General features: G+C 51.9%; 2 protein-coding genes, 3 long non-coding RNA genes and 1 other non-coding gene across 13 annotated transcripts; 3 read left to right on the forward strand and 3 right to left on the reverse strand.

Moving 5' to 3' along the window:
* Nucleotides 1-32,165: 32,165 nt before the first annotated feature.
* Nucleotides 32,166-39,564, forward strand: ODC1 (ornithine decarboxylase 1). 4 transcript variants are annotated; one of them, XM_037026577.2, is made up of 12 exons: nt 32,166-32,277; nt 35,117-35,257; nt 35,351-35,483; nt 35,768-35,941; nt 36,136-36,308; nt 36,558-36,692; nt 36,816-36,897; nt 37,081-37,164; nt 37,933-38,095; nt 38,179-38,291; nt 38,377-38,591; nt 39,085-39,564. In XM_037026577.2, the coding sequence occupies exons 3-12, from the start codon at nt 35,382-35,384 to the stop codon at nt 39,227-39,229; spliced, it is 1,386 nt and encodes a 461-aa protein (XP_036882472.1). In that variant the 5' UTR covers nt 32,166-32,277; nt 35,117-35,257; nt 35,351-35,381; the 3' UTR covers nt 39,230-39,564. The 4 variants fall into 4 exon arrangements, with proteins under 4 accessions (XP_036882472.1, XP_017506692.1, XP_036882471.1 ...); XM_017651203.3 differs by having other exon boundaries at nt 32,263-32,277; nt 35,113-35,257; XM_037026576.2 differs by lacking the exon at nt 32,166-32,277 and adding an exon at nt 32,588-32,856 and having other exon boundaries at nt 35,113-35,257.
* On the forward strand, nt 34,156-34,293 carry LOC118973950 (small nucleolar RNA SNORA42/SNORA80 family). Its single transcript, XR_005063505.1, has one exon. It is a non-coding gene; the product is annotated as a small nucleolar RNA SNORA42/SNORA80 family (small nucleolar RNA).
* Nucleotides 39,565-48,025: 8,461 nt separating the features above from the next.
* HPCAL1 (hippocalcin like 1) lies at nt 48,026-151,891 on the reverse strand. Of its 4 annotated transcripts, none has more exons than XM_073216710.1 (5): nt 151,591-151,891; nt 69,924-70,016; nt 52,943-53,345; nt 51,264-51,369; nt 48,026-48,245 (listed from the first exon to the last, which is right to left on the reverse strand). In XM_073216710.1, the coding sequence occupies exons 3-5, from the start codon at nt 53,318-53,320 to the stop codon at nt 48,148-48,150; spliced, it is 582 nt and encodes a 193-aa protein (XP_073072811.1). In that variant the 5' UTR covers nt 53,321-53,345; nt 69,924-70,016; nt 151,591-151,891; the 3' UTR covers nt 48,026-48,147. The 4 variants fall into 4 exon arrangements, with proteins under 4 accessions (XP_073072811.1, XP_036882394.1, XP_036882395.1 ...); XM_037026499.2 differs by having other exon boundaries at nt 52,943-53,337; nt 151,591-151,888; XM_037026500.2 differs by lacking the exon at nt 151,591-151,891 and adding an exon at nt 128,616-128,677 and having other exon boundaries at nt 52,943-53,337.
* A 1,952-nt stretch (nt 151,892-153,843) lies between these two features.
* On the forward strand, nt 153,844-156,347 carry LOC140850569 (uncharacterized). Of its 2 annotated transcripts, none has more exons than XR_012133544.1 (3): nt 153,844-153,947; nt 155,297-155,593; nt 155,805-156,347. It is a non-coding gene; the product is annotated as an uncharacterized lncRNA (long non-coding RNA). The 2 variants fall into 2 exon arrangements; XR_012133521.1 differs by having other exon boundaries at nt 155,297-155,478.
* LOC108391559 (uncharacterized) lies at nt 153,902-163,434 on the reverse strand. The gene is made up of 3 exons (XR_005063482.2): nt 163,323-163,434; nt 162,246-162,436; nt 153,902-154,780 (listed from the first exon to the last, which is right to left on the reverse strand). It is a non-coding gene; the product is annotated as an uncharacterized lncRNA (long non-coding RNA).
* Nucleotides 163,435-176,347: 12,913 nt separating this feature from the next.
* On the reverse strand, nt 176,348-201,358 carry LOC140844448 (uncharacterized). The gene is made up of 3 exons (XR_012122759.1): nt 200,982-201,358; nt 197,367-197,602; nt 176,348-178,549 (listed from the first exon to the last, which is right to left on the reverse strand). It is a non-coding gene; the product is annotated as an uncharacterized lncRNA (long non-coding RNA).
* Between the last annotated feature and the right edge of the window lie 51,862 nt (nt 201,359-253,220).

Consider the following 253,220-nt stretch of genomic DNA (forward strand, 5'->3'; position numbering starts at 1 on the left):
ATGTGGTGGATGATGTTGATGGATTTTCTAATGTTGTACCATCCTTGCATCCCTAGAATAAATCCTACTTGATCATGATGGATTATCTTTTTGAGGTGTTTTTGAATTTGGTTTGCTAATATTTTGTTGAGTATTTTTGCATTTCTGTTCATCAGGGATATTGGTCTGTGATTTTCCTTTTTTGTGGTGTCCTTACCTGGTTTTGATATTAGAATGATGCTGGCCTCATAGAATGAGTTTGGAAGTATTCCCTCTTCTTCTACTCTTTGGAAAACTTTAAGGAGGATGGGTATTAGGTCTTCACTAAATGTTTGATAAAATTCAGTGGTGAAGCCATCTGGTCCAGGAGTTTTGTTCTTAGGTAATGTTTTGATTACCAGTTCAATTTTGTTGCTGGTAATTGGTCTGTGCAGATTTTCTGTTTCTTTCTGGGTCTGCTTTAGAAGGTTGTATTTTTCTAGAAAGTTGTTGATTTCTTCTAGGTTATCCAGTTTCTTAGCATATAATTTTTCAGAGTATTCTCTAATAATTCTTTGTATTTCTGCAGTGTCTGTAGTGATTTTTCTTTTCTCATTTCTGATTCTTTTTATGTGAGTAGACTCTCTTTTTTTCTTGATAAGTCTGGCTAGGGGTTTATCTATTTTGTTTATTTTCTTGAAGAACCAGCTCCTGCTTTCATTGATCCTTTCTATTGTTTTATTCTTATCAATTTATTTATTTCTGCTCTAATCTTTATTATGTCCCTCCTTCTACTGACTTTGGGTTTCATTTGTTCTTCTTTTTCTAGTTTCATTAACTGTGAGTTTAGACTGCTCATATGGAATTGTTCTTCTTTCCTGAGGTAGGCCCGTATTGCAATATACTTTCCTCTTAGCACAGCCTTCGCTGCATCCCACAGATTTTGCAGTGTTGGATTATTGTTGTCATATTGCTTCATCTCTGTTTTTATTTGGTCAATGATCCATTGGTTATTTAAGGAGCATGTTGTGAAGCCTCCATGTGTTAGTGGGATTTTTCATTTTCTTTGCATAATTTATTTCTAGTTTCGTACCTTTGTGGTTGGAGAAACTGGTTGGTACAATTTCAATCTTTTTAAATTTACCAAGACTCTTTCTGTGGCCTAGTATATGATGTATTCTTGAAAATGTTCCATGTGCACTTGAGAAGAATGTGTATTCTGCTGCTTTTGGGTGTAGAGTTCTGTAGATGTCCGTTAGGTCCGTCTGTTCTAATGTGTTGTTCAGTGCCTCTGTGTCCTTACTTATTTTCTGTCTGGTTGATCTGTCCTTCAGAGTGAGTGGAGTGTTGAAATCTCCTTGCATTCTATTTCCCCTTTTAATTCTGTTAGTATTTGTGTCATATATGTAGGTGCTCCTGTGTTGGGCACATAGATATTTATAATGGTTATATCTTCTTGTTGGATTGACCCCTTTATCATTATGTAATGTCCTTCTTTGTCTCTGGTGACTTTCTTTGTTTTGAAGTCTATTTTGTCTGATAGAAGTACTGCAACTCCTGCCTTTTTCTCCCTATTAGTTGCATGAAATATCTTTCTCCATCCCTTCATTTTTTAGTCTGTGTATGTCTTTGGGTTTAAAGTGAGTCCCTTGTAGGCAGCATATAGATGGGTCTTATTTTTTTATCCATTCAGCGACTCTATGTCTTTTGATTGGTGCATTCAGTCCATTTACATTTAGGGTGATTATCAATAGGTATGTACTTATTGCCATTGCAGGCTTTAGATTCATGGTTACCAAAGGTTCAAGGTTAACTTCCTTACTATCTAAGAGTCTAACTTAACTCACTTAATATGCTATTACAAACACAATCTAAAGGTTCTTTTTTTTCTCCTCCTTTGTCTTCCTCCTCCATTCTTTATATATTAGGTATCATATTCTGTACTCTTTGTCTATACCTTGATTGACTTTGGGGATAGTTAATTTAATTTTGCATTTGCTTAGTAATTAGCTGTCTACTTTGTTTACTGTCATTTTATTACCTCTGGTGACAGCTATTAAACCTTAAGAAGACTTCCATCTATAGGAGGCCCTCCAAAATACACTGTAGAGATGGTTTGTGGGAGGTAAATTCTCTCCGCTTTTGCTTACCTGGAAATTATTTAATTCCTCCTTCAAATCTAAGTGATAATCTTGCCAGATAAAGTAATCTTGGTTCAAGGTCCTTCTGCTTCATTGCATTAAATACATCATGCCACTCCCTTCTGGCCTGTAAGGTTTCTGCTGAGAAGTCTGATGTTAGCCTGATGGGATTTCCTTTGTATGTGATATTATTTCTCTCTCTGGCTGCTTTTAACAGTCTGTCCTTATCCTTCATCTTCGCCATTTTAATTACTATGTGTCTTGGTGTTGTCTTCCTTGGGTCCCTTGTGTTGGGAGATCTGTGCACCTCCATGGCCTGAGAAACTATCTCCTTCCCCAGATTGGGGAAGTTTTCAGCAATTACCTCCTCAAAGACACTTTCTATCCCTTTTTCTCTTCTTCTTCTGGTACCCCTATAATGCGAATATTGTTCCATTTGGATTGGTCACACAGTTTTTACAATATTCTTTCATTCTTAGAGATCCTTTTTTCTCTCTGTGCCTCAGCTTCTTTGTATTCCTTTTCTCTAGTTTCTATTTCTTTTATCTTCTCCTCCCCTGTATATAATCTGCTTTTAATAACCTCCACTGTGCTCCTTATTCAATCTCTGGTTTTCATTCCTTAGTTCTTGAATATTTTTCCGTACCTCTATGAGCATGTTAATGATTTTTATTTTGAACTCCCTTTCAGGAAGATTCTTGAGGTTGATGTCACTTAAATCTTTCTCATGAGTTGTATTAATAATTTTATTTTGAACCAGGTTCCTTTGGCATTTCATATTTGTATATGATGCCCTCTAGTGCCCAGAAGCTCTACTCTCTGGAGCTGCTCAGCCCCTGAAGCAATGTCAGGGGTTACAGGGGAGTGATATTGGTGCCTCAGGGGAGGATAGAGCTGTTTCCTGCTTCCCAGCTGCTATGCCTGTCTCCACTGCCTGAACCAATGGGCCGAGCACACAGGTATAAGCCTCTATGCTTTGTGTTTGTAGTTGCTGTAGACAGATCTTCCCTCTCACTGGCCTAATGGCAGGGTAGGGTTTGCCGGTTTGCGAGCCAGGGGGAGCTGGCCGGGAGAAGGGCACAGTAGGCTGCGTATCACGGAGGGGGTCCTTGGAGCTGTGTAGCCAGCCAGGGAGCTGGAGTGCCTGAAGATCGTGAAAGCTCCCAGCCTGCTGGGCAGAGTGCACCCGGACAATTTTGTCTACTTGTCCTTTCTCCTGAGCAGTAATCTCTGTGCAATCCTTGCCCCTCTAGCAGCCCTCTTGCTGTTAGGAAGTCTCTCAGACTGCCCGCCTTTCTTTTCTCCCAGAGCAGCCAGATGTGGATCCCTGCTTTCCACAAGCTGCTGAAATCTCAGTCTCTCCAGGAATTCTGCCTGTCTTAGCTTTCCAACCCCTTAATCATGAGAGTACCATGCAAGCACTATGAAATGTAGGTTTGTGCTCCCAGAGCAGATCTCCGGAATTAGGTATTCAGCAGTCCCAGGCCTCCACTCCCTATCTGCTCCGTTTCTCTTCCTCCCACTGGTGAGCTGGGGTGGGGCAAGGGCTTTGTCCCACCAGGCCATGGCTTTGGTAGGTTACCCTGTTCTGTGAGGTCTGCTCTTTTCTCCAGGTGTATGCAGTCTGGTGCAGTCCTTTTTCCTGTTGCTCTTTCAGGATTAGTTGTATTAATTATATTTTTATATTATATGCAGTTTTAGGAGGAAGCCTCTGTCTCACCTCTCATGCTGCCATCTTTAATCCTCTCGATGTTGATGGATTTTTGAATGTTGTACATCCTTGTATCCCTTGGATGAATCCCACTTGATCATGGTGTATGGTCCTCTTGATGTATTTTTTCATTTGGTTTGCTACATGATTTCCTCCTTTTGATGAGCAAGGAGTTAAAGCTCAGACAGGCCAAGCGACTTGCCCAAGGACACACAGCATGAACAGGACAGAGCCAGGGCTGGGCTCATCTTCAGGCCCCCATTTCAGATTTCTCTCCAACACCCCAGGCTAGGTTGCAGAGGACTTCTTACCAGGTGGCACTGTCCTAGGTTGGAGGAGCAGCAAGTGCTAGAAAGGGCAGGGACCTTGGATTAAACAAAATACTGTAATGTGGATCCCTATAATGGGACCCACTGGGTGGTAATGGGGCCCCCAAGCCTTGCAGAATCTGTGAGCTTCATCTCTCCACTGTGCTCAAATCAGGCTGTGCTGTGAGAATGCTGGGTGGTTCTGAAGGAAACACAGGATTCTTGTCATTGACATCTCAAAATTTTAAATGTGGTTTTCCTCCTGATCATAACAGCATGACAAGTTTATTGTAGAAAATATTGAAAAATCAGAGAACTCTGAAGAACAGTATAAAAATCATCTATATCTTTATTAACGCTATGTATTTCCTTTCTGAAGGTTTTTCATGTATAGATGGGTATTTCTTTTCCAAAGAATTGGATCATGCTGTATGTGATTTTGCATCCTAGTTTTTTCCCACTTTAACTTATTTTATGATTCTCTTCCCATGAAATTAGGCTTTGAAAGTATATTTTAAATGATACAGTATTCCATCATATCAAACAACTTTTCGATTGATTTTGTCTTTGGAAAAAACCATAGAAATGAATTAAAATTAGAAAGAATGAGAGGCAGATTATATGTCTGTATAAATTTCTAGACATGAAAGTCTCTTCCTGAAAAACAAAATTAGAGCAATCCAAAGAAAAAATCACGCGCACACGCATACACACACACACACACACACACACACACACACACACACACACACACACATTGAGCCTAAAAGGCATCTGACAGAAATTTATCATCTTTTCCTAAAAAATTCTAAACAATAGATTGTGGAAACTTGGAAATAAAGATCATTCACCAAAAACCGACAGAGAATATTTTTCTAAATGAATATCTTGAACCATGTTCACTTAAATCAGGAACCAAACAAGGATGATACTCTCACTATTATTCTTATTAAACATAGTCTTGACAGTTTCAGAAAATTCAGTAAGATAAAAAAAAAAACTGCAAAGTTGGTTTGAACCTTGAAAAAATGGGAGGGAAATCTGTTTTTGTTGATGATATGCCCATATATTTAGAAACCTAAGAAGTTAGTACGAGTGACTAGAATCAATGCATATTTTGTGACATATCTAGATACAAGACAAATATACAAATATTGACAGCTTCTCTATTCTAGCCTTAAGTAACTAGAGATGGAATAAAAGTATTCACAATAGCAAGCAAAACTATTGAATATTTAGGAATATAGTATAACAAGAAAGAAAAATGTCTTATATAAAAACAATGAAATCTTATCAGATATCATAAACCAAGACCTGTCTAAAGGGAAAGCCATACCCTATTCTTGGATGGGAGGACACACACTCCTAGAATAAATATACATTTTTAATACAATTCCAAATAGACTCCTAACAGAGCTTTTTTTTTAAGGGACAGATAAATAATTATAAGTCTTATTAAAAGAGTAATTCCTAAGAATACCAACTTTTTAAAAAAGAATAGAGGAAATTGCATTATTAGGTCAGGACACACCAGAAAGCCACTCTGTTTAGATATGGTTTTGGCATAGGAAAGGAAAACTAGTTCTAGAACCAAATAGAAAATGCAGAAATAGATCCCAGTATATTTAAGAATCTAACACAAAAAATCTTCAGTCTTACAACTTATACAGTGATCAGTCCCAGGCAAAAACTTAAATACAAAAATCAAGACAAAAATCTCACAAGAAATATTTTTTCTTTTTTTTTAGGACGCTACATAATTTAGCAGTAGGAAAATCCTTTTACCCAAAAATGAAACTCAGAAGCTATTTTAAAAAAAGACACTTATCAATATTAAGCCATTTTTCAAATTGTTTATGGCAAAAGACACCTTAAAAAAGGTGTCAATTGTGCATATTTGCAATTCAAGTGACAATGACCTAATATCTATTATATACAAACAGTTCTTATAAATTGACAAGACAATCACCCAATAAAAAATGGATGAAGTACATGGAGGAACATTTCACAGAAGAGCAAATCCAAGTGCCTAACAAATTTTTTTAAGATTCTCAAAACTCCAGTAGTATAGGAAATGCAATTTATATTAACAGTGAGGAAATTCTTCACAACTATAATACCTACAAAATTTTAAAACACAATAACACCTTTTGCTCTTAGGGATATGGGGAAATGAGCACTCAGTCACTGGTTACAGCCTAATTAAGAATTAATGTGGCAACGTCCATTAAACTAATACATATATATCCTTCAGCTCAGCAATAGTCCCATACCTGGGAATCTAATCCACAGAAATGAAGGCATCTGTACATAAGGCTCTATATTCAAGAATCACAGCCCTGGAAGACTGTGGGAACCATGTAAATACCAATCTACAGGAGAGGGTTGGATAAAGCATAGTAATTCTCACTTTGGAATATTATATAACCATTAATAAGAATAAGTTAGAGCCATGACTGTTAATTTCTTTGAGAAAACTAGAATGCAAAATCCTGTATAAAATATGTCCTTGTTTTTTCAAGCAGTGCTGTTAAAACTTGTATATTATTAAATGAGCAAGAAGAATATCATCTCCCCTCCCTTTGCTCCTGTCTCCTCTTCATTTTCCTTCATTACAAACCTGGCAGGTCAGATGGGGGCAGTGGCTGTCAGGAGAAAGGGAAGCTGAGTGCACCCCACCCCTTGCTCGCAGGAGGATGCAGGTACAGTTCTGGTCTCTGGTGGGGTTGGCGTGCAGGGCACACATCCACACACTGCTGTGGGAACTCATTGTTCCCACAAAACGGGTCTGTCATGGTGGGAAGAGGTGTTAGTCTATTTGACTGGATGCTTGTCAGCACTGTTCTAAGGGGGAAAATGCCAGAACTGCCCCGGCAAACGTAGTCATGACACAGTGTTAGCTGAAAAGCACTCCTTATCTCCCTTGGCATTTCTTCACTGGTCCTTCCTGTTGTCCTTGCGCCTATGTACACAAATTCCATTCATTCATTCATTCATTCATTCATTCGATACTTACCCAGTATCTTCTCTGTGCTGAGGACACACAAAAAGCCCAGTCTCACCTTGAGCTCCCACTTGGGAGGCGGGGCGTGGAGAGAGAAAAACAAACACAGGGTTGGTGCCCAGTGGCCTGGGCCCCGGGAGAGAGGTGCTCAGGAGCCTGGCCAGCTCAGTGCACACACAGGCCACGCCAGGACAGGGGAGGCTTCCTGGATCAGTTGACACTGCCATAGTTGGGTCTGGAAGGATGAGTAGACCTCGCCAGGAAAAAACCAACAGGTGCAAATGTTCAGAAGAGGAGAGAATGGTGGGTTAAGACCTCTTGTAGTGGGGCAGGCCTGTAGCACACAGACACACAAAAGCCCCATAATTGTTTGCTGGGTTGTGTATCTTGCCCCTGGCCTGTGAACTTTAGGGCACAGATGGTGTTTCCTCCCACTGTGGCAGCACCTCACAGTGGATTTGACAGAAGTGGGGCCACTCAGTGACTGGAGAGTGATTCAAACAAAGACCATCACACAGCTGACCCTGCAGGGGCCCCATTTCATCTGGGCCACAAAGGACTTGGCATCCTTTCTCATTTGGCAGAGCCTGGGGCTTGGGACTCTGATCTCTGAGCACTTGCTCGAAGCCCCAAGATTCTTCCTTTCTCTGTACCATGTTACAGAAACAAATGTGAAAAATGCGGTAGTTTAAGCCTAACTCTGAAACGCCAATCTACAAAAATGGGATGTGCTCTGGTCTATAAATCAATGTCAGAGGAAGACATAAGGGGAGAACATCACATACTTTGAAAAAAATTAATTCTTTGATCAAAAAAGAATGTTTGGTAAACTTTCCTGGAGTTAAACTAATTGGTTTGGGAGCAGATAGAATCTCCCTGAGATGCTCTGCTGCTAAATTAATACTGGTCAAGATGTTTGAAGTTCAGAAGAGAACAGGATTCTCAGAGGAGAAGCCCATTTGAATAATTGGCATCACGTGGTGTTCCCAAACACCAGCTCCCAACACCCAACCCTCCTGGAGAGATGAAAGAGTCATTTACTATAACTGATCTGGCTCCACGGCCAATGGAGACACTGGAGACTTTTTAAGAACAGGTGGCTTGGGATCTTCCCTTGAAAACGAAGTGTTTGAGGAGCCCAATAAGTAGGAGAAACGGGTTTGGAGAGGGAGGCCTTCTCCAGGGTCTGGACCACGGTGGTTCCTAACCTCAGCACTGATGACTTCTGTGGCCGGATCATTCTTTGTCTTGGGGGCTGTACAGGGATATGGGGTAGGATCCCACAAGATGCCAGAAGCACAGCTCCCTCCCCATTGTGACATCCAAAAACGTCTCCAGACATTGATGAATGTCCCCTGGGAGGCCAAAATCACCCCCAGTGAGAACCACTGGGCTAGAACATAAAACCTATTCTTTGGCTGTAAACAAAACTTGGGACCTACAGCTTCAATCCAGAAATGTCCTTTGTCAGAGATTGTTTCCTCCTGCAGCCAGTTGGTGCCCTCTTCCTGGCCTGTAGTGCTGAGACAGACATCACAATTCACAGGGACCAGTTTTCAGTATTGCAGTCTAATTTGGAGTTGCACCCCCTCATTTCTGTGACCGTAAGCATGCCACTTCATCTCTCAGAGCCTCAGTTTCCCCCCTGTGGAGTAGAGGACGCCTATCCCATTTCCATGGTGAAGATCCAATGAGCTAATGTAGGTGGTGCTCCGCACAGGGCAGGGTAATAAATGGTAGCTGATGTTACAGTGTCTACGTTTCTCTCTTCCGCTGGGGCAGGATGGGACTATGTGAATCCATCCTTCTACGAATTCCTTTTGCTGTTGGCCTAACTCATGCACACCCTGTCTCACACATTTAGAAAGAGCCAGGAGGCCATGCTTTCTGTGACTCACCCAGGGCTCAGAAGAGCAGGGGCCTTAGGGTCTGTTGGGCAAACCCAGCATCTGACCCCACTATTGCCCAGCCGGATCCAGGGCTGGGTCCTTCAGCATCCTCATACTTCCCTCTCCTCCCCTGAGCAAATGGGGTTAATAATCCCCACTTCACAAGGTCTTGCTTGTCAAGGATGAAGTGGAATGACGTATGTGAAGTCCCCAGTCCACAGCAGGTTCACAGACACTGCAAATGATCACAGTATCAGAGTGACAAGTCCGAGCCGCACAGGCAGGGATCAGAATGTGAATACAACTCTTCATTCTGGGAGAGTCAACCGGGTGGTGCTTTGCTGAAATGTACCAGAACAGTGTCACCCCGGATGTGGCTTCTGGGCACCATTAAATGAAGCAAAGCTTGGCTTGAGTCTGCTTAGCTGATCCCCCTTGGTTTCTAGAGCCATGAAATATCAGCAGCAAAACTGACAGGCAGTGATCATCTCCTTCAGAGGTTCCAGACTGTTGCTTTTCTTTAAGCAAGAAACCAACCAAGCCTTTTATTCCCCTGGGACTATAATACTAGCAAAGGAAGTGACAAAGAGCTAGGGGCAGGCGGGGAGCAGGGTTCGGTCAAACTCTCTGGAGTCCCCCAGAGGACCCTCAGACTCAGAGACACATGAGTCCAGAGGCATTAACTTCACAGTCTTAGTTTTGGCATTCTTTGGCATCTCGTCTCTCTTAACTCTGAGAACTGTGGTTCTAACAGTATCAACATTCACCCCGCCATGTACGCACACTATCAGCAGCGGCAACCACTGTGTCTTCCCCACTTAGGAGGCAGCAGCCGCGTGACAGTGGGGCAGCAGCCAGAGCAGCCGACTGAGAGCTGGTGTGTGAGGGTCAGGAGCAGGGGTCACCTCCCCGACCTGCTTCCTCCTCCCCGGACAGGGCCTGCCTCTGCTCAGGGAGGGGTGCGCACCCGGCTTCACCCAGGGAGGGGGCCAGAGCCCCCAGCAGAGGAGGGGAAGGGAAGGTGACTGCGGCTCCACGGAGGTGGCCCCTAACCCCCTGCCCCTGCCCTCTGTGACTAGTTCCCTGTGGCTTGCAGCTCCCTAGTGGGTTTCCCAGCCATCATTTCTATTCTTACCACTGCTGTGGCCACGCAACAATCCTGCGGGACAGGCCGGGAGCTATTGTTATCCTGGCTTTGAAGATGAGAAAACGGAGGCTCACAAGGCCCCCCAAATCGTAGAGTCAGTGGAAATGCGGAGAAGGAACTTGTCCTTCCCTCGCCAGGGAGAATGTGTTCTCCCACTTGGGTGCAACCTTAGGAAAGGCCCCCGGCCTCTCTAGGCCTCAGCTTTTCTTTTCCGTAAAATTTGACCTTCTCAAAAGTCCTTTCCCACACTCAAATAACTCCTCCAATTCCAAGAATTTAGTAGCCTGGATTCCCCTCCTCCCATCCATCTGTGCCAACCTCTCCTTGGGGTCCATCCCTGCAGAAAGCTGTGGGCCGCCTCTGGGTGCCCATGCTTGGTGGGTGGCAGCCCCCCTGGCCGAGTCGCCAGGAGTTGGTCCCTCCCTGGCCCTGCTGGGAGATGACAGAGCCCTTGGGATTGCCAGGTGTTCTCAAAGCTTGCGCTTCCCGCTCAGATCCTTGCCAGAAGGCGGCTCTGGGATGCTGAGGAAGGGTTGGTTCTCTGTGTGCCACTGCGTCGCAGAGAAAGACTTCTTCTTTTTCCCTTTTTCTCATAAGAAGGGAATTTAGAGGGAAATTATTTCTTGAAGGTAAACTTTAGATCCTAACTCTTTGCCTCATAGATTCTTTGTGGGGAAATCACCATCTGCAGCCCAGAGGAAGCAGCTTGGGTCGGCTGCAGCCCCATGGCTGCCCCCGTGCCTGCGCTCCCAGGACCCCACCTTCGAGTGTGCCTCTATATGTTCCCTGCTGCCCCACCCCCAGCAGAGACTGCTCCCCGGATGCACAGGGTCCCGAGGAGCAGGGCAGACACAGCCTTTACTTTCCTATGGCTCCCCACTCATTTCACATTGTAATTTTCAAGTCTCAATGTTTCTTTTTAATTTGCCAGATAAGTTGTGAAATGATATGACTTTTCTGCCTACCCTGCATTCTCCCATTCCTCTGTGTACCTAATATACAAAAGAATTTTAAAAAATCACCTTTTTTTCCATATCAGGTGTTTTACATGCATTGACAAAGAGGCCCAGGGGTTATGGCGCTCCCCCCAAATCTCATGGCGAACAGAGGCAGCTCTGGAGTCAGTCCAGGTCTCCTTGGACCCAAGCCCATGGCTATCCCACCCTGCCTTGGCTTCCCCAGCAGGGAACCAACCTAAGGGCCTGGGTTTGTACTGCCTACCCCCTCCCAGGGCTCCCCAGCCTGGAATTTAATTACCAGTCTGGAAAGGCATCAAGTCAGGATGAATGGGGGCAGCAGTACAGAACTTTCCACACACAGGCCTCTCGTCTGAAAGCTCTATCCATTTATCACCTATTAGTTTTTTTAAAAGAATGTAATTGACTCTCCTGCCAGCTCAGTGGAGGCTGGAGACGGTCTTGCCCTTTTCCTTATGAAGAAAGAAGCCTGGAGACATGGGGTGGGTGGCTTCCTTGCAGGATGCTTATTGGAACAGGGGCTAGAATGCAGGATGGCAGGAGAGTTTTTTCCTTAAACAACCGGATACGGATCCCGGGCCCAGCTCAGTTTCCCCCCTGTGGTTACATCTCAAATCCACTGAAAGACCACCTGCCAAGAGGAGTCAGAATGTCACCAAGCCCTCCTCAGAGTCAAGCATCACAAGCAATGGCCGAGGCGGGGCCGGACCCATCCCCTTGTCCCCTTGTGTGTAGGGCCTCACGGGGTGGTGGCGGGATTCTCGGAGGCAACTCATGGAGAGTCCCTGACCCAGGGCCCGGCACACTCATAAGAGACACTTATTATTTGCCTGCCTATGACTGAAATCTGTAATTATCATGCTGCATTGATTATCGGTAGGGAGAAAACATGTTATAATTTTTAAAAATTATATAAATTATCTTCTAGACTTTTTTTTTAAACTTTCTCTGACTATATCTGCCTTTGTTTCTGCTTGTATGGAAATTAAATTTTTGCCTTTTCCTGCAGAATTATCTTTTATAGTCTACTGGATTATGATAATAATACTTTGCAGCTTTGCAGGGCCTTTTATCCAGGAATCTCAAAGCACTTCATAAACTTTAATTAATTCTTGCAACAAGCCCCGTGAGGTAGGTAAGTATCATTATCCCCATTTTACAGATAAGGCGAGTGAGACATTGAGAAGTTAAGTAATTTGCCGAAGGCCCCAAAGCAGTTAGTAGCTAAGTCTGAACAAGACCACAAAACGCCTGTCTCAGGCCTTGCCTGGCCCACTGAGGCTGCCCTGCTGGTCTCTCTGGGCCCCAGGCTGTGATTGGTGGGGAGACCTCAATCAATTGCAGCGCCCATTTTAAGTACATGTTGTACGGCTTAAAGGCATTATGGGGAATTATTTAGGTTGACTCATAGGACCCACCCCTGGGTACTGGCCTGCCTTCAGATGAGCTGAGCAAAGTCTGCCAACCCACTTCTCAGATCAGAATGCTCCTGCTACAAAACCTGTCCCAGCCAATTGACTCCCACTTCCCTCGTATTTGGACTCAGCCAAGCAGCTGTTGTGTGCCAACCGCTGTGACGGCAGCTTTCTTGCCTGTACCATCCAGTCAGAATTAATTCTTATGACAACCCTGTGAGCGACAATTATTATCCCCATTTTACAGATGAGGACAACTGAGGCTCAGAAAGTGAACTGGCATGTCCAAGGTCACACAGTAGACCTGGGATTCCAAACAAGTTACAGTTCAAGATGGGTGATTTGTCCCTCAGCCAGCTGCCATCTGGTGTCCACATATGTTGCAGGAAGGGTTGTTGATCCTGCAGTGGCATTTCCAAGGGGCAACAGTGAGTGAGTGAAGAGTTTTGATTGTTATCATGAATTAAACGGGACCTCTCCTCGGGAGATTTCAGAGAGGGTATGGCTCCTCCAGAAACCCTTCCCAAAGGGTGCCCAGAAGGAGGCTGTCACTGGCTATCCCACCCCATTCTCCCTTACTCAATGGCTTCTCACCACCAGCAGCAAAACACCTTCCCTCGGGCTTGTGACAGTGGAATGGCTCAGGATGCTTCACTTTCTTCCAACATGACTACTGAAGTCAAGCAAGCCTGGATTTGAATTCCAGTTCCGCACTCACTCATGGTTAATCTTGGGCAAGCCCCAGCCTCTCTGCGCCTCGGTTTCCTCATCAGCAGGAGTTGTTGTTGCAAGGATTAAACAAGTTAATGAACACACCAGTCCACGGCACGGGGTCTGCCATATAGAACGTGCTCAGTAACTGTCAGTCCTCTGCCCTCTTGTCTCCTGTGCCCTCACGGAGCTGAATGGCCCGCGCCAGCACCGCTTGGTTGTCGTCCTTGTGGCCTCCACCTGCATCCCGCCTCAGGCTCTCAGGACCCTGCCACACCTCACCCGGGTCACTGCAACAGCCAGGAGCAGTCCCAACAGCCACTCTCTGCAGCCCTATGGGACAGCTTCCAGGGTCAGAGGATCGGCAGGGATCCCGCAGCCCTGCCTCTCACCAGCCGTGGGTGGCACTCTTGTTGCTTTCAGACCCTGAGACTCCGACCCCCTCCGAGATTCTGAGGTGGAGCGATGGGCCCACCGTGCTCCAGGCTGCGGCCTTCAGGTCCTCACGTCCCAGGATTCCGGCCTGCTCTGGCCGCGTCAGAGCTGCCAGCTCAGCCCTGGGAGATGAGGGGGCCCCTCCGTGAGCCACTAGGTGAGTGGCCAGCACAGCCATTCAGGTGCATGTTGGGTGCAGTCGCCCAGGCCGGACAGCCAGGCTGTGCTCAGATATGGCAGATCTGGGAGAAACTGACCCAGCTTTCCATTGGGTTATCTCTTTAAAATATTCGAATCATTATACATCTTTTAAGTTTTAAACAGTATCTGAAATGTCACTTCTCATCCCCTTTACCTGTGGGCTCCCCTTTCATCCATCCTTCCTGCTCCTCAGGTCTCACCTCTTCTCAGGTGTGACTGTTGAATTTCCATTTATCACGAGAACGCTTTCCCCAGACATGCTCAAGGTCTTGGTCAGCTTGGTACTGAAGTTTCTCTTGGACTGACCCTCTTTCTGCTCCAGCCACAAGCAGGCTAGTGGCCTGGCCCACCTCCTTCTGCCATGCTGAGCAAAGGCTGCCTGCACCCAAAGCCTCTGGCCGGGGTCCCCACAGAAGCCAGCAAGGCTGACATAAGGTGCTTTGTGGAGTGCAGGGGCCAGTGGGTTGGGGAGGAGGGTCTGGCAGTAAGAACAGGGAGGCCTGTGAGGACAGGGGTGTTTCCTCCTTGCCAGAAGGGAGACCTGGGATCCACCTGGTTCCCGTCTGGGCCAGCATTGTGAGGCGCACCCTCAGAATGTCCCCCAACATCAAGGCCAGGGTGCAGGCCAGCAAACAAGACCTTGAAACATCAACCAGGGCCCTTGGAGAGTAAGGATGGTGCCTGCATGTGTGTGTGCGTGCAAATGCATGCACCTGCGTGTGGCCCATGGGACCCAGTGTGAAGTACCACACCGATGCCAGATCACAAAAATGACCCCAAAACACCAAGCTCAGCCCCGCTGCCAGGCCTCCCCTCCTGGGTGAAGGGAGTGAAGAGACACGGTCTCAGCCCCATGTGCCTTAGAAGAGCAGATCTCCCACAGCAAGGCTGTTTCCTCTCATCATTAAAAAATCACATTTATTATTTAAAATCATGAGAGTTAGAACTTGTTATAGAAAATGTGAGAAATCCAGAGAACTATAAAGAGAAAAATGAAGACCATCTGAAATTATCCCCCCACCCCCACCCCAGGGCAATAATAACGATACATAACATTTCCTGAGCTCTTGGGGCCTGGTGGACAGGATCCTGTGCACCAGCCCCGGGGCATTCAGAGCTGAGGGGCCAGGTGAGGGGTCAGGCTGCCGGGGCACCTCTCCAGCTGGGGCTCCCACCAGGCACAGGCCACGCGGTTTATGTTTTATGCTTTTCCTTCCAAAGTAACCTTCACCTCACCTGCTCCCTCAACAAAATTGGGCCCCAAGTGCATTCTTCTGTATTTCACCTTCTGTGTTTAAACTCCATATGTAAACATCCTCCTTGGTCACGAAGCACTCCTTGAAAACATCGTTTCAGTCACTGTGTAAGATCCCCACCTACGAAAACCTGTCCCCCCATTAGACCTTCGCGGCAGGCCACGGAGGGGGTGGAGGGCTCTGCCCCAGGGAGACCTGGCCTTGCGCAGGCCCCCTTCCCGGGTGGCCTCCCCGCCTCTGGCTGGGCTGACACTGGCTGCAAGTGTTCAGCCAGGAGTCCCGGCTCCCCTACCTCTTTCTGTCAAGGAGAATTCTCCCCATTAAACTGCCAGGCTGCTTCAGGAGCACCCAGGTTCCTTCCGGGGAGACGGGGCTCTGGAGGGAGAGAGCGGTGCCGGCCGCCAGCCCTGGGAGTGCCCTGGACGCTGCGGGATGCCCCACCTCAAGGTGGTGACTTTGACGTTGGGTGATTTTACCACACTTTAAGGCCCAGGTTTCTCCCTGGCTCGTGATTGCTCAGGCAGCCTCGTCGTCACCAGCGGCAGAACGGACGGAGGGCTTAGGCTGCCACAGAAAGGTCCAGATGCCGTCTTTCAGGTCAGAGGTGGAAGCCCTGCCTGCCTCTGATGGTTGTGCCCTCAGGGGGAATGGGACACAGCCGCCTTCACTCTCGGGCACCTCCCCAGCTGCACACCAGCTGTTCCTGACACCATGACTCTGTGACCAGGCCCATCAACAGGGATATCTTGGCACAAGATACATGTGTTGTTCACTGTTGTTGCTATGGAGGGACGCTCATTCGCAGCCCCGGCGCAGGTGCTCCTTCGCCCACAGGGCCTCCTTACAACTGCTGCCGCAGAATCGTCCTCAGAGCCCTGTGTCCTCACATCTCCTACCCTGGGTAACAATTATCTGTGTGCAGAGCTGGTCTGTCCTACAGAAACACCGTATCGCTCACCTGGACTCCCCACCCTCATCCTGCCGGGCCACTCTTTCTCCCCTGTTGGGGCACTCAGTAAGGTGCCTGGGGCACACAGCTCCCCCGACCAAGGGGCATCCCTCCAGGGAGGATGCAGACACCTTCTGCATGGTGTCATTAGTCCACGGACGGGAGGGACTGGCGATGACTGCCTAGTTGTCGTTGATATCTGTTGGATGGAATTGGGGTCCATGTCGCTATTTTCAGACGACACGTGGTGTTATTTGCAGCAAGGGCCACCCACCTGCTGCTCCTCTCACGTGGTGCCCTGTTTCTGGAGCTAAGAAGAGTGGACTGTATTTTAAGATATTTTATTTGGAAGTTAGCTATTTGGAACTTGGGGGTATTTTGCTATGGAAACACTGCCATGAAAGGCAGCCAGTTGTCCAAAATAGCCCACCCAACCAAGTCAGCTCATGTGTGTGAAATTCTACACACTTACCAGTGAAAACTAATAGAAAATAATGGCCCTGAGATAATACCAAAATCCTGGTTTTTCCTAACCTCGCCAGCCTGTGGGTACTGTGGGTCCAAATAACAAGCACGCTAGGTCTTACCCCACCTGCTCACCTAGGACCGTCAGCCTCCCTAGAGTTACGCCTGCCCCATCTCTCTCTCTGGGTTCTCACATGCAAGACAGCTGAGGGTGCTGAGCTAAAAGTGTGCCCCTTGGGGCCCGTGGGCAGCCTTCCCCTGGCCCCAGCATCTTGAACCTTGTGGCCCTTGGTCAACTGAACCCACTCTCACCCTTGGCCTTAAGGGGCATGGGGTGGAGAGGCAAATAAAGCCCCTTCACAGCACACCCCGGCTGGCTGGAGTCCGCAAGTTGGCCTACATACATTGAAAGGGGTAGATAGAGTTGGGTGCCCTGGGGGCAGGTGAGGCCTTCGTGCCTGGTCATTTCTACTGATGCATCACGAGAACTTTTCAGAAGTCATGGTATGGGGAACCAGAGAACAACTATCTCTACCCTTAATTTGTTCACTCAGCCTGGAAATAGTTACTGGGCACCAACTATGTGCTCGCCCTTCAGCTGTGGATCTGAAGAAGTATACAGTTGGCAGTTACCTGGAATCAGAAGGCCCACATTCATGTTCTGCTATTTGACGGGAACCATGGAATTTCCTTGAACTTCAGTTTCTTTATCTTTGACATAGTCAAAGCATTTTGTGCACTGGAAACACTAAGTAAATGTCAAAAAGTAAGTGCAGGGAGTGTGGCCACACAGCTTTAGACAGCGGTTTTTCTGGGGTTTTATTGTCATTTTTTATGACAAAATGAATGAGCTTGCAAATGCTGAGACCCACTGTCACCTCAGAATAGTACCTCTCCTCACTAAACAAGGTGAACTCAAAAAGAAGACCCAAATAAAAGAGAAACTTCACATAACTTTTTAAAAGTTCAGAAATATAAAAATAAAAAGAAATACCCTCTCCCTTTCTGTGCTTATATGCTTGCAGTGCCATACAGAGATGATATCACAGCACATGTCATTTTTTTTCATGTAGACCTTGGACAGTTTTTGAATGTCCAAACACGTAGACATAGAGCAGGGCCCCATTACCTGTCATACGGGCAGGCTTACAAGGGATGGGGAGCCCTGATACTTTAGGGAGAGTTCACAAGCTGTCACTCATGGTATTCACATAGAAGTTCTCACTTCCAGAAGACGAAGACCTCTGCTCTGTATCCTGGCTTCCCAGTGTCCTTGAACCCACAGATCACCTGGGTCTTATTAGCTTGCAGCTTCTGGTTCACGAGGTCTGGGATGCTGCCTGAGAGTCTGCCTTTCTCCTAAGCCCCCAGTGCTACACCTGCACCCTAGACCTCCGTCCAAAGGGCAGGGCCAGGGGCAGTGGCCTTCATCCCCAGCAGCATGTGAGGATCACCACAGGGGCTCTGAGTCACGCCTGGGCTCCACTCCCCGCAGAAGATTCTACTTGAATAGACTAGGCTGGGGCCTGGGCATTGGCATATTTTAAAATCATCCCCAGATGATCCTACTGTTCAACTAAGACATTCCATTCTAGGGCAGCAGACTTGTCAAACTAACGTAATTTTCCTACTTCTCTTTTTGACAGAAATAAGCCATGTGGGGATTAAACGAGGTGCACGGGAAGCACCCAGGCAGTGCGTGTCTGGTATGAGCCTTACCCACTATTTACCAAAGGTGCTATCAAAAATAGTTAACCCCTGTACAACACAGAAAGCGAGCCCTAGGGGAAAGTACAGACTGTAGTTAACTATATGTACTGATGTTTCAATACTGGTTCATCAGTTGTAACAAATGTGCCACGCTATGCAAGATGTTAATAATGGGGAAACTGGGCGGTGGAGGGGCGGGTATTGGAGAGCTCTGTTTTCTGCTCAGTTTTCCTATAAACCTAAAACTTCTCTGAAAACTAAAGTTCATTAATTTAAAAAAAATTAACAATAGTTATCACCCAGACACTGGCCAATCAGATGGAAGCAGAGTCCCACGGGCTCCAAGGGACAGGCAGCAAGAAGCTTGCTGTTCATCAAATCATGAAGGGAGGACCCCAGGGGAGGGGGTGGGTGGCAGTTAGAGGGCTCAGGGTTGCAGAATCATTCAACATGCCAACTGGCTTGGTCCTCATACCCGAATATCAACTCTGCCTGATACTAATTGTTATTTTATGTGCATTAAAGACAGAAATGAAGGAAGCAAAGAAATGACAACACTGTAAGACATATACTGTTATCCTCATCTTACACATGGGGAAACTGAGGCACAGAGAAGTCCTGGTTTGTCCGAGGTCCCATGGCTGATCCACAGTGAAGCTGAGATCTGAACCCAAGCTTGCCTGCCTCACACCGAAGCCCTTCTGAGAGGAGAAAGGCTCCTTCTTTGTGGCTGGGATTGCTGGCGACTAGTACCCTGTTATTGGTTGACTTCCTGTGAAGGTGGGTCATGAAGCTGGCATTTGCAAGGTGACAAAAGTAAGGTCTGCTTGTGCACAACAGCCCAGCGCCCTGCCCAAGCCTGCCACTCCCCTCACGGCACAAATCTTTTCCCTTCCTGTGCTCCACTTTAAGGTCTGAAGAAAATCTGCATTGTAAGAACCCTTATTGCTCATCAGGTCAGTGGTCTGGCCCTCCTGTTTTATAGACAGGAAAAGGGAAGTTTGGAAAAGGGAAACAGTTTGGCTAAAGCTCTTGGCGGTGCCCAGGTCAGAGCACTGTAATTCTTACTCCCCAGCCTAAATGCACATGTGCAATTAGGCCATAGGGAGCCACCTCCCACTGCGGTCAGCGAGCCACAAGGCTGCTCTGTGAACTGCGCTCAGTGATGTCACCGGGAGTTGTCCACGTGTGACTTCACAGAGGTGTGACAGTGCCCCACACACCTCCCTTGTGCTTCAAATCTGCAGCTCAGCATCTTTCCAGATCCTTCATAGAGGCCAGTGTGTGTCTCACAGAAGTAATGGTTAGGTGAGAGTTCATTTGGTGTAATGAGGGGTTTGTTTTATGAGCAGGAAGAATTATCTTTTGTCCAGCAGCATGAAAAAGTGGTTTAAAAGTTGAAATTATGTCATGCCGTGGCTCTCAGACTCTGGCAATGTATGACACCTCATCAGAGAGTTACAGGGACGCTTTCTTCCACTGTGAGCTCAGCACAGAGGATGCATGGCCTGTGGCTTAGGGAGCCATTGCCACTTGCTTCTGAAGTGCTGAGTTAACAGACTTTCCAAGGAATATCCTGTCCTAGGCCAGAGTCCTGCCCCTAGAACACAATTATTGAAGGGCCAGGGTGAAAGGGGATCATGGTCCTGGTAAGTTCAGGTGGTCCTCATAAGGCACGCACTGTTGGGTATGTCACTAGCTGTGCATCTCATGTCAATGTTTGCAGCTTTGGCCTAGAGCTGCCGTGTCCAATGTAACTGCCAGCCAGGCATGGCTATTTCACTTTAAACTAATAAAAATTAAATACAATTACAGATTTGGTCTCTCAGTCACTCTAGCTACGTTTCAAATGCTCAAAAGCCACTGTGGCTAGTAGCTGCCATACAGGATGGTGAAAACATGGCTCACTCCCCTCATGGCAGAACTGGACAGTGCTGGCCAGGGAAGTGAGCACTATTGATGGGAGTGTTTACTATAGACCCAGGGCAGGGAACTGGTCAGAAAGGCCTGAACCCCATGAGCATGTGAGGGTCTGTAAGTCTAGATGTAGTCAGAAAAGCCAGAGCTTGGGACAGTGTGCGCCATCCTGCAGGGGGGAGTTGGCAGCCTGTAGCACATTGTCACTTCGGGCTACCCAGAAAAAGTATCAACCTCTCTTCGCGGGGACACTCTGGAGTCACAAAGGAATTACAGGCAACCTCTTATTTTGCACTTTGCATGTATTTTTTGGTTCTAGAAATCCAATCATGATGAGATTATTATGAATCAAGTCATATGCTTGCAGGAAAATGTTCCTATTTATTCCTAGGGCATGTTTGCATTCAAGGAACTGAAGTGACCCGGGTGAAGCAAAGGGAAACTTAGTCTAAGGAGTTGGGGAAATTGCATGAAACCGAGGGAGGCAGTTCTGCCCCCATAGGTCTGAAACTGGCTGCTCACAAGCCCGGGGTGGTTCCCCATTCCTGTCCTGTGTCCCTTTTCTCTGCTTTCTTGGCCATGGGTATCATTCTTCTCTGCCCACACGGGCTTGATGGTTCCCTCAGCAGCCTGCACACAGCAGACCCTGGCTGACCAGCCTCCAGGCCTTATTACTCCAGTGCACACAAGTCAACAATCCAGACAGATGGAATCTTGCCCAGCAGGTTTAGGTCAGTATCGCTCCCACATCCAACAGCCTGAGCCCGAGGGTAGATTTATTTCCAGACTGTGCAAGGCACAGGTGCTCTAGAAAGGGTGGTGGAGAAGGAAAGAGTAGCTGCCTCGCCAGTACAATGGGGCATGAGAAAAACCAGGGCATCCTCTGTGTAGTCAGAAAAGGGAAAACAAAACACTGAAATTCTGTGATCATTTACAATCAAATTCAGCTGGAAATTTAAGAAGTGAACCTAAATGTATAGTGTCTAAATGTCTAGAACAGGGCCTGCCATAAATGTTTGTACAATGAATGGACTACAGGAGATTCAGAGAGTATAGGACTTCTCGTACATACTCAAGAGACATTTACTAAAGTCCTACCCTGCACACCACATGGGGACCCAGCACCTGGAACAAGAAAGACACAGACAGGGAGCCTATTCTCAGAACTCAGCCTGGTGGGGAAAACAATCTAACAACCATCTGTATTGTTGATGTATGTGCACATATCCTAAAGATGTTGAAGGGGATCTGAACTTCTGCTTTTTTACTCGCTTGATGAATTTCACTGAAGCAAATACAAGTATCCAAAATCATTCCAGACTATTGTAGGGGGTGTTTAATAATGTTATTTTGAAGATAAAGATAGTGTGCCTCCCATCAGACAGCATTTTACATGTGTTTTAATTCAACAAACTAGTTTGCCTTTTGATCAAAAGTTTGATAATACAGAATAGCATAAAAAAAAGTGGATAAAAATTCCATCCACTCCTATATATTTACATAAAAGCATGTTTGGTATGGTGAAAAGTTCCAGAAATGGTAACAGTTATGGCTGTACAACCTTGTGATTGTACTTAATGTCATTGGATTGCACACTTACAATCGGTTACAATGGTAGATTTTAGATGTATATTTTACCATAATAAAAAAGTGAAAAAATTTCAGATACACAATTTTCTAAATGCATGTTTTCATTTTACAATATAACACATTTCTCCATATCATTAGAAATTATTCACAGATATAACTAAAGATGGAATACTATTTCATCCCACAGCTACAGCAGAATGTTTTTGTTATCCTTCCATTCATGTTGGATATTTGGATTGTTTCCAGCTTTTGAGCATAAATGACATTTTTGTGAATACCTTTGTGCATAATTCATGTGTTTTTAAGAGTATATCCTTATGATAGAGTCCTAAAAGTGATTTACTAGATTAAAAGGCATGGCATTTTTAAGGCCTTTGATACTTATTGGCAAATTATGCTAAGTAAATGTGGTAGTGATTTAAACCTCTGCTACCTATAGGGAAGAGCCATTGTCCCAACCCAAGCCTAAACAAGTACATTTGGGAAGGTCCTAGCCAACGCCTGGTATCTCCGCTTCCTCCTGCTAGGTGTCCACTTCACAGTTCTCAAAGTGCCACTTTCAGCTGAAAGCATAGCATAGCCACAAACCACTAGCTCAGCCCCCGGAAGGACACTGGCCGAGGAATGGCAGAGGCTGGTGTTCAGCACAGCCCCAGATGCAGGCAGCATGTCTGGAGAGGCAGTGGTAGAGGAGGTGAGTGCAGGGGAGGCCCTTGAGCGAAGAGAAAGAATAGTCTAGAGGGAGGGAACCACGAGATCTCCCCGCCAAGCATGACACGTTGAGAGTGAGAGGGGCACCAGTACTCACTGTGCCAGAACAACAGCGCAAGCAGGCCAGGGCTGACTACCAGGTGAACCAGGACTCACACTTGACTCAAGTGTTGTCTGGGACCCCAGGTCTATCCTATTCTCAGCACCAGGAGTCTGCTTGGAATGGGACCCCAAACATCAGAAACAAGGGTCTTCTTGGATCCTGGTAGTGGGTCTCTCCATGGGTACAGTGAAGGGGAACAGCCCCATTGTCCAAGGACTATGCAACCTCCTGGAGTGACAGGAGAGCATACACACCTGAATGTTAATACCCCACCTTGTCAAAGAAGCAGAAACCAGACAGGACCAGGTATGGCCAAGAGATCCCAGAGAGGCCAGAAACAAACAGATCTGCAGGAATGTAGTAACTGAGCCTCACTGATTTGAGGTGAGGCAAATTTCTATCAGGGCAGATCTAAAGGTTAGGTATTCAGGAGAGGGAGTCTCCAGGATAGATGGAGAAGCAGATGTGAGAAACGACTGACAGCTGCTGAGCCCCTGCCAAACATCAGATCAGAGCCAAGTACTTTATTACCCCAGGATCCTGCAAAAAAACAGCCCTACAAAATCCTGTGTCTGACAGCCCTAGAAAATAACAGTTAGATACCCAGACTCACAGAGGTGGACACTTTCCCCAAGAACGAGCCCACAGCTAGCTGCAGTGAGAGCGAGCAACTTGGGCTCGCCGGGAGCTGTGGTTTGAGCCCCACGTGCAGGCAGGAAGGACCTGTGTTTTTTGTAGACAACTTTAAAAAATAACCTTCAAGCCGACTGAAGCTGCTCTGTTATTATCACCATGACCATTGATTCCAAACAATGTCACTGATGAAATACTCCTCCCTGAAGAAAATTCCTTTGTTCTGTACAATGGCTGTGGTTATGACTGAGTCTCAATAATGTATATGTGAACTACACGTCTTCATTACTTACCCTTTCAAGAACTCTGGATTCTGAACCTCAGTTAACGCCAAGAACTCCCCGTTGCACTGCTGGCCCCTGGTTCACACAGACTTGGCTACATGTGTTCATTTTGAGTGTTTTTCAGGGTTTGTAATCCTTGGATAGGCTGGTCACCTTGTCCCTCATCGCCTAGGACTTTTCCTAGGTTTTTCAGTGGTTTTAGCACTGAAAGTCCCAAACGGTTGACTCCCCCTTTGGGCTCAGCCCAGGAACAATTATTGTCTTCAACCGCCATGACAGATTTGAAATAAAAAGGGTATCTCAGGTGTTGTGAACGCAGGGAGCAGAGCTTGAATGATTTCAGTTCTGTTGTTGCATATGCGGTTTTGTTGTTGAAAATTTAAACAGTAAAAATGCCACCTGTGAGATTAGCCATTTTGTAACTATAAATTTTAGTTCATACATCAAATGTTTTAGTTGGAATGATATCTTTAAAACTGCAGTTTCTTCTTTTAAAATTATCTTTTGTTTGAAACCTAAACAAATCAAGACTATAATGACTGCTGCTGGTTTTTACATAAGTTATTACAAAACAATCTTGTTACGTTAGAAAGTTTTCTGTTTCAGATGTCAACTGCAGTCGATACAACACTGACGCTGTACATTATCTCATTTAATCCCCATGGCAACCCTGTGAAGTGGCATCTTCTATTTCCCCCATTTAGAGATGAAGAAACTGAAATTCAGGGAAGTGAACTTGCCAGAGAGGGCTGGGACTCAATTCCATGACCTCTGGCTCCAGAGCCCACTCTCCTGATGACTATTCTATGACATATTCAACCCCTAAGCTGGGTTCTTCCAGAGAGAGCTGCTTTCTAGGGTAAGAATTGTTTTCCAGCTAAGAATTGTTTCATAGGAATGTTACAGCTGCTTCTTTCAGTTTTATATGGCTGCATAACAAATTGCCCTAAATTTAGTGGGATAAAACCACCACCTATTATTATGTGCACAGATTGTGTGGGTCAGGGACAGTGGGGCCAGGTATGTCTCTGCTCCACGATGTCTGGGGCATCAGCTGGGAAGATCTGGTGGCTGAGTGAGTGACTCCATGGCTCGGGGCGGGATTTTACCTGTTGGTCAGCAGGGAGTTCAGCCTGGCTTTGAGCATAACACCTGCATATGGGTGTCTCCATGCGGCCTGGGGTTTCTCCCAGCACTGCGGCCCCAGGGCAGCCTTCTATCTTACCAGGTAACCCAGGGCTCAAAGGTGAGCAGCCCAGATACTCACAGAAGCTGCGCAGCCTATACCACTTTTTATATGTCTGAACATGTCGCAGGCCTGCCCAGATTCCACTCCACTTCTTGTGGGGGTGGGGGAAGGTGGGGGGTGGTCAGCATATTGTGGCAGCCGCCTTTGTAAAATCCAGCCTGTCTGGCTTCTCTTTTTACTTGTCCAGATGGTTGTAACTCTTGCAGCCTCTGCTTTCAGCTGGGCCCTTCCTGGACGTTGGTCTCCAGAACCTGGCCTTTCATCTGCCTGCAGGCAGCCCCAATCCAGAAAGCATTTTCGGGTGCAGTCCTGGGAGAGGCAGCAGGTAAGAGGAGATGCTTGATGTATAGGGTGTCTGCTGAACTTTGAAGACATTTACAAATAATCATACCGTAGTGCCTCCCTGGACTACTGGCAAAAACATGTATTCAGACCCTGCAATGTCAGACCCTCCATATTTTCCAGTAAGCCCCTAATGGATTCACTGTATAATCTTTGAACAATTGTGTCTCATCCCATTGGCTACCCTTTTCCCTTCTCTATGGAGGCATTGCCTGCTTTGCCCTCTGCCTTCCCATGCTCTGAAAAGCAGTCAGAATACAGACCAGCTGCCCCAAGGGTCTGTGTAAATAGGGAAGGTGGGGCGCATGGGAAGCATGTGCTGTGGGACAAGTGGCCCAGTGAGAAAAGGCCGTCACAGGGACAGGTGGGACAGTTTGCTGAGGAAGAAAGGGAAATATCTCCCAGGGAGGTGAGTGGGCAGCTTCTGGGAGTTTGACTTGCCGGAGACAGAGGATAGAGACAGTTCAGGGATGCACAGGGCTCTCCTTCAATGTGTGCACCACCAGGGAAGACAGGGTTTCTGGGAGGACTGTCTTTAAATACAACGCTACCCAGGGGCTGAGCCCTGTGGATCACAGCCTTGTAAGCTCTGTTATAACTTGAATGTCTTCCACAACGAGCCCCTGCACACATACCTCCTTCTTGACTGCAGCCGCGGCAGTGCTGGAGGCTCCGCCCCAAGCCCCTTGTCCTGCGCCCTTCTCCTCCTCCCTCTCGCAGGCAGACCTGGACTTTGTTCTGGGAGCACGTGACTGTCCCGGAGCTGCTGTAACCAAGTACCATAGACTGGTGGCTTAAACAACAGAAACTTTCTCCCACAGTCTGGAGGCTAGAAGCCTGAGGTCAAGGTGTGGGCAGGACTAGTTCCTTCTGAGGCCCTGAGGGCAGATCTATTCTGGCCTCTCTCCCAGCCTTCAGTGGTTAGCTGGCAATCTTTGGAGTTCCTTGGCTCATTGAATTATCATCTTGACCTCTGTCTTCATCTTCACATCTTCATCTTCCCTCTGTTCTGTCTGTGTTCAAAGTTCCCCTTTTTATAAGAGCACCAGTCCTGTTGTAGTAGGGCTCACCCTAGTGACCTCATTTAACTTGATTACTTCTGTAAAGGACCTCCCTCCAAATATGATCACAGTCTCAGGTACTGGGGCTTAGGACTTTAACATGAATTTTGAGGGGGACACAATGCAACTCATAACTGATAACGTCTTCTGAGTAGCCGTGCTCCTCTTAGGAGGCCTGAGCCCACTTCCAGTGCTAGGGGGTGAATAGGGATCTGTTTAAGTTAACCACTGAGGTCCTGCCTTCCTCTCTAGGGATGGAGAAGGCAGGGTGTGTTACGTTCCACCCAGTGAGACAGGAAGGGAAGCGTGCCGGGAAGAGGCATTTCTCGGATGAAAAGAGACAGAGAGGAACAGACACCCTTTCCCTCTCTCCACGAGCCTTTGCTCTATTTGCCCAGTGCCCTGAGCCAGGGCAGGCATCTGGAGCTACGAGAGGAGCCGGGCCCACACCCTGGACATGGAGGCGAGAAAGATGAATAGAACCTGGGTGTTTGGTGTTGTTCCTAGGCTCTAAATGAATGAAACTGGAGCCTCCCTTCTTGAGACTTCCTGTTTTGTGAGATGATTCGCTCTCCCTAATGCTTAAGCCACTATGAACCAAAATGCTGTGCTTAGCACAACCTTCTTAGGAGGTGCCCTCCAAGTGGGCAGGAAGAAGAGGCTGCCATGCTCGTAAGGGGGCTGGGCCCATCATCAACCTGCTTGATCTCCCTCCCACCCCCCATCTCCTCCTGGGGTCCTGCTGCTCTATTCCCAGGGAGGAGCGGAGATGTGAAGATGGGGGCTGAGCCCTGGAAACCACACCACTCAGGACTCTTGCCAATAGGTTCCGATTGGGAGAACCGTAAGGATGGAGAAGCTGGATCCTTTTCCTCCTGTCTCTCTGCTTTGAGCAGCATCCTGCTTCCCCTTGATGGTCCCAGCCCCCTCCAGTCAGCTCCTCTCTCTGGTTCCCTTGGACAGCCCCCCAGGTGGCCACAGTGCTGTTGGGGCCCCTCCCTCCCTTGTATGCCCAGCCCTATGAGGGACAGCAGCTTCCTGCAGCCATTAGATATTCTGTTATCTCTGCAACTAGTTCTCACATTAAATTCGCTGCCTGAATCGCCCACTGGGGCCCTAGATGGTACAGTGATACATGACATGCCAAAGGGGACAGTGTTTATGCCTGCATGGGGCAGCTAACTTGCTTTCCAAGATCAAGGGGTCCTGTGGTCAGCAAGGATTTGGTTGGGCTGATGGTGGATGCAGTGGAAGCCAGAGCTAAATTGCACAGCAAAGGGGTGGCCTCCAGAGTCAGAGGCTGCGCCAGCGCGACCTCCCTCACAGCCTCCAGTGAAGGAGGCACATGTATGGTCACCTCTCTGTGTGCCCTGGATGCCCAGGCCCCTCCCCAACTCATCCCTGCCCTGGACAAGCCTTTCCCAGCTCACGCTTCTCCAGGACCTGTTTCTAACACCCAGAGCAGAGTTCAGACCTCGGGCCCTTACAGTGGCGCCCTATGTGCCCACGGTCCTGGTGACCAAACCATACAGAGCACAGACCTATGGTCTGCGAGCTCCCTGAGAACAGAGACCTCCTTGGCGCATCTTCTTCTCCTTGGCGGCTGGAGGGGCCCTGGCCTAGAACATAGGCCCACAGGTTGTTTGAAGGGATACGATGAGTGTCATCTTCAGATGCTCCTGCAGTCTCTCCTTGGGAGCCCAGACACATGGCTGCCTTGTGCCCATGACCCCCCATGGCTCAGTCCAGCATGATGCCACAGGCTTCAGACAGATAGCCTGGGTTTAACTTGGCAGGACCATGGCACTCACACCACCCCCAGGCAGAACGCACACCTTCCAGAAGGCCTAGGTTGTGCAAGGGCCCTCCACATGCTGCTCCCTGCCACAAGAAGAACTCTTGCAGGCTTTGGGGTTTCCCAGAGGTGGGGCCCCACCAGGGTGGGGCCCCTACAAAAACAGGGCAGTGGCAAAACGCAGCTGAGCTGCTGTGGCATGCTGGGTTAGAGACAGTCACCAGGAGCTTAGAAGAAAATAGAACAACAGAGGCGGGTTTCTTTAAACCGTGGCTGGAAGGTCAGGCTTCACTGGGCTCATCAGCTTCCTGCTGGGCCCCAAGAACCTGGTCCATAGTACAGCCTGAGAGGGTCCTTCCTCACTGAGCACCTAACTTCATGTAGGAGACACTCAGTATAAATGTGTATTGAAGGTTGAATGAGTGACCAAAGGAAGAATATTCAGAATTTCATGCTCCTCTCATTTTAGAGAGCACAGGGGGAAATTCCCATGAGTGAATCAGTCATACAGCACCCACAAATCATAGATTGCTCAGGACAGCACTTGTTTCATTTTAACAATACTGACTAACTTGTGTGTGCCAGGTACTGAGCCAGAAACTGGCCATAGGAAGGTAAGTACAACATGGGCCTGATTTCAAAGGGAGCAGGGATGGATTACTGTGACGCCCATGGGGTCACACTGTGGGCCATGTGCTGTGATGGCTGGTGCGCAGGGTCTGCAGAACAAAGTGGTCTAGGAGGGCTGGACTTGCAGGAGATGAGCCTGGGAAGGTGAGCAGGGCAGACCTCAGAGGGTCTTGAGTGCCAGGCTAAGGGGTCCACTTTACCCTGTGGACCAAGGACCACCAGTGAAAGGTTTTCCATAAATGAGTCAAGAGGTCAGATCTGAAACCTTTGGGTCTGCTCACAGCCCAAGTGTTAGGAAGACGGCACGTCTGAGCGCTGGCTCCACCCATACTTCCTGGGACTCTGTGTTTGGTCCCTGGCAGAGGCAGACTGTGGGAAGCAAAGCGTCACTAAAATATCAATTTGTTAGTCAAATAAACTCCTGCTTCTCTGCCTCTGGGCAGAGGCTATCTCTTCTCTGCAACGTACTGTGTGGCCATGGACCTGCCCCAGGGCCCTACTGGGCTCCAAGAAGCCCTGTCCCAGTTCCTGACAGATGGCCCCTGTGCCAGCCACTTCCCAGGGAGCCACGCCAGGGTGGGGGCAAGGTGGGGCAGTGATGCAACAACACTTTATAAAACCAACATCCTGGGACTTCCACTCACACATGGGTGTCTTCGGCTTCCAACAGGTACTTCTGGAGACGCTCCACTTTTCTGATGACGCCTGGGTTGCTCAGAGCAAGGAGGGCCTCCCCGGAAGCTCTCTATGCCTGGGGCACATTATTTGGATATTGGCAAAGATGGCACACTTTTCCGCCTTGGAGGGTGGATTGGATTTTTGGGAACATGTAAAACAATTCAAGGGCAAGGCTAGAGTGTTGGTGAGCAATTGAGCTTCAGAACACTATTTTTGGTCAAGCAAACACATGTGACTAGAGTGTCCTGTGACTGGTTCTCATTACCCAGGTGTCCTGAGAAATGGCAACATTTTGGGACAGGTGCTAACCTCCTCAAATCCTCATGTAGCTGGATGTTACGAGCCACACTCCATAGTCAATTCTTACTGTGCTTCTGGAAAGAAATTCAGTGCAGCAGCATCTGACCACAGATATGTGAACTGAACACAAACCCATTTTCCAAAAAGTTCTGTGTGTCTAGTTTCCCAGTTTTATGATAGCCATGAGTACATGGATACATGAACGCTTGCTATTATCTTTTATGTCATTTAATTCTTTATAGTAAAGGAGACTCCTTAAATTTGTAATCACTACATACCTTTTCAAGTTCTTTTGTGCAAATAAGTTAATTAAGATAAAAACACCTTCTTCATCAGACATGTTCTCATTTTTGGTTCAGAAAATGTGGTCAGCAGATTTATACAGAGCTCTCTTTGTAAAAGAAGTTAGAGGTTCTCAGAACTTCATGTAAGATCATAAGTTTTCATCCAGTCCAACCCAGCCAGAGGGTTTTACAGAAAGAGCCTGAGACCAGAGAGGGCACATGATGCCCTGGGCTTCATAATGAGTTGGGTGCTGAAGGCAGCTAAAAACACTGGAGTTGGCCCCCCCGCACCTAGGGACCTAGGGGGTGATCTTGTTAGCATGTCCAAGATGGTTTTCTATGTTTCGTTCACTTCCTTTACTGCTTCTGCCCCAAAAACCTCATCCCCATGTGAGGGTAACTTCTAGGTGCTGGGCATCATATAGTTTAAAGGATCTGTTGCTTTTCTCTAGGTGAAAAAAAGGATTAGAGTGCTGAAAACCTGCAGAAAGACATCAACGCCATGCATTTGAATAAAGCCAGGGTTAGTCAGCGCCGATTTCTCTCCCGAGCCCAGGTTGTAGCGGCTGGGTTTAATGACTCAGGCCCTGCTAACTCCCAGACCTGAGGCCAGGCGCCTCTCCAAGCGTGGGCCTGCAGCCAGTAGGGCCCGCGCTCCAGGAAGTCTGCTGCCTCCTTCCCTCGTTCCTGTTTCCCCATCAATGTCAGATGGGCCATCTGGGCAAGGCCTGACCCAGAGAGGAAAGTGCGGCATGTGGGCAGGAGTTGGCATGTTTGAGATGGGCTAGGATGAGAGGCAGAGTGCTTGGGTGACCACATGTCTGCAGCAGAGGGACAGACCACCTGCCTTCCTGAATCAATAACTCACCTCTACATTCCAGCTAATACGTCTAAATCTAAAATATAATCTCACAACTGAACTGCAAGGGACGTAGATCTGGCCCCAACCTTTTCCTTAATAGCCGACCCAGGGGATCAGGGAGGTAGGTAAGGTCACAGAGCAGCAAACCATTGGGAGGGCAGGGGTTGGCTGCCCTTCCCTCCACACCAGGCTGCCACCAGGACCCCACATGCTGAGACATCTGGTCCTCTCTGCTGGGAGAAGGCCACACAGTAGGGACAGTGTTCACCTCCCGACAACTGTTTTGATCCACGTGCCATGGAAGCCAGGCATTGCGGACAGACTTCCCCTCTTGTCAGTGGACACGTGAGATTTCTGGAATGTGTCATTGGAACAAAATGTCTCTTCACAGAAGGGGGACAAATACCAGGGTGCTCACCAGGGAATCAAAACCAGCCCATTTAGAATCGGGGGTTGTAATGTTCTCCAGTGGGGTTGTTAATCTCATCCCCATAGGAATTACATTTGCTACGGTGGAGATAACTCTTACCTCTCCCTCCCCCTAGTCCAGTGGTATCTGGCACCAAGTGGGTGCTCGAGAACTATGCAAAAATAAAGTTGATCAGGGTGTGCCCAAGAGTTTTAAAGCTTGTGAAGATCCTTGGGTCATTTAGTCCATCTTCCTGAGGCCCAGAGAAGGGAGGTAATTTACCTAAGATCACACAGCAAGTTGGTCAGGACCAGAGGAGAGGGCTTAGACTAGAGCCCTGAACTCCTCCAGGACCCTGTGCACCGATGACATGGGCAGGGTGTTTCACGTGGTCTTTAAATCCTTACCAGCAGGGTGGATGGGTCACAACCCACACCCTAAGGTGGGACATAATTGCCTATTGGGTTTTGTCATCAAAGGAAGGAACGGTAAAATGAAAGACAAAGAAGTGCCCCAAATCCCTTTAGCCCCTCCATGGGGCCAGCAGTAGCGGGTGTCCTGCACCCCAGAGAAGCAGTCTTCTACCAGTCATGGCACTTACGGACAACCAATTTCCTACGCGGCTTTTGCCACATGAATTCACTGCATAGAGTAGCTGTCTGTGTGTTTGGACCTAACATAATTTGCTCAAATAGTGCTAAACGGCAGCCACCCTTAAAAACGGCTAGTCATCGACGAGAGCCATCCAATACAGTGAAGGGCAGTGGAGTGGCTCGGAGGCCTGCGGACCCTTGCCCTCCTACCTCTGATCCTAACGCCCTTACAACAAGTCTCCAAATTAATAAGCGGAAGGTGTGTCTCTTCGCGTGTCCAGTGCGGTCTGCCGTCTAGTCGGAAGGCACCCGGACACGTTCCAGCAGTTTATTGGCACCGTGGCACGGGAGCGGCCCACGGGGTCACCCTCGGCACGCCCCTGCCCCTGCCTGTGCTCGGCTCCATTCCCAGGTCCCTTCCACAGGAACAGGCACTCCGGGTAGAAGGGGCCAGAGTCCGCCGGCGGGGTCCACGTGGCCCGCCCGCGCCCGCGATTTCCTTTCTTTGCCCGAGGGCACGAGGCATTTAATGCCAAGCAGAACAGATGTGCGTTGTGAGGTTGGTTACATTCGCGGGCAGTCAGCAGCGGGTTCGGCAGTGCTGCAGCGGCGACTCCTAGCCTCAGGCTAAGAGGCGGGCGAGCCGCGGGCACCTGGCTCCGGAGGAGCGCCCGTGGGGCCGGGCCTGGGGCGCCGTGCGCGTGCGCAGGGCTGCCGCAGGGCTGGGCGGGGCCGAGCCGGGGGCGGGCCGGGCGGTGCTCGAAGGCGCTGACGTTTAACTGCCCGCGCCCCCCGCCCCGCCGCCCCGCCGCCCCCGGGTTGGCCGCCGCCGCGCTCCGCCCCCTCCCTCTGAGGACGCCCGGACGGAACCGATCGCGGCTGGTTTGAGCTGGTGTGTCTCCATGACGACACGCGCGGCGTTATAAGTAGCGGCGCGGCGGCCTAGCGGCTTTGTCAGTCCCCTCAGCCTCCGCCGCCGCCGCCCCTCTGCCAGAGCTCCGGCGCCACCTCGGGCCGGCGGTCCTCCGCGGGAGGGAGCGAGGCGGCGGGCGGGCGGCTGACGGGGCCGGCCGGCGGTCCTGCGCGCTCGGCGGCGGCGTCTCCATGGGGCGGGCCCGCGGCGCCCGTGCGCTCTGAGGTGAGAGGGGCGCGCCCGGGAGGCCGCAGGGGGGCCGGCCACGTGTCCCCGCGCGCCAGGACTGGCGGGAGGCCCGGGCAGACCCCGCGCCGGACCTGCGAGGACACGTGGCCGCAGAGCCGGCCGCGGGCCCCTGACCTTGGGGAGCGCTGCCCTCCGGCCGGGTGTCCCCGGGAAGGCGGGTGCCGGGCGCGGCGGGTCCTGCCCCGGGTGCCCCGACTCCGGGCAGCCCGGGCTGGAGGCGCCGCTCGGCTCTGAACCACGTCAGGGACGGTTTTGAGCCGGAAGCTGTTGAGAGGCCCGGTAGTTCCTCCAACCGCTATTTTTTTTTTCAAACCCGTGCGGCCAGCCCGGTAGCAGGTGCAGGAGAGGTGTGAGGCGAGCCCGTGCACGTCCCGGCTGCCTCCGCTCTTCTCCCTCTAGTTAAGGGTGTGATGAACCGTTCTGCTTTGTCCTGGAATTTGGTTTTAGGTTTTATTTTTACTACGTGTACAGAGCAAATGACACTATGTAGAAACGCGCCGGAGTTGCTACAGCTAAGATACAGCCTTGTAGTAGCATTCGTGATAAATACTCGTCTAGCTGTCGATTAGAATTGTCTATTTAAGGAATCTTTGAATGACTTAGTGATTTAAGAAAAGCCTGGAAATATTAAGATCTCTGTTGAGACGAATATACTTAAACGGGGGAGCCAGCCTCAGGTTTTTCAAAAAATGCTGATTGTGTTTGAGAACCCTAAGTAATTGGTTCAAAGTGTGGGGAGCAGAACCTCTATGTCTGGGGAGGACAAAGAATGTGTCGTGTTTATTCAAACCTAAAATTGGGCATAATTGGGTTGACTTTTAAGTGAATTTAATTTTTTTCGGTTTTTTTCAATGTGTATCTCTTCTAACATTACCCAAGTGGCAGTAAAGAATTTCATAGCAGGAGAAGGCTGTCTTGTGCTAATCATTCATCATCTTGAGTAAGTTAGCTATCCAGAACACCAAAAACGTGTTCTTGGGTAAAATTTCTCTATATTGCAAGTTACTAAAAAGCACAGGAAAGCAAAAATACTTAATTGTGGTGTATTTTAAAGAAATAAAACTTTCCAAGTTTAAGCCTGAACACTGCCTTAAAGATACTTAACAGGACCCTAAATAACCCAATCTGTCACTGCATGATCCTATTTAAATGTTATTTATATGGACAAAATGGGTTTGCTGGCTTTAAGTCTCTTGCCTTCCCCTTTAGGCAATGTAGGAGGTTGACAATGCCAGAAAGTCACATTAGATCAAATCTTACAACAAGTTCTACCATGCATGGGTTTGGATTTATGGCAGGCCCATTTCCCTGGGCCTCTCATAGTGCCCCATGCCAGAGCAAAAACTGTGGCCCCGAACCATTGCCTGGCCTTTGTGCCCATAGGCTGCAGGCACTGAAGCGGGTTGCACAGTGGAAAAGAAAACCCTCCGTGGCAGAAATTAAATAAGTTAAAACCAGTAAGTTAAGGACAACTGTCATTACACCAGTGTCAACCTTTATGAAGACCAAGGACAGTAGCTCTGATCGTTAGGAGCTTTGGTTTTGTTTATTCATAATTCGTTTATGCTTGCTTATTTTTGTTATTCATCAAGTTAGCCAAAAATTACTCCCATTCATAGCTAAGCAAATATAAGAATGTCTATAAGGACAGTTGGGGTTCCCAGAATTGCTAGTTTGGTAGGCAAGACATGCAAGAATGCTGATTTCTGATCAGATACAGCAACTGTAATACATTGTGTTGATCTGAAGAGGGTAGTTAAAAATGCATGAAATTTAGGTCATGAAATTCTCAGGAAATCTAATAGCAATCAGTAAGTTGAGCCTTAGACATTTCCATGCCACCTCTTAGTCACTAAAAGTTTTTCTGTGTAAGACTTGGTGAAAGTAAGAAATAGCAGTAGATTATTTCCATATTACTGAACTAAGTGCAGAAAAGCTGAAACCTACATTCTGCATGTTTCAGCACAAATATTTGAAGTGCTTATTTTGAGATAATACAGTACTGTGAAACAATTTTAGCGTGCTGCTTTGGAAAAAACCTAAAGTGTTAAATCTGCAGTGTCCTCAGATACTGTAGATGTTTTTAGAATCATGTGACTTACACCTATGTGTAACTGGCTTCACAGGATCTATGAGTGAGCTGTGGTGGGGCAGGGGGTGGGGGCTTGGTTGAGTGGCCATGCATGCTGTATGCCCTCAGCTCCTGATTGTTCAATTTAATGTGTTCCTAAGGTAGAGGGCAAATTCTGTGTTCATCAGAACATTTCCCAGCTGTGCAGAGGGCTCACACAGCTTCAGTGGGACTTGGAATTCTGGAGAATTGGCTCTGTGAGAAGCTGACAGTAGTATTTTTAAATTTCATCTCTTAGTTTTCCATGTAAGTATTTGTGGTTGTTGCCAGTTACTTTTGTTAAGAATTACTTACTAAGTATTGCTACGACTTCTGAGTAAATTTCTCCACTGTTTTCAGTTTGTTCCATTTCAAAGGAACATCAGAAACCATGAACAACTTTAGTAATGAAGAGTTTGACTGCCATTTCCTTGATGAAGGCTTTACTGCCAAGGACATTCTGGACCAAAAAATTAATGAAGTTTCTTCCTCTGTAAGTATATTAAGTCCATGCTGGCAGTGCAGCTTTGAGAGTGCTAGGCAGATGAGTGCGAAACTTCAGACGGGTCTTAAGGAAATGTAAAGGAACTTATATGTCTTGTTAGGGAATTTAGAATTGAATTGGCTGTGGATTGTCCTGTGACAGTGATGATTCATGTTGGTGACTAGTCTAAAAAGAGTAGGATTCATTGGGAATGATGGGAAAGAAAAAGGAGGCTGCATGTTGGACATACTGATAGGCTGCTAATGAGTTCCCTCTATCCCATCTTACTATAGGATGATAAGGATGCCTTCTATGTTGCGGACCTGGGAGACATTCTAAAGAAGCATCTGAGATGGTTAAAAGCTCTTCCTCGGGTCACCCCCTTTTATGCAGTCAAATGCAATGATAGCAGAACCATAGTGAAGACTCTAGCTGCCATCGGGACAGGATTCGACTGTGCCAGCAAGGTGAGCAAAAACACAGGACTTGAAAAAATGATTGTAAAGTGGTCCTGGTGTTCCCAACAGGGCCAATCACCGTTGTGTTTCTTGGGCAATAGATGCTAATGAAGGGGGATGGGGGGAGATGGCAGCTTCACATTTTTCTGTTTCTTTCATTATTAGGTCTGTATGCATACTGTAACACCTCTTCCTTTTTTCAGACTGAAATACAATTGGTGCAGAGTCTCGGGGTGCCTCCGGAGAGGATTATCTATGCAAATCCTTGTAAACAAGTATCTCAGATTAAATATGCTGCCAATAATGGAGTCCAGATGATGACTTTTGATAGTGAAGTTGAGCTGATGAAAGTTGCCAGGGCACATCCAAAGGCAAAGTGAGTTACCCCTCGGATAACGGGATCTGGGCATTATCAAACTCAAATTTCCAGTTAGAATTTTTGTACGTTAGTAAAGCATAAAAGCGTTCCGCATCAGAGACAAAGTAAGAAATAGCTTAAACCCTCTTGATTAATAAAACAATATTAGACTCAACCCACAGTATAAGAGCCAAGGATTTTATATTTTAACTGTGGCTGTAAGTGATCTTCTGTCATGGGAAATTTGATCCCCTTTCTGGCTTCTAGGTTGGTTTTGCGGATTGCCACTGATGATTCCAAAGCAGTCTGTCGCCTCAGTGTTAAATTTGGTGCCACACTCAAAACAAGCAGGCTGCTTCTAGAACGGGCAAGAGAGCTGAATATCGATGTCATTGGTGTCAGGTGAGACCGTGGTGTAGCATAAAGGCCACAGTGTTAGTGCGGGTTTTACAGGTTTTCTCCCACTGTGAATAGTTGTCTTCAGAAATAGAAATACAAGCATGTTCTCCTTACTTTTTGCCCCAGCTTCCATGTGGGAAGTGGCTGTACTGATCCCGAGACCTTCGTGCAGGCCATCTCTGATGCCCGTTGTGTCTTTGACATGGGAGTGAGTATATATAGACTGCAAGGATGAGGTGGGGGCAGGGCTAACTAACAATAACGAGTTTTGTTTCTGGAATTAACCTGTAGATGTCATCCCATGTTATAGAGGCTTATAGATCTGCTATGTACATTTTCATGACTTGTTATGAATCTGGTTACTCACTTGACTTAATTTTCTTGACTCTAGGCTGAGGTTGGTTTCAGCATGTATCTACTTGATATTGGTGGTGGCTTCCCTGGATCTGAGGATGTAAAGCTTAAGTTTGAAGAGGTAATTTATAACAGAACTCTATAATATTCTATAGTTACTTTTGCAAACTCCTTTTTGGAATATTTCAATACTTAAATGATTTAACTAATAGCAAAAGAGACTACAAACATGAAAGTAAATGTGTTGGTGTGATAATTTCGAATGACTTCTGTGCTATTTAAAATTAATATCCTTTGGTTTTCTGCACTAAAAGGATTCAGTTTTCCCCCAAATCTTAGAAAACTGTTAATTACTTTAATGTTGTTGTGGAAGTGGAGAATACACTTACTTTAGTACATCATTACCCCAAATGTGTTTAGGTAGAATTTGTATCTCCTTTCCTTAAGACATTCTAAGTGACTAGACACTTTCGAATTTTAAGAAGCTATTATATGGTCCTCTGGTTTATAAAATAGATCCTCCCTCATACTGAAATTATGTGTGGCAGGCAGAATAGAAAGTTTTTATCCTTTTGGCATGTATTTGATAAAAATATTTAGGTAATTTGATACTTCAGTTAAGTGCTAATAAGTTTTGTACTATTGTTTGATGAAGTCATACCTGTGACATCTTATAGGGAGAGAATGCAGTGGGGAATCAAAATGAAACCGCAGGGACATGCAGACTGGTGACCAGGGAGACGATCGGGTTTTCTTGCTCTTGTTGCTTCATGATAAGCCCCTCTGCTGAAGGCTGTTCTCAGTTCTACCGGGTCGTGCCGTAGAGCACGCTCTTTCTCTGTGTGAGCGCCCCTTGACGGCTGACTGCTTTTCTGTCTCGCTCTCACAGATCACCAGTGTAATCAACCCCGCACTGGACAAGTATTTTCCGTCAGACTCAGGAGTGAGAATCATAGCTGAGCCAGGCAGATACTATGTTGCATCAGCTTTCACACTCGCAGTTAATATCATTGCCAAAAAACTTGTATTAAAGGAACAGACAGGCTCTGATGGTATGTATAAAGGATGAATCATTGCATGTGTAACTAACTGGAAGTTGGTACAAAAAGTGACGGAGACTAATCTGCCTTTCTAGATGAAGATGAATCCAGTGAACACACCTTTATGTATTATGTGAATGATGGAGTATATGGATCATTTAATTGCATCCTTTATGATCATGCACACGTGAAGCCCCTTCTGCAGAAGGTACCCCTCTGAACATAGTATATGTGATAGTTAAGATAATTGGTCACGACAAGTGTAACTAGACATGTTTCTCCCTCAAATACAGAGACCCAAACCAGATGAGAAGTATTACTCATCCAGCATATGGGGACCGACCTGTGATGGTCTCGATCGCATCGTTGAGCGCTGCGATTTGCCGGAGATGCACGTGGGTGACTGGATGCTCTTTGAAAACATGGGTGCTTACACTGTGGCTGCTGCTTCCACTTTCAACGGCTTCCAGAGGCCAACGATCTACTACGTGATGTCAGGGCCGACATGGTCAGTGACAGCAGTGCACACTGTGGTTCTGGGAGTAGGTGCCGTTTTGGGTTTATGCTTGCTCTTGTCTGGCTGAATAAGACAGTTTTGCTTAGGATTAAATACTAATAATATTTTTTTAAAATAGCTAATTTTCTCCCCACATTAAGAATCTATGCTCTGTAAATTTTCAAAAATATAGACAAATGGAAGAAAGATCCCTCAGTAATACTGATCTGTATATTCAGATTTTTACTAAGGTGTAATAGCCATTTTTTAAAAGATTAGAAATCTCCATGTAACTAGAATATTTAAATTAGCACACATGACTTGTAGTTTCCTTTTTACTGAAATGATAGTTCTGAAGAAGTGCTTGCTTTAGATAGATTGAACTGCTTCCTGGTGGCATAGTAATCAAGCAAGTAAATACGTTGTAAATAAGTCAGTCTCAAGTGAAACTGCCTAGTTAAGCGTGACTCAGGGTTTCTGAATTTGCGGCTTTTGTCTCTCTCAGGCAACTGATGCAGCAAATCCAGAACCACGACTTCCCACCCGAAGTAGAGGAGCAGGATGTCGGCACGCTGCCTGTGTCCTGTGCTTGGGAGAGCGGGATGAAGCGTCACCCGGCGGCCTGTGCTTCTGCCAGCATTAATGTGTAGATGCTGTTCCTGTAGCTGTTAACTGCGAGTTTAGCTTGAATTAAGGGATTTGGGGGGACCATTTAACTTAATTACTGCTAATTTTAAAATGTCTTTGTAACTAGGGTTGGCACAGATGTAACAATATGGAAGACTAGGAGATGGGGTCACACTTATCTGTGTTCCTATGGAAACTATTTGAATATTTGTTTTATATGGATTTTTATTCACTTTTCAATCATGCTACTAAAGAGTGTCCCTCAGCTGCTGAGCAAGCATTTGTAGCTTGTACACTGGCAGGATGGGTCAAAAGCTTAGTGTTGTGACCGTTTTAAAAATAAAGTATCTTGAAATAATTAGGCAGTGGGAAGTTCTTACAGTCTGTCCTTTCCAAATGGCTCACCCTTGAATGTGTTTTATAAGTGGGAATTGATGTTTCTTCCCTATAGGCTCAAAAAATTGTCTCAGGAGGACTTAGGAAGTGATGTTTTTCAATATTTTGAAAAGCCATGGCAATACCTTCTCATTTTGGCATTTTTATTTCAAACACTAGAGTCCTTATAAAGTTTGCTATAGATTCTCCTAATGAATAGTGAATCTAGCCCACATGCATGTAGTACAGGGATGGATGAGATACCTTCTGCTGCTGACAATGGCTCAGCCCACCCGGGATGTCCATGGGGGCAGCAATGAACTTGCAGGAGTGCCCAGAACCCCTTAATAACTGGCCAGTGCCCAGGAAAGGTGCTTGAGGCCCTCTGAGCCCTACCTACAGAGATGCTTTCTTTTCCACCTTGACTTAGATCCAGGACAAGTTGCATAGGTATAAACAAGTTAGGAATGTACTATATTCAGTAGTCAATTTATTTTAATAAATTCAGTAACAGTTATCCTACCTTCTCTGACCTTGGCTGCTGGCCTTCTGTTCTCTTATTCAATTTGTACTGCCACTCCTTAAAAAGGCGGCAGGCTCTCCCTACTTAGCCCCCCAAAACTGGTATTCTGAGCCCTGGGCGTGGCCGCACCGCGAGGAGGAAGGCTGTGTGGGAGCCAGCTGCAAGCCGCCAGCCGCCACGAGGCCCTGTGAGCTGCACTGTGGCCAGCTTGGTTGGAGGACACGGGAATGTTGCGGCTTCCTTCAGCCCTTCCCACCGATGCTATCAAACAGTACATCTGCCAAAGGGCTTGAGGGAAGTGACTTCTGGGATCCTCGGGCGCTACATCACTGTGGTTGCTGACGTCACCTCTCCCTTGGGTGTTCAACCTGACTAGGGCTTGGCGTCACCAGCTCTGGTTCCTCTTCCTGGGCTCAAGAATAAGGTTTTAAGTTGTAGAACATGAACAGTAAGATGTCTTAGGAGCCACAGAGAAAACAGGCCTGGTGAGTCCAAGCAGAGGAGGGGAAAGAAAATTTATAGCCTATAGTTGGTCCTGCCTGCTGTGTACGCAGCCTTTTCTAGTTCCTCAGGGTCTAATGCCCACTACTCAGGTTCAAAATAACAGAATTGGAGTTGAGTATGTTCTAGGTACCGACATGTAAACTAGGATTCCAAGTCTAAAGTCTTGGTAAATTAGGCTTCCACTTCGGAAGGGAAGGAATTATCATCTCTTTAGTGGCAACACTGAGTTTGGACTGAAAAAAGGAAGCATTCTACTCAAAATGTATTAAGGGCTTGGAAACTGCACTCAATTAGGGGAAGTGCACTCCAACCAGTAGGCCAGTGCCAGTGGGGATGGAAGAGGCTCCAGCGGTCCCATCCCACCCAGACGGCCTCCCCCACAGTGAGCCCTCCCGTGATGACCTTGCGTCGCTATGCAGATTCCATGCCTACCAGATTTTCTTGGGTTATTCTCTTGCTGGCTAGGCACTTCTGCCAGAAATCTTTCCTGGCCACCACCCCATGCCTTCAGCATGTCCTCCCCAGTCCTGGGTCTGCGGGCCTTGGTTTGAGCCGTCTCTGGACACTGCTGGAAGACTGCCCTCTGGAGGTGAGATCAACCTTTTCCAAACCAGGATTCCCAAGGAGCCTTGGCACCTGGGGGTGATGGGCAGAGGGCAAGAGGGCTCTGTTCTCTGCTTCACTCAGTTAAATAAATACATCAGGCTTCAAGGTAGGATGTCATTTGAAGAAAAGACTGCTGAGTTCTCCCAGACTCTTCACAGATGAGGTAAAGCCCAGAGAGGCCAAGTGACTCACCCAAGGTAAGCCAGTGAATTAGGAGGGGACCTGGGAGTAAACAGGTCTGCTTTACTGACCAGCCTCTGCTCCTGGCCACTTCCTGAAGAAAAAGAACCCTGGCTAGAATGAGCCTCCTTGGTCTCACCAAGGGCTGGGACATGGCTCCTGGTCTTCGTTCTCGCCCAGTCTCCTTCCCCTCTGAGGATGGCAGCAGAGGCTTCCCAGAACACCTGTGCCTCCAGAGCCCTGCAGAGGTTGGCACCTTGAGCTGCAGTCATGCACAGGCCCAGAGCTGCACAACCCCAGTCCAGCCTGGCCTGCTAGCCACAGAGCCACACCTCGGCCTACCCCCCGCTGGAAGGAGGCTTGTGTGTGCTAACCTGGCAGCTGTTATATGAGGGAGGATCAGTGAAGCTCAGAACTTAGTGCATGGAGTGAAAACACCTGAGAAATCCTTACTGCTATTTTCCATCCTCACTGCTGCTTCTGGAATGGGAAGAGGGTCATGATCAAACCCTCAGGGTGGCCTGTAAGGTGGCCTGGCCCCTGCAGCTTCTGACCTGCCCTGGGGCCATACAAGCTCAGCTCCATGGTTTGGCAAGTAGAGTTGCCATATTTAGCGGGTAAAAATATGATACTGCATTGGATATAAGTATACAGAAGGATCATTTGTTGTTTATCTGAAATTCAAATGTAACAGGACAACCCTGTTGACAAAGCCTCCAAGTCCTGGGTGTCAGGAGCCAGCTGGCATCAGCTTCTATGAGCTGTGTGACCCATGGGATATCAGGTGCTCCTCTGGGCCTCGGTCTCTTCATCTGTCAAATGGGCACCTTCTGTATCCAGCAGGCCCAAGTGACAGATCTGACCAAGCCCAAGATGACCCTCCAAGCCATAGCCACCAGGGGGCAGCAGCGCCTCGTGCTTCAGGCTCCGCAGAGTTGCGGCGCTGTCAAGGCGAGTCAGTCGGTCACTCAGCAAATGCTGAGGGTCCTGCATCTGCAGAACCCCAACGGTGACGGGGGCTGTGGGGACAGGAACGTGGTGTACCTCAGAGGGAGATCAGAGCCAACCACAACAGTGTATCAGGGCTTCGAGGTAGGTCAGGGCTCCAGGCAGCTTATCCCCAACCAGACTGCTGCCCCCCAAAACTCTTCCTGAGCCTCCACAGGTCAAGCCCACCCCGTGCCCAGCCCTTGCTGCCCCTGCCTGTCCTGAGTCAGGCCCCAGCGCTTCCTGAGGGGCCCACACTGCCTGGCGGCCTGCCCTCCAGCCTTTCACGGGGGCGCTGCTCACAGCCTGCACCCCGCCCTGGCCATATGGCAGGCTCAGCCTCCCACTGAAGGGGGAAGCAGAGGTGCGCTGCTCTCATGGACCCCCCACTCGCTGGGCCACCCTTAAGGCCAGGGTCCAGGCCCCACTGTGTCCAGGCATCGGTGCCTGGACACCTCAGGCTATCAGTGTCAACCCCTCCCCATCATTGCACAAGGCCTGGTTCCTTGCTGCCTGCAGGTGGAGCCCTTTAAACTGTAAAGTGCCGTCAGTGAGCAACTGTAGGACGTCAGTGCTGGGGAACGTCTGTGCAGCGAGCAGTGAGGGCACGCACCTGTGCAGGGTGTCTGTCTGAGCTGTGGCACTCTCAGCGCACAGGCAGGACAGAACAGCTCTCTCTCCAGACCCGGCCAGGTGGGGCCCAATGTGCCACTTCGAACTGCAGGAGTCACATGGCCTGGAAGTTCCTAGAGGTGGCTCTCTTCAGGTCTGAGCCCCAGGGAGGCCCCCCTCCACCAGTGCAGTCCTGGAAACTGCTGGAAAGAGCCCACAGGTGATGGGGGTGGGGGTGTTTTTCTACCCTCCAGGGACAGCTGCCCTTCTTCACTAGGACCCTGTGCCAGTCAGACTGCACTTCTCTGGCGCCCTGCTCACCCTGTGGCTCCTCTAGGCCCCAGCCCTGGGCAGTGCCCTGCGTGGCTATGCCCCACACTCACCCTGGGGGATGTTTGATTGGTAAACACCCTGCCCTCTAGGCCCAGGCCCACAGTGTTCCTGCACCCTGCGTCTCCAGTATCTCCTATTCCTCCTCTAAGAAGCATTCTGGGTGTCCCGCAGGCCAGCAAGGGGGACTCGGATTCCCTACGGGCCTCTGGGCTGCACCCAGCCTGAGGGAGACTGGCTGAGGCCCCAGGCCCTGCTCTGCCCACAGCATCCAGGCATCGAGGACCCCACTTCCACCTGTCCCACGCCAGGCCTGGCCTATCACAGCCAACAGGAAACCAGATCCCAGAACCAGCACGTCAGGCCACTGGGATGCTGTGGCCATCAGGATAGCCCAAGGCTGGTGGCTAGTACAGGGCCAGGCCGGGACTAGAACAAGGCTATTTGCCTTGCTGACCACACCCTACCCGCTGCCCCACAGCGGCCCATTTGCATGTTCCCCTAAAGGCAGTCAGGCCCAGGCCTGAGCTGGCCTCTCTCCTCCTGGACGCCTAAGTCTCTGCTCTGGCCAGCGAGCTCCTCCAGGTAGAATAGACTTAGTTCATAGCTGTCTCCAGCCTGAGGCAGTGCGGCTCCAGGACACCTTGGGGAACGGATGAACTCATAGGGAAAATGCTCGTTTTCCCCAACACTTTTCCTGGGTCTGAAGCCCCAATGACTTGTGTGATCCTCCTCAAGCTGTGACCCTGACCAGAAGCCCAGCGTCAGCAGTCCGGCTCAGGCCCACCCCAGCCTCGGAGGAGGGGGAGCAAAGCCGATGGCCCTGCCTCCCGGCAACCAGCCAGCACCCAGAGCCTGGCCCCGAGAAGAGAAGAGGCCTGTGGGCACAGCTGCAGCCTCACCCCTTTGGAGGACGCACCTTGGCTGATCATGGGGAGGTAAGTAGCCTTCCAGGTGACCGGGTCTGGGGATCAAGGCCTCGGTGCCAAAACGCGGGCTCCTCAAAGACTTGCTGAGGGACCCAGGGACAAGCTCCTTCATTTCCCCAGACTCTTGGGAGCCTGCGGTTGGCTGCAGAGGGCTGACAAGGAAGCGTGGATCTCGGGTCTAGGGCCAGCTACAGAATAAAGGCCACTCTGTAATTGGGAGAAGATGCACCACGGGGCCTTGGAGCTTATCCTGGACTCAAATCCTCAATCTGCTGCCCCTTGCTAAGGACCTGGGGCCAGTTCCTTCCCTAAACCCCGGTTTGTCCATCTGAGTAGTACTACTACAATGTAGGTTGATGGCATGTTTAGATTACACCACACATTTAAAGTGTTCAGCAATTTGTCCCAAGAAGCCCTTAACAAATGGAGGTGAATTTTATGCTGGCTTCACACTGGCTTCTACAGGGGAGGCCACCCTACCCAAACAGAAAATGCTGGGGGCTGCATTAATGAAGGTCCAGGGCCCACAGTACGGGAGGTGACAGCCCTGCCCTCATGGGGGTTGATCCTGGCCTCTTGGATATAATATCCTCTCTCGCACTCTCCCCTTCACAACCCAGAGCCTCCTTTCTTGGATTCTAAACATTTTCATGTTTTGGAAGTTGTTCCTATTGCTGTGTTTCCTGAGCATGGGTGTCAGAACAGCTGGAAGGGTCCATGGAGCCACCATTCCAGGACAGGGGGCTCGGTTCACTTGCAGGAAGAAGGGCTGGGCCACACCCCTCGTTCAGATCCTGTTTCCCGGGCAGGACCGCAGGGCTCCTGGGCACAGTCATGAGAAATGCAAACTAAACCAGGGTCATCTTTCCTGAAGCCCTGCTTTAGACACACACATTATTAGATCTGCTGTCTAGAGTCTGAGGGATACACAGGACACTCCAAGAAACTTTAACCAAATTGGGGTGCCCGTGCAGGATGGCAGAAGGCCTGGGTTCCCCTGGGGCAAAGAGAAGGCAGGATGATACTCTTGTAGGAGGATGGGGGTACAAGGAAGAGGGGGCAGGCCCAGGCCTACATTGCAAATTACCAAGGAGGGGCAGGAAGAGGGACTTCCCACCAGCTCTGGAAGAGCTTGCTCCACAATTTAGGATTCCTGCCAGGGAGGTGGCTTGGACCAGACAGCTGTGAGTCCAATGCTGGGGTCTGTGCCCCTCTAGTGAGCCGGGCTTCCTGGCTTATGGACACCATATTTGAGGCTGCTTGCTCTTCCTTCTAGGCATCAGTGGACCCCCTGAAGCTCTCTGACCTCTGTGAGCTCCTGTCCGCTAGGAGACCCAGATCTACATCGTCCGTATTTGGGCAGAAGCTGCTTATGGTTAACTTTAAGGGTCAATTTGACTGGATACAGGTGCCCAGATACTTGGTTAGCATTATTCTGGGCGTGTCTGTGAGGGTGTTTCTGGATGAGATTAATATTTGAATTAGCAGACTGAGTAAAGCAGATTTGGCCTCCAGTGAGGTGGGCCTCACCCGGTTCACGGAGGCGCTGAGTAGAGCAAAAGCTAAGGAAGGTTTCGCTCTTAGTCTTACGGTCTTGAGCTGGGATGTTGGTCTCCTGCCTTCAACCCAGCCTGAACTTAGGCTATCAGCCCTCCCGGACCTCCAGTTTGTAGATCTTGGGACCATTCAGCCCCCACATGAGCCAGGTCCTTGTAATCGATCTCCTCCTCTCTGTATCTGTCTGTCCTCTGTCTACCTCCCTTCTCTCTCTCATCTATCTATCAATCATCTCCTATTGGTTCTGCGTCTCATACAGCAGCCATTCCCACCTGTGTTTAAGGGCAACGCCCCCCTTTGCTGTACGGCAGCGCTCCCCAGCAGCGCTACGGGTTTAACCTCTGCCAGTTCCAGCTACACTGGTGTAAGATTCAAGCCCCTCCCTGGGAGGGAGAGTCCTCCAGGCAGCACCTGACACTCTGTAGCAAGTCAGACCCAGCCCACCTGGGCGGCGCTGCCCATCAAGGTACCTGTGGCTGTGGGCACATGGGGGGCTTCACCATGAACTGGCCTCTGATAATGCCACTGGCTCGGGAGGCACACACAGGTGAGCTCCTCGTTTCCATTCAGAGGCACGGAGTCCAAAAAGAAACTAAATTACTAAAAGACCAGCAAAAGAGCAGCAGTTCCTGACAGCCAGCGAGCTGGCTTGGAGCTACATGCTTCGCCCACTTGCCTTGATCACCTGCCTGCCCATCACGTGCCGGAAACAGGTGAAGACAGACTGAGTTCCCAGGGCCCGTGGGCAGGTCTGAGACACGGTTCGTGCCCATCCTGGAAGCACACCCCAATCCCTTCGGCCCCCTCCCAGTGCCATGCCCTTGGAGGGAGGCGGGCCCTCCTCCGCCAAGGGGACACTTTGGCCTGTCACAGTCACCCCACACTCTCAGCCAAGGCAGTGGCCTGGGTTTTGGCCAATGAGAGGTGAGGGATGGGGGGTGGCAGGGAGTCAAGAAAGAGCAGAAGGCTGGCCTGTTTCTCTTCCTGCCCGTGCAATGCTCTGTGTCAGCCATACTGCCCAGCATGGCAGCAGCCCTTTGGGGACCCCAGGAGACAAGTGTGAGGAGAAAAGCTGAGTATGAGGCTGTGGGCAAGGCAGTGGGGAAGGCGGAGGAACCCGGGGTCCTCAGTAGGTCCTCAGTGATACTCTTCAGCTGCCGTATTAGCCATGCCTGCAATGTGCTTTCAGACTCCCCGGCACATGAGCCAAACACCCGTATGGGTGAAGCCCCTTCTGCAGCTGCTGGCACCAGAAGCACCCGGATGGCCACAGGCTGAGAAGCCAGGTGCTGATCCACGGGCTCCAGTGTCCCAGCTTGGTATGTGCTGTCTGGCTTCCTTGGTGATTAAACTGGGGGTCGGGGGCACCGGCAGACGCACGATGGTCAAAGCTGCCAAGAACAGTCATCTTTTATTTCCACAAATATTTCTTGGCATTAGGCAGACACTGGAGAAAAGGCTGCATGAGATTCATAGACACAGTGATGGCTACAGGGAGGCAGGAGGGGCTATTTACAAGCAGCAGCCGGACCCCCCAAATCCACCTTCCCTGAGTGCTGAGGACCATGGGGGACCAAGTGGGGCTCACATGGGCCAACATAAAACTCAGTGAGAATTTCATTTACTTCATCATTTTAATACAGGAAATGCCAACAGGGATGACAGACCTTGCATGGATGCCTGCATTCACAGCATGGACGGCTCTGGGCAGGCATGCATTTCCTCTTGAAACAGGCAGACTGAGCACATAAATACCACAAGATAACCAGGCTCGAGGGATCACAGGCCACAGGGAACCACGCTTCAAAGGCAATCGAGGCATTAAATACGGGACCTACACATTACAGTTCACTTCACCATATGTATAATTTATATATTAATAGAAAGGAGACCACAGTATATATACGTGCAAGCGGCTTTGGTCAGAGGATGAACAAGCGTGGTGGAACCATGCATGGGGAGGGTTTGCCTGTCTACACTCCCTCCATTCTTGTCCCCACCTTCCCCACAGCCACCTGCGACCACAGGATAAATTAGCTGGCCTTGGCGCGATTCAGACAGTCCCCCCAGTAACCTCGGCACTGCCCTCTGAGCTCCCCCGGACAGAGGTGCCCTGGAAGTGAGAACGCTGTGTGCTCTGCATGTGAACACCCCCCTGGGAGGGACCGGGAGGGGCAGGAAGAGGCCAGAGGAGGGAGGCACAGCCGCCAGCTGGGCAGGTGCACGGGTCATGGGGCCCAGAGAGCAGGAATGACTGGGGAGGCATCCACTTCTGCAAGCAAAGCTGAAACGGCGAGACGAACCCATGTTCCTCACGGCTGTCCAGACGCCCAGCCCCTTAGAACTGACTCGCGCTGCTGGGGTCGCACTGCAACAAACGGACAATGGACGGGTCACTCTTGGCGCCTTTAATGAATTCTTCCAGGGACAGTTTGCCTGCAGGATGGAGGACAGGAGAAACGGGAGTCAGCCAACGTGCACATTCTGTGCCCTTCCTGAGAGCACGGGGATGCCCCCAAGGCAGGGACGCCCCCTTTGGTCCAAGTCCAGCCTTCCTGGGGCCGGACACTGTCTAGGCCCCACTCACTTCACGGGCACTTCCAGAAAAATGCTTTTTGCTTTCACTGCTCACAGCAAAGCATCAGGCAACTCAAAGGACATACCCGGTGAGGAAGTAGCTGCGGCTGCTGGGCTGATTTAATCCTCCTAGGAATTGCCACACGCTTTACTTAGGAAGGATGTGACTTGTCCAGAAAGAATGTGGGCTCTGCCTCTAATCCATGACTTACCCAGGGTGAGTGGGCCATGGCTGGGCAGGGGGCCCGGGGCAGTCAGGGCCCCCAGAGTCCCTGTCCCGGGCCTGGTTTCCTGCCTGCCCAGCCTGGCTATCTCCAATGCCAGTGGCACAGCCTTGCTGCTCAGTCTGGGGACTCGCCTTCTGTGGCATCTGCCTCTTAAGAGTGGTTGGAAGGATCAAAGAGAGACGGCTAAGGGCTAAGGGTCCAGCTGGGGCCACCCTCATCCTCTGTCCCTCCTGCACCGGTTGGTTGTAGGACAAAGATAGGAAAGTGGCTTTATAATTAACGTGCTATAGAATATGAGTTCAGAGCAGGCGATGCCAGTGACAGACATGTGCCCTGCCTGGCAACCCCCTGCCAGGATGCAGACCCGGGGAAGGAATAAGCTGGAAGCAGGCTCTGTGCTGGCGCCTTGTGCCTGGGGAAGCCTGCTTCTCACCTCACCTCTGCCTTTGAGGCTCCGCAGTGGAGAAGAGAACAGTGACATTCACCACACAGGAAGGGAGCACGGCAGCCAGTGGCTGTGCCTAGCACACCGAGGGAGGAGCCTGTGAAGGGCTCGCAGCTCTGCTGCCATGGGCAAGCTACCAACCTCTCCGTGTCTTAGGGTCTCCAGGTGTTCAGGTGGGACCCATCTCAAAGGGCTGCTGGGACGACTAATGGGGAGGATGCATCTGAGGGCTTCAGCCAAGGCCTGGACCAGAGGATGCACTCTGTTAGTGGGCTGCACACCCTGCACAGGACACACCTGTGGGCTAGGGACCTCCCGCCGGCCCACGGCCAGAGGGGCACCCCTCCAAGGGTCCCCATAGGGGGCAGGCAGGCTGCCCCATAGGAGATGCCCAGGCTAAGGGAGGGGCTGAGAAGGGTGGGGACAGCCACGCCCTCAGTAGAGGAACCCCTTGAGTATGCAGAGGGGCTACTGGGCTTTGTTACTCTCCTTACAGGTGCTGGGGACTTTCACTGGTCACTCCTCCACCCTCCAGCCTCGGTGCTGTGTCCCTTATAAGTATGTTCCCATTAGCATCCTTCTGATTGAGGCAAATGGGAATATCTTGTACAAGGAGTGTGAGGATATGATTGCTCAGTCCTGCACATGCACGTGACAGCAAAGGTACAGCTAGCTCAAGTTCCCTGAGAAATTGGAGAAGGGTTTACAATAAATATCAGTGTTAAAGCTGAAAAAAACAAACAAAACTACCCTGGAGTGTAAAAGACATGTTTTAAAATCAGCGCAAAAGTCAGGGTGCTCCTGGCGCTTGGCCAGGCTCAGCCCACATGCCAAGAGGTACTAGGAAATGGTGCGCCTGAGAAAGCCCGTCAGCCACCTGACACTACAGGCAGAGCCCCAAGCTTTCCTAGGGTGGCAGGGGACAAAGTGTGGGGCCAGCCCACTCCTGAGCGGTGCTCTGACAAGGATGAGGGCCCTGCCCTTGACCACGCCGTGCCTTCACCCTTCTCTTCTCCAATATCCTTCCCTTCCCTGAACTCTAGGGACAGATGGACCCCAGGGCTCACAGGACAAGCGCACTGTCCCAGGGGGTGCAGACTCAAGCTCACAAACCACCGGGGAGGGCGCACAGGGCGGCCCAGCAGGTCAGGGCAGAGGAGGGTAGGGGTGGAGTGCCCAGCGCTGTGCTAAGAGCTTTCTGGAAATCATCTCGTTGAATCCTCATAGCCACATGACACTGAATTTATCATCCCCATTTCACAGAGGAGTAAACTGGGGCTCAGCGGAGCCAAGAATCAGGGCAGGTCTGTCAGAATTCAAAGCCTGCGTTTACTACCCTGGAGTGTAAAAGACATGTTTTAAAATCAGTGCAAAGGCAGTGCCAGGCGAGAGCTTGTCTTGCTTTACAAAAGCGTGAATGTGTTTTGTAAACTGTTGTGCTGTTACAAAGCAGGCCTGTGGTTACACTGCAGCCCCCACCCCCTGCAGGCTCAGGCCTTTAACTCATCTGTGCTACAGCACTTGAGAGTTTTCAGAGCACTTTCTTGTGCATTAGTCTATTTTTAATCTCCAGCACAACCCGGGGGGTGATATCTTTTCTTGTCTAAATGTCCTATTTCTTTATTGTTCAAACCTGACTCCGGGACTGCACTCGACAGAGCTACAAGAAGTATGGCTCCTGCAGGATCTCACAGCTAATGCAGAGCAGGAAACCGGACAAGTCCTCACAGTACTGCAGCCACTGCTGCCCCCCAGGACCTGCCACCTCTGCCCCAGAGGCCCTGGCATAGTTGCTGCAGCCCAGTGCATCCCAACAGAGCCCCTGTGGGCACTGGGGTGCCAGGGCACCCCCCATCTTAGGATGACGTGAATGAAGCGTAACCTGCTTCCCAGGTGCCCACAGCCTAGGACCCTTGGTCCTAACACCCTCCAGGGCCCTGGTGCCATCAGCACACCTGCCTCCTCTCCCTAACACATGCCCGCAGGGCTCACGTCTCCAGTTCTAGAGCCCAGGAAACTACAGCTCCGGGCAGGACTCGCTGCGTGCACCAGCCAGAATGCACATCCAGGTTCCCTGGGCTCTGCATGCTGGCCCTACCCTCAGCACAGCTGCAGTGGCCAGGCAAGACCAGGGTACACTGGGGAGAGGCTGCAGAGGGGGAGGGAAGTGTCCCAAGCATGCGGGGGCCACGCCCCCACCCCTACCGTCATTGTTGGTGTCCATCTGCCTGAAGATCTTGTCAGTTCGTTTCTCCGGGGTTGACTCATCCTCGGGCATTTTCATTACAGAGGATACCATTTTGTATATAGCCTACAAAGGGGGCACAGAAGCAGGGGCTCAGAAATTCTGGGATGTTCCTGGGCAGATGTGACAGCTGTGAGCTTCTGCCCTGCCCACGGCAAGGCGCGGAGAGGTTGAGATGCTCACTAGCCTTCAGGACCCTTCCCCAGCCAGACGCATGTTCCCTGCTACTAGAAGAATAATGCTGGTGGGTATTACAGATGGCATGTAGGCAAAGGAAGCCAGACACACACGTGACACTCAAGAGCAGGCAAAATGACTCCACTGTGACGGTCAAAGATGGAGTGGGATGTGGGCCATGCCCCGGAGGCACGTGAGGGAGCCTCCTGGGGGTGGGAATGATCCTTAACTCAACAGGGTGGTGACTCAGGCACACCGGTACAGCCATCACACTGCACGCTGAGCTGTGAGCATGTTACTATGTAGTTGTTAAAAAGAAAAGACTTAACTGTTGCACCCCACAGGAACCATATAACCAGCCCCAGAAGGGTCACCAGGTTGGCACAGGTCTCTCCAGCAGGAGGGAGAACCTTCTCCTTAGGGCACTGCCATCTAAGGGCTCAACACACCTCGGGCCATCCCTGAGAGTCTCCGTCCGAGGGGCCTCACCCGGGCAGGAGCCCCCAAGCAGTGGTGGGTGAACATGCGTTTGCTGAGGGGCTGTGATGAGGCCAATGACCAGCCTCACATCAGAGTCATTGGTAAGGGAGCAGGGGCAGTGCCTCTTTCACGAGATGCTGTTCAGAAAAGGTTTGACTGATATTCTCATTCCTGAAACAACAGACTAAGAACAGCAGGGGTCTAACCTTAAAAGCAGGGCATTAAAAAGTAAGAATGATCCCGTGTGAGGGTCCCATTGCCTATTATGTCTCCCCATTCCCACCCCTTCCCCGTTTGCAGAAGGGGCGCTGGCCAGGCCTGGCTCCACCTCCCTTCAGCCTCGCAACAGTGTGAGTTTCAGGGCCTATCCGTGCAGGGCGTGCTTTGTCCTGGGACTGGGCCATGCAGCCTGGCACTGGTGAAGTGAACTAAACTCGGTTTCTTTCTGGAAAATAGCCTCATCTACCAGTCAGAGCTGTGGACAAGAACAAAGGCAAAGAAAAGAGGTCTCATCAAGTGATTCGCTCTGATAGGAACCACAGAACCACTTTTCTGTGATCACTAACATGTTTTACTCTATACCTTCATCTTCCTGGGGATGTGACAAGCTGTTGCATTCCCAAATTCGGGGACTCAAAAAGGCCATGGCAGGTATTTTCTGCAAGTGTCAGGGGTCCTCTCAATTATAATTCTCAGATCTGTTAACTCTTAGGAAATCACCTCTTTGAGCCTCAGATTTTGTGGAATTCAGAGAATGACCCCACATAGGGTCATGCTGCAAGTGACAGATAAGCATTGGCTCTTAGCATCACTGCGAAATGTGCGCGGGAGAGGGGCTGGGGCGACCTGGCTGGGAATGACCAAATGCCGTGCTGAGCGCAGAGGTCGCTGTCTGGCCTGGGCTGGGCCCAGACCTCGGTGGGACCCGCGGGGGACCCGAGGCCTCTGGCCGCCTCTGCCCAGCAGCCCACCGAGGGCCTACCTGCACAATCTCGAGCATCTCGCTGCGGCTGATGTAGCCGTTGCCGTCCAGGTCGTACATGCTGAAGGCCCACTTGAGCTTCTGCTCCAGCTTGCCCCGGGAGGTCACACTCAGCGCGATGATGAACTCCCGGAAGTCGATGGTGCCGTCGCCGTTGGTGTCGAAGGTGCGGAAGACGTGCTCGGCGAACTTGGAGGCATCGCCGTAGGGGAAGAAGTTGGCATAGATCTTCTTGAACTCGTCCACGGTCAGGTGGCCGGTGGGGCAGTCCTTGAGGAAGCCCTTGTACCACTCCTGCAGCTCGTGGTCTGTGAACTCCGTGTTCTCCCGCAGGTCCTGCAGCACCTCGGGCCGCAGCTTGCTGTTCTGCTTGCCCATGGCGGCCGCGGCTGCACCTGCAAGGCTGCAAGGCGGGGGGAGGGGGCGGGGGAAGGGGGCGAGGGGAGGGGGAGTCAGCTGGGGCCGCCAGGGCAGGGGGCCCGGGGTCTGGCTCCCTGCCGCCTTCCGCCTACAGCCGCCGGGCAGGCCTGAGAATGTCCCCGCGGCCCCGCACCAAGGATGGAGAGGCCCCGGCCCGGCCGCCCCCGCGCACGAGATGTCTCAGTGGTTAGGCCCCGTGGGAAGGTGGGCGGAAGTCCGCGCATCGCAAGGAAAGCCAAGGCCCCACCCTCGCAACCCAAGACGCATTCTTACTTTGAGAATGTGTAAACATAAAAATAGCAACTTTAAGTCAATGGAATGAGGTGTTGGTCAGGTGCCCACCAGGGGTTGTACACGATTTAAGGATCAACTCCCCACTGTCTTCAGCCCCACAGCTCCAGGCAGAGCTGCCATGCCGGCTGCACCCCACACCCTGTGTTCTGGGTAGTTAGGTCTTTTCTTTCAGGTACCATGTTCTGTTTTCCTCCTTAGAACAGGCATCCAGAAACTCAGGGCACCCTCTCGATTTTGCCTCTGAGAAACTCCTCTGGGCAGGGGGATCTAGAATTAGCACTCAGTGATATGTGATGTCTCCAATGTCGCTAGCAGGGTCTCAGGCACCTGCGGGGGCCCAGACGGTGCTTCTCACAGTGGCTTCCACACGGCCTCTGCACGAGACCGATCCTGGGGTGGGGATACTACACAGCCACACAGCCGTCACCCCCACCTTCTCACTTTCTGACTTGAACAGCAACACGTGAACATGGCTTAGTAATTTTCGAAGCACACAGAACAGACAATAAAATGCTTCCCACCCTAGTCCCAGAGGGAACCACTCTGAACTGTTTCCCCATTTATGAACTCTAAACAGCATGTACTGAACCCCCATTAGGAAAGAGAATAAATGTAGTTCACCTCGTCTCCTGGCACTTACCCTTCCTGCCTTTCCCCCTCCCAGGTCTTATTAGTTTTATACATACATACCATTGTTCTTGTTATCTTTATGACTTTAAATTATAAAGTTCCCTTTTAACCTCTGTGTAGGGGAGTTCAGCAGTATCTTTCAAAATTACAAACACACATTCACTCTGACCCAGGATTCCACTTCTAGGATCTATTTGAAGACACTCCCACCTGTGTAAACAACCCGTGTGCATCCTGCTTCCCCTGTGGTTGCCTGGAATAATGAACACCCAGGCACCCGCCGTTACCTACTGATGAGAAATAATCTTCAAGATGTATTTTTAACTGACAAGGGAAGATGCACAAAAGCATACAGAGTTTGCTACCATTTGTGAAAAATAGAGGAAACGATGTATGCATGAGTGCTTATGTGCCTGGAAGAATTTATTAGGAAATGATAACTGGCTAAAGAGAGAGAGATGGCTGATGGACAAGGGTCAAATGGGAATTTCTACGGTAAATCCTTTGCAATGTAAAAATGTCAAACTCTGTGTAACTTCTATTCAAAAAATAAACACACAAAAAATAACCAAGCCTCCATTTCTTGATCCAGCAAGTTGACATAGAGTGCCTCTGTAATAACAGGCTATTAATTCCCCTTTCCATCCATCCACATCAGCTTCTGTCATGGGAACCACTATCTCTACATTGTCAGGGTTTACAATCCCTAAACCTAGAATGTCCTAAAAAGTGGAAACCAGCAAATCTCGACCTAACTTGGTTGCTGGTTTCCTGGGGGAGGGGTGAAGTCAAGGGCAGGGCCAGTGCTGGGAAGTGCCCCTGGCCCATCCAACCATCCAAGCCCAGCTGTGAATGTACTGCCATGAGGCTCTCTCTCCAAATGCAGTTTGTCCCAGAACAAGAATAAACATGGCCCCTATTCCATGGAGGACTTGATGCATCACATGAGATCCAGTCCACAGTATACAGAACGGGAACCCCCGCTGGCCTCTCTACCCAGCTCTCTGACCCACCCTGGCACTTGGGGTGGCACAGGCCTGCTAGCATGATCTGGGAGGCCCAAAAAAGCCCTGATGTTAACATGCAGCTAATTCAACTTTGGTACCTTTGGAAACCCAGTTAAGATTTTTTAAAAAATGGCCACTGTAATTTCTACACAAAAACAAAGGCAGATGTAAAAATCATTTTACAAATGGTACAACTGAGACATGGTGGTGGGAAGCAACTGGCCAAGCAGGGCCCCACAGCTAGTGGAACTGCGATGTGAACACTAGCCCGTCTTGAGCTTGATCACAGACCTTTATAATCGACCCTGAATGCTGGCAGGCGGGCACAGCAGGCCCGGCATTCTCAGCTGAACAGGGAAGAAAACAAGGCTGGGGGACACTGAGTGATATGCCCAGGAAACAAAAAAGATAAGTTTTACTTTGGGGAAATCTATGAAGAAATCATGAATGGAAAAACATGTTTTTGTGCCATTGTCTTGAAGGTTGAGTTAATAAAATCTGGAGCTGTCAATCATGTCTGATGGGAGACCACACTTTTGAGAACGATGTAGTAGGAATATTTCATTGATTTTCCAGTTTCCTTTATGGAGACCCCCACTGCTCTGAAATAGGGCACTCCACCTCTCTTGTCTAATTTCTTGGCCATGCCCAGTTAGCTCAATTAACAGGTATATAACATAACCATTTTGAAGTTGGTAACATTAATTTTATTATAGAAAGTTCAAGACAACTCCAAGGATGTTGTAGCCAACCAGTGTACAGGGTAAAAACCCAGAGTTGGGGGCTTATGTACTTAGAAATTTCCTAAAAGCACAGCTGAACTTAGATAAAAAGAGTTACGTCAGTTGGTTGTACAACAGTGTAAATGTAGAGACCACTACTGAACTGTACACTGAAAAATGGCCAAGATGGTACATTTTATGTTATTTGTACTTTATCACGATTTAAAAGGTGTATATTCCTGGGAGGAGTGGGGAGCATAAGAGGGTCTCCTTCCAGGACAACAATGTTCCTTACCCCCTTCCTGGGCTGATGGTCAGGATCCGTGGGTCTGGAGGTCCCAGGTCAAAGATTCCTGTGTCCCTACGTGACGTGAAGAAGCTGCTCATCACAAGGGGTGGCCCCTCCCAAGAAAAGCAATGAAATCCAGGGAAGTGGTACAGCATCCCCTGGAAGAATCTGGAAACGAGCTCTCTGCATATCTGCATGCCTCATCACCACGTCCTCAGTCATTTAGTTGTGCGCACGCTTGTGCGCGCATGCCCTCTTGCCGTGCTCTCCAAGAGCTTAAGCCCAGGAATGCCGGTTGTCTTTGCTCTGAGGAGCGTCCTCAGGGCCTGGCGCCAGACTGGGTGCTCAGAATATTCCAGTCCATTGGGTCCTCTGAATGCCTAGGACTGCAGGTCTGGGTTCTCAGGGCTCCTCGCTGCTTGTGACACACTGCATTAGATGGAGCAGCAGAAGTGACATGAAGAGGGGGCTCCAAGAAGGAATCATTCATTCCCATGGGGGGGCCTAGGCAGCACGTGGAATCAAACTTGAATGATGAAGAGGATTTCGAAAGTCACTGGGAGCTGACCCCCATCGGCCACTTCTAGGAGGCACAAGGCAGATTCCAGGGGCTGGGAAGGTGGTCAGGCTGGGAGGAGGCATCATCTCTGTCTAAGAGACAGAGACCCGAAGCTCCTGTGGGACGCACATTATCCACGGCGGGTGGGACTGTGACCTCCCTGGGGCCCTTTCACTGCCCAGGTCGGAGGGCAGTCATGAAGGCCACCGAAGTGCTCCCAGCTGGCGTCCACCTCGGCTCCCTCGCCATTAAACCTCACCAGGACAGCTTGCACTGAGACTGTCATGCAGCCATGAAATGGAGCCCACAAATGCTGAATGAAGCCCCAAGCGCTCCCAGTTCCTCACTGGCTGGCTGGCCTCTGTGGGCTTAGCAAAGGCCCAGGAGAAATATTCAGTACAAAGGACTTCATTTTAGCTCTCAGCCTGAGCTCATGGCCTCATAGGAATGGGGATGGTGGAATCCTGCATTCAGTGGCCCCTGTTATTAAGCAAGCCAATAAACCAACTTTACTGATGATCTGCTGGCTGGAAAGACACTGACAAAAAGCCTTTCTGAAAAGATAAAGCCACCACTCCTGTTTCCCAGCAGAAATAGCACCCCCACCCCCAGCCCTGATGTCAGGCAGGCACCCCAACCTGCATCTGCCAGAAAATCTTACTTTCATCTCTAGGGACAGATGGGGTGAAGAACAGGTGTGCTGGGTAGGGCGATCAATTCAGAGTTAGAACCATCTCTTCCTTGGCTTAAAAAGCTTCATGATTAAGCAGGGCTTCAATCAGACAAGCACCAGCTTTCAGAGAGCATCTCGCAGATGACATTTTAATTCACTGTAATGGAAAGATGGAGGAGGGAGTTACATCCATCTCTCAGGGTCTCAGTTACTCTGCTGTTGTTTAATGTGCTAAATTGTAAAAAAGAAAAAGTAAACATGTAGCTGAAGAGCTCTATGAAAATATTTAACCCGAAGTCAGTATTGCCTGCAAATTAAAGCCTTTTTAATGGCATAGTTCCATCAACGGCTCAGTGAGGCTGCTGGGAGCCGCTTGAATGTCCCATTAATCACAGCTCGGGGCCGGCTGATGGCCTGGGGGGCCGGCTGTTGGCCTGGGTCCACATTTCATCCCATTACTCTAAAACGTTTTCATCAAGTCAGATCTCCAAGCTTGCTGGGCCAACCAGACTTAGAAACACTTGGAGAAAAGATGATGAGAGAGGTAGGGGGAACCAACTCCCTATAAAAGACCAAATCTCAGAATGGGGTCGGAGGGGTGTCTGCCCTGAACTTGAACTTCCAGGGGCTGCAGGGCTCACTGGAGATGAGCCTGTGTTCTGTGTGGCGTACACCATGGAAGTAGAGGCAGACGGGGTGGTGGAAAACAGGCACTCTGTGCTGTGTTTCTCATGTAGCACCAGACGTGGTTCTTTTTCCCGGTGACCCACAAACAAGGCTGCTCCTAGGGCTGAGCCCCTGTCCCAGGAAGAAGAGGGACTCACTGCATTTGTGTCCTTCCTTCTTCCAAGCAAGCAGGTGAGAGGCAAGCTGCCTGCAGCCTTGACTCTAGCGCAGCTTCTCTGAGGTGGGGGTTGGGGTTGGTGAGTGTGGGGGGCACTCTGTCCCAGGGGATCTGTGACAGCTGCCGGGACCCTGTGCTGGGGGCAGCCAGGTGGGGCAGTCCAGGCTGCAGTGCGGCAGGGAGAACGCTAGAGGGCACAGTCGGGCAGGCTCCCAGAACCGGAGCTGAGACCCCGCCCTCCGGCTTCCCGCCCCCGCCCCTACCACGCCCACTCCACCTCGCGGCTGCCTGTCTATAAGCTAGATTCCTGCAATACAGTAACCACCAGCTACATGTGGCTACTGAGCACTTAAAATGTGTCTGGTCTTTATTTATGAATGTGCCTTAAGAGTAAAATACACACTGGATCATTTGACGACTTAATATGGAAAGAATGTAAAATCTCTCAATAATTTTTCCCTCCTGATTACATGTGAAATGATAAATGCTTTGTCTTGGCTAAGGTGCACGGCTGAGGGGCGAGAGGCCAAGAGGGGGTGTTCCTTCCGGGGGAGAATAGCCAAAGCCCCTGGGGGAGACCTGGGGAAAGAGGTCAGCAGCACCACCGAGGCGGGCAGTTACGGGGTGTGCCTGGATCCAGATTCAGCCCACTGACCTCCAGGAGCCCACTTTCGGAGGGCTTCCTGAAAACATGAGAATCAGTTTTACCGGCTGGGTGGGCTCCAGGGCAGTGAGCTGGGTTGAGAAATCCAACAGAAAACCCTCCTGATTTCTGTTCCCATCCGCAAGCAGCTGAAAATCTCCATTACCCCCAGAGCTTTAAAAGCATAAAGAACTGAAGGAGGGGGAGAGGCAAGGAGAGGAAAGCGGGAAGGAAGGAAGTCAGGCTGGCCAAGCAAGGCCTCAAGAGCCGCTCCCTGTCTTGAGCCATCCTCCTTTTCCACTCTCCGGAAGCTGAGACGCCCTCGCGGAGGTTGGGGAAAGAAAGAGGTGGAGAAAAGGAAGGCAAATCTCCGAGAATGTTCTTTCCCTGGCAGAAACTGCTAATGCAGCAGGAAGAGGGCACTGGGGTGGCTCTCCCTATATACCATGAGCTGCTGAAAATGCTGGTTCATTCGTGCAATTGCTTGCGCCCGCCGCCCAAACTCCTATTCATCCACCAAACCCCAGCTCTGTGTCACCCAATCTAATGTCACATCATATTCCACACACACATACATTTCCCAGCATCCCTTACAATTGCTCTTCCCTTTGCGTTGTTTAAAAACCTATTTCTTTTATGACCTCAAATTTTATTACATCATTTATTTGTGCTTTTCCCTCATTTGACTGTAAGCTCCTTGAGGAAGAAAAACAGCTCATGCACACCAGCAGGAGAGGCTGCTAAGCATGTTCTAGCCTCAAGGCCTTTGCACTTGCAGTTCGCTCCACCTGGTCTGCTCTTCCTCCCCCGCGGTACCTGCTAGGCACACTCAGTGGTCACGTCTTCGCTCAAGTCTTCCTGGGGGCGCCTTGCCCTGGGACCCCATCACAAGCAGCATCTGCCCTCATACCCTAGTCCTCCCTGCCTCGTGTCATCCCAGTTCTACCGGGCACTGTATCGATATATTTAGTATATCTCTGCCTTCCTTTGTTCACCACAGTATTCCCAAAACAGAGCCTAGCACATGGTAAGAGTTCAGTAAATGTATCTGAAAGAACGGCTGTGCGCTCCAGGGCTCTCGCACAGTGCTTGAATGGCCAGATGCATGAGTGAAAGAGCCTCTTCTAGGACCCTCTTGCTCTAACATTTTGCGAGTCTTCCAGGATCGGGGATGCAGGCAGGAATGTCTGGGATCAGGCTGGTGAAGCTCTCTCTTGCTCAGGTTGGAAGCTCCGAGGAGTATCCTGTAATTCAGACTTGGTATTCTTGAGAGCTCCATTTCCTGGCATACGAACTGCAGAGTAGGGGGCCTGGGCTGTGTCAGACTCAGGGGTCCATTCACCAAACCAGTGCCGTCAACTCCCTCTGCTGGTGAACACACTCCGTGCTCTGCGGGCCTCAGCCAGGGGGCTGACCGCTGCCCTCCAGCTGGTCTGGCGCCCTAGAGCCCAAGGTGATGCTATTCATCTTCAGGGGAGAAGCACTTTGAGCTGCTTCCCCAGAGGAGGAAGGTAGGTTAGGGGGAGGGGACATGAATGGGCCTCTGGGGACAGGAGGGGAGAGGAAGAGCAAATGCTCGACAGAACCACGCTCCCCTTACAGAGCCTGCGAGCGCCCCCAGAAAAGGATGGAGGCAGGACCAAAAACAAGAGCATGTGATTTTTCTTGAAGCCTCAATCACCTGTATATCCATCCACACGTGGGTTTTGTGTTTCTAGAGAAGGGTGCTGGATGGCAGGATGGAAGCAGGGCCGCACGGCACCTGGTGAGGGGCGGGCCCGAGCAAGCGGGCAGGGCAGCCAGGTGTGCAGTCCTGGCCCCAGAGCCTGGGGCTTCCTCTGCCTGGAGCCTCTGTGCTTTGAAGGCAAACTTGAGGTTCACAGTGGCAGGCCTCCAAACCTGAATTTGTGCCCTTATGCCCACAAACATTTCTGAGGCCCCCAGGCATGGGAACACCTGAAGGAACAAGACACAGAGATCCTTCCCAGGTGCCCAAAGTAAGCCCAGCACACCCATTGGACAGGGGGGTGTGGTGTGCAACAGGAGTTCCTCATGAAGGACAGGGATGCTGGGTGGAGCTGGCCCACTACAGGCAATGGCTGGGAGGTCTGATGGGAGGCGTGAGCCGGAATTAAAGGCCCCAGGAGCCCTCCAGGTGGGTAAAGGGAGCAGTATGTGGCAGAGCCAGAAGGCTGGGAGAGACCCCCAAATGCCACAGGTGCGACGTGGAGTGCAGGAGAAGACGGTCAAGGACAGAAGCAGCAGAGGACTGGAAGGCAGGGGCTTGTAATGCCCTCCCCCCAGCAAACACTGGAGCCCCATGAAACACCCAGTGAGCTGACCTGCCAAGGACCCAGGGACTCTAACACTGTTCAGTCGCAGAATGAAAATTCTGAAGCTGAAACAAGTCAACATGAATCACCCAGCATCCCCTTCTCGGGGATCTGGAGCCAACCACGAGCCAACTGCTCTTCTGAAGGAAATCCAGGAGGCCACAGCAGACTGGACTGAAGGCAGGAGCTGGGGTGAGCTTTCAGAGCGCCCCACAATCCCCCCAGATCTGGCCTCTCTTTGGTCAGCCCTAGGGGACAGAGCCACGAAGGGGCCCCCAGCCAGGCTCAGCTGTGCTTATTACACATGGAGATTTGGGGTACCAGCCGCTGCTCATGTGGGAGTAAATTTCTCTTGACTGCTTACGCCTGGCTGCGGAATGACTCAAGTCCTAACCAAGCCCTTGTGGGAAAGATCTGCCTGGCAAACGACTGGGTGAGTCTGCAATTGCACTCTGAAGCTCCCGGCCAGGATGGGAGCCACCCCCCGCCGGAGGATGACGTTCTGCTCTGGCAGGAGGGAAACCCATCCGACGGGGCCAGTGCCCATCACACCCTGGCCAGATGGGCAGCTTATGGGAGGTGCAGGGGGCGCTGGGCCAGGCCCCAGAATCATCAGTTTCCTGTCCCAATGTGCCATACCAAGTCTGTCTGTTCCTTTGTAAAGGGGACAGAAGAAGGCCAGCTTTGGGGGTTGCAGTGGGGACTGTGGCTGCGTACATGTCTACAGAGGGGCCAGCGTGGGCAGCAGGTATCGGGTAAATGGCCAGCCCCGGCTCCTACTGGGCCCCCGCCTAGCCTGATGGTCCCCGCTGTCTCTTAACTTCTCTGAGCCTTATTTCCCTTGATTATGAATGGGACTAACAGTCCCTATATGTTGATTTTACAGAGAAGCTGTGAGGATAAAAGGAAATGAAGGTGCAAAAGGACTTTGACAAATGTAGAGCATTAGACAATATGCAGAGGTATGGCACAGCTTTATGACACAGGAATGCAGGATGTGCTTGATGAGTCTGATCACAGCGCTGAACAGCAGGCCAGAGGCTGGGCTTGGCCCCAGGCGGTGGGGTTCCCTGCACTTCCTCATGGACGGTCCCCCCTGCACGCCCAGCAGCATGAACACCCTGTCCTCACACTGTGGGCCAACGGCCCAGGATCCCAGTGGCCTGGACGCATACTGGGGGCAGGGTCAGTGAAATCCCCACCCTGGTCTCTGAAGAGGAAATGAGGGGAAGGACGGAAGGAAGCCAACCAGCCCTACGTGCAGGCCAGAGCCTGCAGCCAGCTCACCCTACGTGGGGCACGTCTGGCAGTGACCTAGGATCAGGGTCATGGGACACCATGAACTCTGGGGAGAGGGGAGGCAGGGCCCCTCAGAGAGACGAAGGGTTCTCCCGGGGGGTCTGAGGCTTCTAACTGATTCAGGACCATTTAAGCTGGCACGCAGGTTCCCTGCAGGACCGGGAACTTCACAGATACTGAGGGAGAGGTCTGGAGTTGGCCCAGAGTAACCCCCAGCGTTCTGAGAAGGCTGGTAGCCCGGACCCGTGCAGGACAGGGCAGCTGCTGGTAGGCCTCTGATGCGTGTGTGTGTGTGTGCACGCTCACACACACATACACACACCCCACACCTCCTCCCTCCATACTGGCGTTGACCCCCACCACTGACTGGGTGAAAGCCTCAATCTATTCTTTGGCTTCCAGTGGGACAGAGCCCCCTGGCTGTGGCGGGATCTCAGCGCAAAGGCCATTCCAACGCACCCGTGTATGGAATGTCTAGGATTTCACTTGGAAATTGTCTTATCAGAGAAAACAGCACAGGCCCTGTTTACTATTCACACACCCACTCCACGGCTCTCTCACACCCCTGCGAAGCACACTGGGCCCTGAGGGTGGGAACAGGGATCGCCACGGGCCTACCACGGAGGAGGACAGCCAGAACCAGAGCTCTGGGGGCAGCGCAGTCTGCCTCTGGGGCTGCCAGCTGAGTGGAGAAGGGGCCATGTGGCATGGCAGGATGAGAGGGACAGCCAGGGACTTTGTTCAGGGGGCACAGGGAACCCAAACAGCCCTCCGTTTCAGTGACTCACAGTCTGTGCCTCTGGGGAGGCCACCGGCGAGAACCTCACCCCTGCCCCACAGCCCTGGGCCTGGCCCCTCTCCAGGCGCCTCCACGGGCAGTGACAGGACCCGCAGTGTGACGGTGCTGACCAGCACAGGTCAGTACAGAACCAATGGGCAGATTAACGGAGGTAGGGTGTGGGGAGAAAGGGCAGCAAGCAGAGAAGAAAAAATACCATCAAACTCTAGGAATTCAGACTAATTACTCGAAGGGCAGTTTAAATTTGTAAAGTCTGAGTCAAAAACACCTGGAAAAGTGCCTCTGGCTTCTCCTTCAGGTAAAGGGTATGGACTGGAACAACAGTGTGCTACGGGTAGGGGAGTGGGTGGGTGGGTGTCTGTAACGAGCAGGTAAGAATCTTGTTACTGGCACATCTGTCGCTCCCAAACTCAAAACAGAGTCGGAGGCTGGGCAGTCTTGGGTAAGCACATGCCCCACAGCTATTCTTCCCCCTACATTGGACAATGTGGCCCCTGAGGCACATCCCAGCCCTAAAGCTGCCTAGGGGTCTATCCAAGGGGAGGCTTCCACAGCTCCTGAGAAGTACACTCCCTCAGCTGGGATTTGTGTCATTCTCCCTGGATCTTGGTGGCAAAGACATTCACTTAGCTCTTTTCCCAGTGGATGGCAGAAAGCTAGAGTCCTGCCAGGCTCCTGCTTGAGTGATGACTAAACTCTCAATTCATAGGCCCCAAATGAACCATTTCCAGATTCTGAATTCATGTGCCCCAAATGAATGAGGTTTGGCTACATTCTAAAATATCTTGGATAGAAACTGTCTGTAAGAAATGCCATTATAAATATTAGACTTAGGAGGTATTTTCAAGACACGTGGGCCCCGGGGCTTTGTACACTCTGACAAATGGCTCTGTCTGCAGGGCAAAGTCCACTCTTAGAGGAAGGGCTGCCACCAAATGCCTATTCGGTATTGCTTATGGCTCAGCACACTAATCCAAAAAGATTTCTTTCTTTTTTTTTTAAGTTGGAACAAAACTTCCAGTGAATCATCTCATATGCTATTTGATTCATGTTTAATGTCTTTGGGAAGGCCTAAAAAACAGTAAGTCATTCTCAATAAAAATGGCATCAGCTGGCTAAAATGCTAGGCACACAAATGGTGACGTGCCAGCTCCCCCTTGGTGGCCTCGGCAGCTACAATCTTGAGTTGTCATTAAGAGAGTGTGTTTATTTGTAATGAGGAGTGCAGACAGCTCATAAAAGCTGCCCCTTGATGTTTTTATTCTTTAAATCATAACCCAGAAGCCAGAGATTCTGCAGGAAGAGTTGGGGCCAGGGCCCAAACTCACACACGGAAAGTGTTGATCAACACGTATTAAGCAAACACCTACTAAGTGAAAATCACGTTGGGGATACATAAACGTGTAAGATGCCCGCTAAGTGCCTACAGTCTAGTTGGAAGGCAAGACATGAATTTCTTCTTTCCTTCTCGACACCGAATTAGTTCCTACTCTGTGCCTAGTGCTGGGGGCAGAAGGGGAGCGAAGGGAGGCAGGGCTGGAAGATGAACCAACGGACTCCAGCTGAATTTCAGGCCGCGGCCCAGGTCCTTTCCTGACCCTCTTCCCCGAGGCCACTGAAGCTGAGGTCCGTTTACCCTGAGCGCAGCCAGGAATAATCCCAGAACCAATTAGCGCGGTGCCTGAAACAGGAAGGACGGTGGTTGGTGGGAGGAAGGAAGCGAGGCAGGGAGGAGGAGGTTTGGCTGATGAGGGCGCACCCTCTAGACGACCCCAACTCCTGGCCACTGCAGCCGCACAGGGAACCTGTGGCCCCCCCGCACTGTTCAGCATACTCTTGAGGGCCCACCTTCCTTGTGCCCCCAGGTCTCTGAATTTTCCATCAGAGATTTTCAGACCCAGATAGTCTCTAACTTCAATGAACAAGCCAGTTAAGTGGAGACCCTCCGAGATGCTAGGAATAGCCAACAGAGCAAACAGTTGTTAAACATGTTCCCAGCGAGGGCTTCTGAGCTACAAGCTTGTATGTGGGGTCTCACGATCAAGAATATTCCAGCGGTCAACAGGACAGAAGACGTGAGATCCGGGTCACCTGCCCGGGACTGTGCTGGTGCCTGGGGAAGTGAGATGGTTCAGTGTGCGCTCGAACTGAGAGGCTGGCGGGGCTCAGACCTGGCTCCGAGGCACTTACCAACAAGTAACGAATCTGAGGGCCATGGCTTAGTCACTCATTCATTCATTGATTCACTTCATGTGGAGCCGCCCTCTTTGTGCCCCGATGAGGCACAGTGGTTGCAGTGCCATCATTCCTCTGCCTCTGTTTCTACCCCCCTGCCAGGTGATGAGCCTGTGCTGGGTCTCACTCCTAGGGACCCACACTTACAGCACCTACGCAGAAGCCCCCAGCGGAAGCTCAGGGATCTGAAGGGCACTGATTCCAGTGCTGGCAGGCATCCTGCAAACAGGCCAGGACAAGTGTCCCTGGCCCTTCATTGACCACAGAGGGTGAGAATGCGAGCCAAGTTGTGCATACCCATGGTGTGCATCTGTGTGTGTGCACGTGTGTGTGCGTTTGCCTACAATGCTGGTCATGCGGGATCTGCCTCTGTGGTTGAAGGCTGAAGGGGACGCCAATAGGAAGTGATATTGCAAAGTCATCCCCAGTCACTCTAAAAATAACTCTCAACTTACAACACAAGAAGGATTTCCCCTTTCCTGGTACCCTGCCTCAAAACCGGAGCAGTTTCCACTTAGCAGACCTCTTCAGGAGGGCCAGGTGGGTGGCCCTCTCAGAGGCCCACCTGGGATCTGCAGACTATAGGGGCTACAAGCCCACCTCCCAGACGAGAGTGAGCCGGGGGCATGCTCTTCAGGCTCTTCCCCTGCAGAACTGCAAATCTCCCTGCCAGTTTCTCTAACATCTTCCAGAAGCACTAGTGAAACAAATCTCTATGAGCAACTATTCTCTTTGAAACGTGTGAGGAGGGATCACTATTTAATAGACCTAGGAGGTTGGCCCACTATAGTGCAATTTTGGCTCCGCTGAGAGGCTGCTCACTGGGTTAGGGTGGTGAATGCCCTGCCTTTCATGTATGATCAGCAACCCCTCCCATCTGCCGGGCCCACTGGCTCATCCCCTCCTGTACACCTCAGGCACACTTCAGCCACAGGCCCTTTGCACTAGCTGTTCAGACATAATATTGCTCCCTCTCCTCCTTCAGGCCTTTGTTCCAGGCACTTCTCAGTGAGGCCCTCTCTCAAGATTCCCTCCAGAACTGAAGCCCCAACATGTTCTTTATCCTCCTTTTCTACTTTGATTTTTCTCTGAATTTCATTGAGTTCATTGTCTCTCCCCCTCCACTTAGAATGCAAGGTCCCTGGGGCCAAGCTTTACTCTGGTTTGTTCACTGGAAGCCTAGAGACTGGAAACTTCCTGTAAATATTTGTTGAGCAAATGAATGTATGCCTTCTGGGGGTCACGGGGACCGTGGCCTGGGCACACAGATGCCTCTTCCCCAGTGCCTGGAGTGGAGTGGGCAGAGATGGAGGAGGCAGGGAATACATCCTGCCATCCACCAGCAAGGGGGGAAGGGCACAGAGAAGGGGTCCTTGTACTGACCATCACCCAACCCAGGATACCCACAGCCCAGGATGTTCATGTGCCAGAGGCCCCCGTCTGACTCATGGAGTTCCTCATCTCCGGTGGTGGTGGTGGTGGCAGGGGAGAGGGGGTCATTTCATACATACATTTGCTCTGTGTGTGAAATACTCCAGGGCCTCGGGATGGGAAGAGACACCACGGACCACCTCCCCGGCCTCCTGTGAACACCTCTGCCTGCTCCAGCATCCTGACACCTAGCCACTAGCCCGGCAGACCCAACCTGGCCAGGCAGCAATCCTGTGCACCCGGGCCAGCCCAAGAGCCCCAGCTGGGGTGTCTGAAGGCAGGCGGTGCCCAGGCAATGCAAAGCCCAATTTGCTCCTTCCCGCTTCCCAGCTCCAGCAGGCAGCCAGTGAACTAGTGGAAGCAGTGCCTTCCACATGAGGTTGTACCTGCTTTACTTGGGGAGAAAAGCCCAGACACACAGCTGCTGACCGTCCTCTGCCTGGGTCTCTGGTCCTAGACAGCAGGGTGGGGGGTGGGGGGTGAACGCAAGCATTTTCACAAGGGTGAGCAGGAGAGAGGAGAAAGGGGAGGATGAGCAGTGGGAAAAATGCCCCTTCCTCAAGGAGACCCAGCAGGGGGCACCACCACCCCCACCCCACCACGGGATGGGGGCTTCGTGGGCGACAGTCATCTGGGAGAGTTGTATGCTGCAGCATCTGTGCCTGGCACGGAAGCAACCTGGCTCAGGGTCGGCTGGGAGCCTGCTGGTCTAACCTGCCAAGACATATCTGCAGGGTGTCCCCCAAGGAAATCAGCAGTTTGGCATCTGTCCTTTGACCCTTGCAGGGCCCTCAGAGTGTCATGTGGGACACCCAGCAACCTCTGAAATTAAAGTCGCAACACTTCAATGGGTTTGGGGTTCAAATCTCAGCCTCACGGCCGAGCACTAAAAAATGATTCCTTCTGGGTGGGAAGATGAGAATTACGAAGAGGTGCCCTCTGGCTTCTGGGGCCTAGAACTTCCAGGCTTTCTGGGAGGGCTCCAAGGCAGGCTCTCCTGGCTGGTGTGGCCTGGCTGGACTGAGCCCCTGCGGCCCTGCCCTGTGGCTGCCTCCTGCAACCAACCCCACATCCCTGGCCTCAGCTGCTGTTCACAGCACCCACCACCGGGGCGGGGGGGCAAGCGCAGGGCAGGACCAATGACTAATGAGAGTCATCGTTGAGAATTACTGGATGGCCCCCAGGAGGAGGAGGCAGAGAGCTGTGGCCAGCCGAGGCTTCCCCTGGCCCTGGGCGGCCCGCTGGACACATTATTCTTAGCTCTCCTCTTGCAACCACCCCAGAGAGGGAGGTGTGATTAAGGGTAAGGCTTGAGGGGGGCTGTTAAGAGGCCCAGAAGGATCTGGAGGGCACAAATCCAGGATCAGAGGCCTTTCTGCCACCCGCCCAGTTCCTCGCTTGGGACCAGAACTGAACACTCAGCTCGTGAGCGAGAGACTCTACAGCAGAGCCAGCTGGGTTCTGGCCCCGTGGCAGGCGCGTTCAGTACACAGCCAGCACTTCCTGTTGGGGGGCGGCAGGACCATAAAGGTGGCAAAGGGTGCTGTCTGGGACAGACCCAGGCAGGCGGCTCAGCCCCTGCACTCAGGCGCACGGCTGCACAGGGGTGGCCCCGCTAACGATGGGGAAAGGCAGTCCAGGCCAAGGGCCCCGGCCGAGCAAAGCCCGGGCTCTGATGGGCACATCTGTCCATACAGGCACTTTGCTCTCACCAGTGCCTCCCTGGAACCCACCGAGGGCAGTGGCTGGAGGGGGGCAGGTAGAGAGTGGTGGATTCAGAGGGAACAAGGGTTCTTGGTCATGCTAATTACCTTGGGCTTTACCCTCCTCCAGGCGACAGGGCCTAGCCAGGCTCCAGGTTTGGGCCTTGCTGTGCTGGAGGTGGAAGGGGATGGGGCTGTGGTTCTGGGTCAGTCTTTTGGGGGCGAGGAAAGGCAGCAAAGCAAAGGGGCTCAGGGAGAAGACTGGCAAGCTGTGTGGGGCAGAAGGAGGGGGTGTCTGAAGCCCCTTCTGGGGGCCACCGGGTGGGGCTGCTGCCCTGCGGCTGCGCGGGAGGGCTGCGTGAGAGCAGGTGAGGCGGGGCGGGCCGGGCGGGGAGGCTCAGCCCTGGAACCCTGGCATCGCTGAAGCGCAGGTGGGCCTGCCTGCATGGAGCGGGGCCTGGCAGGATGCGTGGTAGAGGTGGGGAGTGGCTCAGAGGCAAGGGTCTCGGTGGCCAGGGGCTCCCCTCAGAGGGGCGAGGCCCATGCACTTCCCACCCTGTCATTAGGGTTACAGCTGGAGCCAGCCACGGGGCACTGCATCCCTGCAGACCCTGGTTTGGGGGTGAAGGGAAATCTGCTGCCCTGGGAGGGGGGCCCCAAGGCCACGGGGATGAGGGCTGGGGAGCAGTGAGGGCCCCACCACACTCACCCCGGGGGGCAGCTCTTTCCTTTTGGGGAACAGGGGCTGGGAGCTTCCAAGAATGGAAGAGAAACTTAAGGATGGAACCTGTCCCTCTGCCTTTGACCTGCACTGCCCTCCGCGTCTGCCCTTTATCCCTCCGAGTCCCCAAGGTCGGACCATTCGCCCAGGAAGCCCCGGCCAATTTAAAATGAGAACCAGGATTACCAGGGGACTTGGCTGGGTTTATTCACCTCCCAGCTTCAGTTTCTTGACCTGTCTTCTGGGGTGTCATGCAGGCTGCCCCCCACTCCTGGTTTTCCCTGATCCTTCCACTGTAGGCAGGACCCCACAGAGGGGCAGGGCTCCCCCAACCTGCCCCGAGGCTCCCAGGCCCATCTGGCCTCCCAGAGCCACTTACCCAAGGCCAAGTGGAGACAGAGACAGAGACAGAGCAGGGGTCAGAACCTCAGGAGCTGGTTCCACGTCCTTGTCTGGGCTGCTAGACCATGCCCTGGAAGAGAGGACCGAAAGGTCACTCGGGGTGTGGACACTCCCAGCCCAGAGCCCGCCCTCCTCCATGTGCCTATGGGGCAGCAGGGGAACTACAGCTTTGTACAGCAAGCCCCACACTAAGTACAGAAAACCCCCGGCTCCCGGCCCCCGTCCAGCCAGTTAGGGCAGAGGCCATGAGTATGGGCACCTCCGGCCCCAGGAGGGAGGGAAGCCCCCCACAATGCTGATGGGAGAAGTCTCCCAGGGGGATGCTGACCACCCTCAGGTGGCTACCACAGCCGGAACCACAGACAGTAATGGCCAGTGGCCTCTGCAGGCTGCAAACCCGGATTCAAGTGCTGCTAACATCACTGAGTCTCTGCGGCCCATCACTACGCCACCTGCGGCTTTATCTAACACGCCAACCTGCAGGTCACTGTACAGGCCCAAGGAGTCATGCACCCCAGGACCCAGCCCAGGCAGGCTCACGGGAGCTCCACAGCCAAGCTTTGGCTCCTGCACACAGGAGGACACCACAGAACTGCAGCCAGCGGCTCACAGAGTCACACAGTCACTGTGAGAAGAGAAACCCAAGTGCTGTGGACATCTGACTAATCCCACCTTCAACCATCACTGCCGGCTTCTGGCACAGGATCCGAACACCCTCAACCATCACTGCCGGCTTCCGGCACAGAGATCCGAACAACCTGCATGCATGGCTGATGGGCTGACCTGCTCCTTCAGCCCCTTCTGTGAACTGCCAGTGCCCTGTATTCTGGGTCACCTAACATTTTCCAGGGTCCTGTATCCTGTAATGATAATGTTCTCACAGCACCGCCCCTATAATGCTGGGTGCCCTGCTGACAGCTATCTATGCATTTATTTGCAATTACCCAATTTAATCCTCCCAACAGCCCTCTGAGGTAGGCATAATTATTAACCCCATTTCACAGCTGGGAAACTGAGGCTTAGAGAAGCTAACTACTTGCTCACGGTCAGGTATCTTCCAAGCGGCAGAGCCAGGATGGAGCCCAGACAGGCTGGGTTCTCACGCCCCCAGACGACACTGCCTTCCACTGCAGGCTCCTTCAACCCCCAGCCTCCCTTAAATGCTATCACTTCACCTGAGAGCCCATTTTTCTTCCTAAACTACACACATCGCCCAGTTATTTGCTTACAATGAATGGTTCTTTCCTTCATAGCAACAGGTTATATGCACTCACTGGATATAAAGTGGTCCTGAGGACGGGAACCAAGGAGTTCATTCACCCCAGAAAAGCTGGCCCCTGAACAGTGCAGGTGCCGGCGGGGCTCCCTGGCTCCCGAGGAATGAGAGGCTGCATCTCCCCGCCACTGACATGAGCTCCATGAGGGTGGGGAGCTGTCATCTTCATTTGTGTGCAGCTGGTTCTGGCTCAGAGCCTGTATGCAGCAGGTGTTCAATAAATAATCAACATTTGACAAATTAATGCCCCAGAATGAATCACATGGATGTTACTAGAAGCAGAGTACACCTTCTCAAAGTTAAAATTCTACCCTGCTTCACCAACATAAAACTTCAAATGTCCATTACATTATTTGAACTCACTGCTAGGACTCAAGACTTGGAGTAGAAAAGCCACGTTATCTTCCCCCCAGAAATGCTCACTGGAAGGTCACTGCACTTTAAGACAGCATCCTATACATAGGGTTCAAACCTTTGAACAACACGAGTTTGAACTGCACAGGTCCACTAATATGTAGATTTTTTCCAATAAATATACTGGAAAATTTTTTGGAGATTTGGGACAATTTCAAAAAACTCAGATGAACTGCAAAGCTGAAATATTTTTAAAAATTAAGAAAAAGGTATGTCATGAATGCATAAAATATATGTAGCTACTCGCCAATTTTATGATTTACCACCATAAATTCAACAGTAGACTATTTTAGTGGTTAAGTTTTTTGGGAGTCAAAATTTGTACTAAGATTTTCAACTGTGTGGAGGGCAGCTCCCCTAACCCCGGAGCTGTTCAAGGGTCAACTGTGTGCACATTTCTTTCTTTAACTATTTTACAGCTGCTTTATGTTCATAACGAAACTGAAAAGGAAGTACACAGAATCCCCACATACACCCTGCCCGCAGGGGCACAACCTTCCCCACTGTCAGCATCTCCCACCACCCACAGCGGCACGTTCGTTCCAGTCAGGGAACCTACACGGATACAGGTTTCCACCCCTGATCCATAGTTCACATTAGGGTTCACTCTTCGGGTTGTACGTTCTGTAGGTTTGGACAAACACGTCACCACCATACAGTATCCCACACAGTAGTTTCACCGCCCTAAAAATCCTCTGTGCTTGCTTCACCCCATACTTTTGAAGGGTACTTTCAAGGCAATGACCTCAGCTGTTATCTCATGGCTCTGTGGGCCCTGCTTTGACGCTCAGGAAAATCAGTGCCAGACATGGTCAAGAGCCCTCCCCAAGCTCACCTCTGCTAGAATCAGTAACAGAGCGAGCCACGGAATGCGCTAGAAACATTGTGTCCAGCCATCCTTTTATATCCTGCCCCACAAATGGCCTGGCAGGGAGAGCCCCGCAAACCTCTAGTTCACAGAGAAGTAGACTAGGGGGTCACTTGCCACGGCCACACACGGCTAAGAGGGACGCCTGAAACATGAATCCCCAAACCCATGCTCTGCTCTTTCCAGAACCCCTCACTAACCCAGGCACTTATGGAAGGCTGTGGGAATGCAGGGAGCAAGCACCCCCTCAGATGAGAGGGTGCTCAGGGGCTGTAGCAGGTGCGCCCCACCGGACACGTCCTTCCGCCACACTGCATGATTAATGCCTGGGGGTCTTAACCTGGCTGCAGGTGAGTCAGCTGTCTAGCTACAAAGGCCCCCCCCACACCCTGCTGCACCCCCGCCCCAAGCCTCCTGGGCACAGCCCTGCACAGCCAACGTGCTCAGGAGCCAGCTCAGTGACAGGGGACACAACCTGTCACAACCCTTCCTGTCTTACACACACAGCCACTCTTCCGGAAAACTGGGTGGTGGGGAGAGCAGAGGAGGAAAAGGAGAGAAGCTCTGGTCCTGGGTGTGCTGCCATGCCATGTGGCTCTGTGCCTCGGACACTCCTGTCTGAGACAAAGTGGGTGGGCTGAATCCCTCAGAGGCTGGGCCAGCTTGACACCAGGTTTCCTAGCAGGAGGGTCCACCATTCCAGAGGCCTTCAAGGCTCTGGACCCCAGGCAACCTGGGAACACTCCATTAACTTGAATTGCAAATTTCCTCCAGGCTCTATCAGTAAGCCACAGGGGCTCCTGGGCCACGAGCTCTCCTGTAACAGAGAAAGACTGCAGTCATTGCTTGAGACAGGAATCAAGTACCAGAAGTTATTATGCAGAAATAATTATGTTGAGTTATGTCTGGTTGCTCCTGATTTCTGTCCAGCAATTGTCCTGCAAATGGCTTGCCTCTTCTGCTCCAGAAGAGCAAACTGCAGAGAATGGGCTAATCCACACAGACCTGCACAGGTACAAGTCTACTGCTCCAAGCACCTCCTGCCGCGTGGGGCATCAGCATCTTAGAGTGAGGTTCTCTGTGACGTCTATCACTGCACACTTGGGAGAGAAGAGAGGTGGAAGACAAAACCCCCTGGGAGGGGACAGCCTCATGACCTCACCCACACGTGCCCCTGCACTGGACCCTCCTTCAAGGCCCTCTTCACATGGCATCAGCCCCATGGGGCTCTCCCCCTCCCCCTGACCTCCCCAACCCCTTGTTCACGCTGAGCCTAAGGCACCATCCTCTCTTAGGTTCGGGCACCCTACGGAGTGACTCAGGCAGCGTCCAGGTCTGACCCATTCTTGCACTCTGGGCTCCTAGCACAGAGCAGGGCGGGGAGAGGGGAGAGGGTTGTGTGGTCAAATTGCCCAGGCTCCAATCCTAGCTCTATTTCCTAGCTATGTGACCTTGCCCCATTGTTTGACTTCTCTCTGCCTCAGTTTCCCAGTGGTAAAATAGAGGTGATAACAATCCTACCTAGTTCATCAAGTTCTGAAAGATTAAATGAGCTAATGCACAAAAAACTGCTTGGCACAAAAAAAGAACTCAATAAATGTCAACAATAACTGAGAGAGCAAAGAGAATATACTTGTAAGGATCTAAGCGAACTAGAAAGACACAAATTACAAAAACTGACTCAAGAAGAAATACACAATCTGATATAAATAAATAATTTGATATACCTATAACAAGGCAAGAGAGTGAATTAATAATCAAAAAATTAGTCACAAAGAAAATGCCAGGCCCAGGTGGCTTCACTGCTAGCATTTACAAACATTTAAAGAAATAATACCAATTCTTCACAAATTTCCAAAAAATAGAAGAGGAGGGACACTTCCCAACTTGTTCTATGAGGCCAGTACAACCCCGATACCAAAACCAGACAATGACTTCACAAGAGAAGAAAGCTCTAGAACAATATCCTTCATGGACACGGATGCGAAAAAAAAAAAAACTCAACAAAATACTAGCACAGCAAATTTGGTAACATAAAAAATAAACAGAATCATACACTATGACCAAGTGGGGTTAATCTCAGGAATGCAAAGTTGGTTTACTATCTGAAAATCAATGTAAAAAAAAAATCGTCATATCAATAAAACAAAAAGCAAAAATCACGTTTATCTCAATAGAAGCAGAAAAGCGTTTAATAAAATGCAATACCCTTTCATGATAAAAACACTTAACAAACTAGGAATAGAAGGGCACTTCTTCAATCTGATAAAGGGTATCTGTGAAAAGCTAACATCTAACATCATACTGAATGATGAAAGACTGGATTCTTTCTCCCTAAGACCAGAAAGGAGACAATGCCTGCTCTCACCCTTCTGTTCAACATCATACTATAGGTTCTAATCAGAAGGCAAGAAAATAAAATACAAGATTGGAAAAAAATAATTAAAATTATCTCTACCTGCAGATGACATGATCTTACATCTAGAAAATCCTACAGAATCCACACACACAAAAAAACCTAATAGAATTAATAAACAGGTTCAATAAGGTTGCTAGATATAAGATCAATATACAAACATCAACTGTATTTCTATATATTTCCGGTAAAAATCCAAAAATGGAATTAAGAAAAACAACTCCACTAGCAGCAGCATCAAAAAGAACAAAATACTTAAGAATAAATTTTACAAATGAAGTATAAAACTTCTCTGAAATCCACAAAATGTTGAAAAATTAAAGATCTCAACAACTAGGAAAATACCCCATGTTCCTGGACCAGAAGACTTAATTAACATTGTCAAGATGGCAATATTTACCAAACTAATGTATAGATTCAATGCATTCCCTGCCAGAATCCCAGTTTACTCCTTTACAGAACTGACAAGCTGGTTCTAAAGTTCATTTGGAATTGCCAAGGACCCAGAATAACCAAAACAATCTTGAAAAAGAACAAAGTAAGCCTCACACTTGTCAATTTCCAAACTTCCTTCAAAGCAGTAATCATCAAGATACTATGACAATGGGACAAGGTTAGACATACAGAGCAATGAAATAGAATTGAGAACCCATAAAATAAACCCACACATCTATGGTCAACTGATTTTTAACATATGTGCCAAGACCAATGGGGAAGAACATCTCAACAAACGGTGCTGGGTCAGGTGGAGAGTCACACGCAAATGTATGAAGTTTGACCCTCACCCTCAAATCATACACAAAAATTAACTCAAAATGGGTCAGAGCTAAAACTATGAAACTCTTACAAGAAAACAGGGGTAAATCTCCATGATCTTGGATTTGGCAAAGGTTTCTTAGATATGGTACCAAAAGCCCAAACAACTGAAGAAAAGATGGATAAACTGGGCTTCATCAAAATTTAAAACTTGTGCTTCAAAGGACACAAACAAGAAAATGAAAAGATAACCCACAAAATGGGTTTGCAAAAATTTGTAAATCATGTATCTGATAAGGGACTTGTATCTAGAATATATAAAGAACTCTTACAGTTCAATAGAAAGACAAATAACCCATTAAAATATGGACAAAGGATCTGAATGGACATTTCTCCAAAGAAGATATACAAAAGGCCAATAAACACATGAGAAGATGCTCAACATCATTAGTTCCCAGAGAAATGCAAATTAAAAGCACAATGAGATACCACTTCACACCCACTAAGATTTCTAGAATCAAAAAGTCAGATCATACTAATGTTGGCAAGGATTTGGGGAAATCAGAACCCTCATATACTGCTGTGGAGAAGGTAGATACAGGCACTTTGGAAAACAGTCTGGCAGGTTCTCAAATGATAAACATACCAATTATGTAACCCAGAAACTCTACTGCAGTTATGTACCCAAGAGAAACAAAAACATATGTCCATACAAAAACCTGCACACACTGTTCACAGCAGCATTCTTCATAACCAAAATGCCAAAACAACCCAAATGTCCGTCAACAGATTAAAGGATAGACAAAATGCAGTATACGCGTGCAATGGAATATTATTTGGCCATAAAAAGGAATGAAGGACTGACACATTCTACAACACAGATGAAGCTTGAAAACACTATGCTTAGAGGCCAGACACAAAAGGACAAATATTATATGATGCCATCACATAAAATATCCAGAATAGGAAATCTATAGAAAGTGGTTCTTAGGTCTGGGGGATGGTGGGGTAGGGAAATAGGAGGTGGTCGCTGAAGGGGATGGGATTTGCTTTTGGGGTGATAGGAACACTCTAAGATGGACTGTAGTGACAGTTGCACATACGTGTGACTATATTAAAAACCACTGCATTGTATACTTTAAATGGGTAAACTGCACAGTACATGAATTATAGCTCAATAAAGCTGTCTTTTAAAGAAAGAATCTAAGCCAATGTCCTGTACTTCTTGACCCCAAGGACAGAAGGGCGAAGAGCAGACTCACCGGAGGAGGGAGGTGAACCACAGGCCTACCCAGCGTTGCTGCCGGGGGACACAGAGGCCTCATTGCTCATCAGTCAGCTCTCATGACCAGGGGAACCCAGCAGCCTCAAGTCTGGGGACGTGGCACCCAAGGCATGTGCTGCAGGCCACGCGGCACAATTGCCTTGGAGATATTCCACCTCCCACCCTGAGTGCACACCCCACACACGGGCTGTGTGCCAGATGTGTGTTAGGTGCAGGGACACCAGCCCCACTTGTGAGGAGCCCAAGGCCCAATGGGGTCACTCAGATACAAGCCAAATGTCAGGGCAGGCAGTCACAGGCTCTCGGGCTTAAGGGCTCTCTGCATGCGAGGGGGTGGTCCGATGTGCTGGGGAAGTGGAAGCCCAGTCCCACAGGATACATACTCAGTCCCATCCAGAAGGGTCCATGGATTCTTGGCTCAGTTCCTGAAATGGCCCAGCAGCCACCCCAGGGCACTGAGATCACCACCTAAGAAGTTAGTTCTAGGGCCGTTTCTGGGACCAGTTTATCCTCTAGTGGCCCAGGCCTGGAAGGGCTCAGCACCCATCATTCTTGCTGGCCACTCCGGGGGGAAGGCAGCTAGAAAAGGGTCTTCCTCCCAGTGCTCGACCCTCCTCACACCCAGGCACAGGCCTCTGCACTAACTCCGATTTGCAGGAAACAGAGTGGCCTGTCCTGCCAATTTACACCGGGGCGGTGTGCACTCCAGAGCTGACAAATTATTTTAATATATCCTGAAATCCAACTTAATTAGGAAGCCAAGTTCCTGAGGGAGAAAAATATAGTGGGATCTGGAGTCAAAGATGGATGGTTTTTGGATTATGACTATTTCTGTCGTGACTGTGGTTTTAGGTTAACTAATCCTACCACAGTCAGATGCTCACAGAATGCCTTCACACAGACATTTTGCACAATGACCTCTTTAGCAGATGCATTTTCCTCCACTGCTCAATTCCAGAACTGAGAGGGGGCTGTGTGTCCTGCAGATGTCACCTGGGGGTGGGGGGTAGGAGCAGCGGGAAGCCTGGGAACAGCCACAGAACATAATGTGGAAGCCAAGAAGTACGGGGGAGGCTACTCGGGCTGCAAGCTTCACAGAAGGGGCAGGGCTGGACCAGACACCCACCCAGGGCAACAATCAGCTAAGCCCTGGGCCCCAATGACCATGACCTGCACCCAGCACCAGCCCTCTTTGCGAGAGGGCCCACAATGTCCTCTTGTGCTCCCAACACCCACTTCTGTTACCAAAGTATTTAGCTCTCATCACAAAGCAAAAGGAACCTATTATTTTCAACCACTTTGAAAAACTGTTTGGTGTATTTACCAAAGATGACCACACCATGAGGCAGGAATTCAAGTCTCTGATATATCCCCAACAGAAAGACAGGTGTATCGCCACCAAAATGTGGGAGCACGCTCATCATAGCTGCACAATTTGTAAGAGCCCTCCCCTAGCAACTGTCCCAGTGCCCACTGGCAATACATGGATCAATAAACTGCAGTGTGCTCCCACAATGGGAGACCACAGAGCAATCAGAATGAACCTCAACAACACAAAACATACATGAATCTCCAAACATAAAACTGAATGAAGCAGCCAGACAGAAAAGGACATCCTGTATGATTCCATTTACTAAACAACAAAAAAAAAATAGGCAAAAAGAATGCATGGTGATGGAAATGAAGAGAGAGGCTACCCTTGGTGGGTGCCGATGTCCAGAGGGTCATGAGGGGCTCTTGGTGCTGGTCACACATGCTTGTCTATTTGGGGAACATTCGCGAAAAGCTACAGCCTTACAATTTGTGCACTGAAACGCATGTGAGTGACACTTTAGTGAAAAGTTTAACGAAGGAAGTCAGGCATCCACTGTCACCCTGCAGCCACCCCCTGCCCACCAGGCAGACTGGCAGCTTCCCAGAGCGCCCCACTCTGGCTGAGCACTGGTGCTGTTTCTGCAGCCTATGGGCATCTTCCACCTGGGGACCAGGGAAGCGAGAGCTCTGGACCTGGGCAGGCCCTGACTTTCCCGGGCTGGTTAGACTCCCTGAGCCCCCGTTTCCTCACCTGCGCGTGGTTTTCCCGTCTGTCTAGGGAGGCTGTGGAGACCCCTATGTCTCCGGCACCCAGCCTGCACCCTGCAGTGTCAGCCATGTGTTTCCTGGACTGATTTACTGAGGAGCTGCTATGTGCTGGGCAACAGGGACACTGAGTATTGACAAGCAGCCTGCCCTCAAAGGGCTTACTTTCCAGTAACAAGACACAAATGGGGGTGGGGAGACTGAGTGAAGGGGATCAAAAAGTTTCTAAAAATGCACATAAACACACACAGTTTGAACTGCAATGAAGTACTCACATAGGCGGGGAGAAAGGAGTCACTCAGACCAGCACCACAGATGGCAAGGGACACAGCCCCTACTGACAGTCAGTGCTGATTTTACCTTGTCCTCTCAGCAGGAGCCAGAAGTAAGGACACTCCCGGATCTAAGCCACAGACGTCAAGGGATGTGTGACCACACGTGGGGACAGCTGCTTGGAGATCTGGGAGGGAGAGAAGGACTGGCAAAGCGGAGAGCCGGTGACTCTGTGAGTGCAGGAAACCAGGGAGCAGACGGTGACTCTGTGAGTGTAGGAAACCAGGGAGCAGACACTGGGAGGAAAAACCCCCAAATTCCGGGAGGGTCGGCCAGGGCCCATCACGGGCTCCCTTCTCTTCCCTGCCATCTTCAGCTCCTCTCGGCTTGGTGGCTCCTGCTCATGCAAACTCCTAGGCCCACATTCCCAAGACATGGACCTCAACAGTCACGCACTCTCTTGTCTTCTAAAAGCTCTGCTTTCCTTCCCATTCCTCCAGTGATGGCTTCCAACCAGGATCTCTCTCCAGTTTGTTCCAGTACAGGACGGGTATTCTCCCCTTTTGCCTCTCGAGTCAGCACACATACCTTTAGACTTCAATCTAAGGGCTGTTGCTCTTTTTGCCTGTTAGCACAACAGAAAAACAGGCCATGGGGTGCACTTGAGTACTGTTGAGACATTTTGATTGGGTGCCTCCCCACCATCTATTTCCTCTTCTTCAAGAATCCTGTTTCCTTTTAAGGGTCCACAATGCCCCCATTCTCAATTCATTGGACCTGAAAGGGCCTCCGTCACTATCCCACCAGAGACGGTCGCTTTCCCCTTGCACTCGATCGTGCAAGAGCCAACGGCTAGAGAAGCAGCAATCCAGAGCCACAAAGGAGAGGACGTATTCCAGAGACGGGACAAGGGCTCAGGATGGCGGCAGCACTGGAGGTGGAGGGAAACGGGGCTTGATGCTTGAGTTCAGCAGCCTCTGAAGCCACGTCCACCCTGCATGTAAAGGACTGTGAATATCACGGTCCCTTTTTTTGCTTTAAACCACTTTGAAAGTTTTTCCATCACTTTCAACAGAGTGCTAACTGATCCAAGATGCCTCAATTTTTTTTTGGTATCATTACTCTACAATTAGATGAGGAACATTATGTTTACTAGACTCCCCCCATCACCAAGTCCCCCCCACAAACCCCATTACAGTCACTGTCCATCGGCGTAGTGAGATGCTGTAGAGTCTCTTCTGTGCCTTGTCTTCTCTGTGTTGCACAGCCCTCCCCATGACCCCCAACAAATTATACATGCTAATCATAATGCCCCCTTTCTTCTCCCCCACCCCCTTATCCCTCCCTTCCCACCCATCCTCCCCAGTCCCTTTCCCTTTGGTAACTGTTAGTCCATTCTTGGGTTCTGTGATTCTGCTGCTGCTTTGTTCCTTCAGTTTTTCCTTTGTTCTTATGCTCCACAGATGAGTGAAATCATTCCGTACTTGTCTTTCTCCGCCTGGCTTATTTCACTGAGCATAATACCCTCTAGCTCCATCCATGTTGTTGCAAATGGTAGGATTTGTTTTCTTCTTATGGCTGAATAGTATTCCATTGTGTATATGTACCACATCTTCTTTATCCATTCATCTACTGATGGACACTTAGGTTGCTTCTGTTTCTTGGCTATTGTAAATAGTGCTGTGATAAACATAGGGGTGCATTTGTCTTTTTCAAACTGGGTTGCTACATTTTTAGGGTAAATTCCTAGAAGTGGAATTCCTGGGTTAAATGGTACTTCTATTTTGAGTTTTTTGAGGAACCTCCATACTGCTTTCCACAATGGTTGAACTATTTACATTCCCACCAGCAGTGTAGGAGGGTTCCCCTTTCTCCACAACCTTGCCAACATTTGTTGTTTGTCTTTTGGATGGTGGCCATCCTAACTGGTGTGAGGTGATATCTCACTGTGGTTTAAATTTGCATTTCTCTGATGACTAGTGATGTGGAGCACAAGATGCCTTAAATTTTTCACAAAGTAAGTATGACTGAAACCTCATCTTTCTCCAGGCTTCATTCTGTTACTAGAGGACCTTTAAATGTCTTCACCTTCCTTCTTTCATTTATACACAGCATTCCCAAAAATGTGTGCCAAGAAGAATCCGTTTGGGTGCTGTGCCTTAGAAAACATAAAGGGCAAGAGATGCTCTGTGGAAACGTAAATGTGGAAATTTTTTCCTTCCACAAACGTAAACTGGTCTCTTGACTGCAGGACTTCACAGAGTCCTTAACATATGACTTATTTATTTAACATGAATCTTTATAACCAAAGATTTATGTGCTAAATTCCCAAGGGAGAGTCACAGGAGGCCAGCTCCCCCCAATCTGTTTGGCTGTGGATTTCTTATTTTCCTGGAGTAACTACAGGACAAGATGACATGAAATAGATTTCAGAAAATAGGGGTCCTTCTGGAATTCCAGACTTTTTTCTAATCCAAACTGCTTAGCATTTTAGAGGTCTTTTGACTCTCCCACCTGGGCATTTTGAAAAAAAAAACAACCCACACAGAAATGGAGAAAATGAGTATAGATTGTGATACCTGCTAGGGAAAGAATAAAATGAAATGATTTGATAAAGATTACCAGGGAACAAGGGGAGAGGGTAAAACTCTAGTTTTACTGCTTAGAAAAGTCCTGAGTCAGAGACATACGTGATGAGGAAGGAACAGACTTACGGGGGAGGCTATAGGCAGAGAGAACAGCACATGCAAAGGCCCTGAGGTAGGAATGTGCTTGGCATTGTCAAGGAGCAGCAAGAAGGTAATGGTGGCCAAGGCAAAGCAAACAAGGCACGGGTGGTAAAAGATGAGGTCAGTGGTGAGCAGGGACTCAGAAACTAGCACAAGGAGCTCACATTTTATTTCAAGCACTATTTTTAGAAGAACTTTGAAAACCAGAGAGTGCTACAAAAATACCAGGCACTGGGGAAAGGGATTGTAAGATCCCCTACACCCCGGTTGGCAGAGAAGGGGGACATCCTTGTGACCCTCCAGCTCTCTCCCACTGCTGCATGGGGGCAGGTTACTTTCCACAGTGGTGCACTTTCTTGAGTCATAAAATTCAAGCTTGTTCGCTCTTGACTCTCCACGGGCAGGAAAGAAAATTAAATGACTCTTTGCTCAAGAACAGAATTCTTGGAACCTCTCAGCCCCGGCCACTGTTGTCCCCACCCCCATAGCTCCCCGATGCTGCCAACCCTGCACCAAGGGCCATAAAACCCCGCGACGGCATTCTTCTCAGGCGGTGTCTCAGGTACCTCCTGCTCTGGACAGAGAAAGAAAAAGCAGAACCTTTGCCAACATCAGAACAATGAGGCAGCCCCAGGGGGAAGCCTGGTGAGCCCCAGGGAGGCAGAGCACAAGAAAGCCAAGCCAGATCCAGCCATTTCTATCTGGGGGCATGTTCTGCTCATGGACACACACACCGTCAGCTGTCTGTCTGGGCCAGAGAATGAGCCTCACACTTTGCAGCTTCTGCAGCTGACAGGACCCTCGCAGCCCTGGCTGGAAGCCTCCAGCCACCTGTGGGTCCTGGGGGCCTGTGCAGGTGCAGAGGCCAAGCCTCAGGTTGCCAGGCCTCCCACACCCCTGCAGGGCCACCTCACCTCCAGGACACAGACCTCCACCCATGACTTCTCCTGGGAGGAAAAAGGTTCAGCTGCAAAGAATAACAAAGAAGAAGAAAAGAAATCCACCCACTTCATCCAACCCTTGTGTTTTGTGATTGAGCAAACAGGTCCTGAGGGGGGTTCTCACCTATGATCAGGAGCTGGGGACGGGCCAGGCCCACCTCCTAGAGTGGTGCGGGCACGTCCTAGGCTGCGTAGAGATGCAGATCCAGGCAGGGCCCAGGCTGTGTCACCTGCCCCTTGCTAGTCACCTGCCCCATAAGCTGGGCCACAAGACTCTCTCTTAATAACAGTGTTGGAGGACTGAGAGGAAGGGTCTGGAACAACTGTCAATAGGTTCTTTCTCTGGAAAGCCCACAGGGCAGGAAAGCCCAAAAGTCCCTCGGTCTTACCTCCACTTCATGGGGGGGGACACTGAGGCCCAGAGAAGCTCTGGGCCTCGCCTGCAGCCTCAGGGCCAGGAAGACGAAGAGACCCTTCGCTTCTGACCCCCACTCAGGTAGCTTGGGTGAGGCCACCACTCCCAAAGGAGGCCACCTGGTCCGGCCAGCGCTGCCCACTCAGCTGCTGCTCCTTCGAGGAGGGAGTCTGCCCCAGGATTGAGGTGGGCCCGGGCTCCGGCCGGTCTATCTGCCTCCCCGCCACGCACCCCTCTCCGAGGCCCGAGTGCCAGCTGGCCACCGAGGCACTAAGACACAGAGACGCAGAGCCCTGACTCAGGCGACTCGCCTACCACTGCACTCAGCGCTCATGTACAAACTGTAGGGCTGCAGGTGAGAGGGGACGCGGGGCTCTAAACCAGTCCACAGACAGCGTTGTCAGGCGCGGGGCCACGCCTTGTGGAACGGGACCCTTGCTCCCTGGTCTCAGGACTTAGGCCTGGCGGGCCTCCCTCGTCTTAGACATCTCAAGAAAGTAACTGTGGGGAGAGGGGCATGAGGGGCTCCCTCACTGCCCCAGCCGCCCCAGGCCCCCTTCCCTAGAGGACAGGAAACCTGATCCCTGACGAGGTCGGCCTAGGGCCTCCAGGACAGCAGGTGCTCAGGCACTTGGACGCTGAGCGTGGGGAGGGGGAGCACCCCTTCTGTGTGGAAGGGGCCCACGGTGTGTCAGATTTGGACTCTGATGTGTCGCCGTGTGGCCCTGAGCAAGTCACCTCCCTTCTGGGCTGCCTCCTGTCACAAGCTCCTGGAGCCGCTAAAGCTCCTAGGCCTAAACTCAGCATCAGTAGGTATTATTTCAGGCACTGCCTCAGGACCGCTGGGCCCACCCCACTTGCACAATCATCGTCCCCACCTACAGATGGGGAAACGGAGGCTCAGAGATGTTAAGCTACTTTCCCAAGGTCACAAAGCCGGCTAGTCAGCCCCCACCTGGTCCTGCAGGCCACACCGATGCCAGAGACTAACTTTGCCCTCAAGGAGCGATAAAGGAGCAAGGAAAGGAGTGTTCATTAAGTATTTAAGTGAAATTAAGCAACGGAAGTGCCAGGCAGTGTCACAGGTGGGGCCTGAGGTGGGGTTCCTGTAGGGGTGGGAAGGGTGGGTGCACCTAGGGGCTCCTGCCCAGGGCCTGCAGAGTGGTCTTCTCAACCCAGACTCCAGGTGGCAGCCTCCTGCCCCTACTGAAGGCCCTGGTTGTCCGCCAGCCAGGAGACCCTTGTGGTTTAGCATTCAAGGCCACTGACAATCCAGCCCCAGTCCAGGTACCCACCCGGGCCTCAATGCCACCAAGTGCGGCAGGTCAAAAATGCCTAAAATTCTGAGACTCCCTCCCATGCAGGCACTACCCTCCCCACCATTCCCAGGGCCCTGGGGTCTGTGAGGTCTGCCTTAACCCATCTGCCAGGTCTCCTGGTCCTCTAGACTGAGCGCTCGGAGGGCAGGCCTTGCTCTGTCTCCCAGGCCCTGCGCGGTGCCTGGAGTGTGGTGGCCTCTCAGTCAATGTTTGATGAATGACTCAGGGAACAGGCAGCTCAGAGGAAGAAGAGATGTGAGATGGGTCTGCAGAGGAGTGACAAAGCTGGATCATGGAGAGATTTGGACCCTGGGGTTCAGGTTGCTTCAGCAGCGGGGAACCATGGCAGGCTCTTGAGCAATGGTCTTGGCTGAAGGAAGATCAGCTTCACAGGCAGGACAAGTTTGGAGGCTGGCATCAAGGAGCCCACCACGGGGAGTGGGGCGAGCAACCCAGGCATGGCACTTGTGAAAATCAGGGATCTTGAAGGGTGACTGTGACCACACGTGGCTTTCAGCTGGTCACATACAGAAAGGGGAACAAAGTCCTGCCATTCTCCCGAGACAGCACTCTTCCGCATCGCTGGCATTAACGTCCCGGCTGCCAGATGACGCCAGTGCTCCAGGGCCGTGCTTCCTGAAGCTGGCAGCCAGGAAGGAAAGCATGACTCCCCCACGAAGAGACAGAAAGGAAAGCGCCCAGACTGGAGTGGAACCGGACTCCCCCAAAATGCAGCCCGCACCCAACAGCCTGGCAGCAGGCATCCAGGACCCTGGCGCATTAAGGCAAGTTCTCCTATTGAAGCCACTTATTCAGTGGCCGCCAGAGCATGCAGAGCTCGGCTGCCATATCTGTGATGAAGGAGTAAGTCATTTGAAAACACAAATAAATTATTCATTCCCCACAAATGAGCAGCCTCTGGGTTCCTGCAAACACCATAAACACCCACAAGGCTCAGTGAATCCTATCAATGACACCGTGCAGCCGAGCAGACGTGGGACTCCGCCGTCACCTCATGGAGAGAGTGATCTGCCCACACTTTCTATTCTGCATCCCCAGATTATGAAATCAGCCCAGCATCAAATGGAAAATCACAGCCCTGCCCAGCCTGGCCTGGCCTGGGAGACATGGGGCTTCTGTGCAGAGCACATTTGCTGGAAGCACTGGGTTCCAGGGAGCCACCTTTCCACCACAGGCTCCCAAATGCTTCCCTTCAGGATCTGACTTCATCTTTACGGTCAGGGACACAAACCTGGAGTTGGCCTGCTTGCTAACATGCAGGTTCCCAGGCCCAGACAACCTTCGGGGCTCAACCTGGGATGCTGCATTTCCCACAAGCACCAGAAACTGAGGCCACCAGGCAGAAGTACTCTGGTTCCAGAGACACCCCCTGTATCACAATCACAACTGGGCTGGCCTTGCACTGCTGGGCAGCTCAACTCCAGGTTCTCAGCCTCTGCAGCCCCAGGTGTTCCAATGGGCTGTAGGGAAGACTGACCTAACATTTGCAAAGCAACTTTCATACACTAGGGCTCAGCAGAGCCACGCACCACTGGTCTTTGCATGACCTCTGGTCTCTGCTTTTAAATCTTTGATTCTGGTCTGCTTAGCTCACATCACAACTGGGAAGAAAAGTCGGTGAGGATTTTTAGGAATGCTGAGCTGTGGCCCACCAGTGGCCCACTGCCTCTGCCTAGGATGCCCACTGAATGTACAGAGCTCAGGGCCCCTCCCAGCTCAGGGCCGCTGCCCCAAACTCCCAGCCACTCACTTTTACAACAGCGCACAGTTCCCCTTCATGCGGTGTGCTGGAATTCGCTTTGTGCCTGTAGCCCCACATGGGAGGGGTCATTGAAGGGATGACATGTTACACTGGGGCCCTGCACACCACCTGGCATAGAGCCACATGGTCAGCAAGCATAAAACGGTGCATATGTGACTCGATGTAACTCTTGCTGCTTGCTGGATATTTGACTGAAAGCCTTCTCTGCAGAGTTGCCCCATGTGATGTGAGTAGGCGGCCTTTGTCCCTCAGTCTCTGTCCTTCCATACGGGGTCTTCTGCAAGAACAACATTTGCAGGCCTCCAACACCTCCACAAGGGAAGAAGAGGCCTTCCAACCAGACTGAGGAAGGAAGTGACCTTCCAGTCTAGGCGCCTCCATCTTTCCAACTCTGCCCCAAGAGCGGAGGCTGCCAGTTGCTCAGCTCTCTGCTTATGATTGGGAAACCTGTTTCTAAGGGTGTGGGCAATTAGCAGGAAGCTGATTCTGGCCAACAGTGAGCTAACCCACCCAAACTACCAACAAAAAGGCACATACATACACACACATGCACATGTACACAAACACATGAGTTAATGTTTCTCAACTGAGAGCGATTTTGCCCCCTGGAACATTTGACAGTGTCCAGAGATGTTTTTGGTTCAAAGGGGCAGGAGGTCATCCACTGGCAAGGATATGGCTGAAGACCCTGCAGTCCCAGGACGTCCTCCCCACCCCAACAAAGAATCACACAGCCCAAAACGTCAGCAGTGCCAAGGGTGTGAAACCCCAATGTATGTGCATTCCGACATGATCTCTGGGGTTAATCTCTAGACTGGCCAACAGACCTAGTGGCAAGAGGTACACTGATGGAAGCACACCCCTCAATCCCAAACAAAAGATCCCAGGCCCTGCGGGCACACTGCCACGCTGCACCCCCATGCTTCTCTTAAACAGGGAGGGGCTCAGGAAACCCCTGAGTTTCAAGTGTTCAGGATGAATGTTGAGGGCCAGCTGTGTGGCTGGACAGAAGCAGGAAGCTGCATAGCCACTAGCTAGTTTGTGGAGACCTCTGGGCACGCAGGTTCACACCCGCCCTGTGCAGGGCAGGGGGGCAAGGCCTGTGGCCTCTGCACTAGCTGGCATGTTAATTTTGGAAGCCCGGTCCTCAGAGCGGCTTCCACATGTGGGCGTTTGCTTTTGAGCCCCGTTTCCTTTAGATCACACAGGATGGGGGGTTTCCTACAGACCAAAGTCTCAAATGTCCTATCAGATAGCTCTGCTGGCATTAGATTTGGGGGACATGGGAAACCTCGGCAGGAGTTTATACAAAGGGTGTCGGGACACCCCAAGCTGTTCAGAGGAAAGGTGGGCTGACAAGCGCTGTCCCTAGGCCTGCCTGCCATGTCAGTCTATGGCAATGCCAAGCAAGGAGGGTGACGGAAGACCCACGCCATCCAGCGGGGGGTGCTGGCCTGGAGAGGGTGCCACACCGACCTCGTCACTCGGTCCTCCCCACGCGGAGACCCAGGCCCGAGAAGGCAGAAGCCACTGGGTGGGAGGTGAGATTCCAGGTCCCTGGTAAGACTTGGCTCAGCTGACTCGTGTCTGTGCTGTTGTTCAAAGCACATTAGATCCTTAAGGAATCCTTTAAGGAGCCCCTACGTGCTCCTCGCTTGGGTCAAGGGCCTACCTGGTATCAGTTAGATGCCCTTGCCAGGGGCGGTGTGTGTGTGTGTGTGGGTGGGGGTGTTCCACTCAGAGGCACCCAGACACCACAGACTGGACATCAGGCTGCCTGCCTGGCCCTCTCATCCTGCTCACTAGCCCCCATGGGGACTTGGGGGCTGCCTCTGCCCTGTACAAGCAGTGACCCAGGTGACCCAGACCTACCAAGAACCCCACTCAATTCTCACATTTGACCCTTCTAGTTGGGGTGACGGCTGGTCTTTCTGCGGGAAGAAATGTCATTTATGTGTTCTTTTACTTACTCAAAATACATTTAACTGAACTCATATATGTGCTGGGCACTGTCCTGGTCACAGATGCAGCAGTGGACATGAATGACTCCTGCTTTCAAGGAGCTCACAGATGTGCTCCCAGAGACTACAGGGCAAAGTGACATGTGCCCTAAGGAGGGAGAGTACAGGCTGCAGGGGGTGGGCACAGAGGGGCTTACAGCCCTACCTGAGGATCTGGGAAGGCTTCTTAGAGGAGGTGACATCTAAACAGAGACCTGAAGGATGAGTAAGAGTTAGCCATGCAGAGAGAAAGGAAACGCAGGGCTGGGAGGTAGTGAGCAGCCTTGCCAGGGACTTCTCAAGAAGCTCCCTCACCCAGGCAGGGACAGCTCAGCCCCTGCTGTACCAGGTACTCCACCGACACCCCACAGAGGTCATCAGGCAGCTGCGGGCAGCACCCCAGCTCTCGTGTGCAAGGGGCCTAAGTGGCTCACAGCCCGATAACCTTGGGCCCCAAGCCCACAGGCTTGTTCCAGCAGGACTGGCCTGACTGGAAAAAGCCCAGGGGCTGAGCAAACGCCCACCCATCACCACCCTGCCCACAGCTGCACCCGTGCATAAATAGCCTCTAGCTCACCACTGTTGTGCCGCTCAAGGCGGGATGAACCTGGGCTCTTCCACCGACCTGTCCCACGCCTCCTCGCCATCCCCAGAGTGGAAGAGCCTGGTGTCTCCAGACCAAGCAAACCTCATGTACTTCCTGACTGAGAGCTGGATTTTGATTGCTAATTTAGCGTGGCAACGGGAAGAACAGCCCCAGAGTTGCACAACCAGCTCTTTATACACCTCTTCAGTGCTGTGGGCACTTGTGTTGTTAAAATTATGCCAAGCTTTTCTGAGTTGATTACAACTCCTGTCTGGACCTCCAGGGGGCTGTGGGGCAGAAGTTCACCTTCCCTTACAAGAGGGTGCATGGGGCTCCCGGGCGCTTGGTCCCCAGGACCCCCAGCCAGGCCCTCCTGACCTCGGCATGCGCTGGAGTGCAGCCTGTGTGAACCAGCAGAGGGAGAGCCGCTGATTCCACGGTGCATGCAAGCCTCCCACATCTTTGTACACTCATGAATGAACAATTCTATATTAAACCAAAGCACAGAGCTTGCCTTTAACCCTGTGAAATTTCATCTTATTTTCAGCTCAGCCTTTCAACCTACCAGAGCTTCTGGAATTCAATAGCTCTCCAGATTTTTATCCTCAGCTAATCTAAGAAACACGCCACACCACCTAAATGGCAGATGAAAATGCTGACATGGTCAGGGCGAAGCCACATGGCACCTGTCATCCATGACTCAAGGCCGGCGGGGCTGGGCCACTGGACTGTCTATGAAGCCATCTACCAACCACCGTCCAGCTCCCATTGCTCCACACCCTGTGAATTTGAAGGGCCAGGTCCACAGCCCAGGCCACCAGGAAGGGAGGCGGGGCTCTGTGCTCTCCCGGGTGGCACCCCTCAGACCTCCTCCTGGCACCCCGCACCATCAACACCTCCCTTTCAAAGTAGCTCCCACATGTAACACCTCACTCTTCTTTACAATTCTTCTGAGAAACCGTGAAGGACAGTTTACAAACAGGCAGAGGGGGAAGTAGCAGTGCTGGCCTTCAAATCCTGTCTCTGGAGTCACTCTTTGGCATAGGTGAACAATCAGGGCTTGTGTGCTGGGGACTCAAACACACTTCCAGGGCACGGAGGCAGAGTGGCCAGGTGAGGGGGACACAAGGGTGGAATGCAGCCCCAACTCCCCACTCCGCCTTGATGCCCCCGGGAGGTGCTGGGCTGCAAGGGTTGCCTTCCATGGAATAAGAAGCTGGACTGACTGAGTCGTGTCCAAGCCCAATCCTTTGCCATTAAAAGTAAGTTTACAAATACCTCTTAATGACATTGGAGAAAGGGGCAATACGATACTAAGTGGAAAAGGTGGATGGAGATATACTATGATCCCAACTACAACACAGCTCTGTCTCTTCACCTCTCTGTCAATACAGACTGACTAGAAGAAAGGGCCTCACAGCCTGGCTATGACTTCTCTGAGCTGTAGGACAGCAGATTACATTTGTTTTCCTCTCTTCTGCATTTTTCACCTTTTCATAACGAGCATTTACATACATAACCAGAACAAAAATATTTTGAAGGACATGCTTCTCCTGCACAGGTGCCCAGTGACAGCAAGACCCCCGACCCCTGGTGTCCTGGGCCATGCAGCACCCTTCTCTGGGAACGGGAGGCAAAAATGACAGCTGCAGCTGAATCTTGGACCCTGTGTGCCTCCGAAATATTAACTGTTCACACAAATGAGACCCACACCTCCCTTCAAAGCAGCCCCCCAGAATATAAAAACCCAAGTGTGAAATCTCTATCTTCCTCTACTTTGCTCTGGGTAAGGCAGCTGCAGGGTGGTGATGCGGTAAAACGCCAGAGGAGGCTGCCGGAGGCCTGGAGGCGACCACCTTGCTCTGTTAAGGCCTCGGCCCAAAGTTCAGAGGCGTCCCTGGCCCAGAGCCTCCCTGGCCCACAGCCTCCCTCCGCACACCACTGCCACACCCACTCCCCCAGCATGCCCTGCCCGCTCCCCGGACGACTTTGGAGGTTCATATATGTTTGCGTGTTTACCTTCCACACCCCGGCTGACAGTTCTTAGGAACAGAACTTCTGCTACCCACTTTAGTACCTCGGTGTCAAACTCAGCACGGGAGCTGACGGTAACAAGAGAGGCGGCCAGACCTGGGTCCTGCGGTGGGAAGCCGTGTCAGGCCCTGTCCTGGGGGCATATTCTCTAAGCACAGCGGGCAGGGGTGGGAAGGGCTGTGGGAGGGAGGAAGAAGCTTCCAGGAAGGAGAAACTGCCAGGGGGCTTGGAGGGGGCCGGAGAGGAAAGCGCTCAGCGCAGTCAGAAGCAGGTAACAGGTCCTGAGAGACGTGCGGGCAGGGTGGGTGGCGGGGTCCAGTGCGGCCGGCTCCTCTGCCGCAGCGGGCGAGGCTGCCCAACTGCACGGGAGTCCGCAAGGCCGAAACAGATCGCAGGCCCATGGCAGAGACATTTTCCCTGCTGTCCACACCCCTCTCCCGGCAAAGTACCTCTAGTCTAAGGCAATGGAAAGATAGAACAAACCCAGTGCCCACCAAGTCTAGACACACAGTACTGTGCTTCAGGTGTGGCCCTGCTTGGCCTCCTCCCACCTGGCCACTCAGGGCAGGCAGGCATGGCCTCCACTGTCTGACTTGCCCTGCACCTCTTGACGGAGCCTTCTAGAAGGACCCAGTACTCAACAGCAGGGCATCAGTTACATAAATCATAGTGTATGCCCAGGAATGGAATACTGCCAAAGCCTGCAAAATCGGGCCACAAAGGATGATTTTAATAAAATAGAAGAACGTTTTCAATAAATTCTTATGTCAAATTGGTTACCATGCAGGATGTAAAAAAATATAGTCTCACTGTGGCAAACTTTAATAAAACTTGCACTCTGTGACATATACATGACTAGGAACTGTAAGACAGTGTAGTCTGGAGCTGGCCTGGCCTCAGAGGGCTTATTTCGTCAGTGGGACTTTTGAGGTTATCCAAAGCTGCTCTCCCTCCGGCTCCCTGAGCCTGCCCGGCCCACTCCTACTGGCTCTTGCACTGGCTGTGCCTGGGCTGCCCTCCTCTGCAGTGGTTCCCAGGCTTTGCTCAAATATCACTCTCTTAATGTCTGCCACAACTGGCTTATCTAAACCTGTGAGTTTCCCTCTGATCCCCCCAAACCCCTTGCAATATCATGCTCAGTGCCTTCCCTGGGCAGGGACACCTGACACCTGGTGCAATTTATTCACTTACCATGTTTATTATTGGTCACCCCACAAATGCCTCCCCCTTGTGGCAGAAGGTTTATTATTTTATTTTTCAGGCATCTCCTCAGAGCCTGGAACAGTGCCTGGTACATAAGCACTGAACGAACCTGCTGTGTGAGGCAGTAACGTGTTTAACTTTTGCAACAAGGGGAAAAAAAGCCACAAAATATTTAAATGTCTTTTTTTCCCTCATCGAGGTTGGCATAGTCTCCATAATGCTAAACCTGGGTATTTTCTTATGCTTTGTTGGCATTAAGAATGGGAACTTCTTTATAATAAAGTCAAGTTCTTGAAGGTATAGTTTATATACAATAAAATTGACTCTTTCTAGGCATACAGTTCAGTGAATTTGGACAAGTATATACGTTGTGTAGCACCAACATGACATTTCAGCACAAGAATGGGAAAATTGTATGTTAGTAAGTGGTAAGGCTAATGTGACTATTTCTAACCAGTCTACTGATTATTTCACTGATAGCTTTTCAGCTGATTCCACCGTTTTTTTACCAGATACAAAAGACAGACAGAGATGGAACCAACATTTCCTGAGCACCTGTCTTGCATAAGGCGCTCTCTTGGAGATCTCCTGGGTCCCATTTCTTTTCCAGCTCTCAGGGAGGTACTGTCCCGCCATACACAGGAGGAAACCAGTGTGGAAGTCATCAAACCTGCCCAAAGTCACACAGCTGCTAAGAGGCTTATCTGGGGCTTAAATCCAGGACAATCATGACCTCAGAATTCATGCTCATCCCAACAGAACAGGCTTATTATAGAAACCATGAATAACGACGCGGTGCTCCTGTCTGGGTGGTCAGCAGCCCGAGGGCAGGACGGGTTCCATCTCTGCACCTGCGCCCCACCACAGTGTAAAGACAGACAGCTCCCCGCGCAAACCTGCAAACTCCAGGTTGGGGGTCATCGGGCAGCCCTGTAAGATAGGTGCTGGTATTGCAATGACGACAAGCAAAAGACCAGAGGGAACACGGGTGAGAGGAAGGAACACCAGCAGTGACTTTTTTTTTTTGGCCTGTATTTTGCTAACTTTCTCATATGTTGTTATATAACTCTTCTAATTAAAATGAGCATTTTCTGCAGTCCACTGTCCCCTGGGCTCTGGCGTTCTGCCCCACTGACCTGGAGGATGTGGCCCAGAGGCTCAGGAGAAGATCTAGGGCACCCTGAAGGAAGGGAGGTGCAGAATCGTGGGGGCTGGGAGCACTTGCTAACCCAGCCAGGTGGCTACAAGCTCCTGGGACAGCCAGGCAGGAGAGGAGACTTGGGATATGTCCAGGCTTTCTGCCCAGAGGCCCAAGAGGAAAACACAGACTTGAGGCTGAGATGCATTACAAAGTTCACCCTGCAGGAGCCCAGGGGAGGCGGGGGTAGGGCGGGTCTGGACTAGGAGCTCCTGAGGGACTGCTGGTCCAAAGGTGAGACCTCAATGAGCCCCTTGGAGACAAAATGGAGAAGTCCCCCAGAATGAAGACGTCACAAATCTTTGGGGTGGTGCTGCTGGGCCCAGCTAGCTCCCAGCTTGCCCAAGGGCCCAGACACGCTGGCCTGGGAGGCATTTCTGGTTCTGGAAGGCCGAGGACCAGGTGGCAGAAGAATCTACTTCTCAAGGCTGGTGAGGATCCTAGTGAGAAGGGCCCTCGGGTCCTGGGTGTCCAGCTCCATCTGACGGCGGTAGAGGCTCCACCCAGGAAACAGAGATGCAGTGTAGGGTGGTGAACACTGTGCCCCCAGTACCCCAGGAATACAAGCACCTTTTGCCCTTGGCTTAACATCTGGAACCATTAAAACCCACTAGCTCCAGGGGCTTTTGTGTGTGATATCATCGATGGTGCTATGTGACACCCAATCTCCGGTTTCTGGGAACATTCCTGCCCCTTGTCACTTTAGATCACTTTAAAGTTTAATTTTTCTATTATGAAGTCAGATGATAATGATGATACTCAAGGCCTTCACCCATCTCATGTCTTATTCATGGAGCAGCTGCAACAGCCTCATGAACCAGGACCCTGTGAGGTGACCCCTCCCTGGACAAGCCCCTCAGCTCCAGGCCTCAACTTCTTGCCTGCTTCCCATTTCTGTTGGGAGTCTTGCCCACCCACCTTCCCTGGAACCCAGCCCCCTGGCCCATGGCCCACTGCCACTCTTCCCAGGCATCCTCTGCCACTCAGGCCTGTTGTCCTTACCAGCCTGACACGAGGCTATTGCTCTGAGCCGCCTGATGTTACCTGTTTCAACCTTCTTATCTGGAAATTAAAGTCAACTTGGGGGACAGCCAGGCACCACTCACTCTCTGGGGATCCCTATAGCACTTCCCACCAGGGTGGGCACCAAGGAGTGGGGGCAAAGGAGGGGTCCCAGGGGGCTTCCAAGGCAACTGGGGGCCTTGAAGCTGGCCACCTTCCCCAGGAACAGCCTCAGCTTCTGGCCAGGGGGTTGTGGGCACTGTCCCACCCATACGCTCACCTGTCTGCCAACCCCCACCCAACCATGGCTTCCTGGGCATCACGCCTCACCCATCATGCACTCCCACACAGAACACAATGTCTGGAACCCAGAAGGTGCTTAATAATTGATGGAGGGCAGGGAGTGGGTGCTCACACACTCACATGGGATCAAACCATGGCCCGGTGACATGCCCCTCACAAGCATCTCCGAGTCCTCAGCCAGCATAGGCTCCTTTGTGCGGCTCACACCAGGGAAGTGCAACTTTAGCCCCAGGCGAAAAATGATCAGAAACAGAGGACAAGTAAAATCAGAACCAGCCAGTGACGCAGATACGTGCTCACCGTGCACCCACATTGCAGCGTGCCATTCTCATGCTGTCAGAGAAGGACGCCTGTCGTGGTGCACGCCTTCATCATCAAACCTCACCAGACAGAGGAGGAGGAGGTACAGGAGGTGTCCTCCAACAGAGAGACATGTCCACACACCAGCAGGCCTCTCACCACCCAGGGGAGGGTGGCCAGCCTGATGCCTGAGGGCTCCACGCTGCCAACAGGGGATTCCTGCGTGGGAACAGGACCAAACCCGAGCAGGTGCCCCAGGGCAGCAAAGGGACACCGCAGCACAGCCAGGCCCTGCAGCCCGGGCACGCTGCCACCTCGGAGAGGGCCGGCCCGTGGCCCGGCTGTGAGGACTCCCCAGGCAGGGCCAGGTCAGGCATGTGGCCATCTGCTCGGCTGGACGAACAGAGGCCGAGGGGGAGGCTGCCCAGTGTCACCACTGCGGGAAGAAGGGCTCAGTCTCTCCATGGTCCTCTCCCTGTTCACCCCTCTCTCCACCAAAACAGGACTCCCAGGCCAGGGCTGAGGAAGTGAGTGGGCAGCCAGCCCAGAGACCAGCCCCTGCCCGCCCAGAACCAAATGGGCCACTGGGGCCTCAGCGCCCGGGGGGAAACTCTGCTTCAGAGGATGCAAAGAGCCACAGAGTGAATATATCGGGCAAAGTCCTGCTAAGAAAGGCTCTTCCCAGAGGAGAACCATAAAACGGGTCAAACACAGGTCAAACCCAGAGGAACCTCGGCTGCGCCTTCTGCCCAGCTACGGGGGCTGATGGCTACTTCCCTTCCTGCCCAGCGGCGAGCCAGACTCATGTGCTCCCAAACTGCACACAGCAGAGCCACACACCACACACCATCACCTAACCCTTCCCCACCATTCTGCAATGGCCTCGGCTGCTCCAGGACCCCAGGTAACACTCCCACACCGCCCCAGTCCTCCCCCTTTCCCCATGTCCCCTGCTCTGCCTGTCAGCTCGCAATGAGTCTGGCCTCCGAGAGGCACCAGGGCTGCCTCGGGTCCCCCTGGGCAAAGGGGCAGCACCACATGCACTCTGGTGACAGCCTGAGACGGGCCCCTTTACCTCAGAGGTGGGGAAAGAGAGAGCACGGGCTGAAGGTCAGCCTGAAGCTAGCAGCAAGGTCAGAACTGGGGCTCAAATCCTCCCGTGCCGTGGCTGCTGCCTCTGAGCCTCTCACAACCTGCAGGAGCAGGGCAGCAGGCGGCAGAGGAACTGACCCTTGGGGTCTCGCAACAGCAGATGGGGTTCCAGTGTACCTCCTTGGGTGCCCCTGAACCGTGCCCCCCAGTGGTCTCCTGTGGCTGCAAAAGGCCGGTGCTAGCAGTCACTGCATCGCCTGGAGCCTAACAGCAGGGCCCAGGCATCACAGGGCAGCCTGTCTGGGGCCAGCACATAGTCACGGCTCAGTCCTACTTGGGACCCTGCTGGAGTCAGACACAGTTCAACTCGCCTCGAGGCCAGCACCAACTCCACTCCTGGGAGCCTCTTCCTGCCAATCAAACTGTTCCTCAGAGAAGACAGTCCGGTTCTGTGCATGAGGACCTAGAGCTTCCACACCTGGGGGCAAATTCACAAAACAGGCCAGCAGCAACCCAGGCCAGAATCCTAACCCAAGGTCCCCCTGCCCCAAGTTCCAGTCATGCACCTGTGGGCACACACCTGGGGCTTCTCCACCCCCTGCCACACGCCCCACCTGTTGGAGACTGAATTAAAACCAGAGGTGGTGTTTGAGATGGGAAAGTAGGAAGGAGAAGGGAAGGAGAAATACAGGAATGAGGTAGAAAAGCGAGCCCAGGTTGACTTAGCTATCACCAGAGCAGCCCCCAAATGACAAGCCCTCAGGCCCTACCTGGGCAGAATGCCAAGCAATACCTGAGTCCCCAGCCCCCCTGGGGCCCAACACAGTAGTTTCTTGGAGATAAGTGGACCAGGTACGTCCTGCACATAGAGATACGGCTATATATAGAAGGAGAAAGTTGTTTTTTCCAAAATGTTAGAAGCACATTTCAAGGAGTAAAAAGGTTTCAAGGACACACTGGGGGAGGTCTAATGAGGCCACAGCCTTTTCCTTGTTCAAAAATCATAAGTTGAACTTCTTAAAGTATAAGCAATTCTGGTTTGGTTGAATTCACGCTTCCTTTTAACTCACTTGCAGATTTCCCTGGTGGATGCAAACACAACATATTCATTATTATTTGATGAACAGGGAATTGGCAACAGTTTCCAACAGACAGAGTTGGCTTGCTTAACTGCCACCTCCTCCAAGAAGGCCCAGGGGATGCCCCCTGCCCCCTACTGCCCTGTTCTCACTGCAGCCGCATCATCTGAGCCCTAAGTGTGCAGCCTTGAGAACACCCTGAGCCCTGGGGGCAGGACAGATCCTGCAGTTCTTGAAATCTCTGCTGGCTTAGGTGGTGTTTACAAATGCTTGTCAACAGAACTGAACTATAAAGCAACCAGGAGCCCCACAAGCACACATACCCACAACTGCATGCACCTATAAAAGCACGTTTAACAATCAGCTACCTGACTTTCGTGTTGGCCTGATTCTCATGGGTCAGGCAGAAGCATGGTCACACTCAGGCGGCTCCATGCCCAGCACCGGGTGGAGTCCAACGTGGGAGACAAAAACGGAGGCCCAGCCACAGGCCCAGACCTCGTGCAGCTTGACGCCACGTGCCAGGCTCCAGTTGACTTCCTCATGACAGCAAGGGCAGGGGGCATGGACGGAAGGGCCTCAGCAGAGCTGAGGGGAAGGGGCGGAGGGCTGAGGGCTGTCTTCCCGCAGGACAGGCTCTCCTCCCAAGTCCCTTAGCGACGCCCACTTCTTTCTGGAAGCAGCAGGGGTAGGAGGCACACCGGGGTTTAAAGCTGCTTCCTGTCTCACTGAGGAGGGGAATCCGCAGCCCCCACCTCTCCGCAGCAGCATGCAGCTCTGCATTCACACCCCACCTCGGCTCCAGGCAGGACCCAGATGGGAGCACAGGGCATGTGGCTCCACTCGCCTAGCCCCCAGCCACCCACCCCTGCCACTGCAGTGGACTGGGAAGGCAGGAGGGCAGGTGCCCTGCAGGGACAAGAAGGGCATCCTGAGACCTCTACAGAGTCTCCTGACATCATGAGACCAGGAAAACCTAGAGTTTCCCAAGGGGCTGAGGAAAGAGCTAGCCATGATGGCTGCCGGGGCCCCGGCAAAGCGGTAGCCCCCAAGGAAACAGCCCCAACAAGGCAAGACGGGGCACGGAAATCAGGCACCAGCATTATGTGACTTCCAAGGCAAAATGCGGTGCCTCCTTTTCCTGGCCCTACAGAGATGGAGGGGAGGTCTCTGCTGCGGCCACCACCCCTTAGTGGGCTGGTCGGATGCCAGGCAGGTTCTGCCACGTGGAAGGTGAGACCACCACGCACCAGGCCAGGCTGCCGGGGCTTGCTCGGAGGCGGCCTCCGTCCCAGACTCTCCTGGGTCCTGGGAAAAAACCACGGGCTGCTGCCAGCCAGGAGACATGCTTTTGGGAAACTCCAGTCATTGTGGCATTCCTCTGCTGTCTCTCCCCACTAAGGACAGATGTTGGCTAGGAAGACAAAAGCAGTTGTGGCAATGACTTCCAACAGATATAATCCAATTATCTATTCCTGGATTCTGCAAGCACTGAACGCTGTAATTCAATTCCTGAAATGTCATCTGGAGCTGCTGGTGCGGGCGGTGGAGCAGCTCAGTAAACACATCGTTATTTGCGCCCAAGCACATACCCACTGACCTTGAGCCCAGGTGTCCGGCACTGAGCTGGAGGTTGCTCCTGAGGGCACCCCAGCCGGGTGGGGTCCCGGGAACACGGTCCAGGGGAGGCAGCGAGGGCCACAGGTAAATACTGACAATAGTGCAGAGGTGGCTGCCAGAGAAAAGCCACAGACCACCCTGCCCTGGGGGAATGAGCGCTCACCATGTCTGGCGGTGTCAGAGGCTCCCAAGAGAGGCCACAGGCAGTTGCCAGAGCTCCACTAACAGCTTGATTAAAGGCCAGCCAAGGGCTGGGGACAGAGAGGAATCCACCCTGCCCTTGGGGGCTCCAGACTAGTAAATGTGGATGCACACCTGTTAACACATGTACACACACACACACTGATATGCACATGTACACAGACACACATCACACTGACACACAGGTGCCTGCACACATACACACTAGCAGGTATGCATCTGTGCACATGTACCCCCACACATGTACACACAGTTCACACCAGAATATGTGTGTGCAAAGACCATGCACATATATGCATACACGCATGTGTATAAACACACATTTCCACACATGCAGCACATACATGCACATGTGCCTGTGTGTGCAGATGCACACATATACACACGTTTGTAAGCACATTCATACACACAGAGTCCCAGGGCAGGCAGGGTAAGGACCCCATAAAGCATGAGGGTCCTGCACAGCACGGTGGCCCAGGTCGAGTGACAGAGGACTGCCCAGGCCCTAGTGAAGCTTCACTGACCCCTTTCAGCACAGGGTTCTGGGGTTCCCTGTGCAAGTTTTGGTGAGGGGGCTGGTGGTTTGGGACAAGGCCTCTGACACTGACAAATTTATGCCAGGAAGCCTAAACTTTACATCTAAACCAAGAGGCGGGGTTATGGTGATTGTTACTGTTACTATTTTGCTTTTCTGGTTTCTCTCTAAAGTTTATGAATTTTCCATAAAAGGGAAATTCAAATTCTAGTTTAAATAATGATAGCAAAGTGGCCCCTTGAAAACAGCACCACTATCTGCCCATCCTGTGGATTAAACGTCTCATACAGTAAGTGCCAGCATGTGTAATGACAAAGTTGTCCTCAAGTCCCAGACAGATGACAATAAAATGACAGAACTGGAAATATCTAGACCAAAATACAGCCTTTGAACTCCCCAGTGTGACTCGGGATCCTCGGCCGGGCTCCTGGTCAGACCATCCTCACAGAGGAGGCAGAGCCAGAGCCGCGCTGAATGGCTGCAGGCACCCCTCACCCAGCCACACACCCCGACCTTCACACAGAGGGCCCCGGCATCTGCCTGGCAGCTGGCTCCCCCCCAGGAATGCAGCCCCCCCTAAAACAGTATGCCTATGAGATAAACCCAGGGCTCACCTGGCTCCAGGGTCCTCCATCTAACAACCAAACTGCTGGTGCCTTTACTGGGTGCCGAGGGCTCCTCGGACCCATTGCTGGAGGCCCAGAGATGCATATGGCAGAATGTCCACATCAAGGAGTGAGAACCAGGACAGCGTGGGGAGCCCAGAGATGGGTTGGGTGGGCACCAGAGGCTGCTGATGGGCCGGACAGGTGGGAGGAGACCAGGAGGGGCCATATGCCAACACTTGGCACGGGTGGCTCCCCTGGTGCCAGGCAGACATGCTCTTAGAAAACCAGGACTTTCAGTCAATTGTGAGATTGTGCTGTTTATGGGGACCCAGCAGTGAGCGCCTCTGGTACACAAAGCACCCCTGGGAGGGCCTGCAGGACACAGAAGTGCAGACTCCCACCCAGCAGGTGCGGCACGCACTGGGAGGAAGGGAGAGGAGACTGGTCCAAACCCATGGCTCGCTCTCCCCTCACTCTGCACCCTTAGGGAGCCTACTTTGTGAGGTGAAGACAGAAAGGCCACTTGGATGAGTGGGGGCCTCAGCGAGGTGGGCATGAGCTGCAAGGCCCTGGCACCTGGTGGCTATTACCCTAAGGCTCTGCGGCAGATAGGGGAGAGAGGTGAAGACCAGGGCGGTGGGCAGAGCACATGATGGTGCAGAACGGATGAAGGAGAACCACCCAGGCCAGGTGGGAAGAGAAGCGATGGCTCCTGGTTGTACCTCCAGAGACAACACCCCTGGGAATACTGCTTGCCCCTCCCCGGGCTGGCGTCAGCTCCGCCCACCTCCCCGTGGACTCCAGACCGTTCACAGGGCAGACATCCCAAGCCAGGCACCTCAGCACTGGCAGACATATTGTTTCCAAAACCATGTGCAGAGTTGGGGCTCAGGCTCTCGCAAAGTACCCTACACACACGCGCACACACACACACACACACACACACACACACACACACACACACACACACACACACAAGAAGGGCCTGGAGCAGGTGCGTGGGTGGGCACACACCGGACACCCAGGACCCTGTTGTCCTGAGTATCACCCAGGAGGAGCAGAAGCACAGGCAGGGAAGCCAAGTGCTGGTTCCAAAAGACCTGTGTCCTCACCTGTGAACCAGGAGGATGACCAAGCTCAGGAACACAGGGACAGCCCAGCCCACAACCGCCTCCAGGGGCCCAGGCGTGGCATGGACGGTCCACAGTGTGTGTGTGTGGTGGAGGGGGCGGGTGTGCACACGTACGTGCGTGCATGTAGGGCAGGGGAACACAAACTCCTCCGGTCCAGCTCCCTGGGACGCTGAATCATTTCCAGGCTGGTGGTGAGAGAGGCCAGGGTGCTCACACCTGGTGACACCTGGGTCACCACACACCGACACAGGAGCACGTGGACTGGGAGATGGCCGGCTTTGTGTGTCCAAGGCCCAGCCAAACAGAGAAGCTGTGGGAACACACGAGGGAGTGGAATGGGCCCTTGTCTCTTTCAAGCAGCCCTTGCTCGTGGGGAGCTACACTCGCTGGAGGGGGCAGAAGGGCTGGAGAGGGACGCCAAGGCAAGGACACAGTCAGGGAAGCAAAAGGAAAAGGGGTGCGTCCCCTTAACAACCAGCAGGCAGCCTGGGGGCTCATCCCTGGGACTGCTCTGATGGGTCTCCTAGGTGTCCTCTCCCCACCCCACCCTACGTGCTGTAAGCACACACACAGAGCCTCCCAGACTGGCCCTCTGGCAACACGTTCCCGGCCACAGGACCCTTTCCGAGGCCTTCTGCAGCCACACCAGAAGGTAGAGGATGTCTGCGCATTCCTGTGCTCAGGACAGACCATCCCTACAGGAAACTTACCACGGGCTCCTGGGAGCCCTGGCTCAAGGGCGAGTGTGGGGACTCCGGGCCCAGCTTTGACGCTGCTACCCCCCAAGCACCCTCTGGGGCTCTGCACTCCAGGAGCCTGCACACCTGGGTTGAAGGCAAGGACATTTTCTCTAAGCATCATAAGGCTCTTCCCCAAACCGCAGCCTTGAGGCCCTAAATGCAGCCTCTTCCCCACTCCCACAGGCCCCCCTCCTCCAGGCACCCTGCCAACCCTGGCCAGGTACCTTCCGGAAAGAAACCCCAATGCCCAGGCACCTGCATCCCCCTCTCTGCCCCAAATCACACTCTGCCCAGCCTGTCACTTAGCAGGCCCCTCAAGGCCCCCACACACTGGGCACCAGACACTTTCTCCACATTAGGCGATCATGACCTAAAGTGGTAGGTGTGGCATCTCCGCCTTACAGACTAGAAACCCAAAGCTCAGGGATGGTAAAGAGCTCAGCCAAGGTCAGGCAGCCCACGAGGCCGGTGAGATCTCAACCTCATCCAGGCTCCGGGTCAGGGCGCCCACAGCTTGCTGACCTAGGAGCCACCTATGGAGCTTGTTTAAGATGCAGATTCCTGATCAGTAGGTCTGGGAGGACCCCAGAGTCTGCACCTTAGCCTGCCAACCCCCTGGTAGCTTTGATGGCCAGTGGGACACGGCTTTCAGAAACACAGTAATGCCCAACACCTGTCACAGAACTGGCATGGCCTACGTGAGAGGCCAGAGGTAGGAATATGTATTGACACATTCTGAAAGGCTCAGGAGCTCCTATAAACAGCCAAATAAGTGCCAAGGTTCTCTAGCACCACCCAAGCTAGGGGGCTGCAGAAACAGGGATGCTGGGGGTAAATCTCCAGCCAGCCTCCCACAAGGGCATGGTCCCCACTTCGCACTGCCTACCTCTCCAGAGTCAGAGTCCTTGCCATGGTGCCACAGCAGCAACCTCGGATAAACAGCTATTCTCCAATGCTCAGCTCTTTACTTCATTTTTTAGAAATAAAAATCCTCTCATCTTCAAGTCTACTTCAGGAAAAAAACATCAGAGCATGGGTTAGAGTGAGAATGCTGTTCTGAGGCCGTGTGACTCTGGGAAAACCACTTTCCCTCTCTGGGTCTGAGAACCCTCAGCCACACTGTCCTCTAAGATTCTTCTCTGCCAGAAATTGTCTGGTGGCATCCTTCTAATAGAGGCCATGGTTGTGCAAAAGCCACCATTCAAACCAGTCCCACTATTGGGAACTTCTATCTGACCAGGACCCCAGGTGTCAGCAGCTCCCCTCTTCAGAGTCTGGGCCAGGGAAAGGCCGCGAATCCCTCTATAAGTTGCATGCATTTTGTGCAGCCTGGGGCCTGCCCTCCCTTCTCTCCCACAGCAGCAGAAATGGGATCCCGCATCTGCAGATAAAGAGCCTGGGACTGGTACGTCCTGCATCAGGCTGCCAACTGGCAGGGTCTGACAGCAGAAGAGAAGGCCTGGGCCTCCTTCCACCCCAGCTCACCTTTCCTTCCTGAAAGAATGAAGGCTCATCAAAAGGAATAGAGAGACAAGCAGAAACGGTCCTTCCCTGTTCGTTCCACCACCGGAAGCCTGGCCCTTCACATTCCCTAGAAGTCCCTCTGCAGAAGGAAAGCCCTAGAATGCCAGCCTGGCCTCTCTGGGGGGCCAGACCCAGAGGCATTTGAAGCTCTGCCTGCTGTCACACTACCCTCCTGCCGGTGCCGTCCCACTTGATGGCCTGGGTGCCCACCTACACACCTGCCATGGGCTGCTCCTGCTGTCTGGGTCCCCCCAACCCAGGGCTGCCACCCTCCGCCCCCCGAGCCACCACCCGAGCACTGCCTGCTTCTGTCTGCTCTTCTCCACAGTGCAGACACAGGGCACGCACTCAGTGAAGACTCACTGGTTGAGCAACCCAAATCCGATGACAGAATCAAGGTGAACCTGCACTGAGGCCTCCTCCTCCACCCCTTAACTCGCTGCATGACCTTGAGCAAGTTACGGGCCATTTCTGAGCCTGTCTCTTCATTATAAAAGAGAGCTGGTAACCCCAGTTCATAGGATTATTGTGAGAATCAAATTAGCTAATGTATATGAAAGCATTTAGCAAGCTTTTGCAAGAGCTACAGAAATGTTATTAGTGTTATTATCAAAAGATAATGGCCCATAAAAGAAATCCTAATCTTCTAATAATAGAATAGTAGTTATACCATGGGAAGGGCCTTAAGCATAATGTTAAGCATTATATACATAGCTTCAGAAATTAGTTTAAAATAATGGGTGAATCGATCTTGTCAAGTCCCCAAACATGACTGATTTGACAGTACCCATGAAGAGAGGGGACGAAGGCCCAGCCAAGCTGGAGCTGGTCAAGACCCTCCGTTGGGAGCTCTCCCTTCCAATAATTTGAAGACAGGGTAACTGATTCAAATTTCAGAGGAATGCAGCAGGGCCTTGGTGTGGCCGTCCACACCAGGTTTTGCAGGGTCACCTCACCATCCTGATTCAGTATTACAGAATACAGTCCCCCAGCCAACGGGCTGTGTGATGCACCCCACGAGGGAGGGCCACATCCGACCATTCTATTTCCAAAGATCCCTGAATGCACAGCACATACTAGAGGCCAGGAGACCTCTTCTGATGGAGGCTGATGGATAAATCATGAGAAGTTCAATTAAGAAAGTTCAAAGGTAGAAAGAAGGAAGGAGGTGTGGAGAGACTGCTCTCGGGAGACAAGGAGCCTTTGCTAGTATCCGACACCTGCTGACAGGAGACCCAGTATGATGACAGATGAAGAACGAACAGAGGAGCAAATGAGTAAGGGAACGAGGGTGTCACTCAGCCCTCATACCAAACGAACAGGTGATGAGGAAGCAGTAAAAAGCAAATTCAGACTCCCAGCCTGTGGGAAGACGGCCAAGGGGCCCAGCCTTCTCTGCAAAGGGCTAGTTCTGTGTGCACTACCCGTGTGCATTAACGCACCTACAAATATGGAAATAAATCGTCCACCCTGCTGGGAGCACTGGACTCCCAGGATGGGGCCCCTTAGTGAGGGTGGAAAGGAGCTGGCCCGACCGCTGCCACCAGCAGGGCAATGACGTGGCTCAGCGGGCAGAGGGGGGCAGAGGGCAAGAGAAAGCTTCCCCGTGCCAACTCCTGGATGTCACTGCTGTCGTGTAGATCCACAATGTCTCACCTGCAGGGCCTGGAAAGAAAAACAGATATGGAGGAACACAGGTAAAAGGCAGCCGCACTGACTCCTGCCAGCCTGCCTCTCGGCCCCGCTGTGTGGCCACTCTTGCAGTCACTGGAATTTCTGGAGACAGCAGAAGGCTCTTCAGGTGGTGACATTACTGACTTATTCCTGTTTCTCTTGTCATACTTTCAATTAAAAAAAAAAAACAGTAGGGCCTGACCCAGCTACCCTGGCAACCTGACATTTCCTCTGTCCTCTGTTTATAAGATGGGCCCGGAGTCATCGCAATCAGGGCCACATTTAACCGGAACTCTTTCCTTCTACCAATTTCTTGTGGCCTCGGAGAAAGGCTCCTTCCGTCAGGGCTGCACACAGTCATCCCCTGAGAGGCATCCCGTGTTTGGAACGTGAGAGGAAGCAGGCTTGGGGGAAGACGATGGGCAGGTGCTGTGGTGCAAAGTCCTCGCCGCACCTCACCACCGGGCAGAGGCCCTGGGTGCAGGCCCACAGCACAGCCGCTCGGCCTCCTCTCCTCTCCTCTCCTTTCTTTCCTGGCCAGCACGCTTTCTCTGCGTAAAGAAGTTGCTGCTATTTCCTAAGAGAGACAGTTTCGTGGTTATTACTGTTGTGGATGACATTGCGGGGGGGAGATAAACACGATCTCTTGATTTTATTCTCGAAACTGCGGGTGGGAAGAGCAACAGCAAATAGCACTGCTCTGCAAACACCCCATGGGGAGGGAAGGTCGGGATGTTTAAAAGAGCATCTGGTTCGATGCTGGATCTCAAATTAGGTGCTCTGACACAGGTGCCAGAGGCATTTCTGCTCCTTCTGGTACGCTCCTCGGGGGGAACGCAGCACAAGCCCCTCCTGGGTCCACCCCCTCCTGCCTCCGTCGCGCGGTTCATCAGCACCCCAGAAGGGAGGGGACTCAGGCCTCACATCCCACAGCTCACCCCATAGATGAAGAAGTGAGAGAAGAAAACACTGCAGAATAAGGAGACTGCCCGTCTGGGAAGGAGCAAGCCTGGGGGAGTTGGAGGGAGAGTTTTGTCAAGTGGCTGATCCCTGCCAAGACCCCTTCTCCCCTCCCCCCGCCCCTGGAGGCCTGGCCTCCTGTGCTCCCAGCACACCTCCGCCATCCCATGGGCCACCCGGTACCTTAGGACACAGCTCCTGGGCCAGGTTCCCACAGGGCGAGAGTACCACTGCTTTAAGCAGCTCTACAGATGAGGATACACAGCTGGGCTCTGGGAGGGCACCAGCAAAGGTGCCACCCCGACTGTGGTAGGCCCAGAGGGGTGGGCAGGGAGAAGCCCGAGAGAGCGTGCCTGGAGGAGCGGGTGGGCTGAGGCTGGGGTGGCCAGACAGGCCCAGGAGAACAAAGAGAAGGGTTTCTCAGTACATCTGCCCCTCGCTGTGTGATACCAACACCGGTGCCCTCTCCTGCTGGCCAAGCCCCAGGGCGGTGTGGCGTACAGAACACGGACTGGCAATGAGCAGACACACCTGGATCCCTGTCCTACCTTTACACCTTAGACCACTTAGCCTTTCTGAGTGGCAGCAGGATGAAGGGGACAGTGTGTTATGCCCTCATCTGGGCACTGGGCACAGAGCAGCCCTCATCCTCCCCCACCCAGGCGCACCTCAAGCTTCTCCTTGGCCTCTCCTTTGAGGCCTCAAAGCCACCACCAGACCCCCAGGCTAGAAGGACCTCCCACCATGGACTTAGGAGCTGTGTGTCCCCAGACAAGTTACCTAACCCTGCCAGGCGTCAATTTATGTGTAAAACACAAGATAATCATACCTGTCTTCTAGCACTGTTGCTGGAATCAGAAGAGCAAATGACCAAGTGAATGAATGAACGAACAGATAAATAAAGGGTCCGGCCCGAGTGAGCAAATCAGAGGTGTCAGCGACCAGTGCTAAGCCTCTCCCCACCTGGGGCATCGAGGGGACCGAGGCGACCACAGGGCCCATGATGGTGTCTGATGCAGGAGGAAAGCTCAGTGGCGGCAGGAGGGCAGGAGGGGACTCCCCACAGCAACTGCCAGAAGGCAGAGAGGGGTCCCGAGGCCACGGAGCCAGGCTGTCAGGCTGCGAGCAATCACGGGTCTCAGTCCAGCACCCTCGTTTCCAGTTCTGCTGGCCCACACAGAACTGTGTCCCAGCAGAGAGGTCAGCAAGGTGGCCTCCAGGGACGGCTCCCCCTCGGATGGAGAGAGGCAGGTGCAGGGGGGACTCCAGGGTTACAGCGCCCCCAGCTCTCTCTCCCCGCTGTGTCTTTGCCCGGCTTTCCATGCGTGGGTGTGACGCCCTCTCTCTCCATCTCTCCCCTGACCCCATTCTCTCCCCTCCCTGCCTCCCTCTCTGTGTCTCTAACCCCCTGTGCCGCGTGCCATCACCTCTCTCCCCCCATATTTGGAGAGCAGGGCAGGACCTCGTCTGTGACCAAGGAGTCAGGCTTTGCACAGAATGTCTTCAGGCTGGTTCCCTTGCCAGTTATGAACAAGTATGTTTTGCCAAAAGGCCCACAAATCAATACCAACCCACTGTGTAGAGTTCCTGAGGTGAATTACTGTTTCATGACTAATGTTCCTGGGGAAGAGAACACCCTCTCCAAGACAGCCCCATGCCTCAGCCCTCCCGTCTCCAAGTAAAAGAACATAGGAACTGATTGCTGAGACCCTCAGAGCAACGCCCTGTGGGCCCTCTACATGGAGCCAAAAGAAACCTTAATAAGGACATTCTTCATCTGTTCAGAAAAGTGCGTATGTCTACATAGAGTTCAATCTTTCAATGCCTTTGCAAAACTAGCTTTTCAATCTCCCTGAGCCCTGGGCAGTAAGCAGATAATAAAGGAGGTCAGAGTTAATAATTTTCCCAGCCAGTCCCAGGTTGTCACTGCATAAACTTAAAAGTCACACACAGTCTCCAGGAAAGTTGTCATGACTGAACCCCCTTATGGCTCCTCACTTACTTTCTAGCCATCAGTTAATTATGTCGCTATCCTGGCAAACTCTTATGCACCCTTCAAAGCCCAATTCAAATATCCTCTTGCCACCACCAGTCACTCAAGGAAGGCCATGCCCATTGCTCCCTTGGGCCTTCAGAAGGCTGGGGGCACTGCCCTCTTTGCCTTCTAACCTTTCACTTGTTCCCTGGGCACAAGGATACTGTCTTCCCTATATCCACCTCCCCAGCACCTAATGCAGCCTAAGTCACCACAAGCTGTGGGGCCCTGACCCAGAGCCCCTAGACTAGGGCTACTGCACACCAGGGCGGGGTGGCCACAGCAGAGAGAACAATGATGGTGTCAGGGTGTCTCTATAATTAAAGGTACCCATCCAGAGGCCTGTCTTTCCCTCTGAGATTATACTTTTCCTTGTAACTGTTGCTATTAAAATGGCCCTTTTATTATAAAGGAACCATTATAGACAATAACATTTTATTTCCTTATTTGACAAAATTTAAAGTTAGCAACCTTATATTGGCCCTAACTTTCTTAAAAATTTCAACCAGTTCACAGAAGCCTAAAATCTGGGAGCCACTATCCCCCCCGACTACTTGAGTCCTAAAATTTCCCCCACGCTTCTCTTGACCCCAGCCTCACGCTTGCAGACCCCATCTTCCCCAGGTGCACCTGTGTGACACCCCCAGGTCCTCAGCCAGCGCCGAGAGCAAAGCAGAGGTGGCTGCAGCCCTGGAAGCCCACAGAAGGGCGAGGGGGCACAGGGGACCTGCCACCCTGACATCACAATCCTGTGTCCACAAGCTTGCCTTTGTTGGTTCTCAAACAAACCTTGGAGGCTGGCAGGGCAGAAATACTCCCCTTGACCAATGAGGAAAGTGAGGGGCAGAAAGGCAACATGACCTTTCCAAGGTCCCTCAGCTCATCAATGGCCAGGCAGCAGTGCATCCTCACTCGCTGCCTACCGGCCCAGACACTGAACATTTTCTCTGCCCTTAGGTTGACCTCGTCAACCAAGCATCCAACCGCCCTTTCATTGCAGAACTGGCAAAGCAGAATTTTCAAAACGGAGTCTTCATTTCCGGTGACCAGGTCAAATCAGAAAGTCTCTGTGTCTAACCCACTTGGAAGTTTTTTAATGGTACCTTCCTCTGAAGAGTTGTTCAGAAAGACTAGAAGATTCTTTACATTCTGCTTCAGAGAGTGCGGATGGCTGGAATGTTCCATACCTGGGCAGAGGCCTGGGCAGGACTGAGACACCAGAGATGGTGCCTGCTGGGAGCGCCAGCAGAGCCCTGTCCCCACCTCTCTGTGGCAGCCCAAGCTGGGTACTGCAGGCACTCTTGTTATCTTGGCATTCAGACTGGACCCCAGATGTCCCCAGAGGGCTTCAGAGGAAGCGACAGGCCTGGGTCTTGCCCCAGCACACATGGCCTGTGCCAGTGGAAGCAGCCGACAAGGATGAAGTCAACTGCTTCCTAGATAATTAATTTAGATCCAGACACAATCCTTCAGGGAAATCAGCCCATTGAGAGAGAGAAAAAGAAATAAATTCCAAACCAGAATGGAAGTTTCAGTGATAGGTGGGTGGGGATCAAGGCATGTTCCACATCTTAAAGGGGGCTTAAAGAGATTAGTAACCGGGAAAGGAGGGCCCCCCCACACCTGCAGAAGCTCACACACTAGAAACCCAAGATGGTCAGAGGGGACACGCCAGGGAGTGGGTGTGGAGGGACAACAGCACTCCCAGTTTTGTCTTTTTAATTATGGCTTTATTGAGATATGGTTCATGTACGACACACCTCACAAATTTAAAGTGTGTAACTCAACAGTTGCGAAGAGTTGAGCAACCATCACCACAATCAATTTTAGAACATCTCATCTCCTCCAAAGGAAACCCCACACCTACTTCCCCCCAACCTCCCATGCCCAGCCCTACGCAACCACAAAACTACTTTCTATCTGCGTGGATTTGCCATTCTGGACACTTCAAATAAGGGCAAACGCACAGTGTGTGGTCTTCCATGACTCCCTTCGTGCGGCAGTGTTCCAGGCTTCATCCGTGCAGACAGCACTTCACTTCTGGCTGCTGGCTCACCCCTGCAAGGACGGACCACATTTTGTTTATCCACTCATCAGCTGATGGACATTCGGATTGTTTCCAAATTTATGCACAAGTTTTCACGTGTGCATACATTTCCATTCTTTTGGGGCATACACCTGGAAGTGGAATTACTGTATCACACATCGACCAAGAAAAGAAGCAAACATCTTGGTCAGGCTACACCAAGCTTTATTCAGAGTTTGTTAGGACTGTAGCCCAGGAGACACAGATTCCAGATGCACTTGAATTGTGTTCCATAGGACTATAAAATGGAGGAAGCTTTTAAAGGCAAAAAACCACAAGGTTAAGAAAAATCATAGAAGTTGTTTCTCAAAAATTATGATTAGTGCAATAAGAGGTGAGGGTGCTTGTTAAATAAGGATCGCTGGGGGAAATCTTAGAGCTACAGTTACAGTTTGCAGCTGGTATTCTGAAAAACTGCAAGGTCGCAATCAGCGGAATTTGGTCACATTGGTCCTTGAGACATTGTGGTTTATCACAGTTCAAAGTTCAAGTTCACATTGGCATAAGGATGTGTTTGGCCCTGTGTCAACAATGTCCACCCAACTCTTTTGATTGTCTGACAAAAATGACTCCATCCTGATTCCTAAACAAAGTAAAAAATATGTTCACATACGGTAACTAAGTCTCTGTTTAACTTTGTGAGGCACACAGGCTGTTTTCCAAAGCAGCTGCAGCATTTTCATCCCTATCAGTGGCCTACGAGGGTTCCAATTTCTCCAGATCCTCATCAACACTTATATTTATCTGAATTTTTGATTCTAGAAATCTTAGTGGCTGTGAAGTAGTATTTCACTGTGGTTTTGGTCTGCATTCCCGGATGACTGATGGTATTAATCATCTTCTCATGTGCTTTCTGGCCCCTTGTATATCTTTGGAGAAATGTCTACTCAGATCATTTGCCTTTTTAAAAACTGGTTTATCTTTCATTATTCAATTGTTAGCATTCTTTATATATCCTAGATACAAGTCTAGAATATATATACTTTGCAATATTGTGCTCCATTTTGTGGGTTGTCTTTCCACTTTCCTCAGGTGTCTTTTGAAGAACAAAAGCTTTTAATTTTGCTGAAGTCCAATTATTTTTTCTTTGTTTACTCATCCTTTCAATATTATATTTTAAAAACAATTGCCTAAATTCAAGGTCAAGAAGATGTATATCTATTTTACTCCTAAGAGTTTTATAGTTTTAGCTCTTCAATTTAGGTCTTTGATCCATTTTGAGTTAATATTTGTAAATGGTGTGAGGCAGAGGTCCAACTTCACTCTTCCGCACGTGGCTACCCAGTAGTACTAGCCCCACTTGTCGAAAAAATTATTCTTTCTCTATTGAATTATTTGCCACCTTTGAAAATCATTGACTGTAAATGTGACGATTTACTTCTGGATTTTCATTTTATTCCATTGATTCCATTGATCTATATGTCTACTTGTACAGGACCACATTGTCTTGATTACTGTTGCTTTGCAATAAGTTTTGAAATCAGGAAGTATGAGCCCTCACACTTAGTTCTTCTTTTTCAAAACTGTTTTGGCTATTCTGCTTCCCTTGAGTTTCCATATGAGTTTTAGAATCAGCGTATCAGTTCCTGCAAAGAATCTAGCTGGAATTTTCATAGCAGGTTGTATGGAATCTACAGATTAATTTGGGAGCGATGCCATCTTGACAATATTAAGCCTTCTGATCCATGAACATGGGATGTCTTTCCATTTACTTAGGTCTTTCTTTTCTTTCAAAATATTTTGTCATTTTCAGAATGTAAGTTTCCCACTTATTTTGTTAAATATATTTAAGCATTCTATTCTTATGGATGCTCTTATAAAAGGAATTATTTTCTTAATTTAACTTTCAGATTGTTCACTGCAAGTATGCAGAAATACAACTCGTTCTTTCTGTATTGGTCTTGAATCCCACAACCTTGCTGAACTCATTTATAAGCTCTGATAGTTTTTTTAGTGGATTCTTTAGGATTTTCTGTATATAAAATCATCTCATCCACAAATGAGTTTTAGTTCCTACTTCCCAATCTAGATGTCTTTTGTTTTTCTTTCGTAACTGCTGTGGCTGAAACCTCCAGGACAGCGTCGCACAGAAGTGGAAATGGTGGCCAGCCTTTTCTTGCTCCTGATCTTAGAAAGAAAGCTTTTAGTCTTTCACCGTTAAGTATGATGTTGGCTGTTGCACATTTAAATTAAAAAACTTCAGCCTGGAATTCATAACATTATGAGACTTCTCCAAATAGTTAAGAGAAGGAAATCACACTAAATGTTCTCACAGGGCCTGCCGGACCCTCGGGGGTGGAGGGTGGGGGGCTGCTCCGAGTTCACCATGACTCAGTGGTTTGTCCTCACAGTTGTTTATACCAAGTACTTACGTAATCACATAACTTAGCTAAATTTTATGTAAAATCACTGGAATAGGATTTAAAAGGAATTGTTTTTATGAAACAAGAGTTGAATGTTTGGGGAAGATCAGTGTGAAATTAGGCATGGACAAAATAATTGTATACTATTAGAGGTATGTGGAGGGGGACTTGATAATAGGGGTGAATATAGTGACCACAATGTTGCTCGAGTGAAACCTTCATAAGATTGTATATCAATAATCCCTTAATAAAAAAAAGAAACAAACAAACAAATAAAAATGTCAGCGTTCTCGGTGGAGAATGGAGCAGAGTTTCTTAACCTTTTAAAAATCTGTTTCCCTTTTTGACAAAAATATCCTACCTTCCTTTTAATGCCATTTGAAATTTCGTAATAAATAAAATGTTAGAGCTAAAAAAAAAATATTAGCGGTATGTGGAAATCTGCAAGTACTGGGCACTCAGTTCCTACTTGCTTGATAGAAACAGAAACAGAATCAAAGAAAACGCAATATGAAAAAGTAATGCGTACATCATCCGGTGGGCCCATAATCCAAGAAAGGCCTTGGCCTTAAATCAGAAGACAGGGGAATGAATGCATATCTTACGTTAAAATGAGATGTCGCATGTTCAAATAAAATGCTCAAGGTATGTTTGTATCATTTTTATGATCTCCTCTTTAATAACTGTTTTCAATTAAGCAACTCACTGCCAAGGCTGATGCGACCAGAAAACGGCTTCTGGACAGAAATACAGTGGGGCTTGCCTGGGGCAGGTGCATTAGCTAGGCAATTTTTTCTGTCTCCTTTTTACCATTTCATTTTCCCAAGATGTTCGAATGTGTATGGATTAGCTTTATAATAGAGAAAATGTGACAACATTTCTTTTTTAAGATTCAGATTCCACTACTTTCTACTAATGATGAGAAGCAATGCAGAAATGCTATAATACTGCCCTGGCCAGCACAGTCCCTGGAGTCAGTAAACTACCCCAATGTCACAAAGGTAAATAAACAGGAAATACAGAAAAGGAGCAACACAGAACAACAAACTAATCAGGTCTCCTGGGCTTGGGCGCATTGCTGCTTTCACTGAAAAGTTAACAAACATTGAACTAAATTCCTTCATTTGGTTGAAATGAAGATAAGTCCTTGGGTTCAGCCACTTTCAAAGACAGGTTTGCTCCTGGAAATACAGCAAGACCACTGACTGAACAGGTCCAAGTAACATCACACCAGGCAATCTGGACTTCCTAGGAAAAAGCCAGAATTCAGAGTAGTTTTAAAGACACAATGTTTCTACTTTGAAAAATACAAAATAAGTGGGTTAGGAGCTCCACTGCATGGAACCTAAATTCTCCACTGCTGATCTGGCATCTACCTTTCCAGCACCACGCTAGGTTTTCAGTAGGCGTCTAATAACAGAATGAAAGTATGAATGATGCACTTGTGTTGGCTTATCAGGACATGGGTCCTTTTCTTGCAGGCCAGGGTTTCAGAAATGGCAGAGGCTACTGAAACATGTGCCCTCCTCCATCTCCATGACGTTTTCCTGTATTTGAAATAGTTTGCTAAACCTGGACCTCACCTGAACCAACGAGGACATCACTGAGGAGCTGAAAGCATGTCAGTTTGGCCTGTGCTCTGTGCTGGGCACACACTGGATCCCAGGGACCCAAAGAAGGCCTCAGGGAATTCCTGACCTTCCTCAGACACAGATAAATGGCCTCAGTGCCATGGAAAGAGGTGATAATCATGGTACAGTTAAACCTTCAGGGAACGGGGGCCAGCATAAGGGCCCAGAGAGGTGGAGCTGGGCTTGAAGGGAGAGGTGTGGTTATTTTGATCACCACCCCCAAATCAGATCGTGGAACCCCAGGGTAGCAGGAGGCACTTCCAAATGAGGGGTGATGGGTGTAGCCCTTTGAAAACTGATGTCCCCCTGCCTCTGTTCTGTCTCAAGCCACAGCTGTGGCTGGAGCTTAGGGATAATGAGCATTATCAGGCGTTGGGATGCATATTTTACACCTGCCAGAAAATCACTGTGATCCAAGCAGCTTTCTCCCTGGACACCTGCACCACATGGTTCTGACATGGCTGAGCACGGCACCCAGGAGGTGCTCAGAGGGGTGGGCTCCTGGTGTGAAGTCATCCTGCAGATCACGGCCCACCACTCGGGCCCCAGAGCTCACGTGCTCACACATTCCTCTGCATGGAGAGTGACCTGCGTGCCAGCTTCCACCACTGGCCAGTACCCACGGCCAGGGTGCTAGAAACTCCTGAAAGTGAGTTCCAGTAATGCGATACTCGGGCTTATCTATGACACCCTGTTCCTCTGAGGATGAAAACAGTTTGCACCGCTCTACAAGCAACATAGAATCTCTTAGAAACTCATCCGGGCGGGTGGGTGGGGGTGGTGCAGAGGGAAAGAGGAACAAATATTTAATACTGAATGTTGTTAGAGTGCTCAGGAGCCCAACCAGAGGACAGAGAGAGGGAGGGAGGGCAGGGCCAGTGTCGGCACATGTTCCCGGGGCTGAGGGATGTGGGGCTGTAATAGGTATGGAAAAAAGGGGTGGGAAGAGAAAGTGATACACTTGCCATGTTCCCATTCTTATACTATCAGGCTGAAAATACAGGACATTTAGCTCTGCTTGAGGATGACAACGTGGAATACTCTCTAAGAAGCAATCAGTATAAATACCACACCCGTATGGGTCTGTGGTTCTCAGCTCGGTTGCTCAGTTATGCCAGTGGGGGACAGTCTTAACTGATCATTACACCGACTAGCTGACGACTTAGACACAAACACCCTCAAGGGTATCTGGAGATTTGTTTTGTTTCACTGTCTCTAGAAGACAGAACTGCCTCCAGATTCAAAGAGGACAAAACCACAAGGGGAGGAGTGGGGTGGGGGCCAGGCAGACTACTTAGCAGATGAGGATGAAGGAACACGTCCTGCAAGACTCCCAAGGCCCGTCTTGAACGTCGGGTCTGTCTCCTTCCACCTCCTGGCAATCCCAGGACAAGGATTCCCCTGCCACGTCCCAGAGCTTTCTGGCCAGGCCTCCGCCGGGCCCAACCACCTTGTCTGCAGCACTGCTGGGAAACACACCAGCAAGGCCAGCCCGTCGGGCTCCCCCACCCTCTGCACACCAGCACCCTCGCTTCCCCTTGGAGAAGGGCCTAAACAGAACAGAGCCGATGCCCTGCCCAGGAAGCCGTGGGGCCCTGCTCCGACCAAGAGAGACCTGAGGGCCCCAAGGCACCACGCACGTGTGCACACACACACACGGATGCACACACCCCTTCTGAGTACACACTCAGACTTGCCCAAAGACTCGCACTTTCGTTTATGTCCACGATTACTGCTCGTGGTTTGGGTGTACAGGCCATCCGTGGGCTCCGCCTCTCAGAACATCTCCCCAAATGCGGCCAAATGTTCTCCAGGCTTGCCCATCGGGGAGTGGTATTACACATTATTAATTTGTTTTCTAGTTTCTTTACGCTCTCTGAATATTCTAAGTGAACATGCATATATCACATTTATACTCAGAAAAAGCTCAAGTACAATTTTTGAAAGTCTGTTGTGACAGTAGTAAGCAGTGTCATAGCAGGACACTCTTAGGCATGACCTCCTTTCCGTTCACCTAACAGCACCGAGCACAGTGCCTCCGTGTTACAAAGGAACAAACAGTGGAGGACCAGGGCCCAGGCTCACCAGCTAGTGAACACGCGTGGCCCAAACTGAGGGTCCGGTGTCTTCGCTCCTGGGAAAGGGCTTCTCTGGGTTTCCCAAAGACATCAGGAGGAGAGGAAAGAGGGGGAGCTGTGTGTGCATGGTGGGTGAGAAGCCCATCTTACTCATTTGATTATAAAATATTTCTGAGCCACCAGATGGTATAATAGTGGCTACAGATGCCCCGATAGCTTTTCTTCAATTCTTTGCACAGGGCTCCATTTCAGGGACCTGCAGAGTGATATCCAAGGAGCTGTTCTGGAGTTCCATCAAGACAATAACCACAGAATTTAAGAAATACCATTCAATGCCTCCGCCTAACAGATGTGTGTTCATCCTGCTTCCCAGATAAATGGGCCCTGGGCTAACCCTGAGGCTCTGGGGGCCTTTGGGCAGCAGCCTTCCAGGGCCCCCTCCCGGCTCAGCCACCTGCCCAGGGACCTGAGATCTGTTACATAATTAATCCTCAGCTCAGAAGCCCAGCACTCCCTGCACAGACGGTTCATGGTGATGACGCCCCGAGACAGCAAACATCAAAGACCATGGCTCCCCAGTCCTCCAAGGTCAAAGCCGCAGGGGTGATGAGTTCACCATGGCACTCAGTCTTCTGCTTGGCTTGGTCTGTCTTTTTTGTTTCTTGCTTAGTTTTTAATAAGGGAGCCTTCATTCCTGGTCCTTCAGCAGCTCAATAACCTAGTTAAGAAGCAACAGGTAGGGGCTCTGAGCAGATGCACGATGCAGCCCTCCGTGCTCTAAGGGGCCTGCACTTCAGAAAACTGGAACGCCACTGGTCCCAACAGCCCAGAGCAGTGGGTGCCCCGGAGGCACGTGCCTGCCAGCACCTTGCTCAGGAAGAGGGTGGCTGTGCACCATTTGTCCAGCTCTGCACTGGCAATGCAGAGAGACTGGCCTGAGCCCCCTTCTCTTCCTTCTCTGGTCACTCCTCTCTCCGCTTACCCTTTGGCACCCCACTCCCCCACCCCCACAACAGGGGGACAGCGGAAAGCCTCCATCTGCCATCAGTGGCCAATCTAAACACTCCTGCGCGAGGGTGCATCGGGGTTCTGGCGTCCGAGCTTAGTTCCTGTCAGTTCTGGCTGGATCGCTCTGAACGGGCAGCGGCCATGTCAGTCCAGGGCCTGCAGCTGCGAATGGTAAACCCATTCACTAGAGCACCGCCCCCGACCAAAGCCACTCCTCACCCTGAAAAGGCTACAGACTTCAAGAAGCCTCCAAAGGCACAAGCAAAGGAAAGGACAAGCCTGGAATGGCAAGAACAGCAGGAACCGCGTATGTCCAAGTCTGCAGGCAGGTGCTAGGCTGGCGCACCTGCCCACCTGGTGGCCCCCCATTCAAACACCCATCCCCCACGCAGGAGTCCTGGGGGAGAAAGGGTGCCGTCTGTCCTTCACTCACTAGTGTGAATTACCACCAAGAGAGCCACTACTCTGAGGGCAGGCCTTCTTGCTGAAGGGGCAGAGGAAGAAGGGATAAGTAATGAGTGCGGTGTATTTAGGGACGGGACAGGCCTCATGGGGTCCTGGGGTGGGTACAGAAGGGGAGAACAGTCCTCAGAACAATAGACAGTCTACAGAAGGGGTGCAAAGAGGAAGGAGAAGAAGAATTTCGTCATGAAGCTCTGCACCCTAACCTGGCCTTAGGGAGAAGGGCATGAGGCCTCCTCTACCCTCCGTGCCATGGGGGCCCTGATCAGGAGCTGCCCAGCTCCAAGCGTTCCTTTCACATGGCTCGGCCACACCATGGCCTGAGCTCAGCCTGCCCCTAAGGGGGACTGGGACATGGCAGGAAGAGATGAAAATGGCCACTAACACGCACAGCTTGGATGGAGGCCACGGGACAGAGGGGGAGACTCCTCAGAGGCCAGGCAAAAACATTCTGGCCAGCCTCCGGAGGGCAGCCAGCCCAGCTCGGGAACACAGTGTGCCTCTCCCTGCCCAGTGACAAAACAAAATTCAAGTACAGAGAGAATGAGAGCCAGAGCAAGGGGCTTATCATGAGGCTTAAACACATCCGGAGCTTTACAGCCCAGGAGCCTTAGCACATGCTGTTCCTTATGCCTAGAATGCACTCACCCCGATGTTTCCCCTCGCCAAGAATCTAGCATCCTTAAAAGCCCAGGCAAGCGTGCTGTCCTGGGAGGCCTGTCCCGACCCTCCCAGGCTGAGCTAATTAGTCCCTCCGGGAGCTCCCTGGGCACTCCCCCTGCAGGCTGTGTTACTTACGCCTGCCCTCCCCCATCAGGCTGGAGGCCAGGGACCACAGTTCTTTACCACTGTACCCAGGCCCCAGAGCTGTCTGGCCTTGCACATGGAAGGCAGGGCCATGGCATCCAGGGGTGCCTTGGAGAGGATGTGGCATGCCCCCTGGAGCTGGGCAGCCCAGTCCGCCCCCAGCTCATTCAATGAGTCAGTGACAGCTCAGCAGCCATGACAAGTCTGTCTTAAATCTTACAAACTCCCATCTGAGCGAAAGAGTACGGGTTCGAAATGAAGGACCCCTTAAATTCCGAACTTCGAGATCTTTTCAAAGTATACGAATTTTCCCCAGGGTAATCCAGAAGGTGTTGCCTTTGAAACAGGCCCATCACATCCGGTGGAGGCCCCGCCCAGCCTGCTCTGCCTGCCCCCACCGCCCACCCCTCAGGCCCCTGGCAGCACAACCCAACAGCCATGGAATCACTTTCCGACTGTATAAAGCCAGCAGCTCCCATTTAGGTGTCTGGTCTTCCGGAAGCTTCCATACATCTAAGAGACCATTTCTGCCTAAAGACCCCACGATGTCCCTACCCCATGGTCAGAGCAGAGCCTGACAGAGAAGGCCTGCCGGCAGCCCTATAGTTAAGTCTCTGCCACGATTTCTATTATAAATCTAGACCCTTGGGTAGTCAACCTTGCCTTTAAGAAAAATTGCCCAGGACAGCCCACTGAAAGCATAACGTCACTGAAAACTGCCCCGAGATGCATTCTATGGAGCTTAGTTCTGTGGCTATTACATGTAATCTATTCAGAATTTATCACATGTCCAGTACAGAATCTAGAACTTGTAACAAATGTCAGAAGCGGAGTGGGGGGATGAGTTAGTCTAGAGAAGTCTGAGGGTCAATTTAATCAAATTGTCATGAGTATAAAACTCCTTTTTACCCAGAGGAAAGTAAACAGGACTGGGCTGCAGGTACGGGGAGGAAAAGGGCAGCAGGCACTGGAGGCGGCTAGCCGGGCAGGGGCAGGGCCACCTGCCGACTCGCAGAGCCCTGCAGGCCACAGACGGTCTTCTCAGATGGCCCTCAGACAGCAGACTAAGTCCCACAGGAGCCCCCCCAGCATGTGAGTGAGGGCGTAAAAGCAAAGGTGCGGAGCCATAAGCAGGGCCCTAGCAAGTTCAGTCCCCTCTGAACCTCCATCTCCGTGGGTCCCATGAAGCGCCGCCCGTCCTGGGGCCCTCCCATTCCCACCTAGAGCTGGCCTCTCCAAGTCGCCTCCTCTACCATTTCAAGGGACATTCTGAGTTATCCAACATTAAGAGGGCACATTAATAACTAGGACGCTCCTCTGCCAACCCCTGGAGAACATTATCCTTATCAGGATTGTGGCACAGTTTTTAGTAGCAGGACCTACGCTACGATGGCTGCACCGCACGTGTTCAGAGCAGTCTAGAGGCCACTCCAGGCAGTTCCCATGAGAAGTAAACAAAGTGTTAATATCTTCCTCTTCAAATGAGGAAACTGGGCTCAGAGACGATAAACTGCTTTTCCAAAGCCACACAGCTGGCTAAGGGGCAGAAGTTCACACTCAGGTTTATGTCTTATTTCTGCTCCAGGGGATGGGCCAGAAGGGGAGAAAGAAGTGCAGGTGCACCCCTTCTCCCCACATTTGATCCCAGATTTGTGAAAGGGCAGTACGAGAAACAAAGTGATGTCACATGCCCCCAGATTTTCCAGGATCAACATAATCATGTGAAGAATTCCATGCCAACACCATTAAATCCAGAAGAACCAGGAATCCCCGAGTTTAGGGACAGATGAAAATGACCCCATTCCTTAATCTCCAGCACCTCCCTCACACCTGTCAAGCCCCGATCACCTGGGACAAGGAAAGGAGAGAAGATCAGCCCTAACTGGTAACACGCAAGCCAGCCCTCAACAGTTCTGGCTGTAGAAAGAACTGGTCTGCAGGAACCTCAAGAGGCCCCCTGGCCCGGGGACCTGCATTGCCTGTCCGGTTGCCACGCCCCACCATCCATGAGAGAGTAGCAAGCTATCTCAGAGTCTTGCTGTGTGCCTTGCGCCATCTGTACCTTGATTTCCCCATCTGTAAAATGTGGATAATAGCACCTACCTCTTGGGGTCGTTGCTTCTTAAATGTTTTATTATAAAAAGTATCCAACATATACAAAACAGGGAGACAGGTATAATGGAGATGGGTGGGCGCCCAGCCCACCATGGAGATGGCTGTTCCCTCTGTTCAGCACTCACTGCCCCACCCGGTGTTTCCTGGCAAACATATGCTCGGCCATCGCTGGCCTTGCAGCGGGCAGTAGGGCCGCTCTGAGAACTAAAGAGCTACAAGTAAAGCCTTGGACACCAGTGGCTGTTGTGTAGTAAGTATTCAGTGAACACCAGCTTGTATTCCTTGCTATTATTAAGTAAAAGAGCCCACAGGAGCACTTCACCATGGCTGCCACCCCAGGCAGCCTCTGCCCCTATTCCTACATGTCGCTGCCTCTCGGTCGGGTGGAGACACCACCACCTACCTTGTGGGCATGCTGCAGAACTCGACGGAACACAGATGGTCCCCGAGTTAGATACTTCAACTTTACTGTGGAGTGAAAGTGATACACATTCACTAGAAACCAGACTTCTCATTTTTAATTTGGCTCTGTCCCTGGGATACGCTACGCAGTCCAATCCTCTCTCATGATGCTGGGCAATGGCAGCCACAGCAGCTCCCAGTCGGCTGGCCGGAGACCACGAGGGTCAACAACCAGTACACTGAAAAACTCCTCTGTACCCAGACAACCATTCTGTTCTCCATTTTCAGAACAGCAGTCAGTACATCACAAGACATCCAGCGTTTTATTACAAAATAGGTGATTTTGCCCAACTGTAGGCTAGTGTAAATGTCCTGAGCATGTTTAAGGTAGGCTGGGCTAAGCTATGAACTTTGGGAGGTTAGGTATACTAAACGCGTTTTCAACTTAACAATACTTTGAACTTAGGATGGGTTTACTGGGATATAACCCCAAAGTAAGTTGAGGAAGATCTGTACATGGGGTAGGCTCTCCAAATGGTACCCTCCAAGCACCTGCGTCCAGGGGTCTTTCCAAGTCAACTCAGTGCTTGGGTCTGCCCCACTGGTCAAGACTGTGCCTACCACCTTCACACACCTGGTGTCCACACAGAGCTGGACACAGAGGAGGTGGCCGAACAATCACAGCTACCACTCCATGAGCATCTGCCAGTGCTGAGCGAAGCCAACATCTCCTCCCTGAGTTGGCTCTCCAGCCCTACCAGGTGGGAATCGTCCCCACTTAATAGATGGAGAGACTGAGGCTCAAAATGATTAAGCATCTATTAACAAAAATCACACAGCTAATATCCAGGCCTGTCTTATGCCAATGCTCTCTCTCGCCTTATGTTGCCTCCTAGCAATTTGCCAAAATACTGTCCAGTATTTGCTTTGTTTTAGAAATATACAATTCCAAGATTTTTCTGGTATATTCACACAGCTGTACAATCATCCTTGCTATCTAATTTAGAGCATTTAGAGCATTTTTCATTGCCCTGAAAAGAACCCCATACCCTTTAGCAGTCATCCCCACCCCCATCCCTCCTCACCTCCATCCCTGGTAACCACTAATTTACTTTTTGTCTTTTTAGATCTGCCTGTTCTGGCCATTTCATACAAAGGGGATGATACAATATGTGGCCTTTTGTGTCTGACTTCTCCCACTGAGCATAATATTTTCAGGTTTCATCCATGTTGAATCATGCATCAGTACTTTGCTACTTTTGATGGCTGAATAATATTCCACTGAATAATAACCCACTATGGATAGATCTCATTTTGTTTATCTATTCATCAATTGATAGACATCTGAGTTGTTTCCACTTTTAGGCTATTATGAATAATGCTGCTATGAACATTCAGGTACAAGTTTTTGTGTGAACATGTGTTTTCTATTCTCTTAGCTTTATACTGGGAATGGAATTGTTGAGCCATATGGTAACTTTATGTTTAATTGAGGAACTGCTAAATTGTTTTTCTAAAGTGGGCGCACCATTTTACATTCCCACTGGCAGTGCACCAGAGTTCTAATCTCTCCACATCTTCACCAACCCTTGTTATTGTCCATTTTTTTAATTCTAGCCGTAAGGGTGGATCCATTTATAATATATGCGTTTGCAGTTCACACTACACTTCTGTGAGATCTCCCGAGCTCCTCATAGCGATCATATAAAGCAGGTGGGGGAGACTTGTACATTTTACAGATGAGTAAACTGCAGGCTCTAAGAAAATGAATAATCTCACTCAAAGATGATAGAATGTCACTGCAATCCCAAAGAAATAAAAATCAAAAGTGCTATTCCTTGCTCAGCCTCTTCTGGGGTCTAGAGACCTACAAGACACCTGCAGGTCTGCGTGGCTTTAAGGAATCCTGTTATTTAATTTGAACCCAGGGTGAGGTTTACATAAATTTCAACCCTTAAACAAACATCACTCAAACCAGTCTACTTGGTCTAAAATGCACCATTCCTAAGAAAGTCACCCTCCTCAATGAACAAGCACATCTCTTCAATTCTGCCAACTAACAGGATTCACAGGGCTCCCTTATCTTTTTCTAAAAATAGCAAATCCCTTCCCCAAGTCCAAAGATGGTTAGCGATACCTTAATACAGATTAGGCCAGTGCAGCCATGGCTGGCTCGTCTCAGAAAGCAGGCTCTGAGCAGCCTTCGTAAGCACTGGGCCTGGGCCTGGGCCTTCTCGGAGGCCTGCCCAGCCAGCCACTGGGCACATTTGGAAATGGAACCCAAGGTGGGGGGAGGGAGGTGAGAACCAAGAGGCTGAGAAGACTTTAGTCACAGCCTCCAAAGGCCAGAGTGGCAGAGAAAGAACCCAGGACTAAGCAGGAATCAAGGCTTCTCATTACAAGCTGTGTGTCCCTGAGCAAATTTCTCAACCTGTCTGATCCTCAGCACCTCATTTGTAAAACAGTGTAATACCAAATCTCACGAAACTATCAAACTAGATAAGTTGTTACAGTGGGGGGGCGTGGCAGTGGGCATGGGGGACATGTGTGTTCAGTGGGATATTTCCAAGTAATAGCATTTTTTCCCTTTAAAAATGGTCATCAAGACTAATAATTTCTTATAATTTTACAGCAGAAATGCAGTAAACAGTTAAAGCCCAGTTAACATGATAAATTGCAAAAATTTTACAAATGTCCATATTCCTAATCTAGCAATTCTCCTAGAATTTATCCTGAGGCATAATCACACAATTGGGGTGAGGGAGGTTCATCAAAGGAATGTTATCATGGCAGGTGGTAAATTGTATTGCTCCGACTATTCACTGGCCCTCCCCATCGGCAGATTATACTTCCCACTCCACTGACATCAGGCCTGGCCACAGGTTTGCTTTAGCCAGGGAAGCATGAGGGAACTGACAAGTGGTACATGTCAATTTCCACTTCTGAGCAGAAGCTTAAAATACATCAAGTGGTTCCACCATCTTTTTTCTCTCTGCTATGAGACCAGCGATGTCTCCTGTTGGGCTGCTCTGCCAGTGTGAGTCCCAGAGGGATGAGGGTATAGATGAGAGCCATAGCCAACAGTTGACGGTCATGCAACTTGAGCAAGAAAGAAACCTATGTCAATGCAAACCACAAAGGTTTGAGGAGTCATTTGTTATGAAAGCATAACCAAGCTGACTGATACACAGCTATGTTCCTGCTACTGCAAAACTGCAAACAACCTAAATGGGCAGCTAAATAAGTTACATATATAAGTTATATATATACACACACACACACATACATGCTATATATTATGTATTTATATATAAATATTATAGTATGTATAAATACATATACACACATATATAGCTGACTTTTGAATAACATGGGTCTGAACTGTGCAGGTCCACTTACATGATTTTTTTTTTCCTCAGTAAATATACTGGAAAAATTTTTTGAGATGTATAACAACTTAAAACATTTTCTTTTCTCCAGCTTACTTTATTAAAAGAAAACAGTGCACAATACATATAAGGTACAAATACATGCTAATTGACTGCTTATGTTATCAGGGAGGCTTCTGGTCAACAGTAGGCTATAAGTACTAAGTTTTGGAGGGGTCAAAGTTATACACAGATTTTTTGACTGTGTGGGGGTCAGTGCCCCAAGCACCCCCTATGTTGTTCAAGGATCAAAATCTTGAACATCTCCACAACAGAATGCTAATAAAATTATGTAGGTATTGGCATAGAAAAACATTCTCAGTATGCTGTTAACTTAAAAAGGCAGAATATAAAACAGTATTACTGATAAAGGATTAGTCTCCAGAGTGTAAAATATCTATAAGCCAATAAGAAAAAGATTCTCTACCCAAAAAGAAATTGGGCAAAGGCAACACACATGTACTTCACAGTGGAGGAAACCAGAAAGGGTAGAAATCCATTGAGAAGGTGTTCAACCTCCCTAGAACTCAGGAAAACATAAAAGAACCATGAGATATTATTTTACACCCATCAGATACATGCATTAAAATGCTAATATCAGAGAGTACAGGTCTGGAGAGGAATAGGGAAAAAGGCACTTGCTTCTCCCGGTATAACAGGGACAAAACTGCCACAAACAGCCTGGAGATCAATTTAGTAAGAAATAGTAATGGTAAGCACAGGCATACCACAGGATCCAGTGACTCTACTGCTAGATTCTGGATGTCTACAGGAATTCCCAAGGTGTGCTGTATTAGTTACCTATTGCTGTGTAACAAATCACCCCAGGAAGTTAGCAGTGTAAAACGACAGACATTACCACCTCATAGGTTCTTTGGTCAGGGGTCTGGATACAGCTTCGCTACTCAAGTTCTCTGATGAGACTCCAGTTGGGCTGTTGTCAGGGCTGTTACCTCATCTGAAGGCTCAGCTGGCATGGGGGGTGGGGGTAGCGATCTGCTTCCAAACTCACTTACATGGTTGTTGGCAGGCTCCCTACAGGGCTGCCTCACAACGTGGCAGCTGGCTTCCTCCAGGGCAAGCGACCCAGGACAGAGCAAGAGAAAGCGTCCAAGACAGAGGCCACAGTCTTTTTACAACCTAATGTCAGAAGTGATATTTCATCCTTCTGCTATTTTGTATCTCTTAGAATCAAATCAATAGATCCAGTCTACACCCAACCCAAGGAGAGGTGATTACACAAGGGTATGAGTACCAGGATGTAGAGATCACTGGGTGCCGTGTCCAAGGCTGCCTTCCACAGTATTCGAGGAGAATCCAGTGTTCACTAAGGCATTCTTTGCAATGGAGGAAAAATGGAAACGACCTAACTCAGGAAAAGGGGAAACGGTTGCTTATTCAGGCAATGGAATTCTACACAGCAGTTAACAAAAAAGAAGACCATGAACGATCCCTTTTTATCCGTATGATGAAGCTCACAAACGGTGCTGTACAAGCTGTCAAAGTTATCGTTACAATTTGTGGCGACTTCCAACACATAAAAACGAATGTGCTATTTTAAAAGGCTATACACATGTGTGGTAAGAGCCCGAAGCATGCCTGACCATAACCCCCACTCCCTGGACAGAGGGGCTCCTCGGGGAAGGGGACAGCAGAGAGGAGGGAGGGGGTGGCTGGGTCTGTCATGTTTACAGGTCTCTATAGAACAATTAATTTAATAAAAGAAAAGAAAATATGATCTTATTTTTGCTAAATTTTGCTAAGTTACATTTCTATTACATTTGTCTAGAGCATGTAATTTTGCTAAATTTTGCTAAGTTATATTTCTATTACATTATCTATGAAGTCTGGATGCAAAGGACATTCTTTTATTCCTTTACAGATTGAAGATGTTTCTGATACTGGACTTCATGAACACCTTTACGTAGACAGAAATGAGTCCGAGGGATGTACAAGAGAATGCTAGCAAGAGCTACACAGGGGGCTGGGTGGTTACGGGGAATTTTTTTCTTCTCCTTTGCTCCTCTATGCTTTCCAGTCTTACCAAAGTAATACAGACTTCTTTAAAAAAATAATCTCATCAAAAATTAAGTCAGGCTCAAAAGCAAAATGGCCACAGGTGAACATCAGAACTTTGAGAGCACCAAGGAATTCCAGTTTACAGGAGACTTGTGGGAGGCAGGAAAATACCTGCCACTTGGAGAAGCAGGACACAGAGTCCCAGGAGCTCCTGGGAGGCCAGGTGAGGGCTTGAGGTCAGCCCGGAGCAGCCTGGGAGGCAGCGGCCCCCCATCCCTGGAGGGACCGGCTTCCGCTGCCAGTGTTGAAGGCTGCAGCGGCAGAGACCGGAGTGCCACCCCTTGACCTCCAGTGCAGGCTGGACTTCCCCAGAGGGTTCACAGAGAGAAGGCAGCAGAAGGCAAAATGCCAAACCAATTCCCAGAGCAGAGGCACAAGCGTCTGCGATTCATTATGACCACCTGATTTATGCTCCTCTCCACCTAACGAGTCCACAGTGAAAACACGCTGCTTTCATCGCAGGCACCAAATAAACTTTACAAAGAGAAGCATCTCTGTCTACGTCTACCTGCCCAAGAGGCTGATTAAAGACCAAGCCCAGCATGGCCCACACTTACTACTACCTCCCAGCCCAGCCCTTGTGAGGAACCCTCCTCCCCACAGGCCTCCACGGGGCCCCTCCTGGCTTCGGCCTGCCTCTCCAGTTGAGGGAGAATGCCCACCCTTCATATCTGACCACCCTCGATCCCTGACTGCACTCCTCATCCCCACCTTTGATGCAGGGGTCCTCGACTAGCTTTAACACAACTCCTGTTAGGCCAGCTTTGCAAGAACACGCAACCTCGGTATCTCCCTTCTCAGTAAAATTCCACCCACCGAGCCCCCGACCCTGCTGTTTCACTGCAATCCCCACTGGCCTTTTGCTGCGCTCTCCACTTGCCGCAGCCCAACAGAAAGGCCTCCTGCCCGTCAACAAGAGCCAGGGTAAGTTCTGTACTGTTCATGGCGCCGCCCCCCCACCCTGAGCAGCAACTAGGATTCAGGGCAGGTGGGGGCCCAAGGAGGCCTTCCTGAGAGCCACTGGGTCAGCGGGTGGTTCCAGAGACAGTGGGAACCTCTTGGGTGGGTGGGATTGAAATGTGTTAGGAAGGGTCAGAGACTGTGATGACCTTTGTGCAACTGCTTGACATCAACAGCAGGAAGAATGTGGGGGAGGCACCGCCTCGAGCTCTGTGTCCTCAGGCAAGTCACTTCCCTCGCAATGCCCTTTGCCATCTTCCACATAAAGGGGAAGGCAAGGAGATGAGAGAAGCAGACTTTTAAGGAACCACTGTTCTGCCATAAATGAGCCATTCCACATTCATGTCTGTCCATCTGTCTGTCAGGGTGAGAGGGGCCTTCGGTGGCCCTCAGAAGCAGGACACACTCGTTTGATATTAATCCCATCACAAAGAAAATCCTGCAGCCCATCTCCATGCGCATGGAGCAAATCAGCGCTCCAAACTAAACTTTGAGCGCAAGAAGGTTTTTTGGATCTAAAGTACTTTTTAGAAAGCCAGTTACCACTAATCGGTTTCAGCAGCAGGACGATGGTGGCGTTCTCTCCTACTGGGGGCTCTTGCTGACTGACCACAGAACCCCACGGTGCCTCAGCCTCCGGCATCTGCCACCTTCTGTCAAACTGGGAGTGCACCTCCACATGTCACCACGCTCCCAAAAGCTAAGTCCCTACCCACTGGGCTGCAGAGAGGGGACAGGTGACCAGTGGGAGACGCCACGGATGCTCAAGGCCAGGACAAATGCCAGTCCCCTCCCCCTGCCTCCGCATCCTGGCCTCCCAGGGGACCCCCAGCTGCACCCAAGCTGCCTTCCCTCTCAGCCACACTCACCTGTCCTTTCTGCACAGTTGTGACAGCTCTCAGGGATAGCTGGCACAGGCCACCTGACCTCCGTGACCTCTAGTGAACACACCTACAATTATAAACGGATTTGTTTTAGAGGCCAAAGAAGGTTTGTGCTGGAAGGGCCTTAGGAATCGTGTACAGTAGTGTTTTCAAACATGGTTGAGGATCTTAAAATGAAACTTACCCAGAACCTCAACAGAATGCAGGTGTAGGGCGGCAGCAGAACAGACAGAGCTGCTCACAGTATTACTCCCCGTGGTGCCTATCCTCTTGCATCCCTGTGGCTCCTCTGCAGGGCAGCCCTACGCAGACCTGCCTGGAGCAGGGTGCACAGGAGCTCAGGGCAGGCAGCCCAGGTGTGCAGAGCGGCCCTACCCTGACCTGCCTGGAGCAGGGTGCACAGGAGCTCAGGGCGGGCAGCCCAGGTGTGCAGAGCGGCCCTACCCCGACCTGCCTGGAGCAGGGTGCACAGGAGCTCAGGGCGGGCAGCCCAGGTGTGCAGAGCAGCCCTACCCTGACCTGCCTGGAGCAGGGTACACAGAAGCTCAGGGCGGGCAGCCCAGATGTGCAGAGCAGCCCTACCCCGACCTGCCTGGAGCAGGGTGCACAGGAGCTCAGGGCGGGCAACCCAGGTGTGCAGAGTGGCCCTACCCCGACCTGCCTGGAGCAGGGTGCACAGGAGCTCAGGGCGGGCAGCCCAGGTGTGCAGAGCGGCCCTACCCCGACCTGCCTGGAGCAGGGTGCACAGGAGCTCAGGGCGGCCAGCCCAGGTGTGCTGAGCAGCCCCACCCCGACCTGCCTGGAGTGGGGGGCACACAGAGGCTAGGGGGCCGGCAGCTCAGGCGAGCAGAGCAGCCCCACCCCGAACTGCCTGGAGCAGGGTGGGGCACAGAAGCTTGTGGCCAGCAGCCCAGGTGTACAGCACGTTACAGCACAGCCAGAAGTCTACGGGTGTGAAATGACAACAGGTGTCACAGGAATCCCTCCTGAGATGACAACAGGGGACAAGAGCTCCCTGATAAAATGACAAGAGATGACACAGGCCTCCCTGGTAAAGGACAACAGGTGACATGTACTTCCTCATGAAATGACAACAGGTGACACAAGAGTCCCTCACCACACTCTGACAAGGGCACTTCACCAGCACAGGTGGCAAGCTCAGCCAGGGCCACAACAGGGTAGCCAATGTAGCTCAGAAACTGATGGCAGCTTATTTATTTCCAAGTCCACAGAAGATCAGAAACCACATCAGAGGGGGAGGAAGGAGCAGCCAGAGAGAACACAGTGCTATGAACAGAGGAGACAGAAAATGGTACAAAACGTGTGAACTTGTGGAAGTCTGAGCATGGTCAGATGGTCCAAAGTTCCCCGGGCACAGCCTGGCCTAAAAACACACCTAAGGAGGCAGGACGTCCATCCCAGCTTTGCCACTGGCTGTGATGGGGCCTTGAGAAGTTAGTGGGAGTTCACTTCTTGTATCCACTCAGCCAGTGAGGATTTCCGAAGTGTCTCCCTGGTTCAGCAATGGCGCTTGCTGCCATAAAGGTCCTGAACAAGGGCCTGGCCCTGGGCCTGAGAATTCAGGTGGAAGGGGTGCCAGCAGGGTCCTCGGGCGGCCGGAAGGGCACGTGCAAAGCTGAGGAGGCAGGACAGATGGCCTTAATCAGCAGATGACAGGCAGCTCTCAAAGTCTGAGGCTGCAGGCACTTGAGAGTGGCAGAGAGGACAGCAGGCAGTCCCCAGAGCTTTAGCTGCCCTGCAGGGGGCAAGCCCCTGAAGCAGGTTGCAGGAGGGTGGTACAGTTGTGTGTGGCTTAGAGAAGTGGTGCCAGCAGCCTGGAGGAGAATGGGTAGGAGGCACACAAGATGGTAATGAAGCCAGCCAGGGAAGTGGGGCGGCCCAGGCCATGCGAGAGGGTCAAGGACAGACCAAGACAAGGACACGGTGGAACACATCTGGAGGCAGAACCAACTAGGCTTTGAGCAGTGGTTTCTCAAACCACAGTTGGTATGCTTGGAATACTTATTTAAAATGCAAAATTCCTAGGTCCCAACCCAACTTCTGACTCGAAAAGCCTGCTGTGGGGCCCAGGAATCTGCATTCTCTGGTAGATGGTCAGGGTCCACCCTTTGAGAAACACAGCATAGACAGAAACTGCTGTGTGAATTAAGTTAATGTCTAGCAAGAACCCAGACTTGGGATGTAAGAGGCACTCAAGGTAGAGTCCCTTTCCTTTTCCTTAGTCAGTACCAGCCACCACCTTTTGAGCATGCTAAGCACCTTAAATACATCATCATTTAAGTTAATCCCTTACCAACCTTACTTCAGCACTATCATTCATGCACCGCAGGCTGAAGTGGGTCCTCTAAATTCATATGTTGATACCCTAACCCCGGGACCCCAGAATGCATTTGTATTTGGACACTGGTTCTTTAAAAAGGTAAGTTAAAATGAGGTCACATGGGTGGACCCAATCCAATCTGACTTGTGTCCTTATAAGAAAAGGAGATGAGGACACAGACACACACAGACGGACAGTCATGTGAGGACAAGTAAAGAGGCGGCCACGGGAGAGAGGCCTCAGCAGGAGCCAAGCCTGGTGAGACCCCGACCTCAGATTTCCAGCCTCCAGAGCTGGGAGAGAATACATTTCCATCAGTTCCACTGGCTGGTCAGAGGGAAACTGAGTGGTGTGGGGAAGTGACCTACCTAGCAAGTAGCCGGGATGGACAGCTGGGACTGAGCACCCCCACCCCCAAAGCTAATGCTCCCAAGTCTATCCTTAAAGGACCAAATAAGAACATTCCGGAGAGAGCTTTCTATATGGTAGGCATCCACCCAAGAGTTATCACCTCTCCTCCTCTTGGGAAGTATCCAGACTAGACCACCAAGCAGGCCCCACTGACCCCCACTACAAGGCCCTCCCCACACACATGGAGATCACCAGATCACCAGGCCACTCTGAAAACGAACACATCTAGCTCACCATAGTAACTGTACAAAGTCGAGTCTTAGTTTAAAAGAAAAAAAAAATCAAAAGGACCAAGACTGCAATAACAGGAAATGTTCTGAGGGCTGAAGACCACGTGTGCAGGTGGAAGGGGAGAGTGCACTCCTCTGCAACACTTGGCTAACCCTAAAGCCGGACTCTGGGTATCCCGCAGTGCTGGGCCCATGCAGTGACACAGGGCCTGTTGCCACCACTATGTTTAGAAAAAACGTAGCAAACCTGAGCCGAGTTGATGGGGTCCCGCACTTTGTTAGTCAGGTCATTAGCTCAGAGTTCCTGGAGCTGGGATCATGCAGGCCCTGGACCCCACTGGAAGCCAGGAATCTGGACTAGGGCAGGGATGGGACACAGGGGCCAGGATGGCAGGAGGGGGCAATGCTGGAGAGAAAGCGCCAAGTGCTGAGAAAGAGACTGGCACGGGGTGTCGCATGGCTACACCCATTCTGGCGGCTCCCAGGGAGAATCCGCTTCCTTGCCTTTTCCAGTCTATACCAGCTGCCCACATCTCTTGGCTCGTGGCACCTCCTCCATCGTAGGGCCGGCAGCAGCCCTGCACTGCATCTCTCCGCCCATTCTTGTCACACCGCCCGCCACTGGACCGCCTACTGCAGGGACAGGCTCCTCCTTTTTAGGGACTCACAATGGCATTGCCCCCTTCAGCCCCGGGATAATCCAAGACACCCTCCCCATGTCACGGTCCTCAATCAAGTTGCAGAGCCCTTCACCGGGTAAGGTAACAATCAAGGCTCCCAGGATTAGGGTGTGGGCCCTTTGGGGGGCCAACACTCTGCCTGCCATGAGACTGCTAAGGGGCTGGATTCCACAAAGCAGAGCCAGTGGATTTCTCACTTCTGGATGCAAGAAACCCTCAGGCGGGGCTCGCAGCCTTCTGAGGCTCACCCCTAGTGCCCTGATGCAGGAGAGATGGGATGGGGCCAGGAAGCTGTTTCCATAATCCCCTCCCAAGAACTCCCCAGACGCTCAAATGTCTGGGATGGAGAGTGTTCAGGTAGAGAAGTAACCCGGATCTTGGTCAACCTGAGTATCAGAGGCCCTGCTCCATGCTAGGCACTGTTCCAGGCCGGACTCAGACACACCTGTGTTCTAACGCAGATTGTCACCTCAGAGCTGCAAATCCCCAGAGGCCACAACCCTTCTGGGCCCCAGTGTCCCGCTGTAAAATGGGATCCTCACCATCACCTGCCTACTGTGGGGAGGGCCTGGGGGACAAAGGAGACTACACACAGAGCCAAGTGCGTGGTACTGCCCCCTGGCCGTCCCTCCACGTCACACGGGGCCAGGATGCTCCAAAACTACACAAGAGCTCCTGGACAGAAATGGCCTCAACTTCAGTCATTGTCACTTACTGAACCAAACAGGCTACTACAAATGGGGCTTCTGGTACCTCTGTCAAGAAATGACAAGTTATGGGTCTGGGGGTAACCATGAATCACCCACTGGTGAACCTCACAGAGTAAGTCATTAGCCTTAGCACCCTCTGCAGAGAACGTCACCCAGGGGATTAAGTCCCACGTAGTCTGGAGGTGAACCACACCATTCTCTATGGGAATAAGACAAGGCTCTGGGCCAAAATTAAGTCCTGACTGAAGGTAAGAGCACTGAACACCCACGGATGACTGGAAAATTGGTTCCTGTCCAGTCTTAAAAATAAATCAGGAAAAAGCCAATTGAGCTGATGTTAGTAAAATAATGAACATGAAGACAGCACTTTAATATACACTTGCCCGTGTAACCCTCCTGACAGCCCCCTGGGTCAGTGTGATTTGCACAGGAGGAAACTGAGGCTCGGAGCAGTTATGTTACTTGCTTGGGGCTCACAGGGCCAAGGAGCAAAAAGCCAGGGTCCAAGGCCACCATTAGCCATTGCATGGGACCCAAGAGCAGCCACCAGCATGGCCCCTCCTATAGCTCAGCTCACCCACAATAGGTACCTGGGGAGCCGCTTTACACATTTGGGGGTAACAGAACCACTAGTCATGAAGTACACATTTTGAAATTCTGTCTAACATAATCTGGGAAAACACAAAGTATTTCTCCAATTGCAAATCACAGGAGTAGTGGGGAAGGTGACCTGGATCCCAGGTGGACTCAGGTGACAGGAGGCCTTCCATACGCTGGACAGGCTTGTGTCCTTGGGGGACAGGCAGCAGTACCCCCCCTTAAGAGCTGGGGCCTACAGCGAAAGTCAGGGTGAGCTCCACGTGCTCTGGCCACTTGGAGGAAGAGCTTGCTCTAGCTTGGTGAAGGACAGACAGCAAAGACGAGGAGCAGGAGGCCAGAAGGGCACACTGATGCGTGTGCGGGGTGGCAACGGCCCGGCCACAGTGTGGCTTGGGGGGTCCAGAGGCCATGGTGGCCAGCAGCCCAGGCCGGGAGCCTGGGGCATCTGTCAGCAAGCACCAGCCAATTTCAGCGTGCGCGGGGTGGGGACAAGTGTGCTATACAGGGCGGAGTATGTGTCGGGTGACACCGCCCCAACTCCCCCAAGGGAGAAACCACATGTCTCATATATTTATCAATGCTGCTGCTGAGAAGGAATGAGAGTCCCTCGTGCAGAGCTCAAGAGGCTTCAGCCAGCCTCACACATTCTCCCCTTTGATTCTCAACCTAACCTGGCAAGCTGGCCAGGGCGGGGCCTTACCAAGCTACAGTTCACAGGTAAGGACACTGAGGCTGGGGCATGGAAGGCAGGCAGGCCAACCCACACCCACGTAGCTCACTCCCAGCCCACATGTCCAGCCACCACTGCCTGAGGGGCCAGTCAGGTTCTGGAAGCAGGACCGACCACAGGGCTCCCAGCATCTGCTTTAAGAGCCCGACAGCCTCCTTCCACACACCCTGGAGCCAACACCCCATTCCCAGCAACGTGCTGGAGCTGACTGGGCAGCATTCCCGTGTGGCACCTCGGCCAGTGGGGCAGAGAGACCCCCTCCACACTCACTTTGAGAAGCAACCCCAAGAGAATATGGCTGAACTTTACACCCCCTGCCAAGCAAGACTGGAAGCGAACCTGTCCTCCAGGGCAACCTGCTGTTTCTGGGTTTATCCGCCCAGGAGGTATTCAGTGAGCACCCATCAGGCAACCGGGGACCAAGATGGGCTCTTGCCACGGAGGAGAGAGGACGAATAGCCTGTGGCAGACATCCAGCCTCAATCCTGTGGCCCTCTGCACTCTCCAGGGCCTCACGTTCAGGTGGACACTCAGACCCCCCTGCAGCAGGTCAAACGTTAGTGTGACAACCTATTTTCTGCACAGAGTTTAAAAATCCCCAACTGCTGCATCATTTCCCAACAACTGTCTCCCTCCCATAGAGCTGAAAAGGCCAGTCGCATCTCATTCAACAAGAACCCAGACCAAGGCCCCACAAAGACACTATTTAGCCCCAATTTAGCTTGAAAGGCAGGACCACAGGGCAGGGACCGGTGAGTCAGCCAGGTGACACCTTTGTGGGCACTCCCAGGCCCACCTTGCAGCTAGAAGAGCAGATGTTTAACACACACTTGCAGTTCCGGCTCGTGACACACACTGTGTTAGGCAGCTTCTCTGCAGCGATACCTCAAAAGAGACATCAGGGCAGCTCTGGCCCCCAGCTAGAGGCTGAGGCCTGGTCAGCTGGGTGCTGGCATGAGACCCACTCTCAGGCAGCCTCTGTGGAGGCAGGTGCAGGGCAAAGACAAGCAGCGTGGGCCCCAGGCCTGCCTGGGAGACGGCAGCAATGCTGTCCAGCACTGGAGAGTCCACAGCAATCTTGGCACAGCCGCCTGAGGGCCCTGAGACCTTGGACAAGCCACCCTCTAAATCCCAATGTCTGTAAATCCCTCATCTGTAAAATAATCACCCAGAGGCTGGGTAAGTAAACCTGAAGAATAAATAAACTTAAATGATGGCTGGGGAACTCATCCATGAAGTGAAAACCCCCAGAAGATGTGCTTATGGCAGCTAGTAGGTTGAATTCCAACAACCCTCCCCGACCCCCAATCCAGGTGGGCAGGTATTCACTGGCCATTAGCCAAGATAACAAAGACTGTCATGTTCACCAAAGGTCGGTTAAGACAGGTAAAGCTGGGGAGCAGGTTCTTCACCTTCCCTCATCTCTATTATTCTGGTTGCCCCAAAATGCAGGCTGAAAACCAGCAGGCTAACCAGGACTCCTAATGATGAATGAGTAGTGCTGAGTGGCCATTACACTCACAGCCATAGAGTGGCTGTCCCTAAAGTGAGGGCGCTGAGGCAGAAGGGAAGTGACTTTTCTGCCGAAGGTCATGAAACAGGTAGCTGGGCTGTACCCAGACCTGACTGCAGAGAGCGCCACCCCTGCCTGGAGAAACGCAGTCACTAGAGCCAGGCCCAGAGAGAACTTCGGAGTAACAGACCACTTGACACAGAGCTGTTGTCATGGCAACCGAAGTCCTAACAACTTTGGCATTTCCACAACCTTTGATTGATCCGGTTCTCAAAATTAACATTAAAATGAAAACAGTGTTTGCATTTAATTTATTTTAATTGGCTTTTACATAACTACCCATCTTGGTTTCACCCTTAATAACAACAGGGTGGGTGAGTTCTTAAGAGAATAGGACCCTTACAATAAATAGCAAGATGAAAGCTAATAATTTAAAATTTTCATGCTTTGGAAAAATCCTTCCCTGACTTTTTGAACATACATTTTGCTTAATTCTTTTTCTTTTCTGGGAAGACAAGCAGGACCTTTTGCAAGAAGTTCATCTTTAAGATGGCTCTTGAATCACAGAAGATTGGAATGCATTTGTGTGCAGTTCAAGGTGTGCCTGGTGGACAATGACGTGTATGTGAATTCCAAGAGGACCGAGACTTTGTTGTCTTTGTTTTTTCCTCCGTTGACATACCTCCCGTGCCTGGAGGAATCCTGTGCATAGGGTGGGCACTCAGTGACTCTGCTGAATGAAGGAATGAGAACTTCCTCTCACTGCCTGAGATTAAGTACGCACAGCATTTAGGACAGAGCCAGTCACCTGAGTTTTCATGCTATTTTCACTGCAAGTGAAGTGCAGTTCCCACCTGGAGAAGGTGGGGCACTCTGGGTCTATAAGGATAAGGGGCGCAGGGGGGCCTCATCTGGGGGCCGGCCCTTGTAACTGCCTGAATACGCAGGAACCGCAAGGACCCTCCACAGGCGTGATGCAAAGCCCAACGCAGAACAGAGAGGTGACCGGAGCATGTTGGGTCTCTGCTCCCCAGGGCTTTCTGCCTGCTGGGAAGAAAGACTTCCTCTTTTAATGCCATTCCCTCTGAGAGGTGTGCTAACCCTGATGGTGGAGTAAGGTGCTCAGGGCACCCACAAGGAGAGGGATCATCGGGCATGAGAAGCCCCACTCGCTTCTGGAAGGATGCGTAGGTACTCACCAGTCGGGGCGGGCTGTGGGGGAGGGTCCTCCCCTCAAGTACAGGAATCAAGATGAGGGCTCTCTTGCCCCCGACCCAAGGCCTACAATGGGGTGCACCTGCAGGCCAAGACCAGCTCCACTTGGTCAGGCAGGTCAGTCCTGAGAAAAGGCCGAGTTTTTTGCATGGCAAGTGCTTACCCCACCCCACCCTGGGCCCTCCAGTCCCTAACAGAGGCGACCACACGGGTGGCGGGAATCTGGGAGCACGTTTAAGTGAAGCTGCTTGCTACATAAATACATGCTCTGATTGAGCCAAGCTTGACTGTGTTTCAACAAGTGCTTTTCATCTGAGCAGTAAGTTCCCAGGCTGCCCAGCACACAGCTGGTTACTCGCCGCCTGACAGACGGACGAAGGAGCAGCTCTCAAGCTGGGGAGCACCAGTGAGAGGCTATAAATGGCCTTTGCCGTCTCCTTTGTGAGGCTCAGACGATGTGGCCCCCAGCCTCTTCTGCAGGCTGCCATCTTGCAGGAGGAAAATGAAAACCACAGGGTGACCCCAGATGGGGAAAGAAAAAGAGCAGAAGACTTGAAACTCAATTTTCACAAGGGTGGCATACAGACCCAGCAGGGCAGCCTGCCATTCTGCACGGTCATGTGCTTATTCAAGGACTGGTGGTGTGGTTCTCATGTTTATACAGCGCTCTGGCGTTTACACAAGGTCTAATGGCTGCTTTTATGACAGTCCTGGGAGGAAGGCTTTATCATTCCCATTTCATGGATGAGGACACAGGTGCTCCAGGGCAGTGCCCCAGCAGACCCAAGGGACCTGCACACAAAAGGCGGTGGTGGCAGCTGTTGTTTAAGCCTCAGGAAGGGAAAGACAGGGACAGAATCCACAGAAGTGGACTTTTTTTTTCAAAAGAAGTAGATTTTTGCCTTTTAAAAGGACTGTCTATTCACTATCCATTAGGTGGTAAGGAAGTCAGTCCTACATCAAGGAGAGACATCTCTAATCTGCAGTTGCCCTCCAGACTGGCGTTCAGCCAGGCAGGAGTCTCTAGGCCACAGTGCTTGGGGCCGGAGTGTTGTTTTCTTGTCCACATCACAGCATTCCTGTGGCTTTAAGACCAAACCTCCCCAGTCAGATGGCCATACATACAGGGGCTGGAGTCTGCCACTTTCTCAATATCTCAGACGTCCACTGCAACCACCAGCAGCCTCTTCAGGCTGTCACAAGCCCTCTTGAGGTCCCTTCCAGTTAACGAGCTTGCGCAAAATGGGTCATCCAGCAGCGGGGCTGCGCTAGGCCTCAGCTTACACAGAAGGGCAGAAAACGTGCCTTTTGCTGATGAAGCCACTGCACAAAGCAGCACTGGTGGGAACAGCAGTGGTGTCCTGCGCCCTCCGGCTGCTGCTGCTGTGGGGGGCTCTGGGACTGTGAGGTCTGAGGATGCAGAAGCCGAACAGGATGACAGGAGAAAGGAAACTGCCAGGCATTTGACAAGACCCAGCAAGTGCAAAGAGCTGTCCATACAGTCAACCACCAAGTGACTACCTAATTTAGAATCTGTTAGATGGGGTAGGACGCAAGAATATGCATGAAGAGGATTTGGGAAGTGTATAAAATTAGGGGAAGTGGACTGATAAAGCCCTGTTCTATATTCTGGAAGATACCTATGAATAAGAACAAATCAAACAAAATAGCTGCTGTCTCACCCCTCCAACAAGGCCCACCTACCCCCATGGGACACCGAGGTTTCCCGGCCTGTGGTTTGGCAGTGGCTGACGTGTAAGCCAGAGTGGCTTAGCCCAGGGCCCCTCCGTGGCTCACCTGTCCTGGGTCACAGCCATAAGTAAGCTCTGCAAGGGCAGGGCCCCCAACATCCTGTTCACCATTTTATCCCCAGGCCCAGAGCCTGGCTTGGCATATGATATAAATATTGAACTAATTTGTTGAACTGTATGGGGTGATAATCATTCACACTAAAGAAAGCATTCCCAGCTTTATTAGAGGTTTTGTTCTGGCTGCTTTGGGTAGGTATTCCCCCGATGCACTGTAGCATTTCTGGCAGGAAAGGGAGGGGTACACAGTGATAATAATTAAGCAAACAGGAAGGAAGGCAAAATGATGTCAGAAATCACTATTGTAAGTCAATAAAACATCATTTTTGTTTAGGAAATTTTTATTTACATGCACAATTTCAGAAACACCTCATAAATGTGAGGTTTATTCCTTTTCCAGGATGACTGGGATACCTGGGAAACCACAGGGACACACCTGGTCTCCATGGTAATGTACCTGTTTCCAGTGCTGGAGAGCTTCCTACCTGCCTCCATGTGCAATCTGCAGGAACCTGAGGACCCAGCTTTCAAAAATAGCAAGCTGAACACTGGAGCCATACTAATTTTTTTAAAATATGGTTTCCTTATGGTGCAGGTCCTGAAATAATTTACCAGATGTGTATGGAATTTTACTGACGATTATATTTTCTTTTTCAAGATCACAGATATGGACAGAAGATCATAAGATGTGATTTTTCTTTTATTTTTTTATTTCTAACCCAAGAAACTATAAGCAGACACTGAGCTAATAGCAAAGACAATCTCTGGTTTCTCACATTTCATGGCAATATTATTTGCCTGGAGAGAAGACCCAACCCCCAGCACCTCTGTCTTTCATTCATCCTGAAATTAATCTTTCATATTAGCTAGTTTCTCTGATGGCTGGCCTCGTCTTCCTAGCTGTCTACTGCTGACTCAATATCCTGGACAAAGACAGATTAAAGCTCTGGAAAACAACGGGAATAACAGCCTAAGAAGTTTCTGGAGGGAGGCCACAGAAAGCCAGGCATGACCCTCCCAAGGCCTGAGATGACCCTACTGACCAGCCAGTGAGTGAAGACAGTCAGCCCAAGGTCCAAGGCAGGAACAGTGCAGGCAGGGGGCGAAGACCACCCCCAGGAGCTGAAGGGCAGCAGATTTACTCTCAGGGGGTCATGAAGGAAGGGTAGGGATGGGGAACAGAAGTTATTTTCAAAAAGGGAGCTGAAAAACATCGGCCTGATAGACGAACGGTAAGGAGATTGTTCCCAGAAGAGGCCACTGAACCCCTGGAGAAGGAAAACCAGTGGAAGATGAAAGGGGGGCAGGTGGTACAAGCCCATCAAACCACCTCTCTGAAATCCCCACGGTTCACCCAGCAGGAGCCGCAAGGGCTCCTTCCAGCTCGAGAACCAAAGCGAAGCCCGGATTCATGCACGTTCTGGATCCAGACAACCACGCGCTCCCACGCTGGGGCGGCGAACGTCTCGGAAGACTTGGAACGTTTTTCTTTATATCCCAGTTAATAGAGTTACGTAGTATTGAATTTAGATGAGAGCAACAAATTCTAATGATACATTATGACAAATTTCTGGTTCAAAGCATTACAAGTATGGAATTTGTAGATTCCAGCCAGTCTGACCATAAAAAGAAAGTTTGCTAAGCAAATTAAGAGAGTAAATGAGATTATCTGAAGAATGTGCTCTTGGGTTCCTTTTTAAGACCTTTTTTTTATTTCTGATTACAAGAGTGCTACATGCCCATTGGAATGTAGAAAAATATGAAAAAGCAGGAAAGAGGAAGCAATCATGATCCCCTCAGACTCAGCCACTGTTAACAGTTTGGTATATTTCCTTCTCCTCTGTTTTCTCTGACTTCTTCCCTCCCCAAACATAACTGACATGAACTGTCTGTATAGTTCTATATCTTGCTTCCTGGCCCATATTTTGGAAAAATGTTTAAATTGCTTATTTTCAACTCCTTTTGGCAACTACTACTGTACTGCCATAAAGATGCTCATTTCAAAGATTTCCTAGTAATTCATTCATTGAATTAATTCAGGACTTTGTATTAATACATGTACTTTTGTCTGTAAATAACACAATTACCTGTCTTCTATAATACTGCTCATTTTGACTTTTCTCTAATTCATAATCAATCAAAACAAGAAGCTCAGTTCACCAGTTTCTTAGAGAATCAGTGGTGCAGCCTCCCAGGAGCCCAGAACTGCACCCTTACAACGGGGAAGGCCACGTCCTCCATACTCATTTTCCTTGGGTTGATGGCCTCCTAAAGGAATCGCAAGCAGCTTCTGAATAAAGCACCAGATCTAGAACCTAAGAACTTAGCTCAACCGCCAACCTTCTTCTGAGCTCCCACAGCGAATACCCCGCTGAAATCACTCACCTCCTTTGTAGCCTTAGCCCATCTTCTCCATCTTGTTCCTGGCACGAGAAGTTGTAACGAAGTGTTGAATGGACAGGTGGGTGGATGGAGCACAGAGCTCACCGCCCTGACTTTGCTGTCTCCTGGCCCTACCCCTTCCTTCTAATCTGTGCTCCACAAATTTCTCTGTCGGTATCATCAGCTTCTTCTGAATTATGATGCTAGCTCTTAAGACGGCAGTTAAGGTGTCTGTTTTCTAAGAGGTTCACTTTTTTTGCAGCCAGTTTAGCTATGAAAATTCTCTCTATGCTTAGTGCTGGATGTGCCCTACAACTCAAGTTTACATTTTTAAATATTTTTCCTGAATTGTAGAGCTGACAGAGAATTTAGTGGTTATCTAGTCCGGAGCTCCATTTGACAAATGAGGACACTGAGATCTGGACAGGAAAATCGAGACATTAGTAATGGGATGGGGGTCACCCCACCAGCCATAAAGCCCTGTTGGCTTCCAGATCACTGTCCTCAACTTTAGTGGATGTGACTCCTGCACTGACCTGCCCAATCACACTCAGGCTTGCAAAGTGAGAGCCTTCCACAAAGCTGTTCAGTTTAAATAATTCAATTTACCCACCATCCTACAGTTGAGGGAAGAGGGTGGTGGTTCACCCCACATCAAGGCATCTACTGAATTCCAGGCTCTGTGCCAAGAACTGTGGGCCACCAGGGAGAAATCCATAGGGTCCTGCAAAAAGGCCCACTGCCCTGGAGAGGTGGACAAGCACAGCACCCAACCAGCCCTGGAGAGGAAGGTCAGCAGAGGACCTGGAGGCTAAGCCAGGAGCCCAATTTGTCTTCCTTGCAGGGATGAAGGGAGCTCAAGAGAATGGGTGCCACCAGCTCTCTCCTGGGTCTGAAGGACTGATAGATTAGTCAAGGTTCTCCAGAAAAAGAGAACTAATATATGAGAAGATCTATTATAGGAATTGGCTCTCACAATTTTGGAGGTCAAGAAGTTCCACAATCTGCCATTTACAAGCTGGAGAACCAGGAACTATATCTCAGTCCAAGTCTGAAGGCCTGAGAACCAGGAACACGGATGTCGGCAGACAGGAGTAGATAGATGTCCCAGCTCAAGCAGACAGAGGGAATTCCTCTTTCTGCTACCCTGCTGTTGTATTTGGGCCCTCAGCTGATTGCAAGATGCCCACCCACATTAGGAGAGCATCTTTACTCAGTCTACTGATTCAAGTGCTAATTTCTTCCAGAGGCACTCTCACAGACACACCCATAAATCATGTTCTATCAGCTACCTGGTCATCCCTTAGCCCTGAGAATACATAAAATTAGATTTCACAGGGGGGATTTTCCAAGAATCTTCCAAATCAGTGGTGATAAGGCCACTTCAGAGCAACATTCCATCAACCACCCATTTGGGTTCTCTATGCCCACCATCATCCTGTCCTAACTCCCCTCTTTACCCTAGTAGTATCCCCCCTTCCCTGCAAAGAGCAGCTAGTTCAGCAGAAATGGGCTATGTGAGGCACTGGCCTGAAATCTGGGAAAATGTTAGGACTGGATGGTGGTGGTGGTAGTGGTGAAGGTGATGATGGTGATAAGGATGGTGAGGGGGTGAGGGTGACGGTGATGGTGACAGTGGTGGTGGTGATGGTGGTGGTTACAGTAACGGCTGTGATAGTGCTGGTGGTGATGATGGTTATGAGGAGGAGGATGGTGATGGTGGTGCTGCTGCTGCTGCTGATGGTGGTGATGGTGGTGGTGACGGTTCTGACGGTGGTGACAGTGGTGGTGGTGGTGGTGACGGTGGTGACGGTGGTGACGGTGGTGGTGACAGTGGTGATGGTGGTGGTGACAGTGGTGGTGACAGTGGTGGTGGTGGTGGTGGTGATGGTGACGGTGGTGGTGGTGATGGTGATGGTGACGGTGGTGGTGGTGCTGACGGTGGTGATGGTGGTGGTGGTGATGGTGGTGACAGTGGTGGTGGTGGTGTGGTGATGGTGGTGGTGGTGACAGTGGTGGTGGTGGTGGTGGTGGTGATGGTGGTGACAGTGGTGGTGGTCGTGTGGTGATGGTGGTGGTGGTGGTGATGGTGGTGACAGTGGTGGTGGTGACGGTGGTGACGGTGGTGGTGACAGTGGTGGTGGTGGTGGTGACAGTGGTGGTGGTGGTGGTGACGGTTCTGATGGTGGTGACAGTGGTGGTGGTGGTGGTGGTGATGGTGACGGTGGTGGTGGTGATGGTGATGGTGACGGTGGTGGTGGTGCTGACGGTGGTGATGGTGGTGGTGGTGATGGTGGTGACAGTGGTGGTGACAGTGGTGGTGGTGACGGTGGTGACAGACAGTGGTGGTGGTGGTGGTGATGGTGATGGTGACGGTGGTGGTGGTGCTGACGGTGGTGATGGTGGTGGTGGTGACAGTGGTGGTGGTGGTGGTGGTGGTGATGGTGGTGACAGTGGTGGTGATCGTGTGGTGATGGTGGTGATGGTGGTGGTGATGGTGGTGACAGTGGTGGTGGTGACGGTGGTGACGGTGGTGACGGTGGTGGTGACAGTGGTGGTGGTGGTGGTGACAGTGGTGGTGGTGGTGGTGACGGTGGTGGTGGTGACGGTGGTGGTGGTGGTGTGGTGATGGTGGTGGTGGTGACGGTGGTGGTGGTGGTGACAGTGGTGATGGTGGTGACAGTGGTGGTGGTGGTGTGGTGATGGTGATGGTGGTGGTGGTGGTGATGGTCGTGGTGGTGGTGATGGTGGTGGTGGCGGCGGTGATGGTGGTAATGATGGTGGTGATGGTGGTGACAGTGGTGGTGGTGGTGTGGTGAGGGTGGTGGTGGTGGTGGTGATGGTGCTGATGGTGGTGCTGACGGTGGTGATGGTGGTGGCAGTGGTGTTGATGACGGCTATGAGGAGGAGGAGGAGGATGGTGGTGACAGTGACCAGGAGGAGGAACATGTGGATGCACAGGGAAGTGCCTGGCCCAGAACAGGACGAGGGGTAGGGGGCTGCAGGCCACAGTGAGATCCTTATACCGGCTTTGGGGTCCCTTGCTGAGGAGAACCTGAACTCTTCGCCCCCACTGTGCCCTCCCGCCCCCCACACCCGCCGACAATGGTGAGAATGATCCCCAAATGCATAGCTGTCACTTTATAGTAGCTCTGATGACAACCAGCCAGGCCGTATTGTTCTTTAGGTCTGGTAATAGCATATCACCAGGAACACATGCTAATAAAAGCAGCGTTCTTTACCCCACCTTCAGAGAAAAAGAAGAGGGCAAGGCTCTCCAGAAAAATAAAAATGGATCATACGTGCCGAAGGTCCAACGTGAAGGAAAGCCAGGTCTTTGCATTATCTGAGGCCTGTTTGTACCCTCACTTACCAGAAAGAAGCCAGAGAAGCCACCACATTTTGTCTCCCACACCTGGAAGCTGAGCCAGACTGTCCAGGCCGTGTCACCATGCACGGGATTGGCACTGCACGAATGAGGATTTTTAATAAAGCCTTGTTCCTGTGGCTGCCACCCTGCACTTTGGAGAGGGCAGAGAGAGAGAGACAAACACGCCACCAGTCCTGCCACCCATGACCCTGCCTCAGCCCACATTTGGGGCAGGCTTTTCTGGACATCCCATGCTCACTCTGGCAGGAGTGACTATGCAGCCACAAACATAAATACAGAAAATTGTACATCGGAAATCATTTTTTTAACCCAGCTGATTGATTCTGAGAGGTTCTCACTTCCCTCCAAAAACAGATTACTGTGCAGCTAAGAGGATGGGAGTGACACAGGGAAGGGTGGGGAGCTGCTGTCAATTCTGTTTCCTGGAAACTGTCGATTAAATGCACAGAAAGCAGAGACCAAGCATTCTGCTATTGGAGGGAAAAAAGCACTGTGATACATGGACGCCGCTGCACAGAACCATCACTTACCATCACTCTGCCGGTGTTCCCAGGAGCACCCCACCGGCCCACCGGCACACCAGCACACACATATTCAAACTCAGTATGTGCTTGCAAGCAAGTGTGTGGGGGCAGGGGCCAAGAGGTTGGGATTGGTTATACCTGAGAAATAACCAGCAGATCCCTCCGTTCAGCACCCTCCACTGCCCCCACCCCCAAGTTCAGGGACATCGTGGCTGCATCAGGACCCTGGGAGATGCTTTGCAGAAGACATGAGCTGGGACAGTCCAAAATGGCAGTTCCCCAAACTCCATATAATGACCCTCACTGGCTCCCTTCCAGGAGGCTTCACACACACCCCCAGGCTCTCACATTTACTGCCTTACTATTACAGTCTGGGTCAAAGTATGCTGAACAAACCAGAATTTTAGAAGAAATACTTAGTGACAGATAAGACACTGACACTCAAGAACATTTAAACAGCAATAGTAGCCATAACCCTTACCACAGGCCATGTGGCCAGTCAAAGGCTTGGCTGGGTACTCTACATCCGGGTTCCATGTGATTGTCTAAGGTGGGCCTAGAGCCCCTTTTTGTACATAAGCAAACAGACTCAGAAAGTGTCGCCCAGCCAACAAATGACAGAGCAGAGACTGATTCAAACCCAGATCTGTCTGACCCCAACACCACTGACCTTTCACCCCTGACCTTTCCCCTGGGATATTTTACAAACAGGATCTAACAATCCTGACCCTTCAGAAAGAAGCAAGACACTCTTGCTGTCCACCATGAAATTCTCTGCATTGGTGGGAGAGAGACAATTGGTGACCCGGTGGTCCATGCACCAGACCCAGATCTACCTGCATCACTGGGCATGAATGCTGTCTCGGGCTGCACACCTGTAAAGGGGGTCTCCCTCTCTGCTACTTTCCTCAAAGAACAAAAGTGATACAAGAAGAGAAGTTCTTCTGAAACTCACAAGGCATGGAATCACACTCCCTCCCTCCCAAGGGCCAGCCTCCCTCCCTCTATCCACCAGAAACCTCACTACGGGTACATGCACTCAGATTGAGTCATTCGTACCTGGTCAGCTGTGAGCCAGGTCCTGCAGAAAATGAAGACGTGTCCTGTGCCACTCATGCCCTAAAAGGAGTTTCCATTGCTTGGTAAGCAATGACAAGAAAAACTAAACATCAACCCAGGAAAAGCCACAAAAGGGCATATCCTTACTACCAAACAGGGTGGGAGAGAAAGTGGCCCGCTGTAATTCTTGGTTCTACTTCCTGCTAACGGCTTTGGGCTACTTGTTAGGCTCGGGGCATCCTCCATTTTTTCATTCAAAGAATGGGTTTGATCCCATTTGCCTCACATGTTCTTGCCACGACAAGATAATGTACATGGCAGGGCCCCATATCAGTTACACTCCCTGTATTTTAAATTCCAACACTCCACTGGATACTCAGGAGTTCACAGAGAAACAGGAAGGAAGCAACTCCCTTCAGTCCAACCAACAAGCCTTGCACGTGTGCCCAGCACTGCACTGGGTGAGGGGTGGGGGCTAGCGAGACGGGTCCTGCATGGCAGGCACGCCACACCACAGGGAGCCAAGCACCCAGCTACCTCACGGCAACAAGGGAGCAATCCATCAGTCCTAGCCGAGACTTGGGGACGGCCGGACGCCCTCGCGGAAGAGGCCCTGGGGCACATCTGCAAAAGGAGCCTGGGAAGGAAAACCAATTGGCACCCCCAGCCCAACACCAAGCCCAGGGAGAGCCTCTTGTCCAGCTTCCAGAGCCTGGCTGGGTGCGAGGCACACACAGGTGCTCGGAAGGACACTTACTGGGACAGAGAATGACCCGGGGGTGGCAGGAGTGGAGTGACGTGATAAAGTCTGTCTGAGCACTGACCGGGGACAGCCTGACAAGGGAAGGAACTGGAGGTCAAGCTCCAGGCTCTGAGGGAGGTGGAGCCTGGGGAACAGGAGGAGGGGCTGGGGCAGCAGGGGCGCTGACTGTTCATGGGCGGAGGAGGCAGGCGCAAGAGCCCAGAAACCTCCTGAGATTCTAGCTGCAAGGAGCGGCAGGTGAGAGTCATGCACCAGAACAGGTAGAAACGAGGGATGGGGCAGAGCGGGCTCTGGGCTCTGCTGTGTTGGTTCTGATCCCTGGGAGAGCTCAGGTCGGCTCACATGCCGATGCACAGACATGAGCACAGGTGGAGGAGGGCGCTCAGTATAGTACCCGACTGCAGGGCCCTCCCCTGCTGAAGGCGACACCGAGCCCGGGAAGATCTTGGCTGCGGTACCAGATACTGAGGCTCCTCTCAGAGATCGCTCAGCTAATGAGGTGGCGGGGCTGATGCGGGCACCTCCCCACCTGCAACCCATACCAACCAGTCTCCTGACTTCCACCTCTGGTGTTGAAAAGAAACGGAAACAAATGCCCAGACCAATGATTCTGTAACATCTTTCTATGTTGACAGGTAGTAACTGCGCTAGTTGAGGTGAGGATTTAATAATGTGGGTAACTGGTTAACCACTGTGTTGTATACCTTGAAACTAATATAAGATTGTATATCAACTATACAATAAAAAGAAAGAAAGAAGGAACTGCCCAGAGAACACAGCGACTGGGTCAGCAAGCATGGGGAGTGCACTTGTTTCATAAAGAAGTGAGAAGAGTCCCAGGGAGGCGTGTCTGCTGTCCTGATGCAGGCGGGGGTTGGGGGGCTGGGACAGGAAGAGAACCTGAGGCCCCTGGGGCAGCGTCTCTAGTCAGTCAGTGCCTTCTGAATGCAGAGATAGGAAGCTTTGCCTCTGAAAACCAATCATACTTGAAACGACATGGCCAAGGTAGGGCCCGCTTAGAGGATTTACTGTGCTTTCCTGATGAAAAAAAAAATTCTTTAGACGTCAGGGCCTTGCTCATCAGTGCCTAAGAAATGTTCCACCTGTCAAACTGTATCAATTACCTCAAGTTACAGTAAAACCCATGCAACTAGATTCCAACCTTTTCATTTTGGGCAGAAAGTGATTTGAAGGAAACATTTTTTTCCTCATGGTGCAAGTGGCACTGAGAGGACCTCTGAGGCCCACTCCACATACAGTTACCCTCTGTCATCGCCTGGTTAGAAACTCAACCCAAGGAGAAGAGGACTAGAGCCACCTGAGATCCCCAGATGCACTGTCCTACATGTGGACATGAAAACCTAAAGAAACCCAGTGAGACAGTGGGAGCATGCTAAGTCCCAAACTAGGGTGTGACAAAAGCCTACAAGTCCCCCCTTGCCCAAGCACAGTGACAACAGGGGCTGGCAAACTAGAAAAAATCGCCCATCGAGCCTGGGCTGTCAACTCCTAAATGGGAAAGCATGCTCCCACAACAAGCAAGCATGGTTTAGTTTAAGACTTGCTGGACCTCTAAATTCTAATACAAATCTGATCCTGGTCTAGATACAATTTCAGTTGCCAAGTAGCTTACTCTTTGGTGCCAAAGAAACTCAGGGGTTCCTTATTAGTATCCCGGATTATCACTGGTTCCTAAGTGACCTTGGCACTTCGCCACTTTTGAGTGTCAATACGAGGTCTTAGAATTAGTTTGGGGGAAGCAAGGAGGAGACAGACCGCCCAATGCACAAACACTCGACATGGTGCTTCCACGCCTGGCCACTCTTGGACCTGTGTAAATGGAGCCCCGGAGGCAGCGGGTGAGGGCCTCGGAACGCCGCCAGCAGCACATACTGCCTCTGCAGGAGGCGCCTCCACAGCTGCTCCTGGGGACGCGGAGCTGGGAGGCCCTGGCGGGGAGTGTACGCAGAGGAGAGCCCACTCCCTGTCCTTCGACAGCTTGTATTTCTAATTCTGCACAGCCCAGCGGCCAGAAAGGGGCACTAAGATAAATTCTGAAGGGATATGTCCAAGCTCCTTCATTTTTCTTACAGCCTCTCTCTCTAGAGGGCTTGTTGGACATGAATGGATCATTGACCAGACTTTGGGCAATGCTCTGTTCTTCTGGGGGCTTGACTTACTTCTGTTTCTTCTCCACAAGTCGAATGACCTTCCAAGTATCGGAGTCCCAATGCCAAGTCCCTAAATTATTATCACACATTGACATCTATTTTCCATCGTACGAAGAGTGTAAATGTGGAGCCGGTAGAGTAGCATGCATCCAAGGGGCAAGCGAGAGGCTGAGCCCCTGGGCCTTCCCTCTGGCACATTATCCAATAAAACCTCAAGAGCTCAGTAATTACAGGCACTTTCAAAAGTGAAACAGAAATAGACCTAGGGCCAAAACACTGGTTTGCTTGAGACAAAGGGCTGGTTTTAACTAGGAAAAAAAACAAACAAACAAATAAACAAAACACCCCAGCTTTTGATCTGTCTTCTGAGCTGACAAAGCCAGACTGAGTTTTTTTCTTCATATTACTGAATCTGATTATGGGGAAGATAGTTAAGATTCAAATCAAAAGCCCCTTCCCCCTTTAGGATATAAAAATCATTTTATGAAATGGAAAAAACAGGTTGTGTTGTAAGTGTGCCCCCGACACCAAATCAGGATGAAAAATTAGCTTATCCAGGGCCCCCTGCTGCCACCACTGCTGAGACCTCAGGGTTCTGGTCTTAGCAGAAGACAAACCAAAGGAACCAAAGAGGTTTTTGCTCCCGTGCCATAAAAGCTTGCAAAGGATTCCAGCTTTCCTGACCACATAAACCGGGAGCACCTGATACCTGGAAATGCAGCCCAGCCCATGTTCCTCTGCCCCTGCCCATTCCATGCCTGCGCTCCATTTTGAGAGCGTCACGCACCTTCAGCCGGCTGCTTCCTTAGTGAAAGGTTGGTCGTTTTTCCGACTGGGAAGGGTTCTGAGAGGAAGAAACCAGAGATGCAAGGAAGGGACCCCTGGCTGGGGCAGAAGGGGCAGGGCAGCCTGTGACCGGCTGGGGCTGAACAAGCCCTATGTGCGGTTGGCAGGATCGTCCTGAGAGGTAATCATGGTTAGACCTGTGTACACATTCACTGCAGTTCAACGTTACAAGTAGCTGTTTTCAACCTAAATATTTTAAAAATTAAGATGTGGGACGAGGAGGAAGGGTCCCACGAGGGCCAGCGGCCTCCTGCGTAACGCTGATTCAAGGCAGCGGGGGTGGGAAGGATGCGGGTGGGGTCGGAGGGTGTCCAAAGCCAAGGCCCAGCGCAGGTCCTGGCAAACACCCTCCTCTAGGGGGAATCGGTGTCGGCGGGCAAGAAAGGGGATAGACAGCCTTTGGCGCGACCAGGCCCACCCGGATGCCCTGGGAGCGGTCTGCGCGAAGCGCCACTTTCACACCACGGCTCTCGATTCTAGGAGCTGCACAACCCAGGGACTAGGCACTTGTTGAACAAAAGGGCTCCCGACTCCCGCAGACGCTGCCTGCAGCCAGGGAAGGGCCCCTCGCTCGGGCGCCGGGGCCTGGGCGGCAGGGGTAGGGCGGGGGCCGGGCACTGCGCGCCCCTGCGCACCCTAGGCGGCGGCGCCCGCGAGGTGCGGAGAGGAGGCGGCGCCCTCGCAGCCTAAACTTTCTCGAATGTCTGTGCTGCGCGGTTAAGTTAGGGCGGTGAGAGGGACGTTAAACACACGAGGGGGTTGGGGGGATTTAAGAGCGCCATCCACCATAAAGAACAGAAGGATTGTTTTAAAAAGAGAAAGCTAATTCAATTATCGTAGCACCTACTATGTGTTAAGCACTGGGCCAGCAGCTATCTTTAGTGCGTTCTCGTTTTAACTGTCACGACGCACCCCGAGGGAGGAACTGCCCCCATTTGACAGAGAAGCAAACCGCGACCCGGGAAGGTGGGTGTCTGGCCCAGGTCGCAGTACAGGTCACGGCGACGCCAGGGCTTCTAACTCCCGAGCAGGGGTCTGTCCACGGCCCCTTTGCCTGGGAAGAATGGGGCGATGGTCGCCGCGCGGACCCCCTCCGCTGGCCAGAGCTCACTGGCGACCCACGTGGGCCCCGCGGACCCACACCCCGGCGGGGCTAGCCACCTCGGATCCCAGCTGTCCCCCAGGGCTCTGGAGCTCCGCACTGCGCCGGCCAGCGGGGACCGCGGGCTCCGCGCGCAGGGCTGGACCGCCCACGCCCACCCAGCCACCAGCGCCCCACGCACAGCGGCTCACACACACCTGCCCCGCACTGGTCCGCACCAGTAACTGCGCCCCGACACACGGTTCCACAAACGCAGCCCAAAATGTGCACACCGAACTGCACACATGGATCCCCACGAGGACACGCCATTCCAGGGACACACCACCATCCTAGATCCACAACTCCACCGCGCAGAGAAACAGTCACTCCCCAACACACATACACACACTCACACGCACACGCACACACGCAGAGAGCCCGAAGAAGCGCGAGCCGGTGCACACGCCGGCACTCCCCGCAGTCCCGCAGCCCGCCTCTTCCCTACCTGCTCCGGCGGAGGTCTGCCGGCTCGCCGAGCCCAAGTTCGGCGCCGCGGGCGCTGGGGCAGGCGCGGGCCGCTGCCCGGGACGAGCGCGCCGAGGCCGGGAAGGGTGGCTAGGAGCTCGGGCCTCCGTGCGCCCGCAGCCGCCGCGCCGGCCTTGTGCTCATCGCCGCCCAGAAAGACAAAAGGAAGCCAGCAGTGAGGGAGGGAGCTCGGTGGAGCAGCCCGCCGGTCCGCCCGTCCGCCGCCTGCAGCCGCCGAGGCCCGCCTGCTAGTCGGGGGAAGGAAGGAAAGCGAAGGCGGGCCCCGCAGGCGAGGGCCGGGGGAGGGGCGCACGGCCAGGGCGGGCACTCAAGTTTCCTGCAGACCCGCCCCCGGATCGACCCCGCCCCCAAACGTAGCCCCGCCCGCGCCCCGCTCTGGCCACGCCCCCTCCTGGCCCTCGGCGCCTTCTGCGCTGGCCCATCGCTCCTCTTCACCTCACTGTGGGCCCAGCCGAGGTCCTGACCCGGCCCCAGCCAGGGTGTATTTCCGGCAGGAGCGGAGCCGAGCACCGGTTCCGCAATCCTAACCCTTGGCCTCTGGCCTGTGGGTGTGAGAGAGGCGGCGGGCTGCCCCCGGGAGAGCTGGACCCCGTGCCGCTCGCCCGCCTCCCCAGCCCTCTGCAGGAAGTGCGGGCGCGGTGACCCAGAGGTGCAGCGTGCCAGGCCCCTCTGGCACCCCCCACCACCTGTCCTATGAGCAGATACACTCCTTCCCCGCAGAGTTAAGGGAAGAAGCCCTGGCCGGAGGTGGGAGGGGGTCCTGGGTTCCAGTTCTGTGCCTATGGTAACAAGGCCATTTGGGCAAGTCCCTTAGACTCCTCGGCCTTGGTTTCCCCACCTATAAAATGGAGGAGAAGGCTTTTTTCCAGCCCTTACTTCCCCAACGTGCTGTGGGTCTTCAGTGTCTGCTGAAGAAGGGGCTTGGTTGACATCTCAGTCCCAGGAATGGGTGGCCTGTCTCGGGAGGCAGGTGCATGTTGCCTGCAGACCTCCTCCATCCTCCCGCACATGCCACCTGCGAGAGAGGAAAGGAATGAGGAACTGCTTCCCAGGGCCCCTCACCCCAGCAGCTCCTGAATATCTGGGCCCTGGAAGAGCAAATACATACACACCCCCACCACTACCACCACCACCCACCTCAAGCATCCCCAAAGAAAGGTAACCACAGAAACAGGCATAAATGTGGAGCTGGGCGTTAGTGTTAGGCTGAGACAAACTGTCTTTCTAGCATCTCCAGGGGAAAACTCAAATCCTCCTTCAAATCCTCCTTCACAAAAACACAGTGAACTCACACTACACAGGAGGTTGCAGAGAGAAATGATAGTGGGCGGATTTGGGGGAATTGACTGGGGACTGGCAGGCAGGGTGATCTGAGCCCAGATCTCACTCTCAACAAACAGCACAGCCAAACCCAGAGGGAGTTAGTCACTTGGGTCCCCTGTGAGGATTAAACGCAGTAATGACTATGAGTGTCAGCAGTAGCGGGCTGTGGTGATGTCATAGGGAGCCAGCTCTGGTACCTAGGGGCACCATCTTCCTCCTCAGCAGAGAGCAGTGGCCAGGGTCACTGCCCAGGCTTCCTGTAGCGTGTGCAGGCAGAGGGTAGGGTTACAGGTGAGGAGCCCTCAGCAGATGCCCAGCCTGGCCCATCAGCAAGGTGGCTGCAGTTACTGGGTTAGTCGGCTAAGTTCTGTTCTGCTGTGGTCACACATGCGACTCCTTTTCTCACCCAGATTGCGGTTCAGTGCAGGTCAGAGGGTATAAAGGACTCCACACGAGCCTTCAGGAACCCCAGCCTCTTCCATCTAGATTCTACACCCTCTTCAGATGTTTTGGTGGATGGTCATAGCTGGTCATCATCCAGGCCTTGATGATGGCAACACAATGCTTTGTGTGGACATCTGCTGCCCTGTGCCTGAGCTTAGGAGAAGTCCTCCTCTGGCCCCATGACTTTCAGCCAGCAAAAGAGAGTGGAGAGTGCTAGCCAGGCTTCTGGGAGCTCATCGGGAGCCAGGCCTGGGAGAGGCACACGTGATATCCTCCTGCATTCACTGATCTGATTTAGCCCCAAGGACCTACCTGGATGCAGAAGAGTCTGGGAATCAGTGTTCCCTTGGGCCGGGAGAGAACAGTCACTTTGGTGAACGTGTCACAGTGTCTGGCCACAGTGCGTGCTTCTCCCAAGCTCAGGCACAGGGCAGCAGATGTCCACACAAAGCACGGTGATTGCCATCATCAAGGCCTGGACGATGACCAGCTATGACCATCCACCAAAACATCTCACGGGGAGAGACCAAAAAGAGACTCACAGAGCAGGTGGCAGTTTCGTGGGGTTTGAAAGATGAGGAGGCAGCATGGGAGACATGAGCCAGAGGAAGGTGGGGGGATGAGATAGCTCAGGGGAAGTGCAAAAACAGACAGGAAGGCCCTGGACCCCACCTCTGGAGTGACCTCTGAGCCTTTACCAGGGTGTTTGCTCACAGGGGAGACTGCCCCTCTCCCCTCCAATCTGGAACGTACCTATCCATCAAGGCTCAGCTCAGATGGCACCCCTGGCTGCCCACCTGACCTTGAACCCCAGAAGGCCCTCCACTCTCTCAGCTCCCTCGGGTGAGGTGCGTCCTGGTCTCTTCCTCTTCCTGTCTGCTGCTCCTTCAGCACTCCCCGTGAAGCTCAGTAAGGGAGAGCACATAGTACTTCCTCCATAAGTACTTTTGCATTTGATAGACTAGAGCAAGTAAGCAAATTCAGGTAGGGTGTCCGGTTGGTTTCCTGGGGCTGCTGTAAAAAACTACTTAAATGACACATTTATTGTCTCAGAGTCCTGGAGGCTGGGAGTTGGAGATCAAGGTGTCAGCAGGACTGGTTGCTTCTGGGGCCCTGAGGGAGAGTCTGTCCCAGGTTCTCTCCTGGCTTCTGTAGCCTAGAGCTCTCCTCGGCTTGTTGATGCCTTCTTTTCTCCCTGTGTTTTTAGACAGTCTTTCCTCTGTGTGCGTCTGTCTCTGTGTTCAAATTTCCCTTTTTATAGGGACACCAGTCATACTGGACTAGAGCCCACCCTAATGACCTCATCTTACCTTGACCATCTGCAAAGACCATATTTCCAAATAAGGTCACATTCCCAGGTACCAGGGTTAGGACAGCAACATCTTTATGGGGGAACAATATAAAAAGTAACAGATGTCATGCTATGTATACAGCTTCTTCCATACGATGGCTGTAAACATTTAAAGGCAGGAGTGACTGATTATTCTTAATTATATCTGACTTAGTTCAATGATGTTATTGTTTCTGAAGCACTTTTACATACTCATTCTCTAACATTCTTGAGATTATTCCCACATTTTACAGATGAGGAAACCTATTCTTGGAGAAATGCAGTGTCCAAGATCACATATTAGAATGGTGACAGCCAGCTCTAACAGCCAGACTCTGTGTCGCTGTGCTGGGCCCACACACACTTTGGAAAAATTACCATTTAAAAAAGCTATTTGTAGTACTTTAGTGAACTTTGCTAGGGATGTACACTTTACTGGGAAGGGTCTTTCAAATAAACATGGTTCTAGCTCACAAACCCATGGTCCTGAATTTTTGAGGAAGTGAGAGCCAGCTTGTTTCCAGGTCCTTTTTTGATTCTATCCTTCTGGTTTATTTTTTAATTACAGAGGGGAGAAGTGTGGCGGCCAGGAATAATCGAGGTGATGCTCCCTTAAGCTAGTGATGGCACCCCTGGCTGCCCACCTGACCCTGAACCCCAGAAGCTCAAAGCAGAGGAAACAGACAACCATTGGGAGCACCAGTGGCAAGAGTCGCCAGATCCTGCCTTGTGTCAGCAGATGGATCGGAGGTGGGAAGCTGGATCATTGGGCCACCTTGCTTACCCCTGAAGTCCACCAGTGTTCATAGTGGCCCCTGAAGCAGATGCTGTGGCCAAAGGGTCATCCAGAGAGTATGACTCAAAGGTACATTTTGATAAGATCCCCCATTCCCCTTTATCCTTGCAAGCTCCAGGGAGGTAAGATAAATTAGTGCCCTACTATGGGGAGACTGTGTCCCCCCAAAATTCATATACTGAAGTCCTAAGAGCCCCAGTGTGCCTATGTTTGGAGATAGAGCTTTTAGGAGGTAATTACAGTTACATGATGTCATAAGGGGGGGATCCTAATCCAACAGGACTAGTGGCCTTATAAGAAGAGGAAGACAGAACGAGGTCACTCCCTCTCTCCACCAAGGCCATGTGAGGACACAGCGAGAAGGCAGCCATCTGTAAGCCAGAGAGTCCTCACCCGAGTCCGAGCTGGCCAACAGCTTAATCTTGGACTTCCAGCCTCCAGATGCTGAGAAGTAAACATCTGTTGTTTAAGCCCCTCGGGTGTAATGTGCTTTGTTATGGTAGCCCGACTAATAAGAAATGCCCGATGTATCTTCTCATCTTCTATTTCCCACCGCATTTGCCTACTGGGCCCTCTGATCTCCAGACCCTGTCCTCACAACCTCTCTTTGCTCCCGAGCAGTGCACCGCCCTCTTGCCTGCCCGTGGCCCCTCTGCCCAGCCTTGGCTCCTGGGGAACAGAGTGAGGACGTGGAAGGGAGTCTGGCTGCGGGAAGGGCCGAGGAGCTGTGCTCACCCCTGAGGTGCAGGGGAGGTGGCAGGACTCCGGGTCAGGCCGACCTGATGTTATGGGTCCAGCTCCCACAGTCCCTTGCATCAGTACCCTGGGGATGTCCCTTAAACCCTTAACTTACCTCTTCAGGTGGTAAGAGGCTTAAATGAACAACTTTGTATGTCCTAAAAAATAAAGACTAGCTCCCTCCCTCCTTAACTCTTCCCTCTCCTTTAGCAAGCCTAGAACATTCTCTTTAGCAACCCTGATCAAGCCCTAATCCAGGGTTCCAATGTCCTAATTTTTTAACTGAATATTAATGTCTGCCTCGGAATAAAGGAGGCAATATATGTGAAAGGCCTATGGAATGACAGTCTCAATAAATGACAAGTTGTTACCTACATTATCATCGCCAGCATCACCATTGAAAGCTAACTAAGTACAAATGCAGAAAGAAAACCATCCTAGTGAATCTCAGTCTGGAGACCTGGGCTCGGGTCCCAGCTCCTATATGCTCTAGTTGTCATCTGCACCAAACACCTACCCTCTCTGAGCTCGTTTCCTCATGAGCACTCTGCACTCAGGTGCCTGCAGGGAGAGGGGCTCAGGGGCCCCCAGGAAAGGGGAAAGGCTTTGTATGTGGCTGGAGTAGTAGCTCCACCAAAAGTGCCTGGGGTGGGTGGACTAGAGCCCCCAGGGCAGAAGTACTTTGCTGGTTTGCATGGCTGGATGGATGAGGCCTGCTTGCAGGCCTCCTATGATCCATGGGTAATAATGGTTACCCAAGACAGGAAAAAGGGTGCCACTGCAGCAGCTTGACAGCCCCCTGTATACAAGGCTGAAGTCCCCAGCCCAGGGCTTTGCATGCCAGGCTTTTGCATGCCAGGCCTGACATCTTTTTCCTTTCGTGCACCCTGAGGGGAGCAGCCCAAAGTCTGCTGGACTGCAGAATGCTCACAGTAAAGCGCAAAACCCACAGCCAAACACAAACAGCCGCTTTGATTGCTGTTTCAAACCAGTTTAAACCGGAAAAGGCTGCTTGCCTTTCCATCTCTGCTCCTGATGCCTTCTCTGCTGGAAAATAGCGCTACTGAGCAGTACAATAGGTGAAGATCTGCCTGAAACTGTTTCACTACGAATGTGGGGTGGAAGTAACACCCCCAGATGTCTCTCATTCCATTTTCAAGCCAACCGTCCAAATTCCAACAGAAAGAAGATGCGATCCACGTATGTAGGCACATTTTTAAGAGTAAAAAATTATATATTTATATAATATATAAAATCATATATTTTATTTAATCCAATATATAGAAAATATTATTACTTCAACATGTAGTTAATTGAAAAATTATGAATGAGGCATTTTGCAAGGTTTTTTTTTGTTTCCACACTAAGTTTTTGAAATTCAGTATGTTCTAAACTTTCAACACATCTCAATTCGGACCAGCTGCAACTCAAGTGCTTAATAGCCATATGTGACCAGTGGTTATCATCTGGGTGGTACAAATATAGACTAGTAGATCCCAACCTGTAGCGTGCATCAGAATCTTCTGAAGAGCTTGTAGAAACACAGACTGCTAGGCCCCACCTGTGGACATTCTGATTCACAAAGTCTGGGGGATTGCCCGGGAATTTGCATTGCTAAAGAGTTCCCAGATGTTGCTGATGCTGTTGGTCAGGAGACCACATTTTGAGAATCACTGGCCTAGACAGTCCTCTGAGGCAAGCAAGAAATGTGCTTTCTAATTTGCATCTGGTAAAAACATAATCAAGGCAGTGTAGTACTGGCCTAAGGAGAGATATACAGATGAATGGAATACAATTTAAAGTCCAGAAATACACCCTCACACTTTATGGCCAATTGGTTTTTGACAAGCGTGCCAAGACAATTCAATAGGAGAAAGAGCAGTCTTTTCCACAAATCGTGCTGGAACAACTAGATAGCCACTTGTAAAAGAATGAAGTTGGGCCCCCACCTCACACCATTTACAAAAATTTAATTCAAAATGGATCAAATGGATAGTGTAAGAGCCAAAACTATAACACGCTTAGAGGAAAACAAGCATAAATCTTTGTGGCCTTAGATCAGGCAATAGTTTCTTAGATGTAACATCAAAAGCACAAGCAACCAAAGAAAAAGTTGACAGGTTGGGCTTCATGGAAATTAAAAACTTTTGTGCTTCAAAGGACATCACCAAGAAAGCTGAAATGACAACCCACAGAATGGGAGGAAATAGTTGCAAATCAATATCTGATAAGGAACTCCTACTTAGGCTATATAAAGAACTCTTACAACTCAACAATAAAAAAGGCAAATAACCTAACTTAAAAATGGAAAAGGATTTGAGTAGACATTTTTTCAAGGAAGATACACACAGAACCAATAAGCACATGAAAAGATGGTCAATATATTTAGTCATCAGGGAAATACAAATCAAAACCTTAATGAGATCACTTCATACCCCCTGGAGTTGTTGTAATCAAAGAGATAACCAAGAACAAGTGCTGGGAAGGTGTGGAGAAACTGGAACATGCATACATTGCTGGTGGGAATATAAAATGGTGTGTGGGCTGTGGAGAACAGTTTGGCAGTTCTTCAAAACATTATACACAGATTTGCCATATGACCCAGCAATTCTACTCCCAGGCATATACCCAAGAAAATTGAAAATACATGTCCACCCAAAAGCTTGTGCATGAATGTTGATAGCAGCACTATTCATAATAGCTAAAAAGTAGAAACTACCCCAAAGTCCATCAACTGATGCAAAGATAAACAAAATGTGGTCTACTGTATGATGGAATATCATTCAGACATTAAAAGAGATGAAGTACTGGTGCATGGCTACAACATGGTGAACTTTGAAAAACATCTTGCTAAGTGAAAGAAGCCATATAAAATGTCCAGGATAGACAAATTCATAGACTGACAGTAGACTAGCGATGGCCAGGCACAGGAGTAGAGGAACATGGAGAGTGACTGCTAGTAGGCATGGCGTTTCTTTTTGAAATTCAGCCAGTATGTCCTGACGGCAATTCTGTTGCAGCAGTATTTGTGTCTGATGTATTATTCTCTGTACTCAAAAAATACTTTAAAATATTTCTCATAAAAAAGTACTATGAAGTTTCCTATGCCCCTCATTTTATCTGTTGTTAGGTCTGGATTCTGATTTATGGTATTGCCCAGCTAATCGAAAAGTCAGAATGCCAGAAACCTCAGCTCCTTCTCAGGGCTGCCCACTGCAAGGGCACTGGGAGGAATGGGGAGGGCCGAGGAGGGCCGAGGAGGGCCAGGGAGGGCCGGGGAGGGTTGGGAGGGCCAAGGAGGGCTGGACGTTGCTCTGGGGGATGTGATTTGCTGGTTTGGGTTCAGGCACTGCTCCTGCTTCTGTCACTTCCCAGGAGGCCCCCACTGTCCTGTTTGCCAGAGGAGACATCAGCTCGGAGGGAACAGGGCACTACCTGCCAACCCTCCGTGGCCCTGGGCCTAGCTGCCCTGCTGAGGGTGCAGGCAAATGAGGGCCAGGGCCTGTCCATGAGAAACAAGTGAGGCCCTGTGCTTCCCCTTCTCTGACAGGCCTGCTCCCCAGAAAGATCCCCCAGCCAGAGATTTACACTCAGATAGGAATATACAGGGCGGGAAGCTTCCCACAGGTTTGTACCCAGACCTTCTATCTTCTGATGGAAGTAAAGACATTAGGACATCACAGGCCTTTCCCGCACTCTCACCCCGGCTGCTCCGAGGCAGGATCCCTCCCCAGCCCCACCAGCCTTCCTGGCCTAAGAGCTCACCTAGAACCTGATCAAAGTGGAGTCTGATGAGAAATCAGGACCCAGTACAAGTTGGAAGGCCCCTAACAGTCAGAAAGCCAGGCTCCGGCCGCAGGACAGTCTGCACCACCCACCCTGGAACTCCTTCTGTAGCCACACAGCCCTACCCATGCGGGGGAAAGCCCCCCCACATCTCTCCACTTACCAAGTACCTTTCACCCTGCAGAACTCATCTCAAAGCTCAAAAGTCGCCTCTCCTCAGCGCCTCTCTAGGAGCCAACACCAGCTCACCTCAGATCCTCCAGCCAGGCTTTGCAATGACTGGTCACCTGCCTGCACCCCCGCCCTCATCCTGAGAGCATGTTGAGGGGTCTCCATCATTGCCATGCGAAAGCCCCAGCCAGTAAACACACAGTGGTTGAGGGAAGGACGGGGCCTCCCCAGGCCTGCAGTGGTTGGTGGGTTGGCTTGAATACAGCTGGGCAGGACCCACGGAGCTGCTAAGGGCCCAGGGGGGCCCTGGGGAGCAAAGGGCCGAGCCATCACTGCAGCCTGGGCATCCACCTTCCTCCTTCCCCGCACCAGCCAGAATGACTCAGCACTGGAGCCAGGCTTCCTGCAGAAAGCGCTGCCACTTGCATCTGCCAGCCAGCTAGCCAGCCAACCAGCCAACGGGAGCTTGCATGCCTTCTGGGGGCCTGCATCTCTGAAATGCTGTCCCTGGACCAAGGGTCGGACCTCTGGACTTGAGCTTCCAATAAACCATTCACAGCTGTGTAACCCTGGGCCTGTCGCATAATTGCTGAGTTTGGGTTTCCACATCTCTGAAAAGCAGGGATTAGAACTCCACGTTCCTCCTGAAGCCGATTCGAGAATCAGATAAAGTGGTCTGCCTCCCCAAACGCCTTGTCCCTCGTCTGCAGGCACCAAGCTCTCAAACCTGGACAGAGTTGCTCTGGCTGTTCCCCCCAAGCAGCCCTCCCTGCTCCAGCCCCACTCCAGCGCCCCACAGGAAGCGCCTTGCCCCACATCACTTTGTACCCCTCTCCATTAGAGCACTTAACACACCGCACAGTGGCTCTGTGTGCTGGGCCCGTTTTTGTCCTGTGAGGTCCCTGCAGTGTCCCTTAGGCCCAGGGGGGCGCACTTGCTCGGTAAATTTTATTTCTTGCAAGAGAGGCACAGTGGCAGCAGGAAAAGCAATGAACTGTGGGTCACGCACCGAAGTTCCAACACAAACACAAATCACTGCTTTTGCTGCCTGCCCTGAGGCCGGTCACTCAGTCCTGAAACCTGTCTCCAGGTTCTGAAGGCAGGATGAACTGTGTTGGCTTCACTCACACAGGCATCGGGGAATGAATGAGTCTGCCTGTGGGAAGTTCTACAAAAGATGGAAGCTTCGGAAGGTGAGTGCAGTGGGGATGGGACAGTCGTGAAAGCCACACTCGATCTGATTCCCCGTACACATCATGGGGTACCAGCTGGTATAGGGTCTGTGGTTATCTTTTCCAAACCAAAAATCAGGGCACCGGATTGACAGAGGGAAGATGCTTGTCCTGGAGCATCTGAGGCTGGGGCAGGGAAATCTGCCAGGTGTGCATGTGGGGGGAGCTCAGGTCTTGGGGGTGAGGGGAAGCTGCTCTGCCCCAAATGGAGCCTGCAGAGGCATCCATCCATGGGTGCCAGGTCGCCTCACAGCTACACTTGTTTTCAGCTGGCTGCCTGGGGTCCGTCATCGCCTGCCAGGGGACAGTGTGGCTTTGTACTCAGCCCAGTATTCGTTCCCGGCTGTGACACAGCAAACCCATCACAGGCCTCAGTTCCCTGCACACTCATGGCAAGGGCCCTGGGCATGGTAGGGAGCCTCCATTCAGCCCCACCACGGCTCGGAGTTCCAGAGGTGTGGGGGCACCAGGACTTCCAGAAGGAAAGCATCTTACGGCTCTGAGTCTCCCCTCCCCCTAAATTCCGAAGCACCCTGGCTACCAGGCCTCAAGGCCTGGATCATATTGCTGGGCTCCGAAGCCCTTCCCCTTCCATGCTGGGCCATTGGGCTGCGCTTGCCCCGGAGTCACTGGGGCCCAGAGCAGCCTTCTAGGGTACTACCTCGGTGCCAGGAGGCCAGTCTGTGCCCCACTCCACCCAGGCAGAGTTCTACTCCCCTCTGTGTGCCCTGCTTGCTGTCAGGGCCCACACAGCAAATGTTTTAATGATGTGAGACAGGGAGTAAATAACCAACCTGGTTTGATATGGAAACTACAGGGTTTTTTTCCTCTTCATTTTCTTTGTTACAGAAAGATCCAGCCCGTTCCAGGGTTTGAAGCAGCTCCCAGGAGAAAAATGCAAATAATTTCCCCTTCATCCAGGAAACTTCTGGAAGCAAAGCTAACCTGGCCTTTGTAGAAAGGGAAGCTAGACCCTCAGGATCAGCTGTGAAAGAAAAAGAAGAGTGGGGCTTTGGGGTATGATAGGGTAAAAGATGGGAGGCAGGTGGTATGCTCCCCCAGCCCCCATGCTGGGGGCTGACCCAGTCAGAGGTTCCATTTAGAGGGGTAAGCAGGACAAGGAGCTACTGGGGTGAAGTCAGAGGGACAAGGAAACTGGGGCATCCAGCAGCTGGCTGCAGAGTCAGCCCTCCTGAGCAAACCCTTGGCCACAGGTGGGCACTTGTGGACGCCTCCTCTCAATGCCCAAGAGACCAGTCAGACAAACAGGGGGACTGTGGGGCCCAGAAGTGACCAATGATGGGAAGATGTCTCTGAACTAGGTGGTGCTTGGTGACACCCCATAATTGCAGTCATTGGCGTAGGAATGTCAAGAGGTGGACATGGCGTCCCCCAGAGGGTAGCGCAAGATTCTGTTTGCCCCACAACCACAGCTGTGCCAACGCTGCCTTTCCTGACTCTGCCAGACCCATATCTGGGCCCGGGGACTTCCTTACCTGGGGCGTGCTGGTGAGCAACCGGCAGTGAAGCCCTGGAGCCCTCCCTGCACTCAGAGGGCCTCCCACCCCCCAGCTGCTCCATCCTTGCGGGTGTCTGGACCAGCGGGACCGGCACTCATTCATCCCCTCTTGGACACTCATACTGCTGGCTTTGGGGCCAGGCAGTCAGCAGCTATGCTGGAAGCAGAATTGAATTCTACTCTGGCTCCTGGTATCAGGTACAAACCTGGTGTGTTAGGGCTGTGTCAAGAAAAATTCCCCAGGTCCATCTACTCACAGAAAACTGCTCCTAAAATGCACTGGATTTCCCCACATCAAGCCATTCTGCAAAATCAACTGGATGCCCCACAATTCAGTTCCGACACCACCTACCTGGAGATAGCAGCAGATCCCACAGGTTAAGGGCTTAGTCCCAAAAGGCTGCCCCGCCCCTTTCAGATGCCAGTTACAAGTCCAGGCTGTCAGCGGTGCTTCTGATCCCATCCGATCCAGTTACAGATTGGAGGATCCCACGAACCCATCGTCCCGTTTGATTGATTTGCTACAGCAGCTCACAGAACTCAGGAACAGTTTCCCTACCAGACTATCAGTTCCTTAGAAAAGGACATGCCTCAGACACAGCAAGATGGGAGAGGAGCTTGGGGCAAGGAATGTGGGAAGGCACCCAGAGCTTCCATGCCCTCTCCAGGTGCGCCACCCTCCCAGCCCCTCCACCAGCCTGGGAGCTCTCCAAACCCCTTCATTATGTAGGCATAATGGTGGCTGAACTAAATCATTCTCCATTGGTGATTGAACTCAACTTCCCAGGCCCTCTCCCCTCTCCCAAGGTTGGGGGACGGGGCTGAAGCTCCAACCTTCCAATATAGGTTGGTTTCTGAAACAACCAGCACCCAGTCTCAGGTGTTTTCCAAAAAGTCACCACATGAACATAAACTCAGGTGTAGTTGAAAGGCACTTGTTATGAATAACAGAACACACCTTTCTCTCTCTTATCAGGAAATTCCAAGGGTTTTAGGTGCTTGTGCCAGGAAGTGGGGTGGGGGAATGGGAAACAAAGACCAAATGTATATTATTAAAAATCACAATATGACGGGTTGCCACAACAAAGCACCGTAGACTGGATGACTCAAACAGACATCCCTTAGCTCTGGGCGCTGCAAGTCCGAGGCCAGGGTGTTGGCAGCTGTCTCTGGCTTGCAGAAGTCTGCTTCCTGCTGCATTGTCACACAGGAGGAAGGGGGAAAGGGAGAGAGGGGGCTTTCTAGGGTGTCTTCTTATAAGGACACTCTAAGAAGTGTCCTGTTGGGTCAGGGTCCCACCCTTATGACCTCATTTAACCTTAATTACCTCCATCAAGGCCCCATCTCCAAACCCTAGGGACTGGGCTTCAGCGTGTGAATTTGGTGGGGGCTGGAAAGCGAGTGTTCAGTCCACAACCTCTGGACACTCACGTCCCTTGCCCACCGGCTGCTTCTCTGTCCTGGAGCCACACAATGGAGAGTGTGGAGAGAAGAGGCAAGAAGCCCAGGCCTCCTGGTGCAGGAGCTGGGTGGATGGTGCCCCGCTTGTCGGAAAAGGGTGAGGGAGGGAAGGGCACAGGGGGAGCTGTGGGCATCCACAAGAACGGGGCCTTGGAAGAGGTGGCTGAGCCATGGGGAGCAGAAGCAGCTGGGCAGAGGCCAGGGGAGCAGAGACTGAGCCCGAAGGCTTGGAAACCAGCAGCAGCTGTTCCCGGGGCTCCCAGAGCTGCCAGGCCTCTTCCCAGCCCTTTCCCAGTTTGTAAAACTTCATGCAGGAAATGTGCAGTTCCCTTCAGACACACAGCTGAGGAGGGCAGTGGGGACAGCAGCTCAACAGAAAATGGCTCTCGACTGGAATTCTCTTCTGGTCAAGGTTACCTGTGTTCTGAGTTTACCCTTTTAAGTCACTTCAGGACCTATATCCAGACCAGGTCAGAGGATTTATTATGGGCCCTTTCTGTGTAAAGCTGTCTCATTGGACATTTACAGTATAATTCAAATGTTTTGATGTTTGATTGACAGAGCACCTTTCAGCTCCTTGCACAAAGGGACCCCCACTTGTACTTATAAAATGCCCTCCACACACTCCTTTTCCTGAGCTCCAGGACTGGTGTTGGTTTAGTTCACCAAAAAGTGGGTCGAATTATTCCAAATTGAAAAATTATTTTTAAAAATTCAACCATGCCTTAAAATGTTCATTTTGAACTTGAATCATTGTCTTGCCAATGGGTTCTAGTCCCAGGCAAGTTCGCTGTGGATTCAGTGTAACCAAAGAAATCGACAGCAAAAAGTTCTTGGGGTGAAAGGGAAATACCCAACTTTATTTCCAGGTGGCAGGTCAGTCACTAGAATCCCGTTCACTCAGAGCGAGTCTGCAGGCAGCAAGCCGATCTCTGCCTCTGGGCCCCTCTGTACGCACAGCTGTCCTCTGGGCCTCTCTGCACAGCTGTCCCACACAGCCATCCTCTGGGTCTCTGTCCTCGGCACTGCCACCACTCCAGCCTCTGCTCTGCTCTCCTGCAGCCTTGCAGCCCTGCCACCACGTCGTGCACCGAGAACTGGGCAGAGCTCTTTATATAGAGCAACAGCCATGTAGTGCCCACAGGTGCGCAGTGAGCTAGTCAACCACAGCCAGGTGAGAATCCTGGTCACAGGAACTCTCATTTTATCCACAATCATACAAAGTATATTCACCAGTCTACTTCGGTGGAGGAGCCAAGCCTTCTCTGAGCACGGGCCGCCATACTCTCGTGACTCCTACTTCTTAATTTTAAATCTGAGCAGAGTTTAAGGAACATTTGTGATACAACTAGAGCCCAGGCCCCATTCAGACTTTTACCATTTTTTTCTATGATCCTTCTGCAGAGGCCTTCCCCTGTGTGCGAGCCATCTATTGCTGTGGAACAATTACTTCAGGGCTTTCTGCCTTGAAGCCACAAGAATCACCCGCCTCGCTCTCACCCTGTCAGTGGTTGGGAATTCGGGAGTGGCTGGACAGCGCAGGTCTGCTCAGGGCCTCTCCTGAGGCTCCAGCCAGCGGGTGGCTGGGGCTGCCCGCATGGGCAGGATGGGCTGGGACTGCAGGATCTGCTTCCAAATCTGCTCCCCCGCATGTAGGTGGGAGGCCTCAGCCTCTCTCCATGCGGCGCTCTCCTGGGAGGCTTGAGTGTCCCCATGGAGTGACAGCTTCTCCAGAGCAAGTCTCCCAAGACAACCTGGCTGAAGCAGCAATGCCTTTTATCACTTCACCCCAGAAGACACACAGCCCCACTTCCACCGCGTCTGGTGTTGCAGATCGGTCTTGGTTCAGCGTGGGAGAGGGCTACCCAAAGGCATGCATCTAACAGGTGACAAACAGGAGGGGTTGTTGTGGAGACTGGCTACCCTATCAAGCTTAATCTAACAGCAATATTTTAAAGGCAACTCACCTTCAATGAACCTTTTCCAAAGCATTTAATTTAGTATTAGTTGAAAAATTCTCTTTGAATTCATATTTTATCCGCTTAGGCATATTTAATCACACAATGTCATAACAACAAGCATGGCTAACATAAATGGATTAGGAACATAATCCACTGGCAGGTAGACAGCCACAACCAGGGGTAGTCGCCCAGTGACGCAGGCGTAGCAGGGAGACTAGAGGGCACCGTCAGGGGCTGCAGGGCACCAGTTAAGTGGAGCTTGATGTGCCATTAGGTGTCCCTGGAACCCTCAAGAGGGTTGAAGAGTCTACATACCCAGGCCCACTCTTTATTTCCTCTTTATACAACTCCTGGTTCACTCTGTGAGCCGAGGAGCTATATAAAGTATGTGGGTTTAGGCCAAGAAAAATTTAGTTCAACAAGCGTTTCCTGAACACTGAAGACCTAGGCGCCGAAGGTCTAGAGATGAATTGTCCAGGGAAGTCACCATCCAGTGAGGGAGACTTCAAAGTAAAGAGAACATCTGGATGGAGGACGCCGGGAGACAGGCAAGCATCTGGGGGTGTGTAGTCTACCTGGGCTGCTTTACCAAAATGCCAAAGACCCGGTGGCCTTAAACAACAGACATTTATTACCCCACAGCTCCGGAGCTGGAAGTCCAAAATCAAGGTGTCCACAGGCCTGGTTTCTCCTGAGGCCTCTTGTTGGCTTGCAGATAGCCACCTTCCCCCTGTCCTCACACAACTGTCCTGTGTCTATGTTCTCATCTCCTCTTCTTACGGGGCCCCCGGTCATGCTGGATTAGGGCCTAGTGATGTGACCTCCTTTTACCCTAATCTCCTCTTCTAAGGCCCTATCTCCATTCAGCCACATTCTGAGGTACTAGTGATCAGGGCTTCACTGTATGAATGCAGGGGGGACACAACTCAACCCTAAAGGGAGGAAAGGGTATCCACCCCACACTGGGACATCCCAGGGGGCGTCCAGAACAGGACTGCCTCAGCCCAGTCCTGTCAGGCTAAGAGGAGTTTTCCTGTCAAGGAGAGGTGGGGGTGGAGAGATGAGCTTTGCCTGAACCATGGGAGGGACGGGGGCTGGGCCACGGTGAGGAGCCCAGGGTCAAAGAACAGAAGCCCTCCTTATGATAGAACAGGCCCCTGGGCCCCTCGCCTGGCCTGGCCTCCCCCCTCCCGGGCCTCAGCTCCCACCCCTGTGAAAAGAGGGGCTGGAGGTCCCCCTCAGAGCCTGCACCTCACACCGAGGCATGAGCCAGTGTTGTCCCAGCTACCTGGGAGGAGCGGTGTGTGATGTGGCCTGGAGCATGGAAAGTTAAATCAGCTGGAAAGAGTAAAAGGAAGTTGGAAAAAACTTTTGAACCCAGCCACAACCACAGGAGCGATAAAGAGATGGTGCGGTCACCAGGACTTTTGGAAAATATGAATCAGCCTGACAGTCTGAAAGGAACAGAGAAAAGCAGCTCCTGGGGAGCGACCCGCACCCCCAACCTGGGCGCAGCCCTGGGCCCGCACCCGGAGCATGTGGGACCTGGCCCTGGGCACTGTGTCCCCTTCCAAAGAACCTTGTGCCTCAGGGCAGCCATCTCCTCCTGCCAGCTCTGCTGGGGGTGTTGACCCCGATTCCTGGGGAGGAAAACGCAGGCTACAGTGTGGGCCTTCTCACCATCTAAACCTCACAACGGAAGTGCTCACAGGAAACAGAAGGAGTGTGCGCTACACACACACAGTGTGCACGCACACCTAGAGTGGGACAGGGTCCCGCAGACCCCGGCAGGCCTGGACTCACTTGGGTGCCCGCTGCGCCTGTAAGGTGGGGTGGGGGGCTTGGGCCTCACACCCCGAGAGGTCCTGGCAGGATGCCGACCTCGGGGCAGCCAGGATGCAGCCAGGAAAAGGCTGCTGCTTCCCACGGGAAGCAAAGCCAGAGTTGGCCGATAGATTGGGCTCAGGTCTTAAAGGGATGGACCCTCGGAAGGTCCAAGCGGAGCACGGGCCCTCTCAGGGTGAGGTGGGGAAAAGCCCATTGTCAGAAAACATAGCTCCTCTGTACCATTTGTTCCATGTCTTCACATTCCTCTTCGGTTCATAATTTACTTAACGCATGAGTGCAGGCACGTGCGCCTGTGATATATAAATGGAGAAACATGGGCACGGTAGGGCCTGCTCACAGCCTTTTCACCTCAGGGCGCATGGGCACCACACTGGGAGCCCGCACCGCCCGCCTGGCGCTCAGGACTCTAAGGGGCACTTCCTCCTCCCCGACTTTGACCTGGTCTCAGGGACATGCCGTCCCCCTGGGGCAGGAGGTGTCTCGCTCTGCCCTTTTCCTGAGGACAAAGAGAGGCCAATTAGATAAGTCCTTCCAGTGTAAACAGAGGCAGGGCACACACACGCACATGTACACACACATGCATACATTTCCCACTCAGGCTGAGATGCCAGGTTTACAAGATCTGGATCAGGCTGTCTTGGGCAGGGCTGGCCTAAGGCCCCTATGCCGGCCAGAGGAAGGGAATTGGCACCAGACGGGCTGGCAGGCATGGCTCAGGGGAACCCGGCCCTTGGCCATCTGCCAGCAGAGCCAGGCAGCCCTATGGACTCAGTCCATGGGCACTTCCTCCTGCAGAAGCCCCCAGAAGCCTGGCCCAGGCCCCCCCAGAGACTGCGAGCCCTGCTACAGACTCCAACCTTCGCATTTCGCAGCTGTTGGGCTGAGGCCCTGGAAGAAGGATGTGCCTGAGGTCACTGGGCCCGTCAGCACCGTCCGTCCACTGTGCCTGCCCCCCGCCCTCTCTTCCCACCTTCGAAAATCCGAAACCCTGGCTCATGTGGCTTTGCCAGGCTTGGGGGCCAAAAACGGCCCACAATGATGTTGGGGCGGCGGGGGGGATGTGAGGCCACTCCCTATCTGCCACCCACTTATGCAACTTCCCTGCTTTTGGCCTCTTGATCCATAGTTTTGGTGCCATGTTCCCGGCACTCTGGGAAGCATGCAGAGCAATGGGAAAGGCGATGGAGTCCTTATTTGCACAGAGCTCACAGCTTTGCAGCAAGGCTCTCCTCGTCCCCACGCCTCTCCTGGGTCCTGCCTGTGGCTCTGGAGTGGAATTGCATTCCCCCTGCACAGAGGAGGAGCCAGAGGTGGAGAGATGAACTGGTTTGCCCAGAGCTACGTGGGCCTGGAGACAAAGCCCATCGCTTGCGTCCTGTTTCTGCTGGGAGTTGGTGCCAGAGTCCCTGGGGTGTATCTCAATCACCGTAATGCTGTGGCCAGGGCTGGTCTGGCCCAGCATTCTCAGACTTTTTGGTCTAAGGATCCCTTTACTCTTAAAAATTATTGAGGGCTTCAAAGATGCTTCATGTACGGGGGGAATATTTATCAATATTTACTGTTTTAGATGTGAAATATTTCAGAAATGTTTTATTAATTCACTTAAGTCCATTACACATTAGCATATTTAAAATTTTTAAAACCATATTTTCCAAAACAAAAGAAAACAAATTTGGTGAGAAGGGGGGCATCTTCTTAATTTTTGCAAATATATTTAATGTCTGACTTGATAAAGGATTCTGTATTTAATTTATTAAAATAGTGTACACATCTGGAAAATACCATACAATCATGAAATAATGAGAATAATAAAAGCATAATAATGAATTACTACTATTATGGAAAACAATTTTGATCTGCAGATCCCTTGAAAGGGTCTGGGAGATCCCCCAAGGGTACCTTTGGGCCAAACTTTGAGAACCACACACTGCACTCTGGATTGTGGCTGGCTTCATACCTCATCTTCATATACATCTCTCTGAGACTAAGCTGCACTCCCCTCCACCCAACACACATGGTAATATTTGTGAAATTCTCACCTAATCCAACCACTTTGGTCTGTCCCCTCCCCCATGCCCTGTTTCAATGTCAGGGGCATTTGCAGTAGGTGGCCTCTTAGACCCGGGAACACTGCATTACAACAACCATGGAGGGTGACCACAGACTGCCCTCAGCCCAAGGGCCGGCACTCATTAGCTGGCCTGTCAGCGCAGCCCAGACAGGGGAGCAGGGCTGGGGCAGGGTGGGGTGGAGCCCTGCAGGGCCAGCCCCAGCCTCACTCGCAGGCTCCTGGGAAGCCTGCCCCACGCCCATCGCTCCCCAAGCCTCCACCCTTCCTTCCAGTATGTTACACTGCCCAGGAACAAGCTGTTGCACTGCCTGTGGGGCTGCCTCACCACCTGCCTGCGGGCATTTGAGGTGGGAGGGTCTTTTGTACACTTATCACCAGCACCAGGCACGGAATGACCCCCAGATGTTGGAGAAAGGAGGCTAGCTGGTTCTGCCCTGTCAGCTTAGGAAGACTTAGTTCCCAGAGACCCATTCCTGGGAGCAGGTGGAGGGCAGGGTGAGAAGAGGGCAGGAGCACACAGCGCAGTGCGGCTGCTGCCGGGCAAAGCCTCTGAGCTCTGGGAGACGTGGCAAGGGACCCAAGGGAACAGAGCTTGGCCCACAGTCAGGGGATTCCACCCTGGACCCGTCCTTTCCTTGGACTGTGGGAAAGGAGAGCGGGTCCCCAGTCTGGCTACCAGGAAGGACTGCCCCTGGTGTGGTCCCTCCCCCGATCCTGGGAGCCTCCAGGACACCAGAGTCCCGGGGGCAACCTCCCACAGGCGCTCGGGGAGGTGGGGAGGAGAGAGCCTCCCTGGGAGAGGCCCTGCCCACGTGTGGACCTGGAGCTGTGCATCGGAGTGGATGTGTGGGTCCTGGGGTCAAGAGGACCCTGTGCTGATGGGCCGAGTGCTTCTGAGCCAGTCCCACCCACCTCAGTGTCCTCTGTGGTCAGAAGAGAAATCCTCCACAGTCCCTCCCAGCCCTGGAACTCTGGCCTCCAAACTTAGATCGGCCGGAACTGGGCAGGGCAGGGTCCTGGAGCTGTACACTGACCCTAGTGCGTAAGGGCAGGGGGTTCTTGCCCCAGGGAGGGGCTCTGGCCTGCCTGGCCTGCTTGGAAGGCTTTTGTGGGGCCCCAGGGCCCCGTCTATCTGTGCTCCCAGAGGTGTCCACGCCCTGATCCCTAGAGCCTGGGAATGTCACCTTGTATGAGAAAGTGGCCTTGGCAGTGTGGTGATGTTAAGGATCTGGAGGTGAGACTATCCCGGACCATCAGAGTGGGCCCTAAATACAGCCACCGTCTCCTTGTAAGAGGAGACAGAGGAGCCTTTACCAAGAGGAGACGGTGATGTGGAGACAGCAGAGACTGGCAGACACCCTGTGCTGCCTTGATGGTGGGGGGAGGAACCGCGCCGAGCCGGGCAGCCCCGGAAGATGGGGAGGCAGGAAAACGGGGCTCCCCTGAGCCCCGCCACACCTTGGTTTTACCTCGTGGAGCTGATTTCAAACCTCTGGCCTCCAGAACTATAGAGAATAAATGTGTGGGGTGTTTTTTGTTTGATAGACTTTGCTTTCTTAGAGCAGTTTTAGGGTCACAGCAAAGTTGAGAGGAAAGTACAGGGATTTCCCACAGACTCCTGTCCCCACACACACAACCTCCTGAACGATCAACATCACCCTGAGTGGGACATGTGTCACCTCATCATCATTGTCACCCAAGGCCCACAGTTCACCTTAGGGCTCACTCTTGATGTGGCACCATCTGTGGGTTTGGGCAAATGTATAATGACATGTATTCACCATTATAATATTGTACCCACTCATTTCACTGCCCCGAAAATCCTGCGCTCTGCCTGTTCATCCTCCCCCTCCTCCCCAAACCCCTGGCAACCACCAACCTTTCTACTGTTTCCATAGTGTCGCCTTTTCCAGAATGTCATACACCATAGTTGGAATCATACATATGTAGCCTTTTCACAGTGGCGCCTTTCACTTAGGAATATGCATTTAAGGTTCCTTCATGTCTTTTCATGATTTGACCTTTTTATTGCTGAATAATATTCCATTGTCTAGATGTACCACAGTTTATTGACCCACTCACCTACTGAAGGATTTCTTGGTTGCATCCAACTTTTGGCAGTTGTGAATAAAGCTGCTATAAACATCTCCATGCAGGTTTTTGTGGACACGTTTTCAACTCCTTTGTGTAAATACCAAGGAGTGCAGTTGCTGGACCATATGTTTTTGGAGTATGTTTTGTAAGTTCTGTAAGAAACCACCAAATTGTCTTCCAAAGTGGCGGTACCATTTTCTATGCCCCCAGCAATGGGTGAGAGTTCCTCTTGCTCCACATCCTCCCCAGCAGTTAGTCCCGCCAGGGTTTTAGATTTTAGCCTTTCTAAATAGGTGCATAGTGGTGTCTCATTGTGGTTTTGATTTATAACTCACTAATGGCCTGTGATGTGCAGTCTTTTTTCATTTGCTTATTTGCCATCGGTATATCTTCTTTGTTTAGGTCCTTGGCACATTTTTTTAATCAGACTGTTTGTTTTCCTATCGTTGACTTTCAGGAGGTTTTGTGCATTCTGGATAACAGTCCTTTATCAGACATGTATTTTGCCAATATTTCCTCCCAGCCTGTGGCTTGTCTTCTCACTCTCTTGAATGCATGCTATAAAAGCCACCAGGTTTGTGGTAATTTGTGACGGCAGCTATAGAAAACAAATGCATTAGCCATGGAGACATTACCCCCAGGTCTGAAAAGCCATGATTAGCCACAGCCCACGTGTCCCCCACTCAGGACACTGCTGTGCTCCCGAGGGGCCCATGTGACGGGCTCAATGGATCATGAAGCAAGGGTCCGGTGAGGACGACGCCAACAGCTCTCAACAAAGCAGCCCTTTGGAGGAGGCGGTGCCAGCAGAAACAGGAGGGGCAGGGCCGCTGCTCATTCAGAGGCCGTGACTCCAGCCCTCCTTGCCCCTGGAAGGCGTCTGACAATTGTCAGGCTTGGAATCGGGTTGCACTGGAGAGCAAAAAGGCCCTAACCAGAGACCTTCAAAACGGGGCAGATCTGGAGCGTATAAGTCCCTTTCCAGCTGATTGTAGAAAACGCATAACTTTTGGACTCTAGTCTTTCACCCGCCACCCCCAGACACCTTCAAACCATGGGCCAGCAGAGCTTTCGTGGCCTCGGGGTTGTAGCAGTGGGCCCACGGGCTAACCTGGGCTCTGGAACTTCCTCAGAGGGTGACTCTGCACCTGCCTGGAGCTGGAGCTTGGCTGGCTTTGAGTCCAACTTCTAAAAGCCAACGATTCCCCCCTTTGGGGGCTTGTGGGGATCTAAACATGGCCAAAGGAGAGTGAGTGTGAGGCACACATGTGGGAATGGGGGACCTGGCTTCCCAAAAGGCCTGTAAAGGACAAACCAGAGAACCCAAAAATAGAAAAAGGAGGTGTATGACAAATGAGGGAATGAAAATGAAAGGAAATATAGGTCAGGTCTCAATTAGTGACAAAGAAGATGGATTTTACGACTAGTTCATCAATTATTCTCCCCTCTCGCTGAAAGCTAAAACATCAACCATCATATTTTACTGACAAAGTAAAGAAACCCGAAACAGCGAAACCTCCATTAACTTGAGTCCAGATGCACCGTCCTCTCTCCAGTTCTAAAGTCTGGAGCTTTCTCTTAATGAGAAGCCCTTCAGTGGATTTGGCTTTGATCAGGAAATAAAAATAGCTTCAATAAAAGGAATAAGCTCCCATACAAGACTAGTGAGACCCAAACCCTCCCTGTGTCACGAGTCTGGGCCTTGAGACCCCCCTTCCTTCCATTCCGTCCAGTGCCCCCAGGGGTGCTCTTCCTTGCAAAGGGGCCTGCTGACACTCCTCTGCTCCAAGACCTGCAGCGGCTCCCAGGGTCCCCATGCTCCCTGGACTCAGGCTCCTACAAAAGCTCCCTCCTCGGTTCAGAGCTGCCCCAGAGGTTTCAGTCCCGGGCTCTTCCCCTCTGCTCTTCTCACCTCCATGGCCTCACTCCCACCAACGCCCTCACCCGGATGGCACTTCACTGATCCTCAGATTCGTCCCCCACCAAGTCCAGCTCCTCGAGTGTTCCCTGCTCTAGTGCTCCCAAGCCAAAAACCTGGTGTGGCACACAGGCTGCAGGCTGACCACCAAGTCCCTTTCCTCTTCGTCCTGGACACGTGGTCAGATGGTATTTCCCAGGCTGCCCTGCAGTTGGGTGTGGGCATGCACAGGGGGTGGAGCCCGGGAACGTGGGCAGAAATGATTTATGGCTCTTCTAGGCCTAGTCCATGAAAGCCTTCTCCTCCTCTTCCTCCAGTCTCCTTTGTCCTTCTAGTGGGCTGGAGGGGAGGCGACCTGCAGGGTGAGCTTGGGGAGGTCCAAAAGGGTAGCTCACCAAGGTGGAAGGTTAGGCCTCTGAGGCGTGGCTTACAGCTGGCTGCCCAGAGAGCTGCCCCCTGGGGACACCCACACTGAACTCCTGCATGAGCTGCTGAGATGTTGTGAGATCGTGCGGGCGAACAGCGAGAGCAGCTAATGTTTCCTCATCTTCCCACCTGAGGTCAGTGAGGACTCCGCCCGCTCCCTCACCTCCTGTCAGAGAGGAGCTGCTTCCTGCCGCTTTCAGGCCCAGTGGTGCTTGTTTATTCCCTCCTGTGGCCTCCTACGCCCCGCCCCAAGCTGGTCCCCAGGCTTTACCGCAACACCCACCCCCACGATCCTCCACGCTGGGGGACCACGTCACACCCCACCTGAAACCCCTTATGGATTTCCATTACCTTTGAACCCTGTCCCCTGGCCCATGGCCCCTCTGTGATCTGCATACCACCTGCCAACCTGTCTGTCTCCTTCCTCACCACCGCACCACCCTTGGCTCCAGGCGCCCACTCTCCCTGGACAGAGGTTACTTCATGCTTGGAACACCTGGGTACCTCTGTCTAAATGTCCCCTCCTCCCACCCTCCAGACTGGGTGTGAGGGTCTCACTCCAGAGGAGCCTCCCAGGACATTCCAGGTTGCCTCCCCCAAGTTCCCATAGCCCCAAATTCATGTCCCCCTTGGTCCCTGGAAACCGTAACTTTCCTTACTGTCTATAAAGGATGCTTGTGGGGCTGTCTTCCCAGCACCCCTTTCCAGCTGGGAAGCTGTCCCCTCTTTCCCTCTTTCATGCAGTTCTGGGGGGCCATATATCAGAGCGTCTGCCCTGCTCCCTTGCCTCAGGGTGGGTTTGTGACTCAGACCTGACCTGACCCATTACAGTGGCCTCAATCTTTTCACCTTAGGGTCACACCTTAGAGTCATACCTTTTGCCAAGTGACTGCAGTTTCTCCAATCACATTAACTTTGGGTTTGTGTGTGTCTGTCCATTTGGGCCACTATGACAGAAATACCACAGATGAGGTAGTTTAAACAACAGGGGCCTATTTCTCATGGTTCTGGAGGTGGGAAGCCCAAGATCAAGGTGCCAACAGAGTTAGTGTCTGGTGAGGGCCTGCTTCCTAGTTCTTGGGCGGCCGTCTGTCCTCTGTGCCCTCACGCAGTGGAAGGGGGCTCTCCGGGGCCCCCTTTATAAGGGCACTAAGTTCATTCAAGAGGACTCCACCCTTACGACTTAAGACCCTCCCAAAGACCCCACCCCTAATACCATGAGGTTTAGGATTTCAATGTAAATACTGGGGGGGGGGGAGCACATGCAGACTGTGGCCCCAGGTGACTTGCAGTGGCCCGTGGAATTAGGTGGGAGAAAGAGGCCCCAGTTCTGAGCCCTGGCTGAGAGACCTTGTGTGCTCCCATTCAGGCTCCTGCACCCCCTCCCCACCAGCACGAAGAGATCTCTCCCCTGGGGCCTCTGCCCTCTCATGGAGTCCCCCGGTGCAGAGCACATGCACAGAGAGCAGCCCTGAGCCCGGGCTCAGAGGGGAGCTGATGCAAATCCTCCAGCCCCTGAACTTCATGGAAGTCGGCTTAGGTTCAACAGTTACCTGGTACCAGGCCTCTTTCATGAGGCTCATACAGGCCTGCTGAAAGAGAGGTTCTTTTTCCTTTTTGGTTTGGCTTACGGCTGGGAGCAGCCACTTTTCGCTCTACATCTAGGGCATGTCTGAAGTGAGAGGGAGTGCGGCTGACCCAAGGAGGTGCGCAGAGCTGAAGAATGGAGGAGACTGAGAGCCGACAGGCTGGTGCGCCCCCCAGTCACGGGAGCCCAGCAAGCGGCCTTTTGGTCTGGATTTCTCCCTCAGGCAACTGAAAGGATCCCGGCTTTTAAGATGTTTCTGGTCTCCCTCTATGCTTTCTCAAGGACAGTGACTTGGCTTAATTTACCCATGTATCTCCAAGGCATAGCACAGTACCTGCTTAATCAAAGTGTGTTAAGTTTTCCACAATAGGTGTGCAATCAGAAAGTATTGTCCAGTATTACATGCTTTACCCAGAAAAAACACAGGATGTGATGACTGATGGTTGAAGAGCATTTTTGTAGGAAAATCCAGGACACAGTAGGTGGGGGCAGGCCTCAGGCCTGGTCTCCTGATTCTGATTCCAGTCCAGTTTGCTTTTTACTTTGCTCCAATTTTTGATCAATAAACCCAAAGCCTGTATTTTCAGCAAAGTGCAGTTCATTGAGGCTTTACTACAAAATCAACAAAAATGTCCAAAGGCAGTCGGGGGGTGGTGAAAAATGGCAAAAGGGAGAGAGGAAAATTGGGATGGGGAAATAGGAAAATCGAGGCATGGTATGATTTATAGACAGGGAAAGCATTCCATGGGGCTTTGCAGAAATGTAGGATTGTTTAAAAGGCAATAAAATCATTCAGCTGCAATTGCAGGTCTCTCCACTGATGGAAGCTCTTTGTGCTCCTAGAGAAATTTAATAGAGCAATAACAGTTTTAATGGCACCCCTCCCAACACCATTTACCCCACCCCTGGGTAGCAGACAGTCAAGGTATGCACTAAAATATGGGCATTGACCATCCTTCCAGAAAGTGGCTATGCAGCTTGGAAGGCTCACTTTATTTTTCTTACACATCTTCAAAGCTGATGTCCCTGGTTGGGTAGACTGAGGCAGAGAGAATCCACTGCACTTGGGGGACATAATTCTGGGAGATCCTGGCTTCTCTGTTGCACTCAGGTGCCTTCTGGGATCTCTCCAGCTGGGCCTGGGCTCTGAGATTTAACGACAGCCTCAAGCGAGAAGGCTCTCTGGACTAAGCAAGAGCTGATTCAAATCCTGGCTTTCCCAATACTAGCATCACCTTGGGCAAATGGCACAAGCACGCTGAGACTGTTTCCTCCAAAAGGTGGTGCCGATGGTGCCTCCTTAGTGGGTACTGCTTTGAAGATCCACAGAGACAGTCCTATAGGGCACTTTGCCAGCCCTCCCCACAGCCTGAGATACAGTGACCCTGGCACAGGCCTCAAGTTTCCCAAGATGTCCTTGTGCAGGTGCCTGAGGCCAGGAGGGACCATCCTGAAGTCAGCCTTCCACCTCCTGGACCCAGGAAGCGAAGTGAGGTTGTGGGCTGTGCAGGAGAGCGAGGCAGGTGCATCAGCAGTTTCCTTGGGCCTATCCTGGGGCCACAGGTGGAGAGGCGGTGATTGTGTCCACACTGGGGCCCCCAGGTCTGGCCCCAAGTCAGACCTGGACTAAAGACAGCTCAGCCCCTTGCCAGGCGGGAAGGTTCTGGGGCTCCAGGCAAACTCCGTCACCTCACTCAGCACATGCACAATATTTGGCATGAGACCGTTTCATCAGGCTGTTTCTGCAAACATTCCGGTTGGGAGAAGACACTGGTGGACTTGCTCTGGGGTCCCAGGTGTGTGACCCTGGGGCACATTTGCTTCAAAGCTGACACAGGTTGGTTTGTTGTGGTGGCTTAAGAAATAGAAATTGCTGACCAACTTAGCAGTTGAAGTCCTGTTTCCTCCTGTGCTGTATGGTGCCAGGTGGTACCAGGAACCTGCCCACCTGGCCACAGTGTGCCAAGCCCAGAAGGATGACCGGGCACACTTTCCTCTTAAAAATCACATTTAAAAGGTAGGGGTGGTGGGGACTGCTGGTGGTGTCCAGGCTTCCTCTCTTCCTGCCTACTGTTCCGCTCCCGTGGAAACTCCATTAGGCTGGAGACCTCTCCCTCAGCCAGGGTTTGCCTTAAAAGTCTTGGCATTTAAAGTCGGGTCCTGCAGAATCCCTCAGCCCAGGCAAACCAGGATGGTGGTTGCTTTGGTCAGTCTGCAATACATATATAGTAGACATTTAACAAATATTTATTGCACATATAAATAAATTCCATTTAGTTCAGTTAAATCCCGTCTGACATAGCAGACTTGTATTGGACAGATGCATGACAATGCCACCTGTTTCTTGTTTGAGTTTGTAAAGTTTTGTGGTCACCCTGTCCACCGGATGCTTCTGATCTTCCTTAATCAGGCAGTAGGGGTGTGGAAAGGTAGGTGTTTCTCAGAAGGAAGCCAAGGTCCTTGATGCCCGCCTCCTAGCTCAGAGAAGCTAAAGGTCAAGGCATCACCCCTGGACCGGAGCCCTCCCACCTGTGCAGTTCCCCGAGGCCAGCCTGCTGGTGGCAGGCCTTGAGGGAATCGTGAGCCTCACAGTCTTGCCCTTCCTTTCCTCGTGTGGAACGGCCTCCTCCAGGACCTGCTCAGCAACTGGTTCCTTTTTAATAAGAGGCCACATGAGGTATATTTCCCCTTAACATTTTTTGAAAGCATTTTGGCAGAGGGGAGCTGGGAGTGGGTCCCAGAGAAGATGGCAGCTCTACAGGCTGCAGGGGAGCCCACAGGGCCGCCACAGGCGCCGGAGGAGGTGGGGCAGAAACTTCATCTAACAAGTGTGAGCACAGACACATTTCACCAGACGCTCGAACTCCCACATCTGGGAGCAGGAAGTTCTGGTTTTGACACCACGGAAGTTCTAAGCACAGCCTGGACAACGCCGCTTTCAGCAGAGATTGAAACTGCTTCCCTTCTGTGCGCGCTATGAGCGCGCTCGCTCACGGTTAGGACATGGTCAGCAGTAATCACAGTGACCTCATCACATGGAGCCCCTTTCTTCCAGAAGAGCAGAGTCCCCCTCCCCAGAAGCACAGGGCCTTCCTGGCCCACAGAGAACTCGGCCCCAGGTAGGAAGAGGGCTGTCATCTTCCTGGACACAGAGGCAGGTGAGACCCTTCCCTGAACTCTGGGGAGCATACTCCAGACATCCTCAGAGGGCTGTCAGGGGAGTGAGGCCCATGACACTGTGTGCCGGACACAGGCTTCTAAGAAGGTGCATTTGCTGGATGTGGGGGGTCCTACCTCAGGACAGAAACACCGTATAGGATGTTGATCTATTTCTGTGTGGGGTTCAGAAACAAGCTGAGGGTGGGCCCAGAGTGGTGCGAACAGCATGATGGCTGCAAGACTCTGCGGCAGAACTTGCCTTCCATTCTGTGCGCCTCCCCGCAGCCTCCGTGCAGGCCAGGCAGCCCATGATGTCCCCATGCCATGTGCATCCAGTGAGGGTCCCGTTGCATTGAATGTCACTGGATGTATCTTGTCCCGGTGTGTGTGTGTGTGCGCGTGCGCGCACTTGGGGTCACATCGGATAAGATAAGGTAGGAGGGTACAAAGCCATGCCCACCCAAAACAAGAGGACGAGGGCCAGGTGACGACCATGGGGAGGGATGAGGGGCTGGATGGGGTGGTGACAGTAATGCTTGTGGCACCAGGAGTCCCAGCTCTCAGCCTGTGGACGAAGTCATGCAGGTCTGCTCTTGGTATTCCAGGTCTGGGCCTGTGATGGGAAGCCCATTACAGATTCTAGCACACTTGGGCACCCAGCTCCAGAATCGCTGGCACAGTCACTCTCCACCCCAAGCCTGGTTCCATCCATCCCATCAAATGCTACCCATGATCATAAAAGCAAAACTCTAGGAAGAATGCAGAGCCACTTGGGACCTTTGGACTGACAGCATGAGGAGAGAATAAGAGCAGAGTACCAAGCCCTGAGGCTTACTGCCTCGGCCAGTTAGGGGATCTTGAGTCCCTGGCAGCATGCACTGCTGTGCCCCTGAGAGATCAGACCACCTTCCTCGCATTCACCTCCTACAGTGGCCCATCTATTAGGCTGTGGGGGGCCCAGGGACTGCTCGCCTTGGAGAGCTGGTTGGGTGCTGAGCTGCCACAGAGCACATTTCCACTATAAGGCTCCAGTGGCACCATCAGGCAAGTGGGTCTGGGGAATTCAGCATTCTGGCCTCGTGGCTGCTGGTCACCATGGTGACCTTGTCCCCCACACCTGGGAGCTGCTCCGTGGTCCCAGTCATGGCATGGAGAGCTGGGGCAAACCCTGCAGGGGCAAGGACACTGGATCCGTAGTGTGGGTGTAGGGAGAGGGACAAGGGGCAGGGAGGGTCTCCCTGGGCCTTCCCCAGGCCCCTGGGCACCTGCCTGGGCTGTCCTGGGAACACTGAGGCCACAGTCGGCACCTGCAGCTGTCTCCAGAACCCTGGCCAGCCTGCTTCCCCAGCGTGTCCCTCCGTGCTTTAGACTTGCCTGCATCCCTGTCCACCTGGACGCCACCTGCTCCTGCTCCCCGTCTGGGTTCTCGGATTGCCGCCTCAGGCCCAGACTTCCATCTTGGCACCCCAGAACGGGCCTCTGGCTCTGTCTTCAGCTTCAGGCATTACGATTGGAGAATCATTGTCCCCCAAACCTGCCCTTATCCCCCACCCTTGTCTACATGCCTGTGGGACCAGGGCAGGGGAAACATCCAATGAGATCGCCAGTGAGAGAAGTCAGCCTCACATTCAGCTGTCCAGTCAGCACGGGGCAGAAACAGGGCCCCAGGGCCAGGAGGGTGTGGGAGGCGAGGGGGCCTAGGGCTGGCAGGGCATGACCCACAATGGCACTGCAGACGGGGCTGTGGGGTCCCTGCTTGTGAGCTGGCTGGTTGAGCAGAGTAACAATGACCCAGACTTGGGGGTGGTGGGAGGCAGTGTTGGGGACACCCTGTGGCTGGGCACTATTGCATGGGCCACAGACGGATAACAGTCTCTGCTGAATTGCAGAAGAGCCGCACACAGTGGGTCTGCTCTCACTGTGGCTTTCCGCCTCCTTTTCTCACCCTCCCTGCAGCTCTCTTGTGCCCCCCATGACAACAGCCGCCCCCCTGGTGGGTACATTTCAGCATCAAGCCTATTAGCTTCCCTTTCAGTCATACTGGTCTGTCTCCCTGTCAACCAGATTTCCATCTCAGAGCAAAGCTGCAGTTAATTTCATATGCCAACTTGGCTGAGTCATGGTGCCCAACATTCGGGATGCTTGGTCAAACATTCTGGATGTTTCTGTGAAGGAGTTTTGTATGGATGATGTTAACATTTAACTCAGCAAACTTTAGTAAAGCAGATTGCTCTCCATGGAGTGGGTGGGCCTCCTCCAATCAGTTGAAGGCCTGAAAAGAACAAAGGCTGACTTTGCTTGAACAAGAAGAAATTCTGCCAGCAGACAGCCTATAGAGTTGAATGAACATCGGCTCTGCCGCGTCTCCAGCTTGCCTACTCACCCTGCAGATTTTGGATTTGCCAACCTCCATAATCACATGAGCCGATTCTTCAAAATAAAAAAGTCCTTCTCTCTCTACACACATACACACACCTTATTGGTTCTGTTCCCTGGACAGCCCTAATACATGTCTGAGACACAGATGCAGAAAACCAGAGATGTCTATGCACTCCACTATTTACCTAGTTTACCTTCCCACCAACCAGGACCCAAAGCTGCTTCCACCCCATCATTGCAAATCTGTAAACATCCTCCTCCCAGGACCTCAGCTCGACCCAGAAGTCTTTGCTCCTTTGTCCTAAGCTAGTTCTGGAATTTCTTGCAAGGGGACCCAGGGTCTTCTGTCTGCTCAGCTCCAGGCCCAGAACCTCCTTCCTGTTACCTCTTATCTGGGGTGGAGGCATTTCATCCTCAGCCTCCCTCTCTCACCCCACCAGCTGCATTGGGGGTACACTGGGTCCACCTGCACTTGGCTTCTCCTGCGATCACAGTGAGGGGCACCCACCTTCTTGGCCCTGGCCTCCTGGTACTCTGACCTCTGGGGCTCCACAGTGCGCTGCTCAGAGGAGATGGCTTCTGAATGAAGAAATGAATGACTGAGTGAGCACAGGACAGCCTTGGGTCCCAGGTCCTGAGCTGGGAGTGGAACCCCTTCCGTGGTGGAGCCCCCACGAGACATGCGAGCAGGATTCCTGGTCTTTCCTGGTGCTGCTTGCACCCAGCACTCCCCAGGCTGCCAGGGAATGGAGCAAGTCCAATTTTTGGCAGACCTGCAGCCCAGGAACAAAGGGGGTGCCTTGCATGCCACCTACCACTCCTGTCCCTCATGGCCCTGGATATGCCCTCTCTCCATCATGCCTCTCTCCTCCCTGGCCTGCTTTCAGCTCCACCCCCACTTTAGTGCTCTCCCCATCCCTCCCTTAGGTGGGGGACTGTTTCTGGGCAAACTGGGGGCGTCAGGCTTTGGCCAGAGGCTGATAGGGGAGCCGGCTTTGCCCAGGTAGGGCCAGCTTTACAGAGGGCAGTGTGGGCTCTGGTCTGGGCCGTGGGTGCCGGCAGGTGCCTCCCAGCTCCGGTGTGGCAGATTACCCAGGAGTACGCTCAGCTGACTAGAGCAAGTGTTCCTTTTCTTCTTAGGAGCAAAATAGTGTAGCACCACATGCAGAAGGATCCATGCTCCTGGCTGCAGCTCTGACTTGCCCCTGCCCACAGCAACAGCCGCTCAGCGCCGGGGACCCTCCCTCCTCTAGCCGCCAACCCAGCAGGGCTGCCCCAGGACTGGCTCTGCACTGCTGTCCTCTCCCGGGCTGCTCTTCCCATCTTGTGCTCCGCCACAGAAGGGCTCAGCCTTCAGCCCACCCTGACGTGATTCATCCTCTGGGCGAGCTTCCAGGGAACCAGAGTTAATCAGACAGGGACTGAATCCTGGCCCTTCCGCTCCCTAGCATCACCTGAAGAGATTCCCTAGCTTCCTTAGCCTCGTTTCCTCACCAGTCAAGTGAGCTGACAGTAAGGAGGCCTCAGATGGCGGAAGCCCACCCCAGAGCCGGGCACAAGGTGATGATGGTAGCTGAGTAGGCACCCAGATTCTGCAGAGGTGACAGAGGGAAAGGCCAGTCTGGGCTCTGCCACCCAGGCTCTGAGTCCCCGAGCCTCTGTTTCTCAATCAGCAAACGAGGATCTGCGTCCCAGGGTGGCCTCGGGGATCAAGGACAGTGTGCGGGGCAGCGAGCCAGCGAGCACTGGGGAGGAGTCACTCACTGAGGAATATCAATGCCCCTCTGGCATATTCCAGAGAACCCTCCGCGCCTGCCAGAACACCCTCCTGGGCACACGCTCAGAATCTGGCTAATGCTCCAAGCCCGCGTGCCCTCCGGCTGAGGAACCCAGAAGGCCCCGACCTGTCTGCCAGCACAGACCCCCTGGTCCGCCCCAGAGTTCCAGAGGCCTGCCACTCAGGGACTATGCTTGCCACCTTTATGGGCCACATAGCAGGTAGACACACACACGTGCACACATGCAATCATCCACCACACACTGCCTGCACATACCACACATACACCATCACACAAACTCGACACACATCACACACGATGTGCACACACTGCACGCACATACCTCATACACAGAACCTAGCAAACAGCTCCTTCCCAGAGAGTTCTCCAAGGGAAACTGAGCAGTTCCCCCACATCTCCTTTCTGGGCCCACTTGGGGGCAGGGGGCAGCCCTTTCAGCATTAGGGCTGTCGGCAGGTGGCTGGTGGATACAGCCTCCCCAACTCCCACCCCTCAGTGACTCATCCCGCCGCAGCTGGCGGTGAATCTACCAGTTAAGGGTGAGGAAGACCATCCTGGCCACCTCAGCCTGCTTGGCCAAGCCTGGGGGTCAGAGTGGGAGTGGCCAAGAGGTTGCTCTGAGCCCCACCCCAGCCCTGCAGGGATGGCATCCGCCTACTCAGGAGCTCCATTACGCTTCCACCGAGCCGGGAAAGGGCCCGGAAAGCAGATGTTTCGGGAGGGTTTCAAAGTCAGAGCTGGCACCCCTGTGGGAGGAGGAGGGCTCTCATCAGTCCAGGGGTGTTCACTGGGAGGTTGGGGGTACATGGGCAGGCTGAGCAGGACCAGAAACAGGGCTGCAGAAATAGCACTGGGCAGGAAGGGCAAGGTGGCCTGGGCGATCTGGGCTTTGCTGGCCGCTGCAAGGTGACCCTGCCTCTCATGGGATCACCCACAGGAGTGAACACTGCAGTCCCAGAGGCCAGTCCCAGCCTGGCACCCACTGCCCCACTCCTCCCCAGGAACCTGGGCCTCACGCCTGCATCCTCATCACAGGGCCTTCTCCCTGCTGCCCTGTCCCAGCTCCTCCCTTGTTCTAGATGCTCCCTTCCCTGGAGGGCTTCCCCGAGCCACCCCTCCTGACACCCTCCCATCTGTGGTCACCCACCCTGTCAGCTGCTTCGCAGTTACTGGCGTGGTCTGAAATGATCTTGTTTATTGTGTGTCCATCTAGCCGAACACCTTGCACATATCAGGCCCTCAGTAAACGTCTGTGGGGAAAAACAGGAATTTAAAAAAATGCATGAGAAATGAAAGGGAGAAGAAAGAGCCCTGCAGAGCCCTGCAGAGCCCTTGCTGGGTCTGGGCCGATGCTGCAGGGGCTCCTGAACCTCACCTGGTCATGTAGATGGGAGCAACGCCCGCCTACAGGAGCCCACACTGCTCTCAGCAGGGGTAGAGGTGGCACTGGCAGGGCCCTGTCATTGGTGCTACGGCAGCAGCAAGCCGGGCCGTGCTGAGGACAGCCAGCCCTGCCCCTGTCCCCGTTAACTTGGTAAGGATGGGCAGTGACATTTTCTCACTCTGAATGAGCAGCTTTCAGGCAAGCCTTTCCTTCCCACTGCCAATGATTCCTGCTGCCCTGGACTCCCTGCCCTTTTCCTGCTTCTGGAGCTCAGCAAGTGGGGAGGGCACACATGCCCTAGGGGCACCGAGCCCTCACGTGGGCAGCTGTAAAGTGAGCAGAGTGTTGCTGTGAGGATTGACTGCGATCAGATATCAAGAGTCTGGTGAGCCTTCTAACTGTAGGGCAGGTCCTGCCGCTCCTTGGCTCAAAACCCTCCTGCAGGTTCCATCGTGCTTAGAGTCAATCTCCCTGCCATGGTCCACAAAGTCTGACATGATCTGGCCCCTGCTCCACGCTGCCTCCTAGCACCCATCCCCATTCACTCTGCTCCAGCCTCTGTGCTCTGACTTCTTCTCCCAGCATGGCCTCCTCAGGGCCTTTGCACTTGCTATTCCATCTAACTGCAGTGCTTTCCCCAGGCCAACTCACCTCCTGCCTGTCTCTGATCAGAGAAGACTTCCTTCTGCCCTACATAGGGTGCCAACAGAGCACCCCTCTTCCTCATAGCCTGCTGTATTTTCTGCTTGGCCCTTTTACCCCCTGACATATTCAATTTTTCTCTATTTCTTGCCCCTCTCCTCAAATGCAAGTGCCAAGAAGGCAGAGTTTATGTATGTTTTGCTCACTGCTGAACACCTATCTCCCCCTAGAATGGACCCAGCATGTAATAGGTGCTCCATGAATATTTATTAATAGAATAAAGAGCATAGCTGAAAATGTCTACTCATACCTGCAATACAAAAGGCGCCCAATAGATGCCCTGGCTGGTGTCCTGCACACAGGGTTGCCAGATTTAGCAAATAAAAATATAGGACGTCCATGCATTGTTTGGGACATATGCAAAAAAAATACTTGGTGTTTATGTGAACCTTAAGTTTATCTGGGCATCCTCTATTTTTTCTGGCTACCCCCTCTATATAGCCCCCTAATCTGACCTCTGCCCCCTTACTCCCCCTCCCTGTTCCCAGTGACCTGCTGTGCCCATGACCCAGTGGTGACAAGGTCTGAACCCTACCACCTGCGGCACCTTTGCAAGAAGAGCAGCGCTCCCAGAGGAGGTGCGGGGCCCGCCGGGTGGGCAGGGTCCCTCCTGTCCTGGGGTCGGCACAGCCTTCGGCCCTGTTGCCCAGTAAGCTTTTGTCCTGCAGCCAGCCCCCCAGCCCCCCACTGTCACCCTGCTTGCATGTGGAGTGCAAGACGTGCTTTGGTACAGGTTGTGAGACGGGTCAGACGAGCCACTGGCAAGAAGATCCTGGGAGGTGGAAGCCGATGGCTCAGTCCTGCTCCCCAGGCGAGTAGAACACAGCAGCCACGCTGGAGCGGGGTTCCTGCACGGTGAATGTCGCCAGCACCACACCTTCCCTGCTCCCACCCTTCCCCAGGCGCTGGGCTTCTCCACTAGAGACAGACGGGGGCCGCACCTCCCACCGGAGCCACCCCTGTGGGGGCGTGTCTGTGCCCAGGGCACCACCACGTGAGCCTGCAGGCTCTGGTGCCTGGGCCCGCGTGCCCCCACCCCCCAGGCCTCTGTAGCCTGCCAGGGCGCCTCCGCCCACGGGCACCAGACCCACCTTGCTAGCCAGGTGGCCTCCGGGGCCCCGAGCCTGAGACATCCAGCCTTCTGGGTCAGAGTCCGTGGGACCGGGTCGGACGTCCAGGTGTCTGTCATGTGCACTCGAGCATGAGAACCTCCACTCAGGGGATGGTGGCAGGAGCCAGTGGACAGCCACTCAGGCCTGCAGGCTCCTGCCCCATGAGCACGGGCCCTGACCCCTCCACACCTCCCAGCTCTGCCGGGTCAGCAAATTTGTACTTGAACGCCTCCCTGGGTTAAAAATGGTGTCAAACAAATGAAAGATTCCAGGGCTCTGCTGCCTGCTGTAGGATTCCTCTCTATTCTTCACTCCCCACTCAACAAGCCTCAGTGACTTCACCTGGATCTGGCCTCCCACCAGCAGCCAGCTGCAACCCACCACTCTCTTTCCCTGGACCCTCACCAAAGCACACTCTTCCCTCTGCTTCTATTTCCTCATCCCAATCCACTCCTCATACAGCAGCCTCTGTGACTGTTCCCAAAATACCTTCTGTTATTCATGGTGGCCTCACACTGGAAACCAACCCATTAATGGCTAAACTGGCTACATCCACACCACGGAATACTTTGCAGCAATAAACAGAAATGAACTATGGATACACAAGACAATGTAGATGGAACTCAGAGAAATTACGCTGAGAGAAAAAAGCCAACCTCCAAAGGATACATACTGCATGTGATTCCAGCTAGGTAGCAATTGTGAAATAACATAATTCCAGAGATGGAGAACAGATTGTGTCTTCCTGGGGCCGGGGAGGGTCTGAGTGTGGCTATAAAGGACTAACATTACAAGAGAGATGGCAACCATCAAGTATCTTGATTGTGGTGGTGGACGTGCAAGGGGACAAATCGTGTACACCCCCACACAGAGTGTGCACACCCACACCCACACTGAGTGTGTGGATAGCTGGTAAACTCTGAACACGCTCTATGAATTGTGTGAATGACAGGTGCTTGGCTTTGCTGTTACTCGGGGTTGTGTGAGAGTTAACGCCGGGGGCGGGGAGGGCATGGGTGGGGCTTCCGTGGACTTTTCCGCAGCCACATTTCTTACAGTTCCCCTCAGTCATCCTTACTGTCCATGCTTTCCACACATTCCAGCCCTACAGATCCTGTCAGAGAAGGGCCCTCCCTGGAGGTGACGCTGCGACCCAGCTGGCAGGAAGGACCAGCCTGTGAAGGGAGAAAGAGCATTCTGGCCAGAGGGAACAGCCAGTGCAAAAGCCCCGAGGAAGAGACAGCTTTGGGTACCGGGAAGACAGCAGGCAGAGCCGGAGAGGAGCTGGGGAGGGGGGAACCAGGCCAGGCGCCTCCTACAGGATGCTGTGAGGAGTTTGGGGTTTACTGTGATCAAAGCCACCTGAGGGAAGGGAGGCGATCTAATTTAGAATGTTGACATGGTGCACTGGCTGCTGTGGAGATAATAGACGGCAGACAGGCGAGGGGGCTCTTGGGAGCCAACGATCCAGGTGGGGGCGGGGAGGGGGCGGGAGGGAGGCGTGGTTTTAGTTTTGTTTTAGGCAGTGGGCCTGGCAGGAGTCTGTGATTGATGTGGTGGGGGCAGGGGCAGTGAGGGGAGAGAATGCCTTAGGATGCCCCCATCTCGAGGTGGGGCGAGGCAGGGCTGCAGGCTCTAGCTCTGCTGTCTTCCTCCTGCTTGTGTGGCCTTGCAAAAGTCCCACGACCTCTCTGAATCTAACGGGAACTAATTTCTGTCCTGCCTGAGCCACAGATCACATCTGGAGAGGGCGCCGGAGGCCACCACCACCTCCTCTGAGAAACCCTCCAGGCCCCACCCTGGAATGACCTCCTACTCTGGTCACCGGAGCCCTCAGCCCTCCCTCTGTGGCTCTTCCAGGTTCATGGCTCTCCATGAGCTTCTTTCTCCAGAAGGCTGTGACCTCCTGGCCCGGGGCTGTGCTGCCCTGCTTCTCCCTCCTGCCAGTCTGGGGCCAGATGCCCGGCAGGAGCTCCATCTATGCTGTGGGATGGACACGTGGACCAAGCATCTTGCCAGCTTGTCAGTGCCTGTGGTCACGCTGTGCAGGTCCCACCTGGGAGCGCCCGAGCTCCCGTGTCATCCCAGCCATGACTGTCTTCCCCAGGGAGCAGCCCAACCAGGGCTCCTTGCGCCTTCTTGGAGGCAAGGGGAACAAGGCCCAGCTGTCCTAGGCCGGGGGGACACCTCTTGTGGGGGCCCTGCCCCCATCAGGCTGTGGGAAAGCCTGTCTAAGCCCAGGGAGAGAGTGGGGATGCGTTTACCCCAGCAGCTGAGAGCAGCCCTCTTGTGCCAGCACACGGGCAGGGCAGAGCCCAGAGACCTGCAGAGAACAGCTAGAAGAGCATTTGGGGACTGTTCAGCAGCTCACTTCACAGATAAGGAAGCTGAGGTGCAGAGGGGCCTGATGCCCAGCCTCACTCCCGGGCCAGGTGAGCTGGCAGGGGTACTGCTTGCCAGGGCCCTTCCCCTGTGAGGCTTCTGGGAGAGGGGCCCACTCAGGGATGGTTTTGCAGACAAGCAGGAGGTGAAAGACTGAACCCAGAGCCTCAGTGGGAGGGAAATGGGCTCAGATCAAGGGCAGCATGATAGGGGATGGGCTGAGCGGTGGGGCGGGGGCCAGGATGGTAGGCGCTTCAGGGCTCAGGAATGCCAGGGCTGCTGAACCCAAGAGTGGCTAGATACAGGGACCCCAGCCCCCAGTTCTTGTCTGTGAAACAGGGATGGTGGCTGGGTTGTTGTCGGGATTGATGGGGACAGTGTGAGTGAAAGCCCAGTGCCGCACTGGCAGGTGTCAGTTAGAGGTCACGTTCACTGCCCTGGTGGCTGCCGTGTCCATGACCCCAGGTGCCGCTCGGTCTGCTCACCCGCTTGCCCATAGCCAGCCCCTCCAAGCTGCCCCTGTCCTCCTCTGTAGCACCACCTGGCCCCTGCCCGGCCCACACGATCCCGATGCTGGGCCAGGCTTGCCTTTCTGCCCCTACTCAGTGTGGGAGGAGAAGCCATCTCCTGCAAACACCGTTCTCATGTCACTCTGCTCTGCTGATCAATACGAATAATGAAGGCCATAACCAAGGTGTGTTGGGTACCTACTATGTGGCCCCTGTGGCCCTCACTGAGGGGCCAGGAGGTTCTGCAGAGACATCCCCTTCCTCCCCCACCGGAGCCTGCCTTCTTCAGGGACTGGGATGGGTGGGCTGGGCCGGAGGGTCCTTTCTACTGCTCGACTTCCTGGCGGGGGGTGAGCCCGCATCTGCCCCAGCTCTAGCAGCACTGTGTGTGTGGCACTGGGCATAGCGCCACCCTCTGTGGGCAGTTTTCCTGTCTGTACGATGGGGGCAGGGACAGGCAGGTGCTCCTCAGGACCCTTCTCGCCCCACACCCTCTAATTCTGCTACTGACAGTTGCGTGAACGCTTCACTGGCCAGTTGGAGCCCTTGTTTTGTGGCTTCCATTAATACATACACATATTTTTAACACCTTCCAATGCCCTCAATTTGCTTTCTCATTTTCATCCTCATTTCAATTGCCCCGAGGGACTTGGGACCTAATTTTAGTGAAGGTCAAATGGAGTTTCTTGGGAGAGCCCCCTCTCTTGACACCCACCTTTGCAGAGCCAGGCAGCACCACATATTGCAGGTCTGGCTCTGGACTTAGGGTGGGGGTGGGTGGGCCCTGGGTGGGGCCCATACAGAGCAAGGAGTTGCTCAGCTGATGCCCCCTGGAGTCCTGGCTGCTGAATACTGGCCTGGGTGTCCTTCAGAAAGGTCCAGGGCTGGGAGAGGCCTAAGTGGTCTCTGCTTCAGCCTTCTCCCTCGTAATAGGGGAAGCAGAGGGGCTTGTACAACCAGGCCAAGCTTAAACTAAAATTTGACCCTGGATCCCTCAATTCAGCATCGAGAATGAAAGGGAAGTGGGGTCACCCCCTGTCTATACATCACAGCATCAAGCACACCCTGACACGCACAGCAAACAACACCCCGTTTAACAATTGGGAGATGTAGAAACCCCTTTTATTTTCTTCAGCCCATGGCTGCAGGCCGGGCCGGGCGTGGCAATCAATGGCAATGTGCTCAGCAGCGCAGGTGGGGTCTGATCTGCTGTTGGTAAACGCTACACATGAATTTGAGTGTTTCTTAGAAATACAAGGTTGAGTTGGAAGTGCCCTTGTTGACCTGGTTTACAAGGTGTCTAAAGAAGAGGCCATGTGAGTGATACAAAGACACTTTTTGGGGGACGGGGATTAGAGGGCTGGTCAATGGGGACATTCTTGAGGGCACTGGTTTCACCCAGTGGGCTTGCACGTGGATTAGCTCACCTACAACATCTGCACCGCCACCACCCCTCTGTGAGCCCTACCCCTGGGGTGGCCGTGAGGACCGGCAACTCACAGCCCCAGAGTTCCAGGCTCGCCGGTTCTGGAGTTCTCTTCACCCTCGTCCCAGCCCATTCCAGGCACCTTTGGTGGCCTTGGGCAGCCTGCTCAGAGCCTGTGGACCAGGTCTCCTGCCTCTGCCCTGGGGGAGGCTGCCCACCCTTGAGGCCTCTGCCCCATCCCCCTGCCTTGCCTGAAGTGGTGCTCACGCCCTGCCATGAGCATGAGTCGGCAATGCTTGCAAATAGTGATTCATCTCCAAGGCCAGGGCTCTGGAAAAGGGAAACTGCAGCCCTCAGGCTGGGCTTAATCACTGGAGACATTTAAAAGGGAAGAGGCACCCATTGCCCGGGAACAGGCTTAGGACATCCCCACCCAGAGACTTGTGGCCCTTCACCCCAGGCTGGGTGTGTAGCAGGTCTCGCCAGAGGCTGAGGGGATGGGACACTCCCGGCCTAGCCTTGAATGTAGTGCCCAGCAACTAACAGGACCAGAGGGCAGAGCAGTTAGGCCAAACTCCCCCAGGAAGGGCCTGGCATCCACAGGGCTGCCTGGTGGGGCTTTTCTCCACCACTGCCCCACCTGAGCCCCACCTGAGTTCCACCTGAGCCCCATCTGAGCCCCACCTGAGTTCCACCTGAGCCCCATCTGAGCCCCACCTGAGCCCCACCTGAGTTCCACCTGAGCCCCACCTGAGCCCCACCTGAGTTCTACCTGAGCCCCAACTGAGCCTCACCTGAGTTCCACCTGAGCCCCACCTGAGCCCCATCTGAGCCCCACCTGAGCCCCACCTGAGTTCCACCTGAGCCCCACCTGAGCCCCACCTGAGCCCCACCTGAGCCCCACCTGAGTTCCACCTGAGCCCCACCTGAGCCCCACCTGAGTTGCACCTGAGCCCCATCTGAGCCCCACCTGAGTTCCACCTGAGCCCCACCTGAGCCCCACCTGAGCCCCACCTGAGTTCCACCTGAGCCCCACCTAAGCCCCATCTGAGCCCCACCTGAGCCCCACCTGAGCCTGGGGCGGGGGGCGCGGAAAGGGCCTAGTGCTGGGACAGCTAGTTCACTGCCCCCTCTAGAACTGATCCTGACCACTTGGACAGGTAGGAGGGTGGGTGCCCCAGGATGGCTCAGGGGACAAGGACACACAGGCAGAAAATGGGCTCAGAGGGAGGCCTGGGGCTGCAGAGCTTCAGCTTGTCCAGGGTGGCTCCTCACCAGGGAGGGCGGGAGCTCCAAGCCACTCTCCCCAGGCTCCTGGGCCCTCATCGCCAGCTCTCAGCCCCTCTTTCCTCCCACCGGGAGATGCTGACCCAGGTCCCCAAGTGGGCTCCGTCCACTCCTCCCTGCAGAGCCTCTGCTCAGCCCTCTCCTTCCCTGGTGGGGATTTTTTAAATGTGTGTGTGTGTCCGCACAGTGAATGGTGTGTGTTTGTGTGGGGGTGATGGCACTAGTTGCCCTTTCCAGCTCCTTCTAGCCAGGCACCCCCTGGCTACACTCACGTTAGGCTGAGGCATGTGGCCAGTTTTATTTGCCAGGACGCTGCCACCGGCCTCTCACTCTCGGGCTGCCCTGGTCTGTCCTGCCGGGGTGTGGGTACGTGCTGCTCTCAGCCCGGCCCAGGCAGCTCCCCACTGGGCTGTGAAACCTGCACTGTGAGGCCGACGGCCTGCCTGTGAGGTGAGGAGTACCCCCGGTGCTACCTCTCCGGGTGGGCTCTCTGCCTCTTTTAGCCCCCAGGAAAGTGGGGATTGGCAGGGCAGGGCATGCTGCCACCTCTGACCCCCACGCTTCCTGCAGCTGGCAGGCAGTAGGCCGTGATAGGGGCTGAGCCAGGCACACCCACGCCCTCCTGCCAGCAGCGACCCACTGTCCTTCCCCAGTGGGTGGCCATCGCCTCAGCCATCATGCTTGGGGAGCCTTCATGGGGGTCAGTGTGAGCCCTGCCCCAAGGGGCCCGCTCACATGGACAAACACCATTTGGGGACCAGGGCGTAATGGAAAATTCTGCCTGTACCATTCCTTCCCTGAGCGCCTTCTCCCAGAGCTCTGGCCACTTCCCACAGTGCAGCCACCTAATTGCTCAGAGCCTGTGAAAACCTTTTAGAGCTTCTGGGACCCTTGCTTTGTTATTTTTCCCTTTCCGTTTGAAGGAGAATTAAGCAGGTATGGAAAAAGCCCAAGCACCTTGGGGTGGGGGTGGGGTGGGAGCCCATGGAGGCACTGTGCCCCCTGCCTCCCGCATGGCGGATCTGAAGGGCCCCTGAGGAAGCCACCCCTGCCACCTGGGTCACCTGAAGAGCCTATGTAGGGCTGGGCTGCGGAGGAAGGGGACTTCATGGGGCTTTCTGGGAACTGGCCAAAAAGGATAACTTGTTTTGGGGACCAAGCTGTGTCATCAGGCCTCTCAGCCTGGCAGCAAACTGTCCCCTCAGCTGGGCTGTGTAAAGACCTGGCCCCATGGCCTGGGTGGGGCCTGCTGCAGGAGCCCAGTCCTTCCTGCCTGGCCCAGAACACCCTTTGACCTTCCTCTGCAAGGTGGAGGCAGGGGCTGGCACAGCAGCCCCGAGGAAGCCCGGACCCTCAGGCTCTCTCAGACCCAGGCCGGATGAGGGAGCCTTAGGGAAACCAAGGCCAATGGCACCATCAGGGGTGGGAGGAGGCCAGGTGTCTGGCTGCCAGCACCCCCCAGGGCACATCGCCGTCACCTATCCAGCCACGTGAGAAACAGGAGTGTCTGAGGTGGCAAAACTTCTGGATGACTCTGCCATCAGTTCTGGAGTTCCCAGCCCAGTCACCGTCAGCCTGAGCCTGGCCACTCTCACCAGCAGAGACAGGAAGGCCTCAGACGACCCCAACTGTGTGGCCGCTGCCGCTCTCACCACTCCCCGCTGGGAGAGGCAGGAGGGAGTTGCTCTGGTTCCGGAGGGGCAGCAGGCAGGGCTCTCACATCCAGTCTCCCATGCCTGACCTGGCATTTGGGTCTGGCTGTACCTCCCGGCAGCCTTAGCGAGCGCAGGTGAGGAGCAGCCGATGAATGAGGGGGGTGTGGCCAATCTTCATCCATCACGCAGGGCTGACCTGAGCGACAGAGGGCTTGGCTGCCCTTATCATTCAGAGGCTGCTCTGAAGGAGCCAGCTTCCCTCCCAGGACTGGCCTCTGGCCTCTCACAGAACATCACAAGACCCTACAGCTGTGGGAGTAGGAGCCAGAGGTCAAGGCCATCTTGATTCCTCTGGGCCTCTCCTATGGAGGAGTCCAAAGAAGAGGGGTGCCTCCCCAAAGGTCAGGGGTGAGGTATTTGAAAGTCGAGTCTCAACAGCTTGGTTCCCTTTATCTCAAAGTTCTGCCAAGGGCCCCTCAGCAAGTCCTGAGGTCCAGGGTCAGCCCTGTGGGGTCCCCAGCCCTCCAGGGGACAGTCAGCTCCCCCGGGAGCCTGGAGGAGGAGCAGGTGCAACCGTGTGAAGGCCGAGTGCTGAGCAGCGCATGCAGAGGAGGGGGTGCAGCACCGGCTCTGCCCATCAGCAGGTGGGTGACCCTGGGCAAGGAAAGAGTCTTGCCCATAAATAGGGAGGAGACCAAAATCTACTCCTTTTGTGTAAGCAGGACAACCATATAGAGCCTGCCCAGGGGCTCAGCACACAGAGGAAGTGCAGTAAATGTCCATCGTGTCGTTCACGGAATATCCCCAGAGCATAGGAGGGCAGCAGGCTCACACTCCTGCACATTCCCTTTGGCCAGCTGTTCCTCAAATGGTGGCAGGGACGGAGAGCGTGGGGTGGGGTCACAGGGCTGACAGCCCCTCCTGCAGCTGTGGATGGGCAGGGGCTGCCCGCGGCAGACCCCTCCCACTGAGGAGCCCAGTGCCTCCAGCTCGCTGCCTGCACACGGGCGGGTGGTGCTGCAGGAAGACGAGATGGCTGGGGTTTTCCTACCTGTGCTCAACACCAACAGGATTTGGACCCTCCAACCACCTCCGCAGCACCGCTGGCACTGCCTCCATTAGAAAAGGAAAGGTGAAGGGGGTCGGGCCTGCTTTTACATCACACAAGCTGAGCCACCAGTTCCTCTGCCAGCAGGAGATAAGGCACCTTTTCCAATCAGATCACTCAGCCGCAAGGCTGGCATGCTGGCAAAATTATCTACAAAGAGAATTGTCTATGTATTTGGGGAATAAAATGAGAAAGCACTTGATTTGATAAATGTCACCTCCCAGAGGCATTTTAAGAAATGTATGCAGCAGCCACAGCCCAACAACAAACCGAGTCACAGAGAGCTGGCGTCACGCTGCCCTGTAAATAATGGCTCTGTGCTTTTCCAGGACACTCCTGAGGATCTGTCCTGGAGCCGTGCGTGACTCACCCGCACCCACGTCAGCCCATTACCTGCACCCAGCAGGAGCCATACACTCCACAGGACCTTCCCACGTTTCTGCACATCATGCTTTTTGGATTTAGGATGCACCTTTCACGGAAGACAGGACACCTGGCTCCCTTACACCCCCAGCAGCTGGAAGGCCTGCTTTTTCCTCTCCCCAGCCCTCCCTGGACTTCCAGAAGCTGTGGGAGCAGGTGGCCAGAGCTGTAGGGATCCTGGGAGGATGGAGGAGAGAAAGGGAGGAGCAGAGGGAGGCTGAGCAGAGAAGTGCCCTTCTGGGACTGGAAAACGCCCAGCGGACAACCAGACAACCGTCCACCTGGAGCAGAAGGCGGGGGGCAGCTGGCTATCTGGGAGCAGGTGCCTCTTCCCCCATCCCGCCCCCAAGCTGCAGACCAGGAAACCTAGTCCCATAGAGATCACAGGGCTCACCTGTAGGACCCCAGCCCCTGAATGGCTGAGTCAGGGCCAGAATCCAGATGTCCAGAGGGGCTTCAAGGCCTACTCCCTCCAATCCACATCCCTAGACACTGGGCATTTCTCAGCAACTCCTCCAAGCCAGGCATGGGCTGGATGTCTTAGTGGTTGTCCCCTTTGACCCTCACCCTAAAGGGATGTGTCATGTTCTCCATTTTCAGAGAAGGAATCGAAGGCCCCCAACACTGAATGTCCACCTTTGGGGCCAAATAGGTATCAGAACCCCCTTTTGCCTGATTCAACAGCCTACTGCCCCATTCTAGGACATTCCCAGGAATGTAGACAGGGTCTGGCCTGCAGCCCAGACAACAGGAAGTAGCCAGAGGGACGCCCACATGAATTTGTGCTTCCTGAGAGTTTGATAAAATGAAGTTGGCAGGCCTCAGGCAACCTGGTTTCTGCCTGCAAGGGTGTGGCTCAGTCGGGTCTCCCACAGAAGGACTTCTCTCCTCCTGGCACCGCTTCGGCCTTGACTTTCCTGTACTAGGATTTCCCCCACTCCCACCCGCCTCTGTTTTTCCCAGTGGCTGCTGCACTAGTCCCCTCCCCAGAGCTGGGGGAGGGGAGTCCACAGGAGCCAGGCCAGCAGCATCAGCTCTGATTGGAAGCTTTCATTGGGACTCATCCTTCCACATCCTCTGAGTTCCTGTTGGAGCCCTGGCTTCTCCTTGGGCAGGTGAGTGTGTGACACCCCCTGCACACGCTTCCCCCGTAGCACTCATCTCCTTCTTGCACTGACCCTTATTGTGACCGTGGTTCCGTCTCTGCCCCCTCCCATTTGGGAGCTCCCAGAGGGTAGGGAGCCAGCCCTGGCATTTTGCAGGAATCTAAAGGCACTCGTCTGAGGCCTCCAGAGAGTTCTGGCTAATGACACCCCATCAGCATCCCAAAGTTCACAGGCCAGCAGGCCCCTTCTTGGCCTCAGCATCCTTGACTTCCCCACAATGTGTGCCTCCCACCCCCCGCCCCACATGCACACATGCACACACAGCTTGACCCTGAGCCCCTGCTGCCTTTCACCTTGCAGCTTCCTGGGCTGAGTAGAGTCATTTTTGTTGAGTGTGCTACTGTTTGCAGAGCTCCATCCCAATTACCCTCATGCGATCTCCCTGCAGGGAAGGCATTATTACTCTCTGGACAAATAAAAACTCTGGGCTTGGGAGGTCCATGGCAGAGCCCAGGTTCGAATCCCACCCCCGGTTCCTGACTCCAGCTGCAGTGTCCCTCCATGCTGCCCACCCTCGCAGCTGCTGACAGACACTCACCAGCCTGAGATAGCCCTTCCAGCGCTGGGATGACCTGACTCACAGAAATTTGCTTCCTCAGCTTCCTTGAGCCCATCCTCTGCTCCCTTCCAGAACCACACAGCACACGGAAATGGGCTGTTTCTCCACAGACTGAAGACAGTCCTCATGACCTCCTCGAGCATCCCTTCTCCAGCCTAGAACTTTCCAGTTCCTTCAGCTTGTTCCCTTGTGACCTGGTTTTCCATCTGGCTGGCCTGAGGCACAAGAATAAGGGTGTGTGTGGGTTTTCAGTAAGGAGCTTGGAGACTTCAGTATATTGCTTCATGGCAATAATGGCAGAGCCTCAATCTCTGCAGCAGAATGTATAAAACTCAAAATTTAAATATCCACCCTCAGATTGCAGTGTTTGGGAGAGGGGTTTTCTTTTCTCTCAGAGTTGGGTGCTGAGTGGGAGGCTATAACCACAGGACTCCTTGGCACCAGCTTGTCCCCTGCAAATGAGAACACTTTTGCAGAGTGACCACAGCAGAAGGAAGGTGAGCTGTGAGGTGGGAAAGACCTCTGAAGCAGCAGCTGAGTGCCTGGGTACAGCCATACCTGCGTGACACCTTGTGGCCTACCAATCCCTGTTCATGTAGTTATTTACCATTCAACTGTGTATTTTACTTGAGCCAGTTTGAAATGGTTTTCTGTCACTTGCAGCCCAAAGCTCTTTGACTGGTACTGCTTTTTGAACACAGAAAAGCAGATACTGGCACCTTAAGGACTGGGTTCCTAACAGTATCTAAGTGTATGAATTATAGAATAAATATACTTATGCATATTATTCATCTTAATTAATAATATAACTATAAAATAAGCTAGGCCATCAACCAGAGTCATAGGAAAGGTCTGAGGCTATGTCTATCCATGTACTTGGGAACAATTACTATTAATTGGGAAAGAAATAGATTAACATCTAGTAAGTAGCCCCACTTTCTGTGTTATAGGCCCTGTGCCAGGCCCTTTCACATGCTGCATTTCATCTTCCCAACAATGCTATTGAGACAGGGGCCATGGGCTTAAGACAGAGTAGGGTGAGGTCCTCTGGAAAAAGCAAGGCAGGATATTTGCTGTCAGAGCAATGTAGCTACATGCTAGGAAACCCCCTACCAAAACTCTGTGTTAAACATTCAGCTCTAGAGTCATTCTTCGGTAAGATTAGTAGTTAATATTCTCCAGATAAAGAAGAGTAGCACATGTTTTTATTAAGCTAATCATTTGTAATCATGTGTAAGACTCACTTTAGCATGCTAAAAGGCCCAGGCCTATGAGCTGTCTTTCCTCCTTCAGATCTGATGAGGTGATTCTGTAAACTGGGCAACTAATTTAGTACCCAGACCCAGCTGTAAACAACATAGTAAAAGGCAGGAAGGATTCCACCTTAAAGATAAGATTGCATTTTAACACCCAGGGAGTTAAGAAGTAAGATTCTTAATTTACTCTTTAGCAAACAATACCTCAGCCCACGTTGGGGGGCAGGCGGCCTTGTTTGATATGCTCCCAGACCAAGACCCTGGTATCTCAGGGAGAAATCATCAGAGCAGGAAGTTGCTTGTGTTGTTACTTCTAAATATTCAGGGACCACTTAACAAGTCCACATCCCTAAGCCCTTTATCCAGTTCCCAAAAATCCTCAACTGCCAATAAATTCCCTAGGCAACGCACCACTTTGGGCTCTCTTGTCCCCTCCTGGCACGAGCCGGGAGCTCTGTCCTCTCGCTGTATCTCTCAATAAAAGCCTCTCCCTGGGTCTCCTACCTTGGGTGTTTGCTAAGTTCATTCTTCAACTCCGCCAACAAGAACCCCGGCATCGCTATGAGGCAGTGTGTCAGTTAAGACAACTCTAAGCTGCTATAACAAATTGACACAAAATGTGTAATGGCTTGACGGTAACAGAAGTCTACTTCTCACTTACACCCACTCGAGATGGGTGCTCGGAGACCCCAAGTCCTTCCATCCTGGGGCTCCACCAGCCACAGGGGCCTCAATGTCATCTGCATAGGGCTGGCAGGACAGCAGAGCTGGGCGGGGGCATACCTGCTTCCTGAAATCCTTGACATGGGAATTGCACACATCACACCCACTCACATTCCACTGATTAGAACCCACTCAGCGTGGCCACACTGAACTGCAAGGAGGCTGGGAAGTGTCGGGCCAAGACAAGGAAAGAGATCTGGGGACCAGCATGCAGTGTCCCCTACAGAGGGTGTCACTTGCTGTAAGATGAATAACAAGGGACTCACAGGGCTGGTAAGGGACTGAATCCGGATTTGGACTCGGTGTGTCTGAGCCCGCATCACTCACACTTTCTCCATGCTGCCCAAATAGGTGGTTGGGATGACACCAAGTGGCCTTTCTTCTTATGGGACTAAAAGTCCCATAGGGAGAACCCTAAATACTGGGAGAACAATTCTGGATGGAACGTAATGGAATGGGGAGTGCCAAGCAGGAAAGCTGAGTGATGTGAGCACCAGGGCTGGCTGGGCAGCCAGTGGGTGCTGCACAGAAGACAGAGGGTGCATGGTGCTTGGGGGGCCATGAGAAAGGCACCTGGCTGAACCCCAGCAATGATCGTGTCTCACATTGCTGAGCAACTCCAGAGGTAGGCGGTAGGAGCAACGGTTGGTTGATACTCACATGGGTGCAGCTCTTCACTGGGAGCAAACAGGGGGTCACAATTGCCTGGGGGTAGCCAGACCTCCATTTCCCCAGTGCAGTCTCCCACCTCGACCAGGTCACTTCACAAAGAAGGTGGGGCTGGCCCTCCTCACACCCTTGAGGCTCTGCCAATGAGAACGGTGGGCTCCAGCCCCCAAGCCCTCCCCCCAACTTCCTGCGTGCAGTCACAGCCTTGGGGCAAAGCCTGTGTGAGCAGGGGCCCAGGAACCCACCCCTTTGGGGCGGCCTGGTGTCCCAAGGAGGCCTGGCTCTGGGCCCAGCCCTTCTGGAGGCTGACTAGGATCCTAGGGCTTGAGTCCTATCTCTGAGAGCCTCTGCTGGGAAGAGAGCAAGTGGCCTGCTCTAGTCTGAGCGGTCCACGGGGGCAAAGTGAGGGCACCTTGGTACCACCTGGACTCCTGACTCACACCCAAGGGCAGAGGCCCAGGGAAGGAAGGAGGGTCAACAGGCTGGTTAACAGACATGGGAATTCATAAGCAGAAAGGCATGCCCTTCCCCTGCCCCCAGGCAGCGTTCCCATGGTGCTTTGTTTTTTTATTATGGTATGATTGATAAACACTCTTATGAAGGTTTCACATGAAAAAACAATGTGGTTGCTACATTTACCCATATTATCAAGTCCCCCCCCATACCCCAATGCCGTCACTGTCCATCAGTGCAGCAAGATGCCACAGGTCCACTATGTGCCTTCTCTGTGCTACACTTTTCTCCCCGTGACCCCCCACACCATGTGTACTAAACATAATACCCCTCAGTCCCCTTCTCCCTCCCTCCCCACCTGTCCCCCCACACTCCTCCCCTTTGGTAACCACTAGTTCCTTCTTGGAGTCTCTGAGTCTGCTGCTATTTTGTTCCTTCCATGGTGTTTTTTATTGACCAGAGATAAAGAGCCAGTTAAGTTGTGGGTAAATACCTGGGCCATCGGAGGCTGGTCTGTGGCACAAGCAGGCTTCTTCAATTCAGGAGCAACCATTTCTTGCCTCCCCAGACAGATTCCCACCCTGCCGAGGGCAGGAGGCAGGGGGGCCTGGTCAGGCAGTCCGTGCGTCTAATGGGTGTGGAGTCCCTGAAGAGGAGGCTCCAGGCTTGGTTGTCATCCCTGGCTGTGCACGAGAATCACCAGGAAATGGAAAGTGCCAATACACAGGCCCCGGCCCCAGAGGATGACTCAGCCGATGGGGGGGGGGGGTGTCCCAGGCGACGCCCACAGGAACCAGGGCCGAGACCCACTGAGCGAAGCTGGGAAGGCCCAGGGCGAGAGGAGCCTACCTGGGGATGGGGCCAGACCTGGAGCAGCTGGAGCAGGTCAGTTTCACTGCTATAAACGCGCTGCGAGCTACCACATTGGAACAACCAGCCTTCAAAACACCTCAAATTCCTACCCGGCCCTCGCAGCACGATTCCATCACCCATAGGGCACCTGTACAGTGACCTGTCCTGGTTGGCACAGAGCACAAGGAGGAAGCCTCCTGGCACCCAGTTACAAAGCCCAGGCCCTAAAGTGGAGGTCCAATTAAAAAGAAAAGGCAGACAGACAGTTAGGGGCTTTCGAAGCAGAGGGGACAAACCAGGCAGCGGGGTCATTTACTACAGGGGCAAAAAGCCGTTAGCTGAAGAGAAGAGAGAAGGCTTAACACAGCCCTGACGGGCCAGGCAGTGCCTCGAGGGGTGGGGTGAGTTAGGGAGAGAGTCAGGCGGGAGGCATGTTCTGGAAGATCCCCGAGATCCCCACTCAGGCTAGCAGAGGCCAGGGGAGCAAATTCCCAGCTGACAGGCCCTGCATCCTTAGCCCCCGATTCTCCCGCAAAGTCGGGCCCACAGTTCTGGATGGGTTTCCGTCTGCTGCAATTGGTGACCTTGACTGTATTTGATGGTTGGGAGGGAGCAACGGAACCCGACTGAGGGTGAGGGGACCTAACAAGCCCGTGTGTCTCTCCTGGGGGCAAGAGGGAACCGGGCAGCAGCTGGCTCTGGTTGGGAGATGCCCCCGACCTGCTCCAGCCTGAGAAAGAGGGGTTTTGGGTGGCTTGCACCAAAGTGAGAGTGACGCTTGTGGAGTGAGTTTTTCCTGAAGTGTGTCTGCTGTAAAGCTCTGGCCTCCATGCGGACACGCATAACCATGCCCATACCTTCAGGAAGCCGTGGAGAATGCATGGCAGTTGCTTACCTTGTGAATGTCCTCCCTGACATGACGAGAAGCTGGTGACTCTGCGGGTCCTGGCTGGCTGGGAGAGGGGGTGTTATGGTCTGGGAGCCCCAGGATCTGGACGCATTCCTCGTTTACAGCCAGATGACACGGCGGAGGAGAGGGAGTAGCCTGCCCAAGGTCGCGTGGAGAACTCCTCACAGCCTGGAACCGGGGCTCAAGAATACAGGGCCTCCTCCAGATCCCAGGGGCCCTGGTGCCATGGGCATTTGATCGGTTTCCACGGGCTGCTGTGAGAAATTACTGCAAATGTAGTGGCTGGAGACAACGCAGTCTCTTGGTGTTCTGGGAGGCGGAGGGCAGAGGTGGGCGGCGGGGCTGCGCTCCCTCTGGGGGCTCAGGGTGGGATCAGCTTCCCTGCCTTTTCCAGCTTCTGGGGTTTGCCCTCTCGGCTCATGCCCTGCAGCCCTCTGACCTCCTCTGTCCTCACATCTCTTTCTCTGCCTCTCCTGCCCTCTCTTATTTATAAGGATCCCCGGATTACCTTGGGCCCACCTGGACACTCCAGGATCATTTTCTCCTCTTAAGATCCTTCATTTAATCTCATCTGCATAGTCCCTCTCACCACCTCAGGTAACATATTCACAGATTTTAAGGATTTTGATATTGGTATTTTTGGGGGTGTTGTGGATTGACGTTGTCTCCCAAAAAGATATATTCATTCCACAATAATTATAATAATTTAGTCTTTAGTACACCACTCTCAATCATGGGTAGAACAACTAAACAGAAGATAAGGGAGGAGAAGATGACTGAACAGCACAATAAACCAGCAGAGCTTGAAGAGTGTTCCAGAGGCCTGGGGGAGAGAGCCACACGCTGCAGGAACGACACATGCCATTGTTCCCCAGCAGAGGAGTCAGTGACGGCTATCCCAGGGGGAGGCTGAGAGGCCAGGGGCTATGTGGCCTGTCCAGGCGGGTCACCTTGGGCTCAAGCCCGCCTCACACAGTGTATGCCTCTCTCATCTCAAACCCCTCCAACCATCTCCTTGGCCAGCTTCCATTTTGCTCACTGGAATATCTGCTCTTGAAGCTCTCAGCCACCTTATAAGCAGCTGGACTACCACAAGGCTGCCATGCTGTAAGGAAGCCCACACCAGCCTGGGAGGAGAGACCACATGGAGAGGCCCTGACACTTCAAGAAAAGAGGGAGAGGCCTGGTTGGCCCCCTTGGCCTTCAGCCTCTGCTGCTCTGACTCCAGGCATGTGTGACTGCAGGTACATGAGAACCCAGGTTGGAGCCTCTCAGCTGGGCCCTTCCTGTACTCCTGACCCACAGAAACCATGAGAGATCGTAGATCGATCAGTGGCGTTCTAAACCACCGTGTTGGTGTTGTAGGCCACTGTGTTTTGGAGTGATTTTTCACACAGCAATAGAAAACTGGAACACCTTGTTTGTGTAACTTGTGAAATGATGGCAGAAACCCCAAGTCAGAGGACTTTGGGTGAAAGAGAATGCTGTTGGGCAAGCCTACCAGGACTGGCACCCACTGATGAAGGCCATGTGCACTGTGGAGTCTGTTGCTCCAGAACTGTTGGCCAGGGTGCTGTGGCCAAGTGAGCAGCAAGGGCAGCTCAGGAGATGACTGGGGAGTCCTCACTGGGCGGTAGCCAAGGGCCAAGGGCTGGTGATAGACCAGGAGGGACATCCACTCACTGTGTCCCACCTTGCAAAGGGAGGTGAACAGCCATCGTCCAAAATCAACTGTGAAACCAGAGGAAGTCACTGGACACCTCAGCCCTGGAGAAAGCCAGGACGCTTACAAGATTGTAATATTTCAGAAACTTCTAGGTCATGGCTGAAATGGTGTTTCAGAGGCTGCAAAGTTCAAGGCCATACATAATGTCACCAGCTGGACTACCATGAGGTAGTCCACTACATTCTAGAGGCATGGAGGAGGCCATGGGGTCAGGCTGGGGAGCAGCCTGCCTGGGCCCCAGCTGCCCTTTGACCTTCGTGAGCTGGGGAGGCCTAGGAGTGTCACAAGGTCAAGCAAACCTGGTTGGATCGTGACAGGGCTGCGACTTGGCCGTCCTCACACAGAGCAGAGAGGTGGCTCAGGGAGATCCCTGAGCTGTGCTGTCCACTGAGCAAAGAAACAGGCCCCAGCTCTGCAGGGGAAATGGGAGGAAGATTCCAGGTGAGTGGGGCAGGGGCCTCAGCCCAGGGCCTCCCATCCAAGCAGCAGGATCTGGGCTGGGGATAAGGTGGCCTTGGAACAAAGCATAGCTGGCGGCTAGGGGAAGGGGGGACCACAAGGGGGCAGGGCGGGTGGGGCGGGTGGGGCGGGTGGGCCCAGTTCCCCAGGATCAGGGCTAGACACAGCCCTCCCCGACTGTGCCATGTTAAGACACTCATGCTTCACAACCAGCAAAATGGACTTACAGAAAACCCTCTTCATGTACCACCGAGAGAGAAAGAGAAAGAGAAAGAGAATGGGAGTCCGTGAGGTGAAACTGGACAGGCCCACAGGGCATCCCAGGAGGAGCCAGTGGGAGATTCAAAGTGGCCTGCTTCCCTCCAGCTCCTCTGGTCAAGAGTGGTCACCAGAGAGCTGCAGGCACCCTAACCTACCCAAGGGCAAGGGAGACACAGGGGGCAAGAGAGGCACAAGGTGGGGGGCACCAGGCTCTGGGTCAGCCAGCCTGGGCCTGGATCCAGGCTCAAGGCTGCCCAGGTCACCCAACCTCTCGGGTCCAATTTCCTACCCCCAAAGCTGTGAGAACTGCCAGGCCCCATTCAGGTGGGCACCAGCCACAGCCTCTGGTGTGGGAAGGACTCATTGTTCAGGGGGGGCCACTCTGGAAATTCAGAGCTAAGGAAAATCACTTTTAAATTCATACCATAATTTGGATATAACTTTGTCCAGCCATGGTGTGTTTCCTTCCATCTCTGGGGGGTCAAGCAGATCTGTGGTCTGACTTCCCACGCGACTTGTGGGGCCTGCTCCCGTGTGCCGCCCCGCAGAACTGGGGTCAGAGCCCCTCCTCTGCCTTCCCCTCCCAGCCCAGACCTGCCATGTTATGCACCCTGCCTCCCCAGGGGCATCCGGAGTCAGAGGAAGGAAGGGAAGGGGGCGCTGAGCAGCCCTAATCCCTCCTCCCTCCTCAGCATCAGCTTCTCTCCCTCAGGTGCAAGTTCAGATGGTGTCAGAGCCCTGAGCAGCCGCACCCAGGCCCAGCTCCCCGTCCTCACGCTGGCCTGTCCCCCACTCTCTGGTAGTCCCTCACACGGGGCCTGGGGAAGGAGGCCCGCTGAGAGGACCCCCCACGTCTCCGCCATGGAATGTCAGACCGGCCTGGGTCTGCGTGTCACTCAGCCACTCACCACTGGGCTCCATGACCTGTCTCCTCGGCTGTGAGGTGGAATTGGTAATCGGGCCTGGCTCCTAGCGCACGGTGCCAGCTCTGTGAGCCATGGGCATGGACTCCTCAGCAAAGGGCCCAGGGGAGAGCCAACGTTTGTGTGAGGTAGTCCTAAGTGGGTTCCCACGGAGGGGCCAATGGACTGGAAGCTGAAGGGCCTGTGCCACCACCTTATGGCCGCAGCACCTCTGGGATGTCACCTAACCTCTGAGATTGCCAATTGACAAAGTGAAGATAATATCCCCCGTGCCTACCCCAGAGCGTCCTTCAAAGATGGACACTAACCATTGTCTCCCTCTGCCCTCCATTACCCAGGACCCCCAAAGTTTATGCTGGGGCACCTCCCTCGCTCTCAGCACGTCTGCAATGCAGAACCCGCGACAGTGCAGATCCTGGTCAGGAGGGCGAGGGTGAGCCGGCGACGCTGCATTTCTCACAGGGCCCAGGGGTGCCGAGATCGCTCTCTGAGTGCAGAGCCGTAGAGAGAGGTCATCTTAGCCCCACTTTCCTTGAGAGGGGATCCTGTCATCCTGCCAAGTGCCCTGTGCCCCCTGGCACATTTGCATGGGGTGTAAGCCAGCCTTGAATGCAGTCCTTACAGCTGACCACTCCTGGGGGGATAGCGGCCCTCCCTGGCAGCCCAGATGCATGGATATCCACTTAATGAACATCCGAGTATTTCTCGGGGTTACCACCTCCCACCTCTGAAAGCGTGCCTGTGCTCTGGGCTCACAATTCAAGGGCCACTTGGGGAGGGGCAGCAGGAAAGGACAGGGGCAGCTGCTGTGACTACTTCCTCCGTGGGCTGAGCCTCACCAGCCTCTAGGCAGCTGAAGGCGCTCTGTCATCATCACAGCAGCATGCCCGTGCCCAAGGCGGAGGGCAGTGGCAGCTCACCTCTGCCCCAGATGCCCATTGTTCACCTGGCCCTGCTGTCCGCTTGCTGCCCATCCGGGTGGCCAGGTCATGCTGAGCATATCGAGTGTGTTCATTTCCCAGGGTTGCCTTAACAAAAGTGCCACAAACTGGGTGGCTTCAAACAGCCAAGATGTGTCGTCTGGACTTCAGAAGTCTGCAGTCAAGGGGCTGGTAGGGCTGTGCTCCTTCCCAGGCTCCAGGAGAGGATCCTTCCCACCCCGTCCAGCTCCAGGGGGCCCCAGGCATTCTGAGGCTTATGGCCGCACCCCTCTGCCTCCATCTTCACACGGTCTCCCTCTGTGTCGGCGTCTCTATCCTCTTCCTGTAAGGACACCAGTTGGGTCAGAGCCCACCAGTGTGATATCTTCTGACCTTGATTTCATCTGCAAAGACCCACTTTCCAAATAAGGTGCCAGGGGTTAAGACTTCAACAGATTTTTTGGGGGGTGTAACCCCATTCAATCCACAGCAGAATGTAGGGAGACTTGGGTCCCAGGACATCCTGGGTCCCCTGGACAAGGCATCTAGCCCTCTAGTCCTCAGCTTGACCAGCTATAGGCTGAGAACAGCAAGCCCTTCCCTGCTGCCTCAGACAGATGATGGATGTCCCTTTAACCTGCAGGGGGACATGATGGGGACAAAGAGACCGAGGCTTGCATCCCTACTTTGTCACTGACTAGGGAAAGATATCAACAGGGCCCAAGCTTCTGGTTCTTGGCAGCAAGATAGGGACAATGACACCTACCTGTAGCCTAGCTGTTGAGCATGAAAAGACCCAATGAGTGGAAGGGGCCCAGCATGGTACCTGACCCACAGGGATGCTTGAGACCCGGAGCTGTGCCCCTTCCTCCCCCTCCTACTGTATTGGGACCGTCAGCCCCAGCGAGCCCCACAGCCCTCCTGCGTGGGATTCGGTGCTTCTCACTCGCCATCACCAGCCTGCGAGGCCGGCCACCCACAGGCTCTTTCCCAGCAGGCGTTGTGATGGCTCCAAGGGCCTGGCTGAAGCCCCCTCCTCTGTGAGCTAGGCCTTCCCGAGGCCTGCCTGAGAAAAGCCACCTTTATTAAATGCTGTTCCACTCAATTAGGGTTTTCAATGAAACAGAACATTTTATTAAAAGACCTGAAGATAAATTATTACCAACCACTAATGATTATATTTAAAGGAGCGATACATAATTTAGAACAAGGTTTAAAGAAGTTAAAATACCTAGTGTATTTTTAGTTGGAACACTTTGGGTTGCTAATGACAGGAACCCAGCTCATTCTAGTTGAAGCCGAAAGGGGAATTCACTGGCTCGTGATGCCAGGAAGTCCAGGGGGCGGTCGGATTCAGATACAGCTGGATTGGGAAGCTCAAATGAGGGGCGCCCTGAGGGTGGTTTGCCTCCAGCAGCTGCTCCACTCTTCAGCAGGGAGCCCACGAGATGCACCACTTAGCAACCTCAGGGGAGGGATGTGCCTTCTCCCCACTGGCCCAGCTGAAGGGGCAACTCTCCGGCTCGGGTTCCACCCTTCCTGACCCGGGGACTGGGGGCTCCAGGTGGCAGGCCGGGTTCCATGCCTCCTCTGGAACATCTCGCAGTGCTGGGGCCACTCTGAGCTGAGTGGACTGTGAGGACCACAGTGTGTGAGGGCCGGTCCCCAGGATGGGGAGGATTCTGGAATGGCCACACTAGGAAGTGCCTGTGCCCTGGGCCCCGGGTTCAGGGGCCTCTAGGAACTCTCCTTTACACCTCCCTCCAGCCTGGATTTATCTCGGTCATGAGCCATGAGTCAAGTGCAACGGCTTAGTCATATTCAACCCATGTGGAAGCCAGAGGAACCTGCGGAATGACGCCAGGTTTTGTGGTCTGTGCAAAGGACTAGAGCAGCTCTGCTGAGCCCCAGCCCTGAGGGTGCAGGCACCGCGGCCAGGCACCCCTTGGCTGTGCACCCCAAGGCTGGGCACCCCGCAGTGGTATGTGTTTCTCACCAGGCTTCCTGCCTCTTCCCAGAGGCTGGGTCAGCACCCCCACCACGGCCCCACTCGGGCCCTCAGCAACACTGGCTTCCACTTGAAATTCACTTGATTAGACCAGAAGGAGCCACTCGTTCTCATCCCTTGATGACAAATGCAGACTGCTGTGTGGCTCTGTCGTCCCGGCCCCAGCCCCCTTCCCTGTGTGAGCCTGAGCACAGCATCTGACTCTGCCCCCCTCACACGCACAGCCATGCTGTCCCTGCCCCTCTCGCAGGTCTCCTGGCCCTCCACAGTTTGCACCTGCCTGTCCCATCCACCCCCCTCCTGCCCATCTTACTGTGCCATGAGGCGGGCAGGGAAGGCTTTGTCACACCATTCTGTGCAGGACAAAAGGTGCGTCATTGAGACTCAAAGTCCCTAAACCATGTTGTGACAGGGTGAGCTCCATCCTGGAACCAGTCACATCAGCGTGGAGTGTCATCTGTACCAGTGGCCATTTGGGTGACACAATTCTTGACCCTCTCTGAGCCTCACCTGGACAATCAAATCAGGCTAATCCATGAACCCCCAGGGCAGCTGTGAAGATGGAATGAGATATCAATTGGGAGCATGCGGTGTAAACTGTAAAGGGCTGTGCCATCTCGAAGGGGTCATCCTCATCCTCATTGCCATCATCCTGATTGACAGTCTCTCCTCAGAGGGAGGCCACAGGGGACAGCCAGCCTCTGACCTGACAGGCCAAGCAGGTGATCCGGAAGACAGAGCCCTACACGGCCCTGATTCCTCGGGCGCTGACAGCTAAATTCCTTCAGGAGAAAGAGCAGCCTGAACCGTGACCTCTGGCCAGGAGCTCAGGCAGGCAGCCATCAGCTGTTCCAAGCGGAGAAAATAAGTGCTTCAGGGCATCTCAAAGTACTGCGGTGAGAGCAGTACACAGTCATTACTGGAAATGATAGACGCCGGCTGATTGAGGGCATTCTTCTCAGACAAACCCCAAATTACTTGCGCTATTGATGGAGGCCTGATGGGAAAGGCAAAAATCCCCAGAAGGCAGCCGGGCTCCCTGGCCCCCCAGGCCTGGGAGGCCCCTCCCTCTGCCTTCCGTCCTTGCCTGCACCATCTCCCAGGGCTTGGGGGCAGGGGGCACCTAGGAGGCATGTCTCTGGGTGCCCAATAAAGTGTGGTCAATGCTCACTGGATTATTAATGAATTAACTTGTCCTCAGATTGCCACCCAAGCACTGTTGTACTTTGTATTGTGGTAAAAAAAAAATCTAACACAAAACTGACCATTTTAATCATTTTTAAGTGCACGGTTCAGTGACATGAATTGCATTCACCTGTTGTGCATCCAGCTGCAGAACTGCTTCATCTTCCCAAACTGAAACTCTGGTCATTAACAAGGACTCCCCATTCCCCACCGCCACCCCTCTGTTTTCTGCTCCTATGAGTTTGACCGCTCTAAGGACCTCATAGAAATAGAATCAGTACCTTTTGGTGACTCTCTCGCTCAGCAGAGTGTACCCAAGGTGCTGCCATGTGTAGCAGGTGTGGGAAGTCCCTTCTTCCTTAAGGCTGAATAATATGCTGTGTATACGTCACCTGTTGTGCACCCATTCATCACCGATGGACGCTGGGGTGACTTCCACCTTTGGACTACTGTGAACACTGCCGCTGTGAGCACAGGGGTGCAGAGACCCATTCTAGTTCACGGATCACACAGTAACTACATCGGACTCTTTGGTGCCCGTCGTACTGTTTTCCACACAGAGGCTCCAGTATCTCCAGATCCCGGCCCATCTGCTCTGTCCTCTCTGGCCATCCTCGTGGGTGTGGGGTGGTATTTCACTGTGGGTGTTGCCACTGCTCTTTCAGGACCTGCCTACGTACCCGTCTCCCATTGGACCAAAATCCCAGTCACAGTCCCTCTCTGAGCCCGTCCGGCCGCCTGCCAGAGTCGAACGTTTGTGGCAGGGACGGTCGGTTCATGCCGAGTCCCACTCTGTGCTGGCGCCACCTGTTTCCCCGCAGCCCATACCTCCCGCTCCACCCTTCTTTCCCCAGTGTTTCCAGAGGAATAGCCTGGCCTTATTCTGGCTCGTCAAGCCCCAGTTTGCCCTTCAAATTGCCAAACTGTTTACCAAGAACAGAACCCCCTTCACACTCTGCTGATCAGCAGAACCAACAGCTCCCCCGAGCCTGCCTCACCTGATGCTAGCGACGGCTTCGCAGGGAAACCAGGACAACCTCACCACTCTGTTCTGCTGAAGCCTGCACCTGGCGCAGCCTGGCCTCGGCCCTGTGGGGAGCTGGGAGACAGAGCTCAAGATTCGCCAAGAAGAGGGCTAGCTCCTCCTGGGGGCGGATGGGGCTTCCTCCCAAAGGAGCATGCAGCTCATCATGTGGTGCCAAGAGTATCCAACAGTCAGAGGCGAGGCTTGCCTGTGGCTGCCAGCCCTTCAGGCTGCTCAACTGGCAGGAGGCAGCAGGGAGTGTGGACAGAGTTCTGACCAGACGGACTGTGATGGAGTCCTAGCCCTGCCACTTCCCAGCTGTGTGACCTTCAACAAATTACTCGACCTCTCTGAGCTTCAATTTCCTTACCTGTGAAGCAGACAGTAATGGTACCTCCCTCCTAGGGTGTGGTGAGGTCTCATCAGAGAGATAATACACAGAAAGCTGCTGGAGTCTGACATGTGCACTCAACCCGGAGACAGATGTATGTGGGCTTGAATCCAGCTCTGAAGTTCACCACCTCTGGGCCCTGAACTTGTCTGGGCCTCAATTGCCTCCTATATAAACCAGTTTTTGCGGCATTTATGCAAGGATTACATGGGGTGACATTTATGAAGACCAGAGCAAATGGTAGCTGAGGGGGTCTCAGATGGCAGGTCGTTCTGGGAGATGCCCTCATTCCCCACACGCTTACAGAGGAGTGGTCAGTGCTTAGCAAAGCTCAAAGCTAAATAGGGAGCTCGTGGGAACCCGAGGCAGTGCTGGGAGGACCAGCCAGCATTTCAGACACCAGGATCCTGAAAGCACCTGGGATGACATCCGGCACTGGGGGTCCAAGGCCACGCCCAGTCCCTGTGCTCCTCAGCATGACTGGCTTGCAAGGTGCTGCAAGGCCGAGGCACTTGGAGAAGCGTTTGCTGGAGGTGAAGCTGCTGGTTGTAAGCAGACAGGGACTCGGAGTCCCACACGGAGGGGGCCAGCCTGACAGGCTCAGCGAATTCAGGTCAGACAGCAGGGCAGCCCCTTCCATCAGGATGGCCCCATCCTGCTCCGTCAGGTGCTGTCCCCTCACTCTGGCTGGGGTGGCCTGAAGTAGCAGGCAATGCTGGGCAGAGCCTCGTGGGCCGGGCACTCCCGGGGGCGGGAAGCCTGCTCTGGAAGACCCGTGCTGACGTGGGTGCTCTGAGGCATGGGGCGTGCAATGCGAGTCAGGTTCCGTCCCCGCTCAGCCAGCTCCCAGCCTAGCGGGGCAGGCAGACCCAGACTGAAGGTGACAGTAAAAGATAATTTGGTGTCTGTTGGGACAGGGGGCAGAGGGGACAGGGAGGGCCCTGCTCCAGCCTAAGGGTCCCAGAAGGCTTCCTGGGGGAGGACCTCAGGAAGTTAAAGCAGCTGGTTGCCAAGTCAAATAGGGGTGGGCTGGTGAGGGGCACCTCCTGGGTTGGGCAGGGTATGGCATCCAATGAGCTCTCCAAATCCAGGCAACATGGAGCCACACAGCATCTCCTGTAAAGAGGCCCTGACACTGGCTGGCACTTCCCCAGGCACGCCAGGCCTGGCCGGCCACCAGCCCATGGCTGCAGGAGCATAAGGGAGTCAAGGGTCCCCAGGGAGGCTGCCCCAGCACAGCAGGGACGTAAGTGGAGGAGGTGGGCAGTGAGCTGTGGCAATGTCTTATCTTCCCTGGAGACTTGCCACCTGTTCTGGGCCCCAGACTGGAACTGGGGAGTCACAGGCCAGATGTCTGGCAGGAGGACAGACTGCAGCTGGGCACTGCCCTCTGGCACACCTGTGCCTTGGGTCACAGGGCTCAAGCCGAGTGTGCTTATTCTCTGTCCCAGCTGCCAGCAATGCTGTTTTCCTGCAGAATCTTGTTGCTATTTAGCGCTATTTGTCTGCTAAGTAGGGGTGCCTGCTTGCAGGCCTGGGAGATCCCAGAACTTTTTTTTCATCTGCATTTCCACCCCTCGCACAGCTCCCGGTGGGCAACCCCATACCCAGGGTCCAGCTTCAAACAGGAGTGAGCAGGGGAGGAAGGAGGGCACCCCGCCAGGAGGCACAGGCTTGAAAAAAATGCATGATTTATCATCCCCGAACATGAGCCATCATAAATAATGGAACAAATTCAGACGTGGTGATTCAGTGTGTCAAAATATAGAAAGGCCATTTAGTATTGGTGACAAAATTAGATGAAAGGCTCCACTCGTTCGGACGAAGAAGCAGACGGAATGGTGTGGAGGAAGAGAACGCAGGGCCACACCTTGGCAGGCAGGGGTGAGAACCTGAGTTTCCTGACAGCACAAAAAGGCAAGCACCCAGTCTGCTCTGCTGTAATATGACGAATCATGTAAAGTCTGCCCCCAAGGAACCACCTGTAACTGAATGCGCCTGAGGAAAACAACAGTTTCTCCAGGAGTTAAGAGCTGGAATGTTAGAGATTTACAACAACATAATATAGTGTTCTTCTCACAGAAATTTAAATGTTTCCCCTAAAAGCATCTTTGAATTGCATTCTAGAAATAGTAAACTGATTGATCAAAACTCACCAAAAACAAAAGCAAACCAAAAAATCCACCAAAATGGACCTATTTCCCATCAGCGCTTCGCACGCCACATGCAGAGGCACCTCTGTCACTTTTGGTCTCCATGGTGCAATTTCGCTCTAAGCACAGTTTAAGCAGAAGAAGCCACAAACCCCCACTCCCACCCCCCTCCACACCAAGCCCTTGAGCAAAAGAATCTTCAAAGCAGCCATGCGTGTGTGGGGTGCTTTGGGAGCCACAGCCTGCCCCCCACACTCCGGCAGTATACGCAGTATACGCAGTGGCTGTCAAAGCAGACCAATGCACACTCCCTAGCTAATGAATCTTGTTGTATTCAGTTTGCATGGTGAAATTTGCATTACTGGAAATACTAGTATTCATGTGAGAACAGCATTCTCAACTTTCTGTTAAAAGTCACCACAGGATTTCTTTGAGCTACTCCCATGAGATGTAACATCCACTCGTGTGCGCACACAAACATGTACATATACACACACACACTCCTCTTTGTATAGCTATGCTTGAGGTATATCACCGTAGAATACCCCTCTCCTGACAATTTACAACATACATTAACATTTTAAAGGCCCTGAGAAGTCCTCCAATAACATTTTAATTGTGTTTAGCCTAGTGTTTCATGAACTTAATTAACAAGGAATCCTTTTTTTAAATTATGAAGACCTATTAATCTGTGGAGACACACACACGTCACAGAACACATCTGCAAGTGCCCATACATAGGTAAGGAAAGTCATGTGTCTTCACATTGACTGGTTTGCTTTTTCAGAGGACTTTCCCAGCAACACTAGATGGAGGCAGCCAGGTCTTACGACCCTCCTCTAACAGATGAGGGCACCGAAGCTCAGACAAACCAGAGCCCAGGTCCCACAGAAAGAGATGACTTCTTAGAAAATGTACCAGAGGTTTCAATTACATGCAACATTGGTTATCCAGCACAGAATTGTTCTCTGGCCCAGATCACAGTGGAAAGGTCAGCCTGTGGTCTGTCAGGCTCTGTCCCCTCCTCTCCGCATGTGGTCCCTTTTCCCCGGGACCTGTGGTTTCTCTGGGGCATCCAATGCACCACAGGGGCCCGGGCCTGTGCTCCTCCAATGGGGGGATCTCCTTCCACTCGGATCCCAAGCAGGAAGAGCACCTTCCTGGGACCCCCAGCAAGGAGGCCACATGGGAGCCCAGCCTTGCCCTGGAGACTCCGGGCTGGATCACACACATAAGCAAAGGCCAAGAAGTCTTTGTGAAGAGTGAGAAGAACCTACAGCTAAAGGTGATATGTCTTGGCGCAGACCATCTGTGAGAGGCCTAGAGAGCTATGGAAAAAGCCAGAGGCCTGGACTGGACCAGAATGCCACCTTCAGCCACACTGGTTAAGGATGGTCACTGGCCTCCAAGACAGGTGGAGGCAGGGTGGCCTGGCCTCATACGACTGCCTCTAAACACACAACCAGACCCACATCCAGAACCCCTAAGGGAGGTGCTGCCTCCTTGCCCTACACCCTCCCTGGGGTGCCCTACCCTCTAGAAAACAGGAATTGGTACCTGCACTGTTCCCAGGCCAGCCATCCCAGGCTACCAGCCTTGGTGGCCCTCACTACTGCCCCTAGACCCATCCAGGGAGGCACCCTCCTGCTCTGGGCTGCCTCCAGCCCTGCAGGGCTAGGAACTACCTGCTCAGGGCCTGTGCCCCTTCCAGACCAGCCCTGGGGCACCCTGGCCGTGGGGATCCCTGTCCAGAGAGGGCTGCTGAAGGCTGGAAGCAGAGCGTGGATAGCTGCCTGGGGGCCCATGTGTGTGCATGAGGCCTGGTGTGGGGTGGACCTGCGGTGATTTCCAAAGCCAAGTATGGTATTTGAGTCACTTCAGTTCTGTCACTCATGCAATCACTTGGAGTTTTATTTTGTACATAAAATTTTAAAGAGTTTAATAGAGCACAAACCACAAGGTATAGTATTTTTGTTTGAAACATACACAATTTAGTTCAGTTCGATTGAATTTTCACAAAGTAAACACACTTGAGAACCACGCCTGGATCAAAAAATGAAACCTTGCTGGAACCCCAAGGGTCCCCAGAGTCCCTTTCCAAGGGTAAACACTCTCCTCACTTCTAAGAGGACAGCCCAGTGTTGCTGTTCTTGAACCTGAATAGAATCATCCGTATTGAAATCCTAACCCCCGAGACCTGTGAATGTGGCCTTATTAGGAAAAAGGATCACTCAAGATGTGCTTAGTTAAGGTGAGGTTATACTGGAGTAGGGTGGCCCTAATCTAACGTGACTGTGTCCCTAAAACGAGGGGACCTTAGACACAGATGCACCCACGCAGGGAGATGCCCTGTGAAGATGAAGGCAGAGATCTGGGAGATGCTTCTACAAGCCAAAGGCTGCCAGCAGACCACGGGACACTAGGGGCAAGGCCTGCCGCAGTCTCTGCCACAGCCTCAGAAGGACCCAGCCCGCTCTGTCCGCCCGACTGTGAGACACAGGCGTCTGTGGTATAGGCCGCCCAGTCTGTGGCACTCTGTTACAGCAGCTCTAGCTAACCAGTACACCCACCTTCTAATCCAGTGCCAGGGCCTCCCACTGGCCGCCTCTGATTGGAACCTGGCTGGCCGGGGAGCCTGGGTTGTGTAGTTGACAGGCTTCCAGCCCAGAGGCACCAAAGAGACTAAAGAAGGCCAAGGGCAACAGCTGAATACCCAGTCCTGTGTGTGCCCCCAGGGGTTGACTGCCCAGCTACCCTGCAGGGGACACCAGCTGGCCACAACACTGATGGACACACTCTGACATGGCTCCTTGGGATGTCTGTGAGAACTTTGGGACTTAAGTCAAGGAACAGAATTTCTGTAATGCTTCTGTAAGGCATTTGTCTCTATGTCCCCAGAGCCTGGCACATATAACAGGTGCTTGATAAATATTTATTGAATGAATAAGTTTTGTGACTTCCCCAAACCTGAAACAGGGCTTCCATGGACTGACATAAAGCCAACCCCTAGCAGGCCTGGCACGGGGGTCACCAGGCCGCCCAGAAATTCCAGCCTAATCTCTTGCTCACACCCCTGGGTCTCCTGCCCAAAATAGCTTCCCCTCAGATCCTGCCCTTCCTCCCAGGGGGGAAGATGGCCTTGGAGGGGTAAGACCAGGGTTGGGGAGACCAGGTTGGCAACCAGGCAGGAGATGGGCCAGGCCTGACCTGGCAGGTAGTCACGTGGTGAGCTGGGAGGGAGTTCAGATGCACGTGGTCCGGGCACCAGGTGGATGGGGATGGGGTGCAGAATCATCAAGGGTCATGTTTTGGCATCTGGCTTGGCACTAGGTGACTAGATTTGGAGCTGGGGACATGGCAGAAGGAGCAGTTGGCTGGAGTGATTGGGTCTGAGGGGTCTGGGAACATGGATGCACAGCTATCCACAGGCAGCTGCGTATACGTTTGTGCAGCTCAGGGGAGAGTAAGCTTGCAAGTGAACCCATGAAAACCCTTATAAAAATATTTTTGGTCACCAAAAATATTAAACCAGCTCATAAAACAAAGAGTGAATCAATAACCTTTCACTCCTCTTCAATTAACAAAGATGAGCGCTGCACAATTACTTTCCATTTCAGAATCCCTCTCCCCAAGGGGGTCAATGAGATACTTGCAGAAAGAACTAGGTTTTGTTGCAGGTAACCTGTGCATAGAGGACATGTTTCTGTGTGTCTCTGCCTCTACCCAAATGTTTGACACCTTAATGATTTTATGACTCAGAATTGTTATTCCTTCCTCCTGGGTCTCACCAATCCCAGAAACAGAGAAATGTACTTTTTCAAAATGGGAGAGGCTCCCATTAGTCTTTATTTTACCTGCCTGGCAAAGCTGAGTGTCCTGGCCCCTCACCCCCAGAGCTGGTGGCCTCAGCTCTGCTCTGGGAACCCCAGAGCCCAGACACCTGCCATCCACCCACTTACTTTCCCCTTGACTTGCAGCATTTCCCCTAAGCTTCATTGCAAAAAGCCACAACTCTAGCTTTGCTAAGTTTTCCTCCTTCTTCCCAATTCTTCCTTTTTCTAATTTTTTCCTATAGCACAGACTCCCAGTTCGTTTATACAAGAACCAGCATTTTTATGGATGTAGAAGAGAAGTGAATCTGCATATCCTAGACTTTCACATAGGGGCATTCCAGTATGGAAAACACCATTCACTATTTATAAACTCAACAAGTATTTGGTGAATGTTTCCTATGTGTCCACAGTTGTATTAATCCTGGAGATACATCAGTAAGCAAAGGAGGGGGGCTTTTACCTTTTGGAGTTTAAAGTCCAGTGGCAGAGCCAGACCATAATTCATTACATGAATAAATGTGAGATTGTTCCTGTGACAAGTGTCATAGATGAGGACACTGTTGCTCTATGAGTGCACTTAATGGGGCAGATCACACCTCACCAGGGATATAAAGGCAGGCTTCCTGGAGGAAGTGCCAGTTAAACAGATATCTGAAGGATGAGTGTCATTAACTAGGCAACGAAGATGGGGAGGACCCTCTATGTAATGGAAACACATGGGCAACGGCCCTTGTGGGCAGAACGGATGGCCCGTATGAGGGACCGAGAGAGTCCAGAGAGGCTGGGAGTGGGAGGAGAAGGCAGAGATGAGTCTGAGAAGTGGGTGGGGACTGGATTATGCAGACCTTCTGTCACCTGATAAAGATTTTTTGTTTTTATCCCAAGAAAATGGGTTGCTATTTCATGTTTGAAAGAGGGGAAACATGATCAGATTTGCATTTCATAAAGATCACCCAAGCTGCAGTGTGGAGAACAAATCAGAGGGGACATCTGGGTGCTGGAAGGCTGGCTGCAGTTTGTTAGCAACACATGGTACAGCTGGGTAGCCATGGAGCAGACAGGTGAGAGATGGGAGGCAAAGGTGATGGGTGTTGGGGGAGATTAGATATGGGGAGGTGAGGGAGGCAGCCAATGACTTCTTGGTTTCTGGCCTGTGTAATTACAGTCATCATTCACTGGGCAGAAACCCCAGAGGTGGCGAGGCAGGGGCACCAATTATGGGTTCAGTTTGGACATGCTGAGTTGCCTTTGGGATAGCCATTCCTTCTCGCATCTCAGACCTTCCTTCTTTCCCCTCCTTCCTAAAGTACATTTTTGGAGCCCCTTCAGTGAGTCAGTTTTTTTTAGTGCTGCCAGTTTTTATCTGGAAATGTCTTTATTTTGCCCTCAACCTTGAAGAATATTTTGGCAGGGTTTGGGATTCAAATTGGCACTAAGTTGCTTTCAGCACCATGCCTTCCATTATTGTTGTTGAGAGGTTGGCTATCAATGTGCTGTTGTTTGAGGGCAATCTGTCTGGTTATACTAACAGCTTTTGAAACCTTCTCGTTGTCTTTAGTGATCTTCACTTTCGCCCTGAGGTATCTGGGTGTGGATTTCTGTTAATTTATTCTCTCTGGGAATTGTTGTGGCTCCTGAACGGGAGGGTTGGTGTCTTTCTTTGAAGACTACTTCTCCCCATTCTCTGCATCTCCTCCTCCTGGAGCTCCAGTTAATCATCTATGAGACATCACCCCATGTCTTTTTACCTCTTTTACATTTTCAGGCACTGCATTCTAGCTACCTTCCTTTCATACATCTTTCATGGCCAAGTATATTCCAATCCATGTTTATTCTTTCACATGTTAACAGATATTTAGGTTATTTGTGCTTTCTAGTTATCATGCATGCCCTGTTAAACAATCTTATTTAAGTCATTTTTATGAAAACACATTTTCATTTCTCCTGGATAAATATTGAGGAGTAGGATTTCTGGGTCACAGGTTAGGTGTGTTTAACTTACAAAACACACACACTTCGGTTTTCACCCAGCATCTGTGTCACAGCTCCTTCAGACATCCACACTTCTGTATCCCTCAAAATAAAAGGCCCACGTCTCCCTTTTCACCTCTCTCCTCCTGCCTCATTCCCTGAGGAGTTAGATCCAGAAAGGAAAAGCACAGTCCCTCCCACCACTCGTGTCCCTCTGGCTGAAGTCCATGGCACAGGAGGGAGAGGAGAAGGTCATCACTGAAGTCCCGCCAGACTGAGTGTCACACTATTTCTGAGTAAGCTGGACGTTAGTATCTGCAAGTGTTGAGAAACCTCTGGGTTTGCCCCAAATGCTGTGCGGAGCTAGGAAAGGAAGAGTGAGCAGAAGAATCTGAGGGCAGTGATCGGGGAAACCAGCCCCGTTTCGTGCTTACTCTCCACCCAGCGTAGACTGTTCCATAATCACATGATCAGCAATTCTGAGCCCCCTCCTTGCAGCTCAGACCTCAACCTCCTCCCCCAACTTCTCTCCCATCCCACCTAGGTCTCTGACTCCTCACTGCCAGCCTGGATTCAGCAGGACAGGAGCCAAGACTCAGGAGGAGAAGCAGAAAGACTGGAAGGGAAGATGTGGACAGAGGAGCCGTGGAAGGAGGCCTGCGTGAGAAGGTTGGCTGGACTCTAAGTGGACGGCACCGGGCTGCTGCTGACCACTTCAGCTGACTTTGCTCAGGCTGTGCCTCCTCCCCAGGGACCACACCTCTGTCGCCTCTGGGCCTCCCAGGGCCTCCCAAGGTCTGCACGTGTTTGGCCTCAGCAGGGCCTGTGAGTGTTAGTGGTATGCGGTGACACCTCTGATCTCATCCGGAAAGGCCATGGCCTCCATTCCCAGTGCCACTCCCCTCTGAAGAAGAAAGAGGACCCTGAGGTCTAACCTCCAGTGGGCACTGAGCCATTCGCACCTTGTCCCTAACAGCCTCGGCCGCTCCTCTGAGAGTCAAACCCCACCTCCCCGCACTGGACTTGGGCTGGGAATGGTGTGAGCAGGGCTGCTGGGGAGCCTGTTGGCTGCGCCAGTGCCCCTCTCAGGGCCTTGGCTCCTGGCCCAAGGAACAGAGTGACAGCAGCCCTCCCACCAGGTCACCTCACTCCACCTGATTTCCTTCCATGTCTCCCTTACCTGGAGTCCCCTCCACTGTTCTCTTCACTGGCTGAGCTTACTTTTCCTTTAACACATGCTGCAGGCATCACCTCCTCCAGGAAGCCTTCTCTGACCCCACAGGCTAGCTGAGGGCCCCTATTCCAGGCTCCCACATCCATCACTGGTCAGTCTCCCCTAGGGGCTGGGCTCTGGTGCCAGAGGAGGAGGCCAAAGCCCTGATGTGAGACGGTCTGGCCACAGAGGGCCGCACAGTTAGGGCCTTGGGATGCACACACCAGAAACCCAGTCTGCCTAGTTGTAGGGGAGAGGACTGTGTTGGAAGGCAGGGTACTCAGAGAATCACAAGGGTGAGTGGCCTTGGATCAGGGAGCAGAGCAGCTTCGGGGACCCAGATGTATATGATGCCCTGCTTTGATCAGGGAGGAAGTCCCTTCCCAGAACCTTCTCAGCAGGTTCCCCCTACTGTTTCATTGGCCAGACCAGGCCACCTCTTCAGCTCTCAGTCGTCTTCACAGGACAGCCACAACGGCCTTAGAGCGGTCCCAGTTCATCTCCTGGGCCTGAGCACACTGCTGCTGGGCAACACCAGGGACAGGCAGACGGCTGCTGGGGGTGTCCAGGGTGTCCGCCGCACGGGCTCAGCCAAGCCTCCTGATGACCCAGCTTCTCCCTCGCTCCCCGTCCATCTCGGGGTGAACACAATTCCTTCCTCCCAGAATGCTCTGCCCTCCCATACCCGTTCGCCCATCTCAAGGTGCTCATCCTCCTGACCTTATTTAAGGTGTCTCTGCTCCCTGTGACTGCCTGACCGGGTCAGGCTCTCTCCCCTCCTCACCTCTGCCAGCCCTCTGATGCTCCTGGTGCAGCCCAGCCAGAGCCCCGCCTTCCCCAGGGCTCCTCCCACACCATTCGCCGCAGAGCTCGGCTCCCTGTCTTCCTCCTTCCCATATCCAGCCTTCTGCATCCAAACGCATCCATCTGCTGGGCCCACCTGAATCACTCCCTCCTCCGAGAAGACCTCCTGGACTCTCGGAGCTACACACCCTCTCTTCCTCCCCCCGTATGGCAGCCATTTCAGTGCATACCTCTCATACCTGGCGAGCTCCCTGGGAGCCCAAATCACATCTCATTTTCCTCTGTACCCCCTGCCAGTGCTACAAGGGCCTCTCCCACCTAAGGCCTCTACAAGCAACCTGAGGCTGAAAGATTAGAAATACATGGCAGATAGAAACAATGACCACAGCTGCCAGCACCTTGGAAGGGTTTCTGGTGGACCACACACCTCACGGAGACCAGCGCTAATCTTCCCACAGACACTATTGTCCCCATTCACTGCTGAAGACGGAGTCGCCAAGAGGTTAAGTAAATAACTTGCCCCAGGTCACACACAGGGTAGAACCGGAACCCGAACTCAGGGTTATTCCCGACTCCCAAACCAAGGGCCTTCCAACCACATGAGGGAGGCAGGGAGGGAAGTGAGGAGGCAGGTCTGTGACAAGGCCTGACGGACCAGGACGCAGGGGCGGCGGGGGGGATGGGGCCCTGTATACCAGAATATGGGCACAAGCCCTGGCGCCTGAGCTGGAGCCCCTGAACCCTGCTCTAGGAGGTGATCAGAAAAGAGAAAGCACTTGGACCCCAGCATTAGATCAGACCACAGCCCATGCTGGGCACGGTGATAAAGCCGTGGCCCTCACCCACGGCTGGGTGGGGAAATGGACACACGTATCAGAAACTAGAAAACAGTGAAACAGGCAAAGCACGCTGCTGGCTCCAGGCACCGCAGGAGGACACGGCCATCCTGGCGCCGCTAATCACAGCTGCTCTGCGTGCCCCGTGCCCACTCTCATCCACATGCACCATGTCATTCTAGCCTCACAGCCACCGGGCAATGAGAATTGTCATTTCTGTCCCACAGATGAGGCCCAGGCCAGGCAGAGAGCTGGATTCATGGCTGTACTGTCCTGGGAGGCCTGTCTGCACCCTTCCGGGCAGGCTTCTCTAGGACTGACTCCAAAACTGGCCTGGGGCTGCGCCCAGGCAGGCAGCCCCCTCTTCGCAGCTTTTCCAGCACTCATTTCTAATCCCAAGTTAGCTGCCACCATACATCTCTCTCTTCTTTTCCTTTCAAAGATGACTCACAAAATGAAATGAGGCATTTGGAGTAAATGATGATGGGACTGAATTATTCAAACTCCTCCAGATTCTGAAATGCCTTTAATGTGTTTATGTTTTGCATTAAGCATTGAAATGGGCTGAGGATTCACAGAATTTGTCTTAATTTGTGAAATGCCTCTTGGTTCCACACTCCAGCCCAGGACCAGCCATGATATAATGTCTGGGGGCATCAGAGCTGCTGTCCATCCCTGCTGACCCCCAGGGTGTCTTTCTCCCTGATCTGTTTGACAATAGATCTGGTTTTGTGGCTACAGTCTCATGGTTGCTCTTATAAATCCCGGCCCTGTCCCTGGATGGGAAGGGATTGCTCTGTGACTCTTGCCTGCTTTCCTGAGAAATCAAAGTCCCAGGTCTGTTGTTGCCCATGGCAGCCCTGCCCAGCCAGGGTATGGGACATATGTAACCTGAACGTGGGTGTGAGATCCTGGACGCCTGGTCATGTCTGTGACTCACAAGTGCCCGTGAGTCCCTGGCGTGTAGCAGGGCCTCAGGAACATGTGCTAGAAGGATATTCTCAGTCCTGTGCCCACGCACAGTTCTAACGGAGTCCCTCAGCCCTGAGCAGGAAGGGCACTTGGCTGGCATTTTGAAGAGCACGGAATGAGAGGAGTGGCAGCATGGAGGGGACAACAGGGATGTTGAGGCTCCTGGTGACCAGCTCTGTGGGAAGCTGGTACCACCTCAAGGCCAGCAGGAGGGAGAAGCCCCTGCCCAAATGGCCACTCTGAGGTGGGGAGGGGGGAAGAAGAACATTTCAGCCTCTCCTCCTGCACTTGCATCTCTGGCCAGGGCTGCCCACTGGCCAAACCTAGTCAGTGCTGGGGGACAGGTGAGACACTGATAAGTCCATACAGGGCAGCCCCCAGGACCCAGGCAGGGCAGAGAAGAACAGAGAGTGGACATGGGTTGGGGGGTATGGCAAAAGGCTGACATGAGCCCCCCACCTGACGCCTCTGGCTTGTCCCCTAAGCTCTTCTGCAGAAGGGACTCTGCCAGAGCCCCATAAGTCTAGGGGCAGTCAGGGCTGACAGGGAAGCCCGGGACAGGTCTGTGTGGGGACTTCACAGCAGCAGGGCCACAGAGGCAGAGGCCAGGAGCCAGTTCTACCCCACGCTGGAGGACGCAGGCTGTCAGTCACTGGGTCAGAAGCCAAGCCTTGGGAGGACAGGCTCCATGAAGCTGGGGTGTCAGACTCTGACTGCACCACCTCTGGGCACTATCTGCCGGGGTGGGGGCCGCCCCCACAGCACTGACTCCAGGAAGGCACAGTCACCCTGAGTCTCAGGCTTTCCCGGTGGCGGTGGAACTAGGGTTCCTCCGGACCCTCAGGCAGGAAACAGGGACCCAGGAGCCCAGCCCCAGGGCCTGGATGTGGTGGGGGTGGGGGGCTCAGCTCCCCGAGCATCTCTCCCACTTGGGCTTCCTGAGGTTGCTCCTATGCTGCAGGGATTAAAATGCCCAGTGACGAGTGGACGAGGCTAGGAGCCAGACATGACCTTTCTGCTGTGTGGGAGGGTTTCCCAAAGCACGTCCCCCAGAACCAGAGCACACAAGTGCTGTAAGAGGCAAGGGTTCCACAGTCACCTAGATTTGAGAAGCAGTGACTACTCTACTGCGACCTGAGTGTCCCAGAGATCCTGGCCCATTAAAGGTTCTGATAAGTCCTGCAGGGGGGCCAGTTGGGGGGGAACTCGTTAAACTCTTGAGCTGCAGCTTTCAGAAGGTATTTGTCCACAGAACGCTCTCAGCTGTAAATTCTCTGGGCCCTGCTCAGAGGAGCCCCAGCTGAAGAGGAGCTACCACACATAGTGCACCAGCCTGACCCTTCTCACCCAGGTGTTTGCCTACCTTTGTCATCCCCAGGCCTTTAGCAAAGACCCACTGGCTCTGAGGTGTATGAGCAAAAGCCGTGTCTCTGGGCCACGTGTGGACTGTGGGCAGCAGCATTTGTAAGGCCGCAAGGGAAGGTGACTCTCCTGGAGAATTTTTAGGGCTAAGATGGGAACCTGGTTTCCCCTCTCACGGGCATCTTCCTCAACACCCAGACGTCAGGAATGGCTCTTATTGCAGAGAGCAGCTGTTATCCTGGAGGGCGGCCTGGGGTCCTACTGCAGGGTGAGTAGCTCTGGGTTCTTCTAGGGCCCTGGTCCCCTTCCTTGTCACCAAGGAATTCACTGTGACAGGACCAGCGTCATGGGCCAGGGGCCAGGGGAAGACACAGCTGCCTCGTTGCCCATGGAGGCTTATGGCGGTGCCTCTCAGACGGGGTGTGGGGTGGGGACAGGGTTTAAGGATGACTGGGGAGGTCCCTGCCCAGGCCCTCAAGGTCTCAAAGACCCTTTGTGCGTTCTGCCTCTTGGCCTCCTGGGTTGGAGGGTGGCCAGGGGTGGAATGGCGAGTGGTCCCTCACCTCTCATCCTGGGAAGAGCAGCAACTCGGGGCCTGGGGCACTAGCCGCCAAGCTTGCAGAGAGGGGACCTGTCTCCCCACCGGGAACGCCTAGCCTGGGAGGTCCAGCTTAGGGGCCTACCTGCCCTGGGATTCTCATCCTCCTTCACAATAGCCTCATGACACACGACACACGGCCCTTCTCCACAGCACCCCCACCCTGTCAAGGCTTCAGTCAGCCCGCTGCCCATCCGCCCTGGGCCTGGGGTTTCACAGAATAGACAACTGAGAGAACCTCAGCGGAACGGTTTCCCCTCACTCTCCCAGCCCCCTCTTCTGGGTTACGGGGGAGAGCTGCGGCCTCAGGGGGCTTTGGGTCACGCAAACAGCGGCACACAGACACCCACTCACCTCTCGGCGGCTCTCAGGGGCCCACCTCCAGGTGTGTTCACTCTGGCCTTAGTGAGATCCTCAGTGGAGGCCGCTTTCAGGCAAGAGAGCCCAAAGCAATAGGCAGATTCTTCAGGGGTCAATGAGTCAGAAAAGGTCATTTCTGCCATCCTCCTGTCTCTATGCTACAGGGCCTCCACACTGAAGGTGTGTCCTGCGTGCCCCTGCTGTCAGCACCAAGGCCCCCACCCCGAGCCAGGCCCCAGAAGTGCTTGAAGCTCCCACACCCAGGCCTGGGGAAAGCAGGCCGCTTAGTTAGTCCCAGTATGCAGGTCCCTGGCTTCCTGCCCTCCAGACCCACCAGGGAAACCTGGTTGGTGGGAGCCTGGCTGTGGCTGATCCCTGTACAGTCTACCTGACCAGGGCTCCCTGGTGTCCCAAAGCCAAGAAGGCCCCATTCTCTCTCCTCACCCCTTTCAGATGGTGGGAGCCAGCCTTCCCTCTGTGGGCAGTGACCTCACCTCTTCCCGTGCACCTGGCCAGCAGCACCCCTTCCCACACTGCCCAACCCCTCAGCAGCTTGGCCTCTCTGGGTCTAGCTCACTGTCCAGTCACTGCCCTATCAGTGACACAGATTGCTATGGTCCTGTGACCTCTTTCAGACACAATCTTAGTCTCCCATGGTGGCGTCGGAGGCTCAGGGTAGTTAAGCACATGCCTGAGGTCACACAGCTTGTAAATGGCAGAGCCCAGCTGGCAGAGGTCAGCTTTGACCCGGACACTCTGCCCCCGGAGAGTCTCGGCGCCCCCCACCCCAGGAGCCCACAGGCATGACAGGCACAGGAGGCGCTGAGCTGACTGCAGCAAGCTACGTACTGCCTTCTTTGCCTCGGCACTGCTGGGAGGGAGCTCAGAGGGCAATGCCAGGGCCCCAGGAGGCAGAGTGCCCTTCTCACAGGCCTTTGTGTGCCTGGGGATCCCAGTGGTTTCTTCTCTGTAAGGAAATGTCAGAATTACTTTCCCTCCACAGATAGAAACGGCCCTCATGGTCATGGGTGGGAGGCCTCAGCGTTGCTCAGCAGGAGCAAGTGAGTGATAGACCTGCAGAGAACAGGAAAGATGTGCGGGAGAACGTGTGTCATCACCACCATCGCCACCGTCCCCTCATCACTGTGGCCATAGTTAGGACACACCTAGTCACGGCGAGCGAGAACAATACCTGGGCCCCTGGTCTGAGCCCAAGCTCCTTGTACCACCCTACATTTCCTCCAAAACCCAGTCTCGTCTGCCACCGTTCTTCAGCTGTCCCTGGGAATCTGCCGAATCCCTCAGGCCTCATCATCATTCCCGACAGAGAGCTAGGGGAATAAGTGGAGCTCAGATCTGGAAATGGAGGTAGAGTTCCAGGAACCAGGGCCTTTGTCCTTCTGGCCCTACAGCCCTCCACAGCCACAGGCTTCCTGTGAGCTCAATAAATAGAACTTCACAAGCCCCCCAAAGGGGGAGAAAAAAGTCAGCCTCTGCCCCCAAGCTGCCCTGGTCCTTCCCCTTGCTTCCCTGACCACCAGCCCTACTTCTGGGAGCTGAGTACTTGCAGGGCCAGTGCCGGGCCCCTCTCCTGTGCACCAGTTCATATACACCTCACAGCAGCCCTATAAATATCATCCCTGTTTTACCGAAGGACGCAGGGGCTCAGGGTGCGCAAGGCCACTCTGCGAGCGAGTGCCGCAGCCGCAGCCCTCGTCCCCACACCCTGCCAGCAGCTCTGTTCCCTGCAGGGGCCATCCTGGCTTGGCAGCCCCTCACCACCCAGCTGCTTAAGCCATCCCTGCGGAGGCTCCATCTGACACTTGGAGACACTGCCCTCCTGAAAGCCCCTTTAAAGGGCAGAGAACAGACACTTCCTGAGCACCCACAACCGCCAGGCTCTGGGCAAGGGGCTGGGAGTGGAAGCGAGTCAGACCAGGAGCCTGTCTTGTGTTACCAAGCCCTGAGCCAGCCGTTTTAAACACATCATCTCCCTCAGTCCTCACCATGTGAAGTCAGTACCTGCAAGCCCTTTACATGAGAAATGCTACCTAGTAGGACTTAAATGCCCGGCCCAGGATCACACAGCCAGAGGGCTCCTCATACACAGCTGCCTTCCGGGTGGAGGGACAGAGTGGCTGTGCTGGAGGCTGTCACCAGCCACCGAGGGGTCTGCTTGCAGGCCTCTGCCCCAGCAGGGCTCACTGGCCCCCAGCCAAGCTGAGGAGATGCTCAAATCCTGAAATCATAAATCCAAAGCCCGTGCCATTATCCCTTGTGTGGCATTGTCACCTTTAGCTTCCAATCACCAGTCTGCTCCGGCTTAATGGCGATGAGTCATTCCTCTCTCCAGGACTGCTCCTCAAACCTCGCTTCCCTCTCAGACTGTTTATCCGCCCGACCTTCTCAGCAGGTGGAATCCATCACTCTGCCCGTGCCCGGAAGTGGGCCACTGCCGCCGGGAGGAGGAGGCTGAGGCCGCACTCTGCCCACCCAGGGAGGCGCCCAGGGGCCGGAGGATGGGGTGGTGCGCTCTGGAGCCAGCCGGTGCCTGGGCTGAGGCTCGGCTGCACCGCCGTGGGCCCTCCTCAGCCCTTCCATGCCAGCGTTCACCACCTGAGGAATGGGGAATGTACCAGGGACCCGCCCTTGTGGCTCTGAGGCCTGAAAAGCCCCCATAGTAATGTAGGAAATACATGTCTATTATAGTGATACAGTAAATGCTCAACAAATACAGGTATTCAGGGAGATTAGTGCTTCCAGGTTAGGACAAAGCCTCCTGATGCGGCCAGGACTGGGGCCTTTGACTTCTTCAAGCAGAAGCCTCCGGAGGACCCACCTCTACAGACACCTTCTTGCCGGGGATGCCAGGGACACATCGCTAAGCCCCTGGCAGGCCACCTGCTGTCTTCCTGCCCAAGCCTCTGTCTCTGTCAGAGAACTGGCATGTTTGGGAGATGATAGAGCACCCAAGCCCCAACCCACAACACCCTCCTCCCCACACCCGGCCCGAGGTCCAGGCCCTGAGACCAGGTGCCCTCAAGCAGAAAGGTGCCAGGAGCTGATGTAGCCTGGGGAGGCCAGGTGTGGATGAATGTTAGTGTCCCCCCACAATTCACATGTTGAAGCCTTAACCCCCAGGGTGACTATTTGGAGTTGGGGCCTTTAAGGAGGTGATTAAGGTTAAATGAGGTCATAAGACTGGGGCCTTAAGAAGAGGAAGAGAAAACATAGCCTGAGGACACCGCCCTCTGTAAGTGAACTGCCGGCACCATGACCCTGGACTTCCAGCCTCTGGCACCAAGACAGAAATGTCTGCTGTGCCTTCTGTTCACCAGCGCGAGCTAAGCCACGGAGGGAGCCTCAGGCCCCAAACAGGCCCCCCAGGTGGCCCTGGAGCAGCCGTCATGCCCCCCCATACCTGGATCCAGCCCAGCCTCACCCAAAGCGGGCTGAGAGCAGATGTGAGGAGGCCATTCCTCAGCGAGAGGCAAGACGGGATCATCCACAGATTGTCAGAGCAGCGGTTCTCCTACATGAGGGGGCATCAGGACCCCTAGAGAACACGTCAAAATGCCGATCACCTGGCCCTTCACCCCTGGGGTATCTGACTCAGGGGGTCTAGTGGGGCCCGAGCCTGTCATTTCTAGTGAGTTCTCGAGTGTGGAGATGCTGCCACTACGGGGACCCCACTTTGAGAACCACTACATCAGTAGTGTTGAGTCAAATGGTTGAAGTCAGAGGCAGGGACCAGAACAGCAGTGAGGCAGGGGGTCCTGATATGTGTCAAGCCCCTGTGACGTGGCTGGCCTGTGCCTAAGCCCACTGAATCTTTCAGGACAAACAGGATGGGGGCTTCACCATCCCCTCTCTACAGACAGAAAGCTGGCTTAGAGAGGGGAAATGACTTGCCTGGGGTCCCACAGACACACATGGGGCCAGAGCTCTGCCTGTTCCATTCTCCCGGTGACCCTCCATCACGTGGCCTGGTTCAAACGGGGTCACCCCCCAGCCTCAGAGCACCTGTATTTCCCTGCATAGCTGCCAAAAACAAGATCCAGACACAAAGAAGGCCTTCCTCTCTGATCACTCAGAAGCATTTCCTGCTAGTTTTAAATGACTGGGATTAGAGGAACCTATGGTTGCAAATTACGGTCTCCTCCCAAACTCTCTCTGAGAATTGTCTAAATGCAGCCTGGGTGGGAAGGAAGGTGTGGGTCCCCGGCTGTGGCTGCCAGGTCGAGAAGCTGCAGTCCCAGACTAAGCCATGTGCCACAGGTTTCTATGACAACCCAGGCTGCAGTTGTCCATAATTATAATTAACTTCAGAGTTGATCATTCTCCTGGACCCTTCGGGTGAGAAGAAGGAGTCAGGGCTCCACAGCAGTGGGAAGCAAGGGGGACTGATTATCTAATCTTGAGTCACCTCTGGTCCTGGAGCCTTCAGGGAAGGCTCAGTGACTCAGGAGGGGTGGGCCATGCAAGGCTGGGTGAGCAGCACCGGGCTGGGCAAAGACCCCCAAGAGCTGGCTGTATGGGGACCTTGTCAGTGGCCCTGCCACCGAGCATGGCATTTACCTCCTCTGAGCTCCCCCCTTGGGGGTCTGGGAGCCAGGGGCAGAGTCATGGTACCAGAGAGCCTGAGTCCATGGCCTCACCTGACGTGGGTGGTTCAGAGCACCACCTCTCTGGGACCTGAGAACAGGGAGTGCAGAAGACTGGTGTCCCCAGTCCCCTGTGGAGGATGGAGGCTGGCTCGAGGTGAGGAGAGGGATGGTGTGCAAGGACGCCAGTGCCCTGACCCCATCCTGCCTCAGATAGGACACAAGAAGCCATGGTGATGGTGGGCATTCACTGAGCTTTTACTATGTGCCCGGCCCTGGACTGAGCCCCACAGATGGATCTGATCCCAGGAAAGCTCTCAACTCTCGTCAGACCATTAGAAAGATGAGCAACTGAGGCAGAGAGGCTGGAAGTTGAGCCCAGAGAGCCTGATTTCAGTGCCGGCTCCCTTGGGCCCTGGTCTTGCTTTTGACTATTACACATTTGGAGGTCACCTCGGCTTTGGTTGGAGGGGAAAAAAGGACTCTGCTCCAAAAGCAGTTTGAAAACCACTGTTACAGCCTGACCTCCCCACTTTACAGAGAAGGGAACAGGCTCTGTGAGGTAAAGTGACCTGTCCAAGATCACACAGCTCTCAGTCAATTCAGCAAAATGCAATTCAATCACCATGACCATTGATTCCAATGACTTAATACGTTATAGTGATTCCTAACAGATGGGATTTAAGATTTTGAAGATTTCTGACAAATCTAGGCTAACTCTTCTGTGTTTGACTGCATAAGAACATTTAAGGTATGTTGAGCTTTCCCTGTCCGGCTGCTGCTGCTTCAGCTGGAGGAAACCGACACTGCGAGAGGAGGAAGGGCAGAGACAGCTCAGCACAGGCTGGGCCATCCCCCCCCCAGAAGACGAGACTGAGGGTCAGGGTGGAGGTCTGCAGGTTAGGAGAGACTGGAGGACAGAGAGGAGAGGCTGAGAGTGGGGAAGAGGAGACAAAGGGACAGAGAAAGGAGGCTGAGAGGCGAGAACAGGGCACTCGGGGCACCCAAATGCATATTTATAGAATTCTGCATTCTCAAGAATATATCCAAGGGTATTTTTAAGAATGTATTCAGTATACTTGAGAATATAATCAATCACATGTACAGATGAAATGATAAGGCTGTATCCAGATTTGGGAGAGGAGACAATAGATGGTGATAAAGATAAGACAGGACCGGCCATGCATTGATCCCTGTTGAGAAGCACGTGGTGAGTTGGGCCAATTACATTACTTTATTTGTGTAATGTTTGAAATTTCCCATTATAAAAAAGTTTTTAAAAAGGATATAGTCAATGCATTCCAAAATTTTTTAATTAAAAATTTTAATGTAATTTTCTTTAAAAGAAGAGTAATGAATTAATGCCCTCAGCCGCCCCACCCGTCTCTGTCTGTCTGTCTTCTCTCTCCTCTATCAACCTCTGCTTCTCTCTCTGTCTCATCCTGGAGTCAGCAGCCAAGCTTACCAGCTGCAAATCATTCTCCCATCTTTCCTCCAAAATATTTGTTTACTGATACAAAGGAAAAATTAATTATTAGTCAAATCAAAATTCACAGAAACCTTCCAAATCCACCCCACTCTGCACAATTTGCTATAAGTTAGCAGGTTGGTGTCATGGCCATTCATCCAGTGAGCTTTGGCTGAGCCTCCAACCTGGTTCTCATGGCTAACAGCCGAGTTCCTGTCTGAAGACCTATGCTATTCTAATGCCCACAAATGCTACAGAAGCAAAGCCTGGTTGCCATTAGTATTACCTGGAGATTCCTCCCTTTCCTGACTCAATTTCCCCATATGTAAAAGAACTGGGTGGTGAGATGGTCACCAAGCCCCTCCCAGCCCTGGATGTGATGCTGCTCAACACTATCCTTCCAGCAGCAGTTGGCCTTACTAGGGTGGGGTCTCTTCTGGGACACAGAGACCTCGTCTCCCGAACCCAGCCCCCAGCTCACTGCACAGAGCCATGAAGAGAAGTGGGCATCTTAGCCCCATGTCAGGCTGGTGCCGTGAGGCCAAACCTTTTGGCTCAGCCCTGTCTGGGTCCCTCTCACTCCTGCCTGCCTCAGACCACAGGAGAAGCTGAACATTCCTGAGTGGGTGCCTCCTGGGTGGGATGACCAGCTGTCCCTGTTTGCCCAGTCTGAGGGGTTCTCACAACCCTGGACTTCCACTGCTAAAACCAGACAGTCCCAGTCCACCAGGGCAGCTGGTCACCCTACTCCCAGGCAAGTTGGCTGTGCACAGTGTTAGTAAGGAGGACCTTGGAAAGGGAGGAACTTTAGGTTTAGGTTTTGTTGGGATTGCCCAGTTTGGGCAGGTGAGGAAAACAGAGGCTGTTTATGAACTATGAGTCCTGGGATTAAAATAGCAAAACACCAGGCCTGTGCTGGTCAGCGAGACCTGACTGCAAGAATGCTTGCATTCCTAATATTACTAAACTTTGTCTTTCTCAGCCAGAAAAGGCAGCAGAGCTGATATGAAGGATCCTGCTTCTCTGAGTCAATCAGCCAGTGAGATACAGAGCCCTGCTCTGTGTTTAGAGCAAGACAAGTGGCTTAGCCAGGAGGGCCAGGGGCAAGGAGACCCCAGCCCAGAAGGCTCTGCCACCATTGATGCTGTCTTTGGTCTGCCAGCTTCCCAGACGCCATGGTCTGAGGTCATTTCAGCTCCGCCCACCATGAGGGCGCCTGCCAGGACCTGAAATGCTCAGGCGCAGGTAAGAATGACAAGGTGGTGGGTAGTCTGCCTACTACACTCAAAACACAGACCCTGTGCCTTCTGAGTGCAATAGGTAAAGCATATCCTCCCACCATAAAGCAAACAGCAGGTAATCCACACAGCTCCTCTCTACTTATTCTTTATCACCACCCCCCTTATTCCCTGGAAAACATAAATGCATAGGTGGTGGGCTGATCACTGTCTCAAATTATATGGTCCCTGTTCAGAATACTGAGCAGCAATGTCTAAAGCACCAAAGTTATGAATTGTTTATTTTTGTGATAAATTGGAACAGATTCCATGGCATCTCCATGATAAATCTGTCCTCACCCTGCTGTCTTTATGACCTCTGGGTAGGAAATTAGTTTGAGGTGGCACAGAGGCATGTAACCTGAGCCCACTTACTGTTTCATGGCCTCTAACTTGGCCAAACCTACAGGGGAGGGCCCGGCAACTGGGAGCCACCCTGTATGGGACTGGGAGCAATGGGAACCATGATCCCTAGGGAGGGATGGGCGTGAAAATGAGCTGCTCATTGCCAAAAAAGTATCATAAAAAGCAAGCTGTGGAGTCCTTCCACCATCAGTATAATTCCGGCATGAGATCGGTATGAAAATCAGAAAAAATTCTGAGTAGAATAATAAACTCCTACAGAGCCAAATGTGCGGGATGCGACCACAGCAGTGCTGACGGGGAAATTCCTAGCCTCGAGTGCAGAAAGGAGGATGGGCTGAAAAGTAACCAACTCAGATCCACCTCAAGAAGTTACAAAAGGAACAACAAAATAAACCCAAAGGAAGTAGAAGAGAAGAAGAAAAATAAGAATACAAATTAATGAATTCAGAAACACACAGAAGCAACAGGATCCAAAGTTGTTTCTTGAAAAGACTGAATAAACCTCTGGTGAGAATGATCAAGAGGAAGGATGAGGGTTCCTATCATCCTGCAGGCAAATCCCAACCCTACCTCTTACCAGCTGGGTGTCTTTGGGGGAGTTAATCAATCTCTCTATGCCTACTTCTTCATCTTGAAATTGAGAAATATATCTGCCTCATCAGCAATTATGAGAATTCTAAAGTGATAATGTGTGCTAAGGTTGCTACAGATAGTAAACCTAAATAAATCATAATATTTGTCATGGTGGTGATGGTAGTTGTAAATGTTTTATCAGAGCCCCAAAGTGCCACAGGGGGGTAGGGGCAGGAGGGCAGCTTCCTGTTCAGAGAGGAGTCAGGGAGGAGCAACCTCCAGGCTAAGAGGGAAGACCATCCAGGCTGGGAGCATAGTGAGCAGGACACAGGAGGCTGGAGGCATGAAGTCTGTCCCTTCCCCATAAAATACAACTTGTGTGGGGAGGAAGGGTCAAGGTAGAGGGACAAATCCCCTTTGAGGGTGGGTGGCTGCATGAAGCAGTGGACTGGCATTTGAGGCCAGTATTGAGAATATAAATGGGCTGGCCCATGGACTTCATGAATTATGCAGGAAAAGACAAATAATGAATGACTTGGAATTTTTTAAATCATTTGCTTACTGGTTTCTGTACAGGTTATTGCAATCACAATGGTCTTACCCAGCCTATCTATATAGTTAAGAAAACAATTTGATTATAGTAATCTCCAGGCTAATTGAGATGTTCTTTTCTGTTGGAAGCAAGTGAGCAAGTTTTCAACAGACCAAGTCAGCTCCTCCCACAAGGAAGGAGTTCTCGTCAGGCACTATTCACTTCCTCGATGGCCTCAGTCTACACAACAGGTCATCACACCCTCTACATTTTCCCACGTAGAGAACTGGGAACAGCTGGAGCTGGATGACTACCTTGTAAACTTCATGGGTCCTGCCTCCAGGGAGAAAGGGGCATCCACACACTTTATCATCTGCCCATACCTGCATGCTCTGCCACCGCAGGAGGGTCATCAGTAGGGAAACTCTCAGAGGGAGGCTGATAGGATGATGTACCCCCTCCCGAGAAGCAATGTCTCCAGACGTGGAGTAGACAGGGGTGGTGCTAATCCCTGAAATGGGAGATGGAGGTCCCCCGAGGAGGTCATGATAAAGACTTCAGGGTCACAGAAAATATCTGTATTGGAATATGTTATCGCCAGAGTAACCTATGACTTTGGGATCCTCTAAAAATTGTTACGCAGCAACTGCCATCTGACCTGGCAACTGCACTCTTGTATGAATTTATGCTCCCACAAAATCTGTGCACAAATATTCACAGTGGCTTTATTTGTAACAGGCAAAAAGTTAAAACAACCAGATGTCCTTTAAAGGGTGAATGGTAAATATACTGTGGCACATCCATGCCATGGAACATACTGATCCACCCACAACCTGGGTGCAGAGAGTATGAGGCAGAGTGCAAAAACCCAGTCCCCAAAGATTACATACTATTTGAGTCTATTGACAAAACATTCTTGTGATGACAAAAGTATAAATGGAAAGATGGAAAATAGATGAGCCGTGGGGGTAGGGAGGTGGGTATGGTTATAAAAAACCAGCTGGTGGGACCCTGGTACTGTGGGAAGTACCCAGTGTCCTGGCTGTGGTGGTTGGTCCACAGCCCACACAGGTGGTAGAACTGTGTAGAACTGAACACACACCCCTACACACATGCACGCATGCATACACACACACGAATGAGTACCATTAAAGTAGGAACTCTGAATGACTGTGGGGGTTAATCCAGAGGTTGTCATATTGTCCTAGCACTTTGAAAGATGTTACCACTGGGGAATGCTGGGTAACAGGTACACCAGACTATGGCTTATTTCCTACAATTGCATGTGAATCTACAATTTTCTCCAAATAAAAGACTTAACTTAAAAAATAGTTATGAGGAGATGAGAAGCTTTAAGAGGGCAGCATGAGAAATGAGACAGAAACTTTTTCCCCAAACCACATATAATATAAAAATACAGCAAATACAATGAATCCTGAAAAAGCAACCAGAAAGAAGACTGGGACAGACTGCCTACATCTGGGGAAAAGAGAAGACCTCACAGAAAAGGGTAAAGTAGCAAAGCTGCGATCTGGCAGGACCCAAACTCTCCACCAACCCCAGCTCACTGGTGGGAGGAAGAGAAACACAACAGGGAGGGGGCTGCTGAACATCCAGCCCTGGAGATCTGCGCTCGGAGCACAAACTCACATTACATGGTACTCTGGAGATTAGTGGGGTTGGAAAGCAAAGACAGGTGGAATATTCAGAGAGACTGAGATTCCAGCCACTTGTGGAGAACAGGTACCCACAACCAGCTGCTCCAGGGCAAAAGAAAGGTGGGTGCTTTGAAAGACTTACTAACAATGAGAGAGCTGCTAAAGGGGCAATGATTACACAGAACTTGCTGGTCAGGAGAAAGGACAAGTGGACAAAATCATCCCGGCACACTAACCCAGCAGGTGGAAAGTTTCAGGAGCTACAGGTGCTCCATCTCCCTGGCTGGTGACATGCACCAAGGCCCACCACTGAAATACACAACCTGCTGCTCCTACCACCAGGCTGGAATTGGTATGCAAACCTGCTGCCCCCACCATTGCACCAGGCCAGTAAGAGGGCAGCTCCGCCTATGGCAGCTACAGGGGCATAATGCAGAGGCACCTCCCTGAGACCTCGGCTCACTAGCCCTGGCAGTGGAGGCAGGCACTGCAGCCACGAAGCAGGAAAGAGCTCTTTTCTCTGGACAGGTACTGTTGCCACTCATCTGTGACCCCAGACATCACTCCAGGTGCTGGGCAGCTTTAGAGAGTAGAGTTTCTGGGTACAAGAGGGTACCGCCTACACAAAGTTATTATTCCAGAGTAATCAATACAAATATGAAATGACAAAAGATCCTGGTACAAACCAAAATCCTACAAACACCAGAAAGAGGGCCAAGTGATACTGAAGTCACCAATCTTCCTGATAAAGATTCCAATATAAGAATCATAAACATGCTCACAGAACTACAGAAAAATATTCAAGACCTCAGGGAGGACTTTAAGAAAGAGATAGAAACTTTGAAAAATACAGTATCCAAAATGAAACATACAATGGAGGGATTTAAAAGCAGATTAGATAAGGCAGAGGAGATGGTAAATGTAATAGAAATTAGAGAACAAGAACACAAAGAAGCTGAGGCAAAGAGAGAAAAAAGGATCTCTAGGAATGAAAGAATATTAAGAGAACTGTGTGACCAATCCAAATTGAACAATATTTGCACATTATAGGGGTACCAGAAGAAGAGAAAGAAAAAGGGAAAATCTCTTTGAGGAAATAATTGCTGAAAACTTCCCCAATCTGGGGAAGGAAATAATCTCTCAGGCCATGGAAGTACACAGATCTCCCAACACAAGGGACCCAAGGAAGACAATACCAAGACATGTAATAATTAAAATGGCTAAGATCAAGGATAAGAATAGAGTATTAAAAGCAACCAGAGAAAGAAAAAGATCACATACAAAGGTAAACCTATCAGACTTCTCAGCAGAAATCTTACAGGTCAGAAGGGAGTGGCATGATATATTTAATGCAATGGAACAGAAGGGCCTTGAACCAAGAATACTCTACCTGGCAAGATTATCATTTAAATTTGAAGGAGGGATTAAACAATTTCCAGATCAGCAAAATTTGAGGGAATTTACCTCCCACAAACTGTCTCTACAGTGTATTTTGGATGGACTGCTATAGATGGAAATGCTCCTTATGGCTAAATAGCTATTACCAGAGAAAATAAAACCACAGTAAAGGAAGTAGACCAATTAATTACTAAGCAATGCAAAACTAAATCAACTACCCCCCAAAGTCAGTCAAGAGGTACACAAAAAGTACAGAATATGATGCCTAATATATAAAGAGTGGAGAAGGAAGAAGAAGGAAGAAAAAAAAAGAACCTTTAGATTACGTTTGAAATAGCATATTAAGTGAGTTTAGACTGTTAGATAGTAAAGAAGCTACCCTTGAACCTTTGGTAACCACGAATCTAAAACCTGCAATGACAATAAGTACATATCTATTGATAATCACCCTAAATGTAAATGGACTGAATGCACCAATCAAAAGACACAGAGTCACTGAATGGATAAAAAAACAAGATCCATCTATATGCTGCCTACAAGAGACTCATTTCAAAACCAAAGACATACACAGACTAAAAGTGAAGGGATGGCAAAAGATATTTCATGCAAATAATAGGGAGAAAAACACAGGAGTTGCAGTATTTGTATCAGACAAAATAGACTTCAAAACAAAGACAGTAGACAAAGAAGGACATTACATAATGATAAAGGGGTCAGTCCAACAAGAGGATATAACCATTATAAATATCTATGAAACCAACATAGGAGCACCCAGATATTTGAAACAAATACTAACAGAATTGAAGGGAGATTTAGAATGCAATCTATTCATTTTAGGAGACTTCAACACACTACTCACTCCAAAAGACAGATCAACCAGACAGAAAAAAAGTAAGGACACAAAGGCACTGAACAACACATTAGAACAGATGGACCTAACAGACATCTACAGAACTCTACACCCAAAAGCAGCAGAATACACATTCTTCTCAAGTGCACATAGAACATTTTCCAGAAAAGATCATATGCTAGGCCACAAAAAGAGCCTCAGTAAATTCAGAGGATTGAAATTGTACCAACCAGCTTCTCAGACCACAAAGGTATGAAACTAGAAATAAACTATGCAAAGAAAACAAAAAAGCCCACAAACACACAGAGGATTAACAACATGCTCCTAAATAATCAATGGATCAATGACCAAATAAAAACAGAGATCAAGCAATATATGCAGACAAATGAAAACAATAACTCAACACTGCAAAATCTGTGGGATGCAGCAAAGGCTATGCTAAGAGGTAAGGATATTGCAATACAGCCTTACCTCAAGAAAGAACAATAATCCCAAATGAACAGTCTAAACTCACAATTAATCAAACTAGAAAAAGAAGAACAAAGGAGACCCAAAATCAGTAGAAGGAGAGACATAATAAAGATCAGAGCATAAATAAATAAAAATCAAGAAGAATAAAACAATAGAAAGAATCAACAAAACCAGGAGATGGTTCTTCAAGAAAATAAACAAAATAGATAAACCCCTAGCCAGACTTATCAAGAAAAAAAGAGAGTCTACTCACATAAACAGAATCAGAAATAATAAAGGGAAAATCACTACAGACACCACAGAAATACAAAGAATTATAGAGAATACTATGAGAAATTATGTGCTAACAAATTGGATAACCTAGAAGAAATGGACAACTTTCAACCTTCCAAGACTGACCCAGGAAGAAACAGAAAATCTGAACAGACCAATTACCAGCAACAAAATTGAATTAGTAATCAAAAAACTGCCTAAGAACAAAACCTCTGGACCAGATGGCTTCACCACTGAGTTTTATCAAACACTTAGTGCAGACCTAATACCCATCCTCCTTGAAGTTTTCCAAGAAGTAGAAGACCAGGGAATACTTCCAAACTCATTCTATGAGGCCAGCATCGCTCTAATACCAAAACCATGCAAAGACACCACAAAAAAAGAAAATTACAGACCAGTATCCCTGATGTACATAGATACAAAAATATTCAACAAAATATTAGCAAACCAGATTCAAAAATACATCAAAAAGATCATCCATCATGATCAAGTGGGATTTATTCCAGGGATGCAAGGATGGTACAATATTCAGACATCCATCAACATCATCCACCACATCAACAAAAAGAAGGACAAAAATCCCATGATCATCTCCATAGATGCTGAAAAAGCATTCGACAAAATTCAACATCCATTCATGATAAAAACTGTCAACAAAATGGGTACAGAAGGCAAGTACCTCAACATAGTAAAGGCCATATATGACAAACCCACAGCCAATATTATACTTAACAACAGAAGGTTGAAAGCTTTCCCTCTAAGATAGGGAAAAAGACAAGAATGCCCACTCTCCCCCCTTTTTTTCAACCTAGTACTGGAGGTCCTCATCACAGCAATCAAACACAAATAAATAAAAGGCATCCAGATTGGTAATGAAAAAGTTAAAAGGTACCTGTTTGCAGATGACATGCAGATGTACATAAAAAACCCTAAAGGATCCACCGCAAAACTATTAGATCTAATCTCTGAATTCAGCAAAGTTGCAGGATTCAAAATCAATACACAGATGGCATTTCTCTATACTAAAGATGAGCTAGCAGAAAAAGAAATCAAGAAAACAATTCCATTCACAATTGCATCAAAAAGAATACCTATGATCCCAGGAATGTGTTGTTTTAATTTGTCTGATTTTTCTCAAACTATTCAAATTCAGTTAGACAATATCCATCATATCATTGATAAGTTTTCACAAATGCCTAGAGTACCTAACTGGTTTTCTTGGTTTCACTGGATATGGCTGGTAATTGTAGGTCTGCTTTTGTTATGTAGCTGTATTCCTATTATGTTAATGTATGTGCACAATTTAATTAGTAGTTTAAAACCTATACATGCTTATGTTACTCTGCAAGAAGATATGTCAAAGAAATAATCAATCTTCCCATGTTTTCTTCTGTCTGCTACTTCTATAGTTTTTCTTCTTCCTTCCTAATTACAACCCTTTAGTAGAATTAGTGCCTCATATCGAAAATTACCGAGTATCATAATTCTTCCAAGTGGTAAAGATACGTCAAGACAAATGCTGGGCATAGAAGCCACAGGGCATAAATCTGCAAAGAAGTAAAAAGTTAACCTTTTCAAAGAATATTGCTTCTCTCTCACTTACCAACTTTACATTTCCCTGTATGGCCCCGGAAGATGACTGGTTAGCCAGAGACGGGTAAGATTCCTCAAGGGAGGAACAACCTAAGACAGGCACAGTCACAGGGGGGCCATCAGGAGAGAAATTGGGGACCAACAGAGGGAAGGCTTAGAACCTCACACCCCCCCTGTTTTGAGAGAAATCTTCTGCATCCGTGGATGTCTTGTTGCCCTTGTCTAGCTTGGATTAATACTTAGTCTATAGGCACACACCTGATCATCTACATTTGCCCTCTTACAGCACTAAACTATGTTTTCTACCTTTATCTTGCATCTACCTACCACTTCAGCATTTTATTTAAAAAAATAATAATAATAATAAGGGAGAAATGTGGGATTCACATATAAATCAAGTATAAAAATCAAATGAATAATCATATCTGACTTGACTGTTTATAGTTCATGATACGTGATCAAAACCGAAAATTTCTGTGATATGACTGCCCTTGCACTGTTCACCATGTAAGAATTTATTCACTATGCAAGACCTTGTTCACCATGTAAGAACTTGTTTGTTATGTTTCAGAAGATTGGAGACTGTTGAGATATAGGCTTGGGGTTGATTAATGACTATGCATTGAGTCCCCTATACAGAATTTTATTGTTGTTAACAACCATTTGATCAATAAATATGAGAGATGCCCTCTCAAAAAAAAAAGAATACCTACGAATAAACCTAACCAAGGAAGTGAAAGTCCTATGCCCTGAAAAATATAAGACATTCCTAAGAGAAATTAAAGAGGACACTAATAAATGGAAATTCATCCCATGCTCTTGGGTAGGAAGAATTAATATTGTCAAAATGACCGTCCTGCCTAAAGCAATCTACAGATTTAATGCAATCCTTATCAAAATACCAACAGCATTCCTCAACGAACTGGAACAAAGTTTTAAAATTCATATGGGACCACAAAAGGACCCAAATAGCCAAAGCAATCCTGAGAAGGAAGAATAAAGCAGGGGGCATCTTGCTTCCCAACTTTAAGCTCTACTACAAAGCCGCAGTAATCAATTTGGTACTGGCACAAGAACAGACCCATAGATCAATGGAACAGAATATAGAGTACAGACATAAACCCAGACATATATGATCAATTAATATATGACAAAGGAGCCATGGATATACAGTGGCAAAAATGACAGTCTCTTCAACAACTGGTGTTGGCAAAACTGGACAGCTACATATAAGAGAATGAAACTGGATTATTGTCTAACCCCATACACAAAAGTAAACTCAAAATGGATCAAAGACCTGAATGTAAGTCATGAAACCATAAAACACTTAGAAGAAAAACACAGGCAAAAATCTCTTGAATATAAATATGAGCAACTTTTTTTCTGAACACATCTCCTCAGGCAAGGGAAACAAAAGCAAAAATGAACAAATGGGACTACATCAAATTAAAAAACTTCTGTACAGCAAAGGACACCATCAGTAGAACAAAAAGCATCCTATAGTATGGGAGAATATATTCATAAATGATATATCTGACAAGGGGATATATATGGATATAAGATCCAAAATACATAAAGGACTCAAATGCCTCAACACCCAAAAAGCAAATAACCCGATTAAAAACTGGGCAGAGGATCTGAATAGACACTTCTCCAAAGAAGAAATTCAGATGGCCAACAGGCATATGAAAAGATGCTCCACATCACTAATTATCAGGGAAATGGAAATTAAAACCACAATGAGATATCACCTAATAGCAGTTAGGTTGGCCAACATTGAAAAAACTAGGAACAACAAGGGTTAGCAAGGATGTGGAGAAAGGGGAACCCTCCTACACTGCTGGTGGGAATGTAATGCAGTTTAATCATTGTGGAAAGCAATATGGAGGTCCCTCAAAACACTAAAAACAGAAATACCATTTGACCCAGGAATTCCACTCCTAGGAATTTACCCAAAGAAAATAAGATTCTAGATTCAAAGAGACATATGCACCCCTGTGTTTATCGCAGCACTTTTTACAATAGCTAAGATATGGAAGCAACCTAAGTGTCCATCAATAAATGAATGGATAAAGAAGAGGTGGTACATATACACAATGGAGTATTATTCAGCCATAAGAAGAAAACAAATCCTACCATTTGCAATAACATGGATGGAGCTAGAGAATATTATGCTCAGTGAGATAAGTCAGGCAGAGGAAGACAAGTACCAAATGATTTCACTCATTTGTGGAGTATAACAATGAAGCAAAACTGAAGGAACAAAACAGCAGCAGACTCAGAGACTCCAAGAAGGGATTAGCGATTACCAAAGGAAAGGGGGTGGGGAGGGAGAAGGGGATTAAGGGGCATTATGATTAGCACACATAGTATAGCAGGGGCACGGGGAAGACAGTGCAGCACGAAGAAGATAAGTAATGACTGTAACTTCTTACTATGCCGATGGACAGTGACTGCAACGGGGTGGGGGGGGCTTGATAGTATGGGTGAATGTCATAACCACAATGTTGCTCATGTGAAACCATCATAAGATTGTATATCAATGACACCTTAATTAAATAAATAAGACAGTTACGAGGCAATGCTGAGTGGAGAGGGCAGACCACGTAACACAATGTGCACAAGTATCAGGACTATTTTAGCACCTGGAAATTTACACCGATCCACTAAAGCTAAAGGGCCTGTGCCAGGACCTGGCAGTCCCACTCCTGAATGCATTCCCCAGAGAAGTGGGTGGATGGAACCACCAGAAAATGCCTACAGGGTTAATAGCAGCTTCTTTCATGACAGCCAATAGCCGGGAACCACCTGGGTGCCCATCAGTAGTAGAACTAATATGTCGTGTTATGTTCATTCCAGGGACTCAATAACGTGGCGATTAGAAAGCACATTCAGTGCTCTGTGCAACACTGGTGCCTCCCTGACGAGGCGATGAGCAGAAGCAGCCAGACCCACAGCCTGTAGGGTTCAGTGACATGAAGTTCTAGAACAGGTAAAACTATTCTATAGTGACGGGTCAGAATAGTGGCTCCCCAAGGGAGTGAGTGAATGGCCTGGGCGCCCAGGCTCTGCCTACGTTCTGGGAGGGTCGGGGCACACAGGTGTGTATATTTGTAAAACTTAATCAAGCCAACACTTAATATTTCTGCACTCTGCTGTTATACCTTATGTGCCTTTTTAAATAAGAAAACATGTTTGTGCCTCAAGAACAGAAAGCAATAGATCAGCAGGTGGGGGCCCCCATCATTCTGTGGCTCCCCGCCTCTACCTGAGGTGGGAGAGTGATTGTGGGGGGAGCCCCAGAGCGCCCGGCGGTGGTGGGAAGGGCTGCTCACATCCAGTGAGGGTCCTGCACTAGGCGAGGCCCCCCGCCAGAGGGAGGAGGGGAGAGGTGGGGCTTCAGAGCTGAGAGCTGGGGCAGGCCTCCCTGCAGAGCAAGGCCCAGTCCACTCACAGCGACCCACTGACCCCAGCCTTAGATTTTTGGCAGCAGTAACAGACCAGGATTAGCCACCGTCACGCATGTTGGGGATGCAGTGCAGGAGAAAGGGGAGTTCAGACAGAGGAAAGGAAAGGAGGAGCTGAAAGGGGAGGGAGAAGAGAGGAGAAAGGACAGCATCCCGGCCAGCGCCCGCAGAGGGCTGCCACACAGCTGCTGCCCAGCCCGCTCTCCTGACACGCTGGAGGGGGTGGGCTGTGTGTACTGTTCTCCCACTTTGCAGGTGAGGAAACCGGGCGCACAGCCTAAGTCACTTGACCCAGGAGTCAACCCGACTAAGCAGCAGAGCTGGATTTGAACCCAGGCATCCAGAGTCTGTGCACGTGAGCACCACCTTTAGGAGAGAGAAGGCAGAATGGGGGGACAGCAGGGGTGCACACGGGAGAGGGGAGGAGACCCAGGCTCTCACCCAGCTGGCCTGTCCTGGAGCCACAGCCCTGCCAGGCACTGTAGGCCCTGGTACAGTGAGAGCAGCTCCAAGGGCATGCGACCCACGCCACCGCCCAGAGCCCAATGATTGGCTCAGCGTTCTGCTGGCATCATGTTGAGACTCTTAGTAATTCTTGAACAAGGGTCCCCACATTTTATTTCACAAGTTGTATCTCTTGTCCTGGGTGCAGTAATGGAGCCAACACCCCAAATCCTTTCCCCCACAGGATTATAGTCTACAGGCCAGCTGGCAAGTCAAAAGGGGACAGAGCCTGGCCGTAGCACAGGAAGTGAGCATCTGCTGGCGGAGGACTGGGGAAAGGGCATGGATTGTCCTTTAAAGCTGGAGAGGCATAACTCAATTCTTTCTACAATTTCATTACTGGAAAAATCTATCGGCCCCAGGAGCTTTCTGCTCACAAAATTGAACTAAAACCAAAGGGCACTCACTGTGTTTTCCCCGAGCTCTGAGTTGAGCTGGGTTCCCATCAATCACTGCCAAGTGGGGAAAGGAGCGCCTGGCTCAGCCCTGCCCCGGCTGTCTGCCCACCTAGGGCGGTTCACCTGCCAGTGCGGTGCTGGCCGTCCCCTCGGTCCTCCATCGTCCCTGTGATACTCCCCAGAATGGTGTGACGTAGGGATCTACACCCCCAGGTAGCGCCGGGGAGCTGTAAATAACTTGTCAAAGGTCAGGACCCAGATTCACCTGGTTGCAAACCCATGTCCTGCTACTCACCGTGCACCTCTCTCAATATATTCACACTAAAATACATTTTAATCCCCCCAAGGAGCGGTGCTGCCTTTTACCTTTGTCCACCCCACCCCCCACCTGTGCCCTCCACCAGGTTGTCTTCCACGCCTTTATCACCAAAGCAGAGCTTCCTCCTGAAGACTCCCCACGGCTCCCCACCCTCCCCTCTCCCTAACTCCAGGAGGCCAGGGTTTCTGTTTGGTTTGCCACCATGACCCGGGTCCAGACAGCTCCTGCCACACAGCTGATACTCAATATTTCTTAATGAGAAAGACAGCTGGAGTGATTCTGGGCCTGGGGGAGGGTCGGCGCCTGCTCCTGCCTCTGCCCCCACTGACCACCTGAACTGCTGCATGGCCCATGCTGTCGGGGGACCTGGGATGTCACCTCACTGGTCCTGACTCAATGCCCAGGGTGGCTTCTCTGTGGCTCCCCGAGTCATTCCTTCATTCTCAGGTCACATGTAGGGAGCCTCAGTGCCAGCTCATGCCCGACGCCTTGCCCAGCCCCTGCCTGTGTCACTGACGGGCCTCTCTTTACGAGCAATTGCAGGAAGGCCAAAGGCAGGAAGAGAGACGTGAAGGCTGGCCTGGCAGCACGTGAAGGAGGCCTGACAGCTGTCAGAAAATGAAGACACAGCGCACAGGTCACACTTCTCAGGTCAGAGTTGCCCGCTTCAGCCTGCTCCCTTCTCTCGCTTTGGTGCATCTGCCCTATTATTACATGAAGATCAACAGAGGGCTGTGTTTCTCTCTCCCAAGAGCACTTCCATATTACTCATTTAACTCTTTCAACAGCCCTGGGGGAGATAAGGCTAAGGGTCCTGGGAGGTAGCTGGGTCCAGCTGCAGGCGAGCCGCGAACGGCTTGCACGTAATGCCGGGCAGTGCCCTGCCGCTGACTCGCTGCCTGGGGTCCATGCATCCCCGCAGCCTGTAGGGGGAGGTTCCACATGTGCTCTAGATGGCCTCTTTTCCCCTGATGAGGTCTGGGCCCTGCATCTCAAAGAAGCCTGCAGCCCTGCGGTGGAGGTCGCCTCGACCAGCCTCTCACTCTGCTTTGGGCTGGTGTGTTAGAAGAGCCTTCCTCCCGGCGTCTGATTTCTAATCAGGCATTCATCTCCGGGCTTTCAGGGGGCTGCAGCTGGCAGGGAGCAGGGGGCAAGTCACCAGCTCTCTTTGCTGCTCAAGCCTCATGATTCTTTCTATCAGAAAGGTAGATTGGAGGGAAGGAGCGGGGAGGGGGAGAGACCCAGGCCTTAAATGACCCACCTCACAGTCTGTTCCCATCACAGGCCCAAATTGACTGCAGCCACCAAGGGCAGCTGAGCTAATCTGCTAGCCAGACATCATCTCCTTGGCATCATATTCTCTCCTCTCACTCTCTCACACACACACACACAAACCTCAGACAGCCAGACATCATCTCCTTGGCATCATATTCTCTCCACACACACACACACACACACATTCTCTACACACACACACACACACACACACACACACACACACACACACCTCAGACAGGAAAACAAGACTGACAACACAGCATATCCAGCTCCCTTCTCCTGGCCTCGGTGACTCATGCTGAAACTCCCCATCTGGTTCCAGCTCCCATTGGCTGGGCTGGGGGCTGCCTGGTTTCCCCACAGGCCGAGATCAAAGCCAGAAAAAGATTATTCAGCAACCTGGCCAAGCAACCCCTTCTTGGCAGGAGGACATTTATTTCCATGATAAGCAAGCCAACTCCCAAATCATGATATATTTATGTTCTGTCTCCAGCCACCTGCTCAGCCTCAAAAACAAATTCCAGGTTCCAGCCAAGACGGAAATGTGACAGTTGGAAAACTGGGAAAATTGCAAATGGGTCATTCTGGACGGTGGAAAGAGACAAGCGGTCCTGGCAGATGCAGGAGCTCACAGCTGGGCAGTCTGGGGTTCCTAGGCACCCCTGAGCCTGGAAACCTGCAAAGAAAGGCAGCCCTACAATGTTCCCTCCAAGTCTGAGCGCCCATCTCCCCTGAGTTGACCTCAAGAGCAGGAGGAGCCAGGGTAGAGCTGGGCAGGCGGCCCTCAGCGTGGGGCTGAGGATGCCCCTTGGCCTTGGGAGCCAGAATTTGGATTGCAGTGGGGAGGTGGGGCCCCTCCCCAACTCTATAAACTGGATGTCAACCAAGGCCTCTCAGGATTCAGAGCTGCGGGAAACTGACTCACACGTCCCTGTTCCTGGGAGTTCAAAGCTCAGAGAGCTTGCACTCAAGTCCGTACACACAGAGTGTTCAGCAGTCAGTGGACACAGAGGGGCAGCGGAGGGGGAGTTTGCACAGAGCCATGCCAGCAAGATTAAAAGTAGAAGAGCAGCAGGCCCACCAGTGTCAAAATGCCTTCTGCAGGGGGCACGGCGGCCACCCCCCTTCACACTGGCCTTTTCATCTTTTACTGTCTGTGCTGCAGAATCCAGAGCCGGTCTCAGGCAGAACATTTTTCAGTCTTCTGTGTTGAGTTGGTACCAGGGACATCCACACTTCTACAGCATGTATGAGAGTATTTCTTAGAATAAAGACAGTCCCCTTTTTAAGAGCAATTCTGGACACAGTAGTTAATTGAATACATCTTTCCTTTTTGTTGTATATCTATAATTATACCTAAAAGGGTGCTACAACTGGATAATTCATAAAGAAAAGTCAGTGACTAGGGTTTAGAAGGCTTACCACTGGCCAAAAAATGAAATAGGGGCCTATACTGAGCTCCTGCTTGTGCCTACCTCTGTGACGGGGAGTGGGAGCCCTTGCCTGAGGAGCCCGTGTGCAGTTGCACATGTTGGCTACTGGGGAAAGGTTGGATTGAAGGATAAAGGAGTAAATTGATGATTGGGTGGGGGTGCAGGTGGGATAGGTGGAAGGAAGGAAGGATGCCTGGATGATGAATGGGAAAAGAGAGAATACAGGGTGGGAATGAGTGACAGCACAGGGCTGGAAGCTGGAACCCCCAGGCCAGCCTGGAAGCCAACAACCTTTACAGCCATTTGAACAGGGGTGGGGGAGGGAGGGGAGAGTGGTATGGGGACCCTCTTGGACCCCCAGAGTTAGTATGAAGATTCTAGACAAAAGACATTTGAGGTTGAACAGGGCAGAATGAAGCCTTTTTTGGAGCTTCCCTTATCTGACCAAAGGCAGGTACGTCCAGAAATGGGACTGCCGTAAGTCCCACCCCTGGCAGAGGTTTTCCCACCAAAAATAAGACAGAAGACCACCTGCATGAACAACGCGGTCACCACTGCCTGATCTCCTGCTGTTTCCCTAAAAGCCCCTTTGGTCTTTCTGCCCCTGCCCTTGCTACCAAGTACGTAAACTCTTTCCCAGTTACGGAAGCACTTCTTTTGAGGCCTCATCTGCACACGTGTGCACTTTACTCTCTCCTGTTCCTCCCTCAATATCTGCTAAATTGGCAGGCCCCACCACTGAACCCAAATCCATAGAGGAAAAGTTTTTCCTCTCAGCAGTTTGATGTGTGGCTTTGAGAGCTGTTTCCAAGAAAGCCTGGGAGGCAGTTTCTCTCAGTGAGCAGGCATTTGGCCAAAGGGCTGATGAAATGCACAGAGGACGTGGCACCGAGGCCTCACGTGGGATTGGAGGAGAAATCAGAACAGCCACAATCATCTTCAATTTGGAAAATGGGAATGGGCGGGCCATAAATATTTGCCATGAAGAACTTGAGCCAGGAAAACGGTGGTCGGATACACTGGCTCAGAGGCTGGGGGCATTGGCCCTGCTCCCAAGTCTCCCTTTCCTGCCCAGCCTCACCCGAGAGCCAGCCAACCTGCCTTCTCTGGACCTGGCCAGCAAGGCCGCTTCCTGCCATCCCCCTGGAACCCACACCCTGCCTGACCCACTATGGTCTGGGGCTTGGTCTCTGGGCCCTGAGTTTCAGGTCTGCAGGGGAGGACTTTGACTGCAGCCATTTCCCCATGGGGACCAGCCCTGCCCTACCGCACTCCCCAGGCCTCCTGCCCAGGCTCTTGGCTCTTGCCTCCACTTCCTCCCATCCCAGGTCAGAGAGGAGACAGCAGAGCCAGGACTCCTGTTGGTACCTGCCCGGGACTGGGCAGAGCCCGTGGTATAGAAGACCGACAAGGCTGACCCCTTCACGCCCTGACGCAGCCCCACCCTGAACACAGACCTGCACTGACACACACCACCTGCTGCCGACAAGGGTGCCTGCCTTTGGGAGAGCCCCAGACCTTGCCCTTCTCCATAGTGCTGCCAGCTGTCCGACATGGTCACGGGCGCTGTTGGCATGGCATTTACATTCTGTGCCTGGGTAGAAAGGTGTTTGTCAGTGCCCTGCAGCTAGCAGGGCGGGAAGGTCTCCGGAGCTGTGCCGTGAGGTCCTGCAGGGAGCACGCAGAGGGAAGCCGCGTCCCAGCTCCAGAAAGAGGCCCACTCACATCCCTCATTGGTTCTCACTCGCTCGCTCCTCTATTCCTTAATTTGTCCATTCTTTTATCTAACAGTCATTTACTGGGTGTCTACCACGGGGCAGGTCCGGGGAAACCAAGGTAAGTACAACACACTGGGGGTGGGTGCATGGGAGCGCCTCCCTGTAACCAGGTCCACAGCCGAGGAGATGGTCTGGGGGAGACAAATACAAGGTTGACAACCAGGAGACTTCACAGAGGTGGCATCGGAGCTGTCTTGAGGGAGCCCGTGACAGGCCTCTGTGACAGGTGTCCGTACACGTGCATCAAACAGAATTTTACATTGATCTCGCGGAGGTACAACCTCTCATTCCTGTTGAGTTTGCCGACATCAGCCCCAACACAGCGAAGGGCGGTCCTTATGCAGACACACCCATTTCCTCCTGGCGGAGGAGCCCTGTCCCGGGAGCCCAGCCTCACAGGCCCTGAAGGCTTCCCCAGGACAGGCTACGATAATCAAAAGCACAGCGCCAGGGTCAGGAACCCTGCAGGGCGTCAGGGTTTGAGGGGTAACACACGAGAACAAGGGGGCCTCTTCCGGCCCCGGGGCCTCTGCGGGGCACAGCAGAGGGGTGGCGACGGCTTAGGCGCCACAGACAACAGTGTGAGCCTCAGTCCCCAGCCCCTCCCAGCAGGCCTCAGCAATTTCAGCTGTAAAATCAGATCCTAATTATCTGCCTCCTTGGGCAGTTTGGATTAAATGAGGATTCAGAGGTCCTGGATGTCAGACGCAGGCCCATTCGCCATGCAGTAAGTGGTTGTCTGTCCCTGACCCGCCCCACCCAGAGGCACGAGTCCTGATTAGTCACAGCCTGGCCCCAAGGGAGGTCACGGAGCCTTCTGGGAGCCCGGAGCCAGCTGGCTGACAGGTTTGCGGGTTATCCGAGGGCTGGGGTGGGGGCACTGGGGGGTGGGGAGGGGGCAGGGCCAAGGAGAAGGGCTGCCACCCCCGCCTGGGTTTCTGACCAGCCCCCATGTTGTCTTGATCCCTCAGTGCGTCTCTCCTGGGCAAGCTGCCCTGTCTCCGGGTCTCACCACCCCCTCCTCAGCCCTGCAAGACCTGGTTAACTTAGAGGAGCAATTTTAATCAATTAGATGAAGTGTAAAATAACTGTTCTGTTCTGCTCAGGGAATAGAGCTTGCCATCTTTAAGACTATTGAAAAGGCATTAAGATGGAATCGTGCTCTCCCTGCAGGTGGGCAGCAGGGAGGGGCTGTTGGAATGGTTGGGACTGGAAAGCTCGTCTCCAGCTGGTCCCTGAGCCCTGCTGGCTCCACACACCCCTCTCCCCAGGCTCCTGGTCCAGGGCAGTCGGCCCTGGGCTTCCCTTTGAGCCGGCAGAACGTAAAGCTTTTGGTTAGAGGAGCAGCCAGGGATAAAGGACTGACACAAGGAGGCTTCCTCTCCTGGCTGTGGCCATGGCAGCCTGTCCCCCATGTGCCTGGCTGAAAAGGCTGAGGCAGGCATAGCAGCCTCACTTCCCGGGGGACAGCAGGGACCAGGAAGCAGCTTCAAGAGAGGGGCCCCTCACAGCAGAACTGTATTATCCCTGGGCCAAATTCTCTGGCTGCTCCCAGGTCTATCTCCTAAGTTCCCATGTTTGAAAGTGGCCCCAAGGGTTCTGTCTCTTCTGTCCGGGGTGGGGTGTCCAAAACATTTAACGACTAACACAGGCCGATCTCAGTGGATGCCAGCCTGCCAGCACTGCCAGTGAGCACAGGCTGAACCTGAGCCCTGATTCTCATTTCAGCCCACAGGAAAGGTTTAGCACCTGCTGGCACATGTGGATTTCACAGTGTGACCTTGAGCCATCAAGTAATAATGAAGAGGATGCTAGACTTTATTGAGCAGTTACTAAGTGCCATTCCCTGAGTTCAAGAGTTTAAGCCCCATAATGCACCTGTGAAGTGAGTGTGATCATTAGCTCTATTGAGAAATAAGGAACCAGGCTCAAAGTGAGTATCACACCCACCTGGTGAGGGGCAGAGCCTGGGTGCAGACTCAGACTGTTTGAACACTGTTGTTCCTCTTTAAAAGAAAGAAATATTGGAATATGCTCCCTGGAATCCATTCAAAAAGTGTAGAAAAGCACACTTCCCGTTTAGAAGCACTTATGTCCAAATAGCCACATGCACATGCACACACACAATGCACACACACACAAGCTTTGGTTATGGGGAAAATGAACTTACATGGACCCCAGTTCGCAGATACTGAGCAATGACATTGAGCATGTGTCACTGGCTGGGGGTCAGACCACTGTACTATACTGCGTTTAGTAAGGAAACTGACTCAGAGAGGCTAAGGAGTATTCCTGACGTCGCAGAGCTCAGCAGAGGCAAAGCTGAGATGTGAACTGTCATCTCTCTGACGTGGAAGCCTGATGATGCCTTCCCATTAGAATTCAAAATTTTCCTTCAGTCCAGGCAGAACACAGGGTCGGGTGGGGGGGTAGGGCGAGGTGGCGGGAACTGGCCAGAGGACCAGGGCTTGCACTTGGCTGCAGGAATGCTCACTCCAGGCCCTTCCGGCACCATCTGCTCTGGGCCCCACAGTTCCCACCTGTCATTCCATGTGAATGGGCTCCATCTGCTCATTTTGCAGAGCACTCAGGGAAACTGAGGCCCCACGGGCTAAGTGATGTGCCCAGAGTCACACAGCCAGCCCTAGAGCCCTGAGGTGAGCATGGCCAGGCTCTCCGTGTCCTGGTTCAGCCTCTGCTCCCACCTGATGATCCTAAGCCAGCCGAGAGAGGCAAGCCAGCAGATGCGCCTCTTTTCCTATTTCTTCTCCCAACTCTGTGCCCTTTGGTTCCCGCGGGAACAGGCTGACATTCACCATGATTAGCTCGCTTCCCCTCTACCCGTAGCCAAGAGCTAATTGTCCTGATTTCCTTCCAAGAACGTCTCTCTGAATAGCCTTCGCAGGCACAATTAGGCAGGTTCAGCCTGGCTTTCACACTCCAGTTCTGAAAAAATCAAATCAGCGAGGAGCAGAGCCTCTCGGAAGTTCTGAGAGCTCCTTTGTGCGGGGGAACAAAGCGCACTCATAATTACCTGCCTAGCTGATGAGCCCTGGACCCAGGGCCCTACTTGCAGGAGTGCAGTCTGCTCTCCTGCGCTTCCAAGACCCCCATCTTCTGCTTTCATGACCAGCTGTTCTTGGGAGGAGCCAGTTGGGGCACCCCTGCCTCCTGAGAGGCCCCATCGGGGCCTGGCAGGCTGCCACCACAGGACATGAGTCCCAGCCAAGAGAACCCTGGTTACAAAAAGCAGTAGTGGTGGACCCCTGGAGGGCAGCAAGTCCAATCCCCTTGTGGTAAAGATGGGGCATTGAGGCCAGAGAGGGGAGATGCCCTGCCTAAGGTCACACAGCAAATTCAAGCAGAGTCCGAACTCGAATTCAAGTCCCCCTGCAAGTACTCCTGCCTCTTTGTGGGGAAAATGGAAGTTCCTATGGCCAGGATCCTCACCTAACCCTAAACTACTTGATGACATAATTGGCCTCCTGCTAGGCTCCTGCTTCCACACCCATAGGCAATAAGCTATTAATGACTGAGTCACTATATTGAGAGCTCTGCCCAGTACTAGGCAAGGAGGCAGAGACGGAGGTGAATTATGGACCTGCAGGCTTCTGGATGCAGATGTGATTCTAGTGGTCGGCCTACTGCCAGGAGAATAAAGCCAGGTATAAAGCCCTTCTACCACAAGAACGTTCCATTGTCATTCCTCGGTCTTGCTGAATCCACAGTGA

The sequence above is a fragment of the Manis javanica genome, chromosome 1 (genome assembly GCF_040802235.1).
Source record: "Manis javanica isolate MJ-LG chromosome 1, MJ_LKY, whole genome shotgun sequence".
Classification (NCBI taxonomy): Eukaryota; Metazoa; Chordata; class Mammalia; order Pholidota; family Manidae; genus Manis; species Manis javanica.

What these genes read in the sequence shown, in the direction of transcription:
- ODC1 (XM_037026577.2), top strand. Translation starts at nt 35,382, where the DNA reads ATGAACAACTTTAGTAATGAAGAGTTTGACTGCCATTTCCTTGATGAA. An exon ending in TTAATGAAGTTTCTTCCTCT is followed by an intron (nt 35,484 to 35,767) that starts GTAAGTATATTA and finishes ATCTTACTATAG; the next exon opens with GATGATAAGGATGCCTTCTA. An exon ending in GATTCGACTGTGCCAGCAAG is followed by an intron (nt 35,942 to 36,135) that starts GTGAGCAAAAAC and finishes TCCTTTTTTCAG; the next exon opens with ACTGAAATACAATTGGTGCA.
- HPCAL1 (XM_037026502.2), bottom strand. Translation starts at nt 53,320, where the DNA reads ATGGGCAAGCAGAACAGCAAGCTGCGGCCCGAGGTGCTGCAGGACCTG. An exon ending in AGATGCTCGAGATTGTGCAG is followed by an intron (nt 51,370 to 52,942) that starts GTAGGCCCTCGG and finishes CCCCCTTTGTAG; the next exon opens with GCTATATACAAAATGGTATC. An exon ending in GATGGACACCAACAATGACG is followed by an intron (nt 48,246 to 51,263) that starts GTAGGGGTGGGG and finishes TCCATCCTGCAG; the next exon opens with GCAAACTGTCCCTGGAAGAA.